Source organism: Ambystoma mexicanum, chromosome 1q (assembly GCF_040938575.1).
Source record: "Ambystoma mexicanum isolate Mex_15411 chromosome 1q, UKY_AmexF1_1, whole genome shotgun sequence".
In the NCBI taxonomy this organism is placed as follows: Eukaryota; Metazoa; Chordata; class Amphibia; order Caudata; family Ambystomatidae; genus Ambystoma; species Ambystoma mexicanum.
In genome coordinates this window covers 1052760081-1053048438 of record NC_090922.1, presented here as the reverse complement: position 1 = coordinate 1053048438, position 288358 = coordinate 1052760081, and positions in this window count along the sequence as shown.

Below are 288358 nucleotides of genomic sequence, written 5' to 3'. Positions count from 1 at the left end.
AAAAAATGCACAGGAGCCTGCCCAATTTATTTGCCGCTTCTATTTTTTGACTGTGAAAGGTGGCTCTGAAAAGAGCCTTTTTTTGTTGATTTTTTTTTTTAATTTTGTTTTTTTATACATGACACACTAGGAGAGGAGGGGAAAGAAGGGAAAGGGGGGACACAACTACGGGGATAAGAAAGGGCAGGTGGAGAGAGGAAGATGTAGGGTGGGCCTTACTTAGGTAGTGGGCAGGTCTTCTTGTGCTCCGAGACCGTAGTCTCGAAAGCACTTCCAAGTCTCTCCCCCCTGCCCCCCTGCAGAGTACTGCGTCATAGTACATACACAAAACTGTGACCCTTGAAAGGTAACGGTCATCAGCATTGTGAATGGCCTCTGAGGCAGCTGGAGGGATGCGCTCTCCCACAGGAGTGTCTCTTGTGGTGAGAGGAGCGGAAACAGAGGATGAAGTAGAGGAACTGAACCTACTACGCTCCTCGCTAGGTACAATCTTGCAAACGGCCCCACCGTGGAACGCCCTTAGGCGTCGCTTCATAGTAGTCGTACAAAAGCTGTACAAACCAAGCCTCCCGTGACTCAGCACCATTTTGCACTGGTTGCAGGTGACTTTGTTCGCATGCGCCTTGGGTATGTTACCATGAATGGTAAATAACCACCACACCCAAGACTCACGGCGAGTGCTGGTAGTAGGGACTTCCACTACCTCATCTTCGTCATCCTCTTCATTCTCCTCTGCATCCTCACACCTGTTCCTCTCTTCAGGCCCTTGGGGAGGAGGTGGTGGTGGAAGGGGCGGGGGTGTTGTTGAGGCAGATGTAGCACCAGGTGGCAGTAGAGGAGCCATGGATGCCATCAGGTTTCAGAAAAATCTGAAGATTGGCAGCAAAATACCAGCCAAAGTAGACAATACTTTGTCAAATATCCAAAAGCACAATGAGGATGAGCTCTGGGGTGTGGCCTTTTATAGGGGTGCATGTGCGCGCTTTGCGGACACCTGTGCCGTCCGTGGACAGATCGAACATCCCAAAAAGGCTAAAAAAGTAACAAAAAGTGTGTAGAGAATAAGGGTGATTGTCTGGGACGTGCTATGGTGAATGTTTACTATAAAATACTATGGATAGCCTGAAAATGCACTTTAAATATGTTTGGGGTCTCGGACAGTGTCCGCAATTCAGAACGCACGATCAGCGTGGGTGCAGTCACATGATGGCGTCACGAACATGTCCGCAAAGGTAATTGGTGTCCGCAGGACATCAAATGCACGGGAATGGTTGTGCGCATGTGCGCCGGTGTTCTACGGACAGTGTTGGGGTCCTGAAATTAATTAAAAGTGTGACACAAGTAACGCGAACAGTTACGGACAGGCGCGATGTTCGGAAAAGCGCATGTGTGTAGATGTTCTTTATGCAGTATGGACAGGTAAAGTGTCATTAGAACACCCCCATTTTACATATATGCGGACAACCCGGACACCAATTGTGTTCTTAGTACAGTTCCCATTTGCCTACGAACAATACGGACAGGTATAGTGTCCTTAGGACACCCCATTTTGGTTCATTACGGACATCCCGGACACCGCGTTTGTTCTAAGAACGGTTCCTTTTTGCTTGCGAACAGTATGGACAAGTATATTGTCCTTAGGGCACTTCCTTTTTGGTTTTTACAGACATCCCGGACACCGATTGTGTTCTTAGAACAGTTTCAACTTGCCTGCGAACAGTACGACAGGTATAGTGTCCTTAAGACACCTCCATTTTGGGTTTTACGGACATTGCGGACACCGATTGTGTTCTTAGAACAGTTTCAACTTGCCTGCGAACAGTACAGGCAGGTATAGTGTCCTTAGGACACCTCCATTTTGGGTTTTACGGACATACCGGACACCGATTGTGTTCTTATCCCGGACACTTATTGTGTTCTTAGAACAGTTTCAATTTGCCTGCAAACCGTATGGACAGGTATAGTGTCCTTAGGACACCTCCATTTTGGGTTTTACAGACATACTGGACACCATATGTGTTCTTAGAACAGTTTCAACTTGCCTGTGAACAGTATGGACAGGTATAGTGTCCTTAGGACATATCCATTTTCATTTAATTACAGACATCCCGGACACTGTGTATGTTCGTAAAACAGTATCACCTTGCCTGCAAACAGTACGGACAGGTATAGTGTCCTTAGGGCATCCCCATATGCATCTATTACAGACATTGAGGATAGCGTGGCTGTCCGCGGACACACTGAACACAACAGCGGTGCCTAACACCTAAATAGATACAATATTTGAACCATCTTACCCCCACACCATTCCCAAACAGTCTTACAGACCAACACACTTTCCAAAATTGTATTTCCCCACCATTTGTCACCGCGCTGTCCGCGGACGTCTGCGGATAAAAGATGGTGGGCGTTTCCAAAAATATGACGCACGCCACGCTCTCCACCATCCAATCGGTGAACACACTGCATGTCCGCGGACATGACATAAGTCGATTAGCCAATCAGGACCAAAAAAAAAAAAACTACTGGACAGATTTTCACCAAATTTACAAAAGCACGCTTTCGGGGCCAAGCCGCTGCTCCTGCTGCAAATTTGGTGAAAATCAATCCAGCGGTTTGAGCTGTAGGCGTGAGCAACGTTTTTTCCCCTTTCAGTCTATGGGAACAAAATACATTTTGGGACCCCCCCTATAACTTTGCCCCCCTAGACCAAACCTCACCAAACTGGACAAAAAAATTCAGAGTCACCATATACTTTTTTTTTGCCAAGTTTGGTGAGGATACGTCCAGGGAGAGCGAAGTTATAAGCCACCCAAAAAGTGCACTTCCTATGGAAACAGCAACTTAACCATAAATACACGGCCACTACTGTGGCCGTGTAATATATATATATGTAATATATATAATGTGTCAGGATCTTTAAAACAATGTGTTCTATTGAGTGTTCTTTGGACCTTCAACGCAAGGGAGAACTGATGTAGGATGCAGTCAAACTGAGGCCCTCTCCATCATCCCAGCACTGCAGTGTGTTGGTGGATTTAATGAGACAAACCTTGCGCTACTTTATACTGAAGCTGACAAAAGAACACAACTTCCTATGATTCCCATCAGTCAGTCAAGATTCAATACCCCTGGCAGATACAATATTCATAATAGGATACTCTTAATGGTAATGTTCCTTGCAATTTACCTTCAGAATGTTTGTCATTACCTTCCACATTAATACACATCTAAAACCATAAAGTATCTTTTCAAATATCACTTTATGACTAAAACAATTACCATGCTACTTACATTTCAATGTGTGTTATATTTAGTGTCGATAAGATCATCTGAAGGAAAAATTAAACAAGTAATAAGAAGGAGGCTATAAAAGCAGGTCTTTTTTTATTTATTTATCCTGAATAAAAATTGTATCCACTAAATGAAAAAAATGTATAAAATAAATGCATAAAATATGAAAAGTGTAGGTAACAAGCCAGAAGTGCACATGCATGTTACGCTAGCCAATGTGTGCATGCTTTCAAGTGCTATCTTTATATATAAAGCAGAATGTATGTATGTGTGTGTATGTTTGGCCGTATATACAAATTCACACTGTTGAACCCATGTCTACCAAATTTTGCATGGATTCCTCATTTGTCTGGGGCAAGATTTTAGTCTATGTTTGGATGCAAAAAAATCACTCCGTGGCCATCCTCATTTACTGATGCTCACCCCAATTCACTACAGTTGGTACTGGAAGGAGGCAACATTTGGAAAAGTGTCTGAAGCAAATCGTTTGATATGTTGGTTATTCCTTTGTATAGTATTACTACTGTATAGAGCTCGAAAGTGTTTATTAAAGCATTTTTAAAGGGAATTAATAAAAATTAAATATGATAAATGACAAGGTTACAATTACTTAGGTTCATTCACAAGAAGAGAGCACAATCAATATCTCTTAACACATTATATACATTAGGAACATGGTAAAATGTTTGAGGTGAAATATGTATATGTTGTTTCGTGCTTGGTGTGAATGCAGGTGCTTGGTAAAGCATGAGAGAATGTTTGTGTGCCTGAGAGAATGTTTGTTTGTGAGTTTAGGAATGCCTGTTGTGAAGGTTCCTTAGATGTCAGTTGGAGAGGCCCAGCCTGGGTGATGGGACCCAGTGGATAATGTCTAACATCTTAATCTAAATGGAATAAAGCTTACCTGTGGAACCTAATGGATATGTCCAAGGAAACTACATTTCTACACTGGTGACAAGTTGGTCTTTCTTCAGGAAAGGAAAAGAACCTACGTGGGAAAATAGAAGATAAAGGTGACCAGTCTGCTGCGGGGGGTGCAGATTAGAAGGAAAGGAACCACTGGCCCTACACAAGTTAGTCCCATCACCCAGTAAATATTCAAGTACAGAGGGTCACCCAGGGCTAGGTAAAGGGGGAGCTGCAGGCCAGGATATCCCCATACCATATATAGAGGGAGAGCTGCTGTGTGCCCTGCTAAAAAAAGGAGACAAGTCCCTGATCTCAGAGACATTAACCAAGGCTAGCACACCAGTTGGAGAGAGAAGAGAAGGGAGGGACAGGGCACAAGTAGCGTTCTCCTAGCACATGTTCCAGGGTGGAAAAAGGAGCACAAGCCGCTGGGAGTTGAGAAGTACTCAAGTACAAAGGCCTATTCCTGTTGAAGGTAGCGATTCCTGTGTGGCAATCCTGGGGAATAATGGGCCAAAGTACAGTGTTCTGACCAGAGAGGGGCCTGCACAAGGAGAAAGTGCCCTCGGACCTACTGTCATGGATCTGCATATCCTGTCATAGGTGCAGATGGCTGTTAAAGTAGGGCTTTGATGAAAGGGAGCAAATAATATGGAACTCTGGAACTCCTGGCAGCATACGACGTGTGGCAATCAAATGGTTCAGTCTGTTGCATCATAGGGATACGGAAGGAAACAAAGCCTAGCATTTGAGGAAAGCACCATCTAGCGTTAAGGTGCGTGCCGAGAAAGCCAGGTGCTGAGATGTATGAAGGTGTTGCCAGATACATGAAGGTGACGCAATGATATTGGTATTCGAGATGGCAGTCTAGTGTGCAAGAAGCAGTACCGAGTTTTGATGAGGATCTGCCTGCAGAGTGATTTTTGGAAAGGCTGAGGGTGTATTCTGGGCCGTGGAGCAGAAGCTTCGATGTGAGGAGGTAAAATAAAATGAGGGACATGTATGTTGTGCATTGCTGGCCACACAGATGGGAGTCATTCAGAGCAAGAAGGACATGTAGTGTGCATTACACGCATTGCAATATGCACAATTTATTTTCTTTATCAATGCACAACCCACAATTCTTATCCTCTTTATGAGGAGATTCAGATTGTGCGGTGTGCATTACACACAATGCACAACTCACGATATATATTTGTTTTCAATGTAAATGGGTAATGTTGTAACAATTGTTGGGCAAAGGAAAAAGTGGCATTCAACCAAGTGTGATAACGGTTAAGTCTTTGCCACGGATCTTAGAAGAATTTGGTCAGACGAAAGGTTAGATGTTGGTTTAGGGAACAACAAGCCTTCAAAGTCGGGAAAGTTTCACAAACTTTCACTGCTGCCGAACAGAGTTCGGCGCCACACTTGCACAGTACCTTGTAAGTGAAGAAAAGCTGTTGCTGAGGCAGTTCCTGGCAGTTCCTGTCGATCTCGCTGTTCCTGAGCTTTTGTCCTGGGGACAAGAAGGAGGATGTCGGGAGGTCCCTGCACTGCCCAGGGAAGAGGCCACAAGCTTGGCAGAATGTTGCTTTAAGGTGTGAGTGCCTTAAGTTTGGGGACGGTGTCCAGGGGGCTTATGAGTTGGTTGTTTCCACCAAACTCAGGGGAAGAAGTTAACCTTGAAGGGCTTCTCTGTCGATGGAGTTTCAGGCAATTTGGACCTGCAGCAGGGCTTCACCACTGGAACAGGAGTTGTAGCAGTCTTCCTTCAGCTCGTCTTCGGTTCTTTCATTCCAGTGGTCGACTCTGCTTTCCAAGAGAGATCTGCTTTTAAACAGTTTTCCCACATTCATTCCAACCTGGCTGTCACACACACAGCAGGGTGGCTGTACTTGCCAGACAGCCAGCCGGCCAATCACGCCAGAGTGCATTCAGGTATCCTAGGAGACTAAGCCCAGGGAGTTTCAGGCACCTCCCTCACATCCTGTCCACCCCAGACACTCAGGCGCCAGAGGAGGGCTTCAGCACTGAAGCCCGCCAAAGGCCAATGAACAAAGGGACCAAACCTGGTTTGACGCGCAGAGACAAACACAAGAGGACCTTTCCAAAAAAAAAAATGGCAAAAAAAGTTGACCAGAGTCTGTTTTTACAGGTAGGTCTTGGGCGCCAGATTGGAAAACATGGCTGACCCGATTTTTAGCTAACGGGGTTTGCGGTTGGGAAAAGTCATGGTAGTTTGTTTAAAACCACTGCCACCAGCCATTTAAAGGGAGAAAGGGTAATATTTGACTGTTACATGAGTGTTTAGACTCAGGGGAGCTAGGCAACCCCTCCAGCACTCGATAGGGAGATAGTGTGTGCTGGGTCTGTAAATTTAAAAAGATTGGTAAAGTCAATTTAACTTTACATGCTCTGGGAGACAGTAGTCAGTCCCAGAGAAGGTATTTAAACCTTGGGAAGTCTGAAAGACACCACGTGCCACTGCACTGAGGGTGCTGTGTGACACACAGAAAAGGACAATGCCTATGGAGTTGTTTTAAAACGCCATATCCAAAGAACACACAAGTAAAACACACATCAAAATACATGGAAGAGTGTGAAAAAAAGTCTCACACTCTTCCCAGGAAAAAAATCAAATCCTAGAAATCCAGCAAAGTTGCTGGGGGTCTCAAAAGGTAAGAGAAATTAGCACATTCTTGAGAATTCTCCCTAACAGGGGGCTGCCTGGGTTAGTGGGTGGAGGTGAGTGAGGGTGGTGGGAGTAAGACAGACACACAGGGGGCTGCCTGGGATGGTGGACAGTGGTGAGTGGGGGTGATGGGAGATGTGACTGTTTGAGGAGACAGCCTGGGATAGTGGGCCAAGGTGAGTGGGGGTGATGGTAGGTGTGAGGATTTGAGGGGGCAGCCTGGGTAGTGGGTGGAGGTGAGTATAGGTGGTGTGAAGAGGGAAGACTAGCCTGGGGGCTGCCTGGGGTAGTGGGCTGAGGTGACTGGTGGTGGTGGGATGTGGGAGGTCTTGAGGGGTCAGCCTGGGGCAATGGACAAAGGTGAGTGGGGGTAGAGGAGGTCAGACTAGTACAGGGCTCCCTGGAGCAGCAGCACTAGTTGAGTGGGGATGGTGGGAGGTGGGAGGACTTGAGGGGTAGCATGGGGTAGTGGACCAAGGTGCGTGCGGGTGGTGGGAGGTGGGAGGACTTGAGAGGGCTGCCTGGGGTAGTGGGCTGAGGAGAGTGGGGGTGGTAGGAGATGGGAAGCCTTGGGGCAGCCTGGGGTAGTGGGCGGATGTGAGTGGAGGTTTTGGGTGGAGGGCAGGCTAGTAGTGGGCTGCATAGGGTAGTGGGCCAAGGTGAGTGGGGGTGGCTGGAGGAGGGCAGACAAGCAGGGCCTGGCTGGGGTAGTGGGCTGCAGTTAGAGGGGAGGTGGTGGGAGGAGGGCAGACTAGCAGGGGCTGCCTGGGGTAGTGGGCAAAGGTGAATGGGGTGGTGGGAGGTGGGAGAACTTGAGGGGGCAGCCTGAGGCTGTGGGCAGAGGTGAGTGGGGGTGGTGGGAAGAGGTCAGCGTAGCAAGAGGCTCCCTTGGGTACCGGTATGAGTTGAGTGGGGGTGGTGGGAGGTATGAGGACTTGAGGGGGCAGCCTGGGCTAGTGGTCTGAGGTGAGTGGGTGTGGTGGGAGATTTGAGGACTAGAGGTGGGTGCTTGGTGTATTGGGCAGAGATGAATGGGGGCAGTGGGAGGAGGTCAGACTAGCAGGGTCTGCCTGGGGTAGTGGGTCGAGGTTAGTGCGGATGGTGGGAGGTGTGAGGACTTGAGGGGGCAGCCTGGGGTGGTGGCTGAGGTGAGTGGGTTGGTGGGAGCTGTGAGAACTTGAGGGGGCAGCCTAGGGTAGTGGGCTGAGGTGAGTGGGGGTGGTGGGAGATGTGAGGACTTGAGGGGGCAGCTTGGGGCACTGGGCAGAGGTGAGTAGTGCTGACGGGAGTTGTGAGGACTCGAGGGAGCAACCTGGGGCTGTGGGTCGAGGTGAGTGTGGATGGTGGGAGGTGTGAATTCTTGATGGGGAAGCCTGGGGTAGTGAGCCGAGGAGAGTGGGGGTGTTCGGAGATGGGAGGCCTTGAGGGGCAGCCTGGGGTAGTGAGCGGATGTGAGGGGGTATCTTGGGGGAGGGCAGACTAGCAGGGAATTGAATGGGGTAGTTGACCAAGGTGAGTGGGGGTGGTTGGAGGAGGGCAGACTAGCAGGGGGCTGCCTGCGGTAGTGGGCAGAGGTAAGTGTAGGTGATGGAGGTGTGAGGAATTGAGGGGGCATCCTGGGGTAGTGCGCCAAGGTGAGTGGGGGAGGTTGGAGGTGTGAGGGCTTGAGGGGGCAGCCTGCAGTAGTGGACTGAGGTTAGTGGGGTGGTGGGAGGTGTGAGGACTAGCAGGGGCCTGCCTGGGGTTGTGGGCCAAGGTGAATGGGGCTGGTGGGATGTGTGAGGACTTGAGGGGGCAGCCTGGGGTAGAGGACCGAGGTGAATGAAGGTGATGGGAAGTTTGAGGACTTGAGGGGGCAGCCTGAGGTAGTGCGCAAGGTGAGTGGGGGTGGTTGGAGGTGTGAGGGCTTGAGGGGGCTGCTATGACTTAGGGGTGTGGGCCTGCCGCTTCAGTATCTTGAATGTAGGGGTGATGGTCCACGGTTTGGAGGGGGTGCTGGCTTGTATTGCAATGGGTTGTTTGCAGTTTTGCCGGTGTTCTTGTCTGCGTTGCGTAGAACTGTTTGTAGTTTCGGCAGGGTGCTGGCTTGTGTTACAGAGTACTGTTTTCAGTTGTGCACGGTGTTGGCTTGCATTGCGGGGAACAGTTTGCAGATTCACTGTGGTGCTGGCTTGTGTTGCAGGAAACTGTTCTCAATTTTGCCAGGGTGCTGGCTTGCATTGTGGGGGGTGGTTCGCAGTTGCGCCAGTGTGCTTTTTTGCATTGCGGGGGATGGGCTGCTGTTTCGTGCGGGTTGCTGGATTTTTGCTGGTGCTCCTTTTTGTATGCGTGGGGTGTGTGTTGAGAGCGTTCTATGCGCAACTCACTGTTGTTTGCAGTGAGGGCTTCTTTGCGAATTTTGGACTTCATGATTCCATGGAAAACGCTAAACTTTTCTCACGCGCAAGTAGGTATAATTGTGTTTATGGCACTATGTACTTTTCGGGGACTCAGTGCTTTTTCTATAGCAGTTCTTTGTTCAAAGTATTTTCATGCTACAATTCGCTGATTGCCATGCTCAGTGAGCTGGTCAATGTTCTGTTTCTACATTTGCCTTTCATCTGAGTTCACAATGTAGCAGTGCAGTATTCAGATGAATGATGTATGTTGTCCAATCCGGCAGGTGTGCCAATTCGTCATTGTTGCCCAATGCTGCAATTCAAAATGTAGACTGATTCTTCTCCTCTTATAGGACTTGTACCAAGGTTTGACTTCCATTGACAGACAAGGTGAGGACTTGAGGGGGCAGCTTGGGGCACTGGGCAGAGGTGAGTAGTGCTGACGGGAGTTGTGAGGACTCGAGGGAGCAACCTGGGGCTGTGGGTCGAGGTGAGTGTGGATGGTGGGAGGTGTGAATTCTTGATGGGGAAGCCTGGGGTAGTGAGCCGAGGAGAGTGGGGGTGCTCGGAGATGGGAGGCCTTGAGGGGCAGCCTGGGGTAGTGAGCGGATGTGAGGGGGTATCTTGGGGAAGGCAGACTAGCAGGGAATTGAATGGGGTAGTTGGCCAAGGTGAGTGGGGGTGGTTGGAGGAGGGCAGACTAGCAGGGAGCTGCCTAGGATAGTGTGCTGAGGTGAGTGGGAGTGGTGTGAGGTGTGTGGACTTGAGGGGCTGCCTAGGGTAGTGGGGCAAGGTGAGTGGTGATGTTGAGAGGTGGAAGGACTAGCAGGGGGCTACCTGCGGTAGTGGGCAGAGGTAAGTGTAGGTGATGGGAGGTGTGAGGAATTGAGGGGGCATCCTGGGGTAGTGCGCCAAGGTGAGTGGGGGAGGTTGGAGGTGTGAGGGCTTGAGGGGGCAGCCTGCAGTAGTGGACTGAGGTTAGTGGGGTGGTGGGAGGTGTGAGGACTAGCAGGGGCCTGCCTGGGGTTGTGGGCCAAGGTGAATGGGGCTGGTGGAATGTGTGAGGACTTGAGGGGGCAGCCTGGGGTAGGGGACCGAGGTGAATGAAGGTGATGGGAAGTTTGAGGACTTGAGGGGGCAGCCTGAGGTAGTGCGCAAGGTGAGTGGGGGTGGTTGGAGGTGTGAGGGCTTGAGGGGGCTGCTATGACTTAGGGGTGTGGGCCTGCCGCTTCAGTATCTTGAATGTAGGGGTGATGGTCCACGGTTTGGAGGCGGTGCTGGCTTGTATTGCAATGGACTGTTTGCAGTTTTGCCGGGGTTCTTGTCTGCGTTGCGTAGAACTGTTTGTAGTTTCGGCAGGGTGCTGGCTTGTGTTACAGAGTACTGTTTTCAGTTGTGCACGGTGTTGGCTTGCATTGCGGGGAACAATTTGCAGATTCACTGTGGTGCTGGCTTGTGTTGCAGGAAACTGTTCTCAATTTTGCCAGGGTGCTGGCTTGCATTGTGGGGGGTGGTTCGCAGTTGCGCCAGTGTGCTTTTTTGCATTGCGGGGGATGGGCTGCTGTTTCGTGCGTGTTGCTGGATTTTTGCTGGTGCTCCTTTTTGCATGCGTGGGGTGTGTGTTGAGAGTGTTCTATGCGCAACTCACTGTTGTTTGCAGTGAGGGCTTCTTTGCGATTTTTGGACTTCATGATTCCATGGAAAACGCTAAACTTTTCTCACGCGCAAGTAGGTATAATTGTGTTTATGGCACTATGTACTTTTCGGGGACTCAGTGCTTTTTCTATAGCAGTTCTTTGTTCAAAGTATTTTCATGCTACAATTCGCTGATTGCCATGCTCAGTGAGCTGGTCAATGTTCTGTTTCTACATTTGCCTTTCATCTGAGTTCACAATGTAGCAGTGCAGTATTCAGATGAATGATGTATGTTGTCCAATCCGGCAGGTGTGCCAATTCGTCATTGTTGCCCAATGCTGCAATTCAAAATGTAGACTGATTCTTCTCCTCTTATAGGACTTGTACCAAGGTTTGACTTCCATTGATAGACAAGGTATGGTTGTATAACCTCAAGTTAAATAGGAATAATGACAGCAAACTACCTACTCAGCTCACAACTAGAGATTTCCATTTCGTCAAACCTTTGGCGGCTAATGAATCACTAGGATTTGCCATAATCAAAATGTCCAGGGCGTCTTCCCTGTCTTGCAGCACCCAGTAGATCCCACAGAACCCAGTGTGTGAGAAGACTCACACAAGGCAAAGGGTACATTTATAGCATGCTATCTCGAGAGCCCAATCGAAACTCCAGGGCACATACATGATTCGTGTCCCTTATCAGGGCTGAGATGAGTACTTATAGGAGAAAGGTTGAATCAAGCAGTCAGGATAAAAAGGCAGCAATCCAGAATCTCTTGCGGTTGGAGCGGTTGGAGCAGATTAGAACTTGACAGAAGATGATATTTAATCCTTTCTATACAATTAAAGGACAATGTCTGCGTGGCTAATGGTGTTATATGCTTTTTGTAGATGGGCTGCAACTTTCTTTTGTGAACCTATGCCATGTGTTGGAGTACAGTTGGCTGCAGGTGGCAGCAAAACATGGGCACTGCATAAATGCGACCATGTATACTTCATCACCTGACCAGCATTCAAGGAGGTAGTTGTGTGGTTTATGTGCAGGGTACATGTTGGTGTCACAGTGAACCTCACTGTCTGCTGGGATTCACTGTTGTGCCAGTACTCGTATGTGTGCCAATGGAATGCCACACACATCTCATTTTACACATTCACAGTGTCATGCATGATATGATATGATATGATATGATATGATATGATATGATATGATATGATATGGAATTTATAACGTGCCTATGCACAAGTGCTTCAAGGCGTGACAAGGCAAGGGAGGGGAACAGAGGGAGGACAGACAGCGAACCTTCTAGGCCAGGTGTCATTCAGATTGCGCAAGTGTGTGGGAAGGGGGGCAGGGACAGTGCAGTACAAGAGAATAACAATAAGTAGCGGCCAGCATGTGGCAAGTGCATGGGTAAGTGCGGACAACAGGTGTCAAGGGCTGGTAGGGGACTGTCGGGATGCAGAAACAGTCCCTGAGAGCAGGGTTTTCCAGGTGGGCAGTGCAGGTGTGAGACAATGGCATGGGGGGGCGGGGCCCAAGATAAGAGGGTGTCCAGGTAGCCAGAGTGGTCCAGGTTTCAGCCAGGAGGTCAGCAGAGGTGAGGAGGAGAGAAACCGAAGCAAAGAGCAAGGTTTTGAGGTGCTTCTGGAATCGGAGATGGTTCTCCTCAAGTTTAAGGGAGGCAGGGAGGCTGTTCCAGAGGGAGGTACCAGCCGAAGAAAGATATCTACCACCAACTCGTGACTTGGAGAAGCGACTGACCCTGAGAGAGTTGGAGGTGGTTGAGCAGAGAGCTCGAGAAGGAAGGTATTTAGGAAGGGAGAGTTGAAGATATTGATGATCCAGGCCCCAGAAGGCCTTGTGGACGAGGCAGAGGGTTTTGGACTTAATCCTCACAGCCGCTGGGAGCCAGTGCAGAGATTTCAGTCCTGGAGAGATGCAATCCTTGGGCTTGAGGCCAAGGACAAACCTTGCAGTCCTGTTTTGGATAAGTTACAGAGGGCGGAGAGTAGAAGCAGGCAGATTTAGAAAGAGGCTGTTGCAATAGTCCAGCCTAGAGAGAACCAGAGCTCTGGAGACAGTGAGCTTCTGGGGGAAGGAGAGGAAAGGAAGAATCCCTCTGAGGAGGTGCACATGGTAGTGTGACTTCTTAGAGACGTCAGAGATGTGAGGAGAGAAGGAGAGTGTGGAGTCGAAGATGACCCCAAGGTTTTTAGCCTTGCAGGTGGGAGCAGGAAGAGGGCCAAGAGAGGGCGGCCAAAAAGCTACAATATAGGCATTTTCCAAATGCCTATCGTCTATTCAGAAAAGTCAATCAGGACTCACCTAGAATCACAGCAATGTGTGCATGATGTCACAGCCATCCATTCACAAGCCCTGGCTGCTGGTGGACATGGATGTGTAACAATGTCTGTGCAAAGAGCCATGAGGTCGTCTTCTAGACTGGACGAGATGTGGATGGCCAATTGATGTTTCCATGTAGTACATTACAGATTCAAAGTGTCAATGGAGCAGTGGCCCTGCAAGCATGCCTTGATCAGTTCCATGATGTAGTATCCTTCCTCTGTGACAAACCTGAAGGTGTCCTCACATTTTCTCTCTCTTGATCCCTTGCTCAGGTGGCCAGAGAAGGGCTGTCGCTTGTGGATCCTGACCCTGGGGGCAGATGAGCAAGGGAGGATCACCTGAGTAGGAAGTCCCTGAGGAGTGATAAGAGGATGTCTGAGTGTAAGACACAGTATCCCCTCTTTCCCAGGTATGTATCATCCTACCCTTCCTGAGCTTTTTCAAGATATTACCATTTCTGTTCTGGTTCTCCCTCCCATATTCAACACATGCTGAGACAAGGAAGAGGCGACCGAGAGTTAGAAAGATTACCTATGAGAACAGTACTGTGAGGAGGAAGATTAATGGTGGGGCCTACTACACTACACTAGTAGGATGTCCCTTTAATGAGTTCAGGCAAAGTCAGCCACTTAACAGCAATTATCCACACCTGCAACAGCACTGTAGTACTCACAAGGAGAAGAGGAAACCTAAGGGTCAGGCATGTCCCGTTCATTGGCCTTATGAGAGTCAGTCAAGCGAGGCCAAGGACTCACACCTAAAACCCCTTGACAGGGGTCAGGTGTATAAAAGTTGGGGCACTCAGCAGTGCAAGGAAAAGCAGTTGGGAGAGCAGAAGGGAGGTTGCGTGGCAGAGTTCATCTGGGGATCGCATCTCAGTCACAAGCCACGGTTTGCCAGTAAAGCAGAGGGTATCAGGTATTAATATCACCACATATATGGTCGCCGTAAATAATATCGCCGGGAAAATGTCATGGCGATATTATATGGGTGACCATATATGTGGCGATAGGGGCAAAAAAATAAAATAAAAAATAAAATAAAAATAAATAAAAAATTGGGGTTTGCGGGGGTGTCCCCCGCATGTTCCATGCAATAATATCACCACAAAAAACGACAATTTTTCAGCGATATTTCTGTATGGCGATATTTTTGTGGCGACATTATTACATGGAACCAAGCAGAGTGGGTAGGGAGAGGAGCTGAAGAGCCGCGGCTGCCCAGGACCAGCTGGATGAGAACAGAATGCTGAGACACTGAAGGTCTGTAAGGTGAATCAGGAGAGGAAAGCATAGCCAGGGAGCCATGTCCCCAAGGAGAGTCCAGGGAAAGTAGCGAGGAGGCCTGCTAATCCCTTTTGATATTGGTAACCAGAAATGCTCATTCCCCTGGGCAGGACAGACGACAAAGTAAACACAACCTGTGAGTTAAGCACAGTGAGAGCCCGTTGTGTGTATTGACATGGATACAAAGTGGATGAAAGGTTGGGTGTATTATTACACAATCTTGAAAGTAAGTATCTGCAAGGAGGGGAGCTTTGCGCAGACACAAATTGTGGGTGAAATAGAAATCCTAAAAAGGGGAGCTGTGTGAGAAATGAAGTTGGAGCAACATTTACAATTTAATGAAAAAGTATAGAGATAAAGTAAAGAGTGTTGGAAAAGCAGTGGGTTGACTTCCAGGTGGGAGTTTAATCCACGAGGGCCGCAGAGACCCACCATAGGAAATAAGCACTGGGGTGGCCACCAAGTGGGAGAGTGATCCAGAAAGGCCACCGAGTCCCCACCATAAAGAGATAAGCAAAATACATGTGTGAACTTTGTAACAAGTTGGTAACAAATATCTGAGGGGCAGGTGGGGAGACCCTGATCTTACAGGAAGTTGAACAATGAGGAAGGGAACCCCGAAAGAAGCTAGTTGGACTGTTATTGAACTTGTGTGTTTTGCAAGTTGAATATTTGTATTAAAGAGAGTGGAACATTGTGAAACCAAAGAGGGAAGCCGAAGAAGCCCATTGTAGTGTTTGTTCCAGAAGGATTTGAGTCCAGGAAAAGGGAACCTGTTGAAACCCAAGGAACTTTGTGTAAAGTGAACTTTGTGACACCCATAGGGTCTGAGCTTGGGCAAGGGAAGCCTCAGAGACCTGTTGTGAGAAATAAGATACTGTGAACTTTTGGATCCTGAAAAACCGGTTGAACTTTGAGATCCTGAGTCCTTTGAACTTGGGGAAGGGAGCTACAGAAGAGCTCCAGTGCCATTCTATTTTTAGTTTGAACACTATTGAGTTTATCCAACACCCTACACATCGTTATCATATAGAAGTGGGGGCAAGCATTGATTTTGACACAGACAGCATGTTATTTTGGACTGACAGACTTAGATTCCCCTTAGCATACTTTCTTTTAGCGAACATTCCCACTTTAGAGAGCTAGGACAAGTTAAGCATTACACCATCCTGATCAGCAAAATAACGGTTTCCAAACTGTGTTTCAAATGTATGTGTTGTCTCTTCATACCATGACTGTCTCACACCTCACACATGGTTGCAATGCATGTGATTGGGACCAACCACGTATCTTGTAGGGGCCAATGCTGTAATGGTGGTTGGGGAGATCATGCCAACACATATGCCTGCCTGAAATGTTGGATCTGCAGAGGTACAGGCCACAATGTTGCAACAAGAAAATGTTGGAGTACAGTAGGGACTCACTGATGATGCACAGACCTCCATCCTTCCACTTATGGGAATCACTCTCAGTCATGTCCGTGTGTATGTATGTTTTCTTGATCCCACAAACCATGCCATGTTGCATGGCCTGATATGTCCAATCATGATTGCACAGGTCACCAAATGCCATTCATCTGAGCGGCACAGGCCACAGTGTGGTCAGTCACAAAGTGTGATGTATGTGTGGCTGGCCATGTTGTGTCTGTATGTCCCTTGTGAGAATTCCCTAGTGCTGCAGCCAGTCCTCAGTAGTGTTTCAGACTCTTCTTCTGACTCTTCAGACTCTTCAAATGAAGCTGCTGAATCAGATATGGAGGACTCACTGAGGGACGTGGAGGGTTCCCCAATGAGCAGTCTTGATGGAGCTGTTGTGTCTGAGGAAGTGAGCCATGAGTCAAGTGTCTGGTCAATGGGAAGCCTTCACCTGTGATGGAATCAGCAACAGGGGCTATTGTCCAACGGAGGGTTGTAGACCTTCAGCCAAGGGCAGGGGTGTCACTGCGATGGACCTGGACCCCAGCATCCCACCACCATTTGCCCCACACACATGGTGGACATGCATGATGAACAGTCAGAGTCAGAGCAGCAGATGCTGTGTGCGACCATCTGATATGGTGAGGTTGTGCACGAGATGGCCAGGGACATCCATCGCCTGGCTGAGAACATCTTCTCACCAGCTGCATGGGATGCACAACATCTAGCCTCTCGGAACCATCAGTAATAGTTGATGGACAGTCTGACGAGCACACTGCATGCTGAGATACAGCCTTCATGTCTCTCCCACAAACTGAGCATGGAGACCAACATCAAATTCCAGCAAGCTGATCTGGCATCTCTGCAGGATTCCCTGCATCAAGATGTGATGGGAGAGAGAATCTGTGCCTAAATCCCCTCCCCACCCTTATATACTGACATGGCCTGTCCAGCTACAACTAAACAGATGACGCCCAAATCCTTCCAAGACCCCCTGGACCCTAGCTACCCCACATCCTGACCTCATCTTGGGATGCACAGATTTCAAAGCACTGCCTGATAACTAACCATATCCTCCTATATTTTGGTGGAAGTGGAATCATGAGTTGCTGTAATGCAGTAGTCTTCCACCAATTTGCACCCTGACTATGCTCCCTAGATCTCACTTCCCACAGAATCCTGCTCAGTATAGAACCTATGATGCACCATGGATTCTGACAGAACAGTCCCTACCCCCATTTGTGTTGCTTGTATGTCCTGTCATCTACACCTCTGCATCCTTAAATGATCATTCCCATGCCTATCTTACCCTCACTGAGTCATGGCAATGTTTGCTACCATACTCTCCCACCTAGACTGCTCGAATTCCATTAATGTGGGTGCCCCTGCCTATCAGCTCAGAAAGCTACAACAGATCCAGCACAGTGCTGCCTTCTTCATCCTTGCACTCGCTGCCTGGTAGCACATGACGCTCAGGTGCTCCACTGGCTTCCCATTGTCTGATGCACCACCTTCAGGGACGTTTGCATCACCAACTGTACCCTTCACAAGAAGTTCCTTGAATCCTCCAACACTGCCTCACAGGCTACCAACACAACAGAAACCTCACATTAGGCTCTGCACTCCTCCTTGTGATCCACTACTTCAATTCCACTCAAACTGGAGGTGCCTCTTTCTCCGTCCAGGCTTAGACACTCTGAAACTCCCTCCCACTCAGCAGCCACTAAGAGGAGGACAAACGTACCTTCCGGAAGGCACTCAAAACCTGGCTCTTTCCTTCCCAAACCAGACAAAGGACATACCCCATACAATGTCCGAGCACAGATTGCCCTTCTGGGGGCACCCTGCTGGCAGATTGCAGTGTTGTACTGCATTTCATGCCTGTGTTGGTTTTTAGGAGTTCAGCTTTTTTGGGACAGCAGGGTGCCTGGCCAAAAGGAGCACATCAGCTGACGTGCAAACAGATGGCAGGGAGCCTGCCCGTATGGCTCCCTGCACTCCACGGGACCGATTTAGCACACTTGAACCATCTAGATGTGTGCTGCTTGGCGCATGTGGACAACTGACAGCCTTTACCTGGGGTACACATACAAGTCACAAAATTATTGTTCAAATTTTGCCTAGTGAATGACTGTGCTTTATGTGACTGTATTTTGTGGGCAAATGCATGTGTGGCAGAGGCATTAGGCGCTAGTTTGAGATGTAGTTCACAGCATCTATATTTCATGCAGAATTAAATGAAGTTCTCCCAAGCCATGGACAAGATCAGGAGAAGAGGTGACCATGGAAGAGAAAGGAAAGAATGAAATGCCAGAGGGCACATGATGGTCAAACACATCCAAGAACACCACAGAAAGAGTAAAGTGGCAAAAAAAGCAATGAGGTTGAGGATAAAAGAAAGCACATGGTGGAATGTATTCTCACTGAGCTCCGTCGAAGGAAAATGAGAGCTGACAGGAGCAATGCAGTGAAGAGAAGGTGGAAACGCTGCCATATACCAGTGAAGATAAAGACAAAAAGCTCTAAAGAAAAGAAAGACGTACACTCAAAAGGAGAATGGAGAATGATGACCACTTTGTCCCAGACACTCTCGTTCATCCCTAGTCATCAAAATGGAAGCCATCAACAAAAATAAGAGCATACCTGATGAGGAGGTTGAGAACACCACTGGCCAAAGAAACCAGAAACAAATTAAAGACTGAGTGTTCAAGACCACATTTGACAAAAGGAATTGCTGAAACACCTAAAAAAGAAATAATAATGCTCACCTGCATGGGCAAGTATACTAAACACACCAAGAAACAGCTTGATGCATCTTGGAAATCATACCAACATAAATTACTTGTATTTGCTGGGACCAATTACAAAAATAGTCCACCTGGCTGATAAAGTAAAAGAGAAAAGGGGTGAGCATAGACCTTACGGTTCTCACAAAATGGGCCACAAAAGCCATATGTCTACTGCATAATATCAACAGTACAATCACAACGGAAAGGACAAGGGCCATCATAGTATACATTGATCCTATTTTCAGCAAGCTAGCAACATCGAAGGCAGCCCCAGCCAAAGACAGATTTTTGGAAAATTGTTCATCAAAGAAAATTCTAACAATTTGTTGTTCATATTTATTCATTCTTTCAAACTTTGTCCATCAGCTATTTAAGAAAAAACAGTTTGGAGAAAAATAAACATTTGTTACTTGTTCTGTTTTGTTGACTACATATTCTGCTGACACATTTCAAAATATAAATAAAATAAAAAAGAAGAATATGTCTAAGTTGCATTGGACATTGTCACAAGAGGTGTATGGGTATGCTAAATATTCACCGTAACTCCATGAAAGAATCAATGTGCCCAGAAATGTGTCACTGACAGCTGGCAGTATTTCTGTGTCGAGTAGCATCGAAGTAAGAAGGACATTAAAAAAGGTCAGTGTGTTTCCTATCGTAAGCTATTGCAGATGGAAGCTTACAATAAACCATCCCAAACTTTTGCAACCTCTAATTTGATTAAGTATCTCATCCAGTCTCATTATGACAATATAGTAGAACCCTGTACAAAGGCTAATTTACACCAAAATGTACAAACCGATTACATACAATATGTGCGCAGATAGCTGCTGCAGAAAAGCATGTCTGCGTCACTCACTTTCACTTCTATCGCATCCTCTATTCCAGCCACCTCCACGCAACCTCATCCTATCCAACCTATACCCAATCCACATGACTGCAATGAAAGAAGTTAGGAAGATGTGCATGGATGTGCTAAATATTCACCCTAACTCAATGGAAGAACCAGTGTGCCCAGAAAACTACCATTGACAGCTGCCAGCATTTCTGTATCAAGTAGCAGTAGAGTAATAAGATCATTAAATAATTTCAGTGTGTTTCCTGTTTTAACTGTTGCAGATGGAAGCTTCCCATAAACCATGCCAAACATTTACAACCTCTAATTTGATTAAGTATCTCATATGATTCCATTACAAAAATGTGGAGAAACCCATGGCCTATAATGTGTGCAAAGGTATCTGCTGTAGAAAAGCACATCTGTCTCACTCTCTTCCACTTTGGTTGCTTCTCTGTTCCAGCCAACTTGACCCAGCCTCCTCCTATCCTACCTATCCCCAACCTGCATGACTGAAAGGTATTGTGTATGAAATATGATAACTGCATCATGGTGTGAGATTGCACCCTACATAGTTACAGAAAAGCTATTTTAGAACACCAACACACCTGCTGCCAGTATAAAGATATATTTTAAAAAAAATATAATCCCCCTATATTACAAAATTAAAAACAGATAACAACACATAGAAATAGTAGACACAACAAACATATACTTCAAATATTGTGGACAGAAATTGCATTGAAGACCATAGAGCGGTTGTATTTATTGGTGCAATTTGCACTGGAAAAAACGTTCTATTTCTTTTCAACATAATAAGAGTCTACACACCTAATAACATTCCTTGTAAAACAGCTTGCATTGGACAAATCACTTGCTCAGACCTATAGGAAACTTACCCAGCACAGACAAGAAAACACAATAAAACTAAGTTATAAAGATGTGCATGGGTACACTAAATATTTGCCTTACCTCTATGGAAGAGCCAGTGTGCCCTGAAAAACCGTGACTGACAGCTGGCAATATTTCTGTGGCGCGTAGCAATCGAACATAAAGGACATTTTTTTATTTTTTTTATTTTATTTAATTTGATTTAGTTGGCATGCAACTTTACAACTCAGCATTTTGAGTAATATAAACTTTACATTTTAAAACTTAAAATTGATAGTGAAGAAAAAATGAGAACTAAAGAGAAAGTGAAAGTGAGGACGAAAAAGAAAAGGACAAGGGAAGGGAAGGCAAAACAGGCTAGAGGGATAAATGCACATTTCAACAGTCATCGGTAATAACATGGCAAGACATAGAGGTTCATCCATATTATCAGTTAAAAATTGACATTTCTAAGGAAATGTTCATTGGTTGAACAGACAATAGGTTCAATCCTCATTTCAAATTGTATGGGGTGATAGGCATGATATAGAATTCAAGTTACATTTTTGTTTTATGCTTGTGTTGAATCTTCGCTTCATTGGCTTAGGGGTTTGGTTCAATCTTCAATCTTGTCAGGTATCTTGTTGTTGCAAAGTTTAATGATATATTTGCTGCATTGAAAATCATTGTCCAAATTTGTTCCCGATCTACAAGTCAGTATTGCTTAAAAAAAGTATACAAATATTCTTGACGTAAAGTGTACACATTTTCACATACTGGAATGAGATGTTGCAATGTTTCAGGCTTATTGGGCAATTTACAAAAGCAGCACGCACTTTGAGTTTTGCCCTTAGATCTTATTGCGCAAACTGCATTTGTTTGCCATAGGTTGAAACGTAGCCACAGGATTTTTGCTCAATATTCTTAGTTTGGGAATTTAGTTAAATATGTTGGTACTTTGTTTGCTCTTTTTGGAAGGAAATGGCCTTCGGCGAAAGTCTTGAATTCCTTACATTCTTCCCAATTTGAGTTCCAAACTGCCAGCCAACATTTCTTTTTGGCTCAAACAGGGTTTGCAGTTATTAACGGTAAGTCAATGCTAGCCTTGGCCATATTGGTTATGCAAAATAGTTCCCATGCTGACAGTGGTGAAGCTTGGTTTGATCCCAATAGCTTAGTCAAATGTGGCAACATTGTGTCTTGAAAGTTTTCTTTATTGCTACATTTGTTGTGCAGCATTATCACATCATATATTATTGTTGCCTGGATTAGTAAAAGTCCCAGTTCATAGCATCCTATTTGTATTGGAAAGCTAGATGGAATTGGTAACATGGATTTCCAGAATAGACCTTCAATCGAGTCCCAGTTTGGATGGTTTTCATGTGATTTGGTGTGAGCTCCATAGGACACAGTTGGAATGACTTTTTCCTTATAATATTTTAGGAGAGGGAGATATGAATAGGTGCCATACATTTTATGGATTCATTTTGCATGTGAAGATAATGATTGCATCTTACATTTCTCCATGTTTTTGGATTGGAGGTCTCCTTTGTTATTGTTTATGTTAATCTACTTTCTGTTTTCCAATGAACCACTTAAATGAGAGGGATTTATTTGTATGATGATTTGGTAGTAGCCTTAGAATATTTGATATAACTTTGTTAATGAATGTGTTAATGGATATTTTTTTATAAAGTGCAAATCAACTTAGGACTAATAGTTGCCTGTGTAGTTCTATTGGGGTTTTAGTGAATAATACTAAGTAGGAATACCAAAAGGAATTGCTGAAACACCTAAAAAAGATAAAATAATGCTCACCTGCATGGGCACGTATACTAAACACACTAAGAAACAGCTTAATGCATCTTGGAAATCATACCAACAAAAATGACTTGGATTTGCTGGGACCAATTGAAACGATAGTCACCTGGCTGATAAAGTAAAAGAGAAAAGGGGTGAGCATAGACCCTACGGTTCTCACAAAATGGGCCACAAAAGCCATATGCCTACTGCATAATATCAACAGTACAATCACAACGGAAAAGACAAGGGCCATCATAGTATAAATTTATCCTATTTTCAGCAAGCTAGCAACATCAAAGGCAGCCCCAGCCAAAGACAGATTATTTGGCAAATTGTTCATCAAAGAAAATTCTAACATTTTTACTCATTCTTTCAAACTTTTTCCATCAGCTATTTAAGAAAAAAACAGTTTGCAGAAAAATAAACATTTGTTACTTGTTCTGTTTTGTTGACTACATATCCTGCTGAAATATTTCAACATATAAATTAAATAAAAAACAAGAATAAAAATAAAAAACAAGAATATATCTAAGTTGCATTGGACATTCTCAGAAGAGGTGTATGAGTATGCTAAATATTCACCTTAACTCCATGAAAGAATCAATGTGCCCAGAAATCTGTCACTGACAGCTGGCAGTATTTCTGTGTCGAGTAGCATTGAAGTAAGAAGGACATTGAAAAAGTTCAGTGTGTTTGCTATCATACGCTATTGCAGATGGAAGCTTCCAATAAACCATGCCAAAGTTTTGAAAACTCTAATTTGATTAAGTATCTCATTCAGTCTCATTACGACAATATAGTAGAACCCTATACAAAGGCTAATTTACACCAAAATGTACAAACCGATTACCTACAATATGCGAACGGATATCTGCTGCGGAAAAGCATGTCTGCGTTACTCTCTTTCACTTCTAGCATGTCCTCTGTTCCAGCCACCTCCACACAACCTTATCCTATCCTACCTATACGCAATCCACACGACTGCAATGAAAGAAAGTTAGGAAGATGTGCATGGATATGCTAAATATTCGCCCTAACTCAACGGAAGAACCAGTGTGCCCAGAAAACTATAATTGACAGCTGCCAGTATTTCTGTATCAAGTCGCAGTAGAGCAATAAGATGGATTCATTTTTCATGTGAAGATAATCATTGCATCTTAGATTTCACCATGTTTTTAGATTGGAGGTCTCCTTTGTTAATGTTTATGTTAATCTACTTTCTGTTTTCCGATGAACCAGTTAAATGAGAAGTACTTATTTGTATGATGGTTTGTTAGTAGCCTTAGAATATTTGATATAACTTTGTTAATGAATATGTTAATGGATATTTTTTTCTGAAGTGCAAATCAACTTAGGGCTTCTAGTTGCCTTTGTAGTCCTATTGCAGTTATCATCTGCAAATAATAAGTGTGAGATTGGAAGTTGGCCAGGTTTTGGTGGAAAGGCTCTTGCAGCATAGATGTATTTATTTATTTCCCTTCATGTAATAATTAAAGAGGGTTGCAGCCAAGACACATCATTGTTTAAATCCTCTCACGGTGTATATTTTTTTAGTTAGAAAGTCGTCCTGAGTTGATTTTACTTGAACTGTGGTACCTGTGTAGAGTTGATGAATTGCTTGGAGGATATAGGATATAGTTTAGACATCCTTCGTCTGCACGTTTTTCCCACAAAAGCTCTCTGGATATCGAGTTGAAGGTTAGCTGAAAATCTATGAATGCTATGTACAGCGGTTTACTAGTGGCCCATTCCTAATTTATTTAAGCTTTTATTATTAAAATATTAACTGATGTTCCTAGGCATGCTACGAATCCTGATTGATAGGGATCCAACAATTTCTTATTGATTATCTAGGCTTTTAGATCTTTTAGGAGTAATCTCGCAAAAATATTTCCAGTTGTGTCTATTAATGAGATACGTCTGTAGTTGGTAGTTGAGTTTCGATTCCCTTTTTTGAAAATAGAGATTAAGATTCAGTGTTTCCAGGTTCGACTGTTTTTCTTACGTTATACAGGCCACCAGGACATGGGGCTCAGGATGAACTCAGTGTTTTGATTTGTAGAAAAATATCTAATAAATTGAACTAGAGTGGTTTGGAAGTAACTTGTTCAATTAAAATTTTAGGTTTAACTGATAGCAGTTTGGCAACTTTTTTTGCTATGTGCACCCATGTATCTTCCGATATTATGTTTAATAAGAGCATAGATGTGTCAGTATTTTTAGCTTTGTTTGGTAGTTTTTAATGATTCTTTAAAAAAACATTAAAGCTTGGTTATATTCGTAGACTGGCTTATCTGGTCATCGTGTGTTCTGTGGGATGTATTAACCCACTTATGCTCTGCCCTGCGCATCACTGTGCCAGAATCATCAAAATGGCCACAAAACCCCTATGCGCGCCAGAACCTATGAAAATTGCCCTCTACAAAGCACAAAAAGACGGCTGCCAAATCTACCATGCATGTTGTTAGTGGTGGAACGGAGACCGCACCCCTGAAACATGTCGCTGGGCTGACAGACAAGTAAAAATGGAGCCTGCATGAAAAGCAGTGCTTGCTGAAAGAAATCCGGAATCTTGTTTTTAAATCTTTACTTGGTTGCTGAAAATACAGAATGCTGGTCCAAAACACCCACAAACATCTAATATTCTTGCTGGGTGTCACATTTTACTGAATTCAAGAAATCATTGTGAAATAGCAATATCCTGGAAAGCTGAATTGGTCATCAAAACACCCACAGCACAAGTTTGCCTGCCTGTGGGATCTGTCAAAATCTGGGCGCAGTCCCAGCGGCCGCCTGAATGACTGTTTCACTGTTGAACTGCATTAAAACTGTAAACTTGAACCATTAAGACCTAATGTCTGAAATCTAAGGGACCTGTTATCAAGAGTAACCTAGGTTGTAACTATTTGAACGTCATGGTTTAGTGCCTGGAATCAGTGTTCTAGCTGCTTGTTTTAAAATTACAATTTTATTTAAACAAAGAAAATTGTAAAAAAAGACATTTAAAATTAAGCCTGACTCCAAGCCAAACCACAAACAACTTCCCCCACAGGGACCAGGCACCTCCCTTCTGCTCTCTAGACCAGGAACTCATGCCCATGTGTTGATTAAGAGGGGAGGGTAACTTGGGCTGCTGTAGGAAGAGCACAATGGACTTGCTCCAAGGCAAGGAGATGCTGCACCCCTGCTCATGTCCCGCAGGCAGCCCATCCACCATGGGCATGCCCCCCAGCCAACCCACACGTCACCTTGCACCACTGATCACCAACGCATGTCTCCTAGCATCCCCACCCCCCCGCAGTGCAGGGCACCCTCCACCAGGCCCCACTCATGTCCAACTCATGTCCCCCTGCAACCCCACACCCCTGCATCCAGGGGCACCCTCCACCAGGCCCCACTCATGTCCAACTCATGTCTCCCAGCACCCCCACCCCCCACCAGTCAGGGGCACCTGCCAGCAGGCCCCCACTCATGTCCAACTCATGTCCCCCTGCACCCCCACCCCCCAGCACTGTGGGGCACCCTCCACCAGACCCCACTCATGTCCAACTCATGTCTCCCTGCACCCCCACCCCCCTGCATCCAGGGGCTCCCTCGACCAGGCCCCACTCATGTACAACTCATGTCCCCCTGCACCCGCACCCCCCAGCACTGTGGGGCACCCTCCACCAGGCCCCACTCATGTCCAACTCATGTCCCCCTGCACCCCCACCCCAGCACTGTGGGGCACCCTCCACCAGGCCCCCACTCATGTCCAACTCATGCCCCCCTGCACCCCCACCCCCTGCATCCAGGGGCACCCTCCACCAGGCCCCACTCATGTCCAACTCATGTCTCCCAGCACCCCCACCCCCCACCAGTCAGGGGCACCTGCCAGCAGGCCCCACTCATGTCCAACTCATGTCCCCCTGCACCCCCACCACCCAGCACTGTGGGGCACCCTCCACCAGGCCCCCACTCATGTCCAACTCATGTCCTCCTGCACCCCCATCCCCCAGCACTGTGTGGCACCCTCCACCAGGCCCCACTCATTTCCAACTCATGTCCCCCTACACCCCCACCCCCCAGCACTGTATGGCACCCTCCACCAGGCCCCCACTCATGTCCAACTCATGTCCCCCTGAACCCCCACCCCCCAGCACTGTGGGGCACCCTCCTCCAGGCCCCCACTCATGTCCAACTCATGTCCTCCTGCACCCCCATCCCCCAGCACTGTGGGGCACCCTCCACCAGGCCCCACTCATTTCGAACTCATGTCTCCCTGCACCCCCACCCCTCAGCACTATGGGGCATCCTCCACCAGGCCCCCACTCATGTCCAACTCATGTCCCCCTGCACCCCCACCCCCCAGCACTGTAGGGAACCCTCCACCAGGCCCCCACTCATGTCCAACTCATGTCCCCCTGCACCTCCACCCCCCAGCAAGGTAGGGAACCCTCCACCAGGCCCCCACTCCTGTCTCCCTGCACCCCCACCCCCAGCCCTGTCGGGCACCCTCCACCAGGCCCCCACTCATGTCTCCCACCTCCCCCACCCCCCAGCAGTGCGATTTGCCTGGGTACGTGTATTCCAGGGGTGCGCGGGTAGTCTTACACGCGATTTCATCAGGGTACGTGTATTATGGGTCCACGTGAACTTCCACACGCGATATCAGCAGGGTACGTATATTAAGGGGTTTGAGGGAAGTTCCACACGCGATTGCCCTGGGTACGTGTATTTCGGGCTGCGCGGGAATTTCACACACAAATTTGCAGGGTACGTGTATTTCGGTGTGCGCGTGAAGTTCCACACGCAATTTCAGCAGGGTACGTGTACTCTGGGTGCACGGGAAATTCCACACATGAATCCAGCAGCCTACGTGTATTTCGGGGAAGCCGGGGATTCCCATACGTGAATTGGCCGTGTGGGTCCTCCCAGCTGTTCCCTCTACACCCTCCATGGCCCATGCAGGCGGCCCACACCACAGGGGACTACCCTGCACCCCTGCACATGTCCCGCAGGCAGCCCATCCACCATGGCCATGCCCCCCAGCCAACCCACATGTCACCTTGCACCACTGCCCACCAACGCAAGTCTCCCAGCACCCCCACCCCCCAGCATCCAGGGGCACCCTCCAGCAGGCCCCCACTCATGTCCCCCTGCACCCCCACCCCCCTGCAACCAGGGGCACCCTCCACCAGGCCCCCACTCCTGTCTCCCAGCACCCACACCCCCCAGCACTGTAGGGCACCCTCCACCAGGCCCCCACTCCTGTCCCCCTGCACCCCCACCCCCCAGCACTGTAGGGCACCCTCCACCAGGCCCCCACTCATGTCTCCCAGCACCCCATCCCCCAGCATCCAGGGGCACCCTCCACCAGGCCCCCACTCATGTCCAACTCATGTCCCCCTGCACCCCCACCCCCTGCATCCAGGGGCACCCTCCACCAGGCCCCTCATGTCCAACTCATGTCCCCCTGCACCCCCACACCCCAGCACTGTGGGGCACCCTTCACCAGGCCCCACTCATGTCCAACTCATGTGCCCCTGCACCCCCACCCCCCATCACTGTGGGGCACCCTCCACCAGGCCCCCACTCCTGTCTCCCTGCACCCCCACCCCCCAGCATCCAGGGGCACCCTCCACCAGGCCCCCACTCATGTCCCTCTGCACCCCCACCCCCCTGCATCCAGGGGCAACCTCCACCAGGCCCCCACTCATGTCTCCCAGCACCCCCACCACCAGCATCCAGGAGAACCCTCCTCCAGGCCCCCACACGTGTCCAACTCATGTCCCCCTGCACCCCCACCCCCCAGCACTGTAGGGCACCCTCCACCAGGCCCCCACTCCTGTCTCCCTGCACACCCACCCCCCAGCACTGTGGGGCACCCTCCACCAGGCCCCACTCATGTCCAAATCATGTCCCCCTGCACCCCCACCCCCTGCATCCAGGGGTACCCTCCACCAAGCCCCCACTCCTGTCTCCTGCCCCCCACCCCCCAGCAGTGCAGGGCGCCCTCCACCAGGCCCCCACTCATGTCCCCCTGCACCCCCACCCCCCAGCACTGTAGGGCACCCTCCACCAGGCCCCCACTCCTGTCTCCCTGCACACCCACCCCCCAGCACTGTGGGGCACCCTCCACCAGGCCCCACTCATGTCCAAATCATGTCCCCCTGCACCCCCACCCCCTGCATCCAGGGGTACCCTCCACCAGGCCCCCACTCCTGTCTCCTGCCCCCCACCCCCCAGCAGTGCAGGGCGCCCTCCACCAGGCCCCCACTCCTGTCCCCCTGCACCCCCACCCTCCAGCACTGTAGGGCACCCTCCACCAGGCCCCACTCCTGACTCCCAGCACTGCCACCCCCCCTGCATCCAGGGGCACCCTCCACCAGGCTCCCACACATGTCTCCCAGCACCGCCACCCCCCAGCAGTCAGGGGCACCTGCCAGCAGGCCCCCACACATGTCCCCCAGCCAACACGTCATCACAATCCAGATCCCTGGCCCTTATGGGCAGCCTCCACATGCCAAACACCCACCCAAGTATTGCATCCACCAACTTAGAAATGCCAATTACATGATACAAACCCAATGGCAAGTATGTAAATGAAGACATGTCCCTCACATACACACAATGGGTGTCAGTGAATGTCAAAACCCATATCATGACATGCATGAAACCAATGAGATGATACTACACATTGAAGTATGATGAAAAAATATGTATTAAAAGCAACATAAATGGAATCAAAAATAAACAAACGAAAATGGGAATTAAAAACAAAAAGCGGCATGTCCGTAAAATAATGTAAAACCACAAATCATAATCCAAAGGAAAGGTGTCCAAAGTCACAGTTCACAAAAGTAAATCCAATGGAAAATTAAAACCAAAAACCATTGCTCCATGGGTAAAAGCAAAAAAAAAAAAAAAAAAAAAATTCCCAACAGTCAACTATATACAGATAAACAATCCAGGGTCCATGATCCCAACAGAAGAAATGAAACCTTTCTAATAACACTACCTAATAAAAAAAACTATATACAAAAAAAAAAGCAAAGGAAACCTAACACTAACTACAGAACTCTTTACAAGGGCAGCGGGCCAGTCCGACGGCTCATTTCGGGATGTTCCGGGCTAGGGCATCATCGAACTCCTGCTCAATGTCCCGGAGGCGGTCCTCCTCTCCTCCATGGCCAGCACCATCCATACACATACAACAGCATGAGCAGGCAAAGGTGAGCCAGACATCACATGCAACACAGGGAGTGCACTACACATGCACACACACCACCACACTTGCATGCATGTGTACACCTCTGGCAACTGTGGCAGTGTTCAGATTGGCATCCATGTCACATCTGCCAATCAGGCTTCCACATCCTGCTATCACATGCATCCATGTTGCATCACTGTTGCACCCTTGTCAAATACACACACATGCACATGTACACAGTGCTGATACATGCAGCTGAAAACAACATCCATGTGTGACATCACAAACATGCCTACTTACATACACATTCATCCAAACATGTGTGCCCACACAACTGCATTTGGCATGCAAGCCTACACACACAAGCACCATCCATGTCTCACACATGACACCCCTCGCATGTGTTAGCCTCACGGCCCTGTACACCAACCCCATACTTGGCCCCATAAAAACACATGTGCAACCTGCACACTACTGGCACATCACCACATGCACAGCTCACAATCATGATGCATGTACACTTACCGCTCGACTCCAGACGGGTCTGCCTCTCAAGGACCTGGACGTGGAGCACTGGGGATATGCGTTCCAGGACCCTCATCTGATCGTCTGACAAGTGGCCCCGGCGCCCCTTAGCATCCGCTGCCTTCAAGAGGCGCCGGGCCTTGTTGAGGATCCTGGACCTGAGGTCCTCCCAGCGCTTCTTGACATGATGGAATAGTCGGACTGCCACCCCCTCCGCGTTGATGGCAGTCACGATGTCCGTCCAGATCCGAGTCCGTCCTTCCTTGTCGGCACTCAAACTTCCGAAGAGGGCATCATACTGCCCCAGGACTTGCTCCACCAGGACACCAACTTCGGTGGCAGTGAAGCTGGTGCCACTCTGCCTCTCTGGCCGGGGGTTGTCAGTGGTGCCAGATGTTGCAGTGCCCGACATGACAACCCCAGAGGCAGGAGTTGGTGGGCAACTGGGTCCTGGGGCTGGTCTGTGGAGCGATGGAATCCCAGTCGGGAGTCTTCGGTTCCAGCAGGGGTGGTCACAGCAACAGCACCCCTGGCTGATGTGCAGGCAGCAAATGGCAGGGCACGTTGGCAGCAGGAAATCAGGCAGCAGCAGATGGCAGGTGGGAGCGTGCTCAGGGCTCTGGGGGGCAGTAATTCAGCCTTCTGGGCAGGAGCGTGGTCTTCCGTGTGCTTACGCGTGGCCAGCTTGATACGGAGTGATTTGGCATGTGAAAATCCAGCACGTCTGCGTGTAATTCGAGGAAAGGGCCTTAGCACGTAAGCGCATCAGCACACGTAAGCGAATTCATTGGCCCAAAGGCCACCAGCGCGTATGCGCGTCTGTGACGTGCGTGCACGGGTGTTTCCCTGTACACGGGTGCATGTTACACGTCCAATGACTGCATGTCAGAGTGTCAGCTCGTGCAATTGGAGGATGAGGCCTTAGCGCGTACACGCGGAAGTGACGCTGGATGTGTGGGCATGTTTAAAAGGTACCTGTAGAACGCGATTTCCTTGTACGTGCTTTTCGTGGATAGCGAGTGGGTGAAATCTGTACTTCTTGTCGGTTCACACGCGATTTACTTCACAGCGTTCCAAGTTCATACTCCCTGTTACCTCTGACAGCTTTTTCTCTTCTTGTCTTTTGCCTGGGCCTGTTTAATCAAACAGCGTTCACTTCTCCTGTTGTCCTGTCTCTGCAGACAGTGTACAATTCTTCTTTTGGCGGGGGTGTTGCCAACGCGCACACACGTGTATTTTTCACATGTTATTTCCTGGCAGATGGTGAGTCGCGCACGTATTTGACATCTGTGCTTGCCCCGTGTGTTGCCTACCCCTTCAGAGGACAGTCTAGGCTGCGTGTGACATGCATACATTCATTTTTGTGTTTCTGGGTGCCACAGAGTAGTGCATGTTTATTTTTCCACGCACGTGGTCTAGGAGGGGTTGCGTGCACATTATCTCCCTTTTTCGGGGTGCCTGTGCGTTGCGTGACCCGCCATCTTCCCCCAGGAGTCACATACAGCCTTGCTAGAGCAGTAGGCTACGAATTCTATATAGTACCCTACCCCTTTAACCCCCAATTGCCCAGAACAATAGTTTACTGCAACTCCCATACGCACAACAACATCAGTGCCATGGTTGGGAGGCGAGCACGCAGTAAGGGTGGCAAAGGTGGGCGAGCCACAAGAGGTGGCCGTGGTGGATACGGTAGGGGACGTGGCCGGGACTTGCAGGGTGCCCCTAGCCCCCCATGTGTGGGTGACCAGTCAGGGACACCCATGCCCCCCCTGGTTGAGGGTAACGTGGCTGACACCATCCCTGCTCATCCATTGTTGGACCAGCCCATTGTGGCACCAGACCTGACACAGGGTGACTCCATGGCTGACTTCCAGGTCAGCAGGTCTAGGCCACATGTGGCGGTGCACGTTGGTGTCACCAGCCCACGTGGGTCACGGGCAGCTATGTCATCGGCTGCCCTGAGTAGGCAGGGTGGGGAGGCTGCAGGGGCAGCTGCACCTCCATCCACCCCAGCTCGGAGTCTCCCAGCCAGGACAGTGTCGGTCCTAGTCCATCCTGCTGACGTTCCCCCTGACTACATCACACTTCAGCTAATGCCTGCACCAAGTCCCATGGTGAGTGTTCATTCCCACACTCCTAGTCCACAGTCCACCGGGGCTCCTGCCCCTAGTGTCCAGAGCGGCGTAGGACACTCAGTATCACCACCACCTTCCAAGCGGAAGAGGAATAGTGCTCGTCCAGTACAGGCTGATGCCCCAGACACGGCTACACAGTCCGGCCCATCAAGGAAGCCCAGCTTCAATCAGGCCGAACTTGATGCACTTGTAGAGTATGTGTCCGCACATGACAGCAAAATGGTGATTACTGCAGGATGCAAGACCACAAATGCACAACGTCAGGCACACTGGCAGACCATTGCGGAACTCATAAGTGCCCTTGGATTCGTGAGGCGCACAGCTAATGATTGCTACAAGCGCTGGAATGACCTGAAGCGCAGGGCAAAGAAAAAGCTGGCCTCAAGTTATGCCGCAACTCTAGTGACTGAAGGTGGGTCTCCAGCAGAGGACATAGAACTCACTCCACATGAGTATGTTGCTGGGACCTACGTCACGGAGGAACAGATCCAAGGTGTGGGAGACCTGCCAGATTACGAGGCATTGTCCGGTGAGTGCACATGCATGTGTGTGTCATCCATGTGCATGGTGTGTGTGTGAGTGCTTCTGATTGAGTGCCAGGTGGTGGGGTGTGTGCCTGAGTGGTTTGGGTCACCCATGTGCTTCATCCAATACATTCTGCGCACCAGGATTTGGGTGTTGCAGTATCCCTTCTGGCAACAGTAGACATTCAGCCCAACCTCACGCCAGTTGCCCTCGAAGTGTCATCTTGCCACAACATAGTTGCATATTATTCTGTGTTCATTCAGGCTGATTGTCTGCATTCCACCACTTTCACTAGGCATTTCTCAGTCCTATGCTAGGGTACATGCCATCTGTGATGTATGTGTATTGGACATGCTAATCACAGGCCAATGTGTGATGGCACTGCTAGCCAGCATGCATCAAATCTATTGGTCTTCCATCTTGGTGTCATCAATGTGTGCCATTTGCCTCCCCTTCACACGCAGTGACAGTGCATGCATGGGAGGGTTACAGTCATGTGGGACATTTGTCAATGAAGTACTGTTTCATGTTTTTGCAGGGGATGATGCACTTGATACTGCTGGGGTTGTGGGGATGGTGCAGACCCAGGAGGGGTCTCAGGCCCAACCGGGCACCAGTGAGGGACGTGGTGCGGTGGTGGGTGAGAACCCACACTTGCTTCAGACCATCATCTCAAGTGGTGTCTCTGGGTGCACCTCCCCCGAGCTCTATTCAGGTGTCGATTCGGATGATGAGACCTACGTGCCATCGCAGGTAAGTGTTTCTGGGAGGGATTCTGTACTGTCCAACCCACCTGCACCAGGGGTAGAACCCTCAATGGGGATGTCAGTGTTGGTAGGTCCGCCTTTGGTGGTTACGGATGCAGGGTCACACTCCGCTACATCTGATCCTGTTCCTGGGCCAGCAGATCAGAGGGGGAATGCAGTCCTGCAGCCTCAGGCAGTGCTGGCACAGCAAGGCGCAGTTCGCCTTGTCCCAGACAGGTGTGGTGCCTGCCGACGCGGTGGCCGTACGCCACCTGGCAATACCACATGGGAGCAATCCATATACGGTATGGCAAACCAACAGGCAGCATCAACTGAAATGATGGCGCAGGCCATGGATAGGGTGGCCACTTCCATTGTCCCCCAAGAAAGGCTGATTGAACAACTACAGCAGGCAACAGACTCCATTAGCCAGTCACACAAGGAGGGCATGTTGGCGTCCAACAGGGACAGGCGGGCGGCACTGGAGACTCTGCGGGAAGCCATTTCTATTGAGTCCCAGGGCCACAGGGAAGCCCTGAGGGTGGAACTCCGACAGCTTAGGGTAACCCTGGTTGAGCTTGAGGCTTCAGCTAATACAAGGATAGAACAGCAGCTGGAGTGGCTCACACGTACGCTCTCAGCTGAGATGCAGGCAACTAGGGAGGAGGTCCGGGCATCCCATGAGTTGTTGCATGGGGACCTCCGCACAATTATCCTCCAGAACCAGACCTTCAACACCCGTATGCTTGCAGCCATGGAGGACCAAACTAGGGCTTTGCGTGGGCTGCCTCCCATAGTGCTACCACCTCCTGATGCAGCTGCAGAGGTTGAGGAGAGTGACAGCAGCGATTCTCCCACAATAGGGTAGCCGTGCAGGCCATGAGCCCATGGAGGTGTTTTTTTTTTCACAAGATCCACACAGGTGGGTTTTGGTGTGCACCCTGTCCTCGGACCTCCTGAGTGGCCTCCCCCACCCCTCCGGGCCCATTCATGTCCATTTTTGATTTTTGATTTTTGATTTTTGATTTTTTGGACAGTTTGTTGCCTTGTGTGGCTCCCGTGGGCATACGCTGTATTGTGGCTGGGCACATGCAGGCTTTTCCTGAATTTGGGTCAGATGCTTGGGTTTGTTTGACACACACCCCACCTGCTTCCCGTTTCCATGGGCTTGCAAAGGGTGTGCCCAAGAGACATTGACTTACACGGTGACGTTGGACTCCCATTTCATGTGTGGGCAGTCTGTACTCAATGCTGTGTATACATTCCTAGTGCATATTGTTGTTGTATTGTACACTCCATGGTGTATTGATATGTGCCTCTGCATTCATCTCATCCTCCTAATTTGCAGGTCCATTTGTCATGTCTTCACAAGGCGGTCTACTTTGGAAATGGAGTCCATGTTGTAAGCAGTGCACCTACACTTTTGAGTGGCACTAACACTGTACAGTTGGAAGTGTTCGAAGTGCTGGCATTATCAGGTAGTGAGGCTACCAATTTTTTAAGTCCGTACTGTATGTTTATGGTAGGTTGGAGGTTGTGTAGGTGATTAGTATTATTGGTAAATATTTGGTAATGTGTGTTGTTGGTCCTGCATTACTGTGAGCATTTCATGTGTGTCCCGTTTCCATTAGGGACACTGTAGTTTGTGACACTCGGGTCATGTTGTGGGGATTAATTGGTTTGCTCTCATATAGCATGACATGCCATGGTCTGTTGTGTGGCCGTGCCGGAGAGGGGTTGGGTGACATGGCACTGTTCTCATGTTTTATTTTGCAAGTGGGTATTGACTGTCCCTTAATTCATCATAATTGTCAGATTGAGTCATCATTGATTGCCAGATGGTATGTGCCAGGGCTGTGTGCACTCCACAGGGGTGTGATTTCTATGTGAAGTAATTAGCCACCAGCTGCGTACGGGCTGCCTCACCCCGTACTCTTTCCCCTCCCATGCGCAGCGGGCGTGCATGTGGTTGGGGATGTGGGGGCACCACCATGTCCACAGCCAGGCTCCGGCATGTTGCAACATTGTGCAGGACACATGCTGCCACTATGATCCTGCACACTACTGGGGGAGCGTATAACAGCTGCCCGCCAGAACGGTCAAGGGAGCGAAAGCGTGACTTGAGCACTCCGAATGTGCGCTCCACGGGGGCTCTTTTATGCTGCGCGGGACGTGCGCCTGCTTCATGCTGGCGTACGTGTTTCCGGATTGGACCTTTTTTTTTTGCGCTTTGTAGGCGACCGTGTAAATCTTCCCGCCCACCCCAGGAATACACGTAACACGCTCTCCCAGGCCCAGTCACGTAACCTGTCAATTCGCATGTGAAACTTCCTGCTCACCCCGAAATACACGTACCCAGGGCAATCGCGTGTGGAACTTCCCGCGAACCCCGTAATACACGTACCCTGCTGATATCGGGTGTGGAAGTTCATGCGGACCCATAATACACGTACCCTGATGAAATTGCGTGTAAGACTACCTGCGCACCCCTGGAATACACGTACACTGGCAAAACGCACTGCTTGGGGGTGGGGGGGGTGGGAAACATGAGTTGGACATGAGTGGGGGCCTGGTGGAGGGTGCCCTACAGTGCTGGGGGGTGGGAGTGCAGGGGGACATGAGTTGGACATGAGTGGGGGCCTGGTGGAGGGTGCCCCTGAATGCTGGGGGGTTGGGGTGCTGGGAGACATGGCTGGGGGCCTGGTGGAGGGTGCCCTACAGTGCTGGGGGGTGGTGGTGCAGGGAGACAGGAGTGGGAGCCTGGTGGAGGGTGCCCCACAGTGCTTGGGGGTGGGGGTGCAGGGGGACATGAGTTGGACATGAGTGGGGGCCTGGTGGAGGGTGCCCCTGGATGCAGGGGGGTGGGGATGCAGGGGGACATGAGTTGGACATGAGTGGGGCCTGGTGGAGGGTGACCCTGGATGCAGGGGGGTGGGGCTGCAGGGGGACATGAGTTGGACATGAGTGGTGGCCTGGTGGAGGGTGCCCCTGGATGCAAGGGGGTGGGGGTGCATGGGGACATGAGTTGGACATGTGTGGGGCCTGGTGGAGGGTGCCCCTGGATGCAGGGGGGTGCGGGTGCAGGGGGACATGAGTTGGACATGAGTGGGGGCCTGGTGGAGGGTGCCCCTGGATGCCGGGGGGTGGGGGTGCTGGGAGATATGAGTGGGGGCCTGGTGGAGGGTGCTCCTGGATGCAGGGGGGTGGGGATGCAGGGGGACATGAGTTGGACATGAGTGGGGCCTGGTGGAGGGTGCCCCTGGATGCAGGGGGTGTGGGTGCAGGTGGACATGAGTTGGACATGAGTGGGGGCCTCTTGGAGGGTGCCCCTGACTGCTGGGGGGTGGGGGTGCTGGGAGACAGGAGTGGGGGCATGGTGGAGGGTGCCCTGCACTGCTGGGGGGTGGGGGTGCAGGGAGAAAGGAGTGGGGGCATGGTGGAGGGTGCCCCTGGATGCAGGGGGGTAGGGGTGCAGGGGGACAGGAGTGGCGGCATGGTGGAGGGTGCCCTACAGTGCTGGGGGGTTATGGGTGCTGGGAGACATAAGTGCGGGCCTGGTGGAGGGTGCCCCTGGAAGCTGGGGGGGTGGGGGTGCTGGGAGACTTGCGTTGGTGGGCAGTGGTGCAAGGTGACATGTGGGTTGGCTGGGGGGCATGACCATGGAGGATGGGCTGCCTGCGGGACAATTGCAGGGGTGCAGGGTAGTATCTGCGGTGTGGGCCGCCTGCAGGGGCCGTGGAGGGTGTAGAGGGAACAGCTGGGAGGACCCACATGGCCAATTCACGTGTGGGACTCCCTGGCACCCCCGAAATACACGTAGGCTGCTGGATTCGCGTGTGGATTTTCCCGCGCACCCGGAGTACACGTACCCTGCTGAAATTGCGTGTGGAACTTCACGTGCACACCGAAATACACGTACCCTGCAAATTCACGTGTGATACTTCCCGCGCACCCCGAAATACACGTATCCAGGGCAATCACGTGTGGAACTTCCCGCAAACCCCGTAATACACGTACCCTGCTGATATCGCGTGTGGAAGTTCACGCGGACCCATAATACACATACCCTGATGAAATCACGTGTAAGACTACCCGTCCACCCCTGGAATACATGTACCCAGGCAAATCGCACTGCTGGGGGTGGGGGGGTGGGAGACATGAGTGGGGGCCTGGTGGAGGGTGCCCCACAGTGCTGGGGGTGCTGGGGGATGCACACATTGTGACACTTCCAGATGAACAATCTCAGGCTGCTATGGTTCTGACAGTTGACTGTCCCTTAATTCATCATAATTGTCAGATTGAGTCATCATTGATTGTCAGATGGTATGTGCCAGGGCTGTGTGCACTCCAAAGGGGTGTGATTTCTATGTGAAGTAATTAGCCACCAGCTGCGTATGGGCTGCCTCACCCCGTGCCCTTTCCCCTCCCATGCGCAGCGGGCGTGCATGTGGTTGGGGATGTGGGGGCACCACCATGTCCACAGCCAGGCCCCGGCGTGTTGCAACATTGTGCAGGACACATGCTGCCACTATGATCCTGCACACTACTGGGGGAGCGTATAACAGCTGCCCGCCAGAACGGTCAAGGGAGCGAAAGCGTGACTTGAGCACTCCGAATGTGCGCTCCACTATGTCCCGTGTTGCAATATGGGCTGTGTTGTATCTTACCTCGGGAGGCATGATGGGGTTCCGAATTGGCGTCATCATGTGGGTGCTAAGAGGGTAGGTACTGTCCCCTGGGGAGGTGGTGATGGGGATCATTAGTGGGGTATTGACATTACTCTTTATCTGTCATGCATGCGTATGCTGTGGCATTTATACTCACCAAGCAGCCATGCATCGACATGCCGACCAGCTTCCATGTCCCGGTTTAGGGTTGACATCCTGTAAATGAAGCTGTCGTGGGTGGACCCTGGATACTTGGCATATACTGAGGTTAAGATTCCCTTGGAATCACATACTACCTGGACGTTGATGGAATGCCAGTGCTTGCAGTTTCTATAGATGTGTTCTGATGCCCTGGGGGGACGTAGAGCCACATGGGTGCAATCAATGGCACGTAGCACTTTTGGGAATTGTGCCACCCTGTAGAAATCCTGGCTGACAGCCTGCCTTTTTGCAGGTGTTCTTGGCAGGTATATGTGCATGCGGACTGATGGGCGTGCAGTGATGATGGCCAACACCTGGTGTAGGCACCCTGACTGCATGGCCTGTGACACACCCCCCACTATTGCACTTGTCCGCTGAAATGATCCGGTAGCCAAGAAGTGCAGTACACTGAGGACCTTCTCCAGGAGGCTGAGCGCTTGGGAGCACAGGGTGGGTGATGTGAGGTCATCCTCCCACTAACTGACCAGGTCGAGTATTATGTGTGGTGGAAACCTGTACTTCCCATACACCTGGTCATCAGGCACCCCAAATAGGCTGGTTCTGGGTGTGAAGATTCTGGCCCTGACTATCCTTCTCCTGCGGTATCCCACGGCCACTGCTGATAGGAACGGTATATTCATCCTGGCGTCTGAGCTTGTTTGTTGTTTGCGCACTCTTTTATGCTGCGCGGGACGTGTGCCTGATTCATGCTGGCGTACGTGTTATCGGATTGGACCTTTTTTTTTGCGCGTTGTAGGCGACCGTGTAAATCTTCCCACCCACCCCAGGAATACACGTAACATGCTCTCCAGGCCCAGTCGCGAGTAAATATTCCCGCCCACCCCTGAAATACACGTACCCTGTAAATTCGCGTGTGAAACTTCCCGCGCACCCCGAAATACACGTATCCAGGGCAATCGCGTGTGGAACTTCCCACGAACCCCGTAATACACGTACCCTGCTGATATCACGTGTGGAAGTTCACGCGGACCCATAATACACATACCCTGATGAAATTGCGTGTAAGACTACCCGCGCACCCCTGGAATACACGTACCCTGGCAAATCGCACTGCTAGGCGGTGGGGGAGGTGGGAAACATGAGTTGGACATGAGTGGGGGCCTGGTGGAGGGTGCCCTACAGTGCTGGGGGGTGGGAGTGCAGGGGGACATGAGTTGGACATGAGTGGGGGCCTGGTGGAGGGTGCCCCTGGATGCTGGGGGGTGGGTGTGCAGGGGGACAGGAGTTGAACATGAGTGGGGGCCTGGTGGAGGGTGCCTCTGGATGCTGGGGGGTAGGGGTGCTGGGAGACATGGTTGGGGGCCTGGTGGAGGGTGCCCCTGGATGCAGGGGGGTGGGGGTGCAGGGGGCATGAGTTGGACATGAGTGGGGCCTGGTGGAGGTTGCCCCTGGATGCAGGGGGGTAGGGGTGCAGGGGGACATGAGTTGAACATGAGTGGGCGCCTGGTGGAGGGTGCCCCTGGATGCAGGGGGTGGGGGTGCAGGGAGACATGAGTGGGGGCCTGGTGGAGGGTCCCCCTGGATGCTGGGGGTGCTGGGAGACATGAGTGGGGGCCTGGTGGAGGGTGCCCCTGGATGCAGGGGGGTGGAGGTGCAGGGGGACATGAGTTGGACATGAGTGGGGGCCTGGTGGAGGGTGCCCTACAGTGCTGGGGGGTGGGAGTGCAGGGGGACATTAGTTGGACATGAGTGGGGGCCTGGTGGAGGGTGCCCCTGGATGCAGGTGGGTGGGGGTGCAGGGGGACATGAGTTGGACATGAGTGGGGCCTGGTGGAGGGTGCCCCTGGATGCTGGGGGGTGGGGGGTGCTGGGAGACAGGAGTGAGGGCCTGGTGGAGGGTGCCCCACAATGCTGGGGGGTGGGGGTGCAGGGGGACATGAGTTGGACATGAGTGCGGGCCCGATGGAGGGTGCCCCTGGATGTTGGGGGGTGGGGGTGCAGGGGGACAGGAGTGGGGGCCTGGTGGAGGGTGCCCTGCACTGCTGGGGGGTGGGGGTGCAGGGAGACAGGAGTGGGGGCCTGGTGGAGGGTACCCTACAGTGCTGGGGGGTGGGGATGCAGGGGGACCGGAGTGGGGGCCTGGTGGAGGGTGCCCCACAATGCTGGGGGGTGGGGGTGCAGGGGGACATAAGTTGGACATGAGTGGGGGCCTGGTGGAGGGTGCCCCTGGATGCTGGGGGGTGGGGGTGCTGGGAGACAGGAGTGGGGGCCTGGTGGAGGGTGTCCCACAGTGCTGGGGGGTGGGGGTGCAGGGGGACATGAGTTGGACATGAGTGGGGGTCTGGTGGAGGGTGCCCTGGATGCAGGGGGGTGGGGGTGCAGGGGGACATGAGTTGGACATGAGTGGGGGCCTGGTGGAGGGTGCCCTACAGTGCTGGGGGGTGGGAGTGCAGGGGGACATGAGTTGGACATGAGTGGGGGCCTGGTGGAGGGTGCCCTACAGTGCTGGGGGGTGGGGGTGCAGGGGGACAGGAGTGGGGGCCTGGTCGAGTGTGCCCTGCACTGCTGGGGGGTGGGGGTGCAGGGAGACAGGAGTGGGGGCCTGGTGGAGGGTGCCCCACAGTGCTGGGGGGTGGGGGTGCAGGGGGACATGAGTTGGACATGAGTGGGGGCCTGGTGGAGGGTGCCCCTGGATGCTTGGGGGTGGGGGTGCTGGGAGACATGGTTGGGGGCCTGGTGGAGGGTGCCCTAAAGTGCTGGGGGGTGGGGGTGCAGGGAGACAGGAGTGGGGGCCTGGTGGAGGGTGCCCCACAGTGCTGGGGGTGGGGGTGCAGGGGGACATGAGTTGGACATGAGTGGGGGCCTGGTGGAGGGTGCCCTACAGTGCTGGGGGTGGGAGTGCAGGGGGACATGAGTTGGACATGAGTGGGGGCCTGGTGGAGGGTGCCCTACAGTGCTGGGGGTGGGAGTGCAGGGGACATGAGTTGGACATGAGTGGGGCCTGGTGGAGGGTGCCCCTGGTTGCAGGGGGTGGGGGTGCAGGGGACATGAGTTGGACATGAGTGGGGGCCTGGTGGAAGGTGCCCCTGGATGCAGGAGGGTGGGGGTGCAGGGGGACATGAGTTGGACATGTGTGGGGCCTGGTTTAATGTGCCCCTGGATGCAGGGAGGTGGGGGTGCAGGGGGACATGAGTTGGACATGAGTGGGGGCCTTGTGGAGGGTGCCCCTGGATGCTGGGGGATGGGGTGCTGGGAGACATGAGTGGGGGCCTGGTGGAGGGTTCCTCTGGATGCAGGGGGGTGGGGGTGCAGGGCAACATGAGTTGGACATGAGTGGGGCCTGGTCGAGGGTGCCCCTGGATGCAGGGGGGTGGGGGTGCAGGGGGACATAAGTTGGACATGAGTGGGGGCCTTTTGGAGGGTGCCCCTGACTGCTGGGGGTTGGGGGTGCTGGGAGACAGGAGTGGGGGCATGGTGGAGGGTGCCCTGCACTGCTGGGGGGTGGGGTTGCAAGGAGACACGAGTGTGGGCATGGTGGAGGGTGCCCCTGGATGCAGGGGGGTGGGGGTGCGGGGGACAGGAGTGGGGGCCAGGTGGAGGGTGCCCTACAGTGCTGGGGGTTGTGGGTGCTGGGAGACATGAGTGGGGGCCTGGTGGAGGGTGCCCATGGATGCAGGGGGGTGGGGGTGCAGGGGGACATGAGTGGGGGCCTGGTGGAGGGTGCCCCTGGATGCTGGGGGGTGGGGGTGCTGGGAGACTTGCATTGGTGGGCAGTGGTGCAAGGTGACATGTGGGTTGGCTAGGGGGCATGGCCATGGTGGATGGGCTGCCTGCGGGACATGTGCAGGGGTGCAGGGTAGTCCCCTGTGGTGTGGGCCGCCTGCAGGGGCCGTGGAGGGTGTAGAGGGAACAGCTGGGAGGTCCCACACGGCCAATGCACGTGTGGGACTCCCCGGCACCCCCGAAATACACGTAGGCTGCTGGATTCGCGTGTGGATTTTCCCCCGCACCCGGAGTACACGTACCCTGCTGAAATTGCGTGTGGAACTTCACGTGCACACCGAAATACACGTACCCTGCAAATTCGCGTGTGAAACTTCCCGCGCACCCCAAAATACACGTGCCCAGGGCAATCACGTGTGGAACTTCCCGCTAACCCCGTAATACACGTACCCTGCTGATATCGTGTGTAAGACTACCCGCGCACCCCTGGAATACACGTACCCAGGCAAATCGCACTGCTGGTGGGGGGGGTGGGAGACATGAGTGTGGGCCTGGTGGAGGGTGCCCCACAGTGCTGGGGGTGGGGGTGCAGGGAGACAGAAGTGGGGGCCTGGTGGAGGGTGCCCCTGGATGCAGGGGGGTGGGGTGCTGGGAGAGATGAGTTGGGGCCTGGTGGATGGTGCCCCTGGATGCTGGGGGGTGGGGGTGCTGGGAGACATGCGTTGGTGGGCAGTAGTGCAAGGTGACATGTCGGTTGGCTGAGGGGCATGGCCATGGTGGATGGGCTGCCTGCGGGACATGTGCATGGGTGCAGGGTAGCCCCTGTGGTGTGGGCCGCCTGCAGGGGCCGTGGAGGGTGTAGAGGGTGTAGAGGGAACAGCTGGGAGGACCCACATGGCCAATACACGTGTGGGACCACCCGGCACCCCCGAAATACACATAGGCTGCTGGATTCGTGTGTGGAATTTCCCACGCACCCGGAGTACACGTACCCTGCTGAAATTGCATGTGGAACTTCACGCGCACACCGAAATACACGTACCCTGCAAATTTGCGTGTGAAACTTCACGCGCACCCCGAAATACACATACCCAGGGCAATCGCGTGTGGAACTTCCCGCGAACCCCGTAATATACGTACCCTGCTGATTTCGCGTATGGAAGTTCACGCGGACCCATAATACACGTACCCTGATGAAATCGCGTGTAAGACTACCCGCGCACCCCTGGAATACACATACCCAGGCAAATCGCACTGCTGGGGGGGAGGGGGGGGGGGGTTTGAGACATGAGTGCGGGCCTGGTGGAGGGTGTCCCACAGTGCTGGGGGTGGGGGTGCAGGGAGACAGGAGTGGGGGTCTGGTGGAGGGTGCCCTACAGTGCTGGAGGGTGGGGGTGCAGGGGGACATGAGTTGGACATGAGTGGGGGCCTGGTGGAGGGTGCCCCTGGATGCAGGGGGGTGGGGGTGCGGGGGACAGGAGTGGGGGCCAGGTGGAGGGTGCCCTACAATGCTGGGGGTTGTGGGTGCTGGGAGACATGAGTGGGGGCCTGGTGGAGGGTTCCCATGGGTGCAGGGGGGTGGGGGTGCAGGGGTCATGAGTGGGGGCCTGGTGGAGGGTGCCCCTGGATGCTGGGGGGTGGGGGTGCTGGGAGACTTGCATTGGTGGGCAGTGGTGCAAGGTGACATGTGGGTTGGCTAGGGGGCATGGCCATGGTGGATGGGCTGCCTTCGGGACATGTGCAGGGGTGCAGGGTAGTCCCCTGTGGTGTGGGCCGCCTGCAGGGGCCATGGAGGGTGTAGAGGGAACAGCTGGGAGGTCCCACACGGCCAATGCACGTGTGGGACTCCCCGGCACCCCCGAAATACACGTAGGCTGCTGGATTCGCGTGTGGATTTTCCCCCGCACCCGGAGTACACGTACCCTGCTGAAATTGCGTGTGGAACTTCACGTGCACACCGAAATACACGTACCCTGCAAATTTGCGTGTGGAACTTCCCGCAAACCCCGTAATACACGTACCCTGCTGATATTGTGTGTAAGACTACCCGCGCACCCCTGGAATACACGTACCCAGGCAAATCGCACTGCTGGTGGGGGGGTGGGAGGCATGAGTGTGGGCCTGGTGGAGGGTGCCTCACAGTGCTGGGGGTGGGGTGCAGGGAGACAGAAGTGGGGGCCTGGTGGAGGGTGCCCCTGGATGCAGGGGGGTGGGGTGCTGGGAGAGATGAGTTGGGGCCTGGTGGGGGGTGCCCCTGGATGCTGGGGGGTGGGGGTGCTGGGAGACATGCGTTGGTGGGCAGTAGTGCAAGGTGACATGTGGGTTGGCTGAGGGGCATGGCCATGGTGGATGGGCTACCTGCGGGACATGTGCATGGGTGCAGGGTAGCCCCTGTGGTGTGGGCCGCCTGCAGGGGCCGTGGAGGGTGTAGAGGGTGTAGAGGGAACAGCTGGGAGGACCCACATGGCCAATACACGTGTGGGACTCCCCGGCACCCCCGAAATACACATAGGCTGCTGGATTCGTGTGTGGAATTTCCCACGCACCCGGAGTACACGTACCCTGCTGAAATTGCATGTGGAACTTCACGCGCACACCGAAATACACGTACCCTGCAAATTTGCGTGTGAAACTTCACGCGCACCCCGAAATACACATACCCAGGGCAATCGCGTGTGGAACTTTCCGCGAACCCCGTAATATACGTACCCTGCTGATTTCGCGTATGGAAGTTCACGCGGATCCATAATACACGTACCCTGATGAAATCGCGTGTAAGACTACCCGCGCACCCCTGGAATACACATACCCAGGCAAATCGCACTGCTGGGGGGGTGGAGGGGGTTTGAGACATGAGTGCGGGCCTGGTGGAGGGTGTCCCACAGTGCTGGGGGTGGGGGTGCAGGGAGACAGGAGTGGGGGTCTGGTGGAGGGTGCCCTACAGTGCTGGAGGGTGGGGGTGCAGGGGGACATGAGTTGGACATGAGTGGGGGCCTGGTGGAGGGTGCCCCTGACTGCTGGTGGGTGGGGGTGCAGGGGGACAGGAGTGGGGGCCTGGTGGAGGGTGCCCTGCACTGCTGGGGGTGGGGGTGCTGGGAGACATGCGTTGGTGGGCAAAAGTGCAAGGTGACATGTGGGTTGGCTGGGGGGCATGGCCATGGTGGATGGGCTGCCTGCGGGACATGTGCAGGGGTGCAGGGTAGTCCCCTGTGGTGTGGGCTGCCTGCAGGGGCCATGGAGGGTGTAGAGGGTGTAGAGGGAACAGCTGGGAGGACCCACACCGCCAATTCATGGGTGGGACACCCCGGCACCCCCGAAATACACGTAGGCTGCTGGATTCGCGTGTGGAATTTCCCGCACACCCGGAGTACACGTACCCTGCAAATTTGCGTGTGGAACTTCCCGCGCACCCCGGAATAAACGTGCCCAGGCAAATCGCGTGTGGAACTTCCTGCGAACCCTGTAATACATGTACCCTGCTGATATCGCGTGTGGAAGTTCACGCGGACCCATAATACACATTGCCTGATGAAATTGCGTGTAAGACTACCCACGCACCCCTGGAATACACGTACCCAGGCAAATCGCACTGTTAGGGGGTGGGGGGGTTTCAGACATGAGTGGGGACCTGGTAGAGGGTGCCCCACAGTGCGGGGGGTGGGAGTGCAGGGAGACAGGAGTGGGGGCCTGGTGGAGGGTGCCCCTGGATGCTGGGGGGTGGGGGTGCTGGGAGACAGGAGTGGGGGCCTGGTGGAGGGTGTCCCACAGTGCTGGGGGGTGGGGGTGCAGGGGGACATGAGTTGGACATGAGTGGGGGTCTGGTGGAGGGTGCCCTGGATGCAGGGGGGTGGGGGTGCAGGGGGACATGAGTTGGACATGAGTGGGGGCCTGGTGGAGGGTGCCCTACAGTGCTGGGGGGTGGGAGTGCAGGGGGACATGAGTTGGACATGAGTGGGGGCCTGGTGGAGGGTGCCCTACAGTGCTGGGGGGTGGGGGTGCAGGGGGACAGGAGTGGGGGCCTGGTCGAGTGTGCCCTGCACTGCTGGGGGGTGGGGGTGCAGGGAGACAGGAGTGGGGGCCTGGTGGAGGGTGCCCCACAGTGCTGGGGGGTGGGGGTGCAGGGGGACATGAGTTGGACATGAGTGGGGGCCTGGTGGAGGGTGCCCCTGGATGCTTGGGGGTGGGGGTGCTGGGAGACATGGTTGGGGGCCTGGTGGAGGGTGCCCTAAAGTGCTGGGGGGTGGGGGTGCAGGGAGACAGGAGTGGGGGCCTGGTGGAGGGTGCCCCACAGTGCTGGGGGTGGGGGTGCAGGGGGACATGAGTTGGACATGAGTGGGGGCCTGGTGGAGGGTGCCCTACAGTGCTGGGGGTGGGAGTGCAGGGGGACATGAGTTGGACATGAGTGGGGGCCTGGTGGAGGGTGCCCTACAGTGCTGGGGGTGGGAGTGCAGGGGACATGAGTTGGACATGAGTGGGGCCTGGTGGAGGGTGCCCCTGGTTGCAGGGGGTGGGGGTGCAGGGGACATGAGTTGGACATGAGTGGGGGCCTGGTGGAAGGTGCCCCTGGATGCAGGAGGGTGGGGGTGCAGGGGGACATGAGTTGGACATGTGTGGGGCCTGGTTTAATGTGCCCCTGGATGCAGGGAGGTGGGGGTGCAGGGGGACATGAGTTGGACATGAGTGGGGGCCTTGTGGAGGGTGCCCCTGGATGCTGGGGGATGGGGTGCTGGGAGACATGAGTGGGGGCCTGGTGGAGGGTTCCTCTGGATGCAGGGGGGTGGGGGTGCAGGGCAACATGAGTTGGACATGAGTGGGGCCTGGTCGAGGGTGCCCCTGGATGCAGGGGGGTGGGGGTGCAGGGGGACATAAGTTGGACATGAGTGGGGGCCTTTTGGAGGGTGCCCCTGACTGCTGGGGGTTGGGGGTGCTGGGAGACAGGAGTGGGGGCATGGTGGAGGGTGCCCTGCACTGCTGGGGGGTGGGGTTGCAAGGAGACACGAGTGTGGGCATGGTGGAGGGTGCCCCTGGATGCAGGGGGGTGGGGGTGCGGGGGACAGGAGTGGGGGCCAGGTGGAGGGTGCCCTACAGTGCTGGGGGTTGTGGGTGCTGGGAGACATGAGTGGGGGCCTGGTGGAGGGTGCCCATGGATGCAGGGGGGTGGGGGTGCAGGGGGACATGAGTGGGGGCCTGGTGGAGGGTGCCCCTGGATGCTGGGGGGTGGGGGTGCTGGGAGACTTGCATTGGTGGGCAGTGGTGCAAGGTGACATGTGGGTTGGCTAGGGGGCATGGCCATGGTGGATGGGCTGCCTGCGGGACATGTGCAGGGGTGCAGGGTAGTCCCCTGTGGTGTGGGCCGCCTGCAGGGGCCGTGGAGGGTGTAGAGGGAACAGCTGGGAGGTCCCACACGGCCAATGCACGTGTGGGACTCCCCGGCACCCCCGAAATACACGTAGGCTGCTGGATTCGCGTGTGGATTTTCCCCCACACCCGGAGTACACGTACCCTGCTGAAATTGCGTGTGGAACTTCACGTGCACACCGAAATACACGTACCCTGCAAATTCGCGTGTGAAACTTCCCGCGCACCCCAAAATACACGTGCCCAGGGCAATCACGTGTGGAACTTCCCGCTAACCCCGTAATACACGTACCCTGCTGATATCGTGTGTAAGACTACCCGCGCACCCCTGGAATACACGTACCCAGGCAAATCGCACTGCTGGTGGGGGGGGTGGGAGACATGAGTGTGGGCCTGGTGGAGGGTGCCCCACAGTGCTGGGGGTGGGGGTGCAGGGAGACAGAAGTGGGGGCCTGGTGGAGGGTGCCCCTGGATGCAGGGGGGTGGGGTGCTGGGAGAGATGAGTTGGGGCCTGGTGGATGGTGCCCCTGGATGCTGGGGGGTGGGGGTGCTGGGAGACATGCGTTGGTGGGCAGTAGTGCAAGGTGACATGTCGGTTGGCTGAGGGGCATGGCCATGGTGGATGGGCTGCCTGCGGGACATGTGCATGGGTGCAGGGTAGCCCCTGTGGTGTGGGCCGCCTGCAGGGGCCGTGGAGGGTGTAGAGGGTGTAGAGGGAACAGCTGGGAGGACCCACATGGCCAATACACGTGTGGGACCACCCGGCACCCCCGAAATACACATAGGCTGCTGGATTCGTGTGTGGAATTTCCCACGCACCCGGAGTACACGTACCCTGCTGAAATTGCATGTGGAACTTCACGCGCACACCGAAATACACGTACCCTGCAAATTTGCGTGTGAAACTTCACGCGCACCCCGAAATACACATACCCAGGGCAATCGCGTGTGGAACTTCCCGCGAACCCCGTAATATACGTACCCTGCTGATTTCGCGTATGGAAGTTCACGCGGACCCATAATACACGTACCCTGATGAAATCGCGTGTAAGACTACCCGCGCACCCCTGGAATACACATACCCAGGCAAATCGCACTGCTGGGGGGGAGGGGGGGGGTTTGAGACATGAGTGCGGGCCTGGTGGAGGGTGTCCCACAGTGCTGGGGGTGGGGGTGCAGGGAGACAGGAGTGGGGGTCTGGTGGAGGGTGCCCTACAGTGCTGGAGGGTGGGGGTGCAGGGGGACATGAGTTGGACATGAGTGGGGGCCTGGTGGAGGGTGCCCCTGGATGCAGGGGGGTGGGGGTGCGGGGGACAGGAGTGGGGGCCAGGTGGAGGGTGCCCTACAGTGCTGGGGGTTGTGGGTGCTGGGAGACATGAGTGGGGGCCTGGTGGAGGGTTCCCATGGGTGCAGGGGGGTGGGGGTGCAGGGGTCATGAGTGGGGGCCTGGTGGAGGGTGCCCCTGGATGCTGGGGGGTGGGGGTGCTGGGAGACTTGCATTGGTGGGCAGTGGTGCAAGGTGACATGTGGGTTGGCTAGGGGGCATGGCCATGGTGGATGGGCTGCCTTCGGGACATGTGCAGGGGTGCAGGGTAGTCCCCTGTGGTGTGGGCCGCCTGCAGGGGCCGTGGAGGGTGTAGAGGGAACAGCTGGGAGGTCCCACACGGCCAATGCACGTGTGGGACTCCCCGGCACCCCCGAAATACACGTAGGCTGCTGGATTCGCGTGTGGATTTTCCCCCGCACCCGGAGTACACGTACCCTGCTGAAATTGCGTGTGGAACTTCACGTGCACACCGAAATACACGTACCCTGCAAATTTGCGTGTGGAACTTCCCGCAAACCCCGTAATACACGTACCCTGCTGATATTGTGTGTAAGACTACCCGCGCACCCCTGGAATACACGTACCCAGGCAAATCGCACTGCTGGTGGGGGGGTGGGAGGCATGAGTGTGGGCCTGGTGGAGGGTGCCTCACAGTGCTGGGGGTGGGGTGCAGGGAGACAGAAGTGGGGGCCTGGTGGAGGGTGCCCCTGGATGCAGGGGGGTGGGGTGCTGGGAGAGATGAGTTGGGGCCTGGTGGGGGGTGCCCCTGGATGCTGGGGGGTGGGGGTGCTGGGAGACATGCGTTGGTGGGCAGTAGTGCAAGGTGACATGTGGGTTGGCTGAGGGGCATGGCCATGGTGGATGGGCTACCTGCGGGACATGTGCATGGGTGCAGGGTAGCCCCTGTGGTGTGGGCCGCCTGCAGGGGCCGTGGAGGGTGTAGAGGGTGTAGAGGGAACAGCTGGGAGGACCCACATGGCCAATACACGTGTGGGACTCCCCGGCACCCCCGAAATACACATAGGCTGCTGGATTCGTGTGTGGAATTTCCCACGCACCCGGAGTACACGTACCCTGCTGAAATTGCATGTGGAACTTCACGCGCACACCGAAATACACGTACCCTGCAAATTTGCGTGTGAAACTTCACGCGCACCCCGAAATACACATACCCAGGGCAATCGCGTGTGGAACTTTCCGCGAACCCCGTAATATACGTACCCTGCTGATTTCGCGTATGGAAGTTCACGCGGATCCATAATACACGTACCCTGATGAAATCGCGTGTAAGACTACCCGCGCACCCCTGGAATACACATACCCAGGCAAATCGCACTGCTGGGGGGGTGGAGGGGGTTTGAGACATGAGTGCGGGCCTGGTGGAGGGTGTCCCACAGTGCTGGGGGTGGGGGTGCAGGGAGACAGGAGTGGGGGTCTGGTGGAGGGTGCCCTACAGTGCTGGAGGGTGGGGGTGCAGGGGGACATGAGTTGGACATGAGTGGGGGCCTGGTGGAGGGTGCCCCTGACTGCTGGTGGGTGGGGGTGCAGGGGGACAGGAGTGGGGGCCTGGTGGAGGGTGCCCTGCACTGCTGGGGGTGGGGGTGCTGGGAGACATGCGTTGGTGGGCAAAAGTGCAAGGTGACATGTGGGTTGGCTGGGGGGCATGGCCATGGTGGATGGGCTGCCTGCGGGACATGTGCAGGGGTGCAGGGTAGTCCCCTGTGGTGTGGGCTGCCTGCAGGGGCCATGGAGGGTGTAGAGGGTGTAGAGGGAACAGCTGGGAGGACCCACACCGCCAATTCATGGGTGGGACACCCCGGCACCCCCGAAATACACGTAGGCTGCTGGATTCGCGTGTGGAATTTCCCGCACACCCGGAGTACACGTACCCTGCAAATTTGCGTGTGGAACTTCCCGCGCACCCCGGAATAAACGTGCCCAGGCAAATCGCGTGTGGAACTTCCTGCGAACCCTGTAATACATGTACCCTGCTGATATCGCGTGTGGAAGTTCACGCGGACCCATAATACACATTGCCTGATGAAATTGCGTGTAAGACTACCCACGCACCCCTGGAATACACGTACCCAGGCAAATCGCACTGTTAGGGGGTGGGGGGGTTTCAGACATGAGTGGGGACCTGGTAGAGGGTGCCCCACAGTGCGGGGGGTGGGAGTGCAGGGAGACAGGAGTGGGGGCCTGGTGGAGGGTGCCCCTGGATGCAGGGGGGTGGGGGTGCAGGGAGACATGAGTGGGGGCCTGGTGGAGGATGCCCCTGGATGCAGGGGGGTGGGGGTGCAGGGGGACATGAGTTGGACATGTGTGGGGGCCTGGTGGAGGGTGCCCCTAGATGCTGGGGTGTGGGGGTGCTGGGAGACATGAGTGGGTGCCTGGTGGAGGGTGCCCCTGGATGCATGGGGGTGGGGGTGTAGGGGGACATGAGTTGGACATGAGTGGGGCCTGGTGGAGGGTGCCCCTGGATGCAGGGGGGTGGGGGTACACGGGGACATGAGTTGGATATGAGTGGGGGCCTGGTGGAGGGTGCCCCTGACTGCTGGGGGGTGGAGGTTCGGGGAGACAGGAGAGGGGGCATGGTGGAGGGTGCCCTGCACTGCTGGGGGGTGGGGGTGCAGGGAGACAGGAGTGGGGGCCTGGTGGAGGGTGCCCCTGGATGATGGGGGGTGGGGGTGCTGGGAGACTTGCGTTGGTGGGCAGTGGTGCAAGGTGTCATGTGGTTTGGCTGGGGGGCATGGCCATGGTGGATGGGCTGCCTGCGGGACATGTTCAGGGGTGCAGGGTAGTCCCCTGTGGTGTGGGCCGCCTGCAGGGGCCGTGGAGGGTGTAGAGGGAACAACTGGGAGGACCCACACGGCCAATTCACGTGTTGGACTCCCCGGCACCCCCGAAATACACGTAGGCTGCTGGATTCGCGTGTGGAATTTCCCACGCACCCGGAGTACACGTACCCTGCTAAAATTGCGTGTGGAACTTCACGCGCACACCGAAATACACATACCCTGCAAATTTGCATGTGGAACTTCCTGCGCACCCCGGAATACACGTGCCCAGGCCAATCGCGTGTGGAACTTCCTGCGAACCCCGTAATACACGCACACAATATTTTTCACACAGCGGGAGTCCGTGTTTGTCGGTACCCCTTTGCACCTCATTTGTCCTAGAGGGCCACAGTATGGATCATTCATCATAGCTGTATATGGGTGCTTTTTGTTAGCGCACATTTTGGCGCACATTTATTTTAGACGCAGGGACGCTACCGGCTGCTTTCTTGTGGCGTACTTGTTTGGCCCTGTGCGTGTCTTTGACCGTGCGTTGGTTTGCCCTATTCGATTCCATGAATACAAGTTGTAGGCGAGCGTGTGGGCGTTCCGCGCACTTTCCTCCTGTATTTCCCCCGTGACGCCCATATTTTCACGCGTTGTTACGCACCGTGTTCCGCCTACTTTTGTAATGTGCGCCGTGCTATGTGCGATTTCGCAGCGGCCGTGGCGCACGCCGTTGGTTGGCCTGTGCGCCGGCATGCGCCGCGCACTTTTTCAGTGCGCATCCAATATTTTCCTCGCGCACTGACTTCCATGAATCGATGTGCGCTGGTTTCCCTGCGATTTTCGCAGTTGCACTGCGATTTTTGCACTTTTACTGCGAATCGCACGTTTTGGCACCTCTGCGCCGGAATTTTCGGCGCACATTAATTCCATGAATCGGCTTGTAATTCCAGATGGTCCACCTATAGGGCGGACATCCTGAAACATTTTTCTATTCACAGGAACCCTCAGGAGGCTCACAAGGCAGCCCATAACTTGCAATGTGGGGAAGATCAGGCCCCACAAGAATTTGTTCAAAAGTTAAAATGTGCCTTTGATCAGACCACTAGAAGGGTGCGCTCTGACAGCAAAGAATTTGTAAACACTTTCTTCCATGCTCTTCCTAAGTATATCATGACGCAGCTAGTGAGGGACTTTCACGAGAAAAGATCACTAGACTGGGTCATTGAACAAGCCACGCACATTTATGAGGTGCAAAAGCCAGTGGAAAATAAAAATAGTGGAAAAAGCCCAAAACAACCAACACCCCTGCTGCTGCTAAAGTGGTGGAGGTGAAGGTTGCCCCCATTTTAGATTTAGAGATGGGGGGCCTAAAAACCTGCCTGCACAGAATCAAAACAACCCCAAACCCAGAAGGCCCTCGGGCCAATCACAAACAGTGAGCCAGGAGGTAATCCCACAAATGGGACCCCTAACTCCCCTGACTACATCAGCCCACACTACAAGGGCAATAGACCCATCCTGGGTTATGTGTGGACTCCTCCAGCCCAAGGGGGGGATCCAACCAGACAGCAGCTAACCCAGGGAACTTCCCTCCTCACTTCCTCCAGGAGGGCAGTAATCCTCCAAATACCGGACAAAATGTCCTTCCTAGGTACCTGCCAAACTTTAACCCCCAAAACAATCCATCCTTCTTTCCCCACTTTCCTGAGCCCAGACAGCCCAATCCAGGAGAGAGGAGGCCAAGGGTGGAGGGGTACCTAAACTTTCCTAACCAGGGGTATTTTGGGAGAAGGGATAGCTACCCTTCCCGGGATCAGCCCAGGGGAGACATGAGGACCCCGTACCAGCCAGAGCGGGTGTCACAACTAGAGCGCCAGGTCCAGAACATGGTACAGGATCTGGGTCGCATGCTGAGGGCTCAACAGAACCCTGAGATGAGCATGGCAGCACAGAATGCCTCAAATCCAGGACCTGGTGCTCCGGAGCAATGACGGGGGAAGAACCCCGACAACCCACTGGTTCCCAGGGAGGAGGCACAAGGGGAAGGGGGGTGTAAATCCTTGGAGGAAGCTTCCTTCTCCACTTGTAAAAAACCCCTGGAAACTCAGGAACAGGAACCAAAATCTCCTGCCCCCGAAAGTCTGCAACCCAAAGAGCAGAGGGGGGTAGGAGAAATAAAGAGCCCAAAAAGACCCATTTTGAGGAGGAGGTACAAATCTTTCAGTTTGAAGGAGAGGGATCCTCAGAGGATTCTGTGAAAAGGATCTTCTCCTTCAGGGATGGGGGGACTCCTCCCAAAGAAAAATGGGTCCCAAAGGATCCAAATCCAGACTGGGTAGATGTGGGGACCGAGTTAGCACCGCCAATCACCAGCACGAAAATCCCCTGGTTCAAACCCATGCTGGTGACTACCTCCAAAAAGGGGGGGCAGCCCAGAATCAGAACCAGGGGAACACAAAACTTCCCCCATATCTAGCTGTCTCCTTTTGCTTCCAAATTCCCGACTCCAAACAGAATCCTGCCCAAATCATCTTTCTGTCAGTATCCAAAACCAATAAACTAACCCACCAGTTGTCCAAAAATGTACATTACCTCTGCCCCCTTGAGGAAAAGGAGGGAAGATTCTATGCCCCGGTCCAAATAAAGGGGCAGTGAACAATTTTGGCACTGGTGGACACTGGATCCCAAGCTACCCGCTGTCAAAAAGGGCCTTTGATCAACTGAATTCGGGGAGGGGCGTGAAATACCAAATTCCTCTCACCTCTCTTCCTGGATAACTTCAGAACTTCGACGGGAAGGAAATTCCTGTCGAGGGGACTGCAGATTTGGACATTAAAATTGAGCGACACAAGGTGAAGCACCCGGTCATAGTTGTGACTCCAGAGGGCACCCCCTGTTTACTAGGGAATTACATCCTGCGTAGGTTGTCTCCCTTCATAGATTGTATAAACAAGGTCCTCTGGACCCAGACTAACCGACCAATAAAATTGAAACATAGTGTCAACCACGTTAGTTTAAACGGCACATGCCACATGGTTGAAAAAATACCTGACCAAATAGAATTTCACTTCCAGAATAATCAAATCCTAGACGGGACAGTAATTGCAGTAGGACAACAAACTGGGGGGTCCTCTCTATTTCTGAAAATCAACCTTCCTTCCAGTCTAAGGTGGCATTCCACACTGGAAGGAAACACTCTGAAATTCTTTACAAATTGACAATCAGAAAATCCCACTCTTATAGTCCAGAAAGATGAGAAATCAGCTCAAAGCTTGGCTGATATTCAGAAATTTGGAGAGCAGTTGTTCATCGCTATTCAGTTAAATGAAGGGAAGGACTCTGTTCTCGCCCGAGTGTGTGTGAACAACGGTAAGAGCTTCATCAGTGAAGCCATGTTCTGCAAACTCCCAAAAGATCCAGCCATTCCCACATTTAAACTAATAGACACATGGGAAGTGGATCTGGAAACACCCAATTCCAAACATCTCCTGCCTAGCAGGTGTATGCTCAACATGTCCATAGGCAACAAGAGCATATTCCATAATTGTTGGGAAGTGCGAGATGTCCCTGCTGCTTTTTACTCAGGCATTGACATTCTCAATCGCTTTGCCATTAGTGTGGACCTAATAAACTTCAAAGCCTGGTCCCGATTAGCGGGAATTCCCATGGACTTTGATGACCCAGAGAAAGGATTTAGGTCAGCTCAACTGCTGCCTTATGCAGTTGAAATTCAGATTGGAGAGGAAGTCACATCCCAGAAAGGACCCGACAATTCTCTCTAGAATTAAAAATTAAAAGAGGACAGAAACTGAAAAACCCTGACACCTATATCCATCTGAATGCTCATTTCCAACAGCAGGGGTTGGGGGTAAACCCAACACCACTAGTCAACATAGAACATGGCACCATTTCAATAGAGGTGGATAACAGCGACTTAAATAGTATCACTCTGGCCACAGGCACCATTATTGGAATGGCGGTTGATGACCGACATTTTTCCATAGATTTAGGTAATGAACTGTTAGGACTCATCCCCAAGGATTGTTTTGACAGTGATAGTGACGATGACGCAACACCAGACAGAATATTCACCCGGCATGGGGGGAATTTCCTGGTGTACACTTCCTGGCCTTATGGTAAGGAAGATGTGACCTGTGTCTTCAGGAGGGATGAGGTGATATTCCAAGTCTGCGGGGACTGCCTAACACACCTGAAGCCACCAGTCCACATCAGCACTTTGACCAGGGACTTCTCCACCCAGCTGGAGGAGGCCGCTGAGATAGCAAAACCGGAAGTCTTTCCAGGCTTCAGGCATATGGTTGAAGAGAGAGTCAACCTAGCTGATGCCTGTCAGACTCTGGAGCATAGGCAAAAATTGAAACAAGTTTTCTTAGATTTTCAAGATCTCTTTGCAGTGGACTCATATGACTGTGGTCGCAACGACATCCACACAACAACAATTCCCACGGACCCTGGCATGACTCCAGTGTTTGTGAAACAATATCACTTGCCTCTCGCATCAATGGAGTCCCTTACTGAAATAATTAAGAACCTTGAGTCCCATGGTATAATTCGTCCAGTCCACAGTACCTTAAATAATCCGGTGCTGGGGATTTTGAAACCAAACGGCCAGTGGAGACTCTGTGCTGACCTAAGGGAGCTTAACAAACGGGTCCATACTTCCCGATGGCCTCTTCCCTACTTTGACCAAGCGCTGGCCCAGATCCAGGGGTCACAGGTATTCACTGCAATAGACCTGACCAATGGGAACTGGACTGTACCTGTCAGTAGGGAGCACCAATACAAGCTGGCTTTAAACTTTGGGACGCAGCAGTACACATAGACCCGGACTCCCTTCGGATACATCAACTCCAGCAATGAATTTAACACAAGGCCATGCCCGACCTGGGTGAAAGGAGTAACCTGGCCTATGTAGATGATGTTTTAGTCAAAAGCTCAACTGTGGAGGAACACATAGCAGAGATCTGTTATGTTCTGACACAGTTGAGGGCTGTCAGAGCAAAACTTTCCTTTCAAAAGGCAGAATGGTGCAGAACCCATGTCAATTTCTTGCGGCATGAGATTACTCCTCAGGGTCTTTGTCCCCAGGAAAAGAAAGTGGAAGCACTCCAGAAATTAAATGACCCCACAACTCTGCAGGAACTAAGGAGCCTCCTTGGACTAACAAATTACAGCAGAAAATTAATTGAGGACTATGCAGAGATCACAAGACACCTGATCCATCTTTTGAAGGGGGGGTCAAGTGGGAGTGGGGTCTAGAACAAGCCGAGGCAGTAAGACAACTCAAAAGAAGCCTCTAACAAGCGCCTTGCCTAGCTTACCCTATCAAAAACAAGGAGTTCTTCTTGGAGACAGGGTTTTCAAATACATGCTTGACTGCAGTACTATATCAAAAGCATGACAAGGTCAATAAGGTAATCTCCTATGCGAGTAAAACATTATCTTCTGTGGAGGAAAAATTCAACGATTGTGAGAAGGCACTCCTGGCAACGGAGTGGGTATTGAAGAATTACTGCCCGTTTATCCAGAGGAACACATCATAGTGGAGACTCCACACCAGCCTCTGCAATATCTCCAAAGTGACAGAATCCGCCCGGAAATGTGAGCAATTCCCGAATTACTTCCTGGATTCTGTCAATGCAAGGCTTTCCTGTGGAGGTCATATATGGCCGAAAAAAGAAGAGTCCCCTCGCGCAAGGTATGGCTGACTTGCATGATTGTGCCAGAGAAAACTGTTTCGAGGACGAAAGTCTTATAATCAAGGACAACATTCAGGCATACCTTAATTCCCCACACAAAGTCTATGAAGAAGACCAGTGTGAGGGAATGCCCACTGTCTATGTGGATGGGTGCTCCTACCATGTTGACAACAACAGGAAAAAAAGAATTTGTGGCCGGCGTAGGGAATGCATGGGTGAATGATGCCCCAGAAACCTCCGCTGGGTACAAAATCGGTCCCCGAAGTAGTCAAGTGGCAGAGCTGATGGCTGTGCATCAAGCCATCCTCACTGCTGTCCAACACTAACTCCCCGAACTGGTCATAATCACAGATTCAGATTATGTACGGAACGGGTTCATGGCGCACCTGGTTAACTGGAAAACCAGAGGCATGCTATGTGCTACTAATAAACCACTAAAACATGGAAAATTAATCCAAAATATTGATGATCAGGTCACCTCGAATGGGATGACCATCTACTGGAAAAAGATTAAGGGTCACTCTAAAGTAGCGGGACCAGACAAAACTGGAAATGACCTAGCTGATCAGTGGCCAAAACGGGAGCCATCCAAGGGGATCTACTTGAGATTGAGTCCCTGTTGGGCTAAGTCCAGGTCACTGCTATCACTAGGTCCCAGACAAATGCTCACAATGAACTCTCAACTGTTTAATGGAGTAAGGAGACCCCAGATGCTGATTTGATTATGCCTCAAAAGGGGATCCAATAATTGGTTAGTTTTATCAACACATTGAGGACCCTGAGAACTTTCCCCTGAGGGATACCGATTCCATAGGGAAAGAGGACCTCAGAGTGTTGATGAAATGTCCAAAAATGTTCTGAATCCAAGACAGTTTGTTGGTGAGGAGATCCATAACTGGCCATGACCAGTGGGTGGTCCCCACCTCATTCCGAAGCCTGATGCTAAGTCACGCCCATGATGTGGCCACAGCCAGTCATCGGGGGTTTCATATGACACTAGAAATCTTGAGAGAGGTTGCAAACTGGCCACACATGGGGCAGGACCTCGACCAATACTTGAAGGGGTGTCTTGTGTGTGCACAATTTCAGCCAACATCCCTCACACACTGTACTCCCCTCCAAAAGAGGGGGGTGACACTGCCTTGGTCATATTTTCAAGTTGATTTTCTTGGGCCCGTGATTCGCTCCTTCAGGGGGAACAAGTACATGTTGACCGTAACATGCTTGTTTACTAAATGGGTGGAATCTCTCCTGGCCCCAAACTGCAAGGCAGAAACAGCAGCTGCCCTGATAATAACCACATCTTCTCGCGTTTTGGACTACCTCAAAGGATCGAGTCAGACCGAGGAAGTCACTTCACTAGCGTAGTGATGACAAAAATGTGGGAGATACTTGGGGTCAAAAGGAAACTACACATTGCCTACCGGCTAGCCTCTAGTGGTGGAGTTGAGAGATACAACAAGACAATTGTGAGCATATTAAAAAAGTTTGTGACAGATTCTGGGCCAAATTGGGACATTCAATTACCTCTTGTCCTGATGGCAATCCGATCTACCCCTTCTTCTGCAACAAAAATGTCACCGTTTGAGCTGATGACTGGAAGAAGGATGGTGCTTCCCCAGCATCTTCTCTACAGAACCCAAGAGCAGACCTTGATAAATGCCTCCACAACTCATGAGTATGTTGAGAATCTGAGAAAACACCTTCAACATGCTTTTGCCTATGCTCAGAGGAATCTTGAAAGATCTGCAGACAGTATGAAGACCCACTATGACCTTAAGACAACTAGAAAAGAATACCAAGTAGGAGACCGGGTCTACTTGTACAATATCCAAAGGAACCAGGCCAAACAGCGCTAATTCCTTCCTAGCTGGCAGGTTCCTTTTGAAATTGTAGAGAGAATCTCACCAGTCGCCTACAAAATCCGTGTCCTCATAGGCAGTTTGGCAGAAGGGGAAGATAAGTGGGTCCACATCAACCAGCTGAAGTGTTGCCATACTAGGCATAATCTGCAGCAACTAGAGGATTCATCTGGAGACCCAGAGAGGGACATTCCAGCTCCCTAGAAAATTCTGACTGTAAAAAACATTCCATCTGTTATAATCAGTAATAATTATAAGCAGGAAAGATTGTCATTTATATGTCTTATTTATGCGTCAGCCCCATTACATGAATAGTGGTGGGGAAATGTCCACAAATATGCTCTGTTTTGTCATCATAGGACTGAAACCATGGATGCAAAACACCAAGGAGGACCACTCAGGGACCGGAAGGAAAGACCCAAGGGGCCCAGGGTAGCGCTCCACACTTCCATCTGGAACCGGCGAGGAGAACCTGTCGATCCAGCACTGATGGGAGAAGCTGACGAATTTTTCCACCTGGACCAAAAAGAAAAACTGAACATCCCAATCTCCAAACTTCCCCTTGACGGGCGGTCAAAAGTCAAGTCACGAGGGGGGCTTTGTGGGATGTATTAACCCACTTATGCTCTGCCCTGTGGCATCACTGTGTGCTGATGGCGCCAGAATCATCAAAATGGCCGCAAAAGCCTGATGCGCGCCAAAACCTATGAACATTTCGCTCTACAAAGCACAAAAAAATGGCTGCCAAATCTACCATGCATGTTGTTAGTGGTGGAATGGAGACCGCACTCCTGAAACATGTCACCGGGCTGCCCAACAAGTAAAAATGGAGCCTGCATGAAAAGCAGTGCTTGCTGAAAGAAATACAAAATCTTGATTTTAAATATTTTCTTGGTTGCTGAAAATACAGAATGCTGCTCCAAAACACCCACAAACATCTAATATTCTTGCTGGGTGTCACATTTTATTGAATTCAAGAAATCATTGTGAAATAGCAATATCCTGGAAAGCTGAATTGGTCATCAAAACACCCACAACACAAGTTCGCCTGCCTGTGGGATCTGTCAAAATCTGGGCGCAGTACCACCGGCCGCCTGAATGACTATTTCAAAAGCCTGCATTGAAACTGTAAACTTGTACCATTAAGATCTAATGTCTGAAATCTAAGAGACCTGTTATCAAGAGTAACCTAGGTTGTAACTAATTAAACTTCATGGTTTAGAGCCTGGAATCAGTGTTCTAGCTGCTTGTTTTAAAATTACAAGTTCATTTAAACAAAGAAAATTGCAACAAAATAACATTTAAAATTAAGCCTGACTCCAAACCAAACTACAAACAACTTCCCCCCACAGGGACCAGGCACCTGTCTTCTGCTCTTTAGACCAGGAACTCACATCATCATGGTGACACCCTGTTTTCTCCTCCAATCAAGGGAGAGGGGATATTCTAACCTGTAGTCAGCCTAGGGGGCGCACTTAGGATAATCCAGTTTACACACCCCTTTACCAAATGCATAAAAAGAGACAGGTGAGGACTTAGAAACACACACTGATTCACCCACTACCCCAATCCTGGTGAAGCACCCTGAAGGAGATCCATCAATATTCCTTGCTCCAGACTCCAGAAACTTTGCAAGCAGAAAGGCCCACTCTATAGCTGAATCATTCTCAGCTATGCCTTAACTTCTAGAACCAGAATCCCACGAATTTATGGGAAACCAAAGAAGCAGTCGGGCTGTGCTGTAACTGCTTTCCTGCTAACTAATTATCTTCAGAACCGAGAACGGTAGATTAAACCCAATCCTGTGCCGTGCTGTGCTGTGTTGTGCCAATCCTGTCCAGTCCTGTCGTGTGGTGACCAGAGCCCTTTTCTGATTGCAGACCACGTCCAGGCCAGTGTGCCCAGCAGTCTGATCCCTGACCAGAATCCCTGACGGTTCCATTCTGAGTAGCCATAATATAGGACTGTCACTAGCCTATGTACTATTCATAGTCAATCCCTATCTCAATTCCATCCTCTCTTATATCCAGAACTGCATTGTTAGAATTATGTTTGAATTGCTTGAACTCTTTATCTTATCCCTACTACCTTCCTTCTGTAATTGTATTGTTAAACATATCTTTGCGCTGATATATTTCATCTGAAGAAGGCAAGCTCCTCAGGCAGGCAAAAACTTGCTCCAGATGTGTCGTGGTCTAGTGGCTGTGCTCCCGTGTAGTATTTGCTTCTTCCTAGTCATTCCCTAGTGTAAAGAAATCCTGTTTGTCTTTTGAAAGCGCATCCCTGTTTTCTCATTTTGGTGCTATTTTTAAAAGAATAACCTCCACGAAAACGTCCATACCGTCTTCAAATGTTATGCTAGAATCAAAATCTAAACGTGTGCTGGTAGCTAACATCCACAGCTATAGAACCAAAAACCGCATCCCAAATCCATAAAATTTTCCTGCAATCGCGATTACTGCGCATGGAAAAGTTTGCCATGAATTTTCATTTTGGCCAAATATTACTTGTGTAAAATAGCTTTTCATTGCACCCGACCTCAAATTTCAGTTTGCACATTGCTTATTGGTGTCAAATCATTGCTAGTGTTTGTCTGCAACCATATAAAGCGGCTCCCATTAGAATTTAAAACATTTCATTGATTTAAGACATATTTAGTGTTTTACCCAATCCATTCTCAGACAACTTTAAAAACCAGTTTGACAGTTTGCCAATTAACTCTGTTTCTTTCTTGTGTTTGCTGGGGGTAAATTGGCATTGACCTTGTATTTGAATTCTGCATTCCGGGAACCTGTTCTCTCTCCTCCTATCTCTCTAATTTGTATATTGGGGGGTTGGGGGGTGTGCAGGGGGAAAGAGTAACAACATTGCTATTTGATTTGAACCCACACCCACAAAAGTTTTATTGCTGTGCTGCACTGTTTTTGATCATTATTACTCCCTGTGATTAAAGAGATTGATTAGTGTAACATCACCCCATTGGTGATTATTGTATTCCCATTAAAAATAGTGTGATTATATTGTGAATATATAAATAAATATTTTAACTTTGAAAACCAGCCTGATTCCTGGTTCAGTGTGACCGGGGGGTTCCAAGAGAGGGGTGTGATATCAGTGGTACATTGTTCAGAATAAAAGAACTTTTAAACACAAATAAATAAATAAGGATTTCAGTCGTGCATTACACACTAGGCATTGACTTAGGTGAAGTGCCGGATTGAAATCACTTACAGTTCGCATCGGCTAGAGTCGTTTGCAATTTGTGTAGTTTGAGGACAGTCCACTTAATTTTATGTTGTTGTTCCGTTAGGGAGCACAAGGGAGTGTAGCATTGATTTTCGGCTTGAGAGGAATATTGGTACTTAATAGTTAGTATGTTGTGATCACTGAGGGATGTGTGAACTATTAAAAATTGTTTAATCAAAGTTATTGCATTAGATGAAATAAAAGTATAATCATTCATTGACGATGCCTTGTCTCTTTTCCATGTGGGGCTTGGTGGGCTGTCTTCTTCGAAAATTCCATTTAAGATAGTTAAATTCCTTTCTTTCATTAGGGCTAGCCATGTCTTAGCTTTAGATTCTATTGGATTCTCATTTTCCTTGACATATGATATATTCAGGTCTCCTGCTAGTAGCACTATATATGGGGTTTGATCATTTGCAATGATGTCTAACATTCTCACTATCAGGTCGAAGAATTTGTCTTTGCCAATTAGGGCAGAATTCCAATTAAGATTTAATATTGCTATATGAAATGTTGTGCAATCCTGTGAGTTTAGCAGATTAAATTTTGCAAGCTGGATGCATGGGTGCGGATTCTCCCATGAAGTTAGTCTAGCCTTTAATTCTTGTTTGGCACTGATCAGTAGGCCGGTCATCTGTCGCCATTTTGCTTGTTTAATAGCAGGGATCATTATGATATCAAATGTTGGCCAGATGGGATTACTTTTTATCCATGTTTCTTGGAAAATGATCAGATTGTATGCTCCTAGATGGTGATGTGTGGCACGGTTCGTGAGATGGGCAAAGCCTCTGGTATTCCATATGTTGATGTTTACTGAAGCTGGAATGCTTGTCTTCTGGGATTAATGGTTTCAATTATGAATTGTTTGTTTTGATGCTTCAGTTAGCCAATTTCATGAGGGATTGCATGTAGGAGGACTCAGGTTATCCAAATATACCATACACATCAGGTTTCCACTCGCTCCATTGCAATTTATGTTTAGGGGTTCTGATTCCTCTGTTGGGGTGCACCTTTTTCTTTTAGAGCTTGTCTGAAGTTTTTCTAGATGTGGTCGTTGGGCGGTGAATTCTTTTCCTTTTACAGTTGTTGGATTTCCAATAATCGTTAGGACCTAGCCTAATTGCAGAAAGGCTATTTTCTTGCTCAAATTGTTCTCTTGAACAGTTGGGATCTGATGAATAGGTTTGCATTGTTCAATTCCGAGATTGTTGGAGGTGCACCCATTGTATAGCATTTGATTCTATTCTCCTTAGTTCTGTTATTTGTGACATGACGGTTAATAGCGTTTTCCGGTTGGGGTAGGGTTTGTTCCTATGCCTGTCATGCATTAATATATTTTTTATGTAATCATGGTTAAGTCGGCCAAGACCTTAGTTTGACTTCCTTTGTTTATCATGATCATGACAATTAATTTGATGCCATATATTCTTTTGTTAACCTTTTCCCATGGATTAACACGTTTTCAGGAAATTGTTTAGATTGTGATTTTACTTTTTCTCCAATATCATATTATCTTTCCACAGTTCAGTTTTGGGTTTGTTCTAGTGCTGTGTTTTTACTTGGGTTTGCATGTTTATTTCCAGTTCAGCCCTTTTTTGCTCCATTGTTGTGAAATCATTTGCATCGTTTTTGTCATTTTGTAAATGGATTGAAAGGAATATCATCTCCTCTAGGGGGTCCGGGTTACCCTGTTCCGGTTTGTTATTTGGGATGGTGGAGGTGGAGTAAGTTGAGAAATTTGCTAAGAGTTCTTCGTCATCACATTGATCTTCGCTGATTTCGACAGCACTGGTGAGTAGCTCTTGGATTGATGTAATATCACGTCCATTGGATGTGTTCGTATCCTGTGGTTTAGACAGTGAGTTTTGTTTCAAAATCGTTACTTCTGCTTGCCTGTCCTTTTTGGGCAATGTTTATAATGCCTCAATACTTGTTTTTGCCTTAGTCTTTGTTTGCTTTGATTTGGTTATCTGATTCTTTGTTTTCTTCATATTTGTTTGATTAGATTTTTTTTGTATTTCTTTTTCTTGTGTCTTCTTGTTTTAAAGACTTCAAATACACGGGCTTCCAGAAAAGAGTGATCTGGAGAAAAACCTGTGGGTTTTGCGTCTTGTATTAAAATTGATTAAACCGAAACGTCAGGAGTTAAGGCACTGTGTGGTGCTTGTGGGGTCAAATCTGGTTTGATTATATCATTTGAGTCCTGGGTAGCTATGTAAGGTAGCGCTGTTTCTGCTATAGATGAGAGCATATTATTTTTAGTGTTAGCCAAGAGGCTGGTTAAGCCTAATAAATTATTTGACATCCGATCTGTTTCTTTTTTTTTATTTTAATAATTTTTATTAAGTTATGTAGTATACAATCATAAAGTCATAACTTCACAAACATAATGCAGTAAAACCTATACAATGGTATGGGTTAAACAGTGGTACAAGAAGGTGTTCCGAGAGAGCAATTAATTTAGTACACTGTGTATATTTAGGAGTTAAGCATTAGAGGAACAAATTGTCAATACAATTGAAAACAACCATGGCACAGTATTGTGCTAAACTTAGTGTAAAACGATTTCTGCATTATGATGTCTTAAGTGGGGGAAGACAAACACAAGACTGACAATTGACAAACACGAGATGTGAGGGGAGGGGGGAAAAAGGAAGGGAGGTAAATATTAATGAAGAGAGGCACCTTGGCATATATTACAATAAATATTCAGTTGAGTGATCGGATCAAAATTCACATGTAAAGATCTTGGGAGCATCAAAGGAGTATGATATATTTGAGGATGTCACATTCCGTGCGTGGTTACATTAAAGTGATTCAGATAGCGAATGAAAAATGACCATTTAGCATTAAATTTGGGTATAGAATTAAGATTGTTTGCCATGCACATTTCCATCTTTTGCGTGAGACATATATTGTTCCACCAACTTCTTATACACAAGGAACGAGAATTTTTCCAATTGGCAGTTATACATTTCTTAGCTAAACAAATGAAAAGATCATAGAGCTTGGATGCACCAGAGGGCAAGTGGGTGGTAATAGCCAGACTACCTAAAACAATATTCATAAATGAAAGTGGTATGTCAATGAAAAAAATAGAGTTAAGGTATTTCCACACTTGTTGCCAGAACTTAAGGGTATAGGGACATGAGAAGAACATGTGCTCATACGATGCAGGAGTGACTCCACATGTCCAACAATTATCATTGTTATTGATATTGGATAGAGATAGTTTGGCTGGTGTGATGAAAGCTCTGTGTATAAAGAAGAAAAAATGTTGGGAGTTATTTGCTGATGTTGAGATATATTTGATTCTAGAGAAGAGCTTAGACCATGTGTGATCGTTTAAAATGTATCCGAAGTCATCTTCCCATTTGTGGCGTATCGAGCACAACTTCAGGGATGATATGAGAATGTTGTAGAATGTTGAAGCCTTTGTGTCAGTGGGCATTGTAAGATGTATCAATCTTGAGGCATCAGGAGTCAGAATATCATTGGAGGAGCTGTGGAGAGCGTCAAAGCATGAATTAACTAATTCATTATAAAAGTTGTAATCTGTGTTGGGAATTGAGAATTGACATTTAAGCTGCTGAAAGGAAAGGATAGATGATTTATTTATGATTTGTTGTATAAATCTGATACCCTTTTTCTTCCAGGATTTTCTATTTAGGGTTTTATTCTTAATCAGTATCTTATTATTATGCCATAGGTAAGGAGAAAGGTGTTTTTTTGGGGAGTCTGTCTGTGTGAATAAAAAGAGTTGGAGGGCTGATATTGTGGCTCTAATGGGTTCTGATATAGCCAGTGAGGAGTGCTTAGATATATAAATGAGGTCGGTGATTTCTACTGGATACATTAACTGCTTCTCTATGGTACACCATGTGGCAATGTCTGACGTTATGGGGCAGGCAAACCAGTATCTAGCTTGCTTCAAAAGAAAAGCAGTGTGGTATGCTTTGAAATCAGGAAACCTAACACCTCCTTTGTCATATGGAGCCTTTAATTTGATTAAGGCTATTCTTTTGCTTTTACCCTCCCCCCATAGGAAATTTAGTAGGATAGAGTAAATTGATTTATAAAAGGAAGGAGATATTGGAACACATAGGAGTTGTAGATAATATAAAATTATTGGTGATAACATCATCTTGATCGTATCTAGTCGACCCCACCAAGACAGATACAAGGGGGACCATCTGGATGTTAATTCCTTAAGTCTATTTAGTAATGATTGAGTGTTCTGTTTGATGGTGTCTTGGATGGTAGGAGCAAATCTAAGGCCTAAGTATTTAATAGAGGAACTGCACCATTTAAAACCAAAGGGGTCTATGTCATGTTTAAAGCAGTAGGGACTGAGGGGCATAATTTCTGACTTATCTTTGTTAAGTTTGTACCCTGAAACTGAACTAAATTGGGATAGTACTTCAAGTAAATATGGGAGGTGTATTTTGGGGTTTTTGATGAGAATAAGGATGTCATCAGCGTAAGCAGCTATTTTAATATGGGATGTGCCACTTGCTATACCTGGAATATTTTTATTGGATCTGATTAATTCTAGTAACGGTTCTAAGGAGAGGATGTATAGAATAGGTGAGAGGGGGCAACCTTGTCTAGTACCTCTGCTGAGGGAAAAAAATGGGGAGGTAAGACCATTAATACATATTGAAGATTTTGGGGATGAGTAAAGTAAACTGACTAGAGAGATGAACTTGTCACTGCAACCGTGCCAGCGGAGGGATTGAAACATGAAGTCCCAGCTGACTCGGTCAAAGGCTTTTTCTGCATCTAGTGCTATAACCGCTGCGCCCTGTTTATCTTTTTTATTTTTACTGGATAAGTGGATAGCATTTAGAAGGAGTCTGGCATTGGAAGAGATGTTGCGCCCTTTAACATATCCGACTTGTTCAGGTTTGACAAGGTAAGGAAGGGAGGATTCGATCCTGTTGGCTAAGATTTTTGCAAAGATTTTACTTTCTACGTTTATTAGAGAGATGGGCCGATAATTACCTGGTAGAGACGGGTCCTTATCGGGTTTGGGGAATAGAATAAGCAAGGCTTCTGAGAAGGAACCTGAGGATGCTTCTTGGGATATAAAGTAAGAAAATAGATTTTGAAGCTTGGGTATAAGAGATTGAGCTAATCTATCATAGAATTCTGTGGAAAGGCCATCAGGGCCTGGAGCCTTGCTTTTACCCAATCCTTTGATTGCTTTGGAAATCTCTGGGAGAGTAATTACAGAGTCTAAAGAGGATAAATCAGCTTGGGGGTAGGAGGATCTATTAATGTTATCAAAAAAGGATGTGATGTTATTATGGGGAATGGAGTTTTCGGGAGTGTATAGTTTGGTGTAGAAGTCTCTAAAACAATTTAGTATATCTTTGGGATGGTGATGCACATTGCCTGAAGGGTCTTTGATGTGAGATATGAAAAATTGTTCCTTTTTGGTTTTTAGGTAAGAGGCCAGTGCTTTTCCAGCTTTGTTGGATGTTTGATATATTTTAGTTTTGTATTTAAGAATTGTCCCTGCAGCAAGATTTGTGATCTCTTTGTTAATTGAGTAGCGTAAAGTCAGTACTTTGCGGAGATTGGTAGGGTTGGAAACACTATAGTAGTGTTGTTCGGCTGTAGTTAGCTGAGAGTAAAGGTCATCTAAGTGTTTTTTGCGTAGAGCTTTCATTTTTCCAGAGTAAGCCATGATGTGACCTCTTAATGCAGCTTTAAAGGCATCCCAATTATTCCCTACCGAAGTGTCACTGTCTTGATTATCCGCATAGAATTGTTGAACAAAAGACTCTACGGATAGGATGAATTGAGGGTCTTGTAAAAGAAAATTGTTAAGCTTCCACCGAGATGACGGTTTCCGAACATCAGAAAGACTGAAAGAGGTACAAACAGGGGCATGATCAGAAATAATGATATTTTCTATTTTGGAATCTATAATGGTACCTGTAAGGTTTTTAGTGGAAAAAATATAGTCAAGACGAGAGAGAGTATTATGTGGGGAAGAGTGGAAAGTGTAGTCAAGTTGAGTAGGGTGAGATATTCTCCATGTATCAATAAGACCAGTTTCGGCTAAGCATTCTGAAAAGGATTTGTGTGTTTTGTTATTTTTGAACAGGCAGCTAGATTTTCTATCCAGAAAAGGATCAAGGACTTGATTCATATCCCCACACATAATTAAATTTGTAAAGTTTTTTTGAAGTATCATTTGTTTGATGGTGGTCCAAAACTTGGGATCTGGGCAGGTGGGGCCATAAATATTCAGAATGGTAACATCAGTAGAGTTTACATTTAGTTTAACCCAAACCCATCTGCCATCTGTGTCCGCACCTTGGTCGAGAACTTTATATGATAGTTTCTTGCTGATTAAAATAGCTACCCCATTTTTTTTAGCAACAGCAGGACTGGAAATGATTTCTTTGATCCAACGGGACTTCAGTTTCAGTGTTTCTCTGACAGATAAATGCGTTTCCTGTATACAGGCTATGGAGGGGTTTAGTTTGTTAAGATGCGAGATGACCTTACACCTTTTGATGGGATTGTTGCAACCCTTAATGTTCCATGTTACACATTTAAAAATCATAATAACCGTTTAAATGTTATGATAGCATAGCGATAATATAAGACCTTATACATGCAAATGTTAGGTGCTCTAGAACAGTGTCTGAAACAGCATTTGTGAACCATATAGATGCAAATAATTAGTGCCCAAGAACAATATTTTGAATACCAATTAATGAGAAAGGGACACATTAGGAAAACACATGAGGTAATAGGATGAGGGTTGGGGTGTCTGATCATAAACGGTTGCCTAATGGCTTGAAGATATGGAATAGAACACTGATCAGACTGGAGGAAAAGGAGGCTAGGGGAGTTTCAATTAGTAGGGAAGGGTGACACCCGCTGAGTCGTCAAAAGGGAAGTAGAGCGACCCAGGATGGAAGATGGACGTCACGAGGCCACCCGTCCCACGTCATATATATAGGAGATAGTCATGGCATTGCATTTGTAATAGGAAGGAGAGAAAGGGAGCAAAACGTTCATGTAACGAAAGAGGTGGAGGTACTTGCAGGCGAGGTAGTGTCCATGTTATCGGATTTGATGGATCGTATAAATGCTTTTAGGTCTGTTGGTTCTTCAAACATTCTGGTACGGCCTTCATATGTGATTTTGAAAGAACAAGGGTGGTATAGCCCATAACGTATATTAAGCTGTTTCAGGGCTGGGCGAAAGGATAGGAATACTTTCCTGCGCTGTGCCGTGCTTTTAGCGACATCCTGTGAAATGAAAATCTTAGAGCCATTCCATATAAGGGATTTATGTTCCTTTGCTGCAGATATAATGAGCTGAAGTTGGGAGTATTCCAGAAGATAAAAGATCATTGTTCTGGACGAAAGTCGAGGAGAGGTGGAGGTAGATAGTTGGCCAACTCTATGCGCACGTTGAATATTAAGTGTTAGATCAGGGGGTAAGTGAAGCAGCTTTGCTAAAAATGTTTGCAAAAAGACAATGGTATTGGTTCCCTCTGATCCCTCTGGTAGTCCTGAGATGCGGAGGTTATTACGTCTACTGCGATTTTCCAAATCTTCATTGTGTTTTTGAAGTTCTTTTATTGCATTTTCCAGTTGCTTTACTTTAGATGTGGTATCTTCTACTAGACCCACTCGCTTCTCCACCTCGTCCATTCTATTTTCAAAACCCTTCCATCTGTCGTCCAACTGTTGTAATTTTAAATTTGTGGTCTCTATGAAGGGTTTGAGTGATCTAATCTCTGCCAAAATGGCCTCCAAAGCAGGATCCGAGATGCCCAACGGAGGAGGTGAGTCACTTTTGGGTCTCTTGAGGTTGGCGGTGAGAGTATTAGGTTCTTTGGTAGTTGAGGTATTGTTTTTTTTGTTGGCCGCCATTATATTGGCTGCAAGATATAGATATGTGGGCAATTGAAAAGAGCTTGGTAAGCGGTATTGATGATGCAATGTAAAGAATTGTAGAAAGTTGTTGCATGTAGAGCAATAGTAGGTTCCGTTTCAAATAGAAGCTTTTTTGAGAAGGGCTTGTGGTGGTAAGCACATATGTATAGAGTCTTTCAATAGTAACTTCGTGGGGTTCTATGTACCATAGTTTACAATTATTACGTCCATATTATTAAGGTAGTACTACTCCTGATAGAGGAGGTTAATAGAAGCACTGTTGAATAATAAGGCGTAAACTTAGGTGTGAGTTGAGAGTGCTATAAGCCTTGTAGTGGTAGGAAGCTTCCATTTAATGTGGGTATCCAGTTACCGTCAAGTTCAATTTTGAGTTGTGGTTATGCCCAGTTCCATGCATATTCCTGCATATAGAATGCGTGGTTCACCTATGTGTGCTCTCAATTAGAACCAAAATCGAGCTTCAAATAGAAAGGGTTGTGTCACATGAGTGGCAACGTGTGGAGGAGATCCTGTGCAATAAAACAGTATTCCTTTCTATGTTTCTTTATTGCTGTTTTTTTTTTTTTTTTCCTTTCCCCTCTTTATCTAGTCCCAAAAGTCTCAGAGATCAAGAAAATGTTCAATTTCTTCTTTGTGTGGAAGGGTATGGCCGAGATATTGGTTAAATTTAAATCGTTTCTGTATCTTGTGGCGTATTGTTTTTTATATAGCTGAAATGGGCTTCCTAATCCTTAATTTTTTTTTTTTTTTTTTTTTTTTTTTTTTTTCTTCCTCTCTTCAGGGAATGCTTTATTTATGGAGCTATTGCGCGCCGGCACCAGAGGCAGCAGTTTTGTGGCGGGGAAGAGAAGGAGGGCGGACCAGGCCGCGGCCGGCGCGTCACGTAACACGTGACGCCGACACTTACTTCACGGTGCGCGGATGCAGGAAGGCGGCCGCGGCGGTCCCCGGAGCTTGTTGGCTGGAGCCGGTGAGCCGGCGCGGGCGAACGTGGAGCTGCGCTGAATTTCGTTCAGCGGTTCGCGGAGGAGGTCCGGACCATAGCGCAGGGAGGAGAAGGTAAGTGATAGGGGAAAAGAATAATGGGAAATGCCTTATTTTATTTTCAGTGAGACGGAGCTGCCAGGTCACGCCGCCATCTTCGTCGGCGTCAAGCCACGCCCCCCCGACATCCGATCTGTTTCTATAGTGAGTGATCAGAACAGCACTGTATTATTGTCAATTTTGCTGTTCAGATACTCGCAGTTAGAGTCGATTCAAGTAAGATAGGTGGATGTTGTGTAAACCCAAAGGAAGTTCACTCTGTTTCTATTTTAAGCCGCTGCAGATGGAAGCTTCCAATAAAACATCTCAAACTTTTGCAACCTCTTATTTGATTTGACACCAAATTCCATTACAACAATGTGGAAGAAGCCTATAGGAAGAATAATTTCCATCAAATTGTACAAACCCATGGCCTATAATTTGAGCACAGGTATATGCTGTAGAAAAGCACATCTGCGTCAATCTCTTCCACTTTTTCTGAGGTCAATGGCCACATGGAGTGGGAACAGAGTGTGGGAGGGAAAGAGACAGCATGTGTCACAATGAGTGGGCTCTCTGTGGCACTGGAATTGAGTCAATGTGTATGTGGTCTGTGGACACACATGCACTACACACTGGGTACACAGCAATGTGTGTTGATAGAAAACTCAGACATGCATCGTGACAAGGAAACCCATAGGAGAAGGTGACAAATGGAACATGCAACTCTGCAGGTCATGGCGTGTAAGCGATACTTTTAGTGTGCATGTACCAGTCTAGCAGTGCAGAGTGAAATGCAACAAGTATGTATCAATGAACACTACTTGTCGGTGTCACATGTTTCACAAGTGCTGCGGGAGTACCCTATGGGAGGATGTGTCCTGTCACACAAATGGCTGGTACACGATTCTATGTGCCACAAATGGCTGCCACACTGGCTTTGCCCATTATAATGGCCAATTGGCATGAGTCTGTACACCACAGGATATGCTTTACCCAGGGCTGTCATACAAATGCAGCCAGATGTGCCAATACACAACTTATGTGGGTGATGCATGACTGGCAAAACACAGGAGAACAATGACGGACACTCACCTGATAATTCTTCAGGCCTCCCACACCTTGTACCTGTCAATGAGGATGAATTGACTTGTGGCCTCTTCATGCAGTGTCAGCTGCTACTCCCCTGTTGGCCCCCCTCTAATTGCCAGTGCAGAGGTCAGGTTCACACTCGGCTTGAGCTTGGTGCGAAGGGTGAGATCGTTCCAGCACTGCATGACCTGTTCCGCTGTGCACATCTCCATCCCTAAGGTGTTTATCTGTTCCATGATATGCTGCCAATGCAGCATAAATTGTGGAACTGTAAATATGGGCCCTCATTACAAGTCAGGCGGTGGACCATGGTGCTATTAGCACCATGGTCCATGCCGGATTCCGCCATGGTGGATGGCGGAATTACCACCCCATTCCAAGGTGAGTGGGGCGGTAATTCCCCATTCACCATTTGCCCTTCCCCATTCCCATTTTTGCCCCATAGGGCATAATGGGGATGGGGAAGGCGCTAATTACGGCACCGTAAATTACGGTGCCTTAATTAGCACCAAGGTCGCTTAGCGCCTTGGACTTTAACGCCTGCAAAAAGCAGGCGTTAAAGTGTGAATCAGGCGTTAAAGGTTTAACGGCGCCGACGCTCTTTGCGGCGCCGTTAACCCCTTAACGCCTGACTTGTAATGAGGGCCATGGTCCCCGCATACAGGCACATGTCACGATAGTGATCGGTCAACTAGTCAATCAGGATCTGAAGCTCCACATCAGAGAGGTTCTTCTTCCTGTGCAGAACGGTGTCCTGTGCCATGTCTGTCTTGGGGTTGTGAGCCTACTTGCTCTGCAGGGTGCCCCTTCCTGCTACAAGTGGCAGGGGGAGTTGCGCTACCCGTGTCTGTCTGGAACCACTTTGGCATCCAGGTGCCTGGACACGTTTGGACTCGGGCCTGCTTGACCTCATGGGGCAGGTGTTTCACTACAAGTTCCCCGACCACCTGGGGTTGGGCAGGTGTTTCATCACCACTTCCCTGACCACCTGGGGCTGGGGTGGGTGTTTCACCACCATCACCCTGTTAAGTGACTTCAAGTCAGCAATCCCACTTAATCAATGCCTTTGTCTGGGATGCCCAAAGGAAGCCCTTATTTATATATTTTTATGACAAGTTATAATCTGGTTGATGAACCCTTGTATAACGCCCCTCTCTTAGAATCCCCCTGACCTTACTGAGCCAAGAAGTAGGTCTGTTTTGCAATTTAAAAGATTTATTGGAAAAATTAAACAATATATATATATTACACTTTTATAATAAATTAATATTTGATATCATACTAAAGAATATGACAGTGATCAACACTGGGTGATGTTACACTAGCACACTGATTTAATTACTTAAGAGTTAGTATAGGGAGGAAAAGGTAACTGAGAATGCTTTTATGGTTTCAAGGAAAAACAATGATGGAAAGAATGCAGTACAGAAATAACTGGTAGGGTTTCACAAGAGATAATATGTTCACTTTTCCCCCGGTGGCAATTCACTCCCCCCCTATGCAATAGTAGATGGAAGGGAGAGCACACAGTTCTCAGGAATACAATCAAATGTAGTTCAGTTCCCCCCTAACAAGCTTAGATCACCGGGTTGATTTTAAAACACAGGCAAAATCCTTTTAAATGTGGTAGCAATGAAGTAAAATATGCTAAAAATGGTTTTAATTCCTTATAAGAGATTGAGAGTGGGTGATAGCTACTTTAAATTAGTTCAGGATAACTTTAGCAATGCTCTATGAATGATTGTCAGGTTACAAATGAATTTCAGCAAAGGAAAGCAAGAAGCTGCTATTTTGACAAGTGAAGAAATCTGAGCCAAATCGCAAATCGCGGCACTTTTTCCAAGTGCGTCGAGCGCGATTACGGATAAAGTATAATGAATAGAATTAATGGGTTCATTGCAAAGCCTAGAATCTTAGCTTTAAATGAAATGAAAGTTAAATCTCGCTTCTAGCACAAACGGTTCAAGAGATACGGACGATTTCGTGAAGGTAGATTTTCAGAAATGAAATAATGATTCAAAATGGCAAATGACACTTTTACAGGTTTAAAATGGGAGAAGGGACACACGATTCTATGATGTAGTTCGGGACAGGTTCAAATGTTTTGAATCAGATTAATTTAAGCTAAGAGATGGGCTCTGCACAGTTCTAGCTGGGTACATACACTATAAATTTGAAAGGAATGGCTTTGTGACGGATCTGGTCAACAAGTTTAGCTGTGGTTCTCTCTGCTCGGTGGGTCAATCAGGCACCGGTTCTGTTCACAGCGGTCTGGTCTGGGTCTCTGGTTCTACTCACAGTGATCTGGTCTGGTCTCTCTGGATACAGCACTGCATTCTGGGTACTGGTTCTGTTCTGGATTCTGGAGTTCTCCATCAGCGTGCTGCGCAGGAATTCAGTTGAAGGTTGGAAAATGAATGTCCCTGTCTGGCTTCCAGTGGCTCTTTTTATGTCTTTTGGGAAGTGGGTGTGAAGGCTATCTTTCTATGCCCAACCCACTCACGATTTGATAGGTCAAGGATTTCTCTTTGACCTGATTTGAGAAGGGAGCAGTGAGTCATCAGGTGTCATCTTTATGGCATACAGAAAGAACACTCCCCTTTGCTTTTACCTTAGAAAATCGTTTTCATAACTAAACACAATTCCCAGATACAGAAGTGGTTGACATTACATATACTCATCATATATCACATAAGGTAGTTTCTGTTCCAACTCATATGTTTCTAAGAGCTTGGATTAAGAAATGACAACATTTTGCGCTTTTTGGTTGGTTTACCAATGTTGGATTTTTACCAAAAATGACACAGATGTACACCGCCTTTCTACACATATTCCAGTAAATGTTCATTTTTCTAGCGTGAACCCTGTGTCTGCAATCTCCATAATTCATGGTGTTTTGCCTCAGGACATGGTACAGAATTCTAACACCTCTTAAAATGTGCACAGAAAAATCACAAGAATAATGATATTAATTATATAATTTTGACAAGTTCGTACTATGAATTATCCATCTTTTTAAAATTATGCTCTGGCCCAGAGGGGTGTGGTTTCCCAAAGCACATGGTGGAATTTCTGGTTTGTCCACTTCCTCCAACTCAAGTTGCTCACAGAGGCACTGCCCCCCCCAGTTTCTCTCAAGAGCAAGCCATTTTTGACCCCCCTAATTTAACATTTGCCTGAGCCAAGGAAAGCTCACTGTTCAGTTTCCTGCAGTCCCCAGCTGCTCCTCCCCTAATCCAATCAGAGAGGTGTCATCTCCCTTTGGTGAGGGCAGGAGAATGCAGGCCAGGCCTGGGAAGAGTGGCTGAGCAAGTTTCAACTCCTATCGGGGGGTAGTTGCCAGGCAGAATTCAATCTCTTTAAGCCAGGCTTCAGCTAAATGTCACTTTTGTTCCCAGTTTTTCTTCATCCAAATCAAACTTACAATTTTTACACATGCAGCTAGAATGCTGATTCTAAGTTCAAAACTATGGCATTTAACAGTTGCAAACTATGTGACACTCAACAGTAGGTCACTCATTTACTTTAAACATTTTAGTGGCTTTAAGTCCAATTTCACTTCAGCTGCTGACATCCACAGCTCAGCCAGTTTCATTATGAACATTATTTTGGGCTCTTTCTCTTTCCAGATTTTGTATGCACACAAGTCTACCTACTGCCAAATGTCTGCTGGTGTTCATTGAGATTTTTGAATATCTTGCAATGTTTAAAATAGGCATCTTTAGCTTGCATTTCAAAGAAAAAAAGGTGATTGCAAAGCGCTTTTTGAGTCAACTGGCACCACTGTTTTTCCTTTGGCACACATTTCACCCATGGCACTTCCGGTCCATCACGCTCGCACTGGTGGGTGGCAGGTTAGGCGACCATTTTGGTGTGCGCCAAAACTGCACGGTTTTCCTGGATTTTGGCGCAATGTGGGCTTTTCCGCCATCTTGGATTTCCTAAGCCCACAGCACCAAATGTTGCAGCCTAATAGTCCAAACGTGGGTCAATACCCCTGACAACTCCCACCCCGACCCAGTCTTCTCCCTTTCCCTTTTTGGGGGCTTTCCAACCATGTCACAGGTATAAGGGATAAATGGGAGGTACACCAAGTAATTGTCCTGTGCAATGTGAGTCAGGGAACAGTCTACGTGATGTACAACGTACATGCGTGGTCCAGCAAGTCTCAAATGTACCCCAAATGGGAGAAATATGCAGTACGCAATACGCAGCGGCACCACACAACTCAAAATCTGCATATGCACAAACCGGAAAGCTTCTTATAATTAAAAAAGAGGTACGCAATACACAGTGGCAACCACAAACAAAAAAAGTGTGAATGTGACAGAATGAGAGCCTCAAAATAGGGAAAGAAAAAAAGTACAACCCCCCCAAAAAATAAGTATGCTACTTAAAGGGAACGGATAGCGTGGCCCCCCAAAATACATGGAAACAACCATACTCCATCTTTGTTCCTTCACACGCACAGCCACTCATCCTTATGTATCCCTGTCAATGCAGTGAGCCGCATCAGCATGCTGCGTGCAGCGTGTGTCATATAATCTATGCGCTAAGTGCCTTTACTCTGTTTTCGGCTCCCTTCTGTGTGTAGCTCAGTTACTCTGTTTTCGGCTCCCTTCTGAGCTACACACAGAAGACCACTCTCCTGCCTTCATGACATGTTAACTTCCTCCTCCTGCCATGTGCTGCCTCCAACATTGCCATCCACTGCTGCATATCCAGTGTGAGTGCCTGCTTCCTACCTGCACTGTGTTGGGGTGCATGCTTTCCAGACATTGTCTTTGCTCCTGTCTTTGGCCCTGTGACCACCTCAGCTTCTGTGTTGTACTCCCAACTTGACCTACCACCACCACGGCTCCACAGCTTATCTCCAGGACCAGCCTACCCACCCACACCTGCCTTTGTGTTTGCCATGTCCACACCAATAACCTCTGACCAGAGTGGCAACCCCATGGCAGCAAGGCAGAGGGCTGTCAACTTCTTTGCAAAAGAAGTTGACATCCTGGTGGATGAGGTCCTGGAGAATCATGATGCCCTTTTCGACTCAGCGATGCAATGCAGCAAGGAAGGATGTCTCCAGATCTAGGAGGACATAACATCTGCCATCAACATGGAGGGGGTGGCAGTCCGCTGCTACAGGAGCACTGGGAGGACCTCAAATCCAGGACCCATGCCAAGTGCTGGGGCTTCCTGAAGGCTGGTGCAACCATGGAGGTGCACTGTGCATGCAAGTGCAGATTGTCTGCCAACAACATGCAGGTCCTGGAGAGGTTCTACCCGGAGCTGCATGCCCAGGTCTGCGAGTTGCAACAACGTCTAGAGTCGGTTGGTGAGTAGGCATGTGTTGTACTGCTCTACGGTTCATGTGTGTTGTGCTTGTGCTTGCATGTTTGCAGTGACCCCCTTACTATTGCAGCATGTATGTTTCAGCGACCAACATCTGCATGCTAGCCCCAAATAATGCTCCCCATGTGGGAATTCAGACATGTGCAGAATGGAAATGCACTGTAATTTGCATTGTGTGCTGTAGTGCACATGCAATGTTTCTTGTGTCTGAGGCATGCCTGGATGGCAAGTTTGACAGTTGAGGGAGGGTTGACTATGTCATATCCATGCATGCTGCTCCTGTGGTTGTGGTGACAATAGCAATGTGTGACTATGCATCACTCACGCCTGGAAGTCACACGTGCATTTGGATGTTTGCTGTAGTAACGTTTGGGCATTGCAGTTTCCGGGACTGTGAAGTGATTGGTCATGATATGATATGATAGGTTATTTATAGTGCACTTAATACCCAGAGGACCCGGGGAACGAACCTGCATTGCTCCATGTCTTCTTGCTTCCAACGCGAGCACGTTGCCCCTGAGCTATCCTCCCGAGATATCCTCATGACACTGCTTGTGTGAGAGTGATGTTTGTGCATGCCATGGCAATGTGCTTGGGGCTATGGCATGCCACTTGTAGCTGTGCAATTTATGCATGTATGTGTTGAATTCATGCGGGATGGGTTGTGGCAGATGCATGTTGTTTGATGTGATGGTGTGGGGAGGTGCCCAGGCAGGTGTCAGCATGTGCATACTGTGTGCGGTGCAAGTATGGTTGGCCACTGGTGGCCATGATTCCACTGCGTGTCTTGCCCACAATGTGTCCACAGCGTTGGGCCGCCACACCTGTGTTCACATCCTTTACGTGTGTGTATGTCATACCAGTTTGCTCCCTGCCCACACCTGTGCCCACATGGCATGTCTCCCACAGATGTGCATCAGGTTGCAGTGGGGTCATGTTGACCTTCCCCTAGGGTCATGTGATTCATCTTGGTATGAGTCTGTACACTGGCCAGATTGTGCTGTGTTTACATGTGGCTGTGTCTTGAATGTGTTTCACATCGCAGCTGGGTGGTTGTGTCTGTTTGGATGTGGATTGCATGTCCATGTGTGTGGGTGTGGATGGTGCTGATTGTTCCTCGGACATGTCATGTTCCTCAAAATGTTGTTGGTCCCACAATGGCTTAGTTGCAGTACAGTGATGTTGCTACTCTCTGTCTCCTTTACCACAGTTGTTGCAGCTGATGAAGAGGGCAGGAGCGGTGCTGTGGAGCATGGAAATAACGATCAGTCCACTCAGGTGAGTTGCAGCCATACATCAAACTGCATGTGTGGGAGACTTTTGGGGGGCTGCATAGGGTAGTGTCGGAGCTGATGGGCGCTGGTGCGTGGTGTCTGGACTTGAAGGGGCTTGCTGGGGTGGTGTTGGTGGTGAGGGGGTCTGGTGGGTAGTGTCTGAACTTGAAGGGGATGCCTGGGGTATAGTCGGAGCTGAGGGCAGTGTGGGGAGGGGAGTGCACTGTCGGGAAGATGCCTGGGGTAGTGTCATAAGTGAGGGGGGTTGGCAGGTGGTGTTTGATGCAGGCCCCAGCCACTTCCCCGTGACAGCTCCTCTTTGGGAAGAGATGTGGCTGAGGTAGTGCCTGTACCATTGGGCGTGGATGCTGGGAATAAGTCCTAGGAGATGGAGGTGGCATGGCACTCCTCAGCAGCGGTGGGACCGGGTGATTCCACACAGGGGCCATCCATGACTGAAGACACCCTGGAGTCATCCAGGTTGATGGAGGGGGAGGCGGAGGAGGTGGCCATTGTAGCCCAGCCCATGGGGTCAGGTGGGGGTGTTGAGGTGAAAGTGTGTTCTGTAATCCTGTCCCAAGGGCATGAGGCTGTGCAGGTGACCGTGGAGGTGCCTGTGCAAAATCTGGTCCCTGGGCCACCGGTTGCAGGACTGTGCACCTGCCTGGATGCCTCAACCCAGACCAGCATCCTGTTGCCGGCTGATGTGTCCATCCGGGATGAGGTTCTGCCCCTGCTGGCTAGGCTTACCATGTGGATTACAGACATTTGTGATGATGGGAAAGATACTCATAGTCTGCTTACCATAATCAAAATGAGCTGTACCGTGTTGTGGCCTTGCTGGCAGCAGGCCTGTTCCCTGCTGGACTTGGTGGGCTGTTCACTGCTTCAGCCACCTCCTCAGTTTCCTCCTCTGTGCACTGGTCATTCTCTGGGGTGCCTTCTAGCCCACATACCAGCAGGGCCCCCTGTGCACTAGTCCCGTCTAGTGGAGCTTACCTCCCCACCCAAGGTGCTAGTCACAGGTGGGGCAGCTGATGCGGTCACCGTGCCTTCCCAGACACTGCGAGGGGCACAGGCAATGGAGGGACAGTAGGCACCGTGGAGCAGTGCCGGTTCCGTATGCACTGGGCACAGCAGCAGCAGGTGGCAACAAGGAAGAGGCAATATGTTGCATTGCAGACCACCACAAGGAGGCAGGTGGAAAGTTTGAGGCAGGAAAATCACGTGGGAGGGCTACAAACAATGTCTTCCATGTTCAGGAACTATGAAAGGCAGCTGGTGGCAGAGAGACAGCAGCAACGGGAAGCAAGGGTGATGGTGGCCAGGGCTGAGGTTGCACTGTGTCAGGCAAGGAGGCAGGCTACCATCCTGGAGTCCACTTGCTGGGTGGCATGTGACGCCCAAGTACAGATGCTGTCCACCCTGCATGCCCTCCAAGATTCAACTGAGGCCCACCTGATGGAGGCGGACGTGGCATGTGACTCAGCATTGATAGACAGCTTGGGTGAGATTGGCAAGGAGGACTTGCCTGCTGCCTTTATATAGTTCTTTAGGTGTAGATTCAATCAATTTATTTATTTTTTGCCCCAGACTTTGAAGACTTTCCTTCCCTGTTTGTTCTGTATATAGTTATTTAGGCATATGTTTTTTATTTCTTACTTCATCTTCTTATCCCAGACCTGCTTTGAAGCTTACAAAGTTGCGAAATGTACACCAAATGCAATGCTTACATGCTTACGAAATATACAAAAATATACACAAATATACACAAATATATCCAAGATATGCACAATACACAACATACAAGATAAGAGGCAAAGCTAGGGTTGGCATTGTCTGCAATGTCTAGAATGTCTAGAATGCTTATAGAATATACAAAATATACACACAAGATATATACACGATATGCACAGTATACAGTATGCCAGATAAGAGCCAAAACTACGGATGGCCTATTATAAAGGTTACAAAAGTACAGCCCGCCATGTATCACTCAGGCTTGCACTAAGATACACAATTTCTTCAGATGTTAACACACTATTGTATTGTAGATGCAGGGTGGGTAGGTCCCTTCAGTAGCAGGCACAGCCAGATGGAGGACTAGGGGTCGGTGGCGATGATGTGTTTTATTAAATTACTTCTAAAGCGTAGGTAGGGTTGGTCAGCTCTCAGATCTGGTGGCAGTGAGTTCCAGGATTTAGCTGCCTTTACAGGGAAGCTATTGCCACCGATAGTGGTGAGCTTATACTTCGGTATGGTAAAATGGTTACCATTCCGACTTCTGGTGGGTCTAAGGGAAGCTCTTCTCTTGAGTTTGTCTGTAAGATAGCTGGGTGCTGCGTTGTTGAGGGCTTTATGTCTCAAAGAGAGCGTTTTTAATTGAATTTTATTAGACGTGGATAACCACTTATGGTGGCATCTAATGGAGGAAATATGTTTTTTTTTTGTTTATGCCTAAGGCTGCTCTGAGGGCATTATTCTGTAATATTTGGACCTTTTGAATAGGGGATTTGTTGTTGCTGTACTGTGTTGTGGTTGCTGTAATGGTTTTGGGTCGAGGGATGCACATGGGCCTGACATGCAGGGGTGGGTCCATCAGACAACTGGTTCTGTTTTGTTTTGATTTGCATTTACATGTTCAGCATCGGTGTGTGTTTGGCATCAGTGTGGTTGGGGTGGTGGGTTGTGGTGTGTATGAGATGATTTACCTCCGAATATGGTTGCAGTGATGTGTGGATATGTTTATTTTTAATCGGTTAACTCAGATTGTGGATGTAATGCCACCTGTTCCTGTGTGTTTACAGAGTTTCAAGTTGTGCCCACACTGTATTCAATGTATTGTGTATTTCGCATTGTGGTTGCTGCAGTGGGAGGTGGGCTCACTGTGGAGGGATTTGTTTGTCATTGCTGTGCCAAACCCATATCATGCGCACACGCCCACCAGCATGTGCATTCATACACTGCCTGCTCTCATGTCTTGCTTCACCTTTGCAACTGGAATGCATTTGTGACCAATGTTTGCTCTTCCTGTTTTTTTTAATGGGGGGGTCCCCTCCACAAACCCTGTTTTTTGTGTAAAAACACCTTGTTTAAGCTAAACCAGAGCAACAAAAATAAATATACATTTAAAAAAAAATGTTGATCCTTTTTTTTTTCGGTCGAATGCACTCTCACCTTTGGCATTCGATCCTTTGGTTTTCGAAACTTTAACTGGACACCGTGGATCTGGCCAATGTAGAAATAGGTACATTCAGTTGGTGTGCTTTGAGGCCTTTGCAATGCCCTATTGCCCTATGGCCAACATGCACATGCCACTTTGCATTGCATTCACTTATCACATGTTGATGGTGTCGCCATGGTGTCGCCATTGTTGTTGGTGCAATGTAGTGTTTTTTGGCTGGTGTGCTGCAGATTCCAGTCTGCCAGGGAGTGATAGCAGATGCTCCAGTCCAGGATTGGTCTTCAGTGCTTCCTGTTGATCAACTTGGCTGTGGACATTTTGAGGGTGTGCTTCATTGTGGAGGCAGACCACATAGGTTCAGGTGAGTTGCAGACATACCTCGAACTGCATGTGTGGGAGACTGTTGGGGGGATGCATAGGTTAGTGTCAGGGCTGAGGGCAGTGTGGGGAATGAAGTGTACTGGCAGGGGGCTGCCTGGGCTAGTGTACGAGGTTAGGGTCGTTGGTGGGTGGTGTCTGGACTGTACGGGGCTGCCTGGGGTAGTGTCGGTCGTGAGGGGGGCTGGTGGGTGGTGTCTGAACTTGAAAGGGGCTGCCTGGGGTAGATTCGGAGCTGAGGGCGGTGTGGGAAGGGGAGTGCACTGTCGGGAAGATGCGAGAGGTAGTAGCATATGTGAAGGGGGTTGGCAGGTGGAGTCTGGATTTGAAGGGGCTGCCTGGGGTAGTGTCGGAGGTGTGGGGGGGCTGATGGGTGTTGTCTGAACTTGAGGGGGCTGCCTGGGGTCGTTTCGGAGCTGAGGGTGGTGTGGGGAGGGGAATGTACTGTCAGGGGGCTTCCTGGGGTACTGTTGTAGGAAAGGGGGGCTGGTGGGTGTTGTCTGGACTTGAGGGGGCTACCTGGGGTATTGGTGAAGGTGAGGGGGACTGGGGGATGGTGTCTGAACTTGAGGGGTTGATGTGCAGTAGGAGTATATGCCAGCAGATTGGGTATCTAGGGTATAGGGGGATGGACTAGCAGTTTTGCAGGTGTGCCGCCTTAGCTTACGAGGGAGTCCATGCATGTTCGTTGGGGGTTCAGCCTCGATTTACGAGGATGCTCTTCTGTTTAAGCACAGGTGCCGCCTTAGTTTACAAGGGAACCTTGCGCTTTCGTAGGGGTTCCCATTTAGCTTACGAGGGAGCATGTGCGTTTTCATTGGGGGTGCAGCCTTGACTTACAAGGAGGCTCTCGTGTTTTTGCAGGGGTGCAGCCGTAGCTTACAAGGGCGCCCACGCATTTTCATTGGGGGTGCAGCCTCGACTTACGAGAAAGCTCTTGCGTTTTCGTCGGTGTGCCACTGTCATGATCTCTGCTTCCAAAAGGTCAGGGTTTTCCCAACTCCCTTGGAAGCAGATCCATAACCCAGGTTCCGAGTGCCAACCAGTCCCAATTGGGACCTTTTGGACCCAGTCCTGGCGCCAGTGGCACCAAGCTCATAAATATGCCCAGTCCCAGCGCTGGAAGCGCCGGGCTCATAATGCTTGGGTGGACTTACCTGCAGCAGACCATGCTGCTTACTTGCCTGCCAGTTGAGTCTCTGATCCTCTTCTGTTTGGAACTACTTTTCCTGTTGGGTGGGGCAGGAGCCACTCCCTAGATTCAGAACACTGGAACTCTTCTGGAAAGCAGGAACTCTTTTCTTACCTAGGCGTGGCTGTGGAAGGAGACACCTAAGCACTACAGGAGGCTATTTAAACCACACCCGATGGATGAATCTTGCTTTGCGTTATTCTGCATCCTCAGCAGCAGAACGCTCATCGTGTCTTCTGCATCTGATCCTGGGCCTAAGGAAAAAGGCTTACCATTCTGAATCCAGTCTTCAGCAACACCTATAAAGACAAGAAAGAACAGGTTAGCATTACGGTCTTCAGTGACAGCTCTTCACTTACCTGGTCCATCGGCTGTCACCAACGCCTCGCGCTGCATTCCGGCATCTGAAAGACAAAGGCTTACCTACTCTTCGTGCGCTCCGGAGGTCTTCACACTGCATTCCGGCATCTGAAAGACAAAAGCTTACCAACTCTTCGCACGCTCCGGAGGCCTTCGGCGCTGCATCCCGCATCTGAAAGACAAAACAAGGTGCGTTTAAAGACATTGGGGAACTTTAATACTCACGTGCCATTACTCCTTTCCACATCTAACCCAGTGGGTATTCCGGCACCCTGCAGCCGCCCCGAACTTGTACCTGCAAAATAAAAAGACAGTTAGAGCGCATCGTGAAGCAGGCAACAAGCGCTTACTTACGTGCTTCCAGGCGCTTCTATTCATCACACGGGCTCCATCTTCAACTCACTTCAGCCCGCCATCCGCCATCGCCGGAACCCTGCAAAACAAGAGACATCATTACTAAAGACTTTAAAGACATTAGAATTACTCGAAACTTACCGTTCGTGCAGTAAACGACGGACAGCAGTCCTCTGAAGTCAAGAGGCCTGCTCCCCTTATCCAGTGAAGAAACTGGTTACAGCACCCTGCCTCGAGGCAGATGGAGAGCACGGCGTTCACTTACCTAAGGTGAGAGCGTTAACCTTTGGGGTTCTACAGGAGAAGAGAAAGGGAAGAAGAGAGAGACATTCAATAACCCAGTTCATTAATCCCACATTTTCGATCTGCAGACATCTTACCCTTCGAGCCAGACATACAGTGCACAGAGGTCCAGCCCAAAGAGCCAGCCGTGTGTTACACATCACCTTTGAAGATATGGTATATGCCCAGTCAAGACCGGCGCCTCTACAGGAATCAGGTGAGCGTTACAGAACGCAAAGCCTACCACAAAACTCCCGTCCAGGCGCTATGGAAACCTCGGATACCGACCAGCTAGCCCAGTTACTTGGGGAACTAAGGGCAGAAGTGCATGCAGCCCGTCAGGAAACGAACGCTCTAAGAAGGGAACTGATTATTTCCAAGGAGTGAACAGATGACCTCGCTAGACAATTGCTACAGTCACAAGCCGGACAGACCCCGTTACCCGCATCTGGGGGAAATCTTCCTTCTACATCCTCTATGAATCCAGTGCAGATCAACCTACCTGGGAATGTACCTCTGGCTCCGCCCGAACGATTTTCTGGTGACCCAAAGAGGTTTGCAGTATTTATCAATCAGTGCCGGTTGCATTTCTTATGCCGGCCAGCAGCCTTTCCAACTGATCAAGCTAAAGTAGCTTTCGTGCTTTCGTACCTTAGTGGCCATGCGGCAGACTGGTCGATCCCTCTAGTAAATCAAGATGATCCGGTCCTCCATGATTTTCAAGCTTTTCAGCTCAGTAAGGAAAAACTGTTCGCACGACATTCACAGGGGCAGGCCTTGGACAATGAGCTTCTTTTGTTGCGACAAGGTAATCAAGACCTTTTGGCTTACATTGCGTCTTTCAACAGACTGGTAGTGGAAACTCACTGGCCTGAGGACAAAAGGATTACGCTGTTTTATAGAGGTCTACGCGGAGAGCTCAAAGATGTGTTAGCCCAAGTAGTGAATCCCCCACAAGATTGTTCAGACTATATAGACTTAGTCGTTCAAATAGATCACAGACTGCAGAACAGGAAGGCCGATCGTTCCAAGTTTGATGCTCGAGGATTTTCCAAACCGCCAACTCCTTCCAAAGGAGTAGACTCCGGGGAACCCATGCAAATAGGGGGTCTGAAAGGTCCTCTAACACAAAAGGAGCGGGAAAGGAGAAAACAGTTGCAATTATGCCTCTATTGCGGAAACTCAGGGCACTTTCTTCGAGACTGTCCGGTGAAACCTGCCAAGAAGGCAGTAGGAGCTGCAGTTACCAAAGTTACAAACTCTGAGCAGGGAAACGACCTCGCCCGACAAGAATAGAGGTCCTCTTGCCGAGCGTGAAAACCAGTTCCGTGACCTCGCATTTCGTGATACCTATGGTCCTCATTAGCCCTGATAATCCGGATCGATTACATGCAATTGAAGCTTACGTCGACAGCGGTGCCATCGGCAATTATGTGGATCATGAAATGGTTTTGAGGATGAATCTAACTCTTTGTCCCAAGGCTGTAAAGGACGTCATTACTACGGTGGATGGTACGGAGATAGCCTCCGGGCCAGTAACGCATACCACTCAAGAAGTGACGCTAGTAAGTCAAGATGGACACCATGAGAAGATCGTGTTCGATGTGATCAAGGCCCCTCATTTTCAGATTATTCTAGGAATACCTTGGTTAGAGAAACACAATCCTCTGATCAATTGGCGAGCAAGAACGGTCCCGTTTCCAGAATGTGTCTCTACTTGTCACCCTCCACCTGGTGTTGCACTGGCAGCAATTTCTTCAGAGACTCCCCAGTTACCTCCCGAATACCTAGAATACCAAGATGTTTTCCAGAAGGATCAGGCTAACTCTCTACCTCCTCATAGGTCTTATGACTGCCAGATCGACCTGATACCTGGATCTACTCCTCCTTGTAGTAGAATTTATGCCCTCACCGAGCCTGAGAACCTTCACCTTCGACAATACCTGGATCAATACCTGGCAAATGGGTTTATTCGTCCCTCCAAGTCCCCTGCTTCTTCAGCTTTGTTCTTCGTTCCAAAAAAGGAAGGAGACCTTAGAACTTGTATAGATTATCGCTCCCTGAACCAGATCACCATTAAGAATAGATATCCGTTACCTTTGATCCCTGAACTCCTGGACCAAGTCAGAAAAGCATGCATATATACAAAGCTGGATCTTAGAGGAGCTTACCACTTGGTACGAGTAAAAGAGGGTGATGAATGGAAGACGGCCTTCCGCACCAAGTATGGGCTATTTAAATATCAGGTCATGCCCTTCGGACTTTGTAATGCCCCGGCCGCCTTTCAATATTTTATGAACGATGTCCTCAGAGAGCTCATAGATGTGTGTGGTGTTGTTTACATTGACGACATCCTCGTTTATTCTTCATCGGAATCTGAACATCGGAAACACGTGAAAATGGTCCTCGAAAGATTGCGTCAACACAAACTTTTCGCTAAGTTGGAAAAATGTGTTTTCAACGTGACTGAAGTTGAATTCTTGGGATTCATATTATCACCTGGCGGAGTGCGTATGGATTCAAAGAAGGTTGATGCAGTTCTCAAATGGCCATCACCATCCTCCGTAAAAGGTGTGCAAAGCATGTTAGGCTTCGCTAACTTTTACCGCAGGTTTATCCCCGAATTCTCTCGAATAGTCCAGCCCATCACTGCCTTGTTAAAGAAAAACAAACGTTTTGAATGGTCTACCGAGGCGGAACAAGCTTTCCAGGATTTGAAGACTAAATTTATCTCTGCACCAATCTTAAAACACCCTCGCCCCGAACTCCCCTACATCGTGGAAACTGATGCTTCAAGCCTTGCCATGGGGGCAGTTCTATCACAAAAGGACCCGGTAACCAATCAGTTGCATCCTGTGGCATTTTGGTCCCGCAAATTCTCGCCTCCTGAAATCAATTACACGATTACTGACAAGGAACTTCTGGCTATCAAGTCTGCCTTTAAGGCTTGGCGGCATTATCTGCTGGGGGCCCGACACACCGTTACTGTGATTACGGATCACCGAAACCTGCAATATTTGAAAACCGCAAAAGCCCAATCCTCTAGACAACTCCGTTGGGCATTATTCTTTGCCGAGTTTGACTTCATAATTACCTATCGACCTGGTACAAAAAACGGTAAAGCTGATGCCCTTTCTCGGATGGGAGTGGAAGAACACTTGATCAACCTTAAACCTGTACCAATCATTCCCGAACAAAGAATTCTGGGTGTAATCGCCACAGAATCCATAGAGGAAGTTAAGGATAAAGCCAGGCAACTTGTAACTCCAGCAGACATACAGAATTGGCATCTGCAGGGAAAGGACTTTGCAGTAAAGGACAACTTATTGTATTTCCAAGAACGATTATACCTACCCAGCACAGATTTACAGAAAAAAGTAATCTCTTGTTATCACGATTCTTTAATGGAAGGACATCCCGGTATGGCCAAGACCTCAGAAAAGATCAAGCGCTACTTCTGGTGGCCGTCTTGGAAAAAAGATATCAGAGACTTTATAATGTCCTGTGGAGTATGCGCCCAAAACAAGAGTCAAAAGGAAAGACCAGCAGGCCTCTTACGCCCTATTGACATCCCACCTCGCCCTTGGCATACGCTTTCTATGGACTTCATCACCGATCTACCTCCATGCTCCGGATACAATACGATTCTAGTAATCGTGGACTTATTCTCCAAGATGGCGCATTTCATTCCGCTCAAAGGCTTGCCAACAGCAGCAACTCTGGCCCGAGAATTTCTCGAAAACATCGTCCGACTGCACGGTTTTCCTTCGGTTCTAATTTCGGATCGAGGTAGTCAATTTATTTCTCATTTTTGGCGAAGTTGCTGTCGGTCGGCTCAAATTGATGTGAGACTATCGACCAGTCACCACCCTCAGACCGACGGACAAACCGAGAGGACCAATCAAACTCTGGAACAGTATTTACGCTGCATGCTGCAACAAACTGAAAAAACTTGGAAAGACATCCTTTGGATAGCCGAATATGCCTACAATAACTCTGTCCATTCGGGAACTGGGAAAACCCCGTTTTTTCTTTTGTACGGCAGTCACCCTCGAACCTCGGAGTTGGATCCCCTCCAAGATCTTGAAACACCAGCAGTAGACTACCTGCATTCTACAATCACCCAAGCCTTTAAGGAAGCTGTTTCTCACCTTCAAAGGGCTAAAGAACAATACAAGAAAGGAGCAGATCAACATCGGAAGGAAGCCCCTCAATATCAAGTAGGGGATCAAGTCTGGTTATCCACCAAATATCTACCTCTAAAAGGGCCACGCACGTTCAACCCAAGATACCTTGGTCCCTATTCCATCACTACCATAGTAAACCCAGTAGCGGTCAAGTTGGACTTGCCCCCGCACATGAAGATACATCCGGTCTTCCACGTCTCTCTATTAAAACCCGTGCAACCTCAAACCCGACTAACCAAATCTCCAAAACCTATCCTAGTTGATGGAGAACTTGAGTTTGAAGTCAAAAGCATTCTGGACTCCAAGATCTCCAAATCTAAACTATTCTACCTAATTGACTGGAAAGGCTACGGCCCCCAAGAGAGATCCTGGGAACCTGCTGAATATGTCCATGCTCCTCGCCTAATCAAAAGATTTCACCGAACATTTCCTGACAAGCCAAAACCCCCGGAGAAGCCCGGTTTGGGAGGGGCCTTGAGGGGGGGTACTGTCATGATCTCTGCTTCCAAAAGGTCAGGGTTTTCCCAACTCCCTTGGAAGCAGATCCATAACCCAGGTTCCGAGTGCCAACCAGTCCCAATTGGGACCTTTTGGACCCAGTCCTGGCGCCAGTGGCACCAGGCTCATAAATATGCCCAGTCCCAGCGCTGGAAGCGCCGGGCTCATAATGCTTGGGTGGACTTACCTGCAGCAGACCATGCTGCTTACTTGCCTGCCAGTTGAGTCTCTGATCCTCTTCTGTTTGGAACTACTTTTCCTGTTGGGTGGGGCAGGAGCCACTCCCTAGATTCAGAACACTGGAACTCTTCTGGAAAGCAGGAACTCTTTTCTTACCTAGGCGTGGCTGTGGAAGGAGACACCTAAGCACTACAGGAGGCTATTTAAACCACACCCGATGGATGAATCTTGCTTTGCGTTATTCTGCATCCTCAGCAGCAGAACGCTCATCGTGTCTTCTGCATCTGATCCTGGGCCTAAGGAAAAAGGCTTACCATTCTGAATCCAGTCTTCAGCAACACCTATAAAGACAAGAAAGAACAGGTTAGCATTATGGTCTTCAGTGACAGCTCTTCACTTACCTGGTCCATCGGCTGTCACCAACGCCTCGCGCTGCATTCCGGCATCTGAAAGACAAAGGCTTACCTACTCTTCGTGCGCTCCGGAGGTCTTCACACTGCATTCCGGCATCTGAAAGACAAAAGCTTATCAACTCTTCGCACGCTCCGGAGGCCTTCGGCGCTGCATCCCGCATCTGAAAGACAAAACAAGGTGCGTTTAAAGACATTAGGGAACTTTAATACTCACGTGCCATTACTCCTTTCCACATCTAACCCAGTGGGTATTCCGGCACCCTGCAGCCGCCCCGAACTTGTACCTGCAAAATAAAAAGACAGTTAGAGCGCATCGTGAAGCAGGCAACAAGCGCTTACTTACGTGCTTCCAGGCGCTTCTATTCATCACACGGGCTCCATCTTCAACTCACTTCAGCCCGCCATCCGCCATCGCCGGAACCCTGCAAAACAAGAGACATCATTACTAAAGACTTTAAAGACATTAGAATTACTCGAAACTTACCGTTCGTGCAGTAAACGACGGACAGCAGTCCTCTGAAGTCAAGAGGCCTGCTCCCCTTATCCAGTGAAGAAACTGGTTACAGCACCCTGCCTCGAGGCAGATGGAGAGCACGGCGTTCACTTACCTAAGGTGAGAGCGTTAACCTTTGGGGTTCTACAGGAGAAGAGAAAGGGAAGAAGAGAGAGACATTCAATAACCCAGTTCATTAATCCCACATTTTCTATCTGCAGACATCTTACCCTTCGAGCCAGACATACAGTGCACAGAGGTCCAGCCCAAAGAGCCAGCCGTGTGTTACACATCACCTTTGAAGATATGGTATATGCCCAGTCAAGACCGGCGCCTCTACAGGAATCAGGTGAGCGTTACAGAACGCAAAGCCTACCACAAAACTCCCGTCCAGGCGCTATGGAAACCTCGGATACTGACCAGCTAGCCCAGTTACTTGGGGAACTAAGGGTAGAAGTGCATGCAGCCCGTCAGGAAACGAACGCTCTAAGAAGGGAACTGATTATTTCCAAGGAGTGAACAGATGACCTCGCTAGACAATTGCTACAGTCACAAGCCGGACAGACCCCGTTACCCGCATCTGGGGGAAATCTTCCTTCTACATCCTCTATGAATCCAGTGCAGATCAACCTACCTGGGAATGTACCTCTGGCTCCGCCCGAACGATTTTCTGGTGACCCAAAGAGGTTTGCAGTATTTATCAATCAGTGCCGGTTGCATTTCTTATGCCGGCCAGCAGCCTTTCCAACTGATCAAGCTAAAGTAGCTTTCGTGCTTTCGTACCTTAGTGGCCATGCGGCAGACTGGTCGATCCCTCTAGTAAATCAAGATGATCCGGTACTCCATGATTTTCAAGCTTTTCAGCTCAGTAAGGAAAAACTGTTCGCACGACATTCACAGGGGCAGGCCTTGGACAATGAGCTTCTTTCGTTGCGACAAGGTAATCAAGACCTTTTGGCTTACATTGCGTCTTTCAACAGACTGGTAGTGGAAACTCACTGGCCTGAGGACAAAAGGATTACGCTGTTTTATAGAGGTCTACGCGGAGAGCTCAAAGATGTGTTAGCCCAAGTAGTGAATCCCCCACAAGATTGTTCAGACTATATAGACTTAGTCGTTCAAATAGATCACAGACTGCAGAACAGGAAGGCCGATCGTTCCAAGTTTGATGCTCGAGGATTTTCCAAACCGCCAACTCCTTCCAAAGGAGTAGACTCCGGGGAACCCATGCAAATAGGGGGTCTGAAAGGTCCTCTAACACAAAAGGAGCGGGAAAGGAGAAAACAGTTGCAATTATGCCTCTATTGCGGAAACTCAGGGCACTTTCTTTGAGACTGTCCGGTGAAACCTGCCAAGAAGGCAGTAGGAGCTGCAGTTACCAAAGTTACAAACTCTGAGCAGGGAAACGACCTCGCCCGACAAGAATAGAGGTCCTCTTGCCGAGCGTGAAAACCAGTTCCGTGACCTCGCATTTCGTGATAGCTATGGTCCTCATTAGCCCTGATAATCCGGATCGATTACATGCAATTGAAGCTTACGTCGACAGCGGTGCCATCGGCAATTATGTGGATCATGAAATGGTTTTGAGGATGAATCTAACTCTTTGTCCCAAGGCTGTAAAGGACGTCATTACTACGGTGGATGGTACGGAGATAGCCTCCGGGCCAGTAACGCATACCACTCAAGAAGTGACGCTAGTAAGTCAAGATGGACACCATGAGAAGATCGTGTTCGATGTGATCAAGGCCCCTCATTTTCAGATTATTCTAGGAATACCTTGGTTAGAGAAACACAATCCTCTGATCAATTGGCGAGCAAGAACGGTCCCGTTTCCAGAATGTGTCTCTACTTGTCACCCTCCACCTGGTGTTGCACTGGCAGCAATTTCTTCAGAGACTCCCCAGTTACCTCCCGAATACCTAGAATACCAAGATGTTTTCCAGAAGAATCAGGCTAACTCTCTACCTCCTCATAGGTCTTATGACTGCCAGATCGACCTGATACCTGGATCTACTCCTCCTTGTAGTAGAATTTATGCCCTCACCGAGCCTGAGAACCTTCACCTTCGACAATACCTGGATCAATACCTGGCAAATGGGTTTATTCGTCCCTCCAAGTCCCCTGCTTCTTCAGCTTTGTTCTTCGTTCCAAAAAAGGAAGGAGACCTTAGAACTTGTATAGATTATCGCTCCCTGAACCAGATCACCGTTAAGAATAGATATCCGTTACCTTTGATCCCTGAACTCCTGGACCAAGTCAGAAAAGCATGCATATATACAAAGCTGGATCTTAGAGGAGCTTACCACTTGGTACGAGTAAAAGAGGGTGATGAATGGAAGACGGCCTTCCGCACCAAGTATGGGCTATTTAAATATCAGGTCATGCCCTTCGGACTTTGTAATGCCCCGGCCGCCTTTCAATATTTTATGAACGATGTCCTCAGAGAGCTCATAGATGTGTGTGGTGTTGTTTACATTGACGACATCCTCGTTTATTCTTCATCGGAATCTGAACATCGGAAACACGTGAAAATGGTCCTCGAAAGATTGCGTCAACACAAACTTTTCGCTAAGTTGGAAAAATGTGTTTTCAACGTGACTGAAGTTGAATTCTTGGGATTCATATTATCACCTGGCGGAGTGCGTATGGATTCAAAGAAGGTTGATGCAGTTCTCAAATGGCCATCACCATCCTCCGTAAAAGGTGGGCAAAGCATGTTAGGCTTCGCTAACTTTTACCGCAGGTTTATCCCCGAATTCTCTCGAATAGTCCAGCCCATCACTGCCTTGTTAAAGAAAAACAAACGTTTTGAATGGTCTACCGAGGCAGAACAAGCTTTCCAGGATTTGAAGACTAAATTTATCTCTGCACCAATCTTAAAACACCCTCGCCCCGAACTCCCCTACATCGTGGAAACTGATGCTTCAAGCCTTGCCATGGGGGCAGTTCTATCACAAAAGGACCCGGTAACCAATCAGTTGCATCCCGTGGCATTTTGGTCCCGCAAATTCTCGCCTCCTGAAATCAATTACACGATTACTGACAAGGAACTTTTGGCTATCAAGTCTGCCTTTAAGGCTTGGCGGCATTATCTGCTGGGGGCCCGACACACCGTTACTGTGATTACGGATCACCGAAACCTGCAATATTTGAAAACCGCAAAAGCCCAATCCTCTAGACAACTCCGTTGGGCATTATTCTTTGCCGAGTTTGACTTCATAATTACCTATCGACCTGGTACAAAAAACGGTAAAGCTGATGCCCTTTCTCGGATGGGAGTGGAAGAACACTTGATCAACCTTAAACCTGTACCAATCATTCCCGAACAAAGAATTCTGGGTGTAATCGCCACAGAATCCATAGAGGAAGTTAAGGATAAAGCCAGGCAACTTGTAACTCCAGCAGACATACAGAATTGGCATCTGCAGGGAAAGGACTTTGCAGTAAAGGACAACTTATTGTATTTCCAAGAACGATTATACCTACCCAGCACAGATTTACAGAAAAAAGTAATCTCTTGTTATCACGATTCTTTAATGGAAGTACATCCCGGTATGGCCAAGACCTCAGAAAAGATCAAGCGCTACTTCTGGTGGCCGTCTTGGAAAAAAGATATCAGAGACTTTATAATGTCCTGTGGAGTATGCGCCCAAAACAAGAGTCAAAAGGAAAGACCAGCAGGCCTCTTACGCCCTATTGACATCCCACCTCGCCCTTGGCATACGCTTTCTATGGACTTCATCACCGATCTACCTCCATGCTCCGGATACAATACGATTCTAGTAATCGTGGACTTATTCTCCAAGATGGCGCATTTCATTCCGCTCAAAGGCTTGCCAACAGCAGCAACTCTGGCCCGAGAATTTCTCGAAAACATCGTCCGACTGCACGGTTTTCCTTCGGTTCTAATTTCGGATCGAGGTAGTCAATTTATTTCTCATTTTTGGCGAAGTTGCTGTCGGTCGGCTCAAATTGATGTGAGACTATCGACCAGTCACCACCCTCAGACCGACGGACAAACCGAGAGGACCAATCAAACTCTGGAACAGTATTTACGCTGCATGCTGCAACAAACTGAAAAAACTTGGAAAGACATCCTTTGGATAGCCGAATATGCCTACAATAACTCTGTCCATTCGGGAACTGGGAAAATCCCGTTTTTTCTTTTGTACGGCAGTCACCCTCGAACCTCGGAGTTGGATCCCCTCCAAGATCTTGAAACACCAGCAGTAGACTACCTGCATTCTACAATCACCCAAGCCTTTAAGGAAGCTGTTTCTCACCTTCAAAGGGCTAAAGAACAATACAAGAAAGGAGCAGATCAACATCGGAAGGAAGCCCCTCAATATCAAGTAGGGGATCAAGTCTGGTTATCCACCAAATATCTACCTCTAAAAGGGCCACGCACATTCAACCCAAGATACCTTGGTCCCTATTCCATCACTACCATAGTAAACCCAGTAGCGGTCAAGTTGGACTTGCCCCCGCACATGAAGATACATCCGGTCTTCCACGTCTCTCTATTAAAACCCGTGCAACCTCAAACCCGACTAACCAAATCTCCAAAACCTATCCTAGTTGATGGAGAACTTGAGTTTGAAGTCAAAAGCATTCTGGACTCCAAGATCTCCAAATCTAAACTATTCTACCTAATTGACTGGAAAGGCTACGGCCCCCAAGAGAGATCCTGGGAACCTGCTGAATATGTCCATGCTCCTCGCCTAATCAAAAGATTTCACCGAACATTTCCTGACAAGCCAAAACCCCCGGAGAAGCCCGGTTTGGGAGGGGCCTTGAGGGGGGGTACTGTCATGATCTCTGCTTCCAAAAGGTCAGGGTTTTCCCAACTCCCTTGGAAGCAGATCCATAACCCAGGTTCCGAGTGCCAACCAGTCCCAATTGGGACCTTTTGGACCCAGTCCTGGCGCCAGTGGCACCAGGCTCATAAATATGCCCAGTCCCAGCGCTGGAAGCGCCGGGCTCATAATGCTTGGGTGGACTTACCTGCAGCAGACCATGCTGCTTACTTGCCTGCCAGTTGAGTCTCTGATCCTCTTCTGTTTGGAACTACTTTTCCTGTTGGGTGGGGCAGGAGCCACTCCCTAGATTCAGAACACTGGAACTCTTCTGGAAAGCAGGAACTCTTTTCTTACCTAGGCGTGGCTGTGGAAGGAGACACCTAAGCACTACAGGAGGCTATTTAAACCACACCCGATGGATGAATCTTGCTTTGCGTTATTCTGCATCCTCAGCAGCAGAACGCTCATCGTGTCTTCTGCATCTGATCCTGGGCCTAAGGAAAAAGGCTTACCATTCTGAATCCAGTCTTCAGCAACACCTATAAAGACAAGAAAGAACAGGTTAGCATTACGGTCTTCAGTGACAGCTCTTCACTTACCTGGTCCATCGGCTGTCACCAACGCCTCGCGCTGCATTCCGGCATCTGAAAGACAAAGGCTTACCTACTCTTCGTGCGCTCCGGAGGTCTTCACACTGCATTCCGGCATCTGAAAGACAAAAGCTTATCAACTCTTCGCACGCTCCGGAGGCCTTCGGCGCTGCATCCCGCATCTGAAAGACAAAACAAGGTGCGTTTAAAGACATTGGGGAACTTTAATACTCACGTGCCATTACTCCTTTCCACATCTAACCCAGTGGGTATTCCGGCACCCTGCAGCCGCCCCGAACTTGTACCTGCAAAATAAAAAGACAGTTAGAGCGCATCGTGAAGCAGGCAACAAGCGCTTACTTACGTGCTTCCAGGCGCTTCTATTCATCACACGGGCTCCATCTTCAACTCACTTCAGCCCGCCATCCGCCATCGCCGGAACCCTGCAAAACAAGAGACATCATTACTAAAGACTTTAAAGACATTAGAATTACTCGAAACTTACCGTTCGTGCAGTAAACGACGGACAGCAGTCCTCTGAAGTCAAGAGGCCTGCTCCCCTTATCCAGTGAAGAAACTGGTTACAGCACCCTGCCTCGAGGCAGATGGAGAGCACGGCGTTCACTTACCTAAGGTGAGAGCGTTAACCTTTGGGGTTCTACAGGAGAAGAGAAAGGGAAGAAGAGAGAGACATTCAATAACCCAGTTCATTAATCCCACATTTTCTATCTGCAGACATCTTACCCTTCGAGCCAGACATACAGTGCACAGAGGTCCAGCCCAAAGAGCCAGCCGTGTGTTACACATCACCTTTGAAGATATGGTATATGCCCAGTCAAGACCGGCGCCTCTACAGGAATCAGGTGAGCGTTACAGAACGCAAAGCCTACCACAAAACTCCCGTCCAGGCGCTATGGAAACCTCGGATACCGACCAGCTAGCCCAGTTACTTGGGGAACTAAGGGTAGAAGTGCATGCAGCCCGTCAGGAAACGAACGCTCTAAGAAGGGAACTGATTATTTCCAAGGAGTGAACAGATGACCTCGCTAGACAATTGCTACAGTCACAAGCCGGACAGACCCCGTTACCCGCATCTGGGGGAAATCTTCCTTCTACATCCTCTATGAATCCAGTGCAGATCAACCTACCTGGGAATGTACCTCTGGCTCCGCCCGAACGATTTTCTGGTGACCCAAAGAGGTTTGCAGTATTTATCAATCAGTGCCGGTTGCATTTCTTATGCCGGCCAGCAGCCTTTCCAACTGATCAAGCTAAAGTAGCTTTCGTGCTTTCGTACCTTAGTGGCCATGCGGCAGACTGGTCGATCCCTCTAGTAAATCAAGATGATCCGGTCCTCCATGATTTTCAAGCTTTTCAGCTCAGTAAGGAAAAACTGTTCGCACGACATTCACAGGGGCAGGCCTTGGACAATGAGCTTCTTTCGTTGCGACAAGGTAATCAAGACCTTTTGGCTTACATTGCGTCTTTCAACAGACTGGTAGTGGAAACTCACTGGCCTGAGGACAAAAGGATTACGCTGTTTTATAGAGGTCTACGCGGAGAGCTCAAAGATGTGTTAGCCCAAGTAGTGAATCCCCCACAAGATTGTTCAGACTATATAGACTTAGTCGTTCAAATAGATCACAGACTGCAGAACAGGAAGGCCGATCGTTCCAAGTTTGATGCTCGAGGATTTTCCAAACCGCCAACTCCTTCCAAAGGAGTAGACTCCGGGGAACCCATGCAAATAGGGGGTCTGAAAGGTCCTCTAACACAAAAGGAGCGGGAAAGGAGAAAACAGTTGCAATTATGCCTCTATTGCGGAAACTCAGGGCACTTTCTTCGAGACTGTCCGGTGAAACCTGCCAAGAAGGCAGTAGGAGCTGCAGTTACCAAAGTTACAAACTCTGAGCAGGGAAACGACCTCGCCCGACAAGAATAGAGGTCCTCTTGCCGAGCGTGAAAACCAGTTCCGTGACCTCCCATTTCGTGATACCTATGGTCCTCATTAGCCCTGATAATCCGGATCGATTACATGCAATTGAAGCTTACGTCGACAGCGGTGCCATCGGCAATTATGTGGATCATGAAATGGTTTTGAGGATGAATCTAACTCTTTGTCCCAAGGCTGTAAAGGACGTCATTACTACGGTGGATGGTACGGAGATAGCCTCCGGGCCAGTAACGCATACCACTCAAGAAGTGACGCTAGTAAGTCAAGATGGACACCATGAGAAGATCGTGTTCGATGTGATCAAGGCCCCTCATTTTCAGATTATTCTAGGAATACCTTGGTTAGAGAAACACAATCCTCTGATCAATTGGCGAGCAAGAACGGTCCCGTTTCCAGAATGTGTCTCTACTTGTCACCCTCCACCTGGTGTTGCACTGGCAGCAATTTCTTCAGAGACTCCCCAGTTACCTCCCGAATACCTAGAATACCAAGATGTTTTCCAGAAGGATCAGGCTAACTCTCTACCTCCTCATAGGTCTTATGACTGCCAGATCGACCTGATACCTGGATCTACTCCTCCTTGTAGTAGAATTTATGCCCTCACCGAGCCTGAGAACCTTCACCTTCGACAATACCTGGATCAATACCTGGCAAATGGGTTTATTCGTCCCTCCAAGTCCCCTGCTTCTTCAGCTTTGTTCTTCGTTCCAAAAAAGGAAGGAGACCTTAGAACTTGTATAGATTATCGCTCCCTGAACCAGATCACCGTTAAGAATAGATATCCGTTACCTTTGATCCCTGAACTCCTGGACCAAGTCAGAAAAGCATGCATATATACAAAGCTGGATCTTAGAGGAGCTTACCACTTGGTACGAGTAAAAGAGGGTGATGAATGGAAGACGGCCTTCCGCACCAAGTATGGGCTATTTAAATATCAGGTCATGCCCTTCGGACTTTGTAATGCCCCGGCCGCCTTTCAATATTTTATGAACGATGTCCTCAGAGAGCTCATAGATGTGTGTGGTGTTGTTTACATTGACGACATCCTCGTTTATTCTTCATCGGAATCTGAACATCGGAAACACGTGAAAATGGTCCTCGAAAGATTGCGTCAACACAAACTTTTCGCTAAGTTGGAAAAATGTGTTTTCAACGTGACTGAAGTTGAATTCTTGGGATTCATATTATCACCTGGCGGAGTGCGTATGGATTCAAAGAAGGTTGATGCAGTTCTCAAATGGCCATCACCATCCTCCGTAAAAGGTGTGCAAAGCATGTTAGGCTTCGCTAACTTTTACCGCAGGTTTATCCCCGAATTCTCTCGAATAGTCCAGCCCATCACTGCCTTGTTAAAGAAAAGCAAACGTTTTGAATGGTCTACCGAGGCGGAACAAGCTTTCCAGGATTTGAAGACTAAATTTATCTCTGCACCAATCTTAAAACACCCTCGCCCCGAACTCCCCTACATCGTGGAAACTGATGCTTCAAGCCTTGCCATGGGGGCAGTTCTATCACAAAAGGACCCGGTAACCAATCAGTTGCATCCTGTGGCATTTTGGTCCCGCAAATTCTCGCCTCCTGAAATCAATTACACGATTACTGACAAGGAACTTCTGGCTATCAAGTCTGCCTTTAAGGCTTGGCGGCATTATCTGCTGGGGGCCCGACACACCGTTACTGTGATTACGGATCACCGAAACCTGCAATATTTGAAAACCGCAAAAGCCCAATCCTCTAGACAACTCCGTTGGGCATTATTCTTTGCCGAGTTTGACTTCATAATTACCTATCGACCTGGTACAAAAAACGGTAAAGCTGATGCCCTTTCTCGGATGGGAGTGGAAGAACACTTGATCAACCTTAAACCTGTACCAATCATTCCCGAACAAAGAATTCTGGGTGTAATCGCCACAGAATCCATAGAGGAAGTTAAGGATAAAGCCAGGCAACTTGTAACTCCAGCAGACATACAGAATTGGCATCTGCAGGGAAAGGACTTTGCAGTAAAGGACAACTTATTGTATTTCCAAGAACGATTATACCTACCCAGCACAGATTTACAGAAAAAAGTAATCTCTTGTTATCACGATTCTTTAATGGAAGGACATCCCGGTATGGCCAAGACCTCAGAAAAGATCAAGCGCTACTTCTGGTGGCCGTCTTGGAAAAAAGATATCAGAGACTTTATAATGTCCTGTGGAGTATGCGCCCAAAACAAGAGTCAAAAGGAAAGACCAGCAGGCCTCTTACGCCCTATTGACATCCCACCTCGCCCTTGGCATACGCTTTCTATGGACTTCATCACCGATCTACCTCCATGCTCCGGATACAATACGATTCTAGTAATCGTGGACTTATTCTCCAAGATGGCGCATTTCATTCCGCTCAAAGGCTTGCCAACAGCAGCAACTCTGGCCCGAGAATTTCTCGAAAACATCGTCCGACTGCACGGTTTTCCTTCGGTTCTAATTTCGGATCGAGGTAGTCAATTTATTTCTCATTTTTGGCGAAGTTGCTGTCGGTCGGCTCAAATTGATGTGAGACTATCGACCAGTCACCACCCTCAGACCGACGGACAAACCGAGAGGACCAATCAAACTCTGGAACAGTATTTACGCTGCATGCTGCAACAAACTGAAAAAACTTGGAAAGACATCCTTTGGATAGCCGAATATGCCTACAATAACTCTGTCCATTCGGGAACTGGGAAAACCCCGTTTTTTCTTTTGTACGGCAGTCACCCTCGAACCTCGGAGTTGGATCCCCTCCAAGATCTTGAAACACCAGCAGTAGACTACCTGCATTCTACAATCACCCAAGCCTTTAAGGAAGCTGTTTCTCACCTTCAAAGGGCTAAAGAACAATACAAGAAAGGAGCAGATCAACATCGGAAGGAAGCCCCTCAATATCAAGTAGGGGATCAAGTCTGGTTATCCACCAAATATCTACCTCTAAAAGGGCCACGCACATTCAACCCAAGATACCTTGGTCCCTATTCCATCACTACCATAGTAAACCCAGTAGCGGTCAAGTTGGACTTGCCCCCGCACATGAAGATACATCCGGTCTTCCACGTCTCTCTATTAAAACCCGTGCAACCTCAAACCTGACTAACCAAATCTCCAAAACCTATCCTAGTTGATGGAGAACTTGAGTTTGAAGTCAAAAGCATTCTGGACTCCAAGATCTCCAAATCTAAACTATTCTACCTAATTGACTGGAAAGGCTACGGCCCCCAAGAGAGATCCTGGGAACCTGCTGAATATGTCCATGCTCCTCGCCTAATCAAAAGATTTCACCGAACATTTCCTGACAAGCCAAAACCCCCGGAGAAGCCCGGTTTGGGAGGGGCCTTGAGGGGGGGTACTGTCATGATCTCTGCTTCCAAAAGGTCAGGGTTTTCCCAACTCCCTTGGAAGCAGATCCATAACCCAGGTTCCGAGTGCCAACCAGTCCCAATTGGGACCTTTTGGACCCAGTCCTGGCGCCAGTGGCACCAGGCTCATAAATATGCCCATTCCCAGCGCTGGAAGCGCCGGGCTCATAATGCTTGGGTGGACTTACCTGCAGCAGACCATGCTGCTTACTTGCCTGCCAGTTGAGTCTCTGATCCTCTTCTGTTTGGAACTACTTTTCCTGTTGGGTGGGGCAGGAGCCACTCCCTAGATTCAGAACACTGGAACTCTTCTGGAAAGCAGGAACTCTTTTCTTACCTAGGCGTGGCTGTGGAAGGAGACACCTAAGCACTACAGGAGGCTATTTAAACCACACCCGATGGATGAATCTTGCTTTGCGTTATTCTGCATCCTCAGCAGCAGAACGCTCATCGTGTCTTCTGCATCTGATCCTGGGCCTAAGGAAAAAGGCTTACCATTCTGAATCCAGTCTTCAGCAACACCTATAAAGACAAGAAAGAACAGGTTAGCATTACGGTCTTCAGTGACAGCTCTTCACTTACCTGGTCCATCGGCTGTCACCAACGCCTCGCGCTGCATTCCGGCATCTGAAAGACAAAGGCTTACCTACTCTTCGTGCGCTCCGGAGGTCTTCACACTGCATTCCGGCATCTGAAAGACAAAAGCTTATCAACTCTTCGCACGCTCCGGAGGCCTTCGGCGCTGCATCCCGCATCTGAAAGACAAAACAAGGTGCGTTTAAAGACATTGGGGAACTTTAATACTCACGTGCCATTACTCCTTTCCACATCTAACCCAGTGGGTATTCCGGCACCCTGCAGCCGCCCCGAACTTGTACCTGCAAAATAAAAAGACAGTTAGAGCGCATCGTGAAGCAGGCAACAAGCGCTTACTTACGTGCTTCCAGGCGCTTCTATTCATCACACGGGCTCCATCTTCAACTCACTTCAGCCCGCCATCCGCCATCGCCGGAACCCTGCAAAACAAGAGACATCATTACTAAAGACTTTAAAGACATTAGAATTACTCGAAACTTACCGTTCGTGCAGTAAACGACGGACAGCAGTCCTCTGAAGTCAAGAGGCCTGCTCCCCTTATCCAGTGAAGAAACTGGTTACAGCACCCTGCCTCGAGGCGTTCACTTACCTAAGGTGAGAGCGTTAACCTTTGGGGTTCTACAGGAGAAGAGAAAGGGAAGAAGAGAGAGACATTCAATAACCCAGTTCATTAATCCCACATTTTCTATCTGCAGACATCTTACCCTTCGAGCCAGACATACAGTGCACAGAGGTCCAGCCCAAAGAGCCAGCCGTGTGTTACACATCACCTTTGAAGATACGGTATATGCCCAGTCAAGACCGGCGCCTCTACGGGAATCAGGTGAGCGTTACAGCCACCTTAGCTTATGAGGGAGCCTGCATGTTTTCGTTGGGGGTGCAGCATCGACTTATGAGGAAGATCTTGCATTTTTGAAGGGGTGCTTTCTGTTTATGAGGGGACCTGCACGTCTTCGCAGTGGTGCTGGATGGTGGGTCAGGGGTGGGCGCAGAGGTTTGCGCTTAGGTTGTGGTATGGCTTGGTTTTTGGTTTGTGAGAGTGCGTGTTGATGGCGTTCCTCGCGCAGCTCCATTCCCTTCGCGTCTCGGCTAGGAATGAGAATTTGGATCCATAAATAGGCAGAGCGCACAGATTTACTTATTCGCGTAGACTTGCGCAGTGTCCTTCTCGGCATGCGGACCTTGCAGGATTTCTGTGCACATCTCCATGAATCGGGCCCTTAGCCAGTGACTCTACTTAGTTTAGTGATGGAGCACAGTTAACATGTTTGTAATTTGTACACATAGCTCATAATGACAGGTTTAAGGTCTCTATAAGACTAACTTTAACATCTTTACTAAGCAGACTCAAAAATAGGCGTTGCCAATCAACTTTCGGAAGCAGGTCAATGAAAATTGGTCTGCAGGAAATCAAACCTGTGACTGTCAGTTCTACACAGCCAGCCAGGTATGAGCTTAACTCTCCTTCCTTTCTGAACAGCTCAATCCGGATCAGCTCTAGATATCCATTCAAGATCAGGGAGAACGTTTCTCAAATAATCGCAGCCCTTTCAGGATATCTCAGCACAGCCCATGTTGAACTGGCAAAATGTGGTGTAAACAATTGTGGTTTCACATTCTTTTTATGTCTAGTTCACTTTATTTTCCACAACCTCAATCCGGCTCCTGTTTTTCGAGGCAATCTCCAGAGACAACTAGTCTAGGCTTCCACACACGTTTCGACTGGAATGTACTTGACACAAGGATGGCACAGACAACCAATACTGGGATGCTCCCTGCACAAAGCATTGAAATGACCTTTAAAAGAAAAGTGCTCTGATCTACAGTCGCATCGTTTATCTCCTAGGAATGAATTGTAAAAATAAACTCCGCGTGTTTAAGAGGTATAGTTACCATTATTGATTACTATAGATATTTGCGAAGGAATCACAAACTATTGATAAACGGATTTTAATCTGATCTTTTTCTTGCTGTCTTGCATATACATATTCCGATAATGCGTACACTTCACCAAATACCCAATTCAATGTATAGATTTAGGATGTGTTCAAAATGAAGTCCTTTTTTCTATGCATCCTGCATACATTTTTCTTTCACGCCTGCTCTAAACAATATGCCTCATTTTCAAAGCAGATTTTATACTTCCTCTAAATATTTAACAGACAGCATCTACAATGCGATCAACTGTTTAAGGAACAAAAAACAAATCTACGCTTTATAAAAAAAAAACATTCTAGCCAAAGAGTGTAGGTAATGAAGGCACCATTTCTGGTGTGCTAAAACATGTACACACATAGGTATCGCCCCATTTATCAGTCACCAGAGCTAATTACCTTATACACTGGCGTATTTCTTCCATCGCCTGCATTTCAATTCCCAATATTAACACATAGGTGGTCAAGCTGACCACTGAATAGCTGGCATGAGCATGAATGCATTAAATAATTTAATGGTGAAAGAGTTTATTAAACTGCCACATTCTAATCAGCAAGCGTAGCTGCCTTCATTAATCTTACAGTGGTCCATGGCGCGCCTCCACAGCCGCACAGTGTGCGCTAATGTTAACAGTCGCTCTTAACAAACAGGCCCAGTTAATCAAGGCAAATGTACTATTAACCACATGGCCATGCATGCTGCAGTGTAATTACATCCACAGTTAACCCCATCACTGCTAGGCTCATTTAATTGTCTCCTATTTCATCCGCACAGCAGCATTGCCCAATGACGTACAAACACGCACGTTGTTTATTTTGCAGAATCTAGTCACTCTGTAAGCATACAAGAGTATGTTCTCCATCTGATGACCTGTGCGCAGCATAGCCTAAAATGTCCAAACACGCTATCCAGTATAAGAATGGCACGATTCAAATGAAGTGGCAAGAAAAGAAGTTGCTCAATGCATGAAGTAGTTAGATTGGGGTGCCTCTTTGTGGTAGGGCATTCCTTACATTAAAAGAGGCTGGCATTAATCGGGGTGATGTTCTGCAAAAAGTCACTGTGCCTACTCCTTAAAGAAGAAGATAAGTGACGAGGAAATAATAAGAATAATTGAATATAAAAACTATGAATGAGAACGAACACAGAAATAGAGACCAATATGAATAAAACATCGCCAAAGGAAATGTTGCCTAAGCACAAATAAGATTAACAAAGAGTTTTGCCAGTTGAGTAAATTGGGCCATGACAATCACCACACCATGTTATTTCGAAAGTAGCTCTTACATAGTAAAGCAACATTCATTGCGCAAGAAAGGCAAGGCAGCAAACACACCAACACCCGAATCTATTCCCAAAAAGAATGCACCTTCACACAGTTGACGATCAAGATGTCAACCAAGCAGCACAGGACTGAAACAAGACACAAACTACCGTGGATACATCCCAAAATCACGTGCGCCGAGTAGAATACTTCATTATATACGGTATGTAGCAAGCAGCATCACAACAGTGACGATGCAACACCACCCCACTACCTCATGGGCAAGCACATTTGCAAGGACCATACACACTGTTAATTGTAAGTCCCGACAACACGGATACACAGCACACTCAATCAAAGCAACGGGTGCCAAAGATTGCAATAGCATAGAGTCAGTACAAAACACATATTGTTCGAAGTGCAACCCTACATCCAAAAAAGTCCACCAATAAGCACTGGCAAAATCAGAGAACAGGGGACGAGTGTAGGCACCAGAATGATTGCGATGTCATGCCCCCACTGAAAAACGAATGATCTACACATCGCATGGCATCCACGCTAACGGTTTGACTCTCCATGACTCAAAATTTATGACAACATTCTGACTTCAATAATACTCCAGTCCACACAGAATGCAACTGCACAATTGGCCCGGGAAAACGTTGCCACTTGCAAATAAGACATGTTAGCATGTATAGTCATGACTGAACACAGAATTGACTCAACTTTCACATCTGCTCGCAGGCCCAGAAACCTTGGAGTACACTATTGGATGGGCACTGCCTCTTCTGAGGAAATACCGCCTTGAATAGTAGTCAGAAAATGCACATTATGCCTTATGTCTTGGCTTATATGCGCAGGAGGCGCCTCTATGACGTAATGCATCTGTGTTGTGCACGACAGTACCCCTAGGATGGGAGTTTCTTCTCAATTGGTGTAGAACATATGTACCTGTATTATTGTTTGCAAAGCACTGCACATACATACAAAAGAAATGGTAACACAAATGGGGACAAACAACACCGTGTTACATTCCTAGCAATGGGATAGAGAGAAGAGTTTTGAGATATTCTTACAAAGAAGCAATGGTAGAGACGGAGTGTAAAAGGGAATGACAGAGCATTCCATAACTTAGGTGTAAGAAGCGATAATGAATGGGAATGGGATTGGGAAGAGAGGTGTCCAGGAACAGTCACTAGGAAAAGAGAAGAGGAATAAAGAGGTCAAGCAATGGAGTATGTCATGTTATGTTGATTTATACCATGCAACACTACCACTTGCACAGTCTTCAGGTGTTCACGTGGCTCTGTAAGAAGGTGGGTGGGGTTGGTTATTGACGGAAGAAGGATAGGATAGAGGTTGTGCTCTTCTGTAGAGGTTTGTAGAACCAGGAGAAACTGGTGTCTCTGTATGTCAGCTTTCTGTGTGTGTTTTGATTGTGTGCACTGGGCGTGTTGCGTCCGAGGGGTGAGATCCAGTGTCTGGATGGTTTGTTGTTTGTTGCTGTTTGTTCTTGTGGCAGATGTGTGGCTTTTGTGTTTTAGTGTGTAGTATGACTGGCCCTTTGGGCGTGTGTGGTTCGTGGGGGGTATGCTGGAGAGGAACTGGAGCAGGGGGTGTTTAGTAGGTTGAGCGTACCAGGATTTAAAGCAGTGGCAAACTTCACAGAGCAGCTAGATTCAACACTGGCAAACTTTGAAGAGCAGCAGGATTTAAAATAGTGGCACAATTCAAAAGGCAGCACAATTGAAAACAGTGGCACAATTCACAGGATAGCTAGATTCAACAGAATGGCAAACTTCACATGAGAGCTAGGTTCAACTCAGTGGAAAACTTCAGAGCGCAGCATGTTTTAAAAGAGTGGCAAACCTGAAAAGGCTGCTCGATTCAACATAGTGGCAACATTCAAATGGCATCAGGATTTGAAGTAGTGCCAAACTTCACAGGGCAGCTAGATTCAACACTCCAGTAAACTTTGATGAGCAGACATGTTTAAAATAGTGGCAACCTTCACAGGGCAGCTAGATTTAACACAGTGGCAAACTTCAGAGTGCAGCAGTATTTAAATGAGTGGTAAACTCAACAGGGCAACTGGATTTAGTACAGTGCCAAACTTCATAGGGTGGCTAGATTCAACACATTGGCAACCATTGTAGGACAGCATGATTAGTGGCAAACTTCATAGGGCAGCTAGATTCAACATAGTGGCACAATTCAGAGCGCAGCAGGATTTAAACCAGTGACAAAGTTCACAGGGCAGATATATTTAACACAGTGGCGCACTTCACAGGGCAGCTAGATTCAACATAGTGGGCACACTTTGAAGGGCAGCAGGATTTAAAACAGTGGCAAACTTCACAGAACATCTAGATTCAACATAGTGGTAAACTTTGAAGGGCACAGGATTCAAACAGTGGCAAAACTCAAAGGGCAGCAGGATTTAGAATTGTGGCAAACTTCCCAGGGTAACTAGATTCAACACAGTGGCAAACCTTGAAGGGCAGCAGGATTTAAATCAAGGCAAACTTCACAGGGCAGCTGGATTCAACACAATGGCAAACATTGAAGGCCAGCAGGATTTAAATAGTGGAGAAATTCAAATGGTAGCAGGTATTAGAGCAGTGGCAAACTTCCCAGGGCATCCAGACCCAACACAGTGGCAAGCTTCAGAGCGGAGCAGGATTTAGAGCAGTGGCAAAAATCAAATGGTAGTATTAAAGTAGTGGCAAGATTTCAGAAGTACAGCACTGGCTGCGCTCCCAGTTCTTATCAATGTGGGGTTTTAAAATGATGGAACTGAAAGGCTGGATTAGGCCTCTGATTCAAAGTACATTATTCTAATGAGAAAAGACACACTGAAATATGCCTGCCAGCCCAAACCATAACACATCGAAAGGGCCTGGTGTACTATGGAAATATGTGTGTTGCTGAAAATGACACAGAAGTATGCAAAGATGGGAAAGGCACATTACAGTGTTGATTGAGAGACAAAAGTAGCATTTTTTCATTGCTGTGCACCTCTGAAAAATGAAGCAACACAAAGAATATTCTAAGATGAAAAGTGCCCATGGTGCCCAGGAAGGGAGCAGCTGCCTTTCAATATAAGATTGCCATCTGAATGAATAAAATGCTGCACAGGAAAACAAAGTAATCATTGGAAATGCTATTTTGTTTTTCGATTCAACATGTGAATCTCCTTAGACCCAGACACATGTGCTTCTTGTTGTTGGGCAGATTCTCAATTAACTGCCTGTCTCTTTATCTGGAAGGGAGATCTCTGTGAAGCTGAGGCCCACCAAGTGTTTACAACAGACCAACTTAACTCAGACACAGGCGGGATGAGTGAACATGCTTGAAAATACAACATCTTAGATCAAAATTGTGGTCAACTTAAGATTGCAGGGACCACATGGGAGATGCCAGGAAGCCTCCTGATGTCAGAGACATCTGGTGCATGATCACAATCTCTTCAGCTCACCGACCCTCCACAGAAGAAAGGCCAAAGGGTTTATTCCAGGCTGAGCCAACAATCAAGCAGCATAGCTTGAGGGAGCATTTCAAGAGAAATGAAACCAATATGGAGAAATGGGATTGTAAATGGACTATCATAATTGTTCATTTGCTCAGAAATGATAAGTTGCACTGAATTAATTCATATGTCATTAGAAAGGGGGTGCCAAGTTTCATAAATGTTCGGCTTTTGGAAACTCTATAGCAATCTAGTGCCAATATTCAAAAGGGCCAATAGGGATGATCCAAAACATCCACTTATTGCCCTGTTGGATGTGATTAGTAACATCGGTGGCTCATTACTCTTGACTCGGTTCAACAAATGGTCTGCAAAAGAAGGCCATAATGATGTATTTAAAACAGAGGATGTGCGGGGTGTGGCAACCAGTTTGAATATCAGGGTATTAAACATACTCAAAGGCAGGGCCTTGAAAGGTAAATCCAAGAGGTGCTTTGCCTTTGTGGACTAAGTTCAGGCATTTGACCAAGAAGGTAGACTCCGTCTGTGGGAAAAGCTGTCCCAGTGGAACTGCTGGGGTCTTTACTTGAGCCACTGAAAGCTCTCCACATGAACACAAGCCTCAAAGTAAGACTGAATACAGGGGGGCCTTTGTCACAAGCCATAGACACCTCTCATGGCCTAAAGCAGGACTGCCCACTGGCACCAGCACTTTACAACCTTTTTTGTCCGATATGGGTAACACAGTAAGCCAGGATAAAAGTTTCCCCCCAAAACTAGGAGGTAGACCACTAAGCTGGCTTCTGTATGCAGGTGGTGTCGTTCTAATGGATCAAACTGAGGTTGGTTTCCAGCGGCAGCTAAACATACTGGAAGAGTATGCTAGCAGGAATGATCTGTTAATAAACATACACAAAAACAAAATCTTGATTTTAGATAAAGCAACGAAAAAACCTGCTTACAGTTTTGTATGGCGATTGGGGCTGCAAGGGTGGACCAAGTGAAATCTTTTAAATATCTTGGTGTCTTTGTGAACACGAGAGCAGTAGAGGAACTATCCGAGAGAATTCTCCAAAGCAAGGCACTAATGCTAGCTAACCAGGAAAGGAAATATGACCTGAAATTCCTGTTAGTTCTCGACTTTTATAAATGCAAAGTAACTGTGATATTAACACTGAATCTCTACTTTTTATACCTGAGAACTTGTGATCTGCCCTAGAAGCACAGTTCTTGAAATGGGTTTTGCGGGTCCCAAAATCAATACCTATACAGGTTTTAATAAAGGAGTTGGGACTGGCTTCTCTAAAAGCACTTGTAAAAGGGAAGAAATTATCCCTTTTCAGGAAATGGACCCTGGAAGCCACAATAATGATATTGAAGAATCTGAAAGTAGAAGTGGAGAAAGGTAGTGATAATGCTTTGAGGAGTTGGCGTTTGTCCTGTCATGAGTTGCTTGGAGAACTAGTAGTCTCGGAGGGGGACCTGAAGATAAATCCAAACAGGGTAAAAATATATTTATGGGATCTCGACTGGATTAAAACTGTTGATGATGTAAATAAATACAAACTGCTTTACCATTTAATCCACGAAATACGGATTCATTCCACCCCAACATTCATGATTAAGTTCCTGAATTGTTACTATTGAGGCTAGTTTATGAGAATGTGTTTGAATCATCTACCTACAAAAGAGATCATGCCAGTAAGACAATGATCAGTACCGAGGGACTTGCAATGCCAGTACTGCAAGAAGGAGACCTCAGTAGAACCCTTAAATAATGTATTATTATATTGCGCTGGCCTGACTAATGAAAGGACATCGCACTATAAAACGTACCTGGAAACAACTAGCACTTTATCGCACAAAGAGTGGTCGATGGTTTTACTACGTGTGGAGAATGTGGTTTTGGTTTTAGACACTGTAAAATATATAGATGTTATTTTAGGTAGTGTAAATGATTAAGGTTTTTAGGAAAGACTGATGTGTGTATTTTATATAAAGTTTTAATTTGCTAAAGGTTTGTTATCAAGCAAAATGCAATAAATGCATGAATAAATACAAACTAGCTATCTAAAATGTGTGTTCTGTCTGCCCCCGAAAATGTCATGAATGTAAACATTGGTGAGTTGATGGATTGTGAAATTAGGTATTTGAATATTAAATTTCATATTCATAACTATTATACTATTTGAAGAAAGGGCGGAAAATCATGGCGTGCCCGTGCTGTGGCATGCCAAAATCAAAGTGACCTTTCCCAATCCATGATGAGGAGGGAACTATTAATATCTTTATATCATGGAATTTATTAGTAAATTACCAAATTCGGTAATGTAGGGACTTTTGGGGTAAAAAGCTGACAGCTAAAAAAAAAAAAAAAATGACAAACATGTGTACCTCTCCACTTCAAATCAAGGAACTCCCTGGCCTATCGGCAGACAGGGGTTGGATCCGCAGAGGAGTAAGAGAGGATAATCGTGCAATGGGCAAGTTAGCACAAATTAACTGGCACCTCCTCACTGTAATAATTGGAGTTGTGGCTTATACATTCAAAAACACTTGCTGTATGCAAGAGGGAAGGAGAGCAGAATTTGATGAAACAAAAATGAAAAATGCCTAAATAACATCAGAAGACAGGAGCTCAAATCTTCCATGGACACTTCACTAAAATTACCTGTAAGGGAAAACTGAATGGAGATTTAACCCTTGCCCGGGAGGACAGCCATTAGCGAAGTCTAAAGCTCAGGGGAGACTAAGAGAGGAAAAGCTGGTGCCTAACTTTGACTGAAGTATCAGGACAGGATCCCTGAAATCTCATAAGAGAGGGTCCTGGAACTTTGCTGTCTTTCCTGTGCACCAAACCCAGAGAAATCCCATGTAAGTAACTTGCTCAAAATTAAATTAAGTGTGGGGGGATCTGCTTTCCGTAAAACTATTCCATTAGTCAGTGGGGCGGAAAACTGTGTAGACCCTTAGCATATTTGACTAACTATTAATTCATTTAACTCCCAAATAAATTGATGCCGGGTGGAGCTTGGAGGAATTTGAAACTTCCACCATCCTTCCTAGTGGGAAAATATATTACAGTCATTTAAAGTATTGGGGTATCCTTACCACAAAACATAATTGATAATTATTCCTTCCCTAACATTGCCTTTGAAATAGTATTGTGCTTGATGCAAAACGAAATTCACAACTGATACCACTTCTCAAAACCCTGCCTTTCAATGAAAGGTGGCCTTGCCAAAAAATCAAAATTGATAATTGTCACCATTTCTGAACCGTGCCTTTAAAACAAAAAGGGGTTTGTTCCTTTCCCAAACCTTGACTTTAAACCAAAAGGTGTTTTTCCACCAAACAAAATTCCCAGTTGTCAACCCTCCTTAAACATTGTATTTAAACAAAGGGTTGCTGCATACCACTGATGTTTGGGTTTTTGGTGCTGCAGAGAGAAGTGCTTTGAAAAAATGAGATGTCATGTATCCAACAATGAACGTGTGATGTGCAGCTGGTTTTAAAAATTTTAAAATCAAGGGGGTAATTCATGGATTATTTGCGCCGCAAAAAAACGGGATTTGTGCGCCATTCTGCCCGCAAATCTCTATTTAACAAAATAGGGATTTGCGGGCAGAATGGCGCACAAATCCCATTTTTTTCGGCGCAAATAATACATGAATTACCCACCAAATCTGTGTTTATTTTCAATCTAAATGTTGGTCAAGTAATATTTGCCTATTCTTTATGAAAAAGAAAGTCATTCTATGTTGAATCTTTGTTTTGTGCCACAAATAAGGTGGCGTGTGTAACATAAACAGAACCTCATTGAACATTAACTTTATACATATATATTGTGCTTATACCCTTGCCTGTTTTTTGACTCCTTGTTAGCACAGGGGAGGGATCTATGTGGCTTTGTATGAGGAATAGATAGGTTGTGTGGAATCCTAAATATATGATCTATAGTTGACTCATTTAATTGGGAGGGAAAGGAAATTGAGTGTGGCCTCCCAATATATTGTTAAAAAGTGGGGGCTCATGCTGGGATTTCACACACTGGCCCTCATTACGACCCTGGCGGAGGACCATGGTGCAATTTGCACCATGGTCCATGGCGCAAAGCTGCCAACTCCGCCATGGGGGTTGGCGGACTTACCGCCCCATTCCGACCTTGGCGGGGCGGTAAGTCCCCAATCCCCATTTACCCTTCCCCATTCCCATTTTTGCCCCATAGGGTATAATGGGAGTGGGGAAGGCGTTAATTACGCCACCGTAAATTACGGTGGCGTAATTAACAACAGGTCCCGTAGCGCCATGGATTTTTCCGCCCGGAAAAACCAGGCGAAAAAAGCACCATGGCGCTACGGGAACTCGTAGTAAGGCGGAAAGGTACGCCATGCATTACGCTGGCGTAAACCCCTTTCCGCCAGGGTCGTAATGAGGGCCACTGTCTTTTGACTCATGACAAGTTCATTGCGACAGACTATTCATTCTGATGTAATTGCATAGAGTTGGATAGAAATGTGTTTTTGCTCTGTTAAAGTACAACACAGACTTGAACCACGAGTTCCAGGGAGGTGTATACGTGTAGAAAATTGGATTGTGTAGAGTACCAATGCAAAAAGGAGATTAATTAGAACTGATTTCTGATTTGGCATTGTGTGTGTGTGGAAATCCACCAGGAACAGTGTGATTTTGTCCTTGTTCAAAGAACGTTTTACAAAGTTGCAAAAAGTTCTTTAAAATGACTATATAAATAAACAAAAATACAAATACAGACTGCTGTAGGAGTGTGTGATGCTGCGGAAGCATCTCCTGGCTCAGTGAGCACAGGCATTTGGCTGGAAGGTGGGATATTACACAAAGCCTTAGAGCCATTTTACATGACCCAAAATGCTTGTGAAGAACTGAGTCAAATGGCCCGCCCAGCTCACAGCTTATTTGTATTTCCACTTGCAGTTAGTGGAAGAGCGAGTGCAAAATAGGGAGGCCTGTGTGCTGAATCAAACTGAGATTTTGAAAGTGGCTCAGAAAGAAATCAAATAGTTGCAAGATAAAGCATAACAAAGCCAAACATTTGAATTAAAACAACAGAACCTTATTGAACAATTATAAAATGAGTTGAAAGCGCACACACAGGCCAGTGCAGAGCGAGAAATAGAGTTTGATGCCCTGAAAGACACATGCAAAAAGAGTGCAGAAACTGCAAGCCACCTCTAATGCAAATTGAATGACCAGATCAGTCACCATAGAGGGTTGTTTGATGACATTATGGCCCTCAACAACAAATTAGGGCATTAGAAAGGGAAAACAGTCACTTCATCATCAACGGGGCGGACTCAAAACAGGAGTTTGACAAAATGCTTCAGGATTTATATATTCTGAAGCAACATAATGTATAACTAAGTAAAGACCAATATGCATCAAAATTGGAAGGTGATATAGAGAAAGTCCAGTCAGATTCTCAAGAAATGACCAGAATGAGGCAAGAGAACATGGGACTTGTGGAGCATGTGAAGCAAGTAGAAGCTGGCCTGTCACAGGCAGCGAATCGTATGGGCATGCAGGAGAAAGAGATTAGTCTTTTAAAAGAAAAGTGCCTGCAATATGCAACTGGTCTCTGCAGAGGTGCTGTGGTATGGTTGCACTCATCGGGTGTGGTTGCTTGGGTCCGACCTTGCCCTCTGCGATTATGTGGTGGCTGGTGGTTATAGGTGATGCTGCTCAGGACTGCTCCTGCATGGAGAATAGGGGGTGTGAGTATGCCAGCTTGTGCACCTGATCCCCTTCCAGACCCATTCACCCAAACCGTGGTACCCGTGGGATGCACTGTCCCTGGAAGGCTCACCTGTTGATTAGTTTTGGCGAGCACTCCGTCCTGCTGCTTCTGGCAGGGGCGTTTGTATGATCTGGACCGAGTACCTTCACTGGTCCCTTGCATGTGGTAGTCCAGTCCTGCTGCGACTAAGCCACTATACTTCAGGTAAGTGTTCCTGTTTGCTTTTGTCTTTCCTCATCTGTTTTTGTTGTATTGTAAAGTGTGTTGTCTTGTATTGCTGTCCGTTCCACTTTTGATGTTTTCTCTTTTGCTTTCATTCCTTTGCAGGTGATGTTGCCAGCCTGCCAGAAGCTGCGGAGCTCGAGGCGGCAGCTGGAGGGAATGAGGAACGAAGCTGCAGTGATACAGTAGCTGGTAAATTGTTAACTAGGTGGTGCGCACGGTTCAAATGCGGCGCAGCCCTAGGACGGATGTTCTAACCTTGTCTTTCTTCTTCTTCACAGGGTCTGAGTTCGTGGATGCGGAGTGCGGTGCAGTGCTGCGGCGTTGAGATCAAGATCACTCGATGTCTGGAGATGAGTCTGCAGATGAAGCGATGAAGCACCGGTTTCCTGGACGTGAGTATGCAGGAGAACACCTGGTTTCAAAGCTAAGTCCAAGCGGCGGTGAGCGTCACGTTGCACGCGAGTGCACAGTAACGCGAAGCACCAGCCTTAAGGATGGAGCAGGTCATATAGCTGAGCTTCTAAAACCACGCCCACCAGGTTCAGACTGCCTGCCACACACTGCCACACCCGAAGAGTCAGCACATGAAGACCAGGCCTAGGGAGCCACACCTGATGAGTCAGCACATGAGGCTGCTCTCTGGAATAAAGGCTTTCAGCTCCTCGAAACTCTTCTAAAATAAAAGCACTCCTGCACTGAAATAAAGTAAAGCACTCCAGCACTCAAATAAAGTGTTCCTGCTCACATCACTATATGAGCCTGGCAAAGGTGCCAGGACTGAGTCCAGTCAGGGCCCCTGTGTTTATGGGACCCAAAGGGGCATAAGTGAATCAAGTGACCCATTGCCCCATCACTAGATGGTGTGGTTTTTGTTTTCTGGGGACTGTGGCCATGAAAGCCCCTCTGATTAGGGACCTCAGGCGAGATATCCATCATTTCCCACGCACAAATGGGATTTTACCTCATGCATGCCAAAAAGAACAGGAGAACATGAGTCAGTTGGATTTACCAGGTTTAGCCAAACTGATCCAAAAAGCCAGTCCTTGTCTGATAATGATGAATATTCATCTCTACCACACAGAAGGGAAGGGGGCCAGATTAGTGTGTCCTAGGAGAATACTGTGAGTACTTTAGACCATGAAAACCCATATGATGAGAAAATCAGGGAGTTAGATCTGCTACAAAGAGACCACCTTGCATGCTTCGCTGGAGGAGAAAGCCAGAGCTTTAGCCGAAAAAGGGCATACTAAAAACCTCCCTACATTCAGGGGAAGAGGTGGAATTACCCAGACTCTTTAGAAGGAGGGATGGAGAAACTGTGTTTTATCCTGGGTCTATAAGTGAGCAGAGGGAAAGTAACCCGAGTGTTCATTCGGTTCAGGTGAGAGGAGTTCAGATTCTATGAGTCTGGGAGATATTCCCAATCTTAATGGGAGCGTCTAGGAGACAGGGAATGGAGTACAAATAGCAGCTCTGGTTCAGAAAATTAATGGACTTGGGTGCAGAGATAGAAAAAGACAGTGAAACAGAGCAAGGGTTTTGTTAAATATGCAATAAGACTCCCAATACCATAAGAATACCATATATTCAGTATGGGGCACTTGGAACTTTATGAGCAGACAATGGCATCATTCCAGATCGGAAATGTATTGAATTGTATAGCATTTGCTAAATGGACTGTGTGATGCTGGAAATGACTGTTGGAGGGACAGGGCCTCCTAGTCCTTGTCCTTCCACTTCTCTGTGTGTGTTTTATATATGCTTTCTGCCTCTGCGGTCCAGTCTGGACCTCTGGCACTGCAGCTGTTCATGTTTCCTTTATAGCATTTGCTGAATGGACTTTGTAATGCTGGAAATGACTTTTGGAGGGACAGAGCCTCCTATTTCTTCTCCTACCACTTCTCTGAGTATGTTTTCTATATGTTTTCTGCCTCTGAGGTCCAGTCTGGACCTCTGGCAGTGCATCTCTTCATGTTTCCTTTTGGTGACATACACCCAAGGGATACCCTTATGGCACCCATGGGTGGGTCTGCACCCTTGTTTCCCTTGTGTGTGTTTTTGGGCACCTGTGTGTTTCCCACAGAGCAAGGTATGGGCTGAGAGCAGCTACATGCTGTCTTGGCAGTGGCTCTGAGTGTTCTCAATTTTTGGGACACCCAGGCCCTGCCATTGGAATCAATGGATTCCTGAACAAAGGCAAGATGACAACTGTAGCCTCTTGGCTACTATTGCCTTTACACCTTGTTTTGCAAAGTCCTGGAAGCCCTGACTCTGTCCCTTCTCGCTGACTGGCTTTTGGGTGGAAGAAACACTTGTGTATAGGTGCGTTATAAATGCCATATCATATCATATCAAGAACTATATATGGCTCTGGGGCAGACCCCTGTCAGACTGAATGGAGCCTTTCCAGGGTATGTGTGTTTTGGGTTCACCCTTGGGGTGGGCCTGTATGAATGGAGTGTGAAGTTAACTCACATTCAGTGTTGTGGATGTCTGGCTTTGGTGTGTGACACAATGCCTGGGACATCTCTGACAGAAACTGGAGTGAATGCAGTGTATTGTTCTGAAAGGCTGCGTTCTTGCTCCAATCAAGATTCTGTGTTATGGGTGTCTGGATGGAGTGAATAGTGTGAGTCTGATTGGCTGCCTGCCTGCATCAATGCCATCTTGCATGATTGGCTGCCTGAGACTGGCTCAGCTTGAGTGAATGAGGAATCAATTTCTATATCTAAGGACACCTGGGTACGTGTATTTCAAGGGTGCGCAGGAAGTTTCACACGCGAATGGGCTGGGTACGTGTATTTCAGGGGTGCGCGGGAAGTTTCACACACGAATGGGCTGGGTACGTGTATTTGAGGGGTGCGCGGGAAGTTTCACACGCGAATGGGCTGGGTACGTGTATTTCAGGGGTGCGCGGGAAGTCTCACACGCGAATGGGCTGGGTACGTGTATTTCAGGGGTGCACGGGAAGTTTCACATGCGATTGGCCTGGGTACGTGTATTTCAGGGGTGCGCGGGAAGTTTCACACGCGATTGGCCTGGGTACGTGTATTACGGGGGTGCCGGGAGTCCTACACGTGAATTGGCAGTGTGGGTCCTCCCAGGTGTTCCCTCTACACCCTCCACGGCCCCTGCAGGCAGCCCACACCACAGGGGACTACCCTGCACCCCTGGTCATGTCCCGCAGGCAGCCCATCCACCATGGGCATGCCCCCCAGCAAAGCCACATGTCACCTTGCACTACTGGTCACCAACTCATGTCCCCCTGCACCCCCAGCCCCCAGCAGTGCGGGGCACCTGCCAGCAGGCCCCCACTCATGTCCCCCTGCACCCCCACCCCCCAGCAGTGTGGGGCACCTGCCAGCATGCCCCCACTCATGTCCCCCTGCATCCCCATCCCCAGCAGTGCGAGGCACCTGCCAGCAGGCCCCCACTCATGTCCCACTCATGTCCCCCTGCACCCCCACACCCCAGCAGTCAGGGGCACCTGCCAGCAGGCACCCACTCGTGTCCCCCTGCACCCCCACCCCCAGCAGTCAGGGGCACCTGCCAGCATGCCCACACACATGTCCCACTCATGTCCCCCTGCATCCCCACCCCCAGCAGTCAGGGGCACCTGCCAGCAGGCCCCCACTCATGTCCCACTCATGTCCCCCTGCACCCCCACCCCCCAGCATGAGGGGCACCTACCAGCAGGCCCCCACTCATGTCCCACTCATGTCCCCCTGCATCCCAACCCCCCAGCAGTCAGGGGCACCTGCCAGCAGGCACCCACTTGTGTCCCCCTGCACCCCCACCCCCAGCAGTCAGGGGCACCTGCCAGCATGCCCACACACATGTCCCACTCATGTCCCCCTGCATCCCCACCCCCAGCAGTCAGGGGCACTTGCCAGCAGGCCCCCACTCATGTCCCACTCATGTCCCCCTGCACCCCCACCCCCCAGCATGAGGGGCACCTGCCAGCAGGCCCCCACTCATGTCCCACTCATGTCCCCCTGCATCCCAACCCCCCAGCAGTGAGGGGCACCTGCCAGCAGGCCCCCACACATGTCCCACAAACACCACGCCATGACTATACAGACCCATGGCCCTAATGCCAACCCAAATCCCAACCCTCCACCCCCCAGTGCAAACACCCAACGATCCACTGCACCCACTCCCTAGTAAATCACCCATTCCATGATAGTCTGAAAAGAACCAGCATGCCCATCAGCAAATGTCCTACAGAGCCACACAGTTGCAACACATGACTGTGCCAATGCTCATGGAGACATGCATCAAACTATCACTGTACACCACACCAATAATGTAGAATAAATAAATGTATTAAAAAGTACAACAAATGTCAAAATGAAAAGCACACATGCAAAAGAAGAAATCATTTTTGAAATAAGAAAAAGAAAGTCAAATCCAAGCAAGAAAAGAAATCCAAAAAATTAAAATATATAAGTGGTGCATCCCCAAAGTCCATAGAACGAAATCCAAAGATGAAAAGCATAAAAAAAACATTACTCCATGTGAATATGACTAAAAGAAAGTATATACATGTCCTGAAAATTGAAAAAGAAGGTCTGAAGGGTCCATTATCCCAAAAGCAAATGAAACCTAACAAAAACCCTATCTAAAATACAACTATATACAAAAAGTGGAGCAAAGTCTGTGGACTCCAAATCATAATAATAAAGAAATGAAACCTAAACCTAAATAACTATATACAAAGGCGGCGGGCTAGTCCAACGGCTCACTGGTTGATGTCATGGGACAGGGCATCATCGAACTCCTGTTCAATGGCTTGGAGGCGGGCATGTTCACTGACCCCGAGGTCTCGCAGGGATAATGCAGTGTCCAGCTCCAACTCCCTGCGAATACCCTCGAGGCACTCAGCCCGCCTCAGTGCCCTCCGCATGGAGTTCTCCGCCCTGACCATTGTGAGCCGTTCCTCCTCCGCCCGCCGCCACTCCGCACCTATCTGCTGGCCCAACCGCCGCCACACGGAAGACACTCCCATTCCAGGGTTCTCCTGCCCTCCGGCCGATGCCTGCCCCTCTGATGTTGATGTCCCCGAGCCATGATGCCTCCCACGTCGAGCCTGCCGCTCCCTCCGACGCAACTGCCTCTGCCAGCACGACGGCATCCAGGCTGATGGAATCCACCGATGCCGTCGTGCACGTGCCCTGCCCGATGATGCTGTCACATCCTCCATCTGCTGGGGTCCAGTTGCTGGTGTGTCCACCCCTGCTGGACCTCCAACTCCCGACTGTGGCAGGGATGGGATCCCCACCGAGCTGGCTGTGTTGTTCTGGGCAGGTCCACAGGGGGCCCTGGTGGCATCTGGGCCGGAAGACGGCATGGAGAACGACTGGCGCATAGCCTCCACAGAGAAGGAGAGGGTCGCCAGAGTGCCCGACACATGTAGGAAACTCCCAACCATGGTCGCTCTCAACTGGGCCACGTTGGCACGGTGCTCTTCGTGATGACGGGCGTGCTCCCCCCGAAAAGCACGCACCTCATCACGAATGACACCCGTGCGCAACGAGACACCAATCAGGACCTTCTCCATACGGCCAGGGGTCCCCTCATCCGCAGGTAGAGGCGTGTCAGATGACATGGACATCCCCCCTACCTGTGGACCGCCTGGAATGGGGCATCCCTACTGGTGCATGGTGGGGCAGTCACAGTGTCAGGGATAGTGACATGCACAGGCCCCTTCAAGGCAACCTGTGCTGCCTCCAGCCCCTACACCTGGACTGCACCACTTGCACCAGCAGGGATGCCCCCACCAGGCCCCATGTGTGGCTCAGTAGCGGCCTCCTCCTCCTCTGTGGAAACCACCAACCTGGATGGCTCCACACCGTCTTCCGCCATTGCAAGCCCCTGTGGGGGCTCACCCACCCCTTCCGTTGCAGCCGTGTGGGCATCCCCACCGCTTTGCTCCACAGCACCGTCTCCGTCCTCTTCTTCACTTGGCGCTGTGTAGAGGGAGACATAGAACACAAGCATCAGGGTACTGCACAATGGTCCCCTAGACAGGAAGCAATAGCAGATGAGTGGCACTGTCAAACATCACTTCCATCATGTCCCTCCACAACACATGGGTCAGTGCAGGCAAAACACATGCAGTAACAGGCATGGCACATGCCATGGACATTAGCATACATGTCCAAGGGACTCTTGAAACATACAATGTTTGTTTGAAACTCACATGCATCATGGGTCATGCCTATCACATGCACACACCTCACCGTAGTTTCATCCATCTGGACCCGTACACCCCAGACACAGTGGATACAAGGATGACTAGGCTGCATCAGTGAATCCAAACATTGTCACAGACAGGTGTCATGCATCCATGGCATTTACAAGTCACAGACATGCAGGTCAGACACACAGTCATGGACATCATACATGTACATGGCATCAGCACCCATCCCTCACCCCCATCCATGTCCAGGAACAGAGACTGGCATGCTTTCATGTGTCCATTCCGCATAGAGCTCCCCATGTTGCATTTCAACACATGCACCAACCATGTGGTTCACACATTACTGGTCCCACATGCATGACCATGATGTCCCTGCACACACACATACGTACATGGCCTATGTCACACATACAGGCAAGTATCAGACAACCAGCACACTGCAACATGCCCTGTCTCACACAGCAATGCTTGGCCACTTACCGCTCAACTCCAGATGGGTCTGCCTCTCAAGGATCTTGGCGTGGAGCGCTGGGCATACGCGTTCCAGGACCCTCAGCTGGATGGTACTCATGGTGCCCCGGCCCCCCTCCATGAGGCGCCGGGCCTTCATGAGGGTCCTGGACCTCAAGTCCTCCCAGCGCTTCCTCACTTGCTTGATGTTGCGGGTTGCCACCCCCTCCGCGTTGATGGCAACCACAAAGTCGTCCCAGATCCTGTCCCGTCCTTCCTTGTTGGCGCGTGATGATCCGAAGAGGGCATCATAATGCCCCAGGACAAGCTCCACCAGGACACCAACTTCGGTGGCAGTGAAGCTAGTGCCCCTCTGCCTCTCTGGCTGGGGGTTGCCAGTGCTGCCAGATGGTGGTGTGCCTGACATGGCAACCTCAGAGGCAGGCGTGGGTGGGCAACTGGGACCTGGGGCTAGGCTGTGGAGCGATGGTATCCCAGTCGGGAGTCTTCAGTTCCAGCAGGGGTGGACAAAGCAACTGGACCGCTGCAGATGGCTGATGTGCAGGCACCAAATAGTAGGGCACGTGGCCAGCAGGCAGTCAGGCAGCAGCAGATGGCTGGTGGGAGGCTGCTTGGGGCTCTGGGGGGGGCAGTGATTCGGCCTTTTGGGCAGGAGCGTGGTCTTCTGTGTGTTTTCGCGTGGCCAGCTTGATACGGAGTGATTTGGCACGTGAAAAAATTGCACATCAGCGTGTGATTCGAGGAAAGGCCCTTAGCGCGTAAGCGCGACAGCACGCGTACGCGATTTCATTGGACCAAAGGCCCTTAGCACATAAGCGCGTCTGTGACGTGCGTGCGGAGGCATTTCCCTGTACACAGGTGCATGTTACACGTCCAAGAGCTGCACATCCGAGTGTCAGCTTGTGTAATTGGAGGATAGGGCCTTAGCGTGTATACGCGGAAGTGACGTGGGACGTGTGGGCCGGTTCAAAAGGCACGTGTAGGACGTAATTTCCTTGTACGTGCTTTTCGTGGAGAGCGAGTGGGTGAATTCTGTACTTCTTGTCGGTTCACAGCGTTTCTAGTTCGTACTCCCTGTTACCTCTGACAGCTTTTTTCTGATTTTCTGTTGGGCCTGTTTCCTCAAACAGCGTTCACTTCTTCTTTTGTCCTGTCTCCTCAGACAGTGTACAATTCTTCTTTTGGCGGGGGTGTTGCCAACGCGCACACGTGCGTATTTTTCACGCTCATTTTCCAGGCAGATGGTGAGTCGCGCACGTATTTCCCAACTGTGCTTGCCCCGTGTGTCACGTACCCCTTCAGAGGTCATTGTGGGCTGCGTGTAACACGCATACGTTCATTTTTGTGTTTCTGGGTGCCACTGCGTAGTGTTGGTTCATTTTTCCATGCACGTGGTCTACGAGGGGGTTGCGTGCACGTCATATTCTGTTTTTGGGGTGCCTGTGCGTTGCGTGACCCGTCATCTTTCCCCAGGGGTCACATATAGCCTTGCTAGAGCACTAGGGTACGAATTCCATCTAGTACCATACCCCTTTGACACCCAATTGCCCAAGACAATAGTTTACTGCAACTCCCATATGCACAACAACATCAGTGCCATGGTTGGGAGGCGACCAAGCGGTAAGGGTGGCAAAGGTGGCCAAGCCTCAAGAGGTGGCCGTGGTGGGCGCGGTAGGGGACGTGGCCGGGATTTTCAGGGTACCCCTAGGCCCCCATGTGTGGAGGACCAGTCAGGGACACCCATGCCCCCCCCCATAGTTGAGGGAAACGTGGCTGACACCATCTCTGATCAGCCCTTGTTGGACCAGCCCATTGTGGCACCTGACCTGGCAGAGGGTGACGCCCAGGCTGACTTCCAGGTCGCCAAGTCTAGGCCACGTGTGGCGGTGCAAGTTGGTGTCACCAGGCCACGTGGATCAGGGGCAGCTATGTCATCTGCTGCCCCGAGTAGGCAGGGTGGGGAGGCTGCAGGGGCAGCTGCAGCTCCATCCACCCCAGCTCTGACTCTCCCAGCCAGGGCAGTGTTGGTCCCGATCCATCTTGCTAACGTTCCCCCTGACTACGTAACACTTCAGCCAATGCCTGCACCAAGTCCCATGCTCAGTGTGCATTCCCACACTCCAACTACCCAGTCCAACGGTGCTCTTGCCCCTAGTGGCCAGAGCGGCGTAGGCCACTCAGGATCCCCACCACCTTCCAAAAAAAAGAGGAAGAGTGCTTGTCCACTACAGGCTGATACCCCAGACACGGCTATGCAGTCCGGCACGCAAAGGAAGCCTAGCTTCAATGATGCCGAACGTGATGTACTTGTGTAGTATGTGTCCGCACACGACAGCGAAATGTTGATCACTTCAGGGTGCAAGACCACACCTGCCCGACGTCAGGCACACTGGCAGACGGTTGCGGACATCATAAGTGCCCTTGGATCAGTGAGGCGCACAGCTGGTGAGTGCTACAAGCGCTGGAATGACCTTAAGCGCAGGGCAAAGAAAAAGCTGGCCTCAAGTCATGCCGCCACTCTGGTGAATGGAGGTGGGTCTCCACAAGAGGACATTGAACTCACTGTACATGAGTCTGTTGCTGGGACCTACGTCACAGAGGAACAGATCCAAGGTGTGGGAGATCTGCCAGATTACGAGGCATTGTTCGGCGAGTGCACATGCATGTGTGTGTGATCCATGTGTATGTTGTGTGTGTGAGGGGTTCTGATTGAGTGCCAGGTGAGGGTGTGTGTGCCTGAGTGGTTTGGGTCACCCATGTGCTTCATCCAAAACATTCTGCGCCCCTGGATTTGGGTATTACAGTATCCCTTCTGCCCACAGTAGACTTTTTGTGCAACATCACGCCAGTTGCCCTTGAAGTGGCATCTTGCAACAACATTGTTCCGTATTTCTCATTGTTCATTCAGGCTGATTGTTTCGATCCCCCCACTTTCACTACGCATATCTGAGCCCTATTGTCAAACGATATGTGACATGCCAATAGTACATGCCATCTGTTTGATGTCATGGTCATGTATGTGGATTGGACATGCCACTCACAGGCCAATGTGTGATGGCTCTGCTAGCCAGCATGCAGCTAATGTGTTGCTCTTCCATCTTGGTGTCATAAGTGTCTGACATTTTCTTCCCCTTCAAACTCAGTGACAGTGCATGCATGGGAGGGTTATAGTCATGTGGGACATGTGTCAATCAAGTACTGGTTCTGTACCTCGTGAGGCCTAATTGTGTGCCATGGTGCTAATGCCTGTTTCCATTTTTTGTCTTTCATGTTTCTGCAGGGGATGACACACTTGATGCTGTTGAGGGTGAGGAGATGGTGCAGACCCAGGAGGGATCTCAGGCACGACCAGGCACCAGTGGGGGACGGGGTGTGGTGGTGGGTGAGAACCCACTCTTGCTGCAGAAAATTCTCTCCAGGGGTGTCTCTGGGTGCACCTCACCAGACCTCTTTTCGCGTGTTGATTCGGATGATGAGACCTATGTGGCTTCGCAGGTAGGTGTTTCTGGGAGGGATTCTGTTCTGTCCGACCCACCTGCACCAGGGGTACAGCCCACTATGGGGATGTCAGTGTTGGTAGGTCCGCCTTTGGTGGTTACGGATGCAGGGCCACACTCCGCAACATATGATCCTGTTCCTGGGCCAGCAGATCAGAGGGGGAATGCAGTCCTGCAGCCTCAGGCAGTGCCGACACAGCAAGGCACAGTTCGCCTTGCCCCAGACAGGTGTGGTGCCCGCCAACGCGGTGGCCGTACGCCACCAGGCAATACCGCATGGGAGAGATCCATATACGTTATGGCAAACCAACAGGCAGCAGCATCTGAGATGATAGCTCAAGCTATGGAGAGGGTGGCCACTTCCATTGTCCCCCCAGAGAGGCAGATGGAGCAACTACAGCAGGCAACAGACTCCATTTGCCAATCACTCAGGGACGACATGTTGGCGTCTAACAGGGACAGACGGGCGGCCCTGGACACTCTGCGGGAAGCCATTTCTTTAGAGTCCCAGGGCCAGAGGGAAGCCCTGAGGGTAGAAGTTCGTCACCTCAGGCAGACTCTTGTGGAGCTTGAGGCTTCCACTGTCACGAGGACAGAACAGCTGCTGGAGCGTGTCACACTTACGCTCTCAGCAGAGATGGAGGCAACTCGGGAGGAGGTCCGGGCATCACGTCAGGTGGTGCATGGGGATGCACCATAATCCTCCAGAACGAGACCTTCCAAACCCGCATGCTTGCTGCCATGGAGGACCAGACTAGGGCTTTGCGTGGGCTGCCTCCCATAGCACCACCACCTCCTGTGGCAGCAGCAGCACAGGGTAATGAGAGCGAGCACAGCGATTCAGAATCTCTCACATTAGCGTAGCCGTGCAGGCCATGAGCGCATGGAGGTGTTTTTTTTCTCGCAACATCCACACAGGTGGCTGTTGGTGTGCACCTTGTCCTCGGACCTCCTGGGTGGCCTCCCCCACACCCCCTTACCCCCACATGGCCATTTTTGATTTTTGGATTTTGGTTTTTGATTTTTGCTTTTTTGTTACAGTGTGTTGCCTTGTGTGGCTCCCGTGGGCATCCACTGTATTGCGGCTGGGCACATGCAGGCTTGTCCTGAGTTTGGGTTAGATGCTTGGGTTCGTGAGACACACACCCCTCCTGCTTCCCGTTACCATGGGCTTGCAAAGGGTGTGCCCAAGTGACAGTAACTTACACATGACGTTGGACTCCCATGACATGTGTGGGCAGTCTGTAGTCAATACTGTGTATACATTCCTATTGCATATTGTTGTAGTATTGTACACTGCATGGTGCATTGATGTGTGCTTGTGCATCCATGTCTCCCTCCTAATTTGCAGGTTAATTCCACATGTCTTCACAAGGCCGTCTACTTTGGAGATGGAGTTCATGTTGTAAGCAGTGCACTTCCAGATTTGCATGGCACCAACACTGTACAGTTGGGGGTGGTCGATGTGCTAGCATCACCAGGTTGTAAGTCTACGTATCCTTTAACTTAGTACTGTCATGTGAATGCTATCTTTTGGGTGGCTAGCTGCATTGTATTGTGGTAAGTATTTGGTCATGTGTGTTGTCAGTTCTACATTAAAGGGAGCACATTGTGTGTGGCCATTTTCCCATCGGGACACTGTACTTTGTGACACTTGTGTCATGTTTTGGGGATTCCTTTGTTTGCTCTCACATAGCATGACATGCCATGGTGTGTTGGGGGCGGTGCTGGGGAGGTGTTGGGTGACATGGCACTGTTGCCATGTTGTATCTTGCAAGGGGGTAATGATTTTAGCAGCATACAAGTGTGTCTTTTGATGACACAACATTGGTGGTGTTTGTGTAGGTAGGGATGCACACAATGGAACACTACCAGGTGAACAATCTCAGGCTGGTATGTTTGTGACAGTTGACTGTCAGTTGAATCATCATCATTGATAGTCAGCTGGTATGTGCCAGGGCTGTGTGCACTCCACAGGGGTGTGATTTTAGGTAAAGTAATTAGCCACCAGCTGCGTACGGGCTGCCTCACCCCATGCCCTTTCCCCTCCCATGCGCAGTGGGCGTGCATGTGGTTGGGGATGTAGGGGCACCACCATGTCCACCGGCAGGCCCCTGCGTGTTGTAACGTTGTGCAGGACACATGCTGCCACTATGATCCGGCACACTACTGGGGGAGCGTATAGCAGCTGCCCACCAGAGTGGTCAAGGGAGCGAAAGCGTGACTCCACTATGCCCCGGGTTGCAATATGGGCTGTGTTGTATCTTACCTGGGGTGGCGTGGTGGGGTTCCGAATTGGCGTCATCATGTGGGTGCTCAGAGGGTAGGCACTGTCCCCTGGGGAGGTGGTGATGGGTATAATTAGTGGGGTTGTGACATTACTCAGTATCTGACATGCATGCATGTGCTGTGGCATTTATACTCACCAACCAGCCATGTATCGCCATGCCGACCAGCTTCTAGGTCCCGGTTTAGGGTTGACATTCTGCAAATGAAACTGTCGTGGGCGGACCCTGGATAGTTGGCATATACTGAGGTGATGATTCCCTTGGCATCACATACTACATGGACGTTGATGGAATGCCAGTGCTTGCGGTTTCTATAGATGTGCTCAGGTGCCCCGGGGGGACGTAGTGCCACATGGGTGCAGTCACTGGCACCTAGCACTTTGGGGAAGTGTGCCACCCCGTAAAAGTCCTGGACGACAGTCTGCCTTTCTGCAGGTGTTCTGGGCAGGTATATGTGCCTGCGTACTGATGGGCGTGCAGTCATGATGGCCAACACCTGGTGTAGGCAGCGTGATTGCGTGGCCTGTGACACCCCCCCACTATAGCACTTGTCCGCTGAAATGATCCAGTGGCCAAGAAGTGCAGTGCATTAAGGACCTTCACCAGAGGGCTGAGTGCTTGGGAGCAGAGGGTGGGTGATGTGAGGTCATCCTCCCACTCACTGACCAGGTTGAGTATTATATGAGGTGGAAACCTGTACCTCCCATACACGTGGTCATCAGGCATCCCAAAAAGGCTGGTTCTGGGTGTAAAAATTCTGGCCCTGGCTATCCTCCTCCTCCTCCTGCAGTATCCCACGGCCACTGCTGCTAGGAACGGTATATTAATCCTGGCGTCTGAGCTTGTTTGTTGTTTGCGCGCACTTTTATGCTGCGCGGGTCGACGTACGCCTGCTTCCTGCTTGCGTACGTGTTTCTGGATTAGCGTGACTTTTTTTGCGTGTGCGTGTGGGCGTTTCGCGCATTTGCCTCCTGTACTTCCACGCCCACCAGAGTGATACACGTACCCAGCTCGGCAAGGCCCAATCGCGTGTGAAACTTCACGCGAGCCCCTGAAGTACACGTACCCCCCTCACCCAGGCCCAATCGCGTGTGAAACTTCCCACAGCCCCTGAAGTACACGTACCCCGCTTGCCCAGGCCCAATCGCGTGTGAAACTTCCCACGAGCCCCTGAAGTACACATACCCCGCCCGCCCAGGCCCAATCACGTGTGAAACTTCCCGCGAGCCCCTGAAGTACACGTACCCCGCTCGGCCAGCCCCAATCACGTGTAAAACTTCCCATGAGCCCCTGAAGTACACGTACCCCGCTTGCCCAGGCCCAATCGCGTGTGAGACGTCCCGCGAGCACCCAAAATACACGCTATTTTTGACACAGCGGGTGTCTGTGTTTGTTGCGTACCCCTTTGCACGTCATTTGTCCTAGAGGGCCACAGCATGGGACATTCATCGAGCTGTATATACGTCTTTTCGTTAGCGCACATCCTTTTGATGCGCAGGGACGCTACCGCCTGCCTTCATGTGGCGGACATGGGTTGATGTACATAGTTGACTTTTGGTTTGTGTCGTGGGATCACCATTTCACTGCTGGGGCGTGGGTGTGCAGGGGGACATGAGTGGGGGCCTGCTGGCAGGTGCACCGCACTAGTGGGGGTTAGGGGTGCAGGGGGACATGAGTGGGACATGAGTGGGGGTCTGCTAGCAGGTGCCCCGCACTGGTGGGGGTTGGGGGTGCAGGGGGAAATTAGTGGGACATGAGTTGGGGCCTGCTGGCAGGTGCCCCGCACTGGTGGGGGGTGGGGGTGCAGGGGGACATGAGTGGAACATGAGTGGGGGCCTGCTACCAGGTGCCCTGCACTGCTGGGGGGTGGGGGTGCAAGGGGACATGAGTGGGGGCCTGCTGGCAGGTGCCCCACACTGGTGGGGGTTGGGGGTGCAGGGGGACATGAGTGGGACATGAGTGGGGGCCTGCTGCCAGGTGCCCCGCACTGCTGGGGGGTGGGGGTGCAGGGGGACATGAGTGGGACATGAGTGGGGGCCTGCTGCCAGGTGCCCCGCACTGGCGGGGGGTGGGTGTGCAAGGGGACATGAGTGGGGCCTGCTGGCAGGTGCCCCGCACTGCTGGGGGGTGGGGGTGCAGGGGGTCATGCATTGGTGATCAGTAGTAGTAGTGGTGCAAGCTGACATGTGGCTTACCTGGGGGGCATGCCCATGGTGTATGGGCTGCCTGCGGAACATGAAGTCCCCTGTGGTGTGGGCTGCCTGCAGGGGCCATGGAGGGTGTAGGGGGGAACACCTGGGAGGACCCACACTGCCAATTCAGGTGTAGGACTCCCCTGCACCCCAGATATACACATACCCCACTGGCACAGGGCCTGTCGCGTGTGATAATTCCCGCGCACCCCCGAAATACACGTTCCCTGCTCGACCAAGGCCAATTGCGTGTGAAACTTCCCGCGCACCCCAGATTTACTCGTACCCAGCCCAATCGCGTGTGAAACTTCACGCGAACCCCAGGAATACACGCACCCCACTCGCACAGGGCCTATCGCGTTTGAAACTTCCCGCGAACCCCTGGAATACACGCATCCCGCTCCCCCAGGCACGATCGCGTGTGGAACTTCACGCGCACCCCTGAAATACATGTACCCCGCTCCCCCATGCCCGATCGCGTGTGAAACTTCACGCGCACACATGAAATACACACACAAGTTGATTTTTCACACAGCGGGTGTCGCTGTTTGTCGCGTACAGCTTTGCACATCATTTGTCCTAGGTGGCCACAATATGGGACATTCATCAGAGCTGTTTATTCGTGCTTTTTGTTAGCGCACATTTTGGCGCACATTTTTTTCCTGCGCAGGGACGCTACCGCCTGCCTTCCTGTGGCGGACGGGTTGGGGTCAGTGCGCGTCTTTGCCCGTGCGCTGGTTTGCCCTATTTGATTCCATGAATACGTGTTGTAGGCGAGCGTGTGGGCGTTCCGCGCACTTGCCTCCTGTACTTCCCCCGTGACGCCCACATTTTCACGAGTTGTTCCCCATTCCGAGTGTTCCGCCCCGTGTTCCGCCTACTTTTGTTATGTGCGCCACGCTATGTGCGTTTTCGCTGTGGCTTTGGCGCACGCCATTAGATGACCTGTGCGCCGGCGTGTGCCGTGCACTTTTTCTGCGCACATCCCTGATTTTACTCGCGCAGGGACTTCCATGAATAGATGTGCGATGGTTTTCCTGCGATATTCGCACTTGCACTGCGATTTTCGCTCTTTCACTGCGAATCGCACGTTTTCGCACGCTTGCACCGGAATTTTCGGCGCACATTGATTCCATGAATCGGCCTGTCATTCTCAATTGCAACTTAGTTTTCCATCTTATTTTTACAATCCTAAAATGCTAGGAAAATAAATAAGCACAGTGCTTCTGTTTACTCCATGTATCACAGTGTGCAGTTTCTTTTTTTGAAAGGCTTTAGAGAAAAACATTCTGTTTCAGTGGTAGCTTGCAATTACATCTATGTAGATAAAAATTAAAAGAAGCCTTCTCGTTTCTATCAATTAACCTGACCTTTGCACTGCCCTCTGCTCTAGAATTTTGTGTAAATGTACACATGAAAATAATAATAAAGCTGTTGTATTTACAATATTTTCATGCGTAAAAAGACCTAGTACGCACCTTATCTCGAGACGTGGGTCCAGGGTATGAAATGGTAGAAGACACCATTACGGCAAAAGTATCTCTTATAGAAAAATTGTCCCCAACAAACTTTCAACAAAATGCTCCTTTCACATAAACAAACCATCCAGTGTACAAATGGACATGCAGCTCAATGTGTAACGACACCAGCAATCTTTCAAATTTTTACAACTATTCCTCAATCACTATGTGAAATGAACAAAAACAAAACAAAAATGAAAACTTTACAAACAATGGACTTTTGTACAGTGCGCAGCCACACTGGACTTAGTGGACATTTATTAGCCTGCCTTTTAGGAACTGCTTGCAAAAGCACCTTCCACCACATCAAAATGTTAGCAACACACCATTCTGCTGTACAGAACCTTCTGCATAGACTATACTATGCAAATAGTCCTGCAAAATGTAAATAACATTCTCCTTCATGGAACAGCCAAATAACTGCTTCAAGAAATACAACACATCCAAAGAAAATACTTTGGAACTGAAGTTAACTTAGAAAATTCTGTTACTTCAGAAAACATTAAGAAAAGCCTGCGGGGGCGCTGTTGAGCAGCCGACAAGATGGCTGCCTAGCTACGTAGCTCCGCGACCCTCAGATCTTCATCTGCGAACAACGGTGGAATCCGCTCATCTTTATCCTTGTTAACCACGTCAAACAATTCCCCAAGCTGTGGGATGCATACGGTGGAAAAACCGCTACCCAAAACTCAGCTGCTGCCGAGATACGAGCTACTTCGTCAGCTGGCCCTGCACGGCCACTGGGGCCTACTCCTGGACATCGGAGGGCGGGCGCGTCTGGCGACCGGAGTTGCGCTGCTGCCGGGCCGGAGGCTTTGATTTGCGGCCGGGCCTCTTGGCGTGCTGCAGCCGTAGGATGGAGTCCTTGCTGCCGACGTGAGGCACCGACGTGGACGCCACTGGATCTACCGCCGTGGGCCCTGCCGGACGCAGGCGGATACGATGAGTGCCCGAGGGGCAGGGGTAGTGTGCCACCGGACCTCTGCTGCCTCGCCGGGCTCCCACAGGCCCGGCTCCATCTTCGAGGTGGCTGCGGCTCGCCCTCATGCTCTGCCCCAACAATACCTGCCGGTTCCCTCTGGGCGCGGCAGCGGGCTGCGGTGTTCCGCGCTTAAGCCCTGATCATCCGACGGTGTTGGCTGCGGCCTGGCTGGCGGCACTGGCCGCTCTCTACTCTGCGCGCCCGCAGGCGGCGGTGCCCAGATCCCAGCACCATCGGATGTTGCGGAAACCACTGGACACGGGGGTAACCCCAGCCCTCACCCCCTCACGGGCTGAGAGCACCATGAGATCAATAGAAGGGTGGTGAGACTGTCATCCACGGGTCCGCTCGCGTGGCTGCTCCATGCGCCGGGGGGCTCATCCGCTCCACTTGCTGGGAAATCTGCGGCGAGAAATTGGAGACAGCACGATAAGCCACATTAGGGGACTGCACACTGCTCTACTAGTGCCTGCAATCGGGCACAGAAACAACCCTTCGCCCTGGTGGGGCCCACACACACACCCCATTCATTGAATTCATCAATGTGAGCCTTTATACCATCGGACACAACTCTGGCTACCTTGGAGCCCTACGGACCCCCCCTCAGCTTCTTCTGCCCGAGGTGCCTGCGGCTGTCACGGTGCTCCTGTTGGCCCTACTATCATATAGCCTCCCCCTGGTTGACCCTTCACCATAGCGCACACAGTACTACAGGCCATCCCTGCGCTGACCATTGTCTGTCCATTGTCTATGGGTTAGGGCAATACCGACAACACCAGGTACTGTTATCCTACACGCCAAAGCTACTGACCAGCCGCCCACCTCACTACCGCTCTCCTGTGCTGCGTTCGCTACCAAAGCTGCCCACTGGTTAGTCTGCTCCAATATAGCAATGTCGAACAGAGCACGTGGTGCGAATAAGGTAGGTGCCATGGATAAGTTCACCAAGGCGGCGCCCCAGCCAGACCAAGTGTCCTCATCCACAGCACACGAAGAAGGCGATATCCTGCCAGACCCACCCCAACCTCACTTAACTGTCATGATGGAATCTATGGCTAAAAACTTTGCGGCCTTCCATGAAGAACTGGACAATATAAACGCTAATGTAGCCTCCCTAAGAGTTAAACTTGACCAACATGGTGCAAAAATCACAGAGGCAGAGCAAAGAATAGGAGCCAACGAGGACAACGTTCACACCTTACAGGGCACAGTTGCAGACCTCGTCCGTGACATGAAACAGGTCAAAGCCAAATGTGATGACCTCGAATCGAGGTCGCGAAGACACAATATTAGCATAGTGGGGGTCCCTGAATCGGCTCTAAAGGGTCGCATGGAACCCGCGGTTGAACAACTACTGAAAGACCTACTCTGCAATCCAGAGCTATCACCTTTCTTCACGGTGGAAAGAGCACATTGCTCGCTGGCACCCCGACCCAAACCTGTCGACTTCCCCAGACCAATCATTGCAAAACTGTTAAGTTACAAAGACAGATATCATATACTCCGCTTGGCCAGAGAAAAGGGGGAATTGAGGCTTGACTCACAAACAATTGGGATTTTCCTGGATTTTTCCGTGGGGGTGCAAATGGAACGGCATCAATTTGGAGGAGTCAAAAAGATGTTGAGAGAGAGGAAAATCGAATATGCGATGCTCTTCCCGGCTCACCTAAAATTCACCCACCGCAACAAGATATACTTCTTTACTGTCCCAGACGAGGCAGTCAAATTTATCGAGGCACAAATCCTGCTAGCGGATCACATGGAGGAACCAATGTACGATGACTGAGATCCAAGCTTACATGATCCTACTGTAGACTCCATCAGTCATACCTGTCCCAAAGCCTGCCCTCCGTTGGGGATGAACTGGGCCTCTCCCCCCTTCCTCTGTTCTATTCTGGGCCTATTTGGCCGCAATGGTTTTACTCAAGAGCATATTATGCAGCCAGGGGTGGATTCCTATGTCACCTGTATGTAATGGCACACATTGGTCCTGACCCTCAACACCTCAATCTATCGGTTAGTCATCAGACATGCCAAAAATTGCTCGGTTCTCGAGATCTAAGAACATACTTGCTTTTCTTGTAACCGCAAGTTCATAAGCCGTTCAGAATATTTAAGATGTACTATCATAATTTGTGTTAACGAATGTGGGTCAGACGGCAGCGGTAGCCCCCACTGCAGCTGCATTGCCTCCTAAGGTGAAGGGTTTATGTTTAAGCCCCTGTTGGGCTGTTAGTCAAGTGTGGCCAAATCGGGAATGGCACGCGGTTGGTTGTATTGGGGGTGGGTATTATCACACTGCTAACTTTTTCTGGGCGGTGAGGGTGGGGGGTGGGGAAGTTTGGGAAAGTTATAAGAAAATTGGCAAGAAAAGTACGGCTAGGTTTAAAGTGAGGCGCAACTACGCCAAAGCTGCACACATCTTGGTAAACAGACACAGATCCTTTAGCTCTTTCAGTTGGGATGTCCCATAAAATGCCAGCATGACTATTAAAATGTTGACATGGAATATCCGTGGATTGACAAATTTTACAAAGTCCCTTAGAATCACAGCATATGCACAAAGACACTGGATTAAGGTACTCCTGCTGCAGGGGACACACGCTCAGAAACTCCTATCGTCCAATCTCGCACAATCCTGGGGCCCCAACAGATTTTATACCCAATTCTCCTCTCAATCCAGATGAGTCCTGACACTCATCCACAAATCTGTAAAATTCACACTCCATGCATCTCACATCGACGCGGAGGGCAGATATGTGATACTTCACTGCACCCTGGCTAACGAGGAATGTCTACTCGTGAACTCATATGGCCCTAACACCGACTCCCCCGAATTTATAGATGCCGTGACCACCATCATCATGAAATATGTGGGAGTTCCCATTATATGGGGTGGGGATATGAATCTGATACTTGACAATGACCTTGACAGGACAACCTCGACCCGTAGAGTCATGTCCCATGCCGCCAAACGGCTGCTTACACATATGAACTCACTGAATCTACATGATGTGTGGAGAACGCTCCATCCCCATGACAGAGAGTACACCTTCTACTCCACAGTGCATGACATCTCTTCGCGAATAGACATGTTCTTACTGTCAGGGTGCCGAGTGGGTAGGGTCTCAGATGTCCAGATACTCGCACGCACGCTCTCCGACCACTCCCCCGTGCTGCTACAGATCCAACTGGGTAACACTGTAGCCGCCCGGCCCGCCTGGCGCTTTAAGCCGGAGGCTTTATCTGATTGTCTTCAAAGCCAAGATACTATTGGACGTAAACACTTTTTTTGATAACAACAACACACAGGACACACCCGAAGGGACCCGTTGGGAGGCATTTAAGGTTTACATCAGAGGGATGTGCATCTCGAGGGAGGCCGGGGTCCTTAAAGCCATAAGGCAGGCCCTACACTGCTCCGAGACGAAGCTCAAAACTCTAGACCAACAACATGCCTCTGCCCCATTTCCGGCTACCCTGGAAAAAATCAGAACAGAACTAGAAATGTTTGAATCTCACGCCCTTACAGTGAGGGTGACAGACCCGTTAGAACCCTAGCCAAACTAGTACGCGCGGAGGGAGGCAGGTCCCGGATAGATAGTATTCTAGACGAGCAGGGCCAGCGACATCGGTCCGACCAGGCCATAATCGATGCCTTGCCGGCTTCTACGCCAGGCTCTATGGCCCCCAGACAGAGCACAATGCTCGTGATCTAGACGTCATACTAGAACGCATCCCTATGACCCTCATCTCCCAGAGTACCAAGGAACAACTTGATACCCCGTTCACCCTTGAAGAGATAGTCCAGGTGATCTCAGAGCTTCCGAAAAACAAGGCTCCAGGCCCCGATGGGCTAACATCTGAGTTCTACCGTGAGCACGTTGCCATCCTAGCTCCCATATTGCATGGGGTCTGGACCGAATCCCTTCGATTAGCCTCCCTTTCCCCCCTCCTTAAGGGACGCCCTAATCACCGTTCTCCCCAAACCATGGAAACCCCCAGATGAATGTGGTTCCTATAGGCCCCTATCGCTTATTAACACGGACATGAACATTTTTGCCAAAATAATTGTGAATAGATTCCTCCCATTTATGCCCCATCTGGTTCACGCAGACCAGAGTGGATTTGTTCCAGGCCGCTCTACTGTACTGCACTTAACATCTGCCGATTATTCAATATAATGTCCAGAATCGACCCAAAGGCGAACGCAGTGGCGGTCACGCTAGATGCCCAGAAGGCGTTTGATATGGTTTCCTGGAAATACTTATGGGCCATGCTGGAAAAAATGGGAATAGGTCCGAACATGATTTCCTACATAAAACTGCTATACGCTGATCCAAGGGCCATGGTACTTGTCAACTCCATCGTCTCCTCCCCCTTTGCACTACACAGGGGCACCCGTCAGGGATGTCCGTTCTCCCCCATCCTCTTTGTGCTCACCATCGAGCCCATGGCAGACCACATTAGAGACCGACATACTTGGAAAGGTATTCGCCTACAGGGCACGCCGGAAATTATCTCATTATATGCCGATGACGTACTCCTATATGTCAAGGATCCTTCCACACATCTTGACCCGATCATCTGGGACATAACCAAAATAGGAACGTTCTCTGGCTTTACCATTAACTATTCAAAGTCCGAGATTTTCCCTCTCACTGCAGCAACCCAACAACCAGCATTTGAATTTCCCCTTCATTGGTCCCCCGGAGGCATCAAGTACTTAGGGGTATAAGTTTCACTAACCAAAACCTCCTTACTGGTGAATAATTACGAGACAACGGCACAGCATATTGAATCCAAGATGCTCAAATGGCGCAACCTCCCTCTGTCCATGGCAGGCAGACTGTCACTAGTCGAAATTATTGCAGTCCCTAAACTCCTATACATCTTTGCTAATGTTCCAGTGTGGCCCGGGAAGCAATATTTTGGGAGAATCCACGCGATGTGCGCCCAATTCCTCTGGCATTCCGGGGCAGTCCGCAAAAAGTGGCTACATATGACCCTTCCCTATGAGAAAGGGGGTTTCTCAGCCCCAGATCTAACCCTGTACTGGGTTGCGGCACAGGCCCAACATGCCACGCACTGGTATACACACCTAAACCCACCTCCACACATCAAATTGGAGAGGCTAGCGGGGGACGGGATTAACATTATGACCCTGTTACAACATTATATGTTCCAGTCAGACGCCCCTGCAGACCCGGTGGCTACCACAATCAGAACATGGAATATGATCTTGAACCTGACACAAGGCCATCGCCCATATTATAAATGGCTACCCTTATGACAGTTCCCAGGACTCTCCCCCACGCACAATCATCTTTTCATCCAACACTGGGAGGCCTTGGGATATCGTGCACTAACAGACCTATACCCAGACGGTAAATTAATCACCCCCCCAAACATGGCGGCCCGAGCACTCCAACTCTGCGCTTGAGCTACTACAATACTTTAGGCTAAGAGCGGCGGTTCGCACAATATGGCTGTCCTACCCAAACGAGCCCCCATACTCGCCCGAACTCCAATGCATAGCAAACTCCACAGGTGGCAGGGGCATAGTGTCCTCCTTGTATAAAATGCAGCTAACAACACGAGAGAGCGCGTCCCTCAAACCACGGGAAGCTTGGGCCAGAGAGCTGGAATTAGAAATCACTGATAGCATGTGGGACAAAATGTGTGCACACACGCGTAAAGTCTCCCTAAGTGCTAGATTCCACTGTATACAATGTAAATCACTCAACAGACTTTATTACACACCGCATAGGGTAGCAAACTTCACACGCTCCCCTACCCACAAGTGCCCAAAATGCAACTCTGCGGAGGCAGATCATATGCACATGTTTTGGTCCTGTACTGCGCTGAGGGCGTTCTGGCTGGAGGTAACGAGAGCGCTCACAGAGATAGCTTGGTCCCCAATAGACCTTGACCCGCTGGCCCTGTTGTTTGGAATTTGGTCCGGAGCTAATGCGAAAAAAATATCTACATTTCTAAATGTATGTGCTATTGTCGCTAAAAGATGTATTTTGCAAGGTTGGAAACGCTGCTCTCCCCCCACCTTTGATATGTGGTTGAAGGCCCTCACCTGGGTGCAAACCTGTGAGTATATCGGATCCCTGCCCATTCCATCACGGCCACAAAAATGTATGGATGGAATTCTGCACCTATCTGAACAATAGAGATGTGGTCGAGTGGAGCTCCACCCCCCGCCCCGCCAGGTCCGCCTGACACATTGCCATAATCATCGGTCACCTTGCCTCCCCTGGAGTTGTCAATAACCCCCCATTCTTGCGCTGTCTCAAAATGTATGATATAATGCCCGACTGTGCTATTGTGATTTCTGTGTATCTCTGTGAAAGAAATGTGCTCTACCTGTCTTAACTTTCTGCCAATAAACAAAAGTAAAAAAAAAAGAAAAACCTCATAAACACCATTGTCCTAATAAAGACATACAAAATAACTAAGTTTCAAAATACATCGCTGAAATACCTGACCAAGGATCGGTCTGCTGTTGCAGAACATTTTATAAAAAGAGCACAAAAATAGTAGCTAAAGCCTACAAAATAGAGGACAATGAGTAATCTGAGTGTTTCCAATTATCTTTATATGTAACAGCAGAAACTAAATACAAAATAACTGACCCCTCAATAGTTTGCACACACTGCAACACCAAGCTTAACAACAACTTAATGCCATCACGTGCTATCACTAATAACTTAAAAAACTATTGCCACTTCCAGATCTTCTCCAACAACTGACCATTGTAATCCAAACAGTACACCTATTTCAACCTATAATACACCTTCAACCGAAATCAGCCAGATTACCTCCATCCGAGTTACAAATGGGCATCCATGGCAAAGTATTATATTTGCCATTTGATCTCAAAGAAAATATAGAAACTCTAGGATTACAACAACCAATATATAAATCTTTGATTGTACTAGTTATAGGTGTACCAACAAAAGAAAAAATAATTTGGCAACAACTAGTCGAAAGCCCTACAAAATCTAAAAGAAAACAATGAATACTACAAAGATATAAACATAGAGGAAAACTTAAGAGAAATCGCCCAAAAAATTCAAGACTCACCAGCAACTGTCCATTTTGAATGTGTAGATCCTGTTACTGCAGCCAACATTTTAGACCAGTATACAATTCACCCACTACACTCCAAAGACACCATTAATGATGCATTAGAAACATATCAAATGCATCAAGATAAAGGATCCCCAATGAGCATATGGGAAAAAAGTGTAGAACCATGTTCTTTTCCACTACTCTTTCGTACAGGAAAAGGAGGAAGATGTGATGAAAGGTCCACACAAATGAGTGCATCAGAATATCGCTCTTTAAGAATGTATTCTGAAGACCCCAGATTCAGACAAAATGTCAAATACATTTTCCACCTCCTCTTCAAAAGTAACTTAGCAACTCTATGTTATGGAGTTGCACACACTTTAAAAACAGGCTCTAACTTTTGAAACCTTGTCCACTACCCAACTGCTTCAAAAGATAATAGATGAAGTTTTGCAGTCAAGTATCACAAACCTATTGGCAAACAGGTGTAGTTCCGTTGTCACACTGATGTTCTTTGATTGCTAAGGAACCAAGGCCCACCCACATGGTTTGTTACTTTAAGCTGTGCAGAGTACACATGGGATGACTTGCACAACGTCTTATGCACTGCAAACCAAAATAAAGATGGAATAGACATAGCAACACCAGGAGAATGCTGTTCTCGTGACCCTATCAATGTATCAAGGTACTTACATCATCACTTCATTGCCATGCTGCACTTTATCCTCAATAAAACTTACCTTGCGCTTGGAGAATTGAAACACTTCATTTGGAGAAAAGAATATCAGTCGAGAGGAGCACCACACATCCACATTGTTTCATTGCCAAGCTGCACTTTATATGCAATAAAACTACACCTGCACTCTGAAAAGTGCACCACTTCTTTTGGAGAAAAGAATATCAATCCAGAGGAGCACCAAACATCCACATGTTTTTGTGGATAGAAGATGCTCCTAAGATGGCCATGATAGTGATGCAACTGTTTTAAAGTTTATGGAAAATACATTACCTGCGATATCCCTTCAGAAACACCAGATATTGACCATCATACACAAATCTTATGCTACCAAAAACATAAGTGTGGCAAATACTGCTGACGTAGATATAAAAATGCAATCATTGCCCTCTTGTGGAATGCAAACATAGACATCCAATACATTGCAGACAATTCCACTGCAGCTGCAAGATATGTCATATGCTATCTCTCCAAAGATGAGAAAACAGAGATAAAAGATCTCTGGGATAACATATCATCTGACACAACACTGTTACCATGCCGGCAACTTTTTCCGGTCTGGCATAGTCTGAGTTGCGATTCTGCAAACACCTTCACCGCAAGTGATTTAGCGAATCTGGCATCACCGTCACCGGAATCTGTGGCAAGAAGCGTTGCCTGTGCCTGAGACACCGGCATGGCATTAGTAAGTACACATTCTGAGCTCCATGTATAGGGAAACAACGGCAAGGACATGCCAGTAGCACTGTGAATTCCGGCACCGGAAACACTGGCTTCGTGGACCAGACACCTAGAGTCAGGTGTGCAGAAACAGCCCACAGGTTCCCAAAATCAGTCCAGGAGGCCCCAATGAGCACTGCAAAAGCACATAAGGACCACTCCCACACCCCACACCTCTTCCCACACTACCATGCTAGCAGTAGCAATAGCAGTACTGGAGCTGGAGGCCCTGCATGCAGGCCTACTACTTCAGGAGGCAGCATATGCAGTTGAGGCACTTGAGGAGAAGGATGTCCATCATGCCCCTGCAGAACAACAATTGCCAGCAGGTTGCAGCCTGCAGGCAGCCACCTATGCCACGCATAAGGGCCATACCCTTCAACCTGAGCCAAAGCCAGATCCACACCATGTACCGGCAAGACAGGGAGAACATCACTCCCATAGTGGACCTGATCCATGATGACCTGGTCAGCCTCATACAGATCCATACAGCCACACCCCCTTGCTCAAGGTAGTGTCTGTGCTACACTTGCTAGTCACAGGCACCTACCAGCACACTGTGGGTGAACTGCATGGCCTATTGCAACCCTGTTTCTTGCTTGTTCTGTTTCAGGCCATCAATGCCCTCCAGCATCACGTTGGAGATCACATGCCCAATGTGATAGGTGCATTGGACTGTACACATGTGGAGCTGGTGGCCAGGCAGGCATGCCGTTGAGCCAGTCACCCGGTACAGAAAAACCTACCCCTCACTGAATGAGCAGGTGGTGTGTGATGCCCACCACATCATCACCCACTGTGAAAGGGGCCCCTAGGGGTCCCTAACATCAATGGAAGCAAGGCGAGTCAACACACACGATAGATACGCCAGACACGAGGTTGTATTCCCAAAGCTAGGGTTTATTGCAAAGCAAAAGTCTTAGTTGGCCAACTCGGTCTCACGCCCCGCGACGTGTATCTCTAGACCTCGAGGGATGCAAGAGAGTGAATTACGTACATCAGTTACATATATACAAAATGCATATCAAACAATCTGCTATGACATGTTTAACACCACGCTTTTATTGGGTTTCTTTGAACTTGGTGTGATGATGGACATCTCCGACAACTATGACACCTTCAAACATCTATTTTAGTAACAATTTGCAATTTGTGAGTGTGGAGGCATCTTTCAGTTGTTGAATAGAACACATCGCTTCTGTTCTTGAAAGCGAGCTACATACGGGGCAAGAGTTATGATATGATATAATATGGCATTTGTAACGCGCCTATACACAAGTGTTTCAAGGCGCGACGAGGCAGGGAGAGGGGAACAAGGGGAAGACAGACAACGATCCTACTAGGCCAGGTGTCATTCAGACCGCGCAAGTGCAGGGGTAGGGGGAAGGGAAAAAGTGCAAGGGGACGGGGAGGAGGGGAAGTGCAGTACAAATAAGTAGAATATAAATAAAATAATAAATAAATAGGGCCAGCTTGTGGCAAGTGCAAGGTAAGTGCAGACAAGTGCTGGGGGGGGGGGCTTTAGTGATACAGAGACAGTCCCGCAGTGCAGGGGTTGCCAGGGAGGCAGTGCAAATGAAGAGTGACTGGGCCCAGGACCGAGGTCGGTGAGAGTGGCCCAGTTGCAGAATCAGTGCAGTTTTGGTGAAGAATTTAGCAGGGGAGAGGGAGAGAGAAAGCAGAAGTGAAGAGGAAGGTTTTGAGGTGCTTCCGGAACCGGAGATGGTTCTCCTCAAGCTTCAGGGAGGCAGGAAGGCTGTTCCAGAGGGAGGCCCCTGCCGCGGGGAGAGATCTACCCCCAGCTCGTTGCTTCGAGAAGCGGCTGACCCTGAGGGAGTTGGAGACGGATGAGCGTAGGGCTCGGGAAGGAAGATATTTAGGAAGAGAGAGTTGAAGGTATTTAGGCCCCAGGCCCCAGAAGGCCTTGTGGACAATGCAGAGGGTTTTGAACTTAATCCTCGCAGCCACTGGGAGCCAGTGTAGAGATTTCAGTCCTGGAGAGATACGGTCCCTGGGCTTGAGGCCAAGGACAATTCTCGCAGTTCTGTTCTGGATGAGTTGCAGAGGGCGGAGAGTGGAGGCAGGCAGATTAAGATAGAGGCTGTTACAGTAGTCCAGCTTCGAGAGAACCAGGGCTCAGGAGACAGTGAGCTTCTGGGGGAAGGAGAGGAAGGGAAGAATACCTCTGAGGAGGTGCAGCTGGTAATGTGACTTCTTAGAGACGTCAGATATATGAGGAGAGAAGGAGAGTGTGGAGTCGAAGATGACCCCAAGGTTTTTTGCCTTGCAGGTAGGAGCAGGAAGAGGGCCAAGAGAGGCCGGCCAGAGAGCTGCAGGGAAGGAGGGAGTGGGTGTGCCGATGAGTAGGATCTCAGTCTTACTACCATTAAGGCAGAGGTCATTGGCAGCACACCATTCCTGGATAGTAGACAGACAGTCAGAGATGAGGGGGATGGAGGAGGAAGCCGAGGGTAGCCTGAAAATGAGCTGGGTATCGTCCGTATAGCACTGAAAGTTGGGGCAGAGGGTGGCGATGCGGTGGGCAAGGAGTGCCAGATACTGGTTGAACAGCCAGGGAGAGAGATTAGATCCCTGGGGAACGCCACAGGTGGAGAAAAAGATGTCAGAGAGGAAGGACCCAAGTTGGACCTGGGAGGGTCGATTGGAAAGGAAAGAGGTCAGCTACGCCAGAGCCTGACTAGTGATACCCAGGTTATCATGGAGACGGTTGAGCAGGATGGCATGATTGACAGTGTCAAAGGCAGAAGAGAGATCGAGCACAATGAGAACACACGGAGTGTTGGAGTCGAGGTTCAAGAGCAGGTCCTCACGGATGTTCAGGAGAGCAGTTTCCGTGCTTATGGCCGCTCTGAAGCCAGATTGATGGTCATGGAGACTATCAACAGCTTCAGCATGGAGGTTAAGCTGGGAGATGGCCGGTTTCTCCAGGAGCTTGCCCAGGAAGGGAGTGATGGAGATTGGGCGATAGTTAGCCGGACAGGAGGGGTCGGCAGAGGGTTTCTTAAGGAGAGGGTGCACAAGGGAGTGCTTGAGGGGGGATGGGAAGACTCCAGAGGCGAAGGAGTGGTTGCAAAAGTCAGCCAGGGCAGGAGCCAGGGAGTCGATGTGGTCCTTGATAGTTTTGGAGGAACAGGGGTGAATCTGTTTAGACGAGACTTTCATAGATCAGACTTGTCTGGAAACCTCGTCAGCAAAAAAAAGGGGAAAGGCAGAGAAGGAGGGAGGAGGGGTGGCTGCAGAAGGGCCAGAGGAAGAGCAGGGAAGAGAGGGGGGGGTGATAGGAGGAGAGTGAGGACAGGATGTCCTGAGTTTTAGAGATGAAGTGGGAGACCAGTGCAGTGCAGAGGGCCTGGGAGGGGACAGGAGAGGTAGAGACTGCAGCAGGGTTGGCAAGCTCCTTGCAGATTTTAAAGAGTTCAGCCAAGTTGTTAGATGCCGCAGAGATGCGGGCTTGGATAAGGGCTCTCTTCTTGGTGAGAACAGAGAGACGGTATTGCCTTTGGAGCAGGCGGCAGGCCAGTTTGTCAGAGGATGAACATGAAGCACGCCATTTCCTCTCTGCCACCCTGCACTTGCGTTTTAGGGTGACGAGATCCGAATCATACCACGAGTTACATTTGGCTTTGGGCTTCAGGCGGATTTTCATGACAGGGGCAAGGATATCAAGAGTATCAGATATAGCAGAGTGGAGCAAGGAGAGGGCTGTGTCAGGGTGGGAGTCAGCCGAAGGGGGAGGGGCGGCGAGAAGGTGGCAGCGAAAGCCGCAACTGACACGCGCTTCATGGGTCGGATGACCGAGAAGGTGAGTGGCAATGATGGGGGTGGCTTTGCCTGTGGGGTAGGGAGGGTGAGGTGGGAGGATAGGAGAAAGTGATCACTCCAGGAGAGAGGAGTGGAGAGAGGGACAGAGAGGGGAAGGTCAGAAGAGATCAGAGCATCAAAAGTGTGCCCTGCAGAATGAGTAGGCCCAGACGGGAGAATAGAGAGTGAGAGAGAGTCGCAGAGGTCACGAAAGAGTCCAGTGGGGGGACAGGAGGCATCTAGGTGGATGTTGAAGTCACCAAGAAAGAGGAGTTGAGTGGTAGAGGACAGGAGTGAGGAGGAGAGGTCAGCCCACTCAGAGAGGAAGGAGGAAATTTGACCAGGTGGCCGATAGATAGTAGCCACGGTAAGGGAATGGCTAGGAGAGAGAGAGAGTCGGCAGACAAGACATTCAAAAGAGGAGTAGGTCTGCGTAGGAGTGACAGTGGCAGGAATCCACTCAGGGAAGATAAGGGCAACACCCCTCCCTGCACGGTTGGGCCTGGGCACAGAGAGGATCTTGTAACCTTCAGGTAGGAGTGTGTCAAAGCTTGTGACAGAGCTGGCTGTGAACCATGTCTCAGTGAGACCGAGGACGTCAAGGTCCAGTTTCTCAAGAAGGCGACAGATATCGGAGGAATGCTTGATGGCAGAGCGAGAGTTAAGAGTGGCAAAGTGGAGAAGGTTGCCATCCTTGAAGGACTTCCGGGGAGGGGTACAGATCAGAGGTACGCCCTGCGGAGGTGTAGAAGAAGGAGGTGAGAGGGAGTGCGAGAGGGGGCAGGGAGGGAGTTTAGAGGCAAGGTAGCCGAAGACAGGGGGGGGACAGCAGGGGAGGAAAGGAAGTTGATGAGGCGAGGGAAGCGTCTATCAAAGAGGTGAAGGTTGGCCTGAGGGCCTTGGACCAAGACGGTCCCATTAGCGTAGACATTAATGATGGCCTTAGAGGAGCGGAAAGGGGCCAAGAGGACATCCCAACGGGTGCCACCATTAATGGGAGAAGAGGAAAAAGGAGAGAGCACAGAGACCATATGAAGGGTCCATAGGTCAGGTGAAGGCACGAAAAAGAGGATGTCAGTGAGAGTTTCCTTAGAGCAGGCACTAGTGTAGGTGTCAGCGATAGGGAGGCCTTGGTTGGAGACCAGGATGTCCTTTTTAAACTTTTTCCTACCAGATTTAGTGAGGAGAGCAGGAAAGTCAATAGAGAAGCAGTTAGAGAAGATAGGCGAGATAGAGAGCACCATGGAGTAGGAGGGAGTGTGGGGGCGGGAAGACAGACGATACGAGAAGCACGCAGGCAGGACGTGAGCGGCAAGCCCAAGTTTACCACATTTCAGAACAGTGAATGAGTATTAGGTACAGAGGCCACCTAAGTTAGAGAATCCTGCGAGGGGAGAAAAAACCCAAGTTTACCACATTTCAGAACAGTAAATGAGTATTAGGTAGAGAGGCCACCTAAGTTAGAGAAACCTGCGAGGGGAGAAAAAACCCAAGTTTACCACATTCCGGACCTTGCTATCTATTAGGTGCTATTCGTGTCCTGGGAGCCGACACGCTCTAGCGGGGCTCAGCAAAAGGTGGGCCGTAGGAAAAGCATAATTCAAGCCTTTAGCTGTATTATTCTAACATATTCTACCATATAACGAGACTGGCTGGAAGCTGCGAAATGATTTAATGCCCTGCAGCTCTGCTTCAAGGCTACATTCGGGAGGTAGCCGGGCATTCTTCCTGGCGCTGCCTACGTTTCGTTTCAACGAACTCTTGTTATCCTCACGGCCCTGCGGCCTTGTCCTTTTTGCGTGCAGACAACAATGTTTTACAGTCGAGCAGTGTAAGCAGAAAATATACTGCGAAGCAATAGGAACAGAAAGCAATGAGCAATGGTTAGAAAACAAAATGGCGATTCTTGTTACATCAAAATGGTCGTTCATTGGCAAGCTCGAAAACCTATATTCTGTCATATCGTGCATGAGACGGTTGGCCAACGGCCACCAAAATACGTTTGCGGTCACACAGTAGAGGTATCCATTTTTCTAGACTGACAACTGCTGTGCCAGATTCCCTGGTTCAACCCACAACTCCATGGTGCTGCGGAATTCCATGCTGCCAGGGTACACAGCACATAACAGCAGAGAGCGTACCTGGCTGTTGGGTGAGTGTATCTACCAGGGCATGGGCAGTGTTGAAACTGGGGGGTGGGCATTAAACACCATAGCGTACCTGGCTGTTGGGTGAGTATCTACCAGAGCATGTGCACTCTTCAGTGGAAGTATGTACAACACCTATCAGCAGTGGATGTGTCTAATGCAATGTGCAACATAGTAATAGCATTCCTGAGTGCAAGGTCTTGGCTGACGTGTCTCAATTGACCAAACTGATCATGTGCATGCATAATAACATCAAATCTGTACAGCAACATCAAAAACATTGCATTTACCAGAATGCATCACATCAATGTCCCAAATTCCAGCACAAACACAATCAACCCAACCCACACCACCTTATATACAGACTGATAATACTTTTAGAACACTGAACCTCCATAACACTAGTGACCTGCACAACAATTTGCCAGGTCCCCTGCCTGTTTGAAGTGCACATACACATATGCATGTGACCTGAAGTTCAAATTATTACCCACACATATCTATGATTGTGTGACATGCCCATCACATGAATATTGAATTAGAAACCAATAATAACACACTCCAGTCACACTTGTGTGTGTTGTAGTGAAAGGGTCAGAGGTCATGGTGGCTGTGAGTGGGCCATGTCAAAGATACTCCACACCACACACCCACCACACATATTGACAAGGCGTATTGGTTTCATGGCAAATCATTAGGCTGTCATCGCCTTCTCCATCCATCCAATTCCTTGTACGGTATCTCTCTGTGAATATGTCAACATCCATCATTTTTCAATAATCATTGAATTTGTTCAACCACTCCTATGCAGCACGTCATGTAACTCAGAATGCAAGTACGCCTTCGGGCATGTACAGATTCCAAATAAATTTAGAAGCACATATCAATGCAGATTAACATCCTTACCCATGTCAACCATCCCTAATATGTCTTCAGCACCCGGGCCGAAGACTATTTTCCAGGCTGTTAAACATTGCCACCTGGTGATTGCACCCGCACACTTACACCGGGACAAGCCACAATTGCATTTAGCACTTGTCATTACATTGACATCGATGACTGCATACATTTATCCCTAAAATCACCCTGATCCTATGCAAAATGGTCCATACAATGCTTGGACCTACTGTTATGTCGAAAGAGAAATTATATTGTGCCTCCTAATGCAATAAATATATATATATTGGCCTACGCCAAGCTGCTCGTAAGTTGCTTGCAAAGAAATCCGTGTTGCAGGGTCCTGACCTTAAAATCAATGTAAGCTGCCATTTTAGGTAAATCCGCCATTTTAGGATTCACTTTGTAAAGTCACCCTGTGAGTTAAAATGGTGGACAATGTCATTCCAAAATACAACATGGCTGTCTTGTCCTCTGTACATAGCTAATATGTAACTTGCCTGCAGGCCACTTGTTGAGGTCGTGAACTGAGACCTTGTCCTTCGTTGACCTGTCTGTAGGGGATTACTCGTGCAATGAAACTAATCCACAGGTATACTAGAAAGACAATGTATTAAAATACTGAACGTAGAACTCTTGTTTAACTACATTGTATTAATGTTTAAGAAGACCTACATGGGAAATCCCAGAATAAACAGTTGCCGTATAGGCTTGTTGATATATGTATTAAAAGCAAACCAGTTATATGCGGATGTGCGAGACTTGGCATGAACCCTAGATCGGTGATGTATTAAATGGAATATTAACCCCAAGTGGGGCTGGACATTGTGCTCACAAAATGTATAAAAAGCCAATGCATTCTAATGTACAGAGTCTCTCACTGAACACATTGAACCACGCTGGAGTTTGTTGTGTTGTACTGAGGGCCGATAGTTATCTGATTTTACTCTGTTTTTGTAACTGGATTCAGTATAAAATAAAGTACTTTGTATGTTCCTTTGTAACCCGTGTTTGGTGTATTTCCTTTTGGGGTACTCAGCCTCGATATTTTGACCCGAATAGGGACCCTCAAGATTGATGCCGGATTGTTGAAGGTTGACTCAGGCTATCGGACCGGGATCGGACGGTGTGACAAAAAGGGGCCCCACTGAACGAGACACAACACCTCAGCAGCACTACATGACCCGATCCCTGGACGATTAGCTTGTGGTCCGAGACGGCATCTTGACGAGGGTCCGCTTATCGAGGCGGGCAGATTTGCCGAAATCAACATACACGAGGTAAGATTAGTTAGGTAAGATTCTTTGAAATCCGATTAGACCTCCTTAGGTTTTTTCAGGTGAGTCGTGACCCGACTCTTAATTCAACCCTGATAATTTGAATTTGGCGCATTGTATCTGCAGACACAATTATTGACCAGGTAACACAAATAATTTGATATGCCTGGGAAATTGTCTACCTGCTTCAGGGCGTTGTTCCGCAGCGATAGACAATCTTTGGAATTTAGCCGTCCCGCACCACACGAGGGGTCGCCGACATGTACTATGTACTGTAAGCATGGCATTGGAAGTATAGTATTTAATGACATTTGGCACAGACAAACCAGGAATGCCTCCGAACTTCAGTGGCCAATCAATGGTAGTTTAGAAATCCCTCGTATTGAGTATTTAGAGTCAATTCTATTAAAGAAAAAGGCTAGATCTGCAGCATTTGATGTTTTGCAGAATTGGAAAAAAAGAAGCGTTGCAGCAACTTAAAAGTAGAGAAAAACATGTGCGCCATCATAAGACGAATGCCGAAAAATTATTTTATGCCCAAGATAAACATTCTGAATCGACTAGGAATATGAATAGGGCTTTCTCACTTGGAATTCAAAAAATATATCCTTCCAAAGACCTCCATGCTTCCGATGAATGTATAGATAAATTGTTAAATGAACGAAGGCCTGGTGCCTCTGTGCCACCTCCGTATGTTCCTCTTCCTGCTGCTTTGCCTCTTCCTCCTGTTATTCCTGCTCTACCTGCTGTTGTTCCTGCTCCGCCTAATGTTCCCCTTCCTCCGGCTCCTCCACCTCTTCTTATCGCACCAGTTACAGTACCTCCACTGAATTTGCCTGCTCCCTCTCTTCCAGGTGGTTCTGAGCCGCTTGTAATCGATCGAGGTGCAGGGTGAAAGGTTGTCACTCGCAATACTCTACGTGAGTTAATTGCATGGGCTAAGCATTGTATGGAGAAGGATGATCAAGCTAATGTTTTTGCCACACTTTTTAATATGGATAATTTTCCTGAGAAAAATGTTTTTATTGAAGGTTTAGGGATTCATTTATGTGTCATGTGGGGAAAATTAAATAATATAGATTTCCCGCAAGGGTTAAGGGATCTAAATACTTTAGCGTTTTCTAGAGACACTATGGAGAAAGTAAATGAGCATGTCAAGAGGTTATTTGGGTATAGAAAGGAGTTAGAAAAATTGCAGAATGAGGATGACGAGGAGGAAAGTATGTATGTACAGAAATGGTTCATTCTTTGTCGTAAATCGATATCTGAGAAAGCACGAATTTGTACGAAGGACGCACTTAGATGGATTTCGGATATGTGAATAACTCCAGTTCAAGTATTTGGCACATATAGTCAGTATACGCCAGAAATGCAGAGGAAAGTGATACAGGTAATGATAGAGTACCTACAGGATGATTGTGTAAAAAGAAAGATTAGTTGTCCCACAGAGTTATTGAGTATTCACAAGAGAGCTTTTTCACTTGACACTTCTTCGATTGCTTTAGCGCTCGATTTAGCTCTACAGCTTAGTAAGCGTTCGGATTCACCTACTTCTCAGTTGCCTATGAGAGAGGTTCCTCCGACATTTGTCCCGAAGGTTGAGATTGAGGCTGATGCTGCATGAGATATAGTCGCTGTGGACATTCTGCACATTATGTATCACAGTTTGTTCACGTCCCGTTCTCAAGACAGGAAGTGAATACTATTAGGCAATCTATTCCTTGTATTAGGAAAAATCTGACAGGATTCTATAAAGAAATGGAGTCCGTCTTGCAATCCTCAGTGTTCATCTTAGGCGATATCGATTTGTTATTCCCTGTACTCCTGCCCGTAGATTTGTGGAAACAAGTTAGAACTATAGACGACGTGCCAGGGTTGGGAGACACATGGGTGAATATAACTAGACTTGATGGAGAAAGGCCAGCTGGTGATAGACCGATATTATCTTTGCCTGATAGAATCATTGCAAAAAACCATAATTCCAGGGAAAATAATTATTTGGGACAAACTTACGGCCTGTGTCCAAGGAAAGTCTGAGGGTGCTACCGAGTTCTTTAATCGGTTTGAACAGGTGTTCTCGGATTTTAGTGGACAAGACCTAGGCATAGACTCTGGGAAAAGGTTACTTGTGGACAAATTTGTGTGTGGATTGCTGCCAGACATCCAGTCACAAATTATGTCTTCTGAGAGCGCTTGGCAAGCGAAATCGCAATCAGAAGTACTTCACATGGCTCTGTACTACGAGAACCGTGTTAATAATGAAAAAGATAGAGTTGAAAAACAAAAAGGTGATTTGAAAACTAAAGTGCTATTGCAGCAAATTGTTAGAGGCCCCAGAGGGGGTAGTTCTCAGATTAGAGGTCAGGTTGTCCCGCAAGGGAATGTGCCCTTGGGTCCTGTGAACATTAACCAGTGCGCCTATTGTCGTCAAGAGGGTCATCGGCGAGCACAATGCCCCGTCCTTCCACAAAGGTCGAATAACACATTCGAAAATATGAGTAGACGATACAGAGGTCACCCAGGTGTGGGGGGCCCTGGTAGAGGTCAGTTTACACAGGATCCTCAGCAACCTTTCTCGCAGGACAATCAGACTTCAAGTGTGGATACTAGGAACATATTTGATCATCCTTCCGATGCATATTTATCTGAAGAGCTTCCTTTTGATGACATTCTGTTTCGTTAGGATTGCCCGAAGCAGGGTTTGGAACCCATACCTATTCCCATCAGTCAGAAAGGTCCCTACATCGAAATGGTGGTGGGAAATAGGAAACATCCGTTTTTGATAGACACTGGAGCGCAGAAGTGTTCCATTGATCATTCAAGGGTTCCAAACATTCCACTGTCAGGGCAAACCAATGTTTCTATAGGGTTTTCTGGCACACCAGTTGTTTGTCCGGTTTCTTCGCCGGTACCTATTTCTTTGGGTCCCTTCACGGATCACTGTCCATTTCGGTTGACTTCGAATTGTGCAGAGAACTTGCTGGGGTTGAATCTCTTAAAAGAATTAAATGCAGTGATCTATTGTTCTTCTGATGGAGTGCGCTTGACGATTTCACCACAGCAATTTTCTGTCTCGCAATTCTTGACTAGACCTTTGCCGCCAGAATTCATTAATGTACCAGAGAGCTTATGGGCTGTTGACGACAATGATGTCGGTGTTTTACAGAATGAACCTGTTAAGATAGTTTTGAAACATGGAATTGAGCAGCCACGCGTTCCCCAGTATAAGATTTCAGTTGAGGGTGAGCGAGCTTTGAAATGCATTGTTTTCGATTTTGTGCATCACAGGGTGACTGAAGAAATTTCAGGAAGTTTGTGTAATAGTCTGATTTTACCCGTGTACAAGAAAGGCGATAATGCAATTCCATTCCGTTTCATAATTGATTTACGTGCCATGAATAAAGTCGTGGCTCCACAATTTCCAATTGTGCCTGATGTAACGACAATCCTAACCATGATTCCAGCTACAGCTACTTACTTCAGTGTGGTGGAGCTAAAGAATGCTTTCTTTAGTATTCCTATACACAAGGATAGTAGATAATTGTTTGCGTTCACCTTAGGGGGAAGCTCATTCACATTTATTCATGCACCTCAAGGGTACACAGAGAGTCCTAGCATTTATAGTAGGGCTTTGAAAGAACAACTTGATACCCTTGAATTGCCCTCTACTTGTACATTGCTTCAGTATGCTGATGACTTGCTCTTAGCTGCTGACTATGAGAGTGCCTGTAAGGACGGCACTGTGTTATTGCTTATCCATCTAGCTAAGCATGGTCACAAAGCTGTGCATAAAAAATTTCAATATTGTTGCCAGGAGGTCGCCTATTTAGGCTATCTCCTGTCAAAGGAAGGAAGAACATTGACACCTGAAACAATAAAACACATTTCTGACATGTCTGTCCCAAATACACAGAAGGAAGTTAGAACCTTGATAGGTATGGCTTCTTACTGTAGGGTGTGGATCCCAAATTTTTCACTAGTGATCAAACCGATGTTCGCTTTGACAAAGAAGGGCATTTCTTCGCCATTGCCATGGAACACGGAACACCAGCAATCGTTTGACTTGCTTAAGACTGCATTATGCTCTGCACCAGTTTTGGGCACACCAAACTATGAAAAGGCCTTTGTGTTGTTTGTGCATGAATGTGATGGATGTGCTTTGGCTGTATTAACACAGGAACATGGAGGGAAGAATAGGCCGTGCGTTTACTTTTCTTCCGCCCTTGATCCTGTAGCATGCGCTTTGCCAAGATGTTTGCGAGCTGTGACTGCTGCTGCTGCGTCTGTAAAACAGAGTGAGGGAATGGTCCTAGGCCATGATCTAACCCTGATGGTGCCTCACTCTGTAGATGTTCTACTGAACCGAACCCAAACACAACACCTCACTTCTGCACAGTTGACAAGATATGAATTGATCTTGTTTGCTCCTCACATTCAAATTAAGAGGTGTTGTGTTCTTAATCCAGCTGAACTCTTACCTTTCCCGCAAGATACTACTTGCAGCGATGAAGAGTCACAAGCTTGTTTGTATACTACTGAACAAGAGACAAAGGGTAGAATTGGTTTGAAAGACACTCCTTTGGATAATCCGCAAGGAGAACTGTTCTGTGATGGCTCTTGCTTCAAACTTCCGGATGGTACATCCACAGCTGCTTATGCAATCACCATGTTAAGCACGGTTGTGGAAACTAAGAGAATCACGCATAATTCTGCGCCGGCCGCAGAGATTATAGCATTGATCCGAGCTTGTGACCTTTCCAAAGGGCTTGCAGTAAATATATATACTGACAGTCAGTATGCCTTTGGGGTGGTTCACAACTTTGTAAGACTTTGGTCAGAAAGAGGGTTCCTAACTTCACATGGCACTAAAGTCCAACACGGATCCCTAATAGTACAACTACTCGCAGCGCTTGCGCTCCCTAATCAGTTATCAGTTATGAAATGTGCAGCACATCGAAAGATTACAGATGATATATGGAAAGGGAATGCTTTCGCTGATCAGATAGCTAGACAAACTGCTACCGATCCCCTTACGGGAATGCATGTTTCAAGGGAGACTGTAAATGCTTTTGCAATGGATGAGGGTGTTGGGTCTGTACGGGATATCCAAGCTGATGCCACGTTAGAGCAATCCAAAAGGTGGGCGGAAGGCTTGGGGAAACTTGATTATGACGGGTGTTGGGTGGATATAGCGGAAGGGAAATGGCTACTCCCTGGCGCGTATGTAATGATGATGGTCATCATGGCCCATGGTCCTACGCATTTATGTGCCCAGAAGATGACAAAAATGTTAGAGAAAGTTTGGGTGAATGACACAATTTCGGAAATTGCCCAGCGCTACGTCCAGGATTGCATGATTTGCCTACAACACAATGTGGGAAAGGGGACAGTAACTCCAAGGGGAGGTTTTGGGCCACCCTCTGACCCCTTCGAAGTTATCCACTTTGACTTTATTGAAATGGAACGATGTGACAATCAAAAATATGTGCTGGTGGTTATCTGTGCTTTTAGTAAATGGGTTGAGGCCTTCCCTGTTAAAGGTGCTACAGCTATGACTACTGCAAAAACCATGTTAAGGGAATACCTCCTGCGGTTCGGGCTACCAAGAGTCATCTGGTCGGATAATGGTCCACATTTTGTCTCTGCTGTAATTCTGCAGATATGTGCGGCGTTACAAATTGAAAAACGGTTCCATTCGGCCAGACATGCTCAGAGTGCTGGACTAGTAGAAAGACACAACGGTATCATTAAGAACAAGCGAGCTAAGACGTGTGCCAGCACCAAACTAAAATGGCCGGATGCCTTACCGATCGTGTTATTATCTATGAATACAACCCCTCAAACTAAGACTGGCCTCTCTCCATTTGAGGTGGTAATGGGGAGACCTGCCTATATTTGGAACCTTCCTAAATGCAATTCATTGAGAAATGTTGAAAATGTATTGCTTTCAGATTATTGCAGCCAGTTGACTAAAAACCTGTATTTGATTTATCACCAGGTACGAGAAGCTTTACCTGTGCGCTATGAGGGCCCGGGCCACATTATACAGCCTGGAAGCTGGGTGCTCGTCAAAGCATGCGAGCGCTCTTCCTGCCTTGCACCTCGCTTGCGTGGGCCGTTCCAAGTCCTGTTGGTCACCGAAACAGCGGTGTGGGTCTCCGGGAGAAAGAACTGGATCCACGCGTCCCACATCAAGAAACTTCCTCACCCTGTGCCACACGTTACAGAAGAAACAGAACCCCTCACTAATACTTCAACCAACGATCCCAAAGCAGTAAGTAGCACTGAGAGTGTGTCAGAGAATCTCTCTGAGCCTGTGAGGCTTGGGGAAGCTGCCATTTTGTCTCCACACTCTCCAAAAGTTTTGCATCCAGAAACTACTGCTTCAAATTTGGCATCTTCACTTGTTTCCGACATGTTGCTTCCAACGGGAAGTGATGACATATTGTTTCCGGATCAATCAGAACCGGGAAAAGTAAGGTACAATCTGCGTCCAAGAAAATAGACGTACGGCACGGTTTTGCTGTGCATCTGATAGACTTACGGCACGGTTCGGCTGCACATTCGAAAAAGAAAAGGATCACCGAGGGCTTGTTTTTGCCCAAATTTGAGAAAGGGGATTCTGTTGGCTAGGGTTGTGGAAGGACTAAGAAGTCGCGCGGCCAGGAGGTCGCCAGCAACGAACATTGCAGTATCCGTTTGAAGACTCCAATGCCTGCCACCGCTACTGCTCGTATGGGACTTGTAAGCGAGGTGGGTGACCAACCGGGACCCCAAAAACGTATTTCTGTGTTTCTATAATGATATTTGGGTTTATAATAGTCACTGTTTTAGGATTATGGTACCTTGAGGAAATGCATCCTTTAGAATCCTTGTTGCCCACTGAAAGTATACCTGCTGTTCCTACTCCCTTTGTACATTTGCATACTCTGTCCCCTAGGGACTTGCAGCATAGACAAAGGTACCACAATAATACTGTAATACTTATCATGAATGCTACGCATGCTATTTTTAATAAGTCTAACTGTTGGGTCTGCTCACATTTACCGCAACACAGGGATAAGGGGCTAGGTTGGTATATTCATCCTTTATCTTTGACAACTGCTTGCTATGCCTCTCTTAGAGCACTGTTATTTGGCCATTGAAATGATAGCATCTCAGGGAACTTTGATGGCACCAATTTGAATAGTTTTGAGAAACGTGTTTTGACTCCCCTGAGATGCTCGCTTATTCGCAAACAGGAGTAACCCTAACGTTGCTTCTATTAGGCCTATCCAATCTTTGATTTCCTTTAAGATGGCTCCAATAGGCAATAAGGATGCCATGCCTCCTTCTTACACTGTTAATCATAGCCCTGATTCAGTTTCTTTTTGCATACAGAGGAATGGAACTCAGTCAATGGGAGATTTTCTAGGTTGTGCCAACGTTGCAAATTTGACTGGGGGAAACAGACCTTTGTATGTAGGCAAACTTGTCTACTTTGTCTGCGGTAATGTAGCATTCCCATGGTTGCCCAGCGATTGGCAGGGAACCTGTTATTTAGGGATCCTGTTACCTGGGGTGTTTATAGCTAGTACAAAAGAAGTTTCAAAGGCTCGTCCACGACGGGACGAGAATGGTGACACCCCAGCACAAATCTTGGGAGGTATAGCAAAATCAGTTGTGCCATTTTGGGGGCAGATAGTGAATTCAGAGGATTTCAGAAAACTAGCGAGAGTACTGGAGAGAACCATCAACTGGACCACGGACATACTCAATAATATGACGTTAGAACAGAAGGCGATAAGACTAGCAGCACTTCAAAACCGGATGGTATTAGATGTCATTCTGGCTGAACGTGGTGGAGTGTGTAAATTAGTGGGGTCCGCTTGCTGTGTTTTCGCACCAGATTCCTCCTCAACCATCTTCAAGGCAATACAGAATCTGCACGTCCTTAGTTCAGAAGTGCATGTTCCCGAGGGACACTGGGATCTTAGCGCTTGGTTCTGGGACTTCTTGTGATCTTGGGGTTGGAAGGTACTTTTGGTCTTGCTGATTATTTTGGGAATCCTGTTGTTTCTTTGTTGCTGTATTCAGTGTCTACCTGGTATATGTTCGATGCTAGGGGGATGTTGCGCACAAGCGATAGGTTCGATAGGACATAAAGTGTATGCCCCAGAAAAAACTTCCAAAGAATATGTGTTGAAAGAAATTTTAGCGAATGACCTAATGGCAATAGATATTTCTGACAGCAATTCAGGGTGCATGGAAGACGATGCATGGAGTTATTTGCAAGGAGATCCAAAGTAGTTTTAGCACTTGGCATAGGCCAAAAGGAGGGTTTGTCGAAAGAGAAATTATATCGTGCCTCCTAATGCAATAAATATATGTATATTGGCCTACACCAAGCCGCTCGTAAGTCGCTTGCGAAGGAATCCGTGTTGTAGGGTCCTGACATTCAAATCAATGTAAGCCGCCATTTTAGGTCAATCTGCCATTTTAGGATTAAGTTTGTAACGTCACCCTGTGAGTTAAAATGGTGGACGATGTCATTCCAAAATACAACATGGCCGTCTTGACCTCTGTACATAGCTAATATGTAACTTGCCTGCAGGCCACATGTTGAGGTCGTGAACTGAGACCTTGTCCTTCGTTGACCTGTGTGTAAGGGAAAATCGTGCAATGAAACTAATCCACGAGTATACTATAAAGACAATGTATTCAAACACTGAACGTAGAACTCATGTTTAACTACATTGTATTAATGTTTAAGAAAACCTACATGGGAAATCCCAGAATACACAGTTGCTTTGTTAATAGGCTTGTTGATATATGTATTAAAAGCAAACCAGTTATATGCGGATGTGCGAGACTTGGCATGAACCCTAGATCGGTGATGTATTAAGTGGAATATTAACCCCAAGTGGGGCTGGACATCTTGCTCACAAAATGTATAAAAAGCCAATGCATTCTAATGTACAGCATCTCTCACTGAACACATTGAACCACGCTGGAGTTCGTTGTGTTGTACTGATGGCCGATAGCTATCTGATTTTACTCTGTTTTTGTAACTGGATTCAGTATAAAATAAAGTACTTTGCATGTTCCTTTGTAACCCGTGTTCAGTGTATTTCCTTTTGGGGTACTCAGCCTCGATATTTTGATTTTGTTTTTACAGTTACACTAACAATGCCCATTTCAACTGGCCAAAATAGGACATAAGCTACGTTATCAGCAATTACCATTTGCAATTTTGCATTGTTTAGTGAACACTATACAGACTGTACCAACATGATACAGGCACAAGTATGACTTTCTACACTTTCTGTTGCTCCCGTGGAGGTGATGCTGGATATCCCCTGATGCCATGGTTGATGACCCCTATGAGACAACCACACAACCAGCATGAGCAGGGATACAACTGTGCCCATATGCGTACTCGTTGTACAATAGAATAGACATTTGGCCTGTTGAAGGCAAGGTTCCGATTCCTGAGCAGATAGGAGGGCGCACTTATGTACAGCCCTGTCAAGGTGGAAAAGACAGTCCTTTCCTGTGCCATGTTGCACAACATGTGTATCAGGTGCAACATCCCACTGCCCCCCGACATAGACATGCACCCACCAGAGGCGGAGGAGGATGAAAGTGAAGATGTTATGCCAATTGCACATCGCCGTGATGGCATGGATGGGCGTGTTGCACGAGAGGAACTATTCACCTCTATTTATGATCACTTCACACACGCATGTGGCACAGGCCAGCTAGCACACTGGGCACTGCACAGTTAATAAACCACTCACTTACACTAAAAACGTAATGTCGAGTCATGATTTTTATGCAACACCAACTGTAATTTGTACAATGCAAATATTTACAAATGTGGGAACAAAATCTGGCAATACTATCCCTTCCCACTCCCCATCCCCAACTATCCCTCCCCACTCCCCCTCCCCAACTATCCCTCCCCATTCCCACTCCCCAACTATCCCTCCCCACTCCTGCTCCCCAACTATACCTCCCCACTCCCCCTTCCTAACAATCCCACGCCACTCACCCTCCCCAACTATCTCTTTGCACAAGTCACAGATAGGGCACATGTGCGTCCTGGGCCTGTTTCACTCCCCTTTTCAGTTCAGATGTGTGGATGTGTGCCGAGTGGCCCAGCCGCATTGACCGCCGCCTTGGCCTGCACTGCACGGAACTAGCAGGTATTGTACTGGTGGATGGTGCGTGGTGGATTTCCATGGGAAATCAGTCTAAGAAGGCCTGAGGAACATAGCCATTGTTTCGGCTATAGATGACATTACGCTGTTCCCCTCCTGTGCCCTCCTGGACATCTGTACTATTGCTTGTGTACACCAGCCAAGTGCACAGGCATTACAACACCCACTAGCCTGGACGCTCTCATGCATCAGCAGTGCCTCCTGGAGGTGCTGCTGCACAAGGGCTGTCAAGGCATCCAGACGTTGTTCCTTGCAGCTGAGTCTGCCATCAATTTCCCTCACAATAGGGAATGCTTGGCATTGCGGGCTAATTGGGCCCATGGGGCTGAATAGCAAAGGCTCATTGGTGGTGTGGTCGGTGGTCTCCCCTGTCTTCACTCCACCGTCAACTGCTATGTCCTCGACAATGCACTCATGTGCACATGCATGTGTGGTACTGCTGCAGCTGACTGGATGGGTGCAGCTGGTGGGACATGGGGTGGCTCAATGGGTTGAGCTTGTGAGACCGGTGGTTGCTCAATGGGTTGAGCTTGTGGGACCAGTGGTGGCTCAATGGGTTGCACATGTGGGACCAGTGCCGGCTCAATGGGCTGCACTTGTGGGACCGGTAGTGGCTCAATGGGTTCAGCTTGTGGGACCGGTGGTGGCGCGATGGGTGCAGCTGGGGTGGCAGTTGTGCCTGTTGAGGCTGTCGAATCTTGGGTGGTGGTGCTGGTCGTCCCTTTGGTCTGGCTCTGTCGATGGCTAGTGCCCCTTGAGGTGATTGGATGGGCCTCTTCATTGTCAGATGATGTGCCTGAGTGAGTCAGAAAGGCAGTTGGCAGTGACCAGTGTGAATTGATGAAGCAGCGATCTATGCATTATCTTGTTTGTCCCTGTGCTGTGTCAGGGACAGGGTGGGGGACATGGCATGGTTCACACATGCGTGTGTCATGAGTACTGTGTGGGTGGATGTGTGATGTCCATACATAGTAGGGTGGTGTGCTGGAGATACTGTCGTGGTGTACTGACCATTGCTGGGTATGGTTTTAGGAGTGTGACATTCAGGCTGTGTGATGTTGGGTTGGGGAGGGGTGTGCCATGGATGTGGTCGGGCTGTGCCTGCTGCCTGTAGCACTTACAGGGATAGGTGGCCATTTCTGTTCATGGGTTGTGCAGGCTGGGATCAGGGAGTCACATGTTTCCTTTGTGTGTGACGCTGGTCATTTATGGGTGGAGAAGGGTCTTAGCACTGATGTCACTTTGTGCCAGGGCAAGCATGGCAGTCAAATGCAAATTAAGCTGTGGCAGGGGGGTGTGTGTCAGAGTGGCAGCAGAAGCATGTTCTGTTGGCAGTACAGGGGGCCTGCGCTGTGTTCTAGGTGTAGTAGTGGTATGAGGGATGTTTTGAGGGGAGGTGTATGTCGGGGTGAGCACCCAGGTTGCTGGTCTCTTGGGGGGGCATGTGTGGCTTCATTGGTGTTTTGGACTATGCCCTAGACATTAATTTTATAGGATCATACAGTAGCGGGTGCAGGGTGGACAGGGAGGTTGACATTACATTGGCATTATGTGTACTCACCAGCCTCTTCAGTAGTCCTGCCTCTGACCTCCGCAGCAACTACCCCTTTGATGACCTAGAGGTATAGTATACTACAGCACGTCTCCTCCCGGGGCAGCAGACATATTGGGAATGCGCGCCCACCACCTGTGGCCATGCCCTGTCTGCGCTGGGCCGAGAGGAGGTTGCGCACCCTTAAGCGCAGGTTTTTCCACCTCTTGTGGCAGTCTTGGATTGTGTGGGGAGTGGTGCTGACTGCAGATATTTTCTGGGCATCTTCTTCCCCGATGCTCTATTTTTGCGCTGGTCGTTTACAAAGTACTCTGCAGCATGCTGGACTATGCTGTATGATAACATGTTGAGTTCAGTCTCACTGGAGCACAGCTTGCACCAACGAGTCTCACAGACACTTGATGCAATGGTAAGGGATGAGTTTCTGTGGTCAGGTGTGGTGGAAGTTGCCTGTGCTATCAGTATTGCAATGGATTGTGTTTTAGTAATGGCCCCCAGATGATTTCGTGTTCCGGCGATCACTGTATTTCTGGTCACAGTATTTGCGGCCCCGCTATTACCGGTGCCTGTGGCTCCGGGACCGTGTTGCCAGAATCAGAATCACCGGTACCAAAAACGACAGTGTTGTCATTTTGGGGGGGTTTCGATGGTATTTCTGGCATGATGGTACTGCCGTTTCCAGCATGCCATGATGCGCCTGACAAGCTGCCGGACACGGTGGCACCGGCATGCCGGAAAATCAGTTTTCCTAACAGAATACTTGTAATGAGGGCCATTGTCTGGCTGAACCTTGGTCCAGATTCATCCCGAAAAAGAATACTAAAATCCTACTAAGAGATAGAGACCATAGCCACAAATGATCCCAACAGCCAGGTCATTTTAAAAACCAGTTTGATTGACACATACTGCCCAAACAGAAGTATTGCTTTGGAAAACATGTGTCTGTACAACATTTCCCAAAACTATACCTACAAAACAATATCACACCAAATGAGGCAACTGGCAAATATTCAGCCTCACCTTATGAAGGAAGCCTAGTGAAACACACCAAACCCAGTCTAAATAATCATATAAAGTTATCATTTAAATCTCCATAACACATAGAACTGTATTACACGACCCTATTTGTTAACCCTTGGAGAAAAGAAGAAGAATTATTAAGTGACTATAACTCATTTGAAGCTGTATTTAAAATAAATGAAAGCAGTATAACAAATGACAATTTCAAACAATACAACAACATGTTGAACAATGAACACCAACAAGAGGAAGACATTGACGCTAATTAGATAAATACACTCCTGAGAGCAGTCAACCTTTCCTTGCAGGAAGTCAAGAACCAATTGGATAACCGCTCATTCTAAATGAAGCATAAAATGAAGCAGAAATAGCCATGACTGAGGTAGAAAATACCATGTATCAATATAAACCATCTGAGGAAGACTTGTTGCTGCTCGAATCACAGCTCAATGATGAACAACTCACTATTTATATAGAAATCACTCAAGAAATTGAACATGCTTTTAAACATAAAACTGAAACCTGTAGCTGTACAAATTAAATAACTCTGCTCCTGCATGTAAGTGGCGGAGCTAATTTTGGTAAAAAATTCTTAATTAAAATCATCACATTTTGACGAAACTTAACAAACGACAACCTTCCGGCTGTAGTAAGGCTTAGTTGCCTACAACCTAGGAAGTGTAACTTTACACCGACTACTGCTCCTCCTTGTAGAACACCAAAACAAATAAGAATAATACAAATTAGCAGCAGAAGCAGCTACTGAAGTATGCAGAACTGTGAAACAAATTAAAGTGCTGCTGATAGATGAAGTATGGTTTCCAACTTCATCTCAGAAAGCAAGAAGTCCTAAAAAACAACTACAAAGACCTGTTTGGAGGAAACATGTTATTGTATTCGGAAACCTCCTACAGTTAACACCGGTAAAAGGTCAACCTATTTTCAAAACATTAGGACACAAACAATGCTGCAAAACGCTCAGCAGCACTGGAAATATAAATATCTTGCAACCTTTTCACTACAGAGAACTAACTCAAAACATATGTAAGTCTGCAGACCTCACCTATGCTAACATTTTAAAAAGCATTAGAACTGCCCTGCTTACTAAAGCTGCAAAATCTATCTTAAATAGTAGCCTAATCAATTAGCTATAGGGACGAATCACATCTGCTCCTGATGTCAAGGAACAATTAACTTAGCAAAATATAAAATGCATGTCATTGATGCCAACCCTTGCAAGCTGAAGTCAATCCAATGAGGCAATGTTGAAAAAAAGAAATTAAATCATGCTGCATATCTGCTCCACAGACAAACTAGAAGTGCATGGCATCACACTTCCGATTTGTCAACAAGCAAAAGCACAACTAAATATCTTAAAAAATGTATCTCCAACACAGCTGGATTTGAGAAAATATTAACAATTTGTCTAAATTTTGGAGTTCTTCTAAAACATAACCTTAAGGAGGAACATATACCCATGACAACAACATTCAATTTGTCAACATCCCTTTTGACAAACTTGCAGACGTAAAAAATAAATGGCTGCACATTACCATGTTCCCTTCTTTTCAAAGACACGTATCTACGCAGAGAACAATTTTCTCTATCTCTTGAATATGCTGTCACTATTCACAAATCACAAGGTCTAACCCTAGATCAAGCATTAGTTGACATTGGCAGCACAATCTTTAAAGAAGTTATGAGTTACTTAGTACTTCCACATCAGTGTTCACATAATGGTCTATTCCTAGTTCAATTTGATGCAAAAAAAAGTAACGCTGGAATACAACAGGCTATGTGCACTATAAGCCCCCATCTAGATATGTACCCTGTACCTCAAAAAATGAAAACTTTGAAAAGAAAGCTAATACAAACAGAATCTATAAAAGATCCCCCAACAATACCACTAAAGAAACAACAACCAACTCCTTCTGCAGCAAAGCATACAACCACAAAACCATCTAGTACAAGGTTAACTTCATGTCCACCAGTAAACAAAGACACAAATGTCTCTTCTCCAGAAAAATCTGCAGACCCATCACACAAACCTCAAACAGAACTCTCTGGTCTATTTAAATTCAGCAACTTAACTGGAGTAAATTGTTATGCTAATTTAACAATCAAATTTGCTTCCAATTGCCACCAATTGTTCACAACATTTACATAAACGTCTCAGATCTGTTCTGTTTGCAAATGTTCATCCTTCATAAAAATGACACAAATAATACTGACAACACTTACAGTATCTCAGGTATAAGGCAAGAAATGGACTGCTGCACAGGATTGGTATTTGCACCATACACATAAAAGAAAATTCAAAAGAATTTCTTACTTCAAGTACTGGAAACCAAAAACAACCCTATAAATGAGAGTGGAAAAATACATGCACTCTCTGCACCCATGTTTCACAAGGGCACATCCCTATTGAACGATTTGTATATGTATTCCGTAACAAATTCTGAATCCATTGCATTTCCCAAGCTTCTGCAGAATGCGAATGATGGTAGATCATGCCCTTGTTTCAATTCAGACAATTGTTACACCATGCAAATGAACTCACATAGCCAATATGTCATACTAATGCTTCGAAGGTAAAATGAAGATAATACCAAAAATAACTGTAAGCTTACAGGCTTCACACATGGCCAGGTATCGCTTGGGAAGAAAACATTCACAACTGTAGGTATAATATACCACACTGGTGCCACAACCACTTCAGGGCACTAAACTGAATATGTAAAAAAAATAAGTGGTTGATTAGAATGTAACAACACCATTGTTACTCCAAAACATAGATCAGCAGCAAATCTAACAAATGCCTACTTAATATTCCTTCAACCCAAATGTTGTCACTTACCTGTAGCTCAATTAACAGTTAGAATACACAAACAGGTATCTATCTACATCCATAATACTACAATAGTACTTAACAATCAATATAGTTAGAATACACCAACAGGTATCTAACTACTTAAAAAATACCCTACATTTCAGAAAACTTCAAATACACCATCACAATTCTTATACGACAAAACATGTTCTAAACTCTAAAGTAGTTAGAATACGCCAACAGGTTTCTAACCATTTTAAGCATTCCAATAATCACATCATACTTCAAACAAACATACTATCACCCTTACACTCACATAATTGTAATATTTTTTTTTAAATCCAGTATTGATTTTATTTCCCATTGACCCAATGATTATTTAATGTCAATACAACAGCAGTGTGTCATGCACTAATTTTGTACCAAACATAGTACTTACAATGCAATATTTATGAGGGTCTAAAAGAGTAAGTGCACATGTACAATTCTATACAATTAAAGCTTTTAAATTATCCTGCTTAACACATTATACAGTTTTTCCCACAGAAAATGAACCAGACATTCCAGTTTCATAACGCAATGGAACTAAGTAACCACAACAAGTATAATCAAATACATATTCTATAAGCACTATCCTCAATTGCACTACTATAATAAATAACATATACAGGTCATACAATTGCACTATATTACAAATACTTTATAATCCAACTACATTACCTAAAACTACTATAGACATATTACTACTGTGGTCATTCTGGCCATACTCCTACTATTTTACCTATAATTACTATAGACATATTATTACTATGGTGGTTGTGGGCAATATTACAAACACTTTATACTCCCACTACATTACCTATAGTAACTATACACATATTACTACTGTGGTAATTCTGGCCATGCTCATACTTGTTACGGGAGGATAGCTCAGTAGCAACGTGCTCACCTTGGAAGCAAGACGACACGAAGAAACACAGGTTTGATCCCCGGGTCCATGCTTAAAAACCTCGGGGTATTTAAGGGCGTTATAAATATGCAACTAAGACAAAAACTCCTGTAACAGTGCTTCAATGCTCACGGGCTGTGTGAGTGCTTTAAAAATGCACACAATAAATACATAAGCATACTCCTACTACATTACCTGTAATTACTATACACTCTAAGTATGAGGCTTCACCATGACCCACATCAGTATGTGTTGCAAAAAATATGTTTCTTAAAGGAAGTTTACAGATCTTTGATATACGTTAAAAGAGGAATTATTAATAACTTAAATACAGTGATGTAACATCATGAAACATTTTCATTCATAAAAACCTATAATATTCACAGAAAAAAACATTGTTAATGGGTTGTTATGGTTAAGTTGCACTAATAAAAACCTATGAAATTCAGTGAAAACACTAAGTTAAAGGAACATTATGGTTATAGGTTTTACTCTTCGCAGGCTTCAGGGTGAATTAAAGGGGAGGATTTAAATTCAAATTTGTTTTTGTCATTTTACAATTTTTCTCTTAAAAGAACATTTGTTTTTTTAAAAATGTTTTATGTATTATACTAACACATTATGTACTGTACTTATTTGTCTTTTATAACTTTTAAAAAACCTGCTTCACAGTGTGTTTTTGGTTTGTATGTAATATACCTACATTACGAGGTAGGTGGTAAAACCGGTGCCGGTAATCCCTTACCACCCTATTCTGAGGTCCCTTAGCGGGTCCCTTCCTTAACACCTGGTTTTACCAGGCGTTATGGAAGGGACCCGTTAAGGGACTTCAGAGCTAATAATGGTTCCGCAAATTGCGATACCGTTATTAGCTCCATCCGCATTCCCATTGAGCCCTACGGGGGCTCGAATGGGAATGGGGAATGGTTCCCGGAATGGGGACTTACCGGGTCCTCCAAGGTTGGAATGACCTAGTAAGTCCCTATTTCAGGAACCCGGACCCGGAATGCGGTAAGGGGGTAGCCATGGTGCTAAAAGCACCATGGCTACCTCATACCTCGTAATGAGACACATTGTATGTGTTCTGTTTTCTTTTTTTAAAAACTGTTTCAAGGCATCCTGAACATTTGAAAGAAAAATCTAATTTCCACCATCTGTTAAATGCACTCCATCTTTACGGAAAATGTTAATGCCATCAAAATTTATATTCTCATTGTGGAAAGATGCCATTCCTACATCCTGTAAAAAAGCACATTCGCCTGGCTTTTTCAATTTGTGGACAAAGCAAATTTTAACCTTTCCACATTTGCCTTTGAGTTATCTGTGAAAAAGTAATCTTCAAAGCTAGAAACAGTTCCATTAGTATTTTAAACATATCCTCATGGCAAACTGCAACAATACTCCAGTCACATACCACAAACTACTGCCTCCACAATGTACTATAATGATGTCTGGATGTTTACACCAAACCATATTCTCACACAAGGGTAATAATGCCACCCAGTATAATCCTCAAACTCCATACCACCCAAGATTATCAGAGATACCATGGTGCTCTGTGTAAACCTTCAACCAATGAATCCATGAATCTCCCAACATCCACACACTCTTCTTCTTAATAGCCATAGCAATCCTTCCACCACATCACACAAGAAAGAAAACACTTGCTACCCTGTGCTCCTGTACACTTCAACACCTTCTCCACAACCACAAAATTGGCTAATCCCTGATGACTGTGGTCTCTGCATTCCTCTATTCATCTAGGGCATCCTTAAAAGACCAAGATGGCACATATGTGACTGTTGTGGATATCCACAGACACTGTGGCACAGGGCAGCAGTTCAACCCTTTTTACTTTTAGGTTTGTAACACTCCCTCAAACAATCACACATCCACCCAACAATCATATCCAAAACCTCTACATGTAACCCTGTCACCCCAGTTCAACTCTTCAGATGTAATTGTAATGGGTTATTTATAACACGTTTAATACCCAGAGGTTTCTAATAAGCATGGAGGCGAGGATCAAGCCTGTGTTGCTCTGCCTCGTCTTGCATCCAAGCCGCGTACGTTGTCCCTGAGCTATCCTCCCGAGACCGTACAGTTCAACTCTCAAAGTACATGTCTACCGTCATTAACTGCCTCAAAAAAACACTGCAAAACTCTCCCAGATTTCAATTTGCAGATTCAACAATAGCTAAATCTAATGAGACATAGTACAGGTATGCTTATATGTTTTTAAGTATTTTTCTTCACCACTTTTACAAATATGCATAAAGGGCTGCTGCTAGTTTCCCTGTAATAAGCATCTCAATAAGTATATGCTATTTTTTAACCACTGCCATCAAATGCCACGCATTGCATAATTCTGCACCTGCTCACATTATGTGGCAGTTACTTACATTTACTGCTAGCATATTTGATTTCCTCACACCAATTGCCACTTAGCAGTGTTCTACAAATCTTTTGCAATTCCCTTACTTGTAGAACAAGGCTACAAATGGTGCAGCTCCAAATGAAATATAATGCTCCTAAAAGAAACATTTCTAAAACACACAAATATTACTCAAAGTCACTACTTTAAAATATGTGTTAATGTGCAAAAACACATAACCCCTTCCAGTCCCATAAGTGTCTGCGACACATGTCCATGTCCAGAGACAAATGTTCATGTCCACAGCTCGGAATACGGCTGTCTAAAGTAAAATTGACTGCAGACTCTGGAGCACCAGCACCACCATTTTCACCTATAAAACACTTTCATTTTAACTTTTTTCCACTCCCAGAAACTTTCAGCCACAAAATAATCCCAAATGTATTTTCCAGAGTCTTTCCTCACAGCGCTGTCCGTGGACGAAGGCCGTGGTCCACAGTTCCAATATGGTGAACGTTTATAAATGTTGGATATTGCTCACATTTTTCAACATCCAATCAGCTTTTGCATTTGATGTCCGTGAACATCACACCACCGGTTGATTGGTCCAGAGCTGTCCGGGGACATCGAATGAGGAAATAAATCCACGGACCGGATTCAGATATCACAGATTTATTTTTTGGCCATTTAAAAAAAAATACTGAACTGATATATACCAAATTTGAAAAAGCGTGCTTTCTGGAACAAGCCGCTCCTTGATGAAACCAAAAAAAACTTCACAAAGTAATTCGAGGGTGGCCATACACTTTTTTTTGCAAAGTTTGATGAGGATTCATCAATCAGCACCAAAGTTAAAACCCGGCCAAAAACTGCTCTTCCTTTGGGTTGAGCAACTTAACCATAACTATGGGGCCACTACCTCAGGCACTGTAATAGGAAACGAGAGACAGACAGAGAAAGAGACAGAGAGACAGAGAGCCAGTGAGAGAGAGATAGAGAGAGAGAGAGAAAGAGAAAAAGAGAAAAATAGAAAAAGAGTTGGCATTGGGAGCTACAGAATTTGGGACCTGTGCAAAAGGCCTTGGGTAGGAGTGCATGGTTGCTAGTTGTTTTGCCTTGTAAGGCCTACTCCAGCCTTCCTTTGACTAACCAACACCCCTCCAAGATCTCTTACCACCTTACACAACATACACAAACCCCCCACAGAATGCCACCACAGGCCTAGACGTTAGCATATTAACAGTATCTGAGCCATGACTAAGCTCTCCTTTTTTCCCCACCATTCTCTCTAGCCCAAAGCGCTGTAGTCGTTTGGATCTTGGGCTCTTCACTATGGATAACATACTACCAAATGTCTCTACCAAAGCCCTAGAAAGCATATTAGCAACCTGCAACCATCAACACCACAGGCTGCACTTTTGTCTTTCCCCACTAATGAACTCCCAATCACCTTTTTTCTTACAGAGGCAAGCGCTGCAAGGTCACCAATAGCAGCAGATGGGCACTATACAAGACCGCTTACATTATTGTATAATACCCATACAAAAGCAAACACATATGCCTTTGTTAGTACAGGTTTATAACAGCACTTAAGTGCAGGGACCGTATTCAAGAGCACAAATCCCCCATTGTGCCTACACACATAGAATACAGCTAAGTCCTATGAAAAATTCAGTCCAGCTCACACATAGTCAATGACATAGCTGTCCTCTAAGTGCCTGAACATACTGCTTGGCATGGTTTTTTACAATATCTTTCAACTATTCATTTCTGCTAACAATTGAATAGTGACCTATATTCCAATTACTATTATCATGCAATGTAATGGTATTTTATTTAAATGTTTGCACAGACAATGGTCTCCCGAAGGGCCTGCCACACACAGCACTGTAAGTCTTTAACAATGACAGTAGATGTTATACAAATATCAAAAAACCTGCCAAAACATATATGATATCCATGTGATGTGGCTTGATGAATGATTTTGAGAGATACTAGCCACCATACCTCAAACACAGGTTTGGCTTATATTTAAAGTTTAGCCACAATGATTGGTGGGCATCACCTCTCATCAACAAAAGTAATTTATAATATATACTTTATTGTAAATGAAAATAGAGAGCACTGCAGTGAGATGTCTCTGGGACAAAGGCATACATGCAAATATGAACAACAATAAACCACAAGAACCTTCCTAGGTGCTGTGTGCTCACCAGCTGGTCAGTAAGACCCAATCAAATTCAGAGAAAATTAATTAAAATGGTAAGCATCAATCTTCTGTATAGAGAAACAATATTTAACATTTTTGGTGATTCAGTCATTTAATCATGTGCAATGAAAATCATGATGAAGAAACAGATTCATATGAAACCAAGCGATGCATTTTGGACAAAGTCTGTCATCAGGGTAAAGTCTACAGAAACAAAAAAGAGAAGGTGATAAATAAGATAAGACAATAAACATCTATGTTTGAAAACCACAAATATATGTATGGTAATACACATAGTTAACACCACAGAAAAGGTTCAGAGTTACCTCTAAGCCTACCAGAATGCTCTCTGTACTTTGTAATTGTAATATTTGTGCGAAAAACTTTGGAATGGACAACACCTTTGGAAATATGTATAACGAATGTACGACGAATAAGGTGAGAGGCTGGTGTTCTTACAAAGGGTTTTGAAGTGAGGTGACAACATGCTAAAACAGACTAGCAAACGAAGGATGCTAGAATGGGAAATGCATACTTTGGAATATGGAAAAGAACCGAGAGGTCTACACATGTAGACAAACATAATAAGACCAAGTGACATACTAGTAAAAGTTAACTTGACATTCATACACATATATGTGCTTTGTCCACTAGGTGGTCTGCCATCCACGTTAACAGAATGTTAAGAAGTAGACAGAGACACCATTCCTTACCACACCCATTCAAACAGGGATAGAGAGGAAACGGGTAAGCAGAATGTTGTGATGATCAGGAATGTAATAAATGCAGTGCAAAAAATGCTACATATGTTAACCAGATAGATTACAGTACTTGATTATCTATTTTTAGGATGATCACCTATACAAACAGGCCATAGATTTGAAGACCTACAAAAAAAATAAGAACAAATAAATGGGAAAGTACAGGTAAGAATACCTGCATTCTCTAAAAAAAAGTCATGCATGGATGTGTAAATACAACAAAGAGTACCATATATAGAGACATGAACTGATGGTGCCCCTTTACATATATTACCTTTTAGAGAACTTGAAAAAACTCGAGACATCCCAAGAAGGAAACATGAGATGCTCTCCCTTGACGTGAGAAATGGAGAACAAGACATGAAATGAAAAGATTGTCCTTTTAACAAATGTAACTTGACAAAATCAATGTCAGAGTTAGTGTCCTGAAGAAAGCGGAGAGGTTTTCCGATCCCGCTGAAACCGGTAGACAGACAATAGGCTCAGGGTGATGACCTGATCCCCGAGACATGCAAAAACTAAGTTGCAAGCTTAGATTAAAGATGTCATTTTAGGACAAGTGAAAAAGTATAACACACATGCAAGCAACGATCAAAATGTACACTGCTTTTTTATTTTAACATTTTTTATAAATACACAAGACACACTAGATGGAAGCAATATGAATAAAAAGATGAACATTGACTTCCAAAACTGTACACCTACTTTTAAGCGATAGTGAAAGTATTGACAGGGCGAGTTTCTCCTCTATCCCCCAACAGAGATAGGCGATACACCAGCACTCACTAGGGATAGTACATGAACAAAGGGACTGAGAGTTTCTCTGTAGGGAAATTTAGTTAGACGTAAGGAATTTAAGTTCTAGATTCTGTCTGTATTGTGATAAATCATTGTAGGGAGTATCAAGGGCAAATGGGGATTGTTTCAAATTTAAGTAAGTGAGGTGTCAGAAAACGGTATAATTTAAATTATGTTTTCTACCTCTTACTCGCTGACTCCACAAAGGTGCACCTGCGGGAGACAGGTAATCAATCATCTGCTTTCCTGAGAGGTAGAACATGACACATTGAACCTTTGAGTAAATTCCCCCAAAAGAATTGGTTGTTATCAATGTCTAGTGAAAACAGGAGATGCAGAATCCACCAGTTGAAATGTAACTTTATTTCTAAAAGTGCAAAGAGCCCCAACTCAGTTAAAAACATAAACCTGTTAACCAGGGAACACAGCTTGTGTTACAATTACAAGAAATAAACCATAAAGTGGTAAAAGACAAATCAATAATCTTCTGATTTTATAGGATGTTTCCATGTTTTCTAAATGTGAATATTTTTTTTACTGTACCTGGAAGAAATTACCTAAATGCAGATTCCCAACTTTACATCACACACCATCTATTTAAAGTTGATGTTTTATTTCAATTGGCATTTGTGGATTCTCTCTAATGCATTATAATATAAATGTAAAGCAATGGTTTGATTAGTTTAGATAATACTTGTATGCATTTCACACATTCCTATATGGTGTTGACTTCAAGTTGACCTGGGCTTCAACTCAGAGCAAAATTGACCTCCCATCTATGGCACATTTGTAATAGTTCAAGGTTTGCAGTAGATGTAGAAAATAGCTCATACTAGTAAAACATCTGTTCAATGTTATGGTCAGCTTCCAACTGCTTAATTGTACATAACATGAGATATTGAAGCATGTGTAGTCTAATGAAAGCAGAACACAAAGGGCCCTATCAATCATTAATCAAGTCCTCACAAAGGGCTACCTATTCAAGTCATATGCTGACTAGAAGACTCCAAATTAAATCATAGGATGTGTCTAGGTAGGCATATTTCCCTTGGTGTAAACAGCACTTGTTATCAACCATTGACAATATAAGCAAACACAATATTATTAATAATTCTGGAACTGCAACATCTAAGAATGTGAAACCTAGTTGTGTTTCAAAGATCAGAAACTACAAATATTAAATAATTAATACAAATAGTAGAATTCATAAATGTATGAAGCAATATGCCCAATAGCCTTGTTATATATCCAAATGTGCATCTGAAAGCATTGATTTCAATAATCAGCCATTGGACCCTGGTTATTTTACCAACAGAAACAGAAACTCGAAAATCAATCCTACATTGTCCTCTGTGGTTTGTTGACTCTCATCCTGAGTGTGAGGCTAGTGAAGTACCTACAATCATAACAGCAAACATCCTGTTGCCACCTCTCTCCCTCCTAAAACCATCTTCCCACAATACATGTGGCTCAGGGCTTCATCTGAGATTGTTATTGGGCTTTTCAAAGTTAGAGGTGCTGGAAGTGAGTGCAAGTGGCCAGAACCTGTCATGGTAGATTGCTTTATTGAGGGTTTGTGGCTGTACCTTAGACTCTGGCTAACTGTTGTGGCAGTAGCTGCAGGCGTGGGAGCAGAGACTAGGGAGAAGAAGTGGTGATTGTAGCAGTGACTGGAGTTATACCTCTGCTGCATGAAGCTCAAGCTCCTGATCAAAGAAAGTTACTTTTCTCTGTCTTTCATCACTGCCACCATCAGCTGGTGCATTGCTTTTCCTGGAAATGTTTGCAAGATGGCTGCTGCAGTGGTCTGTAAGTGATTTCAATCCGGCACACACCCAAGTCAAAGGCCAGCATATAGTGCACAACTGAAACCCTTATTTATTTTTGTCTATAAATTCAATATTCTGAACGATATACCACTCATATCACACCCTTCTCCTGTAACCCCCCACCCCCGCTCACACTGAACCAGGAATCAGGCTAGTTTGCAAAGGTAAATATTAATTTATGTATTTAGAGTTTAATCACAGTATATTTTAATAGGTAAACAACAATCAGCAGTGGGGTGACAAAACACTGAATAATGTCTTTACTACACTAGGAATAAGTAATGAGCAAAACAAATGCAGCACAGAAAATAATACTTTTGTGTTGGTTCAGATCAGATAGCACTGTGGTTAGAGGTTCCCTCTGCAAGACCCCTCAACCCCCAATAGGCAATGTAAACAGATGGGAGGAGAGAGCAGGTATTCAGGAATAGCACAAATCAAACAGAATATCAGTCCCACTTTCCCCCTTCAAACACAACAGAAAAACGGAATTGACTTTTCAGCTGTGAGAATTGGCTTTTAATATGGTCTTTAGAATTAACTAGGCAAAACATCAAATATGGTCAGAAATACTTAAATTGTTGTAAATTCCTATGGGAAGTGCTTTGAACAGTTGTACACAATCACAAGCAATGATTTAGTCCAAAGAAAACATTAAAAAAAGTTAAAGTACAGGTGGGAAACAAATTACAGCAATTTTACACGTGTAAAAACCTTTCAAATACTAAAATCACAGCAAACTTTTCCTTGTGCAATTTTTGCTATAACTGGAGAATCACACAAGGTTGATTTTCAGAAATAGAGAGGACTCCCCATCACCAGTTTGTTGTCCTACTGCAATTACTGTCACGTCAGGGATTCAGTTATTTTGGAAATGGAATTTAATTTGGTCAGGTTTCTGTTCCACCATGTGGCATGTGCCATTTAAACTAACATGGTTGACACTATGTTTCTATTTTATTGGTCGGTTAGTCTGGGTCCAGAGGACCTTGTTAACACAATCTAGGGGGGACAATCTACGCAGGATGTCTTTCCCTAGTAAACATGGTGTGCCCGCTGGAGTCACAACTATGACCGGGTGCTTTACCTTGTGTCGCCCAATTTTAATGTCTAAATTTGCAGTCCCCTCGACAGGAATTTCATTCCCATCGAAGTTCTGAAGTTGTCCAGGAAGAGGGGTGAGAGGGATTTGGTATTTCTCCCCCTTCCCAAATTCAGCTGATCAAAGGCCCTTTTTGACAGAAGGGTGGCTTGGGATCCAGTGTCCACCAGTGCACAAAATTGTACATTGCCCCTGTATTTGGACCGGGGCATAACATCTTCCCTCCTTCTCTTCAAGGGGGCAAAGAAAATGTGCATTTTTGGCCAAATGGTAGGTTCATTTCTTTGCTTTGATTCTGACAGAGGGGTGATTTGGGCAGGATTATGTTTGGGATCTTGGGAACCTGCAAGAAAAAGGTGGCAATTGGATATGGGGGAAGTTTTGGGCTCCCCGAGTTCTGATTCTGGGCTGCCCCCCCGCCCCCTCCTTTTGGAGGCAGTCACCAGAATTGGTTTGAACAAGGGGATATTCTTGCTGGTCATTCTGGGGTTTGATGATGGCCGGTTTTAACTCGGTACTAACATCTACCCAGCCTTGATCAGGATCTCTTAGGACCCATTTTTCTTTGAGAGGAGTTCCCCCATCCCTGAAGGAGAAGATCATTTTCCCAGAATCCTCGGAGGACCACTCTCCTTCAAATTGGAAGATTCACACCTCCTCAACAAAATGTGTCTTTTTCGGCTCTTTATTTCCTCTACCCGCCCTCTGTTCCTTAGGTTGCATTCTTTCGGGGGCAGGAGATTCTGGTTCTGGTTCCTGGGTTTCCAGGGGCTTTTCACAAGTGGGGAAGGAAGCTTCCTCTAAGGCTTTACACCCCCCTTTCCCCTATGCCTCCTCCCTGGGAACTGGTGGGTTGTAGGGGTTCTCTCCCTGTCATTGCTCTGGAGCACCAGACCCTTGATTTGAGGAGTTCTGAGCCGCCATGTTCATTGGAGGGTTTTGCTGCGCCCTCAACATGCGATCCAGATCATGTGCCAAGTTCTGGACCTGGCGCTCCAGTTGGGACACCATCTCTGGCTGGTACGGGGTCCTCTGGTCTACCCTTGTTTGATCATGGGAAGGGTAACTGTCCCTTCTCCCATAATACCCATCGTTGTGATAGTTTTGGTACCCCTCCACCCTTGGCCTCCCCTCTCCCGGATTGCGCTGTCTGGGATCAGGAAAATGGGGAAAGAAAGAAGGGTTGTTTTGGGGGTTGAGGTTTAATGGGTACCGGGGAAAGAACCTTAACCCGGCATTTGGGGATTACTGCCCTCCTGGGGAAAGTGAGGAGGGAAGTTTCCTGGGTTGGCAGCTCCCTGGTTGGATCCCCACCTTGGGCTGGGGGAGTCCACACATAGCCCAGGATGGGGCTGTTGCCCTTGTAACGGGGGCTGATGTAGTCCAGGGAGTTAGGGGTCCCATTTGTGGGGTTACCTCCCTGATTCCCTGTTTGGGATTGGCCCGAGGGCCTTCTGGGTCTTGGGTTAGTAGGATTCTGTGCAGAAATGTTTTAGGCCCCCCCATCTCCAAATCTAAAATGGGGGGAACATTCACCTCTGCCACCTTAGCAGCAGCAGGGGTGTTGGTCGGTTTCGGGTTTTTATTAGCACTTTTACTCTCTACTGGGTTTCTGTACTTCGTAAATGCGAGTTGCTTGTTCAATGATCCAGTCTAGTGATCTTTTCTCATGAAAGTCCCTCACCAGCTGAGTCATAATGTTTTTGGGGAGGGCATGAAAGAAGGTGTCAACAAATTCCCTACTGTCAGTATGCACCCTTCTGGTGTTCTGCGCAAAGGCACGTTTCAGTTCTTGGACAAATTCTTGTGGGGCCTGGTCTTCCCCACATTGCAGGTTTAGACTGCCTTGCGGGCATCTTGAGGGTTTCTATTAATTGAAAAATGCTTTAGGATGGCCGCCCTATAGGTGGACTATCTTGAATGGTTCTGATCCTCCAGCCCCACATAGAAGCTGCAGTATTGATGTGAAAATATCCACTTGACATACTGAATACAGCTTTGGCTGTCCTTCAGGTGGAAAGTCTCCATCATTTGCTCAAACAATTCAAAGTGCTATGCGGACGATACCCAGCTCATTTTCAGGCTACCCTTGGCCTCCTCCTCTCCTTCCCTCATCTCCGACTGTCTGTCTGCTATCCAGGAATGGTGTGCCGCCAATGACCTCTGCCTTAATGCCAGTAAGACTGAGATTCTACTCATCGGCACACCCACTCCCTCCTTCCCTGCAGCGCTCTGGCCAGCTTCTCTTGGCCTGCCTCCTGCTCCTAATTGCAAGGCAAAAAACCTCTGATTCATCTTCGACTCAACACTCTCCTTCTCTCCTCATATATCTGACGTCTCCAAGAAGTCACACTACCAGCTGCACCTCCTCAGAGGTATTCTTCCCTTCCTCTCCTTCCCCCAGAAGCTCACGGTCTCCAGAGCCCTGGTTCTCTCGAAACTGGACTATTGTAACAGCCTCTATCTTAATCTGCCTGCCTCCACTCTCCACCCTCTGCAACTCATCCAGAACAGGACTGCGAGACTTGTCCTTGGCCTCAAGCCCAGGGACCATATCTCTCCAGCACTGAAATCTCTACACTGGCTACCAGTGGCTGCGAGGATTAAGTTCAAAACCCTCTGCATTGTCCACAAGGCCTTCTGGGGTCTGGGGCCTAAATACCTTCAACTCTCTCTTCCTAAATATCTTCCTTCCCGAGCCCTTCGCTCATCTGTCTCCAACTCCCTCAGGGTCAGCCGTTTCTCGAAGCAACGAGCTGGGGGTAGATCTCTCTCTGCGGCAGGTGCCTCCCTCTGGAACAGCCTTCCTGCCTCCCTGAAACGTGAGGAGAACCATCTTCGGTTCCGGAAGCACCTCAAAACCTTCCTCTTTGCTTCTGCTTTCTCTCTCCCTCTCCCCTGCTAAATTCTTTACTGAAACTGCACTGAACCTGCACCTGGGCCACTCTTGCCGATCTCGGTCCTTGGCCCAGCCACTCTCCACTTGCACTGCCTCCCTGGCAACCCCTGCACTGCGGGACTGTCTCTGCATCCCTACAGCTCCCCCCACCCAGCACTTGTCTGCACTTACCTTGCACTTGCCACCAGCTGGCCCTATTTATTTATTTATTTATTTATGTATTCTTATTCTACTTAACCTGTGCAGCACTTCCCCCCTCCCCTTCCCCTTGCACTTTTTCCCTTCCCCCCTACCCCTCCACTTGTGCGATCCGAATGACACCTGGCCTAGTAGGATCGTTGTCTGTCTTCCCCTTGTTCCCCCCTCCCTGCCTCATCGCACCTTGCAACACTTGTGTATAGGCGCGTTTCAAATGCCATATCATATCATATCATAAGGTGCTCCCAAACTGAATATTTGGCATTTTTATGGTAGGGCGTGATGTCGCTCCTAATAGCCTTTATTTGCTTCAGGGGATCTTTCAGTGAAGCTCTCTTAACTTTGTTGGCCTTTTTAGTACTGGTCACCCTGGTCCACTCATCCTCTGACTCAGAGGCACTGCTACCAGAGGTGGCTGTCTGTTCCTCTAAGCCAGGGGTGCACAACTGATTTTGACAGAGGGCCGAAAGTACCTTACATGAGGGCTATAGTGGGCCGAAAAGTAAAAGTGGGTGGGGCGGTAGGCGGGACATGTCAGGAGGCTTTTTCAACCCCCAATTTTTATTAAACACATGGAAAAAGAATATGTTTTTGAGGGGTAACGATTTTTATTGCATTTCAAACTTACATTTTGTACTATACATTTTCCATTGTTATCATTTAGTTCGATTTATTTATTGTATATCGTCTGTTTAATTAAATTATATGTATTTTATTGACCCTTGATTGGACATTCCGTTATTTTGGACTGCTATAGTTTGCTGTTTGGGTTGCCCAAGAGGAGTATGGCCTTCGTTGAGTCATGTTTCCTCAAAAAAGCAAAGGATGTACATCTCCTAACTCTGCCTGTTTTAGTTTTATTATTGAGTTCACTCTTGGAGTGCAGCACTATGCCCCATGGCTCCCACTCCCAACCAAACACTATGCCCCATGGCCCCCTCACCCCCAACCAAACACTATGCCCCCTGTCCCTCACCCCCAAGCAAACACTATGCCCCCTGTCCCTCACCCCTAACCAAACACTATGCCCTATGGACCCCTCACCCCCAACCAAACACTATGCCCCGTGGCCCCCTCACCCCCAACCAAACACTATGCCCCATGGCTCCCACCCCCAACCAAACACTATGCCCCATGGCCCCCTCACCCCAAACTAAACATTATGCCCCATGGCCCCTTCACCCCCAACCAAACACTATGCCCCAAACACACTCTCAAGCATGCACCCATACAGACGCGAACCTGCCCATCCCCCAACTCAGCACACACTCTCAAGCATAAACCTTGCACCCATACAGACCAGAACCCCCCACCCCCAACTCAGCACACACACTCTCAAGCATGCACCCATACAGACCCGAACCCCCATCCCCCCAACTCAGCACACACTCTCAAGCATACACCATGCACCCATACAGACCCGAACCCCCCACCCGCAACTCAGCACACACACTCTCAAGCGTGCACCCATACAGACCCAAACCCCCCAACTCAGCACTCAAACTCTGAAGCATGCACCCATACATGCATCTCAACATACACAACACAAGCACTCAAAAACAAACATTCATACACATCCGACACACCCCCACCCCCATCTCAACATACACAACACAAACACTCAAAAACAAACATTCATACACATCCGACAACCCCCACCCCCTATCTCAACATACACAACACAAACACTCAAAAACAAACATTCATACACATCCGACACGCCCCCATCCCCATCTCAACATACACAACACAAACACTCAAAAACAAACATTCATACACATCCGACACCCCCCCCACATCCCATCTCAACATACACAACACAAACACTCAAAAACAAACATGCATACACATCCGACACCCATCTCAACATACACAACACAAACACTCAAAAACAAACATTCATACACATCCGACATCCCCCCACCCCCCATCTCAACATACACAACACAAACACTCAAAAACAAACATTCATACACAACCGACACCCCCATCCCAACATACACAACACAAACACTCAAAAACAAACGTTCATACACATCCAACACACCAACACCCCCCCCAGTCCCCCATCTCAACATACACAACACAAACATACAGCAGAACAGACCCGACACACAAACACACAGACCACTTACCAGAGACGTGTTGGAAGGCAGGTAAGCTGGAACGCTGGCGAGGTAAGTGGAATCGTACTACGGCTGGCGTGACAAGCAAGGCTGAAATGCCTTCCGGCATCAAGCCTTACTGGCCACCCCAGCCCTAGTGCTGGCCCTCCATTGGTGCAGCACACACGCACTATGTGGCTCATAAGAGTGACGTGGTGCATGTGTGCTGAGCCAATGACGGCCAGTGTTTTGTCCGGCCCGGAAGACAACATAGACTTTCCTAATGGAGGGCGGCCGATGCTGCTTGCGGGCCACCCTCCATTAGGAAAGTCTTTGTGCCTCGTGGGCTGGAAAAAACAGCATGGTGGGCCACAACTGGCTCGCGAGCCGCATGTTGTGCACCCATGCTCTAAGCTCTACCTGATTCTGCAAGCTTGGGAATGGCTGGCAGAATGTGGGGGCCTAGTCGCTTGAGACCTGTGGCACTCGGAAGAGTGTTCTGACTCTTCCTTGCTCCCAGGATTGCTGAGTTCTCCCCTCCCCACACTGTCCTAGCTGGGAAGAGGTTTTTAAGATGCTCTTTGTGGGCCTAGTCTCATGGAATTTCCCACCAAATTTGACTGACGGATCTCTTGGTAGCTTATATTTATGAGGATCCAGTTCTCTGATCCTCCCCTCACTGAAGTCTCCCTGATCAGAGAGGCGGCCCTAATATTTGGGAACCTGTACATAGATGTCCGCCCATCCATTTTTGGGAGGCCCTGACCTGTGTGTCCCATATTTCCAATTGTGTTGAAGTCTCTCATCCCTGTGGCCCTTGGATTATATGAGCCAGTGGACATGGGAGTGGCAGAGTCCATGGAGTTGAAGGGATTAAAGTCCCTGATGCCAGGTTTCCTGAGGTTATGCTCAGGGGTTTCTCTCTCCCATCTTTTTCCTTTTTCAGCACCTATTTCCTAATGACATGCCAATATCTGACCTTTCTGCTCCTCTATGAAGGGCATAGTGATCTCTATGAGCTGTTCTTGAATATATATCTGTTGCTGGAGCCTGTCATTCTTTTCACAGAGAGCCTTATTTTCTCTCTGTGCTTCCTGTCTGAATTGGGAGTATTGGGCCACGTTTTGCTGCAGGAGACTCACCTCCTGAGTTTGGTCCTTACTGGTCTGATTATTCTTTTCCAAAGCATCCTCCGCCCGCCTGGTGTGCTCTAGTAGCTTTTTGTATCCATTTTGATTTCATCAAGTTCCTGAAGGGTGAGGTGATTATCTTCTAACTTTGTTTTTAAATGGCTGACTTCCTGTCCTAAAGCGTCCCTCTCTTGACTTAGAGTGTCTCTCTGTGCAGCCAGGTCGTCCCTCTGCTTTTTAATTGCCCCAGCTTTCTGGTGCTCCTCATCAAACTCTGCTTAGGATTCTAGGTCTTTAATAATTATTTTCCCCTTTTAATTTGACTATCTGGTCTTGTAAAACGACCATCTGTTCTACACAGATTCTATTAACAGTTAATTGTTGGTCCAACTTTGTTTGACTCTGTTGTAGAGTTTGGTGGCATACTGCCTAGCCTCTGTTTCAGATTCTTGGCTACCTTGGAGCCTTTGCTCTGCAGAGTCCAGATTGCTCTGGATTTTCTGCAGTACTTCCCCTTGTCTCTTTGTGAAATCTACCTGGTCTGCATACTTTTCCTCTATGGCGCCTATGTGGAGGTACAGGTAGGCCGCTATTTTGGCAAATTTGCACTGCTCCTCTTTTATTTTAGGGGTCATATACAGTTCACTGAGTGCTTGATGTAATGGACCCTTATCCTGCCAGGCATTAAGGTTGATTTCAGTGTTTTATTGTTTTATTCCCTGCAGCCATACCTGTTTGTCCTGTTCTAGCAATTCACCCCTGACAAGCAGTTTGTGCAGTAGGTGTTTCCTTGCAATATTGATTTCCACTGGGGTCGCCATTCCGGAAATATTAATTTCATTCTGGCTTATCTCAGGGTTACTTTACTTTTGCAAACAGGCCCAACTCCTTTGAGTATTTCTTTTGAGGGGTGCTTATACAGTATTTCACAGTAGGTTAACCCAACAAGGTGTGTGTACCCCATCAGCTAGCATGCTGTTTTAGACTGACATGAGTGGTCTAATTCAGGATCTCGCGAAGAGCCCCCAAGCTGTAAGTGATTTCAATCCGGTACACCCAAGTCAAAGCCCAGCATGTAGTGCATAACTGAAAACCTTATTTATTTTTGTCTATAATTTCAATATTCTGAACGATATACCACTCATATCACACTCTTCTTCTGGAACCCCCCCGGTCACACTGAACCAGGAATCAGTCTAGTTTGCAAAGGTAAATATTTATTTATGTATTTAGAATATAATCACAGTATATTTTAATAGGTAAACAACAATCACCATTGGGGTGACAGAACACTGAATAATGTGTTTAATACACTAGGAATAAGTGATGAGCAAAATGAGCAAAAAAAATGCAGCACAGAAAATAATTCTTTTGTGTTGGTTCAGATCAGATAGCGCTGTGGTTAGAGGTTCCCCCTGCAGCACGCCTAAACCCCCAATAGGCAATGTAAAGAGATGGAAGGAGAGAGCAGGTATTCGGGAATAGCACAAATCAAACAGAATATCAGTCCCACTTACCCCCTTCAAACACAAGAGAAAAACGGAATTGACTTTTCAGCTGTCGGGATTGGCTTTTAAAATGGTCTTTAGAATTGATTGGGCAAAAACACCAAATGTGGTCAAAAATACTTAAATTGTTGTAAATTTGAACATTTGCACACAATCACAAGCAATTATTTAGTCCAAAGAAAACATTTGAAATCTTAAAGTCCAGGTGGGAAACAAATTAGAGCTATTTTACACGTGTAAAAACCTTTCAAATTTTAAAATCGCAGCAAACTTTTCCTTGCATGATTTTTGCTATAACGAGAGAATCGCACTGGTTTGGGTTCTATGGATAGCTATGAATGTTTGGTAGAAGTAGGAGTTTAAATGTTGTGTCTATCACAAAAACTGAGGGAGTTATAGAGGTTTTAGTAAAGGTTGGTTTTTTTTCGAGATAGGCGCGAGAATGGAAACCAGGAATGTATTTTAAAAATGACAAATGGGTTTGCTTACACTAGAGGATGACTATGAAAAAACAAAAAAAAAATACCACATGGAATCTTACAGTTACGTGATCAGAGTAACCCGTCTGCTGAGGAAAGTCGACTTCTTCAGATGAGAAAAGAGTCAGCGCAAAGATGGTTCTAACAATACTGGTTCTGAATGAAAGATAGGATGAGTTTGAGATAGGGTTAAAACAATACAAAGATACTCCTAACAATACTGGTTCTGAATGAAAGATAGGATGGGTTTGAGATAGGTATAAGACAATGCAAATATACTAGGGCCACAGTTCTTCCTATTAATACTCACAGGATAAGTTATTAATTGGACCGCCACCTCTGGTCATAGGATTGGTCTGGTCTAGGAAAGACAGCACATCAGGCACAGTACTGGATCAGTTAGGCTGGTCGCCGGATTTGCACAGGATCTGCCCTCCTAGTCTGTCGGTATTTTATTCAGCTGGATTGCGAGTTCCTCAGGCAAGTCTAGTGGTGGCAAGCCAGAGAATTTCAGGATACTTGTTCAAAAGGCCTTCTCACGCCACAGCACTTTACTGGGTTGCAAGAATAAATTGGAGAATTTGGGCCTTTCTGGAATTCAATAGTTCTCTATTGCTGGCAAGAGTTTTGGCCTCTGGATCTGGAAGAATATTGAAGCTGGATGTAGAATGCTGGATCAGAGTGCTTCGGCCGGAGTCAGGAAAGTGAGTGGATCTGTGAGTCCCTATGTGTTGTCAGCTGTCTCTATTTATGCTATAAAATGACATCACAATGTGGATCTATGGGCCGGCTTAGCTAAGCGTGCCCCTGTGAGCTGGGTTTGGACCAAACTTCATCTACGCCTTGGAATTAGAGTGATTGGATCAAGGCCGGATGATGTCACATTTTATGGTTTGCTTTACAATCCTCAGAAACCTCCCTTTAGCCACTGGTCTCAAAATCAGATTTGATACTAAATGTACATTTCTACATTGGTCAACTTTATACAAATCACACACAAAGATGCCATATTTTATGTAGCAGCTATTACTCAAAACCCCAAAAAGGTGGGATCGTGTCTCAACTTTCTACCGAATTCTGCCCTTTTTGCTATGAGCACAATTTCCAAATTTTATGTAAATGTCCACAAATGTGTGTGTTTAAGATAAGGATATGCGTGTACATTTTCACAATTCTAACATTTATACATTTCGCATAAAATCACATATATTGCCATTCCTGTCCAGAACATGTCACACAGTTCTACCGCCTCTTCACATGTGCAGCCAAAAATTAAATTAACAACTCTGTCCTTTTTATATTGTTCACCCTTTTGGATGACAAGCTGTGAGTCTTTTAAGAATTGTTGTTTGTTCATGTTTAGCAACAGATGGTCCACCCCTTTTTGTCTCCCTGCAGTTCAGTGGCATTCCCCTCCTTGTTTGTTCCTTACAGAAGCCATTTATGACCACCTTCACACCTCCAGTTTCCTGGGCTGAAGCTCTGTCATTGTTCCTTCTCTTTCCATAGACAACAGTCCATTCTAACCCACAATTAACACCTCCCAGTGAGTTTCTGCTGAGAGGAAGGCCCTCCTTATGGGAGAAACCCGTTTTTCCAGTTATTGCAGCTTCAGCCAGGCTAATTAACTTCTTAAATCCAGCCATAACCACATTTGTTGCATAAAACATAAATACATTACTTTCTTAGCCTTAAAATATGTGGGATCAAAAACACAACTAAAATCTGTATTCGTTTTTGGCAACAATCCTTTTTATGTTTGCTAATCCAGCGGACTTTTAGTTTTAGGTCCCTTTAAAGTTTCATCATTACTCATCTGACAGCTGTCATTTAGGTGGCCAAGGGTACTGTACCCAGATTTTGGCCTGGGCTGTCAGTTTTCAGACAATCCAGTTTGTCTGAACAATGTTTTGCTCTTCACATTAGGACTTTTTATGTTTCACAATACTTCATTAGATACATGACTTTTAGCACCAGGCAAGATTTTGAATGTTCAAAAGTGTTGTGTTATGGACATGTTGGAGTTTTTGGCAACAAAGCAAATGTCATTTGTAGCCACATTTTGGGGTTTCACTTGCAAAGTGCTGCTCTGCTCTCTGCTGGTCATGGAGTCAACTGGCAAATTTCTTGCCGGGTGTGCGCTATTCCACCGCACATGCACCATGGGTGGCAGGTTGTGCATACCTCTTTTTGTGTGCTGAATCACGCGTTTTTTATAGGTTTTTGTAGGTTTCTGGCACGCACAAGGGTTATGCCGCCATTGTTGCTGTTTTTTCACCCACTGTCAGGGTGATGCTGCATAGCTTAGCGCAGTGGATCAATACATCCCACAGGTCTGATATGCAATGGATTGTATTTTGCAAAATTCTTGACACACTGCTTATTGTTTCCATAAATTCACTTGGATTTCTTATTTTGTGCACATGCAGGAATTACTGTTACTGGGCATGTATCCCTAAAGGCATTGGCATATCGAGGGCACATGTGATGCTGTTGCATGTCTGCGGGGCATCTAAGCCCTCCCCCTTACTAATGTAAGGGGGAGGGCTGAATTGGAGCCTACTGTGGCTGACCGGTGCATTCTTACAATGGCATGACATTGTTTACTTGGCATCTTTGATAAAGCAAGCATGATACGTGTCATTAAGTGGCTAGACTGCCATTTTGGTACAGCCAGTCTAGCCATTTGTTACTGTGGCATGATATTTTATTGCTAGGCATCTATGATAACGCAAGTGATATTATATGCCTAGAACGGCAGAAAGATTTAAACTTGTATTAAAAACATACTTAAATCTTTCACCTAATAAAGTACGCTGTGTACCCATGCAGCAGCATGATCATCATTATCATTGTGCATGTGTGGTGGTCTAGGCCCGCCGAGACTGTGGCGTGATCCCTGCTTTCTTGAGGAGCTATGGGGGGGGCTCTGAGCATAGCTTGCAGGCTCTACCCAAATGTGCTACTATGGCACTGCATAAAGGCATAGTCACACGGAGCCAATCAGATATCCACATGTGTCGGATTATTCAAAACATGTACATTATTTCTACAGATAACTACCAGCTCATAATGTAGGTCTTATGGTTCATTTGAGAAGAGGGACACAGAATATACAAACGACTGATCAAACAGTCCGAGGTATGCACGTTTAACTGAATATAAGCGGTACAGTGTTAGGCTTCCTGACAGGCTCTTTATTCCATGGCAGCTTGACAGAGAACATACATTCTCATTACCATGACTGCTTCAATCCTTTTAAAAATCGCAATAACCATATATCTTTCTCTGGCATGCAGCATGTCATGTTAACATTCAGAGAACAAGCGCCAGTCAGTGTGCAGCCGGGCTGCCAAGGGAACTTTACTTAAAGATATTCATGCATAGGCTAAAAAGGGAAACGTCTTTAGTGCATTTAATGAGTAAGTGCAGCGCACAATTCCCCCTTTCAGAAATGTCAGTTCAGATCGAGCGTCCATTCTAGATATCTTACAATTACTTTGTCAACAGAAGGTAGAGTAGTGATGGATGATGCATTGGTTCTTGAAACCAAACTTTCTGCGAGTTACTTAGGCTGAAACTAAGTGCTTTTACATTCCAGTCGTATTGATGATAGTGGTTTTATATTTATCACCCTGTCATTTCAGTTGACTGTATCAGCCTCTTCGGTGCTGGAATATGGACACTAATGGAGGTGTGTCCTTAGTGCTCAGAAGGGTCACAGATTCATTTCGCTATCACGCTCCCAGCCACGGGATCAAAAACTCTGCTGTGTCCATTTAAAAAGTAATCTGCCCTTGAATTCTTATGAGGCTATCTGACTGCAGTCACTTATTGGCCTTCTGGGCGCCGTGACCTCCGTGACACTGAATAGGCAGCACTCCTGCCTAACTAACCATTTTGTGCAATGCTCTGTGTAGGCCGAATTGTGTCTGCCTGCTGCGAAGCACTGGAACTGATTGCGCCGCTATATTTATAAAATATAATCCAAAAAATCCTGTCAAGATTCAATAAGAGTCTGGGTCTCAAGTTCCTTCTTTAATAATGCTTTGATATGATTTGTCACAAGCTAGCCCAGAGTATCTTCTGGGTTTTATTACTTACCTTGCAGCGCAGTGTCTCATCTTTGAGTCATGAGATCAGCCATGGGGAGACCTTTAAAAAACGATATTCTTTACAGTCTGTTTATTACAGAAAGTCTATGCGTCTCAGTAATATCTTTTAAAAGGTGTGCTGTCACATCTTCACCCTGGCGTTTAACCCCAATGCTAGTTGAGTGCATGGCTACCAGACCTTTTTATTGTCATGGACATTGTCTTTCATGATTTGATGCAGGATAAATCGAAAAATAAGACAAAAAGATGAACTCATCCTTTTTTAGTCGCAGAAAGTAACACATAACTTGCAGGGAAAGATTACTAAGACAAGTGTACAATCTTTTCTTGCAAAACGCCACAAAACCGCAAACTTGGAATGTTCGAGTTGGCTATTATACACAAAAATCGCTTGTAGTACGCGTATTCATAGATGTTTCCTTTCGGAGCTATGGAGCAATATTTTATAATGCTGTAAAACCATGGACTGCTAAAAAGCGCATGTTTGTAACGCGTGTTGGAAAATTCTTATCGTGTGTGCAAAGGATGGTTTTATCCAGTGGTCGAAGTGTACGAAAAGAAGCAGTGGAACACTATTCCACGCTGGCCTGCCCCCGCTCTCCACAAAGCACATGGCCATGCCGCCTCCCAAATGCTTCAACTAACACCTGCTGTTTAAGGGAATTTTCAGTGCTGTGTACTCAGCTGAAAGTTTTAACTTCTTTCTACACTTTTATTTTATAACTAAAACATGTCAGAAAGCTTTCTTTTTGAAATAAAAGTATAGGAACAGTAAAAAAGAAAAAATAAAAGTGGAGGCGCACTGCTTCCAAATAATCCCGAACACTGCAACCACTGGTTTCATCTGCTGCCGCCCTAACACACGTGAACTTTTTAGATCTGGCTCAGAGAGAGCCTTACCTCTGTGCCAAGTCTCTTGGAGCAGTATGTAGAGAGAACCCCTTTAAGATGTTCTGGAAAACACCAATTTAAGCAGAAACGAGAGGCCGGGAAATCACACACTCAATAATGGAAATATTCAAAGTGAAAGGCAAAAACTGCTTTATGAACAATCCAACAAAAAGCAAGATTAGCATACACGCATCAAATCGTGAGGCTCTCAAAGGCTCTCATACAAAACAACAGATTATAAACCCAACTTTCCTCATTACTGATGGCATATTACAACCTTGGTTACAAAAACCGAAGGGGTGAAGGGATTGGTTCATGGAATTGACTATATACACATTATATGCAGGTTACTGGATGTTAAATATCAGAATGCACCACCTGAGACCACCTCTAAATTGATAATAGTAAATACAGTATATAATTGGTTAATACAACATGTACTGGGTGGCCTAGCACTGAGGTTCCTGATTGGTTGGCATCATACAGACCAACCATGAGCAATTGACAGGTCATTAACACATGAGCCAAAATACGTGTAAGGGGGAGACTTAAAAGGAAACTGCAAACTGCTTTCCTTTCAATTAAAAAAGATACTGTCCATTATTCCTAGACCATGAGCCAGAGTGATTTCTGTATTTGACCTTGTAAGACAGGAGTCCTATATGTGTCTGGGGCTAATGGATAGATGTTCTGCCAGTTAGGTTATGTGTGATGAGACCATGTTTTGAAATTATTTCACCCTGCATTTATTGAAATTTTAGCTAATGTAAGTGCTTATATAAGTGCAAGTGTTATTACTTTTCCGACCACTAGGGACTTGCTTGGTCCATTCTCTATGAAGGTTGTAGCTTATAATTAGCCTGCCCCTTGGTTTCAAAGACTGGTTGTTATTTAATTAATCTTAGGAAAATATGGGTTATGCCTTGGGAATTATCTTGTGTTCTCTCTGAGCCGTCCAGACCCTCGCTAATTTCTTGGTAAACTTGACTTGTGTTGCATGCTACTGTCTGTCCCTTGCATAGGTCTGTCTTTCAGCAAATTCAGCAGTTTGAGTTTTCGTGGAGTCTTGAGGCCTTTCATTCACTTAAATGCATGCTGTGACTTCCATTTTGGAGAAGATGGATGCCCATTACTATCACAATACATTTTAGTGAGCTATATACGTGCCTAGTTCATATTGCATTAAGGTTATACATTGCTTATGTTAATATTTGCATGCCTAAAGAGATGCACATGATATTCTTCATGTATAAATGCAAATTTGACCTGATGTTCATTCTTCATGGTGAGTGCATATTTGCTTTGTCTATTGCATTCATGTGTGTTATTTCACTGTGAGTTTGTTTTTTCTTGCCATCTTCAGTTATATTAGGTCAATTTCCCGCTGTACCTGCCTGGGATAAGGGCAGTACGGTTGGTCGCCTTAGTGAGTGAGCCTGGGGGCTGTTAAGTTTTTTGTGCTCTTAGCTTTCCGCTATCCTCTGACATTTTATGCGTTCTGCTGGTACTCATAGCCTGCACAGTAATCCCCAAAGAGAAAGTTCAGCTACATTCCAGAGTCCACCTTGCCTTTGGTGGAGGCTACATGAGGACAACTGCGGGTGCTGTTCTGGACCTTTGACCCCTTGTCGCACCATCAGACTATAATATCATGGGGATTCTGACTCACTTACCTTCTTACATCTGGCACTTCTGCGCAAATATCGCTCGAAGCCACTGTCACATTTCCAGAGTGGTAAACAGTGGAACTGTGGCGTAAAACGTTTGAAAGATTTGCATACGTCTGGCTTTATAACCATGGAAATTACAGTAGACAAACACCAAACGACAAGCTCATTGGGTTTGTTAAAAGGCACTGACAATGTTCTGAGTACTCAGGCTGTGGTTTAAGATTCTAAGACCCAGCCCCATCCACTTTACTGACTGACTCCTCGATCTTAGCTCAGGGGGCTGGGTGTGAGAGTGTGGCTTTTGAGATTGCTGTTTCAAGTCCGACATTGACAAGCAGCTGGAGGTAAGATGACTCACCATAATACCGTGAACAATAAAAAACGTTTACCCAGCTCAGTGTCAACACCTAAAGGAGCAGTGAGTGTGGCAACAAACCATGCTTTTGATATTCCAATTGCAGTTCTAGTTTCAATGGTGGAAGTGGGGGCTATGGCCTGTCAGGCTTTGCCAGATGTAAATACACCAAAGCTCACACATATGACGGAAATGAAAGCGCAAATACATGACAACCATAACTTCCGTCCCGCCATTCCGTAAGGGGCTTCAGTTGAAACAATAGTATCTGGAAGTAAATCGCATGTAAGTGATTTCAACCCGGCACTCCACCTAAGTCAATGCCTAGCGTGTGATGCACAGCTGGAACCCTTAATTATTTATTTATGTCTATAAGTTCTTTTATTTCTGAATGATGTACCCTTATATCACGCCCCTCTCTTTGAATTCCCCCCGGTCACACTGAACTAGAAAGCAGGCTGTTTTGCAAAATTAAAAATATTTATTTTATGGATTTGCACAATATATATATCACACTACTTTTAATGGTTATACAATGATCACCAATGGGGTGATGTCACAATAAATCTCTTTATTCGCACAGAGTAATGATAGGAAAAATAATGCAACATAGAAATAATACTTTTGTGTGGGTTCAATCAAAATGCAATGTGATCACTCTTTCCAACTGCACACTACTCAATCCCCCCAATATGCAATATAAAGAGATGGAATGAGAGAAAACAGGTTTCAGGAATACAAAATTCAACACAAGAGTATTGATCCCAATTCTCCACCCACCCCCAGCAAACACAGAGAAAAACAGGAATGATTGCAAACTTGTCAAACATGGTCTAAAGTTGGCTTTGCATGAATGGTAAAAACACTGAAAATGGATTTAATGCACTAAAATGGTTTCAGTACTAGTGGGAGCTGCTTTGTATGGTTTCAGACAAACTCTAGCAATGATTATTGAACAACTAGCATGTTGAAAACTTAATTCTGAGATCAGATGCAATGAACAACTATTTCACACCTGATAGATTTGAGCCAAACGAAAAATCTGCGGCAAACTTTTCCGTGCGCGGTAAGCGCGATTGTGGAATAACTATAAGGACTCTTCTAGCATACACAGTAACGTAGTTATGAAGGTTTTTGTGGAGGTCATTTTTTTCAGAAAGAGTCAAAATTTGCAAAAGAAAGATGCGCTTTTTAAAATGACAAACAAAATTTCTTTACACTAGGGGTAGACTATGAAGCTGCAAACTACACGACAGCACAGCCAACAGCCAAGGATATCACTGGTTGATTTGGCCTGCCGAGACGCTTGCCTTTCTTCAGAAAATATATTAGCGCAAAGATGATTTTTAGCACTAATATTACAAAGGACTATAGGGTAAGAGAAAGAGTTCTGGTAAGACAAAAGATTCTAACAATGCAGTTCAGGAAATAAGAGAATGGTTTTGGATAGGGATGACTTATGGATAATACATATGCTAGAGACAATCCTATGCTATGGATACTCACTACCACTGTTTGGAATGGACCCGTCAGGGATCTGGTCAGGGAGACTTTCTGGACAGGAATTCAGCTAGCACACCGGACTGGACTCTGGTTCTGCACTCAGCACGGCACTCTGGACACTGCACAGTGGGATTGGACTGGATCTGACGGGTTGGTTCTGGTTCACAGCTATCTGGTCACAGCTCTGCTCTACTGGGTTGCATCTCTGGATTCTGGCAGGAATTCTTAGCAAGAAAGCAGCAACAGCACAGCCAGGCTGTTCTTTTTGGTTCCTCTTGGAGGTCTGTGGTAAAATCTGGTTTCTGGATTTTTAAAGGCCAAACTGAGAAGGGTAAAGCTTTGGAAATGGGCCTTTCTGCTTTCAAAATTCTGGAGTCTGGAGTCTTGGATATGGATTTCTCTTGCAAAGTGCTCCGCCAGCAAACGGTTGGTGGGTGAATGTGTGTGTCTTTCTAGGTCCTAAACTGTCTCTATTTATGTATTTCCTAAAGGGATGGGTATGCTGAATTATACTTGCCACACCCCTAGGGATTCTATTGGTTAGGGTATTTCCTCTCCCCTGATTTGAGAAGAAAACAGAGTGTCATGATGACGCTGTATTTTATGATCCAGGGAGAACCTCGCCTTTGTTTCTGCACATGAAATCTATTTTTCATACAAGACATATTTACAATTTTACAAACTTGCTAGCGACAGCATATTGATATCACAGATTTGGTGGAGCAAGTATTATCCGAGCCCCGTCTCGGTGAGAGTTTAGGTCTAGATTTGGCAATGTTTTGCACTTTTGGTCTGGTACCCAATGTCAGATTTGTCCACATCTTTACACATATGTGCGCATTATATCTGGGCATAATCATATAAAGTTTCATGTTTCTGGCATCACCACAATTACTACAAAACCACAAATTCTGTAGTCTTGTCCCTGAACATAGCACAGAGTTCTGAGTAGTTTTAAAACGTGACCAGAATTTTCATATTAACAACACTGTCATTTTACAATTCTTACAATTTCGCACAGTTCTGTGTCAGTCCTTTTCATAAATATTCTTTTCTTGTGCTTTAAGGATACACATAACTGTCTATTCCCTCCTCCAAAAGTTCCTGGTGGCTCAGAGCAATCTCTGCCTCTTTCCACTAGCAGGGGCTTCTGTTGACACTTGCATCTGCATATCTTTGCAATCCAGGAAGCCCTTTGTCTCTCCCCAGTGCAACAGGCCTAAAATCTCCTCCCCTCTCCATTAACACCTGAATGGGAGTTTTTGGGGCAGGGAGCAGAAGGAAGGTACCTTTTGTTTGGGACACGCTGTGGAATTTGCTTTGAAGTTCTGTGGCTGGCATCAGAGATTACTTTAAAACTCAATGTGTTTAAAATTGTCTTTGATAAAATAAGCTTACATTTTCAAAATAGGCAAACAGATCTCTAATTCCAGTCTTTTTAAACATAGAGATTAAATAGTTGCAACCTATACTGCTTTCGATGGCAAGTCACTTCATTTCAACCATTTGATTTTCTGCACAAGTTTAAGCTTCCAATGTACTTAATTGAGAGCTGTCACACAGGCAGCCGGCAGTACTGCGCCCATTTTCTGACATATTTTTACAGACAAGCACACTTTTTAATGCAGATATTCTTGTGATGGAATCTGCTTTTCCTGACATTGTGTGCTTATGTGGATTCTTTAAATAAGGTGATGGGTAACACCCAGCAAGGATGGTGGATCTTTTCTGATGTTTGGCAATCATTATTTTGTAATTTCTGCAACCAAGGAAAAACAGATTTCAAAGCACTTCTGGTTTTCCTTGCAATGAAGCACTACCTTTCATGTAGTTTCCATTTTCACTCTGTGGGCAGCCCAATGGCAGGTTTCAGCAGTGTGGTCTCCTCTTCCACCACTGACACTTGCAAAGTAGATTGGCAGCCAACTTTCTCCAGTTTCACTGCACAATTTTCAGAGGATTAGCGCGGATAGGGATTTTTGCGGCAATTTCGCTGGTTCTGGTGCCACCAGCACACAGTGATCTCGCAGGGCAGAGCCTAGTGGGTTAATACATCCCACATGCAAAGGAAGATTAAAGACTTTTTTATAAAGTTAGAAGGCAGGTCACTAACGGCCTGGAACTTGGGAAGAAAGGAAATCTTGGAATTACCATTCGGAGTGTCAGATTGAAGTATCTTAGAAGCTCTCCCTTTTTTAGAAAGATAACTGGATGCTTGTGAAGGGCGACATTCCCTTACTACTGACCTTAGTGAAATCAAACCCACAGATGAGTCTGGGATCAATGTTGTGGGTGATCTGGCTTTATACTGTCTGAAAATGTAACTTTTGATTCAATGGAAGCACAGGCTAACTCCAGTGGCAACGGGTTCCATAACATTAAGAGTCATGGATAAAAAAATAAAATGAACTGTTCCTATGATATATGCACTAAATGTGGTGGTAAGCTCATTCATCAACCTCTGTGAGATTATACAAAACTCCCTCTTGATAACTGCTACAGAAACTGGAGATCTAAAGTTTGTGCTTGATAATATAGTAAAAATGCTGGGACAACATCAGAGTAAGAATGATTTGCATCATTTAAAATAATGTCTTTAACCAAGGCTTTGAAGCAGAAAGCAGAAAGACTCTCTAACATGATGGCGCACTGGACCACCTCCTACCCCACCCTTGACATCAATAGTTCAGAAATTCGGGAAACTTTGTGGCTCCCATCTGATATATCGTAAAATGTTTCTATGGCCGTGTCAGGTGGGCCTTCCAGCAGTATTTCTGACCACGTATCCTTTATCTTCTGCTCCAGCGTATTATATGTAATATATTGGCCCCTGTATAACTATCACCAATGTATCAAACTCTACTGCCTTCCCTTATTGCCATATATCCCCCAGCGTTGCTATACCAGTCGGTTCCCAATGCCTCTGAATTACCTTCCTCAATTGCTTATCTTCTCCTTTCAAAGCCATAGTGGCACCCAAGGAACCCTTGGGTGAGCACTCACGCTCCTATTTCTTGTATCAACATGTTCTCCACATAATTTGTTGGGTCCATACATTCTTCTCCATCTGGCAGTATTGCGTCTCGCCCGCCCTTCTGCCTCTTCTACCCGGCCTTCCAGATTACGCACTTGTTGTTGCAGTATGTGGACTTCCTTTGCATTGGCCGCGCTGGTGTCGGTATTGATCTGTACCTTGCTTTCTAATCCGCTTGTGCGCTCAGCTAGCGCTCTTACATCTTGTCTCAGAAGGTTGACGTCTGTACTGACCGCATCAATTTTGAATTCCAGAGAAGTTTTTAAGTCAGCGATGGCAGCGACAAGCGTGTTCTCCCACAAGGATTTCAAGTCCGCTATGGCCTCCAAAATTTGTTGATCACTCCTTGGTGAAGTGGTTGTTCCACATGTGTCCCCTGCGACGTGTGTGGACGCTTCTGGTGACTGGGATGATTTAGCAAAAATGTCCATCGTAGGCTGCTTTCCTTTCATCTTGCCGATCTTGCACGCCATCACTTCTTGTGTAGCGCCTGGTGTTACCACTTTCTGAAAAGCCTTGTGTCTACAATGAAAGCTACCACTAACCAAGCGCACCCCCGTCTGCTCTGTGTGCTTCTGTCAGGCCTCATACTATTTCTCACCCTTTTCCATTACGGGGTAAGGTACCCTACCTGTCCTGTCTGTTTGTGCACTACGTGTGGCCACAGCCTTCTCAGTTCAATGCTATGCCTCACTCGCTTCTGTTGCTCTTCATCTGTGACAGTTGTGGTGAGCTGATGTTATATTCCTTATGCACTGCCAGCGGTACAACATGCGCCTGAATGATATGAAGCACCTGCCTTCAGGATCTGTGTGCTCCAGTTCTAACGCCCCCTGCGTTGGTTGTGTCTTGAAGGTCCAGGCCACCTTTGCTGTGTGTCAGTGGCAATGTCCTCCACACCCACCATCCCTTATGGAGGGGGCAGGGTGCTGTTGTTGTCTTGGACACTGTGGTGCACCTCTATTACCCTGCCACCAAGGTCCATTCCTGCCCACCCCAATGTGGGGGTCGGCCTTCACTAGGGGGAGTACCACTTTATGATCCTATACCCATGACTTTGGTCTCTTGCAGCCAGTGACGTCGACCACCCATACTACTTGGTCCAGGGCCATAGTTTATTCCAATGTTGTGCACTTACAGTTGTTGTCTCCATGTGTTCTGCTGGCACTGTACCTGCGCCTCTGTTTTGTGGTCCACTCCCTGTTATCCACTGTATCTATCCGTTCGTTGGCTCTCGCACTTTTCTGCCGTATGAGGTTCTCCCAGGCCCGCAGGTGCGGCTGTTATGTGGCCTGTTATTGTTGGGGCAGTCTCCAGTCCAACCTTTTTCCTAAAAGCAGCTGGGATGCTGCTTTCTGTTTTCCCATGAGCCTCCACATATTCTGGTCTCTCCAAATGAAGCAAGTCGGTCCTCTACCACTGTTTGTGTGTGGCAGAGAAACCCTGCGTATTTCCCCTCATGGCGAGCAATGCATCTCCAGCTCTTTATTGCCCTCCGGGCGTGTATCCCTAGTCACTCCTGCCCACTGGTGGTCCTCTACGGGCTGGCCACACTGGAGGCTGAGGATGTGCTTGCTGCTCTGACTTTGCCACTTGCAGGCTGCAGAGGAAACCACGCGCAGCACAATTTTGTCTCTGTTAATGAGGGACGGACTTCACTGGAAGCTGCATGTTCGTTTTCTTCATTAAACATGCAGTGGGCGGACTCCAGAGGAAACCTCCCGCTGCCCGGCCACGTCCTTGCCGACAAGGGATCCGTTGCACTGCAGTGGATGCAAAGTTTGTTATGCTGTATTCGGTGAGTCCTTGAACTTCGCTGCTTCGATCCCTGCAGCTGCTTATTCTTCCAGCCGCGCACCTTCACACAATGTGCCTGCTACATTCCGACATCTGTTCCCATATTATTTCTAAATCCCTGCGCACTGGAACCTCTGCTTCCGGCCCGAGTAGTTGCGGGTCAGAGGGTGCTCTTAGACTGAACGTCCTCCCAGTCCTGGGGCTCCAACTATATGCACCAGTGCCACCATTACAATGTATTACATGATACAGCATTCAAGTGTCTCTGTTCACCGCATTTACCGACCATCTTCCATGTTTCGGCTAGTTGCCTACCCATTCTCCAGCTGTGCTGAGCAACCCCCCCTTGTCGTTTTCCATTACAGCGCTGCCCTTTGTTCAGTAGTGCCGGCCATCTTGGTTTTTTGTCTCATTGCTGGATCAAATCCTGCTGTTACCTTGCAACTATGTATCCCCAGAAAATTCAGCCTCCAGCTTGCTCTCGTACGTGCGCCACTCATTCATGCCTCATGCCTTCCATTTGTACACCCGAACGTTCGGTTTTTACTCTGTTTTGTCGCTGGATCATTGCGGATCGGCAGGAGCTCCACAGGAGACTCGTCCTACTACATGGCCTCTTAGCCACGCCCCAGTGACCACTGTTCACTTGGATGTTCCCTGGTCTCGGTGTGTTTCTCTTAAGGTGGTGTAAAAACGAATTATAAAATCATCCTGCTCCAGAGCTGCCACCGCAAACGGGCTGTCTAATTATATATTAAAAGCCGATCTGGATTCTTGGTCTATGACACTGTACCTTCTCTTTAAGAATTTAATTCAAAGGGGGAAATGCCCCGGGAGCTGGAAATCAGCCATTATAATTCCTATCCACAAGAAGGGCGAATCGTGTGGATCTGAATAACTACCGCCCGACCATTCTTCTTGATGCATACAGCAACATTTTTGTAGTGGTGGCGCTACTGTAACTGGTAAGCTGGGCAGAGAGCAGGGGTATCCTGGATAGAGCACAGACTGGATTCTGACTTGTCATGTATATAACCCTTAATGGGTTGGTGGGAAATACACTGATGGACTCTGTGTTGCAGGCAGGCCATCCCCCGGTTAATGAGGCATTGCTGGACCTAATTAAGGCCTTTGATACAGTAGATAGGAACCATTTGTTTCAAAAGCTGAGGGCCTGGGGTATTCCCTTGGGTTCACTAGCAATCTTGGTTTATTTACATCAGAATACCAAGATCCAAGTATGTTTAAACTGCCAGGGTTTTTATTTTCAGGAATATTTATACAGAGAGGGGAGCGGGGTAGGGCTGTATCCTTGCTCTTTTTCTCTTTATTTTGTACCTGATCGAAGGGCTACATTAGATAAGCATGCGTTAGCAAGCCTTAAAATTGGCAGGCAAAGAATCAGTTGGCTAGCCTATGCCGATGATGTACTGCTCATTGATTTTGCCCCCAGGGGATTACAGCAATTGCTGGGAGCTATGAATGAGTATGCGTTGGCAAATGACCTTGTGATTAATTCCGGAAAGGCACAGATAATGAGATTTTGTAATGAAAAAAAGAAACGTGTAGCATATAGCTGGTTTATGCAGTTAAAGAGTATCCCACCGGTTTCAGAAGCAAAATATTTGGGTTTTAGATTAGCAGCACATCCTAATGTGGGCTTGTTGGAAGATCGACTCAAAGAAAAAAATGACCGACTGGCTGCACAAATGAAGAACCTTAAAGTTAATTATTGCTGTTTCTCTTTGGTTACCCTAATTCAATTTTATAAGGGTAAAGTAATTCCCACCTTGCTATTAGGCATGGATGTTGAATCCAAGGTGTGGAATCTGATCTGGGATCATTTAGAGGGAACGATCTGGAAAAAGGGTCTGAACCCACCCATGTCCCTCCCTATGGTTACGCTTTGCTACGAACTAGACCTACTGTCTCTGAAGGCTGCTTTGGAATGGAGACTTCTGCAACTGTATAGGTTCAGTAAGTTGCCTAGTGAAGATTCACTTTATGTAAATGTCTCCAAGGAAAAACAAAAGCAGTCCAATCGATGGATGATAGGTTTAAGGAAGAGTGTGACTACCATCTTAACAAATGTCAGCAGAACAGTGATGGATTTAACATCTACTCCAAGTACTGTAAAGAGAGTTCTGCATGAATTTGACTAGATAAGAACAGTTGACAGTATGCGCTTATTAACACTGCATGGTGTATTTCCTTTATAGACAAACCATTGGGGGTTCTACCTAGTTATTTAACAAGATTTCCAGATGGAAGAGGTTGAGATGTCATGTTAAGATTCAGGCTAAATTTGCTTCCAACTGGAGAATTGACATTCAATATGTTTAGAGAAAGAGTGGGTAAGGATGTGTGTTCCATCTCTTAGTTTGAGATGCGACAGTCCCTGTATCATATTTTGATTGAATGTCAAGAGCGAGAACAACTCAAATGTTTGTTGGTTGTAGACCAGGTCTTTTGGTATCGATTGTCCTCAGGGCATGAATGGAACTGATAAAAGTGTTTAAAATATTGGAATTGTATAGCATATCCCTGAGGACTGGTTAGAAGGGGTGTATGCTCTTTTTCCTTTTTTTATCTGTAAATATCTGTACTGTTTTATTTTGAAAGTATTTTGTATTAAGTGATGCACATTAAATGACAAAAAAGAAAAATAAAAAGTAACGTTTTCACCTGAGCTATATTGGGGTGGGGAAACAGCAGTAGCTATGAATGACGTATTCATCTGCCTGTCAACATTCCCCCCTCTGGTCGAGTTCTCCACCACACCGCCTTTAGTGCCCTCCCCCACATAAGGTATCTGGCAAGTTCATGTGTTAGTCACCCCCCTCAGGTTGCCTGCATGTCCTATGTGTTCATCCACGCTCCAGGTCATATAGCAGCACGCCCCATCTGGCTTGAAAAATTCCCATCATCCAATGTAATTTTCGAGGGTCTGGGGGAAAAGTACATTTTGATACTGGAGGTATAATAGGTCTTTCCCTTACTTGGGTATGAAATAGGTTGTCATTTTGGGTATGCTCATGTGCAGGAGCATTTAAGTCTATTACCATTTCCATTCCAACTGCTCCTTTGGCAGCCTGTTGCAATCAGTCATTGCTATTCTTATAACACAGAAGGCCAGCAGTATAAATACTACTATATCAATTAGTATCTTGAATACACTGGCCAGTCAAGTGGGTATCCAGGAGAACAAGTAATTGAACCAGTCATAATTTTCCGGTTAATCCGTTTCCTCCACCATTTTTGTGTGCAATTCTGTCAAGTTGGCTATGGCCTCTGTGAGTGTCCCATTCTCCCCATCATGGACAGGTGTGAATGTGCATTAGAAGGCCCGATTTTTGCCCACATGAACACCTCCATGGCAGTTATTAAATCAAGGACATATCTGTTTTGGATGTGCATGAGTCTTATGGCACTCATTTACTCTTTTTTGGTGTTACACACTTTAATGGTTGCATGTATTGTGTGTAGAAACTCCCAGCTGATCATTTATAACCATGCTGCATCCATTGCTGCCTGGAAACCAGGGAGAAAGAAAGATGTAAAAAGCACTGTCATATTGCTCAACAATGTATGCTCACCTGGTATGTTGTCCTAGGCCTCTACTGGTTTGAACGAAACAATTATGTTAACTTTTGCTATTTTTGAGGATAAAGGAACTTTTCTTTCTTAGGTGTGCATACATTTGGGTACAATCGCCAATCTGTACATCACTCTGAGTAACTACTAGAGCTGGTGTATTTAATAGTACTATGGAACAAAGGTCTCCCCAATTCGGGGGAAATTGCATATATGCATTTGAAGCACAAACCCAATAGTGATTCATTTGCACTGCTCTTCCTGTTTTCATGCCTGATACATAAAAAATGCGTTTGCACCCATTGTTCTTTCTGACATTTATTGTACCATTATTTTGGAAGTACAGGGTTGCATTTTTTAGAGGTAGTATCTGTACTGGTCATCCTTCATTATTGACCCATGTGAGTTATTTTGTGATGTTGGGGTATAGGTCAATGCCTGCTGCATTTGCATTTAACACCTCTTCCCATTGCTATAGGAGGGTTACTGCTTTTCACACCACTAATCCTTCAGTCCATCCCTCAGGTGTGCGTACAGTCCCTTTATTTGTAATTGGTCCTTTTCCCAATCATCCAGGTATTTCTTTCCCCTTCTTACCGTTGCACTGAAGCAATTTATTATCTTCTGATCTGATCCGTGCTCCATTTGTCTCAGATGACACATATTTCATCACCTTGTGCTGTCTCTGCCTTTATCACCATCTTCATCTCCTGTATGTAATTATCTTCTTGTGTGGATTTTGCTTTACTCTTCCATACTAGTGAAGCCGCCTGACCCTGAAATTGCCCTCTACTCAGACAAAGTGCAAGATGCGTTAGGCAATGTGCTCTGTTTGTAGGTACTTCTGTAGCTCTAAAAGCTCTCAAAACGCTAATGGGAGCATACACAAAGGCTCTCTTCAGACATCTCCCACCCCACTTGAGCCATATGCTGGTACCACAAATTATTAGTGACTTCAGCAGAATTGTTCATATCTCTTCATCTACGTAATGACTACAGGAATTTCTTGGGTTACCATTTTATCTGTCATGGAGATAGGAGTTACATTGCTGTATATTGGTTTGGATATATACATATAATGGGTCAACTCTTAAAGCTATGAGAATAATCGAATATAGGCTGCAAAATGTAAAAAAAACATTGCTAGAAGCATTATTGCCAATGTATCAAATCTTTGCAAATAACCATGAGTATTATTTCTTCTACATGCCAAAAGCGAATACCAAACATAATTGAAAAGTCCCATTTTCCTTTTATGACATGATATGATACTGCATTTGTAACATACCTATACACAAGTGCTTCAAGGCGCGATGAGGCAGGGAAGGGGGAACAGAGGGAGGACAGAGACAATGATCGTACTAGGCCTAGTGCAGGGGGGAGGGGAAAAGTGAAAGGGGAAAGTGCAGTGCTTTACATGGGATTAAGACAATAACAAGAAGTGCTGCTAGCAGGTGGCAGGTGCAAAGGGTAAGTGCAGACAGCAGGTGTCCAAAGGTGCAGGTAGGGGGACTGTAGGAATACAGATACAGACCCAAGTGCAAGGGTTGCCGGGAGGCAGTGCAGGTGTGCAACTGGGAGGGCAGGGACCTCGGCCCAAAATCAGAGGGTAGCCAGGTGAGCAGTACAGTGTCTGGCAGGAAATCAGCAGGGCAGAGTAAGAGAGAAGGCAGAAACAAAGAGGAATGTCATGAGGTGCTTCGGGAACCATAGATGGTTCTCCTCAAGTTTCAGAGAGGCAGGCAGGCTGTTCCAGAGGGAAGCCCCAGCCGAAGAAAGAGATCTACCACCAACTCGTTGCTTGGAGAACGACTGACCCTGAGGGAGTTGAGGGTGGAGGAGAGAAGAGCTTGAGTAAGAAGGACAAAGAGAGAGTTGGTGATTTTTAGGCCCCAGTCCCCAGAAGACGTTGTGGACAATGCAGAGGGTCTTGAATTTAATCCTTAACCCTATGTCCTGAATGTTAGTATTAGCAGTGCATGGTGGTGCCGTAACTTGTGGATGGATAGCTTACCATAACTTTAAACATTTTTCAATGCATTTTATAGGTTTTTATTAGTGCAACTTAACCATAACAACCCTTTAACAAAGTTTTTTCAGTGAAATTCATGGCTTTTTACCAGTGCATGATAATTTTCTACAACTAATATCATACTTACCCCAATGTAGTAAGATTTGTGTCCAATTTACAAAGTTTCACCTTAAAGCTCCAACATTCCCCACCTTCTAGCATAGTTTTTAACACTTCTATACATTTTTTGCAACTTTTTCCAATGTTTTTGTGTTTGTCGATGTCCGCGAATGTCTGACGTCGTCGCATACTTTCCGTACAGTGTCATGTGACCACACGCTGAGCATGATGACGTGTCCGCAAATGTGTCAGCACTTCATGAACGGGTCCATGCTTCGCGAACAGTCAAAACTGCATTTTCTGCTGATCTAGGAACTTCCAAGCTCAGAAGCTACCCTTGCACTGCTCCTACAACTATTCTTACTCATTATACATTAACAATCTAGCACACAGCACATACTTGGAAGAATATTAGAAAACTGCTATTTATCTTTAAAAAGGAATCAGCTATTGCCATCCCTCCTCCCAAAGAGCCACCACCACCACCATTTGGAGGACTTACATAACAAAAGAAGCGCAGTACTTCAAAAAATATTGAAGAGACCAAGAAGATGAGGTAGAGGAAGTGCTGACCTCTAGCACCCAGAGAGAATCATGGGTGTGTCAGTTCTTTACCACTGTTGGGAATTTACCAAAGGCTAAAGCTACCAAAGTGAAACGCACTGAGTGCAACATTGTACTCAGTCGCAGACTACCTGGACAGTACTCCTATGGGACCACCTCTATGCAGGCGACACACCAAATCCAATCACTGCAATGCTCTCAAAAAGGTTTTTCCTTTGTTAGGAAGTAGTAGGCTGCCTTCCTCCGCCTCATCTTCCTCAACCAACACTGTAACCACACAGCCAACCTCTGTGTGACAAAAAATCCCACCAGCTACCTTGCAAGTGATAAAAGAGGCTGTTGATCCATATCTTTTGAAGACAACAGTACTTTGTATTGAATTGAATTTTTTATTTGTATAGTACACCTAACCCTCATGTAACTGGGCGTATTGCTTGAGATACATAACAAGGCTGTACAAATGGTAATAACAACAGAATATAAGAAAATACAGGTAATACAGGCATCTGGATGTAGTAGTTATAGCAGTTATATATAGAAAGTGACATCAAAGCAAGCAACTTATGGTAGTGTAGGTATGAATACATTATTAATCTCTACAGTGTATGGGTACAATAGGTAGGGATCAACAGGTAACTCCAGGACTTATTGACTCTCCTGAGTAGTGATCCAGTTTTTAGCATGGGTTCTGAAACAGGAAAATGAAGGTTCTACTCTTAGAGCCGTAGGTTGCATAATTTGGACGCTAGGACCGGGAAGCTACTGCCCCCAGAAATCTGTAAGTTAAATCTCGGTACTCTGAGGCAGTGCTGTTGAACAGCTCTGGTGGGCCGATCTAATTGGCTTTTGGTGAATCTGTCTGACAGATTATTCAGTGCTGAATTGGACAGGCACTTGTGGGTAAGTGTGAGAATTTTCAAGGGCATGACGTTTAGTTTCTGATATATGGTGTGACCTTGGTATATTAAAGGCCAATCTAAGCGCATTATTTTGTAGTACTTGCAGTTTACTCAAGTTACGCTTATTGGTACCTAAGTAGAGTGCGTTGCAATAGTTCAATTTAGATAAAATAAGTTTTCTGACTAGAGTGGAGCAACTTGTTTTTGAATGGAAAGCTCTACTAGCGTTTATGAGCTTGCATCTATAGGCTGTAGCAGAGGCTGTTGTGTTTACTTGCTTGGTCAATGATAAGGTTAAGTCAAGATAAAATACTAACGTCTTGACTTCTTTAGAGACTGCAATATTGATATACCCCAATATCGGATGGCACAGTCATTTTAAATATGCCAGTTAATGCTATGTCCAGTCCCAAAATCTGAAAATAGGGCAATTGGCTCTTTGACTATTAGCAAACATTGTAGGTGTGAAATGTTCTGATGCTCAGGTACAATGCATGTTACACTTTATTGATCCATGTGGGATACATGCTATTTTTATAAACTGATATATCAATTGTTGTTAACATCCAGGACCTATCATACATTGTGCCATTTATTGAAGACCAAGGCAACCTGTACCTATGTGGACCTATATATAGATCATTCAAATGTTTACATGCCTCAGTCAGTATACACTATGCACTTTGAATGGTGTTATGAATGCATTATGCACTTTAGATGAAGGCAATCTGTACCCACGCTGATTTATATATGGGTCATTAAAATGCTTACATGCCTTAGTAGCAATGCACTATGCACTTTGAACTGTGTCATGAATGCATGAATGCATTATGCACTTTAGTATCAGTATTGTGCTGTTTAAATGTTTACATAGTTATATTTTAATGTACTTTGCACTTGACTAGCTGAGTGGATAATCGATCATGTCATCACCAGGTCCATTTGCTAAAGTAGAAATACACTATGCACTTTATTATTCTGGGCCAAGTTGTACGCTACTGTCCTTGTTCAGAAATTGATGTTCATTCAGGACACCTGGATTAAAGGAATGCATGATGGAAAAGGTTTACAAACAGCCCAACATGCACGATACAACTGGCGGTTGAAACGTGCTGCATTGACAAATGCACCTGCGTCAAGCACTAATAATGACATGAGAGGCACGATGTGTTTATAACGCACATTTTCTAGTTTATTAATTACTATTTAATATAAAGTGATAATGCATGGTCCAGAATGTGCGCCGTAGCAGGGAAACGTGCACAGCAAGTATGACTAAAGGAATGAGCAGTGCACGCTCAAACCATCACTTTTCAAATCAATTCCCGGATTGCCCAACAATGTAATTAAAACCAAATATACATGAAATATTTTAACAAAGACTCAATGGTAAATCAAATGGTCAAGCTATTTGAACATTGTGAACTAGTGTGTAAGAATGTATATGTCCAGCTATATTTCAATATGGTGGTACAACAACGAGGCTACAGCAAGAGTCACCTTTTCAGTTTTTACAAACAAGGGCCCTCATTACAACACCGGCGGTAACCAATGTCTCTATTAGCACCATGGTTGCTGCCGGTATTGTAACGAGTCCGCCATGGTGCAATGGGGAATTACCACCCCATTCCAAGGTTGGCGGGGCGGTAATTTCCCATGCACCATTGGCCCTTCCTCATTCCCATTTTTGCCCCATAGGGCTCAATGGGAATGGGGAAGGCGGTAATTACGGTACCGCAAATTGCGGTACCGTAATCACCTTCAAGGTCCCTTTGCGGGTCCCTACTTTAACGGCTGGTCCAGACCAGCCGTTAAGGTCGGGAGCCGCAAAGGGACCTCGTAATTAAGCGCTAAGGGGTTAACGGCACTGCAGCCTTTTACGGCGCCGTTAACCCCTAAGTGCCAGGGCCATAATGAGGCCCAAGGTGTTTTAAATGTTGTTCAGGTGTAGGTGGAGTCACTGTGAACAAGCCACTAGCTTGTGGTGAAACACATCGGGCTGCCTACTGGCATGACTGACTCTGGGGAAATGATGGTTTTAAAACTGCAAATGAATGGAAAGAAATATTTTTTTTTTTCTCAACCTTGGTAGTTTCTTCTTTTTCCTGTTGTTCTTGGCGTATCTTTACATGCATGATGTTTGTTAATTTGATTATGGGAGTCCAACCTGCCGGATCAGCGCTTCTTTTCGCTCTTCAGCTTTGGATAGGGGTCACTTTTCTTCCTTCTTGGGATATTAGTTGGCCTATGTATTGAACTTCTTCTGACAACATTGCATTCTTTATTTGTCTACCTTGTACCCATTTTCTTCTAACACTGTCAGCATTTGTACTGAGTCTCTCCTGCGCTGTTCCTCAATCTCGCTGCACATCAAAATGTAGCCTTTATATTGTATTACTGTTCTGTCAAATTGTACATTTCTGAAGACCCTCTGAAGTACTTGCTTGAAGACTGAGGGTAAATCACAGTAACCCTGAGGTAAATTAGTATGTTTTAGCTTGGTACCGCGATAAGGTAAACAAGGTCAAATCTTGGGACTCCTCATAAAGGGGAATTGAAAAGAAGGCGTTCTTTAAATCAATCACTGTAAAATATTTAGCTTTGGGAGGAATATTGCACAATATTGTGGCTGGGTTTGGAACCAATGGGAATTCTGCTTCAACAATATTGTTTTAGGGGTGTAAGTCAGGAATAAATCTGCAAGACCACCCGTTGCCTTTTTTACTGGGTACACAGCCATGCTACATGGGTATTCTGAAGGCACCAATATCCCTTGTCACATTACAACAGCAATTGTGTCATAAATTCCTTCATCAGCTTCTTTTGACTTTGGGTACTTGCTCACCTGCAGCAACATAGCTCCTTGCTTCAATTTAATTTTGACTGCCCCTGCTCCTTTTAATAGATCATATGGACTACTGGTCAACAATATGCTTGGTACGTGTGTCAAATCTTCCTGGAGAACAACAGTATCTTTTTTACCAATGACATTATCTGAGGTATTTCTCAGCTTTCAATTTTTAACTGATATGTGAGACTTATATTAAACACTACTTTGCCATATGAAACATCATCTGTAAACAAGTTTTCATTTGTCCGATCAGTCAATCTATGTCCTTCATCAAGAGCTATCACTGTCCTCCAATGTATTTCAAGATCATCAACCCTGTGTAAAATAACACTGTCTTCCCTCCTCATACATGGGTACTTCTGGTAGGAAATAAAAATTCTGTTGGTAATCGTAATAGTCTTCCCTTTATTCTTGGAAGCCATTCAAACAGTATGTGTACTCCATAAAGGAATACTTATGGGCCTAATGGCATGGCCCTTTGTGCTTTTTGGCCATAGAATGCTGTTATGAATTCTTGTGCATTTACATAATAAATCCCTGGAGTAGAACATATCTCCTGGTCAGTACATTATATTGTCATATTCATTTTACTCATCAAATCTCTCCCCAGTATGTTCACTGTAGTCTTGCAGGAATACAATAATGGCATGGAAAGATTGTGTTCTCCTATAGTAATAGGTATCTCATCAGTAAAAGGAAACGTACTTGTTGCCCCAGAAAAATCTTGTGCATTCATGGCAATGTCTTGGTACTTTCCCTCCTTAACACTGGATCGAGTTGCCCCTGTATCTACAAGGCAGGAAAATGTTTTGTCACCTGGGTTACCCCGATTCTCGGTTACTCCTGTGGGTCTGGTCTAACTGATAGGAAGGAACACATCAAGTCTTTCTGTGGGCTGTTCTATTGTGGGTATATGTTCAGTCCTGTGCCAGTGAAAGGGTTCCTCCCATTACTGTCACACCGCCTGTCATGGGTGTATGTGTTTGAGGTGGTATTTTTGCGTTCCATGGTGCCACTGTTTTCTATTATACGGGTGCTTGTGTTTGCATTCATATCTGCTGTGTCTGCATTGGTATCTGCTGTGTCTGCAGAGGGAATTGCTGTGGCTGCACTGGTGCTTGTTGCATTTGCATTGGCCTTCCCTGCTGTGTAGGTTGCATTTGTGGTGCTTGTGTTTGATATTGTGTGCTATCCTGAGCATAATATTCAGGTGGTTCTACGCTGTAAGGTAGGGAATATATTATAGTCTCCAGTTCCTACAAAGTTCTTATTAGCTAATGGTTGTACCTGCTGTGCTTCTTGTATAGTTACCTCTTGCCCACCTGTTAATTAGGCTCCTTCCACTGAAAACATTGATAGTTTTTTCTGAACATGGCTGCCAAGCTCGACATGAGCAACGTGTCATGAGTTTGCCTATAACATGGTCACCACACTCGATATGAGTAATGTGTTGAACGTGAAACGTCACCGCGTATAAGTGTGATGATGTCACAAGCATCTGAAATAGTATTTAAACAAACTAGTGTCTCTGTGACCGCAAGTAGTGTTGGAACCGTGCACTGCGAGGCTGGGAAACCAGTAAGGTGATTAGGAACTTATTTTTTGAATAACTAGTTTAATGTATGACATTTCTGTTTTTAGAAGGAATGAGGTAGACACCTAAACAAGGGGAAAGCACTATTCCATTATTCACCTTCCTTGTTTTGATGTTTTTGTCTTGGTGCTTGGGATTTATCCCTTATATACAGGTATTCGTATTTTCCAATTGTGTGTTGAGTAACTTCAGACCTTTAATCATTGTTTGACCACATTTACCAGCACTTTCACTATCACAGTAACAAAAGGGTACCTTTCGAAGTGTGCATGCTGACTAACAATTTAGTCTCGGAAGGATAGCTCAGCGGCAACGTGTTGACCTTGGAAGCAAGATGACACAGAGCAACACAGGTTTGATCCCCGGGTCCGTGCTTAGAAACCTCTGGGTATTAAGCGCATTATAAATAACCTATCATATCATATCAATAGATGCAATTTGAGCACTGAGCAGGGTGTTTAAGAAATCATGTAGAGTGAAAGTTAAAATACTGCCATTTGTATTAATATGTAAAGGTGTTCTTAGGAGATGTATTGGATGATTTGCACTGAGCATGATGTGCATGGAATCACGCAGTAGGAACCGGAAAGTAATTGGTTAGAACACAATTGCCCTCATTACAACCCCAGCGCTAAACCATGGCGCTATTAGCACCATGGTTGGTGCCGGTGTTGTAACAAGTCTGCCATGGTGGAATGGGGAAATACCGCCCCATTCCAAGGTTGGCGGGGCGGTAATTCCCCATGCCGCCATGGTCCTTCCCCATTCCCATTTTTGCCCCATAGGACTCAATGGGACTGGGGAAGGCGCTAATTACGGCACCGTAAATTACGGTGCTGTAATTAGCTCCTAGGTGCCTTTGCGGGTTGGTTTTTTAACGCCTGCTAAAACCAGGTGTTAAAGTTCCACCCGCAAAGGGACCTCGTAATCAGGCGTTAAGGGTTTAACGGCGCAGACACCTTTTACGGTGCCGTTAACCCCTTAACGCTTGGGTTGTAATGAGGGCCAATATGTTTGTTTCTGGAAATTAATCCAGTATACAAGGGTGAATCACTGTCTAACAATCAGAGAATATTTGACATAGAGTGAGGGGATATCACCCCACCTAGCCTGTTTAGTAAGTGTTAAAGGATTACTAACTATGTTTTTTGGTATCAGTCACATAATACAAAGTAAATTTTAAGAAATTAGGAGTACAATATCGGGATTCAAAAGCAGCATGCATATGTTTCTGGCATAACAATTAATTATCTGTTGATGCTAATTTTCTCCCTCCTAAATCAACCCCACTCAATACCACTCCATTATTTTCTGTCTAATTTTGCAATTGATATGTGTTTGCTGTAACTGCTTCACAATAATAGTGTTTTTGTGATCTAATTGTCATGTATTTCAATTGGTCAATTAGAACAGTGTTTAATTTCATTATTAGCCCGGTTTTTGAAAAAGCCTGCAGTGGGCCAAAACACGCGTCGTACACTATTTGACGGGTACACTATTTGATAATAAAAGTTAAATCAGAAACGTAACCAAAACAAACTCTGGTGCACTCTGAGTACTTTTTGTTTTTTTCTGAGCTAGTTTAGCTTCCAAAGCTTTCTTTCCGCAATCTTCATTCTATCTTTCTCTTGTTTTAGCTGTAAGTGGTGAAATATAGTCAACTGAATCTCTGGCCATGGTTCTGCTTCCATTCTCATTATCCTTTTTAATTGTCTCTGCACTGCCTCAGGCAGACCCTGGCACAATGTGTGACAAAAAATAGATATGTTTTGTCAGACATTTCTCTCATTTCTAGCCGCCATTTTTCCTGAATATCTTGAATATAGGCAACCGGATCCTCGTCGTTGTTGCGCATCTTAAATGTCATGATTGTGTTCATTTCTGACCAATCGGAATACTGAACCCTGAGTTCTCTCCATACATCAGCCCTCTCCACTATTATGGCAGAAAGCAAGCTTTTTATTTCACCCACCACTAACGTCATTCACGCTGACATTCTTTCTAATTTGTAAATCCACTTGCCCGCTCCTGATGTCAAAATTGGCACCTTATGGTCTAAATTGTTTGTGTCCATCTGTGGCAATGGAATATATCATGGCTCTCCTCCCCCTTCTCCAACAACGGGAACAGTGTCATTCCCACCCCTTGTCCGAGTGCATCTGCACCCTTTGTTTTTATAACCACATCTGTCATGCTAACTTTCTTTCGGCCCGGTAAAGTGCTCAACCTATTCACATAGGGGTTGTCTCCTGCAAGCTGCTTGAACACATTTGTAGATGCCTGGGATACTCTACAGGTTCTGGCTTTCTCCTTTCTGGTTCTTCCATATCTGACCATGCTGTCTCTTCCCTTATTTTCATGCCTGTAGAGAGGGCTTGTGAGTCCCTTTCCTCTTCATATTCCTCCTGATCTATGAACATTGGGCCTCAGTACACGGAAGGCGGTAAGGGTTAACAGTCACTGGTAATGGTACCGGTGACCGTTAACCCTTACCGCCTTACTAGGAGGTCCCTTTGCGGGTTGGTACTTTAACGCCTGCTTTTTAGCAGGCGTTAAAAACCAACCCGCAAAAGGACCAGGGTGCTAATTACAGTACCGCAATTTGTGGTACCGTAATTAGCACCTTCCCCATTCCCATTATGCCCTATGGGGCAAAAATGGGAATAGGGAAGGGCAATGGGGGAAGGGGGAATTACCGCCCCGCCAACCTTGGAATAGGGCCGTAATTCCCCTTTCCTCCAAGGTGGTGCCGGTATTTTACCGGCATCCACCGCCTACCGTGTAATGAGGCCCATTGTATCATCACTTTCTCCTCCTTCATCGTCCTCCCTGTCTTCAAAATATAACCTTCTAAGGGGCCTCGTTATATATGTCCCGCTCGTAACCTCTTCCAATACATTCCTTCCCTCGCCTTGCAGAGACCCCCTCTTGTCTTTGCTATGCTACTTGCCCCCATCCCTTCAGCTTCTCTACCATTTGCAATCCTTCTTTGCATAGCTTCTCCCTCATCTTCATCTGGAAGAGTATGCATTTTAAGTATCTCATCTACTTCCTTACTGCGCCTTTCCCAAATCTTTTCTTTTTCTCTCAATTCTTGTTTCTTGCCTCTTTCTCTCTGTCCGTGGGTTATTTCCTTTCATCTCTTTTACTTGCTTCTCTCTATTTTGAGTTGTGTCTACCTATCTCTTTCTTCTTCTTCTCTTTTCTAGTTCTTTTCCCCTTTCTGCATCTCTTTTCTCTTCGCCTTTCTCTTTATTTTTCCTCTCATCATTTTCTCTCCTTCTCTCTGTCTGCCTCTCATTTTTTTCCTAATTCTTTTTCTTCCTCATACCTTCTTTTACATTCTCTTTCTCGTTCTCTTTCTCTTTTTACCTGTTCTTGTTTATCTTCGTCTTCCTTCTCCTGTCTTTCTCTGACTTCCCTTTTTTTTAATCGTCCATCCCCTCCCGCTCTAATTTATGCATTATTTGTCCTCCCACCCATTTGTTTGGGGCAACCACCATCGCCTCCCTATTTCCCTGCCTGTCTCACAGTCTCCGGATCTCCTCCTCAGCCTCTGTCAGTATTGCCTGTAACCACAATGTTCATCATATTCATCATGTGCGTACACTGGGTTTTGCCTATTTATTTTTACTCAGTTTATAACATCCTCACTCCGGTATATGGGAGGCGCATATGTGGGGTTAGTGTATCCTGCTGCTGCTTTTAATTCTCGTAATGGGTATAATCCCTGTGTTTCAGGAGATAGATCACTACTCTGGGGAATAGGAGGAGGGCCCAAGGGCACGGTGCCCTCCCCTTCATGATGATTAAGCATCCACTTCTTCACAGGTGGTTCTTCTGTCTCATCCCCATTCATTTTCCACAGTTCTAGAATAGCGAGGCATTGTTCTAACTTCTTCACTTTGTAATCAGCATGTAAATATGTTGTCATGTGTTGCAGTGCTGATCTCGAAAGAGTGCCCTCCTACTGCCATGGCATAAACATCTTGTCCACTGTGTCCCGAACCCATTGGGCAGGGCACTTGACAATTTTGTCTTTGTATCCGGGTAATGCTTTACATAAATGAATAAGGGGAGTGTCTCTCATGATAGCACATCACAATTTAGTCTTCTAATATTAACCAAACATCTATTTAATTTCTAACTTACTCTCTCTTCACCTCTCCTTCACATTCTTCCCCCAACAATCTTTCCCTGTACTCCCAATGCTTCTACATCTCCCCAAACACCACGCTTTCTAAATCGCAAGAAAATATGGGGCAACACAACAAACGCTGCCCACGCTCCAGACTGCACCCTTTGGTCCAAATCTCAACTTCACATCCTCCACAATATACACCAATAAACACACAAATTCCCTTTTCACAAAACTCTACACCATTTTACACCCTAAGGCTGGTGCCAGCAATCACTATGCAAATGAATACACTTCAAATACAATACAGCCATCTTCCCAACTGCTGGTGAGGTAATCTTCTCTTCTTATCATACCCTGGAAGGGGGTTTACTATGCAATTTTCATTGACCTTGTCCCCGGATATCTCATTACCATTCTTGTCATAAGGTGCATTACGTAGTCTTTTGCGACCTTGTCACAGGCTATCCATCATCCTTAATCCTTTATTTTACCACAATTCCCCAATATATGGACAATTCCCTCCCCTGTTTCCATTTTTCCAGGCCGATGCTATATACTTACATCCGTGGATCAGTCGAGGGCCTTCTGTCATAATCCCAGCACAGAAATCCAGACCCCATTCAGAAATACTTTAGAGGCAGGGAACTTCATTTCTATTAGTGGGTCAACAGAGGCTTCAAGCCTGGCGCAAGAGGCATTTGCCTCATTCTTAGCATTGTACCCAGAGATACATTACACTTACATTATCTTCCCTATCTTCAACATGGCTGCCGCTAATCCCATAAGGTAACTCACAGTGCATTCTACACCGGTAGCAGAGGGAGCTACTGAAGCCCCACCCTCCGCCGAAGCTCTTGCTTGGCATCTTCTCCGCTGACAGCGGGTAACGCTTCCAGCAATCTCCTGACAGAACCTGTCAACAGAAGAAAACATGTCAAAGATATTAGTTCCATAGCAAAATCAACAGAATAGCAGAAAAACTGGAAAGACTCACCGAACCGAAGGTTTCCAGGAATTTTCCTCAGTCATATTTGAAGTCTCTGCATCTCCTGTCAGAAGCTCCATCGCAGCCCCAGCATTTTTCTTTTAGCAGCCTTTGCAGGCAATCACAGCATATTCCAACAAAGGTTTCCTCAGCAGTTCGCCGCATCGTCCGAAGGTATTTTCTTCCCCTTTTTTCTCCGAAGATCTGCAAAACAAAGGTATTTAATGAATGAATGAACTTGTTAAAAGAAAAGAAAGAATAAGTTTCATATTGTGAAAACAAAATCAAAATATCAAGGCTGAGTACCTCAAAAGGAAATACACCGGACACAGGCTACAAAGGAACATACAAAGTACTTTTCTTTATACTGAATCCAGTTACGAAGAACAGAGCAAAATCAGATAGCTATCGGCCCTCAGTGCAACACAACGAAATCCAGCATGGTTCAGTGGGTTCAGTGAGAGACGCTGTACATTAGAATGCATTGCTCTTTTATACTCTTCGTGAGCACGATGTCCAGCCCTTACTTCAGGTTAATATTCCGCTAATACATCACCGATCTAGGGTTCATGCCGAGTTTCGCACATGTAACTGGTTTGCTTTTAATACCTATATCAATAAGCCTATACAGCAACTGTGTATTCCGGGATTTCCCATGCAGGTCTTCTAAAACATTAATACAATGTAGTTAAACAAGTGTTCTACGTTCAGTATTTGAATACATTGTTCTTAACATATGCTCGTGGATTAGTTTCATTGAACGAGTAATCCTTTACATACAGGTCAACGAAGGACAAGGTCTCCGTTCACGACCTCAACAAGTGGCCTGCAGGCAAGTTATATATTAGCTACTTACAGAGGTCAAGACGGCCATGTTGTATTCCAGAACCTTGCAACACGGATTTCTTCGCAAGCGACTTATAAGCAGCTTGGCGTAGGCCAATATACATATATTTATTGCAATAGGAGGCACAATATAATTTCTCATTTGACAAACCCTCCTTTTGGCCCATGCCAAGTGCTAAAACTACTTTGGATCTCCTTGCAAATAACTCCATGCATCATCGTCCATGCACCCTGAATCGCTGTCGGAAATATCTATTGCCATTAGGTAATTCGTTAAAATTTCTTTCAACACATATTATTTGGAAGTTTTATCTGGGGCATACACTTTATGTCCTATCGTACCTATCGCTTGTGCGCAACATCCCCCTAGCATCGAACATATACTAGGTAGACACTGAATACAGCAACAAAGAAACAATGGGATTCCCAAAATAATCAGCAAGACCGAAAGTACTTTCCAACCCCAAGATCGCAAGAAGTCCCAGAACCAAGCGCTAAAATCCCAGTTTCCCTCGGGAACATGCACTTCTGAACTAAGGACGTGCAGATTCTGTATTGCCTTGAAGATAGTTGGGGAGGAATCTGGCACAAAAACACAGCAGTACTCTCAATAGTCTTCTGATATCTTTGGAATTCGCTATCTGCCCCCAAAATGGCACCAATAAGGTGAACGCGAAGAAGTATCTAGTATCCTTGTGTATAGGAATACTAAAGAAAGCATTATTTAGATCCACAACACTAAAGTAAGTAGCTGTAGCTCGAATCATGGTTAAGATTGTCGTCACATCAGGCACAATTGGAAATTGTGGAGCAACGACTTTATTAATGGCACGTAGATCAATTATGAAACGGAATGGAATTGCATTATCGCCTTTCTTGTACACGGGTAAAATCGGACTATTGCACAAAACTTCCTGAAATTTCTTCAATCACCCTGCGATGCACCAAATCGGAAACAATGCATTTAAATGCTTGCTCACCCTCAACTGAAATCTTATACTGGGGAATGCATGGCAGCTCAATTCCATGTTTCAAAACTATCTTAACAGGCTCAATCTGTAAAACACCAACATCATTGTTGTCAACAGCCATGACCTCTCTGGTACATCAATGAATTCTGGCGGCAAAGGCCTAGTCAAGAATTGCGAGACAGAAAATTGCTGTGGTGAAATCGTCAAGCGCACTCAATCAGAAGAACAATAATTCACTGCATTTAATTCTTTTAACAGGTTCAACCCCAGCAAGTTCTATCCACAATTCAAAGTCAACAGAATGGACAGTGGTCCGTAAAGGGTACCGGCGAAGAAACCGGACAAACAACTGGCGTGCCAGAAAACCCTACAGAAACATGGATTTGCCCTGACAGTGGAATGTTTGGAACCCGTGAATGATCAATGGAACACTTCTGTGCTCCAGTATCTATCAAAAACTGATGTTTCCTATTTCCCACCACCATTTCAACGTAGGGACCTTTCTGATTGACGGGAATAGGTGTAGGTTCCAAACCCTGCTTCGGGCAATCCTAACGAAACAGAATGTCATTAAAAGGAAGCTCTTCAGATAAATATGCAGCAGAAGGATGATCAAATATGTTCCTTGTATCCACACTTCGAGTCTGAATATCCTGTGAAAAAGGTTGCTGAGGATCCTGTGCAAACTGACCTCTACCAGGGCCCCCTACACCCGGGCGACCTCTGGATCGTCTACCCATATTCCCAAATGTGTTATTCGACCTTTGTCGAAGGACGGGGCATTGAGCACGCCAATGACCCTCTTGACGACAATAGGCGCACTGTTTATTGTTCACAGGACCCAAGGGTACATTCCCTTGCGGGACATACTGACCTCTAATCTGAAACTACCCCCTCTGGGGCCTCTAACAATTTGTTGTAATTGCACTTTAGTCTTTAAATCACCTTTTCGTTTTTCAACTCTATCTTTTTCATTAATGACACGATTCTCGTAGTACTGAGCCATATGCATCACTTCTGATTGGAACTTTGCCTGCCAAGCGCTCTCAGAAGACAACATTTGTGACTGGATGTCAGGCAGCAATCCACGCACAAATTTGTCCACAAATAACCTTTTCCCAGACTCTGTGACTAGGTCTTGGTCGCTGAAATCCGAGAATACCTGTTCGAACTGATTAAAGATCTCAGTAGCACCCTCAGACTTCCCTTGGACACAGGCCGTAAGTTTGTCCCAAATAATTCTTTTCTCTGGAATTATAGTTTTCAATTTTGCAATGATTCTATCAGGCAAAGTTAGTATCACCTGAGGCGGTCTTTCACCAGCTGGCCTTTCTCCATCGAGTCTAGTTATATTCACCCATGTATCTGCCAACCCTGGCACGTCGTCTATAGTTTTAACTTGTTTCCACAAATCTACGGGCAGGAGTACAGGAAATAATAAATCAATATCTCCTAAGGTGAACACTGAGGACTGCAAGACGGACTCTATTTCTTTATAGAATCCTGTCGGATTTTTCCTAATATCAGGTATAGATTGTCTAATAGTATTCACTTCCTGTCTTGAGAACAGGACGTGAACAAACTGCGATACATAATGTGCAGGAATGACCACAGCGACTATACCCTGTGCAGCATCGGCCGCAATCTCGACCTTCGGGACACATGTCAGAGGAACCTCTCTCATAGGCAACTGAGAAGTAGGCGACGCTGAACGCTTACTAAGCAACAGAGCTAAGTCGAGCGCTAAAGCAGTTGAAGAAGTGTCAAGTGAAAAAGCTCTCTTATAAATACTCAATAACTCTGTGGGACAACTAATCTTTCTTTTTACAAAATCATCCTGTAAGTACTCTATCATTACCTGTATCACTTTCCTCTGCATTTCTGGCGTATACTGACTATATGTGTCATATACTTCAACTGGAGTTATCGACATATCTGAAATCCATCTAAGCGCGTCCTTCGTACAAGTTCGTGCTTCCTCAGATATCGATTTACAACAAGGAAGGAACCGTTTCTGCACATACATACTTTCCCCCTCGTCATCCTCATTCTGTAAACTTTCTAACTCCTTTCTATACCCAAATAAACTCATTTACTTTCTCCACAGTGTCTCTTGAAAACGCTAAAGTAGTTAGATCCTTTAACCCTTGCGGGAGATCTGCATTATTTATTTTACCCCACATTACACATAAATGAATCCCTAAACCTTCAATGAAACATTTTTCTCAGGAAAATTGTCCATATTACAAAGTGTGGCAAAACATTAGCTTGATCATCCCTCTCCATACAATGCTCGGCCCATGCAATCAAATCACGTTTCTTCTCTGGTGGTACAGTACTGCGAGTGACAACCTTTGATCCTGCACCTCGATCGACTAAAAGCGGCTCAGTACCACTTGGAAGAGAGGGAGCAGGCAAATTCAATGGAGGTACTGTCACAGGTGCGATAAGGAGAGGTGGAGGAGCTGGAGAAAGAGGAACATTAGGAGGAGCAGGAACAACGGGAACAACAGCAGGTAGAGCAGGAATATCAGGAGGAAGAGGCAAAGCAGCAGGAAGAGGAACATACGGAGGTGGCGCAGAGGCACCAGGCCTTCGTTCATTTAACAATTTGTCTATGAATTCATCGGAAACATGGAGGTCTTTGAAAGGATAGATTTTCTGAATTCCAAGTGAGAAAACCCTATCCATATTCCTAGTCGACTCAGAATGTTTATCTTGGTCATACAATAATGCTTTTTCGGCTTTCGTCTTATGACGGCGCGCATGTTTTTCTCTACTTTTAAGTTGCTGAAACGCTTCTTTTTTCCAATTCGGCAAAACATCAAATGCTACAGGTCTAGCCTTTTTCTTTAATAGAATTGACTCTAAATACTCAATACGAGGGATTTCAAAACTACCATTGATTGGTAGTTTGGAGGCATATCTGGTTTGTCTGTGCCAAATGTCATTAAACACTGTACTTCCAATGCCATGTTTACAGTACATAGTACTTGTCGGTGACCCCTCCTGTGGTGCGGGATGGCTAAATTCCAAAGATTGTCTATCGCTGTGGAACAACGCCCTGAAGCAGGTAGACAATTTCTCAGGCATATCAAATTATTGGTGTTACCAGGTCAATAATTGTGTCTGCAGGTACAATACGCCAAAATCAAATTATCAGGATTAAATTAAGAGTCGGGTCACGACTCACCTGATCAAGCCTAAGGAGGTCGATCGGATTTCAAAGAATCTTACCTAACTAATCTTACCTCGTGTATGGTGATTTTGGCAAATCTGCCCAGCTCGATAAGTGGGCCCTCGTCAAGATGCCGTCTCGGACCACAAGTTAATCGTCCAGGGATCGAGTTGTGCAGCACTGCTGAGGTGTTGCGTCTCATTCAGTGGGGCCCCTAGTTAAACAAATGTTCTACGTTCAGTATTTGAATACATTGTTCTTATCATATGCTCGTGGATTAGTTTCATTGCACAAGTAATCCTTTACACACAGGTCAACGAAGGACAAGGTCTCAGTTCGCGATCTCAACAAGTGGTCTGCAGGCAAGTTATATATTAGCTACATAACAGAGGTCAAGACGGCCATGTTGTATTCCAGAATGACATTGTCCACCATTTTAACTCACAGGGTGACTTTACAAAGCAAACCTAAAATGGCGGATTGACCTAAAATGGCGGCTTACATTGATTTTAAGGTCAGGACCTTGCAACACGGATTTCTTTGCAAGCGACTTATAAGCAGCTTGGCGTAGGCCAATATACATATATTTATTGCAATTGGAGGCACACTATAATTTCTCATTTGACAATATGTGCTTACCTGAGGCAAGGCTTTCCTTCTCTTTTTTTTACTGCGCTTGTTTCTGAAGGCAGCCATTACGCCATTTCTTTTGACAAACTGATGTAATTTAATTGTCCTGAACAAACGGGTCTAGCTGTAGCCTTACCAGAGCCTAAGCCCTTGTTAGGGAACCACAAACCTGCAAAAGATAAAGGAAATCCTAGCAAGAGAGATCTCTCCAACGTAGGGACCATTTCTAATTTGATGAACTATAAACAATTATTATTCGCACAAAGAGACTTTCCCTTGATACTTTAAAAGAAGCTTTGGACCCTATACTGATAAAAGGCTTTTCGACACCATTATCCCCTCAGAATAAGTCACCTACCCAACGCGCCCCTGTAGAATACAGGATGGAGAGCTCCACAAAACTAAAGCACAGGTGAAAAGGGAGGGTAATTTTCAAAGTACACTGTATCACAGTTATCAGTTTGTGAATGGGGATTACAATAGTGGTTTTGTTATAATTTTTGTTTCCACAGAACTAGTGCCTAGACCACAGGTCCTTAGCTGAAAAGGCATTACGCTCCCGCAGAGACTTAAAGTAAGCGCTACATCTTCATTATCAAGCTTCCCCCTATCAGCCAGCTGGTCTCCACCCTACGGCACGCCCCATGTGGACTGGACAGGAATTTCTCCAAGGGGGCTCCTGTCAGCCTCTCTCTGTTCACATTTGATACTGGTCTCCACAGGTCACCTCACAGTGTTCAGCCAATGGCAGGGAAGCCTTGACAATCCAAGTACTCTGGCCAACCACCAGCTCTGCTACCATACGCTAGGATGATCTGGAAAACCCCAGTTTAAGCAGAGATGAGAGGCCAGCAAATCCTGCACTCAATAACGGAAATAGTGAAAGCGAAAGGCACAAAATGCTTTGTTAACCAAAACAACATAAAGCAGGGATAGCATACAAGCATCAGATCCTTAGGTTCTCAAAGTCTCCGATTCAAATCAACAGATTATAAACCTGACTTTCACCCTTACTGACATCATACTACAACCTTGGTTACAAAAATCTACTTGGTGAAGGAATTGGATAAGGGAATTAACTATATATACACATTATAATATGATATGATACAATATGGCATTTAGAACGTGCCTATACACAAGTGCTTCAAGGCGCGATGAGGCAAGGGAGGGGGAACAGAGGGAAGACAGAGACACTGATCTTAATAGGCCAGGTGACATTGAGATCACGCAAGTGCAGGGGATGGGGAAGGGGAAAAGTTCAGCGGGAGGGGGGACGTGGCAGGGCAGTGCAGTACATGGGATTGACAGTAAAAACATTAATAGAATAAATAAAAGCAATTAGTAAAACGTGCAGCCAGCTGGTGGCAGTGCATGGGTAAGTGCAGACATCAGGTATCAAATACTGGTAAGGGACTGTAGGGATACAGAATACAGTACCAAGTGCATGGGTTGCCAAGGAGGCAGTGCAGGGGTGCAACTGGCGGGGGAGGGGACTTGGTCCCGAGATCAGGGGGTAGCCAGGTGACCATTGCACTTTCAGTCAGGAGTTCAGCAGGGGAGAGGTGGAGAGAAGCAAAGAGGAAGGTTTTGAGGTGCTTCTGGAACCAGAGATGGTTCTCCTCAAGTTTCACGGAACCAGGGAAGCTGTTCCAGAGGGAGGCCCAAGCCAAAGAAAGAGATCTACCACCAACTTGTTGCTTGGAGAAGCGACTGACCCTAAGGGAGTTGGAGGCGGATGAGCGAAGAGCTCGAGAATGAAGATATTTAGGAAGAGAGAGTTGAAGGTATTGAGGCCCCAGGCCCCAGAAGGCATTGTGGACAATGCAGAGGGTTTTGAACTTAAACCTCACAGCCACAGCAGAGCTTTCAGTACTTGAGAGATACAATCCCTGGGCTTGAGGCCAAGGACAATTCTTGCAGTCCTGTTCTGGATGAGTTGAAGAGGGCGGGGAGTAGAAGCAGGCAGATTTAGTAAGAAACTGTTGCAGTAGTCCAGTCTAGAGAGAACCAGAGCTCTGGAGACAGTGAGCTTCTGGGGGAAGGAGAGGAAAGGAAGAATACCTCTAAGGAGGTGCAGCTTGTAGTGTGACTTCTTAGAGATGTCAGAGATGTGAGGGGAGAAGGATAGTGTGGAGTTCAAGATCACCCCATGGTTTTTAGCCTTACAGGTGGGAGCAGGAAGTTGGCCAAGAGAGGCTGGCCAGAGAGTGACAGAAAAAGAGGGAGCAGGTGTGCTGATGAGGAGAATCTCGGTCTTACTGGCATTAAGGCAGAGATCATTGGCAGCACACCACTCCTAGGTATCAGACAGACAGTCAGAGATGAGAGAAGGAGAGGAGGTGGCGGAAGGGAGCCTGAAAATGAGGTGAGTGTCATGCACATAGCACTAAAAGTTGGGGCAGCGAGCTTCAATGTCAAGGGCAAGAAGTGCCAGGTATTGGTTGAACAGCCAGGGAGAGAGGTTCGACCCCTGGGGAACACCACAGGTAGAGATAGAGATAGAGCAGGGGAAGGACTCAAGTTGGACCTGCGAGGGTCAATTGAAGAGGAAATAGGTCAGCCAGGCCAGGACCTGTTCGGTGATACCCAGGTTATCATAGAGGCAGTTGAGCAGGGTGGCATGGTTGACCGTGTCAAAGGCAGAAGAGAGATCAAGTAATATGAGGACACAGGGTGTGTTGGAGTCGAGGTTGGCGAGCAGGTCTTAACGGATGTTCAGGAGAGCAGTTTCTGTGCTTCTGGCAGCTCGGGAGCCAGTATGAAGATTAAGCTGGGAGATGGCGAGCTTTTCCAGGAGTGATGGAGATTGCACAATAGTTAGCCGGGCTGGATGGGTTGGCAGAGGGTTTCTTAAGAAGAGGGTGCACAAGGGAGGGCATCAGGGGGGAGGGAAGACTCCAGTGGCGAAGGAGTGGTTTCAGCAGTCAGCCAGAGAAGGGGCCAGGGTGTCAATATGGTCCTTGATGGTTTTAGAGGAACAGGGGTGAACCAGTTTTGACGAGACTTTCATAGATCAGACTTATCTAGAAACCTTAACTGGGTAGAACAGGGGAAAGGCAGAGAAGGAGGGAAGAGAGGTGGCGAAGAAGGGCCAGCGGAGAAGCAGGGAGTAGAGGGGGCAGTGGGAGAGGAAGAGAGAGAGGACAGGGTGTCCTGAGTTTTAGAGATGAAATGAGAAGCCAGGGCCGTGCAGAGGGCCTGGGATGGGACAGGAGAGGTAAAGACTGCAGCAGGATTGGCCAGCTCCTTGCAGATTTTAAAGCGTTTGTCTGAGTTGTTAGATGCTGCAGAGAGGTGGATTTGGATGTGAGCTCTCTTCTTGGTGCGGACAGAGATCCGGTATTGCCTTTGTAGCAGGTGGCAGGCCAGTTTGTCAGAGGATATACAGGAAGCACGCCATTTCCTCTCAGCCACACTGCACTCGCATATTAGGGTGGCGAGGGCTGACTCATACCAGGAGTTGCACTTGGCATTGGGCTTCAAGCAGATCCTCATGACAGGGGCAAGAACATCAAGAGTATCAGAGATATCAGAGTGGAGCATGGAGAGGGCTGTGTCAGGGTGTGAGTCAGCAAAGGGGGGCGTGGGGTGAGAAATTGGCATCGAAAACCTCCGCTGACACACGCTTCATGGGTCGGATAACCGAGAAGGTAGGTGGCAGTGCTGGAGTTGGTTTGGCCTGAGGGTTGGAGAGAGTGAGATGGGAGGAAAGAATTAGGTGATCACTCCAGGAGTGAGGAGTGGTGAGAGAGATAGAGAGGAGAAGGTGAGAAGAGATCAGAACATCCAAGGTGTGCCCTGCAGAGTGAGTTGGGCCTGAGGGGTGGATAGAGAGTGAGAGAGCGTCATAGAGGTCACGAAAGAGTCCAGAGGAAGGACAGGAAACATCCAGGTGGATGTTAAAGTCTTCAAGAAGGAGGAGTTATATGGTCGAGACCAGGACAGAAGAGGAGAGGTCCGCCCACTCAGACAGGAAGGAGGAGATCTGACCAGCTGGCCAATAGATGGTAGCCACAGTAAGAGAATGGCTAGGAGAGAGAGAGAGATTCTGCAGATGAGGCATTCAAAAGAAGAGTAGGCCTGTGTAGGAATGAGAAAGGCAGGAATCCACTCGGGGAAGATCAGGGGTACACCCACTCTGGAACCATTGGACCTGCCCATGGAGAGGATCTTGTAGCCATCAGGGAGGAGAATCTCAAAGCTTGTGACAGAGATGGCTGTGAACCATGTCTCAGTGAGACCGAGGATATCAAGGTCAAGTTATTCAAGGAGCCAGCAGATGTCAGAGGAGTATTTGACAGCTGAGCAAGAGTTTGGAGTAGCAATTAGGAGAAGGTTGCCATCCTTGAAAGACTTCTGGGGATCGGTACAGATCAGCGGTATGCCCTGCGTAGGTGTGGAAGAAGCATAAGGTGGGGCAGAAGAAGAAGGAAGAGAGGCCAAGGTAGCCAAGCAGGAGGCAGCAGGGAGAGGCAAGGAAGCCATGGAGAGAAGAGAGGGGAAAGCAGGAGAAGGAAGGAAAAGGATGAGGCGCGGGAAGCGTCTATCAAAGAGGAGAAGTTGGCCTGAGAGACTTGGACCAAGAAAGTGCCATTCAGGTAAACATTAATGATGACCTTAGAGGAGTCGAAGGAGTCCAGGAGGGCCTCCCATCGGGTGCTACCATTAATGGGAGAAGAAGAGAGAGGAGAGAGCACAGAGACCATATGAAGAGTCCATAAGTCTGCCAAGGGAACAACAAAGAGAATGTCGGTAAGGGTTGCCTAGAGGAAGCACTGGTATAGGTGTCAGCGATAGGGAGGCCTGGGTTGGAGACCTGGATGTCCTTTTTAAACTTCTTCCCATCAGATTTATTGAGGAGAGCAGGATAGTCGATAGAGAAGCAGTTAGAAAATATAGGAGAGACAGAGAGAACCATAGAGTAGGTAGGGAGAGGAGAGAAGCAGAAGGGAAGAGTGAGAGGGGTCACAGGGGCGGGGAGAACATTAGTGTAGGACGAGAAGGAGGTGCAAGTAGACAAGACAATAATAGACAATTGAACAAAAAACAACAGGGGCTCAGACAGTAATAGAACAGGTTGCTGGGTGAACACTTTGCTAAGATGCAAGAACCAATGACAGCACTACTTTACAGTGTAATTTAACAACGGAAAGAATTCGAACAGAGAGAGCACACCTACGTCTGAGAGTCCTGTAAAGTGGGAGAAAGGCCTAGGTTTCACAATGCAATTCAAATACTTTCACAGTGCAATTAATTAAAAACACACCTAGGTACAAGAGTCCTATAAAGTGGGAGAAAGGCCTAGGTTTCACAATGCAATTCAAAAACGTTCACAGTGCAATTAAATAAAAACACACCCAGGTCTGAGAGTCCTATAAGACTCTCTACATTCTAATTGGATGTTACGTATCTGATGACTCCACCTGAGACCAACTCTAAAATGATAATAGTAAATACATGCTATCTCTACAGTATATAATTGGTGGTTGATGCAACATGTACTGGGAAGCATGGCACTGAGGGTTCTGTTTGGTTGGCATTATACTGACCAACCGTGAACAATTGACAGGTTGTCAACACATGAGCCAAAATGGGAATGGGTGGAGAGAGGTTTGCAGACAGCTTTGCTTTAAATTAAAAAAGATACTATCTCTTATTCCTGGTCAGAGCAATACTATCCCTTATTCCATGAGCCAGAGCAACCTCTTTGTAGTTGACCTTTTAAGGAACCTCATGTCTGGGAATATACAGGAGGAGTAAGGCATGTGCCCTATCTGGATCTGGGTCTAATGAATAGAGGTTTTTCTTCAAGTTGATCATGTGTGATGAGTTCACATTTGGAAATTATTTCCCCCAGGCATTTATTGGAATTTGAGCTAATATATGTGTGAGTGTTATTACTTTTCCGCCCACTAGGGACTTGCTTGGTCCATTCTCTATGAAGGTTTTAGCTTATAATTATCCTGCACCTGGCTTTCAAAGGCTCGTTGTTCTTTAATCAATGTTAGGAAAATATGGCTTATGTCTTGGGAATCATTATCACCAAATGAAACCCTCCCTAATTTCTCTGTAACCTTGGCTTGAGTTGAGTAACTACTTTCTGTGCCTTGCACGGGTCTGTATTTCAGCTAATTCAGCAGTTTGATTCTGTGTGTAGTCTCGTTGCTTTTCATTCTCTTGAATATCAGTTGCTACTTCCATTTCTATGTTAGTATGCTATATACGTGTGTTGTTCATATTGAATCCAGCTTATACATTGCTTATGTTAATATTCTTCATGTCTCAATGGATGCACTCGATATTCTTCATGAATAAATGCATATTTGACCTAATGTTCATTCTTCTCGGTGTGTGAATATTTGCTTTGTGTCTATTGCATGCATGTGTGTTATTTCACTTTGAGTTTGTTTATTCTTGTCATCCTCATATACAATAGGTCCATTTTCTGCTGTTCCTGTCTGGGATAAGGGTGGTACGGTCGCCTTAGTAATATTTTTCACCTGTGCGATATTGAAGTGGGGCAGGGGCAGTAGCTATGAATGATGTATTCATCTAGCTTTCAACAACCCTATTGTCCATAAGTTGCTTTATGATGCAGAGGAAAATAATCATGGTGACTGCTTTACAGTGCATGTTTTATTTTATCTTTGTAATTTGACAGTGGGGACCCGTTACTTGTGCAACTTCATGTACATGGATCCCCTCCTCCAAAATAGCTTAATTTGCATGGCGGGGTGCAAAGAAGGAGGGCAAAAGGTGGCATACAATTGTGTATGCTGGATGTTGCCCTTCACCTTTGCCCTCTGTTGTATAAGCAGGGCAGGAAGTGTTTACAATGGATTCCTATGGTGTGTGACTGCTTTTTGATGGTGCAAAAGGCCGACAGACACCCCAGCAGATGTGCCAACTGGTGCAAATGCTGGAGCGAAGAGGAAGGGTAGCGGCTGATACATAAATTAGGTTCCGACCCTCCTCTATGCCATACAACTAATTGAATGTGTAAAAGTCTTGATTTCACGCTTTCTATTCACGGTGAATCCAAGGTCAAAATGAGCTCCATTGTAGTGAATGTGTCGCTGCATTACATTATTCTGGAAAACGTTTGCTTACAAACGTTTTTGAAAAATGGGATTATTGTTTCCATAAAGCTTTACAAAGCTGTTTAGTGTGGTGGTGGTTATTGTGGCATGCATCTAAATTATTAAAGTAGCATATGCTATTTCTTCATAATTCAGACAATGGCTCATTACATCTTAACTAAAGCAGTATTTTTTTTACCAGTGCTGTCTTGCAAAAGTTTCTCACGCCTACCATCTTTTTTTGTAGGCTCTATGATAATGTTTCTGCTCAGCGTGTGTGTCTTTTCTTTTTGATCTGTGTCATATAATGGTGTAGTGTCTCTGAATTATATAATAGGAGAACATTTTCCACTTCCGGAAATGTGATGTGGCAGCTTCACTGTTATTAACAGCAGCTGTTGATGTTCATATCACTGTATTGTAGTAAATACTCTTTCTACTGCAGATTGAACTTGCATGTGTGTGTGTGTGTGTATATGTTGCACTATTTACAAACAAATGTAACATTTAGGTTGAACATGTTAGTTCTCACACAACTAGCCATCTACTCCTTATTCTCTGCCTAACCCTTTTAAATGATTTCCAGGAATGAAGCAGCAGTGTTGAAACCCAAAAACGGGTCACGTGTATGCAAATGAAGCCGGGCTGATTCCTCGCGAATACATGATAGCTGCTGATCAGGGAGATTAACATTTAACAGGGCTGAAAAGCAAACAGGGAGCTTGCTTGAAATTATCAAGCAGAATCATTGGACATTCTCTTTAATGAAAATCACAATAAGAAGCCTTGGTAAAGTTCATAGGCATCCATTTGCAAAAGTAGAGTGTAAGGCATTTTAGTCTGGAAGAGGGATTAGAAAAAAAGTCTTGCCATCTGCATTCACGAAGTCAGAGCTATTTGAACGATTAGGTTTTGTGTTGGGACAGACACAGCATGTTGTATACCACCATCCTCTATCTAACATCTGAACACGCCGGTGGCACAGGCCCGAATGTTATTTATGTATGTTCTGTTGTATACTTGAGGTATGATATGATATGATAGTTTATTTATGTAGCTATATACACAATGTGTTTCAAAGCGCTTCAAGGCAAGGAAGGGAACAAGGGAAAATACAACGACATTCTTACAGGCCATGAACAGTAAGGATGTGAAATTAACTATCGTACTCGGCCTGACGACATTTCTGGTAGAGCCGGAGGAAAACAAAAGGTGAGGGAAAGGGGTGCAGAAAGGGAGGGGAGGAACAAAACAACAGACTATCGTACTAGGCCTGACAACGTTTCAGATAGTGCTGGTGGGATGGGAGGGGGGGCAACATTAAAGGGATAGGGGAGCGACAGACGAGGTTGCTATCATAGTAGGTCCAGGGACAATTCTGATAGAGTAAGTGCATAGAAGAAAGTAAGGAGAGGAGATAGGAAAAGGGAGAGGGGAGGAGAGGACGGAACAGAGAGTAAGCAGTCAAAAAAGTGGAGAAGCAAGAGAGGAGAGGAAATACAATTGTAGAAGTCAGTAGTAACACATAATGTTGCAAGCCAGGATACAAGATGAAGATGGAACAGCATGATTCAGGGCCACCATGAATACAAGATGCAAAGGAAGTCCAGCATGAGAGTTGAGAAAGGGTGACGCACCGTGAATCAATGAAGTCCATAAAAGTAGAATCCAGCATTGGCCACAAGACGGGGATGGTGAAACCAGTATGTGTCAGGACAGACTCCTGTGTCTAGGAAGGGGGGGTGCACAAGGGAACAACACAAGGGGGTGAGAGGGGGTGGGGATGGCCTGTTGGGGCAGAGGGTGTAAACACATGTTAGTGCATGCTTACCTGCTGTCTTAGCAGGGGGTTGGACCCTGGATCATCCTGGTCCGAACAGGTCCAAACAGCAATATTGCGAAGCAAATTAAAATGCAATGTTTAGTATTCATATATTTAAATAGTTACATCAAACACAGTGGGCTAAATTTATAAAAGCCTTTTCTTCCATATTTGAATTTGACAACTGCAAGGGTAAGTAGCAAATGACTAATCCATTTTCTCAATGAGTGACCATTCACAAAGAGAAAGATGTTATGAACTATTGCTGTTGTTAATGCAGTTGGTCCCTTATGCACAATTCGAAAGATTTAGGAGTGGTAGCGCTAGGGAGTGGTCGTCTCGAATGTATTGAAGATGGCACATCCTTCCAGCACGTGCCGAGCACATTCTACCTGCTTCCCTGGCTACCTCTTGGCGGACTCTGCCCCCTCACCTATACCCACAACTACTGTGAAGTAGGCTCCATCAGAGGTGACCCAGCCCAGAACACTGAGTGCACATGTCCCTGTCCATTGAGTTGTGCATCAAAGTCTCAGGCTGCCTGACATACAGCCACGTAGTGGCGTTGACCATGAAGGTAGAGGCGTTGACCATGAAGCTCTGGATCTCTACACTTCCTGCTTTCTCTGGCTCTCTCTTGGGGCACTGTGCCCTCCCACTGGATCCAAAAACTTCTTCACTGAGTTAGATTTCTAAAGAGCTGACAAAGACAAAAACACCAACTGTCTGTGTGCAGCAAGTTGTCCATCATAACCCAAGCTGCCTGTCCATAGGTCTGTACAGTAACATGAGGGGGAATCAGGGTTTTTACACTGTTTGCTTCTTATGGGTACATCCTGAGTCACTCTGCCTTCCCACCTGGGACCATTAACGTTTTCAGTGAAGCAGTCTTCTCTAGAGCCAACCCAGGTCAGAACACCTCCTCACCCAATCAAGGGAGGGAGTCCGCCAACCTATCGATAGGCTTCCTTCCCATTGGCCTGGTGATAAAACTAAGGGCAGCACAGCAAAAGGAAAGGTCTGTTTGGCACTGTTGAGGCCTGCTGGGCCCTTGGACGACTCCGTCTGCCTCTAACACGCTATCACCCCTTCCTGACCTTCCTACTCAGTATTCCCGTCCCTCACACCATTATCATGTTTAGCCACTTGTACTATTTGAAGATGCAATGTTGGTGACACTGATAAGTGTATTGCTGGTTGTGCTGCGGTCATGGTTGGGTGCCTGTCTCAGCTACTACAGCCTCCTTTTAAATGTATTAGAAAAAATGGTGTGATGTTAAGGGAACAAAGGGTGTCTGGAAGCACAGAACTCTAACTTCCAGGCAGCGGGCCTGCAGAGTGAGGTTTGTTGTTTTAGTGACTATGCTGTTGCCATTATTGGCTGCCACTCAGGTGAATTGCTGCCTCTTAGTACATTTCTTATCAGCAGAGAAAATATGTGTTTTTCAGGAAGCAAAATGTATCTGCAATCCAGCATGCCTACTTCCAGGCAGGTGGGCCGGGGTGTGTGGTGTGTTGTTTATGCATTTAGTATTTATTGTATAACTGTATGACAGCAGCCCTGGCTCCCAACTGCAGTTGACAGGAAGTTTGACTGACACCAGGCTCATAGCTTACGTGCCACCACTTGCAATTTGTAAAGGAAAATGTTGCTAATGGTAAATGTTTTCACTTTCTTTTTTATTCCATTCTCCAATTGAAATTATTTGACAAACATAATTCTTGTCCCTCATGGGTATTTATAAATATCTGTATATATGTCATAAATGCATACATTCCAACATGTTCATATAGTTCAGGAGATTCTCATCAGGTCCAGCTTTTTTCTTTGCACTGTCGGGCATGTAGTTTACCTATTCAATTTAAAAATCTAGCACTGCAAGTCCCAGAAGTCAAAGAAGGAATAGGACTGGATGACCATATCCAAAATGACATAGTATACATTGGCATTTATATGACGTGAGAGTTCTTCAACTGTAAATTACCATGTACACATTACCTTTTCTATAGGGTGATTCTGACTCAGGAGGGTCTACAGCCACACTCTAGTTCACTGTACCTTTCACAGAGGAGAGATATCAGTGTGTATATCAGTCTGTGCCTGCCTGGAAGGGCAGGCCAGCACCAAAATGCTAGACAATTCTCCTCTGAACAACAATACGACTAACAACCCCAGGCATGTGTCTTTGTCTTGTTGGATGTCATCAGTTAATTGACACATATGCAAACAGATACAGACCTTGCGGTCCAATACATGCCTCATAGTCTTATTCCTCACACAATGATAACAGACACTTACCTCACAGACCAACACAGAACAAACACAGTCTGGCATTCAACAGATAGGCAATATTTCCAAAGACAAGTACACAATCCAAATGACATTGACATCATGATCAAGTCAAATCAAAATAAACGATATACTACTTTATATCGAAAAGAAACAGATAGGAATAGTATTTTACAATTCCAAAGTCAACATCCTAAAGCAATGGGTGAAAATATTCCCTAAGGACAGTTCTTGAGAATTAAAACAAACAGTAAAACGAAAACAGAATATTTTTTAGAAGCCAGTAAATTAAAACAGACAATGATTGATTTGGGCTTTCCCAACAAATTGATTATTAAATCCCTAAAAAGAGCATTGCTTTATGACAGAAAAAAACTTCTTAGACCGAAAAATTACTCAAGTTTAAACCATGCAAAATAACATATTATGTAACTGAATTTCTGAATTCGTTATAATAAATTCGGATCTAAAATTCAAGCAACCATTCTCAAAAACTAGCACATCTTAGCAATACTGATCTTATTGTTGGAAGAAACCTAGGTTTGCCTTCAAAAGAGCTATGTGAAAGAAACAATAGTACACGCATCAAGAACGAATGATTATTGAGATACTGGTACACTCATTGATATCAGGGGCCTGCCAAAATTGAAGGGCCATTTCCCTTGCGGAAATTGCACAGCATGTCAATATACTAAGAGGAGTGAGATTTTCACACATGGTAATTCCCACTTTAGACTCAGAGGGCCTGCTTTACAAAAATGTTTTCAATGGTAGTTTCCCATGTTAAAATGTTTTTGTAAATCAGGCCGCGGGAGTTTTCGAAATGTAAAACAACCAATGTTATTTATGTAATCAAATGCCCATGTCAAAAGATATACATTGGAAAACCAACAGATCCATGAATAAGAGAATCTTAAAACATAGATCTCGAATTCAAACACAATCTGAGAATGCTCCTCTGGTGAATCATTATATACAGCAATCACATACTGTAGATGATCGAGAATGGAGCATTTTGGAAGTTGTTGAACCAAGATCCGATCAAAATATTCATACCATCCTAAATAAAAAAGAACAACTTAGGATTCTGAAATGAAACTTGCATCTGACATGTTTGAACAAGATGATTGAATAGTCCATTTTAATGAGATGAACTGAAGGGATGTCCAAACATATTAAACACGTTATGCAAAATGGGAATTGAGTTCCAGCCACATGTGGCTATGTAGATGTGCAAATAACTTGTCTATGCACACCCCTACAAGTGGGTTGGCACCTGTACGATATAGACTCACATAGACTCACATAATGGAATACATAATTAATTCCCTAATAAGATATTTGACAATTTCAAGCAAATGTAAATAAGAGGTTCACAATGGTAATTGATCATAATTTGTTTACTAAAAATGATCTAATAAGAGCTGGAATTAGGCATTGATATGTAATACATTTTTTTTGTACAATACAAAAATGCACGCACAATAAGCTAATGATGAAAGTTGGTTTACCAAGATTAAAGAAGGGAAACTTGACATATATTTCATTGTAATTCATATTGGTAAAAAATGAGTTTGTAAGAGCACGCATAATAAAGTCATGATGCTCATGTGACGTCATCGTATTTGCGTGACCCACAATGCAGTGATGTCATTTGCATTAATTAAATAATAAATATGTTGTCAAACACGTGAACACCATCTATAGATACAGAAGGATCCACATTAATCCTTACAGAAAGGTAAGAGACATTGGTCTGTTACTAGCCCTTTGTCAAGCCACTGATCAGTATCTTACATAATACAATGGCAGTGATAGAATAAATCATAGGTGCATTAATATGCTTGAATGCAGACTAAAGAAAGAATACTGAAAAACATTCCCAAAGATATGCAGCACACTGAGGCTTTTGGGCATGTTGCGCCTTATACGAATTCAATAAGATAACATAGCAAAGACCACATGTACAAAATAATTTTTCCAAGTACATCTTTTTAAAAAGAAGGTGGCATATCATTCCATATACATTAAATTGCATATTTAGGTTATTTCATTTAGGTCTTTCCACATGCTGAAAACTGGAATTAAAAGATGTTAAATTCATAGGCTAAGGAATATCCACTATCTACATCAATGATAATGGAAACACCTAATTTAAGAGAATTAGCACTCTATGGAAAATAAAGGAAAACCTGGAGGTTGCATTTATTACAAGCAGTGAAATAAGTAATTACTAATCAAATACCCACAATGATTGAATCCTTAAGTAACTACATTTTTCTGGATTTATTTTTCGTAAAGGGAGTATTGATTAAACCAAAAGCTGATTTGAATTAATCAGCTCATGGACATTATTAAGACAATAAATTATGATTTGAACTGATGAAATGGAAACTAAGTGAAATTGAACAAGGAATAAATAATCAGTACACAAATGATTGCACTGTTGAATATGTTGATCCTGAAGAACACCTAATGGTCATACAAAGAAATTACCACAATTAAAGGTTTGACACAGGTAGATCTGTTTATTTATTAAAATAATGTATATAAGAGTAACAATTGAATACCTATGGTATTTTCCCTACATCCACTACCAGTCCCACATTCTTCTGAAGACATTGGGCCTCCTTACACGGTAGGCGGTAAGGGATAACCGGCACCGGTAAGGGCACCGGTGCCGGTAATCCCTTACCGCCCTACTACGAGGTCCCTTAGTGGGTCCCTCTCCTAACGCCTTATGGAAGGGACCCGCTAAGGGACTTCAGAGCTAATAACGGTACTGCAAATTGCGGTACCGTTATTAGCTCCTTCCCCATTCCCATTGAGCCATAAAATCGGAATTGGGAATGGTTCCCGGAGTGGGGACTTACCGGGTCCTCCAGGGTCTGTAAATCCCTATTCCGGGAACACGGACCCGGAATGCTATTAGCGCCATGGCTACCGCCTACCGTGTAATGAGGCCCATTGCCTTGTATGCTACCACAACTGTTCCTTCCTGCTTTTTCTAGGGTTTCCAGGGGTTGCCCTTCCTCCTGTGACCGTCCTTCACCATCAAAGATTGTCTCCAGCACTTAAGTAACCTTCTTTGCTGCATGATTCAAATTGGGTAATATGTTGTACGTCACTGTTCACGTCCATTTCCCATACATGTGGATGCATTAAGTACACAGTGCAATAAATGCAGCAGTTTTCTCCATAAATGCCCCAGGGGTTGATCCCTGATTGAGCCACACTGCTGGTTTTGTGGAGGAGGGTCCTTTCTTGCTTGCAACAGTTTGCTTATTTGGTGGCATTTTGTAATCAACATGGTCTCCCTGGAAATGGAATTTCTTTATTGACTAATTGGTATACCTGCATGGACGATAACAAAATATAAGTATGCATGCACAATGTACGCACCTGTTTGTATTTCACTATTTAGGATTTGTTTTGGAAAATACAAATACTCAGGAACATATTGCATTCATAATTCAAATACTTTTGTTTAAAGATGCATCACATATGCCCGTGAATCATACTGAGCTGCTGGATGTGGCTGCAGCAGACGTTCCTTGAAAGTCAAAATAGATAATTATTGATGTGCCAATTTCAGGAATGCATCTTCACTACTGTAAATGTTATATACATACCCTAGTTTTAGAATTTTGTTTTCTTCTCTTTTTTGACAGAGCGTGGACTGGGTAATTGTGTGCATTGTTCATCTGCCATCCTCCCTTGTGATTCTTTACTACATTCACCCACGTCCTTGTTCCTCTAAAACCATCAAGGACCACATTGACACCCTTGCTCCAGCCCTTGCTGATTTTTGCAACCACTCCTTGCCTCAGGATCCTTCCCCTCCACTCTGAATCACTCCCTTGGGCATCCTCTTCTCAAGAAACCCACAGCTGATCCTTCGTCTCCAGCTAACTATCACCCAATTTCCATTACTCCCTTTCTGGGCAAACTCCTGGAAAAGTTGGTCATCTCTCAGCTTAACCTTCATTCCAATTCTGTTGGCTCTCTCCATGACCACCAGTCTGGCTTCAGAGCTGCCAGAAGCACGGAAACTGCTCTCCTGAACATCCGTGAAGATCTGCTTTCCAACCTTGACTCTTACATTCCCCTCTCCTTATCCTCCTCGATCTCAATTCTGCCTTCGACACGGTCAACGATAACATCCTGCTCAACCGTCTCTGTGAAAACCTGAGTATAACTGATCAGGCTCTGGCTGACCTCTTTCCTCTCTGATCGACCCTCCAAGGTCCAACTTGGGTCCTTCCTATCATCTATCTTCCTCTCTACCAGGGGTCTAACCTCTTGCCCTGGCTTTTCAACCAATGCCTGACAACTCTCACCCACTGCATTGCCATTTTCTGCTCAAATGTCCAGTGCTACGCTGATGACAGTCAACTCATCTCTGTGTCCCTCTCTCATCTCTGATTGCCTAACTGCCCTTCAAGATTGGTGTGCCGCCAATGATCTTTGTCTGAATGCCAGCAAGATGGAGATCCGCCTCATCGACACACCTTCCCCATCCTTTCCCTCACTCTCTGGCCAGTTTCCCTTGGCCCTTCCCCAACCCCCACCTGCGAGGCTAAGAACCTCAGGGTCATCTTTGACTCCACCCTTTCCTTCTCCGCCCACAAAAAAGTCAAACTTCCTACTACACCTCTCCTTCACCCAAATACCCCCCCCTCGAGCTCTTTACTCCTCTACCTCTAACTCCCTCAGGGTGAGTCGTTTTTCAAAGAAACGAGCTGGGGGTAGATCTCGGTCTTCGGCTGGGGCCTCACTCTGGAACAGCCTCCCTGCCATGCTAAAACCTGATGAGAACTATCTCCAGTTCCAGAAGCACCTCAAAACCTTGCTGATCTGTTCTCTCTTGCATCGAGCACCTGGCCACCCTCTGCCCTCGGGCCCAGGTACCTGCTCACCCTGCCACCCTCCTGCACTGCCTCCGGGCCACCCCTTGCACTGGGATCTGTATCTGTACCCATATAGCCCCCCTTTTTCTCCCTGCACTTATCAGACCTACCCTGTCTGATGCCTTAAACCTAGCACTTGCAAATTGCTAGCTGCACTACCACTGTTTGTTGCCTTTATTATTTATTATTATTTAAGTTTCTCCTCTGCTTTGCACTTTCCACTTCTCCCCCCCTTCCATGCACTTTTCCCCTCCCCCTCTCCCATGCATTTGCACGTTCTCAATGTCACTAGGCCTAGTAAGATCGCTGTTTTGTTCTCCCCTGTTGCCCTCCCTTACCTTGTCGCACTCTGAAACACTTGTGTACGAGCATGATAGAAATAAAATATCAACATCAATATCAATACCCATTATTTATTTATTTTTTAAGTAAATAATTCATGAGAATACTATAGTGCCAGACTGTTTTGATGAGGAACAAATAATCAAGGCTAATAAAAACACTGACATTATATTTCAAATGGATTGTGTCCTCCCACGTATTCCTCATCTATGATATCTCCTATATCCAGCTTCATTTGCTTAGGAAAAATGTTTTGGCAGAGGGCCCTGTGCGTCGATGCGGTCGACTCAATGTCCCTCGAGGTCCTCCATCTCGTGGATGAGATCATCGAAGTTATATATGGAACGCGCAGCACCCGTTGGCTTCAGTTATGTTTTTTCGGGTTTTTTCTTACAGTAGAACTACAAGCATTAATGTGGTTTAGACCGTACTAGATTCTGAAGGAGCGTGGACTGTAACATGGAAATTCTAGTGCGGGGTAGGCTGGGAGGGGCAGTGAGGAATACGTGGCAGGAACATCCAGTTGAAAGAATGTTACCAGGGGTAAGTAACTTGTTCTTCGAATGGATTGTGTCCTCCCACATATTCCTCATCTATGATAGACTCCCAAAGCAGTATTAGCTCTGGCGGAGGGAGTAAGAATTATTTCATATGGGGTTGTTATGAACCGAATGAAGGACTGCTTTCCCAAAGCTCCCACCCTGACTTAAGGTGGAATCAAGGCAGTAATGATTTGATTATGAATGGTAGACTAAGTGGCTGCCTCACAAATATGTTTTATTGTAATCCCTCTTTGCAGAGAAGAAGAAGTAGCCGTGCCCCTACTGGAATGGGCTCTCAGGCCTTATGGGGGATCTTTCCTTGCCAGTCTGTAGCATTCAGTAATAGCTCAAATAATCCATCTGGACATGTTTTTTTTAGTACAGCCTGTCCCAATTTATGACCAGTATAACCCATAAACAGTCAGTCATCAAGACAAAACTTTGACAAACTTGAAATGTAGAAACTTAGAGCCCTTCTCAGGTCAAGTCTGTGTAACCTTTCTTCTTCCTTGCCAGGATGAGGTGGTGGGTAAAAGGTACGTAATACTAACTTTTGTCCCAGGTGAAAATCTGATATAATCTTAGGTAGGAATGAAGGTTTGACCTTAAGGATGAGCGTGTCCTTTTAAAAAAAGTAAAATATGGTTTAGAAGGTAGTGCCTGAAACTCACTCACCCTACGGGCTGAAGTTAATGCTACTAACAAGATGGTTTTGAATGCTAATAATCTTAAAGGACATGAATGGAGTGGTTCAAATGGTACACACATGAGACATTTCAAAACAAGATTAAGGTTCCAAACAGGAGCCTGAAAAGGAGATGAAGGGAACACATTAGTGAGTCCCTTTTTTGTATCACCAAAGTTATTTTAAAATATGACGTTTCCTCAGATGACCTCTTGATGATGGAAAGTGCCTATATAACCTGTAGTGGTTCCAAACTGGAGCCCCAGATTGGCCAAACGGAGCAGAAAAGATAAAACAGTTGGTGTTTTCCATAGAAAAGTATTCACATTCTTATCCCTGAACCAGCTGCAGAATTTGTTCCAACGGCAGTGGTACAAAGACTTTGTTGCTGGCCTTCTGGCAGAAAGCAAACTCTCCATTACAGCATCTGGGAGATTCCAATCCTTGTACCTATGCCTCTCAGAAACCATGCATGAACCCTAAGTGTCTTCACCTATGGATGGAGAACCCGACCCTGCTTTTGTGATAGAAGGTCCTCTCTTTGTGGAAGAATCATTGCAGGACAGATGGACATGTCCAAAAGGTCTGGGTTCCACGTCCCCCTGGCCCAATCTGGGGCATTTGGGATCATGGATTTCCCATTCCCAAACTTTCTCAACCTCCTGATCATGTGAGGAATGATGGGGACTGGAGGAAATGTGTATAGGAATGGAAACTCCCAGTTCACCACAAACGCGTCTCCTAGAGCTCTTCTTGGGGGAAATTCTCTGGAGCAGAACAGTTTGCACTTCCGGTTGCCACTGGTCATGAACAGATCCACTTGAGGTGCTCTCGAAAGGGTGAAGATCTCTTAAAGGACTTCCTGAGCTAGTTGCCACTCGTGGCAGACTGTGCCCTGTCTGCTCAGAGTGTCTGCCACCATGTTCTTCTTTCCAGCGAGGTGAACTGCTGATAGAGATATTCTTTCTTGTATTGCACAGTGGTAGTGACCCTACTCCTCCTCTCTTGTTGAGGCAGTACATGGCCAATTTGTTGTCCATCATTATCAGGGAATTATTTCCCCGTACAGAGGGCAGAAAGGCAATCAGCACTAGTCTGATTGCCCTCAGCTCCAAATGATTGATGGGCAGTTTGGACTCCAATGGAGACCAACGACTGCTGATTGTCAGATCGTTGGTGTGGGCTCCCCACTCCATGAGTGAGGAATCCGTCACTACCGTTATCTCCGGCCATGGTTGCCAAAAAGGTTCTCTCTTCAGATTGTTGTCCTTGCAGGCCCACAACAGGAGATCCTGTGCGACCCTGTTTGGAACCTGTAGTATGTATGTCATGTTACCTGAGAATTGAGACCACTGTGTCCTGAGAGCCCATTGGAGGGATCTAATTCTCAGGTGAGCCTCAGGCACCACGAAAATTCAGGATGCCATGAGGCAGAGCAACCTCAAGAAGTCGAAGCCTGGGAGATGCTGGGCACTCTGAAATAGGTGACCATCTGCAGAATGTGTTGAGCCCTCACTTCGGGTGACAAGGTCTTTCCCAAAGATGTATCCAGTAAAGCCTCAATGAATTGGAGCTTTTGAGATGGTATCATGTGGGACTACTTGTAATTGAGGGAGAAGTCCAGTCTGTGGAGAGAGTTGCAGGTCACGCTGAGATGATCCAGGACTTGTTCCATAGAGCATGTCCTGATCAGCCAATCATCCAGGTGGGGGTAGACGTGAATCGCCCCTCTCCTGATACACGCTGCCACCACTGCCATCAGTTTGGTGAACACCCTTGGGCTGGAGTTCAGCCCGAACGGCATAACTCGAAACTGATAATGAGATCCGCCAACTGTGCTTGTGATTGATTGGCACATGAAAATAAGCATCCTGAAGGTCCAATGACACCATCCAGTCCTGATGCTGGAGGGCCTGAAGGTTCTGAGAAAGTGTGACCATCTTGAACTTGTCCTTCCTGAGGAACGTGTTAAAGTACCTAAAGTCCAAGATGGGTCCTCCATCCTTCTTGGGGATTAGGACATATGGTGAATACCATCCTTTGTTCCTCTCTGTTACAGGCACTGGCTCCTTTCTCTAGCAGGCTCAACATTTCCTGCAAAAGGAACAGATTTGGAACCTTTAATGAATGACTTCCCGGTCGATGATTCTGAGGTCTCTGAAGGGGAAGCAGTAATCCTGGGTTGCGGTTTCCAAAGCCCAAGCATCTGAAGTAATACCTTGCCATTCTTTCAGATGCTGAGGCAGCCTGCCTCTGACTGGGGTGTTGTGAGACAAAACCTCAGAGAGGTTTTGTAGTGGCTGAAGCAGCATCTGATTGTAAAGTAGTAATTGCTTGGGTGGGCTTTGCACTTCATCCTCGTCCACCATGAGGGAATGTTCTTTGGTCTCTTTGACCAGCCATTCCTCTCACGCTTCCAACTGAGAAAAAGTAGCGAAAAAAATCTACCTCTCCAAGGAGGTCCACTAGGGTGAAAAGGCTGAGGCTGCCTGATGGCGGCACCTAGAGACGTGGCTGACACCTTAGAGGTCTGCAGCTTCTCAAGGCATTTGTCAGCCTTGCTGCCAGAAAGATGAGACCTGTCAAAAGGCATACTAAGGTCTAGACTGCACGCCCAGTACAAATCCCAGCTTCCTTAATAATGCAAACCTGCATATCATGTAGCTTGCCACCATTGCTCTGCTGATACTGCCAGCAGAATCCAAACCTGACAGTAGAGACTCACACATGGCCTCTTTCCCATCTTTTACAATGGCCAGGAAGCCATCTCTTTCTTCCCCTTTGGGAATATGTTCAGTCGCTAAGGATACACAGTCCCATGGGATGAGGTACATTTTGCGAACACATATGTTGAGTTCACAGACTTGAGAGCCATGCTCCCGGCAGAGAAGACTTTCGTTGACCAGGCATCTATGTCTATATGCTTATCATCCCAATCTGGTGAAATGGTCGGATAAGCAGCTTTCTTGGAGGTAGCAGTTGCTGATTGCACCACTAAGCTTTCTGGGGTAGGATGTTTAGACAAATAGCTGGGGTCACTAATTGACTGCCTATATTTTTTTGTCAAATTTGTACTGACTGCCAGACTTGATTCTGGTGCTTCCCAGTTTACACTTATTCTCTTTTGTAGAGTGACATGAAAAGGTAAGATTGGATCCCTTTGAGTACCTTTGTCCAGGATATAGTGAGGTATTCCTGTTCAAATGGGAGGGCAGGGCTGCTCCATCCCAGAAAATCAGTGACCATGGTCATTAATTGCCTGTAAGAGGCATCTACATGATCATCTGGGTCTGGCTCGCCAAAATCCAACTCTGGTGAAGTGTCCACCCCACTGGCTGTTTGTAAATGATCACGCAAGTCTTGCAACCTAGATTCCCCCGATATAAAACTATCAGGAATATTAGGTGTACCATATTGTAATCCAAAACATGGATCATTGTCGTCTGAAGGCTCAATGTCTTCAAAAATCGATGTGAGATATTTAAAACAATCCTTCCTTGGCAATGGTGTAAAGGATTTTTGAATGTTCGGTAAAGACGTCAATGGCTTTGATGGCTTTGAGCCAGATGCTGATGGAGTCGTCACCAAACTTGATTTTGGTGTTGATGTCTTCGATGAAGACATCTTGGGCATCGATGGCACTAATGGCTTCAATGGCACTAATGCAGTGGATGGCTTCATCATCAACTTATACGTGGACTTTTTCTGTGAAAGACTTCGATGACTCAACTGAGTCTTCGATGACTTTTCATTGTGTTGAGGCCTTGACGGCCATCAATGTGAATATGGCCTTCGTCCCGTGCTCGAGGGCGTGCAGGATTTGGCTCAAGCCCTTTCCTTACCGGCTTCAGAAGGTGTAAAGATCAGAGGGGGTGTCTGCACTTCTGCTCTCTACATGGTAGAGGGGAGGCACAGAGACCCCTGCCAAGATTCTCTATTATTGGTAACGTAGTCGAGCAATCAAGGCCTATCTTCTCAGGAGGTGATGCGAGCTGGTTCTTAAGTACAGTGTAGTCCCCAAGCACCCACAAAGGAATGTCCACACACTGTATCGGTTACAACACAGTCTTTATATAAGTAATGTTCAAAGGTGTATACAATATCACGATAACTCACTTTGTACTCCGAAAATCAGCAATGGTAAATACATACAGTTTCTAAAGTGGTACCACTAACGTTATTAGATCTCATAAAAGTGCATACGCTCAGAATGACATAGATCAGAATAAAGAGGAAACCAGCAGTAGAGAGAGGAAGGAAAGCAAGCTGGTTGAGCAATTGGCAGAATACTGGCTCCATACCAATAGACACAGTTCTGTGTATAGATCCCCCCACCTGGGCAACTTGTAGAAGAAAGATACAAGCCCAGTCCATATATTGTTCACACTAGACTTTCCAATAGTTCTGCAATCCCAAAGTACCTTGGTGTTGTATCCTTCCGCGTCGGGGAATTGACGGCCCTTCTTGAGTGTCCTCCCTTTCAGACAGGAGTCACGGGTCGTCGAACGTCCGATGAAGAATAGGTCGAGCTACAACAGTGAAGTGGCCGCGTCATTCCTAGCGGTGCTCGTTGACAGGGAAGCGTAAACGTCCTGCCAGGAAGAGGCGTGCAGGGCACCTCAGTGTCGATAGTTCTGGACCTCAAAGAGTTGAAGAACTGTGACCCAGCAAGGCCGTCGAGTCATCAGCGCCTCTGTGGTCTTTGGGTGGCGGGAAACCCACCGGTGGATGCACCTCGGTGCATCGATGGTCAGGCCTTCTCCAGCAGGATACAGCGGCGATGATGCGGACGAGAGCGTCCTTGGATCAATGAAGTTCTTAGGCAACGAGAGCACGGCAGCTCCAGTCGACGACGGCGGTCGTCGACAGTGGTGGACAACAGTCCGGGCGCTTCTCCTTGGAGTTCCGCAGCAATCCCTGTATCCGGTCGGCAGCCTGTCAAAGGTCTGTCTACCAGGGAGCTTAGGCAAAGATCAGCTGTGCACGATGGTCCCTCGTAGCTCAGGAAGAGGGCGCCTTGCCAAGTCCTCTCTGGGTCAGTTCTTGAAGCACAGCAGCTTTCAGATTGTGAAGGAGAGCAACAGCAATTCTTCTCGTCCAGAAGGGTTTCAAGATCAAGCTTCAGTTACTCCAGTTACTCGTCGTAGTGAACTTCAGCTTCTGAACACGATTCCTAGCAGTGAGAGGTCCCCAGATATACTGTTGATCTCCTATTCATTCCGCTGGGTCACACTCAAGCATCCAATCACGACTACAGTCATTCATGCAGGCAGGCAGCCAATCAGGCACACGGGGCATTCAGGCCATTCACTTCTCTCCAGACACTCACAACAAGTTATGTGTATTGGGACAAGTACCGAGCCATTCAACACTCCAAGCTCCATTCATACCGGTTTTGGGCAGGGCTGTCTCAACCATTGTGTCAACCACCAGATACTAGACAGCCACAACATAGAATGTATATTTGTCACACACTCCATTCACCCAGGTCCCACCCACAGGCGTACCCACAACATACAGTCGTTGAGATGGCTCCAGCCAGTCTGGTCGGCACTTCCCCACACTACCATATACGGAACGTCCACCCAACAGCCAGTCAGGGGGAAGGGACAGAGGCAGGGCTTCCGGGACTTCGGGAAGATCAAGGTAACAGGTGATGGAAGGCAAGAGGCCATGGGGGCCATTTTGTCTCCATCCGGAATCTACTGATTTCAATGACAGGGCTTGGGCATCCCAAAATGGAGGATGCTCAGGGCACCAGTCATTTCAGCACGGAGCTGTCACCATCCCGTACCCTGCTCTGTGGGTCACAAAAACATACACTAGGGGCGCAGGGTTGCACCTCTACCCATGGGTGCCATAAGGGTATCCCATGGGTCTGTTCACCAAACCAAAAGAGAGAGAGCTGCACCACCAGGAGTCCCAAATGAACTCCTGTGCAGAAAACATGACAGAACACACAATAAAAAGAAGTAAAGGACAAGAATACGGAGGCCCTGTCCCTCCGATGCATTTCCAGCATCACAGCCGCCCCTCCCAGACTGAGGTTCAGGTGCCTAATCTCCCACGGGATAGGCACCCTCATCCAGACGGTCAACATACCTTCTGGAAAGGCCATCTGCGTTATCGTGTCTAGTCGTTGCAGACTAATGGACCACCTGAGCAGTTTCGGGTTTTCACCCTTCATCTGCATAAGCCACTTAAGGGGCTTATGATCTGTTTGGACCTTGAAGGTCGACCCGGTAAGGTAGGGTCTAAACTGCCTACGGCTCCAAACTATACTAAAACATTCCTTTTCAACAGTAGCCCACCTAAGTTCCTTACCCTTGAGTTGTTTACTGATGAATATGATCAGATGTTCTCTTCCTTTGTCGTCTAACTGGGGCAAGACCGCTCCCATTCCGGTGTCGCAGGCATCAGTTTGAACGATAAAGGGCTTGCTGCAATCAGGCGCACACAACACGGGTGCCCTACACAGACTTCCTTTCAAGCCATCAAAGGCCCTCTGACAGTCTTCCGTCCAATTAACCTTCCTCGGTTGCTTGGGTGAAGTCAGAGCTGTCAGGGGTGCAGCTATGGTTCCATAGTCTGCCGTGAAATTGTGATAATACCCTGTGAGGCCCAAAAAGGCTCTCACCTGGGTTTGAGTAGTGGGAGTCTCCCAGTGATGTACATCCTGTACTTTACTGGGGAGAGGTTGGATCTGACCACCTCCTACCTCATGACCAAGATACGTGACTTTCCCCTGAGCTATCTGGCACTTGGTAGCCTTGATAGTGAGGTTAGTCCTTTTTAACGCCTGCAACACTTTATCCAGATGAGTCAAATGCTCTTCCCAGGTGGAACTGTAGACAGCAATGTCGTCTAAGTAGGCCACACAAAAGGCATCCATCCCACTGAGCGCATGGTTGACTAATCTCTGGAAAGTGGCAGGGGCGTTCTTCAACCCGAAAGGCATGACTCTAAACTGGTAGAGTCCCTCTGGTGTTGAGAACGCCGTCTTTTCCTTGGCATGGTCTGTCAGAGCTATTTGCCAATAGCCTGAGGTAAGGTCGAAGGTGCTCACAAATTTAGCAGCACCTATCATGTCCACAAGCTCATCAGCCCGGAGCAGTTGGTGCGTGTCAGTTTTGGTGACGGCATTGACTCCTTGATAGTCCACACAGAACCTCCAATCCTTGGTACCTGCCTAGGAACTTGCCTTGGGGACAAGGACCACAGGACTGGACCAGGGACTGGTTGATGGTTCAATAACACCCATATCCAACATCTTGGCGACCTCAGCCTGGATGTGGTTCTTGACGGTATCTGACATACGGTAGCACCTGCTTTTGACAGGCACATTGTCACCAGTGTCAATCTCGTGCCTACACCACGGTGTAAGGCCTGGTGTCAGTGAAAACAGAGAGGCGTACTGCCGGAGCAAAGCCCTGCAGGCCCTTTGCTGCTCTGTTGTCAGAATGAAGAGAGATGTACTCCCTCCACGGAGCCATCCTGATGGTTGCTATGTAGCAAATGACCAAGGGGCTCACTCTCATCCTCTTCTTGCCCTGAAGCTGGCAAGAGACATGAGACTTCGGCCTGCCTGTGGAAAGGCTTGAACCTGTTAACATGGAATACCTGAGGGGCTACCCCAGAGGCTCCCATGTCAACCAGATAATTAACTTTGCCCATCTTGGAGATGATCCTGAAGGGTCCAGTCCATTTATCTGCCAAAGCCCGAGGCTTGGTAGGCTCCATCACGAGGACCTCCTGTCCCGGAGTCCAATCCACTTGCGATGCTTTAAGGTTGTGCCAGTACTTATTCAATTCCTGGCTGGCCTTTAGATTCGCTGTTGCTTGACCCATCATCTGTGTCATCCTCCGTCTGAGGCCTAGCACATAGTCCCCCACTTGCTTGGCGGGACCTGGAGGGGTGGCCTCCCAACTTCTCGGATCAAGGCGAGGGGCACCCTCACGGGATGTCCAAAAAGTAACTCAAAGGGGCTGAAACCAACACCCTCTGGAGGTACCTCTCTGTAAGCAAACAGCAGGCATGGCAGGAAAAGATCCCACTTCTTCCTGAGGGGCTCTTCCAAAGCGCCTAACATTCTCTTAAGAGTTTTGTTAAATCTCTCAACCAAACCGTTGGTCTGGGTGGTAAGAGGTGGAGAATTTGTAAGATACTCATCATTCTTTCCACATGGTTTTCATGTAACTCGACATGAAGTTGGATCCTCTATCAGAGACAACCTCCTCTGGGAATCCAACATGGGTGAAAATACCCAGGAGAGCCCTGGCAACCACCTTGGCCGTAACCGTCCGAAGGGGTATAGCCTCAGGGTACCTGGTGGCATGATCTACCAAGACTAGGATGAACCGATGTCCACCCGATGTGGGAGGGTCAAGGGGACCGACAATGTCGATGCCCACCCTCTTAAGCGGTGTGCCACCCACTGGCAATGGTTGCAGTGGGGCGATGGTGCTGCCTCCAGTCTTGCCAGACAACTGACAAGTTGGGCAGGTCCTGCAGTGGGATTCCACTTCTACTCCCATCCGTGGCCAGTAGAAATGGGCCGAGAGCATCTGCTTCGTCTTCTTGGTCCCAAGATGACCAGCTAAGGGCACCTCTTGCACCAACTGCAGCAGGAAGGGCCTGTAAACCTGGGGTACCACCAACCTCTTGAGGGCACCAGGTTCAGGCTTAGTGGGCTCACTAACAAGGAGCTCACCCTCCCAATAAATCCAAAATGTCCTAGGCACTTCTCCTTGTGCCTGGGACAGGGCCTGTGTCCTCGGACCCTGGAGAGAGTGGCACTCTCTCTGTCCCTTACAGAAGTCCGCCCGGGAGGGTCCCCCTTCAGCCAACAAGCATTGAAGGTCGGGAGGATCCTCCGGGTTAAGAGCCTCTCCCACAGGAAAGTCTTCTGGCTCGTCTCCCACAGGAGTCGAGACGGGAATTATCACTGGACCCAGCCCGTCCAGAGTATGGATCCCAATGGGTGCTGTCGGAACAGCGGGACGAGCAGGGGCTCCCTTCACAAGGGCGGCCTTCTTACTCCTCCTTTTCTTTCGTGCCTTGGGTTTCCCCATCGGCAAGGGTACCGGGCTCGCAGCCGGACCCTGTGTGACCTGTGATCGGGTGACTGCCACAGCAGCCATGGGTAGACCATCCGTGATCATCCCCAATTCGACCAAATTGTTTCCCAACAAAATGTTTGCAGGTACGTTGTCCTGAACCAGGACAGGAAGCTTTGCTGTCTTGTCTCCAATCGTGATGTTGACTAAGGCTACAGGTGATAATTTGGGAGGCCCACCAGCTAACATGGTGGTTCTCAGATGAGCACCTACATAGTCCTCTGGCTTGAGCAGGGTCCTGTCCACCACTGTCATGCTTGCCCCAGTGTCTCTCAAACCAGTAGAAGGCTGGCCATTCAAGAGGACACTTCTCAAAAACCTACGAGTGTTTTGTGGGATAGTCGCCAGTACTTCTGCGTACTGGTCCCAGGCCCCAAGGGACACCAGCTGTAAAGACCGGAGGGGGGGTCTGCACTTCCGCTCTCTATATGGTAGAGGGGAGGCACAGAGACCCTGCCAAGATTCTCTATTATTGGTAACGTAGTCGAGCAATCAAGGCCTAGCTTCTCAGGAGGTGATGCAAGCTGGTTCTTAAGTACAGTGTAGTCCCCAAACACCCACAAATGAATGTCCACACACTGTATCGGTTACAACACGGTCTTTATATAATTAATGTTCAAAGGTATATACAATATCACGATGACTCACTTTGTACTCCGAAAATCAGCAATGGTAAATATATACAGTTTCTAAAGTGGTACCACTAACGTTATTAGATCTCATAAAAGTGCATACGGTCAGAATGACACACAGATCAGAATAAAGAGGAAACCAGCAATAGAGAGAGGAAGGAAAGCAAGCTGGTTGAGCAATTTGCAGAATTCTGGCCCCGTACCACTAGACACAGTTCTGTGTGGAGATCCCCCCACCTGGGCAACCTGTAGAAGAAAGATACAAGCCCAGTCCATATATTGTTCACACTAGACTTTCCAATATTTCTGCAACCCCAAAGTACCTTGGAGTGGTAGCGTTCTGCATTGGGCAATCTACGGCCCTTCTTGAGTGTCCTCCCTTTCAGGGAGAAGTCACGGGTCGTCAAACGTCTGACGGAGAACATGTCGAGCTACGACGGTGAAGTGGCCGCATAGTTCCTAGTGGTGCTCGTTGACGGGGAAGCGTAAACGTCCTGCCACCTCAGTGTCGATAGTTCTGGACCGTAAAGAGTTGAAGAACTGTGGCCCAGCAAGGGCGTCAAGCCGTCGGCGTCTCTGTGTCTTTGGGTGGTGGGAAACCCACCGGTGGATGCTCCTCGGCGCATCAACGGTCAGGCCTTCTCCAGCAGGATACTGCGGCCATGATGCGGACGAGAGTGTCCTTGGATCAATGAAGTTCTTAGGCAACGGGAGCACGGCGGCTCCAGTCGGCGACGGCGGTTGTCGACAGTGGCGGACAACAGTCCCGGCGCTTCTCCTTGGAGTTCAGCAGCAATCCCTGTATTGGGTCGGCAGCCTGTCGAAGGTCTGTCTACCAGGAGCTTAGGCAAAGATCAACTGTGCACAATGGTCCCTCGTAGCTCGGGAAGAGGGCGCCTTACCAGGTCCTCTCTGGGTCAGTTCTTGAAGCACAGCAGCTTTCAGATTATGAAGGAGAGCAACAGCAATTCTTCTCATCCAGCAGGGTTTCAAGATCAAGCTTCAGTTACTCCAGTTACTCGTCATAGTGGACTTCAGCTTCTGAACACGATTCCTAGCAGTGAGAGGTCCCCAGATATACTGTTGATCTCCCATTCATTCCGCTGGGTCACACTCAAGCATCCAATCACGACTACAGTCATTCATGCAGGCAGGCAGCCAATCAGGCACATGGGGCATTCAGGCCATTCACTTCTCTCCAGACACTCACAACAAGTTATGTGTATTGGGACAAGTACCGAGCCATTCAACACTCCAAGCTGCATTCATACCGGTTTCGGGCAGGGCTGTCACAACCATTGTGTCAACCACCAGATACTAGACAGCCACAACATAGAATGTATATTCGTCACACACTCCATTCACCCAGGTCCCAGTACAACATATGGTTATTGAGAAGGCTCCAGCCAGTCTGATGGCACTTCCCCACACTACCATATACGGAACTGCCACCCAACAGCCATTCAGGGGGAAGGGACAGAGGCAGGGCTTCCCGGGACTTCGGGAAGATCAAGGTAACAGGTGATGGAAGGCAAGAGGCCATGGGGGCCATTTTGTCTCCATCCAGAATCTACCGATTCCAATGACAGGGCCTGTGCATCCCAAAATGGAGGACGCTCAGGGCACCAGTCATTTCAGCACGGAGCTGACACCAGCCGTACCCTGCTCTGTGGGTCACACACAGGTGCCCAAAAACATACAATAGGGGCGCAGGGTTGCACCCCTACACATGGGTGCCATAAGGGTATCCCATGGGTCTGTTCTCCAAACCAAAAGAGAGAGAGCTGCACCGCCAGGAGTCCCACATGAACTCCTGTGCGAAAAACACGACAGAACACACAATAAAAAGCAGTAAAGGACAAGGAGACAGAGGCATTTCCAGCATCACAGAAGGTACGGTTGGAACATGGCCTACTTGCTTCGAGGGATTCTGACTCTCGAAAATTGTAATCATTTCCTGCTTGAATGATTCCCATTCAGATGGAGTGGAGGCCTTACTACGGCAAGATATACTCCTCTCTGGAGATGAGTCGGACAAGGAAGACAAAGTAGGTGATTTATGATGCCTTTTCTTTGATTTCCTCGATGGCGACGATGAGTGGTGAGAGCCACTCTGTGACCTAGAACTTTTAGTTTTCTTCCGTTGAGGAGAGCTATCTTTCGCTTCGTCGGAGGAATGTTTTTCGACGGGTTAGTCGAAGGGGAATTATTGGGGAGTCTACCTACTAACAATTTCCCTTTACGGTCCTTCAGAGCTTTTACGGTCATCAATTGACATTTCTGACAGAGTGCACAGTCCTGTGCTCCACATCAAGGCACCACAAGCACAACGGATGTGGGTGCGTCAGGGGCATTTTAGCACTGCAGTCTTGGCATTTCTTATACCCGGTCTTTAGGGTTTTCAAAGCCGAAGACAAAGCATTTTTCACAATTTCGAAGTAATAACATGAAATGCACCGTAGTTCAAGAAGCGAAAGCTTACTTGTAAAAACGGAACAAAAGCCAATGGGAGCTGCGTGTTCCATATATACCTTTGATGATGTCATCCTTGGATCGACCCACAGTGCCCTCTGCCGAAAAAAAAATTCTGAAGCAGCTGAAGCTTGAAATAGGAGATACCATAGATGAGGAATACGTAGGATGACACAATGCATTACAAATTTTATTTAGGTGTTTTTATTGAATTATTCATTTAATAAATAAATAATGGGCACATTTGTGGACGTGGGTGAATGTAGTAAAGAATCATAAAGGAGGATGGCAGATGAACACTGCATACAATTTTGCAGTGCATGCTCTATCAAAAAAAGGAGAAGAAAAAAAAATCCTGAAACTAGGACCTTGAGACTAGGATATGTATGTAATATTTAAAGTAGTGTAAATGCATTTCTGAAATTGGCACAATCAATAATTATCTATTTTGACTTTCATGGCGCATCTGCTGCAGCCACATTCAGCAGCTCAGTATGATTCACGGGCATATGTGATGCATCTTTAAACAAAAGTTTTTGGATTATGAAGACAATATGTTCCTGACTATTTGTATTTTTCAAAACAAATCCTAAATAGTGAAAACACAAACAGGTGCGTACATTGTGCATACATACTTATATTTTGTTATTGTCCATGCAGGTATACCAATTAGTCAATAAAGAAATTCCATTTCCAGGGAGACCATTTTGATTACAAAATGCCACCAAATAAGCCAACTGTTGCAAGCAAGAAAGGACCCTCCTCCAACAAAACCAGCAGTGTAGCTAAATCAGTGATCAACCCCTAAGGAATTTATTGAGAAAACTAAAGCAGTTATTGCACTGTGTACTTAATGCATCCACAGGTATGGGAAATGCACGTGAACCGTGAAGTGCTGCTGACTATGAGTCCAACATATTACCCAATTTGAATCATGCGGAAAAGAAGGCTTCTTACCCTTTAGTGCTGAAGACAATCTTTGATTGGTGAAGGACGGTCACAGGAGGAAGGGCACACCCTGGAAAAAAGCAGGAAGAAACATTTGTGGCGGCATAAAAGGCAATTCCTTCAGAAGAATGTGGGACTGGTAGTGGACGTAGGGAAAAGACCATAGACAGCCTTTCCTCACTATCAATGATTTTAGGTGCTAAGAATTATAATGCCAGTGACCTACATTGGAACCCTGCAGTCCTCCCTGACAAAAGGAAGATGCAATAATCAGGGATGCACTCTAGTGATGACAATGGGCCTCATTCCGAGTATGGCGGTAAGGGATAGCGGCCACCGCTAACGAGAGCGGTGGCGGTAATCCCTTACCGCCATACTCCGAGTTCCCTTTGCGCCATGGAGGTTTTAACACCTGCTTTTAGCAGGTGTTAAAAACCATGGCGCTAAGGGACCTTGATGTTAATTACGCCACCGTAATTTACGGTGGCGTAATTAACACCTTCCCCACTCCCATTATGCCCTATGGGGCAAGAATGGGAATGGGGAAGGGTAAATGGGGATTGGGGAATTACCGCCCCGCCAACCTTGGAATGGGGCGGTAATTCCGCCATCCACCAAGGCGCTGCCGGTCCGGGTACGGCGTCAACCAAGGCGTTAATAGCGCCATTGGTTAGCGCCGTACTCGGAATGAGGCCCAATGACTTCACACTTACTGTAAGTGGCGCCTAGATGGCTGAGGGCTTTGCACAGTGCTATAAATGCTAAATAAATAAATAACCCAGTTGCTGTTAGCCCAGGACATGTGAGTGCAAGTGCGACAGAAGCAAAGTACAAACCACACAACTAGTGTGCAGATCAAAACTATAATTTATTTGACAAGAAAATTAAATTAAGCCAGAGTAGTGTAATTAGTTCAAGAATGACTGGGAACACAGTACATCAATGGAAAGCAATCTAACAATGCTATGGGGTCTCCTGAAATGTCTCATCCAGCTTCTTTCATCTTTTCAATATGCTACTCAGTCTGCTACCAATGAAAACACTACCATCATTGATCTGATACTTATAATTCATGTGTACAAACCCAGATAGAGAGTACAGGGCAGTACATTTGGGAAGAAGCTGATTTTGAAGCTCAATATATACATATAAACACATGCCAATATAGAGATAATAGGCTCCGAGGAATACATATTTACCACAATTGTAAACCCAAGCTACAGATCTACATTGTCTGATTTTTTTTCCAGAGGATGATATGGCAAGAGATCTGGCAAGATGCAAGTCAGAGATCATAGACAGAATGTTGGCACATTAGAGAGACGGAGGACTTATCTGCAAGTACCTGGAATTGGACAATTGTCCTTTGCCTCCTCCTCCACATGGAACAGCCTCAGTTGGACCATCACCATCACTAACCTTGTTAATTTGTTACCACAATCCCAGTGAGCTTAACAGCACAAGTTTAAGTCCATCCCCTTGTACAGGTGTTTCCCAAGCAGATATCCCTGTTTGAAATGATTCAGCCAAATTTGAATTCAAGACAAAGACAACTAGTCTTGCACCTTGCACTCAGCACCATCTTCCTCCCAGCACCTTCCTCTCAGCTTCCCACGGCTGCCATGGAAAGTGAGGAGTGGCCCCACCTTCCCTTTCCATGGTGGCAATGTTATTAAAGGATTTTCCATCCTAGCGTTATTTCATTCCAGGTTTATGTTAGCCCCAACCGACTCCGATGTTGTGCTATGTTGGATACTGATAAACTCTGTTAGCCTATCTGGTACATTTTCAAAATTCGAATGGACTCCAATTCTAGTCAGAAAAGATGAATCTCCCTCCTACCGCCGCCCTCACATTTACACTGAGAGACTGTCTTCTTAAATTAATCTTTGCGTACCTACAAAAAACCATAAACCCTTATGAGGTCTTTTTGCAATGTATCCGGTTTTCCGTGCTACTTCGTACCATTCACTAATACATGTCTAGACACAGAGAAAGATTATAAGTTAAGTCTTTGTTCGCAGAGGGTTTCTTACTGCTCATATTTATTAGTGCAGTAAACATCTGCCTTCTGTCGTTGTGTGGAGACACTCCTCGCCCGACCTAGCTGTGTACGCTCTCACAAAGAAGCCATTTTATAAACTTTTTCTGAGTGTATCAGTGTGACGCCTGCGTTTGTCGTGTGACGCCCTTAAATCGGCAGTCAGTGTACCTCTGTGTTGACTGATAAAGCAACATGATGGCCATCTTGCAATATAGTGTGGCAGCACAGGAGTCCCTGAGATCTCTGTTGCACCATGCTGCGGTGGCTTTATCCATAGTTTTGACCCAACAGCTTGTAGAATATAATTTTCATGTACTAAACAGCAGTACATTTTTTGTAGTATGTGTGGACCACTGTCTAGTAAGATGATTACATAGTGAATGGATTTATCTGGATGCATGAAAAATATTAGATATGGTAGATATAGTTGATCTTCTAGTTTTCGAATTATTTATGTTAATTATGCGTGGGGTACAGCCCACTGTCAAGTGTCACCGTGCCGGACACCATACGTTTATGCAAAAGAAAGAGACTAAGGCTTGTTAGTTTGTTTGATACTCAAAATTCTTCAGGTAACAAAAAGATGTGATCATTTAATGATGTGTAAGTGAAAAATGTTTTAATTCAATAAGGTAAACCCTAAAATGGTTACAAGTTAGTAGCAATCCTGAGAATAGGTCTATGCATTTCGGACCATGTGTCCTTTGTCAGGGCCTTGTACCCTTGCTTGTCAAAATAATCCTTGTGTTATACAAATAGTGAAATCAATCATACAATCATCATGTCGGAATTAACCATAGCATTACATCATGCCATTACCACATAGAGCGACACATAGTTGTTGTTCACAATTGCATTTTCATAATACATTTACAGGGCGCCCACCAAGTACCATAAAACACACATTAACATAGAACATATATGTTTATGTTTATTGTGTTTATATAGCGCTTTACGCCAAAGCGCTGTACATTATAACAACAAGAATACAATAACAGTAGAAGCAATTACAAGATATGAGTCAAACCAGTAATACAGCAACTAGAACAATTTGCCAGTGGAGATAAATGAAGGAAGAAGGGGTGGAGAGGGGAATGGAGTGGGGAACAGGAAGTGAGATAAGCTGAGGCGAGAGAGGGGGAGAGGGGACATAAGAGGAGACAAGGCAGGGGGAGAGAGGCAAGATGAGGAGGAAAAAAGAGGGGCAGGGGAGAGGGAAGGGCGGAGAAGGATCAGAATATCAGAGAGGGGAGTGTAGAAGAAAAGATTTTAAGGAGACACGAAAGGAGGAATAAGTGGGGATGGAACCGATAGAGAGGGGAAGAGAGTTCCAGAGGAGGGGAGCAAGGCGCTGAAAGGAGCAAAAACGAGAGGAGGCACATGGGGACGGGGGAGCAAGGAGAAGGAAGTGATCTGCAGATCTGAGGGAACAGGAGGGAGTGTAGAATGAGATGAGAGAGGAGAGATATAGGTGAGCAAGTTCATGAAGAGATTTAAAGACAAGACAGAGGAAGTGGAATTTGAGTTGGGAATGAAAGGAAAGCCAGCCAAGCTATGAGAGCGAGGAGGAGATGGAGTAGTGAGGAAAGAGATATATGACAAGAGATATCAGAATAAAACAGTGAACAGTGGTTGCTTGCATTGCTTGCATTAAACAAAGATCTTGTTGAACATTAATGCCATTGCGGCTTTCCCACCATGTATATTGCTAAACATCATTCAAATTGTCAAATGAATTAGTAATATTCAGGGATCATGCTGCCAATGTGATGTGTCTACCAACACCCGGAACACATCGCTTATGTACATGTCGGCACTGTGACACGGTCATCGTGCCCGAGGAGTATGTTTACCATGAGAACGATGCTGCCATGCTTGCAGTAAAAAATGTTATAGCTATCAACCCAGTGTAGAATTAATATGTGATCCCTTACTAGCCCCTTATAAGCACATTCTTATGACGCGGGTGAATGTTAAATCCGGTGTGCTCTGGTATAGATAAGAACTGACCTGTGATTTAATAGTAGAAGTTATCCGCTGTGCGCTGCTCAGTGAAACGTGATCTAGGAAATAACATGAGTATGAGCTTAGATGTGTATTAAAATGAATAACAAAACATTAATATTGGTGTAGCCGTTGTAGCTTACCGTTGTATTTCATCCGAGTGGCGTGTGGGCATGGCAGCAGCAGCAGAAACTGAAGCTGTCGTGCCCGTCTCTATTTGAGTGACTGTTTTGTCATGGAGATGGCTACAGCAACTTGCCTGACAAGATGGCCGTACCACAAAAACAGCGGCGGCCATCTTGAGATAGTGTACTTTGTCTCTATATTCTACGTGCGTGTCTGCTACTTAGGAACAGTATGAAAATGCTCAATCATCTAAAAACCAAAACTGTTCTGAAACATATGACTAAACATATTTACTAATAAGCAACCGGTGCAGTCGAAATTAATTATAGTGACACATGCTCTTACCTGTACCATCATGTGTTTGTGTTACGCTCACCTGGTTCCCACGGGGGCGTCGACCGGAACTGGGCCGCTGTTATTTCCACCAGCGTGACGTGTAGCGCCGAGATGACTGACTGGACTGGCCCGCTCAGCCTAGTTTGTCTGGCTCGCAAGAATATTCTTCTGCAAAGGAGAAGAGGAATTAACCACCCGTGGAATTGAGTGTCAACCCACCTTCCCCACTCCCGATGTCTTCCCACTGATCACTCTTGATGTCCCCTCCTTAGTCTCACCTGATGGTTTGGAAGGATGAGCTCTCCATCCTGCGTCAACGCAGGGGCGCGTTGATGACCAGTTACTTCACTGGCATAGAGGAATTGGTGAATTCCAGTATTGACTCTAAAGTCCAATTGTTCATAAGAGTTCAAATGTCTGCTCTTCACTCTGTCCGATTCCTTGCAGGTTGCCGATTAATCCACTCGAAGATTTCCAAATGGCACTCGGTAAGATTCAGGTAAGTCTATTGTGTTTTTCCCCTTAGGGGCCGGGGTATGGCGATGAAGCAGAGTTGACTGCACCGACCCGAAATGAGGTGAGTACCTCCTGTGGTAAATCAAGTAAGTCCTTGGGGGTAGCTTGTATGGCCTTGAGAGTTCCCTTGCTCACCTTGCTGTCTTTGTCTCCTTAGGTGTCGGAGGGCGGCCGCGAGATGGAGAGAGCGTGATGGAATGCTGAAGTACCACCACGCAGGTGAGTTCAGCGCGGCGCCGTAGGAATGCGAAGCGATGCTTCAAAGACTTCTGTCTTTCAGTTCCGTGGCGAAATGGATCAGGATTCAGGTAAGGATTAAAGTTAAAACTCCTGTTCTTACCTTTATCCTTTTTGTCTTCTTGTTTCAGGAGTCCCAGGACTGAAGCGGGTGTGGCTGAAGACTGGAGCTGCTGAAAACACGGTAAGCATTACGCTGCAGCAAGCAGAATAACACGAAGCACGTGTGGCTGTCCGGGCGTGGTTTAAATAGCCTTGGAAGAAGATCCAGGTAAGTATTCTTCCACAGCCCCACCCAAGTAACAAAATAGTCCCTTCAGTAAAATAGTCCCTCCTAAGCCGCATTTGGCTTGAGTCTTCATGCAGCATGGTCTGCCTCAGGTGAGTATGCAGCATGGTCTGCTTCAGGTAAGTTATCAATAATGAGCCTGGTGCCATAGGCGCCAGGACTGTACCCAAACAGCCCCTAACTGGGGCTTTTGGGCATGCTCCAAGTGGTATGATGCCTGCTTCCGGGGCTGCTGGGCCTGGTCTGGTCTTCCGGGGGCAGGCATCATGACAGCACTCCCCCTCAAGGCCCCTCCTAAAGTCGTTCTCCCCCTTGGCCGTGGTTTGTCTGGAAATTCCCGATGGAACCTCTTCACTAAACGACATGCATGCACGTGGTCACTAGGTTCCCAAGACCTTTCCTGTGGACCATAACCTTTCCAGTCAATTAGATAAAAGAGTTTTGATCTCACTCTTTTTAAGTCCAAAATATTCTTGACTTCGAACTCGGGCTCCCCGTCTATTAGGATAGGTTCAGGTGGAGTGGTTAGCCTTGTTCCTGGTTGCACTGGCTTCAAAAGAGACACGTGGAAAACGGGATGGATTCGCATATGAGCAGGTAGGTCCAACTTGACAGCCACTGGGTTAATAATTGCCTTGACAGAAAAAGGTCCCAAATACCTGGGGTTAAAGGTCTGAGTCCCCTTGAGTGGTAAGTGCTTAGTGGCTAACCATACTTGGTCCCCTATTTGGTATTGAGGAGCTTCACTTCTGTGCTGATCTGCATCCTTTTTGTATTTTTAATTAGCCTTTTGCAAATGGATGGTTGCTTCTTTAAAGGCTTGTGTAATAACAGCGTGGAGATGGTCCACTGCGGGCATCTCTAAATGCTGGGGAGAGTCCAAATCCGAAGTTCGAGGATGGGGCCCATAATTGGTAAAAAAAGGACTTTGTCTAGTTCCTGAGTGTACGGAATTATTGTACGCATACTCTGCGATCCACAGAATGTCTTTCCAATTCCCCTCAGACTGATGTAGCATACAACGGAGGTACTGTTCAAGAGTCTGGTTGGTCCTCTCCGTTTGACCGTTGTTCTGAGGGTGGTGACTGGTCGAAAGCCTAACATCAATTTGTGCCAGTTGGCAGCATTTCCTCCAAAAATGTGAAATGAATTGACTGCCCCGATCTGAAATTAACACTGAAGGAAAGCCATGCAGGCGGACAACATTTTCAAGGAATTCCTTGTCCAAGATTGAAGCTGAAGGTATCCCTTTTAAAGGAATGAAGTGGGCCATTTTAGAAAAAAGATCTACAATAACTAGAATGGTATTGTAACCTTGATACGGGGGTAAATCCGTGATGAAGTCTAATGACAAGGTATGCCAAGGGGTAGGTGGTATGTCTAATGGTTGCAATAATCCAGCAGGTTTTTTCTTTTGCCCTTTATTTTGTGCGCAAATGCCACAAGACATGACAAATGACTTGACATCCTTTCGCCAGGTAGGCCACCAAAATTGCTTCCTAATTTTAGCTTCGGTTTTTGCAATTCCCGGATGCCCTTCTATTAAGGTGTCATGGTAATGGGAAATGACAAGTTCCTGTAGTTCCTTTTGTGGTAAAAATAGCCGGCCTTGGTAATAAGGTAAATCATCGATGACAGAGTACTCTGGACCTTTCTTTGCCCAGTCCTGTAGGGCAACGGAATCAAAGAGTTGGTGGATCTTGTTTTGAATGTTCTCCAGTGTCTGTATGGAAGTCAGGCCAAGGATTCTCTGTTCCGGAATTATGGGTACGGGTTCTAAAGTTTTTTCTGCTTCTCCCATTCCAATCTGGGACAAGGCGTCTGCTTTACCATTCTTACAACCTGGTCGATAGGTTATTACAAAATCAAGCTCGGCGAAGAACAATGCCCAACGGAGTTGGCACGAAGATTGGGCTTTGGCTGTCTTTAGGTATTGTAAGTTGCGGTGATCGGTGATGACCATGATGGTATGTCTGGCACCCAGTAGATAGTGCCGCCAAGCGTTGAAGGCGGACTTGATGGCCAGCAGCTCCTTGTCGGTTATGGCATAGTTTAATTTGGGGGCTTAAAATTTTCTTGACCAGAACGCCACTGGGTGAAGCTGGTTAGTTTCGGGATCCTTTTGGGAAAGGACTGCTCCCATGGCTGAACTGGATGCATCTGTTTCCACTATGTAGGGAAGCTCGGGGCGCGGGTGCCTTAATATGGGAGCAGATGTGAATTTAGCTTTTAACTCTTGGAAGGCGTTCTCGGCTTCCTCTGTCCACACAAAGTGTTTGTTTTTTCGCAATAGTGTTGTGATGGGATGTACAATGTGCGAGAAGTCCAGGATAAACCTGCGGTAGAAATTGGCAAAGCCAAGCATGCTTTGAACTCCTTTGATTGAACTTGGCGAAGGCCAATTAAGAATGGCATCCACTTTTCGTGTATCCATCCGGATTCCTCTCGGGGTCAGAATAAATCCAAGGAATTCCACTTCCGTAGTGTGGAAGATGCATTTTTCCAGTTAAGCATATAATTTATGCTGGCGTAACTTCTCCAGAACTGCTCGGACGTGTTTTACATGCTCAGATTCTGATAAAGAGTGTACTAAGATGTCGTCGATGTAAACGACCACACAAACGTTGATAAGCTCTCGGAGGACATCGTTCATGAAGAACTGGAAGGCTGCTGGTGCATTGCATAGTCCGAAGGGCATCACCTGGTACTCAAATAGTCCGTACTTGGTGCGAAAAGCAGTCTTCCATTCGTCACCCTCTTTGAAACGTACCAGATGATATGCCCCCCGAAGGTCTAGTTTCGTGTATATACAAGCGTCCTTCACCTGGTCTAGTAGTTCTGGGATCAAAGGCAGTGGGTATCGATTCTTGATGGTTATCTGATTCAGTGCGCGGTAGTCTATACATGTTCTAAGGTCGCCTTCCTTTTTCGGTACGAAGAACAAAGCTGAAGATGCAGGGGATTTGGACGGCCGAATGAAGCCATTAGCAAGGTACTGGTCTAGGTACTGGCGCAAATGAAGATTTTCGGGTTCCGTAAGGGCATAGATTCTGCTTCAAGGTGGTTGTGCTCCAGGTACAAGATCTATTTGACAATCATAAGATCTGTGAGGTGGTAAGGTGTTTGTCTGTTCCTTTTGGAAGACATCCTGAAAGTCTTGGTATTCAACAGGTAATTGCATGGCTACTGGAATTACTGGGGCCAGGACTGAGTTTTGAGTTTTCCTTGGGTAGCAGGTGTGAGCACATTCTGGGAAGTTAATCTCTTCTCTCACCAATCAATACAGGGATTATGTTTTTCCAACCAAGGTATCCCCAGTATCAGCTGAAACTGTGGGGCCTTGATTAAGTCAAACATCATAGCCTCTCGATGCCCATCTTGACTCAGCAATGTCATCTCTGCAGTGGAATGAGTTACGGGTCCAGAGGCAATTTCCGTTCCATCTACAGTGGTGACAACATCGGCCGTGGTCTTGCGGGTGAGAGATAGATTCATCCTGGTAGCCAATTCCCAGTCCAAGTAATTTCCTATGGCTCCACTGTCTACGTACGCCTTTACCGCGTGCATGCGTGATGGCTGCTCTGGATCTACAAGGACCATGGGTATGGTGAAATGCGAGGTCAGAGTGTCCTTCTTTAAGCTCGGCAAGCGGACCTCTACGCATGCCGGGCGTGGTCGTTTCCCGAGTCAGATTTCACATGGTTTTCGTCTGCTGCTCCTATAACTTTCTTGGGTGGTTTTACCGGGCAGTTCCGAAGAAAATGACCAGCAGTTCCGCAATATAAACATAATTGCAGTTGCCGTCTTCTATCTCTCTCCTTTTGGGTTAGGGGTCCTTTAACCCCCCCGATCTGCATTGGTTCTGAGACATCTACTCCCTTGGAGCTTACGTGGGTCCTGTAGGGCAACGGAATCAAAGAGTTGGTGGATCTTGTTTTGAATGTTCTCCAGTGTCTGTATGGAAGTCAGGCCAAGGATTCTCTGTTCCAGAATTATGGGTACGGGTTCTAAAGTTTTTTCTGCTTCTCCCATTCCAATCCGGGACAAGGCGTCTGCTTTACCATTCTTACAACCTGGTCGATAGGTTATTACAAAATCAAGCTCGGCGAAGAACAATGCCCAACGGAGTTGGCACGAAGATTGGGCTTTGGCTGTCTTTAGGTATTGTAAGTTGCGGTGATCGGTGATGACCATGATGGTATGTCTGGCACCCAGTAGATAGTGCCGCCAAGCGTTGAAGGCGGACTTGATGGCCAGCAGCTCCTTGTCGGTTATGGCATAGTTTAATTTGGGGGCTTAAAATTTTCTTGACCAGAACGCCACTGGGTGAAGCTGGTTAGTTTCGGGATCCTTTTGGGAAAGGACTGCTCCCATGGCTGAACTGGATGCATCTGTTTCCACTATGTAGGGAAGCTCGGGGCGCGGGTGCCTTAATATGGGAGCAGATGTGAATTTAGCTTTTAACTCTTGGAAGGCGTTCTCGGCTTCCTCTGTCCACACAAAGCGTTTGTTTTTTCGCAATAGTGTTGTGATGGGATGTACAATGTGCGAGAAGTCCAGGATAAACCTGCGGTAGAAATTGGCAAAGCCAAGCATGCTTTGAACTCCTTTGATTGAACTTGGCGAAGGCCAATTAAGAATGGCATCCACTTTTCGTGTATCCATCCGGATTCCTCTCGGGGTCAGAATAAATCCAAGGAATTCCACTTCCGTAGTGTGGAAGATGCATTTTTCCAGTTAAGCATATAATTTATGCTGGCGTAACTTCTCCAGGACTGCTCGGACGTGTTTTACATGCTCAGATTCTGATAAAGAGTATACTAAGATGTCGTCGATGTAAACGACCACACAAACGTTGATAAGCTCTCGGAGGACATCGTTCATGAAGAACTGGAAGGCTGCTGGTGCATTGCATAGTCCGAAGGGCATCACCTGGTACTCAAATAGTCCGTACTTGGTGCGAAAAGCAGTCTTCCATTCGTCACCCTCTTTGAAACGTACCAGATGATATGCCCCCCGAAGGTCTAGTTTCGTGTATATACAAGCGTCCTTCACCTGGTCTAGTAGTTCTGGGATCAAAGGCAGTGGGTATCGATTCTTGATGGTTATCTGATTCAGTGCGCGGTAGTCTATACATGTTCTAAGGTCGCCTTCCTTTTTCGGTACGAAGAACAAAGCTGAAGATGCAGGGGATTTGGACGGCCGAATGAAGCCATTAGCAAGGTACTGGTCTAGGTACTGGCGCAAATGAAGATTTTCGGGTTCCGTAAGGGCATAGATTCTGCTTCAAGGTGGTTGTGCTCCAGGTACAAGATCTATTTGACAATCATAAGATCTGTGAGGTGGTAAGGTGTTTGTCTGTTCCTTTTGGAAGACATCCTGAAAGTCTTGGTATTCAACAGGTAATTGCATGGCTACTGGAATTACTGGGGCCAGGACTGAGTTTTGAGTTTTCCTTGGGTAGCAGGTGTGAGCACATTCTGGGAAGGTTAGTCTCTTCTCTCGCCAATCAATACAGGGATTATGTTTTTCCAACCAAGGTATCCCCAGTATCAGCTGAAACTGTGGGGCCTTGATTAAGTCAAACATCATAGCCTCTCGATGCCCCTCTTGACTCAGCAATGTCATCTCTGCAGTGGAATGAGTTACGGGTCCAGAGGCAATTTCCGTTCCATCTACAGTGGTGACAACATCGGCCGTGGTCTTGCGGGTGAGAGATAGATTCATCCTGGTAGCCAATTCCCAGTCCAAGTAATTTCCTATGGCTCCACTGTCTACGTACGCCTTTACCGCGTGCATGCGTGATGGCTGCTCTGGATCTACAAGGACCATGGGTATGGTGAAATGCGAGGTCAGAGTGTCCTTCTTTAAGCTCGGCAAGTGGACCTCTACGCATGCCGGGCGTGGTCGTTTCCCGAGTCAGATTTCACATGGTTTTCGTCTGCTGCTCCTATAACTTTCTTGGGTTGTTTTACAGGGCAGTTCCGAAGAAAATGACCAGCAGTTCCGCAATATAAACATAATTGCAGTTGTCGTCTTCTATCTCTCTCCTTTTGGGTTAGGGGTCCTTTAACCCCCCCGATCTGCATTGGTTCTGAGACATCTACTCCCTTGGAGCTTACGTGGGTTTTAACCAACACCCTGTTCTCAAACTTGGTTCGGTCAGCCTTCCTGGTTTGAAGTCTGTGATCGAGCTGGACCACTAGATCTATATATTCAGCACAGTCTTGAGGCGGGTTCACGATTTGGGCCAAAACATCTTTGAGTTCTCCTCGAGGTCCTCGATGGAATAATGTGATTCGCTTGGCTTCAGGCCATTCGGTTTCCACTACTAATCTATTGAAAGTTGCAATGTAAGATAAAAGATCCTGGTTACCTTGACGTAGGGATAAAAGTTCGTTGTCCAAAGCCTGTCCTCGGGAGTGTCGGGCGAATAGTCTTTCCATGCTTGTTCGAAAACCCTGGAAATCTCGAAGAATAGGGTCATCCTGGTTAACTAGTGGAATGGACCAATCCGCCGCATTGCCGCTGAGATATGACAGTACAAAGGCTACCTTGGCCTGATCGTTTGGGAAAGCTCCAGGTCTACATAAAAAGTGCAAGCGGCATTGATTCATGAATGTTGCAAACCCTTTTGGGTCTCCGGCAAAGCGTTCAGGCGGAGCCAAAGGAACGGCTCCAGGTAAATTTATCTGCACCGGGTTACTCGATGGTACAGGAGCTGGACTTGCCCCAAGTCCTGGTAGAGGTGTTTGTCCAGCCTGGCTCTGTAATAGTTGTCTGGCTAACTCATCAGTTTGTTCTTTTGACACTATCAGTTCCCTCCTGAGGGCATTGGTTTCTTGGCGGGCGGAATGCACTTCGGCCCTTAATTACCCCAATAATTGGGCCAACTGATCAGTTTCCGAGGTCTCCATGACACCCAGGTGGGTATTTGTGGGTAGGCTTCGCGTTCTGTTACGCTCACCTGGTTCCCACGGGGGCGTCGACCGGAACTGGGCCGCTGTTATTTCCACCAGCGTGACGTGTAGCGCCGAGATGACTGACTGGACTGGCCCGCTCAGCCTAGTTTGTCTGGCTCGCAAGAATATTCTTCTGCAAACGAGAAGAGGAATTAACCACCCGTGGAATTGAGTGTCAACCCACCTTCCCCACTCCCGTTGTCTTCCCACTGATCACTCTTGATGTCCCCTCCTTAGTCTCACCTGATGGTTTGGAAGGATGAGCTCTCCATCCTGCGTCGACGCAGGGGCACGTTGATGACCAGTTACTTCACTGGCGTAGAGGAATTGGTGAGTTCCAGTATTGACTCTAAAGTCCAATTGTTCATAAGAGTTCAAATGTCTGCTCTTCACTCTGTCCGATTCCTTGCAGGTTGCCGATTAATCCACTCGAAGATTTCCAAATGGCACTCGGTAAGATTCAGGTAAGTCTATTGTGTTTTTCCCCTTAGGGGCCGGGGTACGGCGATGAAGCAGAGTTGACTGCGCCGACCCGAAATGAGGTGAGTACCTCCTGTGGTAAATCAAGTAAGTCCTTGGGGGTAGCTTGTATGGCCTTGAGAGTTCCCTTGCTCACCTTGCTGTCTTTGTCTCCTTAGGTGTCGGAGGGCGGCCGCGAGATGGAGAGAGCGTGTTGGAATGCTGAAGTACCACCAAGCAGGTGAGTTCAGCGCGGCGCCGTAGGAATGCGAAGCGATGCTTCAAAGACTTCTGTCTTTCAGTTCTGTGGCGAAATGGATCAGGATTCAGGTAAGGATTAAAGTTAAAACTCCTGTTCTAACCTTTATTCTTTTTGTCTGCTTGTTTCAGGAGTCACAGGACTGAAGCGGGTGTGGCTGAAGACTGGAGCTGCTGAAAACACGGTGAGCGTTACGCTGCAGCAAGCAGAATAACACGAAGCACGTGTGGCTGTCCGGGCGTGGTTTAAATAGCCTTGGAAGAAGATCCAGGTAAGTATTCTTCCACAGCCCCACCCAAGTAACAAAATAGTCCCTTCAGTAAAATCGTCCCTCCTAAGCCTCATTTGGCTTGAGTCTTCATGCAGCATGGTCTGCCTCAGGTGAGTATGCAGCATGGTCTGCTTCAGGTAAGTTATCAATAATGAGCCTGGCGCCATAGGCGCCAGGACTGTACCCAAACAGCCCCTAACTGGGGCTTTTGGGCATGCTCCAAGTGGTATGATGCCTGCTTCCGGGGCTGCTGGGCCTGGTCTGGTCTTCCGGGGGCAGGCATCATGACAGCACTCCCCCTCAAGGTCCCTCCTAAAGTCGTTCTCCCCCTTGGCCGTGGTTTGTCTGGAAATTCCCGATGGAACCTCTTCACTAAACGAAAACGACATGCATGCACGTGGTCACTAGGTTCCCAAGACCTTTCCTGTGGACCGTAACTTTTCCAGTCAATTAGGTAAAAGAGTTTTGATCTCACTCTTTTTAAATCCAAAATATTCTTGACTTCGAACTCGGGCTCCCCGTCTATGAGTACAGGTTCAGGTGGAGTGGTTAGCCTTGTTCCTGGTTGCACTGGCTTCAAAAGAGACACGTGGAAAACGGGACGGATTCGCATATGAGCAGGTAGGTCCAACTTGACAGCCACTGGGTTAATAATTGCCTTGACAGAAAAAGGTCCCAAATACCTGGGGTTAAAGGTCCGAGTCCCCTTGAGTGGTAAGTGCTTAGTGGCTAACCATACTTGGTCCCCTATTTGGTATTGAGGAGCTTCACTTCTGTGCTGATCCGCATCCTTTTTGTATTTTTAATTAGCCTTTTGAAAATGGATGGTTGCTTCTTTAAAGGCTTGTGTAATAACAGCGTGGAGATGGTCCACTGCGGGCATCTCTAAATGCTGGGGAGAGTCCAAATCCGAGGTTCGAGGATGGGGCCCATAATTGGTAAAAAAAGGACTTTGTCTAGTTCCTGAGTGTACCCACAGAATGTCTTTCCAATTCCCCTCAGACTGATGTAGCATACAACGGAGGTACTGTTCAAGAGTCTGGTTGGTCCTCTCCGTTTGACCGTTGGTCTGAGGGTGGTGACTGGTCGAAAGCCTAACATCAATTTGTGCCAGTTGGCAGCATTTCCTCCAAAAATGTGAAATGAATTGACTGCCCCGATCTGAAATTAACACTGAAGGAAAGCCATGCAGGCGGACAACATTTTCAAGGAATTCCTTGTCCAAGATTGAAGCTGAAGGTATCCCTTTTAAAGGAATGAAGTGGGCCATTTTAGAAAAAAGATCTACAATAACTAGAATGGTATTGTAACCTTGGTACGGGGGTAAATCCATGATGAAGTCTAATGACAAGGTATGCCAAGGGGTAGGTGGTATGTCTAATGGTTGCAATAATCCAGCAGGTTTTTTCTTTTGCCCTTTATTTTGTGCGCAAATGCCACAAGACATGACAAAGGACTTGACATCCTTTCGCCAGGTAGGCCACCAAAATTGCTTCCTAATTTTAGCTTCGGTTTTTGCAATTCCCGGATGCCCTTCTATTAAGGTGCCATGGTAATGGGAAATGACAAGTTCCTGTAGTTCCTTTTGTGGTAAAAATAGCCGGCCTTGGTAATAAGGTAAATCATCGATGACAGAGTACTCTGGACCTTTCTTTGCCCAGTCCTGTAGGGCAACGGAATCAAAGAGTTGGTGGATCTTGTTTTGAATGTTCTCCAGTGTCTGTATGGAAGTCAGGCCAAGGATTCTCTGTTCCGGAATTATGGGTACGGGTTCTAAAGTTTTTTCTGCTTCTCCCATTCCAATCCGGGACAAGGCGTCTGCTTTACCATTCTTACAACCTGGTCGATAGGTTATTACAAAATCAAGCTCGGCGAAGAACAATGCCCAACGGAGTTGGCACGAAGATTGGGCTTTGGCTGTCTTTAGGTATTGTAAGTTGCGGTGATCGGTGATGACCATGATGGTATGTCTGGCACCCAGTAGATAGTGCCGCCAAGCGTTGAAGGCGGACTTGATGGCCAGCAGCTCATTGTCGGTTATGGCATAGTTTAATTTGGGGGCTGAACATTTTCTTGACCAGAACGCCACTGGGTGAAGCTGGTTAGTTTCGGGATCCTTTTGGGAAAGGACTGCTCCCATGGCTGAACTGGATGCATCTGTTTCCACTATGTAGGGAAGCTCGGGGCGCGGGTGCCTTAATATGGGAGCAGATGTGAATTTAGCTTTTAACTCTTGGAAGGCGTTCTCGGCTTCCTCTGTCCACACAAAGTGTTTGTTTTTTCGCAATAGTGTTGTGATGGGATGTACAATGTGCGAGAAGTCCAGGATAAACCTGCGGTAGAAATTGGCAAAGCCAAGCATGCTTTGAACTCCTTTGATTGAACTTGGCGAACGCCAATTAAGAATGGCATCCACTTTTCGTGTATCCATCCGGATTCCTCTCGGGGTCAGAATAAATCCAAGGAATTCCACTTCCGTAGTGTGGAAGATGCATTTTTCCAGTTAAGCATATAATTTATGCTGGCGTAACTTCTCCAGGACTGCTCGGACGTGTTTTACATGCTCAGATTCTGATAAAGAGTGTACTAAGATGTCGTCGATGTAAACGACCACACAAACGTTGATAAGCTCTCGGAGGACATCGTTCATGAAGAACTGGAAGGCTGCTGATGCATTGCATAGTCCGAAGGGCATCACCTGGTACTCAAATAGTCCGTACTTGGTGCGAAAAGCAGTCTTCCATTCGTCACCCTCTTTGAAACGTACCAGATGATATGCCCCCCGAAGGTCTAGTTTCGTGTATATACAAGCGTCCTTCACCTGGTCTAGTAGTTCTGGGATCAAAGGCAGTGGGTATCGATTCTTGATGGTTATCTGATTCAGTGCGCGGTAGTCTATACATGTTCTAAGGTCGCCTTCCTTTTTCGGTACGAAGAACAAAGCTGAAGATGCAGGGGATTTGGACGGCCGAATGAAGCCATTAGCAAGGTACTGGTCTAGGTACTGGCGCAAATGAAGATTTTCGGGTTCCGTAAGGGCATAGATTCTGCTTCAAGGTGATTGTGCTCCAGGTACAAGATCTATTTGACAATCATAAGATCTGTGAGGTGGTAAGGTGTTTGTCTGTTCCTTTTGGAAGACTTCCTGAAAGTCTTGGTATTCAACAGGTAATTGCATGGCTACTGGAATTACTGGGGCCAGGACTGAGTTTTGAGTTTTCCTTGGGTAGCAGGTGTGAGCACATTCTGGGAAGTTAATCTCTTCTCTCACCAATCAATACAGGGATTATGTTTTTCCAACCAAGGTATCCCCAGTATAAGCTGAAACTGTGGGGCCTTGATTAAGTCAAACATCATAGCCTCTCGATGCCCATCTTGACTCAGCAATGTCATCTCTGCAATGGAATGAGTTACGGGTCCAGAGGAAATTTCCGTTCCATCTACAGTGGTGACAACATCGGCCGTGGTCTTGCGGGTGAGAGATAGATTCATCCTGGTAGCCAATTCCCAGTCCAAGTAATTTCCTATGGCTCCACTGTCTACGTACGCCTTTACCGCGTGCATGCGTGATGGCTGCTCTGGATCTACAAGGACCATGGGTATGGTGAAATGCGAGGTCAGAGTGTCCTTCTTTAAGCTCGGCAAGCGGACCTCTACGCATGCCGGGCGTGGTCGTTTCCCGAGTCAGATTTCACATGGTTTTCGTCTGCTGCTCCTATAACTTTCTTGGGTGGTTTTACAGGGCAGTTCCGAAGAAAATGACCAGCAGTTCCGCAATATAACCATAATTGCAGTTGCCGTCTTCTATCTCTCTCCTTTTGGGTTAGGGGTCCTTTAACCCCCCCGATCTGCATTGGTTCTGAGACATCTACTCCCTTGGAGCTTACGTGGGTCCTGTAGGGCAACGGAATCAAAGAGTTGGTGGATCTTGTTTTGAATGTTCTCCAGTGTCTGTATGGAAGTCAGGCCAAGGATTCTCTGTTCCAGAATTATGGGTACGGGTTCTAAAGTTTTTTCTGCTTCTCCCATTCCAATCCGGGACAAGGCGTCTGCTTTACCATTCTTACAAACTGGTCGATAGGTTATTACAAAATCAAGCTCGGCGAAGAACAATGCCCAACGGAGTTGGCACGAAGATTGGGCTTTGGCTGTCTTTAGGTATTGTAAGTTGCGGTGATCGGTGATGACCATGATGGTATGTCTGGCACCCAGTAGATAGTGCCGCCAAGCGTTGAAGGCGGACTTGATGGCCAGCAGCTCCTTGTCGGTTATGGCATAGTTTAATTTGGGGGCTTAAAATTTTCTTGACCAGAACGCCACTGGGTGAAGCTGGTTAGTTTCGGGATCCTTTTGGGAAAGGACTGCTCCCATGGCTAAACTGGATGCATCTGTTTCCACTATGTAGGGAAGCTCGGGGCGCGGGTGCCTTAATATGGGAGCAGATGTGAATTTAGCTTTTAACTCTTGGAAGGCGTTCTCGGCTTCCTCTGTCCACACAAAGCGTTTGTTTTTTGGCAATAGTGTTGTGATGGGATGTACAATGTGCGAGAAGTCCAGGATAAACCTGCGGTAGAAATTGGCAAAGCCAAGCATGCTTTGAACTCCTTTGATTGAACTTGGCGAACGCCAATTAAGAATGGCATCCACTTTTCGTGTATCCATCCGGATTCCTCTCGGGGTCAGAATAAATCCAAGGAATTCCACTTCCGTAGTGTGGAAGATGCATTTTTCCAGTTAAGCATATAATTTATGCTGGCGTAACTTCTCCAGGACTGCTCGGACGTGTTTTACATGCTCAGATTCTGATAAAGAGTATACTAAGATGTCGTCGATGTAAACGACCACACAAACGTTGATAAACTCTCGGAGGACATCGTTCATGAAGAACTGGAAGGCTGCTGGTGCATTGCATAGTCCGAAGGGCATCACCTGGTACTCAAATAGTCCGTACTTGGTGCGAAAAGCAGTCTTCCATTCGTCACCCTCTTTGAAACGTACCAGATGATATGCCCCCCAAAGGTCTAGTTTCGTGTATATACAAGCGTCCTTCACCTGGTCTAGTAGTTCTGGGATCAAAGGCAGTGGGTATCGATTCTTGATGGTTATCTGATTCAGTGCGCGGTAGTCTATACATGTTCTAAGGTCGCCTTCCTTTTTCGGTACGAAGAACAAAGCTGAAGATGCAGGGGATTTGGACGGCCGAATGAAGCCATTAGCAAGGTACTGGTCTAGGTACTGGCGCAAATGAAGATTTTCGGGTTCCGTAAGGGCATAGATTCTGCTTCAAGGTGGTTGTGCTCCAGGTACAAGATCTATTTGACAATCATAAGATCTGTGAGGTGGTAAGGTGTTTGTCTGTTCCTTTTGGAAGACATCCTGAAAGTCTTGGTATTCAACAGGTAATTGCATGGCTACTGGAATTACTGGGGCCAGGACTGAGTTTTGAGTTTTCCTTGGGTAGCAGGTGTGAGCACATTCTGGGAAGGTTAGTCTCTTCTCTCGCCAATCAATACAGGGATTATGTTTTTCCAACCAAGGTATCCCCAGTATCAGCTGAAACTGTGGGGCCTTGATTAAGTCAAACATCATAGCCTCTCGATGCCCATCTTGACTCAGCAATGTCATCTCTGCAGTGGAATGAGTTACGGGTCCAGAGGCAATTTCCGTTCCATCTACAGTGGTGACAACATCGGCCGTGGTCTTGCGGGTGAGAGATAGATTCATCCTGGTAGCCAATTCCCAGTCCAAGTAATTTCCTATGGCTCCACTGTCTACGTACGCCTTTACCGCGTGCATGCGTGATGGCTGCTCTGGATCTACAAGGACCATGGGTATGGTGAAATGCGAGGTCAGAGTGTCCTTCTTTAAGCTCGGCAAGTGGACCTCTACGCATGCCGGGCGTGGTCATTTCCCGAGTCAGATTTCACATGGTTTTCGTCTGCTGCTCCTATAACTTTCTTGGGTGGTTTTACAGGGCAGTTCCGAAGAAAATGACCAGCAGTTCCGCAATATAAACATAATTGCAGTTGTCGTCTTCTATCTCTCTCCTTTTGGGTTAGGGGTCCTTTAACCCCCCCTATCTGCATTGGTTCTGAGACATCTACTCCCTTGGAGCTTACGTGGGTTTTAACCAACACCCTGTTCTCAAACTTGGTTCGGTCAGCCTTCCTGGTTTGAAGTCTGTGATCGAGCTGGACCACTAGATCTATATATTCAGCACAGTCTTGAGGCGGGTTCACGATTTGGGCCAAAACATCTTTGAGTTCTCCTCGAGGTCCTCGATGGAATAATGTGATTCGCTTGGCTTCAGGCCATTCGGTTTCCACTACTAATCTATTGAAAGTTGCAATGTAAGATAAAAGATCCTGGTTACCTTGACGTAGGGATAAAAGTTCGTTGTCCAAAGCCTGTCCTCGGGAGTGTCGGGCGAATAGTCTTTCCATGCTTGTTCGAAAACCCTGGAAATCTCGAAGAATAGGGTCATCTTGGTTAACTAGTGGAATGGACCAATCCGCCGCATTGCCGCTGAGATATGACAGTACAAAGGCTACCTTGGCCTGATCGTTTGGGAAAGCTCCAGGTCTACATAAAAAGTGCAAGCGGCATTGATTCATGAATGTTGCAAACCCTTTTGGGTCTCTGGCAAAGCGTTCAGGCGGAGCCAAAGGAACGGCTCCAGGTAAATTTATCTGCACCGGGTTACTCGATGGTACAGGAGCTGGACTTGCCCCAAGTCCTGGTAGAGGTGTTTGTCCAGCCTGGCTCTGTAATAGTTGTCTGGCTAACTCATCAGTTTGTTCTTTTGACACTATCAGTTCCCTCCTGAGGGCATTGGTTTCTTGGCGGGCGGAATGCACTTCGGCCCTTAATTCCCCCAATAATTGGGCCAACTGATCAGTTTCCGAGGTCTCCATGACACCCAGGTGGGTATTTGTGGGTAGGCTTCGCGTTCTGTTACGCTCACCTGGTTCCCACGGGGGCGTCGACCGGAACTGGGCCGCTGTTATTTCCACCAGCGTGACGTGTAGCGCCGAGATGACTGACTGGTCTGGCCCGCTCAGCCTAGTTTGTCTGGCTCGCAAGAATATTCTTCTGCAAAGGAGAAGAGGAATTAACCACCCGTGGAATTGAGTGTCAACCCACCTTCCCCACTCCCGTTGTCTTCCCACTGATCACTCTTGATGTCCCCTCCTTAGTCTCACCTGATGGTTTGGAAGGATGAGCTCTCCATCCTGCGTCGACGCAGGGGCACGTTGATGACCAGTTACTTCACTGGCGTAGAGGAATTGGTGAGTTCCAGTATTGACTCTAAAGTCCAATTGTTCATAAGAGTTCAAATGTCTGCTCTTCACTCTGTCCGATTCCTTGCAGGTTGCCGATTAATCCACTCGAAGATTTCCAAATGGCACTCGGTAAGATTCAGGTAAGTCTATTGTGTTTTTCCCCTTAGGGGCCGGGGTACGGCGATGAAGCAGAGTTGACTGCGCCGACCCGAAATGAGGTGAGTACCTCCTGTGGTAAATCAAGTAAGTCCTTGGGGGTAGCTTGTATGGCCTTGAGAGTTCCCTTGCTCACCTTGCTGTCTTTGTCTCCTTAGGTGTCGGAGGGCGGCCGCGAGATGGAGAGAGCGTGTTGGAATGCTGAAGTACCACCAAGCAGGTGAGTTCAGCGCGGCGCCGTAGGAATGCGAAGCGATGCTTCAAAGACTTCTGTCTTTCAGTTCCGTGGCAAAATGGATCAGGATTCAGGTAAGGATTAAAGTTAAAACTCCTGTTCTAACCTCTATTCTTTTTGTCTGCTTGTTTCAGGAGTCCCAGGACTGAAGCGGGTGTGGCTGAAGACTGGAGCTGCTGAAAACACGGTGAGCGTTACGCTGCAGCAAGCAGAATAACACGAAGCACGTGTGGCTGTCCGGGCGTGGTTTAAATAGCCTTGGAAGAAGATCCAGGTAAGTATTCTTCCACAGCCCCACCCAAGTAACAAAATAGTCCCTTCAGTAAAATCGTCCCTCCTAAGCCTCATTTGGCTTGAGTCTTCATGCAGCATGGTCTGCCTCAGGTGAGTATGCAGCATGGTCTGCTTCAGGTAAGTTATCAATAATGAGCCTGGCGCCATAGGCGCCAGGACTGTACCCAAACAGCCCCTAACTGGGGCTTTTGGGCATGCTCCAAGTGGTATGATGCCTGCTTCCGGGGCTGCTGGGCCTGGTCTGGTCTTCCGGGGGCAGGCATCATGACAGCACTCCCCCTCAAGGCCCCTCCTAAAGTCGTTCTCCCCCTTGGCCGTGGTTTGTCTGGAAATTCCCGATGGAACCTCTTCACTAAACGAAAACGACATGCATGCACGTGGTCACTAGGTTCCCAAGACCTTTCCTGTGGACCATAACTTTTCCAGTCAATTAGGTAAAAGAGTTTTGATCTCACTCTTTTTAAGTCCAAAATATTCTTGACTTCGAACTCGGGCTCCCCGTCTATGAGTACAGGTTCAGGTGGAGTGGTTAGCCTTGTTCCTGGTTGCACTGGCTTCAAAAGAGACACGTGGAAAACGGGACGGATTCGCATATGAGCAGGTAGGTCCAACTTGACAGCCACTGGGTTAATAATTGCCTTGACAGAAAAAGGTCCCAAATACCTGGGGTTAAAGGTCCGAGTCCCCTTGAGTGGTAAGTGCTTAGTGGCTAACCATACTTGGTCCCCTATTTGGTATTGAGGAGCTTCACTTCTGTGCTGATCCGCATCCTTTTTGTATTTTTAATTAGCCTTTTGCAAATGGATGGTTGCTTCTTTAAAGGCTTGTGTAATAACAGCGTGGAGATGGTCCACTGCGGGCATCGCTAAATGCTGGGGAGAGTCCAAATCCGAGGTTCGAGGATGGGGCCCATAATTGGTAAAAAAAGGACTTTGTCTAGTTCCTGAGTGTACGGAATTATTGTACGCATACTCTGCGATCCACAGAATGTCTTTCCAATTCCCCTCAGACTGATGTAGCATACAACGGAGGTACTGTTCAAGAGTCTGGTTGGTCCTCTCCGTTTGACCGTCGGTCTGAGGGTGGTGACTGGTCGAAAGCCTAAAATCAATTTGTGCCAGTTGGCAGCATTTCCTCCAAAAATGTGAAATGAATTGACTGCCCCGATCTGAAATTAACACTGAAGGAAAGCCATGCAGGCGGACAACATTTTCAAGGAATTCCTTGTCCAAGATTGAAGCTGAAGGTGTCCCTTTTAAAGGAATGAAGTGGGCCATTTTAGAAAAAAGATCTACAATAACTAGAATGGTATTGTAACCTTGGTACGGGGGTAAGTCCGTGATGAAGTCTAATGACAAGGTATGCCAAGGGGTAGGTGGTATGTCTAATGGTTGCAATAATCCAGCAGGTTTTTTCTTTTTCCCTTTATTTTGTGCGCAAATGCCACAAGACATGACAAATGACTTGACATCCTTTCGCCAGGTAGGCCACCAAAATTGCTTCCTAATTTTAGCTTCGGTTTTTGCAATTCCCGGATGCCCTTCTATTAAGGTGTCATGGTAATGGGAAATGACAAGTTCCTGTAGTTCCTTTTGCGGTAAAAATAGCCGGCCTTGGTAATAAGGTAAATCATCGATGACAGAGTACTCTGGACCTTTCTTTGCCCAGTCCTGTAGGGCAACGGAATCAAAGAGTTGGTGGATCTTGTTTTGAATGTTCTCCAGTGTCTGTATGGAAGTCAGGCCAAGGATTCTCTGTTCCGGAATTATGGGTACGGGTTCTAAAGTTTTTTCTGCTTCTCCCATTCCAATCCGGGACAAGGCGTCTGCTTTACCATTCTTACAACCTGGTCGATAGGTTATTACAAAATCAAACTCGGCGAAGAACAATGGCCAACGGAGTTGGCGCGAAGATTGGGCTTTGGCTGTCTTTAGGTATTGTAAGTTGCGGTGATCAGTGATGACCATGATGGTATGTCTGGCACCCAGTAGATAGTGCCGCCAAGCGTTGAAGGCGGACTTGATGGCCAGCAGCTCGTTGTCGGTTATGGCATAGTTTAATTCGGGGGCTGAAAATTTTCTTGACCAGACCGCCACTGGGTGAAGCTGGTTAGTTTCGGGATCCTTTTGGGAAAGGACTGCTCCCATGGCTGAACTGGATGCATCTGTTTCCACTATGTAGGGAAGCTCGGGGCGCGGGTGTCTTAATATGGGAGCAGATGTGAATTTAGCTTTTAACTCTTGGAGGGCGTTCTCGGCTTCCTCTGTCCACACAAAGCGTTTGTTTTTTCGCAATAGTGTTGTGATGGGATGTACAATGTGCGAGAAGTCCGGGATAAACCTGCGGTAGAAATTGGCAAAGCCAAGCATGCTTTGAACTCCTATGATTGAACTTGGCGAAGGCCAATTAAGAATGGCATCCACTTTTCGTGTATCCATCCGGATTCCTCTCGGGGTCAGAATAAATCCAAGGAATTCCACTTCCGTAGTGTGGAAGATGCATTTTTCCAGTTTAGCATATAATTTATGCTGGCGTAACTGCTCTAGGACTGCTCGGACGTGTTTTACATGCTCAGATTCTGATAAAGAGTATACTAAGATGTCATCGATGTAAACGAGCACACAAACGTCGATAAGCTCTCGGAGGACATCGTTCATGAAGAACTGGAAGGCTGCTGGTGCATTGCATAGTCCGAAGGGCATCACCTGGTACTCAAATAGTCCGTACTTGGTGCGAAAAGCAGTCTTCCATTCGTCACCCTCTTTGACACGTACCAGATGATATGCCCCGCGAAGGTCTAGTTTCATGTATATACAAGCGTCCTTCACCTGGTCTAGTAGTTCTGGGATCAAAGGCAGTGGGTATCGATTCTTGATGGTTATCTGATTCAGTGCGCGGTAGCCTATACATGTTCTAAGGTCGCCTTCCTTTTTCTGTACGAAGAACAAAGCTGAAGATGCAGGGGATTTGGACGGGCGAATGAAGCCATTAGCAAGGTAGTGGTCTAGGTACTGGCGCAAATGAAGATTTTCGGGTTCCGTAAGGGCATAGATTCTGCTGCAAGGTGGTTGTGCTCCAGGTACAAGATCTATTTGACAATCATACGATCTGTGAGGTGGTAAGGTGTTTGCCTGTTCCTTTTGGAAGACATCCTGAAAGTCTTGGTATTCAACAGGTAATTGCATGGCTACTGGAATTACTGGGGCCAGGACTGAGTTTTGAGTTTTCCTTAGGTAGCAGGTGTGAGCACATTCTGGGAAGGTTAGTCTCTTCTCTCGCCAATCAATACAGGGATTATGTTTTTCCAACCAAGGTATCCCCAGTATCAGCTGAAACTGTGGGGCCTTGATTAAGTCAAACATCATAGCCTCTCGATGCCCATCTTGACTCAGCAATGTCATCTCTGCAGTGGAATGAGTTACGGGTCCAGAGGCAATTTCCGTTCCATCTACAGTGGTGACAACATCGGCCGTGGTCTTGCGGGTGAGAGATAGATTCATCCTGGTAGCCAATTCCCAGTCCAAGTAATTTCCTATGGCTCCACTGTCTACGTACGCCTTTACCGCGTGCATGCGTGATGGCTGCTCTGGATCTACAAGGACCATGGGTATGGTGAAATGCGAGGTCAGAGTGTCCTTCTTTAAGCTCGGCAAGCGGACCTCTACGCTTGCCGGGCGTGGTCGTTTCCCGAGTCAGATTTCACATGGTTTTCGTCTGCTGCTCCTATAACTTTCTTGGGTGGTTTTACAGGGCAGTTCTGAAGAAAATGACCAGCAGTTCTGCAATATAAACATGATTGCAGTTGCCGTCTTCTATCTCTCTCCTTTTGGGTTAGGGGTCCTTTAACCCCCCCGATCTGCATTGGTTCTGAGACATCTACTCCCTTGGAGCTGACGTGGGTTTTAACCAACACCCTGTTCTCAAACTTGGTTCGGTCAGCCTTCCTGGTTTGAAGTCTGTGATCGAGCTGGACCACTAGATCTATATATTCAGCACAGTCTTGAGGCGGGTTCACGATTTGGGCCAAAACATCTTTGAGTTCTCCTCGAAGTCCTCGATGGAATAATGTGATTCGCTTGGCTTCAGGCCATTCGGTTTCCACTACTAATCTATTGAAAGTTGCAATGTAAGATAAAAGATCCTGGTTACCTTGACGTAGGGATAAAAGTTCGTTGTCCAAAGCCTGTCCTCGGGAGTGTCGGGCGAATAGTCTTTCCATGCTTGTTCGAAAACCCTGGAAATCTCGAAGAATAGGGTCATCCTGGTTAACTAGTGGAATGGACCAATCCGCCGCACTGCCGCTGAGATATGACAGTACAAAGGCTACCTTGGCCTGATCGTTTGGGAAAGCTCCAGGTCTACATAAAAAGTGCAAGCGGCATTGATTCATGAATGTTGCAAACCCTTTTGGGTCTCTGGCAAAGCGTTCAGGCGGAGCCAAAGGAACGGCTCCAGGTAAATTTATCTGCACCGGGTTATTCGATGGTACATTAGCTGGACTTGCCTCAAGTCCTGGTAGAGGTGTTTGTCCAGTCTGGCTCTGTAATAGTTGTCTGGCTAACTCATCAGTTTGTTCTTTTGACACTATCAGTTCCCTCCTGAGGGCATTGGTTTCTTGGCGGGCGGAATGCACTTCGGCCCTTAATTCCCCCAATAATTGGGCCAACTGATCAGTTTCCGAGGTCTACATGACGCCCAGGTGGGTATTTGTGGGTAGGCTTTGCGTTCTGTTACGCTCACCTGGTTCCCACGGGGGCGTCGACTGGAACTGGGCCGCTGTTATTTCCACCAGCGTGACGTGTAGTGCCGAGATGACTGACTGGACTGGCCCGCTCAGCCTAGTTGTCTGGCTCGCAAGAATATTCTTCTGCAAAGGAGAAGAGGAATTAACCACCCGTGGAATTGAGTGTCAACCCACCTTCCCCACTCCCGTTGTCTTCCCACTGATCACTCTTGATGTCCCCTCCTTAGTCTCACCTGATGGTTTGGAAGGATGAGCTCTCCATCCTGCGTCGACGCAGGGGGCGTTGATGACCAGTTACTTCACTGGCGTAGAGGAATTGGTGAGTTCCAGTATTGACTCTAAAGTCCAATTGTTCATAAGAGTTCAAATGTCTGCTCTTCACTCTGTCCGATTCCTTGCAGGTTGCCGATTAATCCACTTGAAGATTTCCAAATGGCACTCGGTAAGATTCAGGTAAGTCTATTGTGTTTTTCCCCTTAGGGGCCGGGGTACGGCGATGAAGCGGAGTTGACTGCGCTGACCCGAAATGAGGGAGTACCTCCCGTGGTAAATCAAGTAAGTCCTTGGGGGTAGCTTGTATGGCCTTGAGAGTTCCCTTGCTCACCTTGCTGTCTTTGTCTCCTTAGGTGTCGGAGGGCGGCCGCGAGATGGAGAGAGCGTGACGGAATGCTGAAGTACCACCAAGCAGGTGAGTTCAGCGCGGCGCCGTAGGAATGCGAAGCAATGCTTCAAAGACTTCTGTCTTTCAGTTCCGTGGCGAAATGGATCAGGATTCAGGTAAGGATTAAAGTTAAAACTCCTGTTCTAACCTTTATCCTTTTTGTCTTCTTTTTTCAGGAGTCCCAGGACTGAAGCGGGCGTGGCTGAAGACTGGAGCTGCTGAAAACACGGTGAGCGTTACGCTGCAGCAAGCAGAATAACGCAAAGCACGTGTGGCTGTCCGGGCGTGGTTTAAATAGCCTTGGAAGAAGATCCAGGTAAGTATTCTTCCGCAGCCCCACCCAAGTAACAAAATAGTCCCTTCAGTAAAATAGTCCCTCCTAAGCCTCATTTGGCTTGAGTCTTCATGCAGCATGGTCTGCCTCAGGTGAGTATGCAGCATGGTCTGCTTCAGGTAAGTTATCAATAATGAGCCTGGCGCCCATGGCGCCAGGACTGACTTTATCTTTATGAGCCTGGCGCCATAGGCGCCAGGACTGTACCCAAACAGCCCCTAACTGGGGCTTTTGGGCATGCTCCAAGTGGTATGATGCCTGCTTCCGGGGCTGCTGGGCCTGGTCTGGTCTTCCGGGGGCAGGCATCATGACAGTTTGTCTAATGATGAGTCTCATCTCCCTAGCTATAATATATATCCAGAGTATACTATTGACAACATATGGCATGGTTAAATAAACATGAAATTAATAGCAAACAACATTACATTTATCAGTGACATAGTCAGGTAGTAGTTTCAAAAGGTTTGGAGTTTTGGGATCAGGACTAACGGTCCCCTGCGCACCTTATATTTATGGCTAGAGTTTAGCCTGCAGCCTGGCGCATGGTTTGTCTGGGAACTAACTCCGGGGTACCTGAGTAATTTGATGCTTGTTGGGGTGACAAACCCTTGTTAGGGGTGGGCGCTGGCTAAATCCGTGGGTCAGGTATTACTCTCATGAGTCATCTATGCATTGTTTATTGTAGCCTTCATATTTCCTTCATCTTTTCGGAATATGATCATTTAGTGCTGAGCACCAGGGATATCCTATGTAATTGACGAGGTTGTGCTGTCTGTTCCATGCTGCAGTGGCTTCATCCATAGTTTTGACCCAACAGCCTGTAGAAATATAATTTTCATGTAGAAGTATATTTACTGTTGTACGTGTGGACCACTGTCTAGTAAGATGGTTACATAGTGAATGGATCCCATCTCTCTAAACAATGTCAGCTAGCTCTACAGGATGAACTGTATTTCTGGAGCTATACTTTGTATGGACGAGATCTGAGCCATTCTACTTCTTTGTTTAGACCTAATCTGTTACTTTTGGTCAGAAAGATGAGTTCCTGTTCTTTTTGCACCCTTCTCCCTCTTATTTGGATTTGTTGTACTACAGACCAATGTAATTCTTCACAGCCATGTTATTTTTCACCATGAATTATTTGACCATGAGAGCTTATTCTACTTTGTTTTTAATACAGCTCTGATGCTCAAATATTTGAGGTTTTACTTTCTGACTGGTTTTTACTATTCTGACAGTATCTCAAACCACATGGACAGCACATCATGTATATAATATGCTTTAATTGCATTACATGTTGTGTCCATGGGTTTGAAGGTCCAATATCTATTTCCTTGGATATTTTTATACGTTTGAACATGCAACACTTACCAAATGGATGATATCTTTTTATGGGGCTGATGCTCCAAATCTCATGTAGTGATCAAGCTTTTCCTTCATCGTTTTAGGGTGCTTTTAGGGTGTAATGAGGCCCAATGTCTTACTTTTAAGAATCAGATTTGTAAAGGTGGACACTCACATCAAACGATTTCCTTCCTTGGTTTTAAAGGTTGGTTCCATACGCCCATCTCTATGGTTATTGTAAACTCTCTAAGGCACTATGATGACATTGTATCCATCGTTTGAGATACATGTCGAGTAAAAATAGGATTATAGTTTTATTTTACCCATTCTGACTAGAAAGTAACAGTGCAAGCCTACAGAAGTGTGTACGTGGTTAAAATGGTTTCACATTGAAAGTAAATGCGCTTTATAGTGAAATTGTATTCATAGTAAAAGAAAATGCAATTTGCTAGAGTCTTTATTTCATACAGCACTCAACATTATAGTCCCCTTCCAGTTACTATCAACCCCCATTCACATGTATGAAGGGACAACAAATCCTTCCTCAGACACGGTTGTACCTGGGCTATCAACCTCTAATCTCCTTTTTTGGAATACTTTGTTGACATACAGAACATTTTCAGGGGGAGCAGCTGTTTTTCACTGCGCTTTGACGTTTCATAGGAAAATATGTGAACACCAAGCTGGGAAGGCTGAGGACAGCTAACATAGGTGGGACAAAGACATGTGGGAGGGTTGGCAACGTTATTGACTACCAGTACTCTCCTTAAGCTTGTAGAAGTGCTGTTGTTAAATACAGCCAAAAATAAGAAGTGAAGCTACTGAGGGCCAGAAGCACCAGGGTGTCCTATTTAGGCCTTGTTAGAAAGAATAATTCCCCCAGGATCACCTACTCTAAATAGTGAAGCCAAAGATGAAACCCTAAATGCAAATTTGGCACCAGCAGAGGGAAAGGTAAGATTGAAGTATTTTGTGTTGAGGTTGCAGATCGTCAGAACCCTGACCTCTGTTGGCGTATACATTTTCTAGGTGGGAAGTGTAGGTGGCATCGAAGGCTTTGTGTCCAGAGGGGTGGCCTCGCGCTTATAGTGTGGCTGTATGGTGACCAGCGGCTGAGTGTCTCGGTTGTAGTTAGATGTGGTTAGATGTGTAAAGCTTATGATAGTTGAAGTCTGGAGAGTGGATGTTTATTAAAATCTGTGTGCGAATGGCTGGTTTGCATTTGTTTATAGTGAGCAAGCTTGAGTGTTAGCTAAAAGGTGGGGCATGTATTTGGGGTTTCCCCGTTGCTTTCAAATTATTGGTTTTGCTGGAGGTTGCACTATGGTTAGAGATGCATGGTTTTAGTGGTTGATGTGTGAAGATGTCCTGTGTTGAAGTTTAGAATTTTATAGAGGCATTGAAGGTGTTCTCGTATGGTTTTGGCTGAGCTTTGATGTGATGTGTTCTAATTGGTATGAGTGCCAAGTGTTGTGTTTTAGGTGGACAGTAGGGAGCCTGTATGGCATTCCCTAGCCTGTGTCTGCACATGAAAGTTGAACTATTAAGGTGTGTCATGCCTGTTGCTTGATGGATTTAAGTTACACTTTGGAGGTCATTACAACCTTGGTGCTAAGTGCACCAACTTTACCACCATGGTGTAAACTGCGTTTACACCATGGTGGATGGCGGATTTACCGCCCCATTCCAAGGTGAGTTGGGCGGTAAATCCCCATTTCCCATTTTCCCTTCCCCATTCCCATTTTTGCCCCATAGGGCATAATGGGAGTGGGGAAGGCGCTAATTACACCGCCGTAATTTACGGTGGCGTAATTAGCACCATGGCGGGTTAGCGCCATGGATTTTAATGCCTGCTAAAAGCAGGCGTTAAAATCAGAATCAAGCGTTAAGGGTTAACGGTGGCGTTAACCCTTAACGCCTGAGTTGTAATGAGGGCATTTGTCTGTTAAGCATTGAAGAGCCAGGTTTTTAGACTTTCCCTGAATTTCAGCTGGTCCTGAAGGGGGCACATTTCCCTTGGTAGCTGATTCCAGCATTTGGCTACAATAGTACAAAAGGCAGAGACTCTGTGTCACTCTCCGCAAATTCATCTGGTTTATCACTATATGTCGTTTCTCGATATTAGGTCACTGGCCCTCATTAGGCCTCCAGTGGAAAACCATGGTGCTATTAGCACCATGGTCGATGCCGTAGTCCGCCATGGTGGAATGGGGAATTACCACCCCATTCCAAGGTTGGCGGGGCGGTAATTCCCCATGCCACCATGGCCCTTCCACATTCCCATTTTGCCCCATAGGGCATAATGGGAATGGGGAAGGCGGTAAGTACGGTACCGCAAATTGCGATACCGTACTTACCTCGAGAGTCCCTTTGCGGGTCCCTACTTTAACGGCTGGTCTAAACCAGCCGTTAAGGTCGGGTCCCGCAAAGGGACCTCGTAGTAAGGTGTTAAGGGTTTAACTTTAACGGCGCCGACACCTTTTACGGCGCTGTTAACCCCTTAACGCCAGGGTCCTAATGAGGGCCACTGGCTGGTAGGTAGAGTGAGATTTTGTTTTGGCGGAATTCTGCCCATTGACATTGAACTAGACACATTTTTGGATTGGTAGCCCATGGAGAGCTCTGAGAGCCAGTCTTTATGTGTGCCCTCCTGTTGAGCCCGTGTAGACATCTGACTGATATGCAATAAGTCACTGGATATGTGAGACTGCAGCTGCTGTACTTTACATAAGATCACTGGATCACACGTAGAAATTGAGTAGTATTATGGGAGCAACGGAACACATCATTCACTATGTTCAATATACAATGCATGTGATACATTATCTAACAATTCTGAGCCACTAGAAGCTGGTTTTGACACATGATTGAAACAACAATACATGTGAGGAGGCACATTATATATGATAAGTACGCCATGGATATGAGGCATTAAAAGTAATTGTTAGAGTATTTGCGGTGGTGTGATAACAACTAAGTGACCTGTAATTCTGCACATTCCTTTAACATCTATGGCTACCGTACATTCATATGAGGCATTAACCAGTATTCTGATGGATGGTATTTCTTGGAGATTTGAGGCTGCAGTGGGAATTTGACAGCAACTGGATGTGTAAGGATTCAGTGCTAAGTGGTAGCTTCAGTGTCAATATGGGGTATTAAGTTGGTTTTATCTATGTTACCGGAGCATTTGAACCTGGGCTTAGCATTCGATGGCAGAAAATGGATATGCAAGGTTCTTCCTTACTTATTATGTCTATAGCAGGCATAGGTTAGCAGTGTACCCATTTGTGGATATTGCACATGGCATACTATGACTCACAAGATACCAACCTAAAAGGAATGTAACCCCTTCTTCACATCTTTATCAGAAAGGCACTTTTAACACTGATGAGGGACATTCTGCCCCTATTATATTTGAGAACACCTTACAAAGGTGATTACATCTATTCTATAGCACACATGCTTCCATGTTATAGCTTATGGTCAAAAATTCTATATTAAGAGAAGGTTAACTTACACCACTGTACATCACAAAGCTCTAGTTTAGGGAATATCTTAAAGCACAGTGCCTATTCTTCATGACAAAAGCAAGCAAAATCAAGCCCATAATGCAACTGTTAAATGTGGGCTAAATTGCACTGCTGAGGCCCATAGTGTGCCTGTTTTCCTTGGAACAATTCACACTTGGAAATACATTCCGTGGCTCTTTTATCTAAAGGAAGATTACATTACTGAGGCCATTCCTATGTTCTGTATATATGCAGGTTTAACTGCTAGGGCCAATGCTTCCAATTATGTGGCTCAAGCTTACACAATCTGAGTAGAGGGAAAGTTACTTTACACCACTGCAGGCCACAGTGCTGTTTTCCATTTAAGAGAATGTCTAATGTTATGAGCAAAAGTGACTTCTTCTGTGCAAGGGAACCTTACAATACTGTACTCCATAATGAGATATTGGTGAGGGAAACATTCATTTGTACTGTCCATGTTGATATGCACCATTTGTACAAATTTGCTCTACTGTCTCCAATCAATTCTGAGCCTAATATATTTGAGTAAATATTGTTCTAATGAAGTCTATTGTGACCTACGCTATTAGGGAAGCTCATCTTCCTCTTATGTGTTTGTGTGTGTGTGTAAAACTGAGAAGTGAACATTACTGTGCTACATGCTTTGTCTGGTTGTAGAGTTAATGCAAATTGAAATTCTACTACACACAATGGCCCTCATTACAACACTGGCGCTAAACCATGGCGCTATTAGCACCATGGTTGGTGCCGGCGTTGTAACGAGTCCGCCATAGTGAAATGGGGAAATACCACCCGATTCCAAGGTTGGCGGCGCGGTATTTCCCCATTTCACCATGGCCCTTCCCCATTCCCATTTTTGCCCCATAGGGCTCAATGGGAATGGGGAAGGCAGCAATTATGGTACCGCAAATTGCTAAAAGCAGGCGTTAAGGACGAGGGCGCAAAGGGAACTCGGAATGTGGCGGTAAGGGATTACTGGCACCGGTCTCGTTAATGGTGACCGGTATCCCTTACCGCCATACTCGGAATGAGGCCCATAGATCTTAACTATTCTGTTGGTATAAAGCCATCATAGATTCTACCTCTTGTAGGGACATTTGACGTCAACTCTTTGGAGCTACCTTGATAGTCCAAACATAGTCCATACCTTTGAAATTGTTAATGTCAATAAAAGAGAGAATTCAAAGTTGCTCCTTTGGTCCATTTCTCTCCATGGACTTGCTTTCATGAATTACCACAATCATGGGGGACCCCTTATGGGAATGCAGGGCGTTTATTGGAAGTTTCCTCCATAGTATAGAACATTCTCATCCACAACTATGCAGCAGAGTGCCTGCATTTCTTAGCTTGTGATTTGATAGTTCACTGACATTTCCTTGACCACCCATGATTCATTTTTTTATAGAGGGTGTTGTTTCTTTTATGCACACCTGGGATCCTAAGACCCATGTTTGTCACTGCCAGTATCTTCACAGGGCTGGCTGTGAGGAATCTACACTGATTTCTGGCAGCCATGGTTATCAATGCCATACATCCTGCTGTGGCTGTACTCCAGTGATAAACCAACCATGTATCCATTCTAAAGTGTAGATTTGAGGTCAAGCTCCTGGTTGTTATGTATGGGCAGTGTTTGGGGGATATTGGTGTAGCCATTTATGGTCATAATTTGATTGTTTGAATTTGACTTTTCAGAAGGCCTTCAGAAGCAGCATTAATCTAGAGCATGTATATCCAAGGTTTCTGGGATGGCTTGAAGGTGAGCTGAACACATCTGAGTGTTTGGTGAGGAAGAAGGCCAGTATTTGTGAATTTCTGATTGGGCTTTGAACCACTTGTCCTTATCCAAACTTTACTTACTAAAATGTTAGCATGCTCTAGTTATTTCAAAGATACTTAGTTACAGTCTTTCATTTTAGGATGTTATCTGCAGCAGCTCTTCAATAGCTCACGAGGGTGAAGCTGTGCCAGTGACCTGAAAACTCGACTTCCAACCTTACAGATTGAGACACATACCAATGCCCCCTTGAAGTGTATCAGCAGAACGGGCCAGGATGCAACCGCTGATATTCCTGTCCTCGAAGTTTAGCCAGCTCAAGTCAAAGTCATAACACAGCCACTGAAAGGAACTTTGATCATAACTGAGGTTCCCTGGCACTGGCCAAGCCAGAAAACTGCAATGGCACAAGTCACAAGGAGGTCATAGCCAGCTTGCACCTCACTGTTGGTGCCTGCATCTCCCTCACAATTCAACCTTGTTTTATCAAGCTCACTTGAGCTAGAACCCCAAACCTTCATCTATATTTGTTTTTCTAGGTCTGTTAAATGCCTGCTGCGACAGGTATGAAGAAAGACAATGTGCCCATTAGATGATCAAATGTATATCATTCTATAGATTTCATAAACAATGTGCTGTTTTATTCTGCAACAACCATCAGGAATGTCCCCCTTAATTGATCTGTCACTAACCCAACAATGAAAAACATAGAACACACTGGAACCCAACAACCTCTGAGCTGGTCATTGAACCGTGACTATTTTATGAGTAATGCCCATAAAGAGGCCAACTGCAAGAACTCCAAGAATAACCTTAAAGGTGACCCTAAACACAATGGTTTGTGAGTAGCCAAACCTTCAATCTAATCATTTGAAGAGGGATGCCTTTCTTTTTTATTATTCAATTGATATAAACCATGGCTCCAGCTGGAAATTCCTTTTATTCAAAGTGATAATACATTGTATCTCATGAATCTCCCCCTCCCTCCCCCAAGCTCGATTATAAAGGCTGTTGTCTATATTTCTGGACCATTTATACCAATATGTAATCAAGGGGAATTTAAAGGAGCAGTACCATGATTCTACACGAGAGCCTAGAAAAAAATACCTGACAATGTGCACATGTATCCTCAAATGCAAATCATATGCTTCACGTATGAATCTGCATCATCACATACCCACACCATTATTCTCCATTACAAATAGAAGTGTTTATATTTTTTGCTGTCTTTTTATATTTATTTACATGTATACATTGAGCCACACTGGAGCATTATTGATAAGGGGAGTCAACAACATATCCAATGATAGCTGAAGAGATAATACAGAAGAGACAGAAATGAAATGACCTTCAATATTAATGTGTTCTTAGTTGAATTGTGGAATTATGGTGCAAAATAACTGCTCTCTGTGACTGACAAGTGACTATATTGGGCAACCGACTAAAGGGATGTGTTTACCAGATGGATTTATATATGCCAGCCCTGAGGAGAAAAGGGCAAGGATCAGCAGTTTGGGCTGTTAAATTGTAATTCACTTGTTTGCTGAGCCGTAGTTGAACTGTCCCTTTAAGGAGAATTTGGCAGCATGCTGACGTGTAAACGCAGTAACAGGAAACTGCTGTATTTATTGTCAGCCCGCCTGCCCTTGCGGCGTTAAGCATGGAGGAGACAAGGGCGAGGATCAGATGTTTGGGCTATTTGGCAGGAAGCGGGAAGCCAGGAAAAACTAAAAACACCAATAATACGACTAGCGTTTGTGGATCGTGGATAGCAGACTGCCCAGGTGAGAAAGCGTGAGGAAGCAAGTAAAACCCCAGGCAAAATACGGAACAGACAAAGTGCAATATTGGTACCTTAAATTATTGTCAAGGTGAAATTGGTGAACAACGTTACAGGGAGGTGGGGAGAGACAGACTGTAGCAGATCCTTAAGCTGTCAGGAGTTCCTCCCCCTGTTGCCTGAGGACTATAGGTGTTTAGCTGTTCTCTAATATTCTGTATTGAGTAGGAAGAGTATGTTTTAATACGGTTCATTTCTTTAGTTAGAGTTTGTACCTTAACATCCAGTCGCTGTAAGGTTTTCTCTCCCTTATCTGTTCAAATTGTATGTTATTGAACACTAAAACTACAAATAGTTGATTTTCGATTGCTGAGGGGGCTACAAAGAGTATTCTCCCCCGACAGCATTTATCATTGTAAGAGTATGGTGCCTATTATCTTTATAACAATTCTGCTCTTGGACCAAGGAAATTGGATTTTTTTTAATTGACAACATTTCTTTACTACTTAAAAGTATTACCGAATATTTGTTGTTCAGTAATACTTGCCAATCTGATTGCAATATTTGATGGGTACACGTGATTCACTCTGTATCACCAGGATTTTGATTTGTTATCTTTTTTGCTTAATATAATAATAGTATATATTGCACTTGCTTTTTAAAATTGACATTTTCTTATCAATTACATTTTAATGTACGCCATTGTTCTATTTTACACTAAGTGTTTTATTGTGCACTTGGTCATATTGCACCGATATCATACTGAGGAGAAGCCGCACTTAAAACACCATTCTGTTACTGGGCCTTTATCTGTTTAGATATAATGGTGGCCTGTTCGATTAATTAAGTAAAGATGGCGCCCAAATTAAGATCAAATAATAGCAGAAACAAGAGTAAAAACAACACTTTGGTTGTCACCCCTATATCTAAAATGCCATCTGGAAAAGGTTTTAGGGGAAGATCGGAAAGCATTGTGTTAGAAAAAAACAAATTTACTGGACTTCTTAATAAAAATTGATCTAGTTAAAGATTTCACTAGGGGGGATGTTATCCCTGCTCCAAGGAATAGCACTATGATAGATAATAATTCTTTATTGAATTTATGTCATGGCTTTCGCAGGCATTCAATGGGCCTGACTTTAGGTACGGCTATGGGTCAATTGGAAAAAAGTGCAGAGGTTTCTATTAGTATGAACAATGTAATTGGGTCAAACCTCTCATTCACACCCGAACACGATAAATTGGGCCAGGAAAATTTATCAGTGGAAGATGACTATGATATAGATTGTACCTGGAGTGATAATGAGGGGGTGGATGAAATTACTCTGCACTCAAGGGAAACAATAGATTCTCTAATAGTCATGGTGGACATCTTACTGGGGATCAGCACAAATCTCATGACTGAGCAACAAATGGTGAAGGATATGGTTGTTATGGTTAATGAGACCATGAAGGCTCTGTTACATATAATTCCTCAGAATGGGAAAATAGGAAACGGTCCCCCTCGACTAATGCAGCCATTAGTAAACAGGATGGGGAGTTGAGTGAATTATGTATCCTGCTAAATGAGGAAGGTAAGGAGCAGATGATAAGTAGAGAGGACATAATAGTTATGGAAGAGAAAGAGGTTGGTGAAGATAATAGTAGAATAGGAGACATAGTTCAAGATGGTGGCCTAATATGCTCTCAGGGTCCTGGATGATGATTGCATCGCAAAAGAAATTGTAAAAAAGGGAATAAAATAAAAGAAAGTTGAGTAAACCTAAAAGAAAAACAATGGCCAAGAAAAACCACCAGGGCTTAGTGGAAACCTCAGTAAATGATGTGGAGGGTATTGAGGTGGCAAATAGGTTTAAATTAAATGTAAATCCCATAATACAAGTGGTAGAAAAAAATAAGCTTACGCCTAATGAAAAAGTGATTGAAACATGGCTCATACGAAATAGTAAAATTATCAACCTTGTGGAAGATAAGGACTTACCAGTAGATAATGTTATGGAAGATCTACAAGAAAGTAATGCGTTGGTGGTTACATTTCTAGATGTACCTGTTAACATGGAAAGATCGGGTTTGCCTTCTAGAGAAATGGACGTTTATAAGGTGTAAATGGAAAGATTGGCCATGAGTCGGAATAGTAGGGATAATATTAAAGAGGACGGTAACGTAAATGGAGACCACCTAATGTTAACAAGAAATAGAGGAAAGAGTATAAAAATAATTAGGAAGCCCCTAGGGAGGACAGCCCATATTTATATAGAAAATGGCTACTAGAGCACCTGAATAAAGCCTCAATTACAATGCATCAAGTCTTCGCACATTGAAAGAATTATCTTACGGAAGGCTGGGTGCTGGAAGAATTTGTCTATAGTACAGTTTGGCAATGCTGTAATAGTAGAATTAATTAGAGCACATTCCAGCGAGATATGGAATAACAATTTCAAAATTATTATGTGTAATAACATCGAAAATGCAGAGGAGGCAAATAATAAATCAATGAAAATGGGGGGTAAATTGCCTTCAGGTTTGGAGAAGCAACAGTCAATTGAGAAAGGGGTTCCTGATGAGAACTATCTACCAGCCTATTGAGATGATGAACCAGATACTGGCCTTACCTTCGTCTCATGGAATAGCAGAGGTTGTCGCTCTTTTCTTCAGAAAGAAAGCATTCTATTGGTAAAACGTAGTGATGTTTTTGCACTCCAAGAGACATGGGTAAGTGGGACGATAGTCATGGATAGTTAGAATATTATGATGAAACCTGCAATAGCTGGAGAGAGGGGTCGCCCCATGGGAGGACTCTGTGTTGGTGTTAAATGTCCGCTCACTATTAGAGATTATGGGAAATGTTATTATGTTATGTGTGTCATTATAGGGAATTTGGATGATCGAGAGGAGATACTTTTGATAAATGTATACTCCCATTGAGGGGGGAGTTATATTGAGGAGGTGGGAAATATTGTCACAGATTCTATTGAGGACTGGTTAATGGAATCCCCTAAAGCATTGGTCATGTTGGTAGGTCATCTTAACTCCTATTGTGATGTAGCTTTGGAAAAAATGAAAGAGTGGGAGGTAAGGTGTGGCGATTTTGATATAGTCCCACCATTAGTGCTAGGGAATATGGGTACATATAAAAAGCATTCTAGCCAGATCATTAGTGGGTTAGCTTGGCTGAATATATTTCAGAGCTGGGGATTATCCTTTTTAGAACCAGATAATATGGGGGATACACAGTCAACAGGTCTAATGGGAAGGTGAGCGATAGACTTGACTATATGTTCCTAAATGCAGGCTTATTAAAATTACTTAAAATATTTTAACATATCCAAACATCACTTAGTGATCATAACCTATTGAAATGTTGCCTATATGGCCGCCAAGCCAGGAAGTATATAAAATGCGAAAGTATGAATATCCAAGTTAATGGGGCTTCCATTAGGTTATGTTGGACAGATAAAAACTTAAATAAATTTAATGAGATGTTTGATATCTTAAATATGGTCAGGATATTGCCTGCAATGGCTTGAAAGCTATTAGCAATTTATTATGGATTTTACAGGGAACAAACAGTAAAATTATCCTGACACATAGGACGGGAAAAAAAAACATAAGCACATATATTATAGCCAGATAGATGAAAGGAAGAAGAGGCTTAAGATATATATGTCAGAAACCAGGAAACTCCTAAGCAGAGCAAGCCTTTATAATATAAAAACTGGCTCAGGGTCCATAGGATGGATATAAATAATGCAAATTGGAGAATGATTTTGACTATCGCACTCATGACTCCAAAAAATGTGAGTATTTATATTGTCAATACCTTATAGAAGAAATAGATTCAGACATTAATACAATTTCTATAGAGGAATGAACTAAATTAATATCCACACTCTATTATATAGAAAATAGTCTGGAGATTACCAGAGAAATTAAACGCGATGGAATGAATAGGACTTTCCCCTTCGTTAT